At 36.0% G+C, this 288,358-nt stretch overlaps 3 protein-coding genes, 1 long non-coding RNA gene and 6 pseudogenes across 9 annotated transcripts; 6 read left to right on the forward strand and 4 right to left on the reverse strand.

Annotated features, from left to right (window-relative positions):
* Positions 1 to 17,351: 17,351 nt before the first annotated feature.
* Positions 17,352 to 168,901, reverse strand: NCKAP1 (NCK associated protein 1). Of its 4 annotated transcripts, none has more exons than XM_037848917.1 (32): positions 168,629 to 168,736; positions 151,036 to 151,053; positions 149,868 to 149,978; positions 133,501 to 133,593; positions 133,247 to 133,303; positions 132,399 to 132,541; positions 132,224 to 132,314; positions 127,890 to 128,027; positions 127,072 to 127,120; positions 121,093 to 121,249; positions 118,544 to 118,600; positions 114,253 to 114,349; positions 113,636 to 113,742; positions 112,800 to 112,932; positions 110,442 to 110,523; positions 109,342 to 109,400; positions 101,668 to 101,813; positions 100,108 to 100,240; positions 85,318 to 85,437; positions 84,752 to 84,891; positions 78,441 to 78,572; positions 75,111 to 75,329; positions 72,488 to 72,618; positions 72,105 to 72,202; positions 48,875 to 48,968; positions 29,597 to 29,679; positions 29,075 to 29,155; positions 24,245 to 24,338; positions 22,337 to 22,453; positions 21,658 to 21,767; positions 20,438 to 20,527; positions 17,352 to 19,396 (listed from the first exon to the last, which is right to left on the reverse strand). In XM_037848917.1, exons 1-32 carry the CDS (start codon positions 168,734 to 168,736, stop codon positions 19,280 to 19,282), a joined length of 3,405 nt encoding a protein of 1,134 aa, XP_037704845.1. In that variant the 3' UTR covers positions 17,352 to 19,279. The 4 variants fall into 4 exon arrangements, with proteins under 4 accessions (XP_037704845.1, XP_037704846.1, XP_037704847.1 ...); XM_037848918.1 differs by having other exon boundaries at positions 19,280 to 19,396; positions 133,501 to 133,587; XM_037848919.1 differs by lacking the exon at positions 151,036 to 151,053 and having other exon boundaries at positions 19,280 to 19,396; positions 168,629 to 168,901.
* LOC119543975 lies at positions 80,630 to 81,051 on the forward strand (annotated as a pseudogene).
* On the forward strand, positions 87,893 to 88,298 carry LOC119544494 (annotated as a pseudogene).
* LOC119543974 lies at positions 135,079 to 135,945 on the forward strand (annotated as a pseudogene).
* A 9,506-nt stretch (positions 168,902 to 178,407) lies between the features above and the next one.
* LOC119544146 lies at positions 178,408 to 232,138 on the reverse strand. 2 transcript variants are annotated; one of them, XR_005218775.1, is made up of 5 exons: positions 231,656 to 232,138; positions 227,067 to 227,176; positions 181,666 to 181,813; positions 180,634 to 180,782; positions 178,408 to 178,877 (listed from the first exon to the last, which is right to left on the reverse strand). It is a non-coding gene; the product is annotated as an uncharacterized LOC119544146 (long non-coding RNA). The 2 variants fall into 2 exon arrangements; XR_005218774.1 differs by lacking the exons at positions 227,067 to 227,176; positions 231,656 to 232,138 and having other exon boundaries at positions 181,666 to 181,843.
* On the forward strand, positions 197,295 to 219,002 carry DUSP19 (dual specificity phosphatase 19). Of its 2 annotated transcripts, XM_037849311.1 has the most exons (5): positions 197,295 to 197,685; positions 203,380 to 203,426; positions 211,584 to 211,736; positions 213,948 to 214,083; positions 217,807 to 217,979. In XM_037849311.1, exons 1-5 carry the CDS (start codon positions 197,460 to 197,462, stop codon positions 217,830 to 217,832), a joined length of 588 nt encoding a protein of 195 aa, XP_037705239.1. In that variant the 5' UTR covers positions 197,295 to 197,459; the 3' UTR covers positions 217,833 to 217,979. The 2 variants fall into 2 exon arrangements, with proteins under 2 accessions (XP_037705239.1, XP_037705238.1); XM_037849310.1 differs by lacking the exon at positions 213,948 to 214,083 and having other exon boundaries at positions 217,807 to 219,002.
* NUP35 (nucleoporin 35) lies at positions 231,800 to 275,519 on the forward strand. The gene is made up of 9 exons (XM_037849309.1): positions 231,800 to 231,896; positions 238,399 to 238,569; positions 240,430 to 240,557; positions 243,399 to 243,459; positions 268,041 to 268,182; positions 271,238 to 271,307; positions 272,055 to 272,183; positions 273,143 to 273,307; positions 274,287 to 275,519. The coding sequence occupies exons 1-9, from the start codon at positions 231,857 to 231,859 to the stop codon at positions 274,362 to 274,364; spliced, it is 984 nt and encodes a 327-aa protein (XP_037705237.1). The 5' UTR covers positions 231,800 to 231,856; the 3' UTR covers positions 274,365 to 275,519.
* On the reverse strand, positions 253,703 to 255,556 carry LOC119544142 (annotated as a pseudogene).
* On the reverse strand, positions 261,235 to 262,005 carry LOC119544144 (annotated as a pseudogene).
* Positions 275,520 to 276,535: 1,016 nt separating the features above from the next.
* LOC119543768 lies at positions 276,536 to 278,579 on the forward strand (annotated as a pseudogene).
* The last annotated feature ends 9,779 nt before the right edge of the window (positions 278,580 to 288,358 follow it).

Here is a 288,358-nt window from a genome sequence, read left to right on the forward strand (position 1 = left end):
TGATTGTGAAGACCTTGTGGATCACACCCCCTTTATCTAGTGTATGGATGAGTGGAGGAATGGGGATAAAAACTAAAGGACAAATGGGGTGGGATGCGGGGATGATTTGGGTGTTCTTTTTTCACTTTTATTTTTTATTCTTGTTCTGGTTCTTTCTGATGTAAGGAAAATGTTCAGAGATAGATTGTGGTGATGAACGCATAACTATGTTATCATACTGTGGACAGTGGATTGTATATCATGGATGATTGTATGGTGTGTGAATGTATTTCAATAAAACTGAATTGAATAAAAAAAAAAAAAAGTAAAAGGAAAGGGAAAAAAAGGAATGAAAAAGACTGAACAGATTATCCAAGAGCTATGGAGCAATTATGAAAGGTATAACATATACAAAATGGGAATACCAGGAGATGAAAGAAAGAAAAGAAAAGAAGAAATATTATAAGTCATAATGGCTGAGAATGTTCTAAAATTAATGACAGATACCAAATCATAGATCCAGGAAATTCAGAGAACACCAAGCAGTATAAATACCAAAAATTCTACACCTAGGCATACAATATTCAAGCTGTAGAAAACTGAAAAGAGAAAATCTTGAAAGAATTCAGAGGGAAAAAATAAACCTACTGTGAAGTGAGTTGCTCCATGGTGTGTAGTGAGAACACAGGCTCAGGCATCACAATTTTCAGCAAGTGACCACTTTAATACTTACACAGCACAAAAGGTCCAAAAGAGGAGGGGAAGAGGCCCATCATGGCCAGTCAGTCACCCAAGGAGGACAACTGCTCAGGTCAGGGTCAGTGAATGGTGTCTCCACATGCCCCACTTCACATCAGAGATGAGAGACCCCTGTAGTGCCTAAGCATTTGGGTTTTTATACACCCCAGGTGAGGTGGGTGGGGGATGAGCTAACACTGAGCAAAATGCATGCATCAAGCCAACTTTGTGCAGAGCTTCCACCCTAGCAAGCAGCTGGGGCTGCTGCTTCTTGGTTTGGGGTTCAAGGTACTGTTAAGCCATTCCATTGCTGGGTAGCTTTATTCCCTGTGGTTTAGATCTAACGTCTCCCCTGGACTGCCTGTGGTTTCTTGTGGAAACATACTGAACACCTGCATGCAAACAAACAAGAGGGGAAATGGTGGGGGTATAAGCAAGAGCTGTGAGATAACCACTGAGCATGACTGTGACTTCCCCAGTGGCCCACCCCTGGACCTCTCCACCAGGCCTAGCTAATCCTGTTTTAGCTTCCTCATCATAAGCCCACCTCCCACTTCAGACATGAAAGTGAAGATTTGTCCATGGCTGTCAACAATGTTGGCAATAAAAAAGTTTGGGAACACCAGCAGTTGTAGCACATTAGCAGTGCTTTGATGATTCCTATATGTACCATTACTCTAAGAAGAGTGATCAATTCTGTCTGGGTGAAAGGATGCATCCCTGCTCCCAAATCCCCCTGGAGCTAGCTGAAGATGCCCCGTATAGAATCTGTTTATATATTTTTCAGCCTCCTATTACATATTTACAGAAGAGGAGGTGACTAAAATCCAATGACAATGCAATGGGCTTGTCACTGGATTTTAGCCACCTCCTATTCAACCTCCTCTGAGGTATTAACCCATTTATAGCAGAATATGTTAGCAATAGCACATATGCCACTTTGTTGGGCTAGGAGGAAGTCTAACGTAATTCAATTATAACGCACTACTTTGGCTAGAAAGTCTAATGATTTTTGCTGAGCCTGAAGGGATTGTGCTGTGAATTCAAGCAATGTCAGCCAAAGTGGATGACAAACTGCATATCCTGTGTTCATTGGCAATTTCTCCCAGTCAGGGCTATAATGATCTGCCAAAAGAGATGAATCCAGAATCATGAACCCCTCAGGCAAATCACTTTTTACTTGATATAATACATTGAAAGGAGCAGTCCAATGAGAAGTCTCAGATCAGTTATGAATATTCAAGGATATAGCCAGAAACCCACGGGTGTATTGTTGCATCACTGTCCAATGACATGCAAGGAGTGGTCCAGCCAGTGGGAGTTTTGTTTCCTCCACAAGGGAAAATAAGCTCTGGAGGGGTACAACCCACCCTTGGAAGTTACTAGTCATCTCAGGGATGCTAGCAGAAAGATAACAGAGCCATTTACTAGTGTCATTATATTGGGAGTTGTTGCATCCCTGCTGCGATGGCCTGGGTCAGTTGGATGAAAGTGTTTTCTTTACAGGTTGCTGCCAAGCCAAATCTGGAGAAAACTGGAGAGGGAATCTTTAACTAGTCCTGGCAGGGTGGTTGTGCAACCACTTCATGTGGGAGACACTTTTCTTGGCCTACTTGCAGTAACTTGTCTTTTCCCTCTAAGGTCACCCAGTGTTTATCATGTCTTGAACTATAACCTCACTTCTTTCCCATTGATCTGAGTGCCATACCAATATTTTCCAGTCCACTTCAAACCATTCCTGATAGATGGGAGTTGTCAGGACTCCCTGAAGTTATCTCATGATTGTTCCCAAAGGGACTGGTGGCCTAACAAGGGGTATGTGTCAGGCCCTGTGGGTCCAGCCTTCTGAATTGTCACCCCATGTGTTTTAAGTATTTCTAGTGGCCCTAATTTCCCACCATCCTGGGAATTGTGTGGAGAGCATAATGGGTAAAAAACAGGATGATCCCCTGACAGGAGAGTCCCAAGTAGTGTGTTTTTGGTCCCTCTTTAGAGGCCAATCCTCATCTTGATGGGTGTTTAAGGGCAGATGTGAAATAAAGCTGGGGTTCCTCCCCCCCTCTTGTCCCCTCCCTGTGCTAGAAAGCAGGATAAAGCTGTGTTTCCCTTCCAGAGGGCCCAAGTATGGCAGCCAGTCCATCCTGTAAAAGAGTTGTAAGGAGGGTGTAGATGCTGAACCTCCATTTTTAGGTGGCCATTAAAGTACTCCACAGTGCTGGTGGCCTGTGGATGGTGGGTGATGTGGAAGGTCAATCAAATTTCTTGAGTCTGGACCCATCATTTAGTGGATTGGGCAGTAAAATTGGGGAAATAAGGGAAAGCAAACATCCTATTGTGCAAATATTACAATTCATCAACTGAATACATTTCATAATATAAAGACTTGCTACAAACTCTAATAAGTAAATCCTTGCAGGGGTCCAATACATCAGAAAAAAAGAACTTTTCCAGAAATCCCTCCTGGGTAACTGCATTTCCAATCCTGACTTGTACTGAAATGGCTGACTGGATCCATGTTCAGTTAAACCCTCACATGGAGTACTATTCTCTGGGGATGTATTTGCCAGAAGCTCAGAAGTTTCAAAACCATCAATTTCTGTTTTCTTTGTGCCCAGGAGTTCATTTCTCAGCTTATCTCTTTCCTCTCACATTTTACTATAAGCTGCAAGGAGAAACTAGGCTGTGCTTTCCACATTTAGCTTGGAAATCTCCTCAGCTAAATATCCAAGCTCATCATTCTCAAATTCCACCTTCCATCCAATATCAGAACTCAATTTTGCCAAATTCTCTGCCACTGTAAAACAAGGATCACTTTTCTTCCAGTTACCTATGAAACGCTGATCATTTCTAAGGCCTCAATGAATATGCTTTTAGCATCCATATTTCTACCAACAATATCTTCAAAGCAATCTAAGCCTTTTCTGTTAAGTACCTCACAATTCTTCCAGCCTTCACCCATTACCCAATTCCGGTCTTTTCCACATTTTCGGTATTTGCTATACAGCACCCCACTCTCATGGTACGCAAATCAGTTTTAATTTACGAGGCTGCTTAAAGCAGCCATAAAATGGGTTGGCTTTAAACAATGGGAGTTTATTAGCTTATGGTTTGAGGCCGTGCAAATGTCCAAACTGAGGCATCATCAAGGTGATTCTTCCTTCCCAAAGACTGGCTGCCAGCAATTGTTGGCTCCTTGGGCACATGGTGGCATCTGTTAGTCTCTCTCTTCTCTTCCTGGTTTCATTGATTTCAGCTTCTTGCTTCTGTGGCTTTTTCTTTTCTCCCTCTGAATTCATTCTGTTTTTAAAGGACTCCATTAAGAGGATTAAGACCCATCCTGAAAGAGGTGGCTCACACCTTAAATGAAGGACCCTGGTCAAAAGGTCCTACTAGCAATGGGTCCACACCCACAGGAATGGATTAAATTAAAGAACATGTTTTTCTGGTGTATATACACCTTCAAATCACCACACCAGGCTGTTATAGACAGAGGAGGTGGGGCAGAGGACACCCACAGATAAGATCTTTCAGTAATGTCCTTTTCTCCACTAGGGAGGTGATTTTGCCATTGTTGGGCAATGTGACAAGGAGATGGGGGCACTGGGGTTGCACAGTCCACCATTTACCCAACCATAATTACCAGAATTTGCTGGGATAGGGGAGTGTATCCCCATAATTGTTGCTGGAATGTGTAGCAGTGCAGGCTATCAATCCCTATAATGCATTTCCAAGCAGGAAACACAATCTAAGTGGCATCCAAGGAATCAAAGGGACCAACTCACAGTGAAGGTAACCTCCCTTCCCCATACCTGTGTGAACTGGCCAATACCTCACAATACTATTTGTCACACCCCTCCCTCTGGATCTCCTGAAATGATGGTGAGCTGGGCACCTGTATCCAAAAGCACTCTAAATGTTTTTTTCACTGTTCCCAAATTGTACATGCACTAGGGTGTATGGCTTTCAATTCCCAGGGGATGAATGGGGTCCTAGACCACTTTCAATTTAGTCAAATCTGGGTAAAGAGGTCCTTCCTGGGGGCCAGATTCCTCAGTTGGGGCTGAAGGGAGAGGCAGGAGGTTTTCAGGATCCATCTATGCCCACATCGGGATAGTGGGGAGGGGGTTGGGCAGGGGTAGATTGTCCCTGCTGAACTCATGGCCATTCCTCTGGTTTATATTCTTTCCGTTTCATTGGAGATCCCGTCTAAGGTGTTCTTCAGGATTCTTCGTTCTAGTAGCCACAAAAACAGCTTTGGTGAGTGGAGCCCCCAAGAGGAGAGGGGTGGCTGCTGAGCGATCATGCAGGTCTCGGGATTTGCCAGATTAACAGGCAGGAATCTACCACCCACTAGTCTAGGACCTCAGTTACCACGGTGGCCACAGGAGCCCTTGCCCCAAACAGAGAGGGTATGATAACCCTGCTCAATCATATCTCCCAGAGGAAGCCCTTGGGTAAGAACTAGCTTGTTGACCCATTCAGAGTGCCTCTTTCTAATGAAATCATCAACATCCCACTGCAAAATGGTAATCTGGTGAGAGGCTAAATCCCTCTGGTGGGGGTGGAATATCATGTGCCAACATCCAGTTGTCACAGCTTCCTCCCGTTACTCCACAGCTTAGATGGAATTCGGGACAGGTCACCCAGAGTGGAAAATGCTCATCTGACTCCCTGGAGGATCCAGTCAAACAGTGGCTGTGGCTACAAAGTGGGAATGGCTATACCATCAACCCCCCTCACCCATCTCATCTCCTCCTTCCTTAACTCCAACAGACTAAGGGTTTTTTGGAGGACGGGGTTGGATGTGAGGCAGCCAGGACTCCTCCATTCAGCCTGGTTGGTCAGAGTGGTAGTGGCACCCTCACCATAAAGTTGGGACAGCCCCAAGAGGAGATACTCTCCAGGCTTCTGTCCAGATCTATCTTTCATGTTCCATATCTCCTTCTTTATGAAGACTTTTACTTTCATTTTCAACTCCAGATCCTCATCTTCAATTGCAATAGACTCCTAAATAATGACCAGCCTCACACAAATCACAAGATGAGTCTGGGTGGCCTGAATGTGGGTGTGCCTGGTTCCAGAATGAGAAGAGATAAAATAGGCCATGAGCCAGGGGAGTGTACGCCAGGTGGTGGATGCCCCAACCTCACTGATCACAGCATGGAACCAGATAGCCAACTCCCTGGTATTTATACCATTTATAGCTGCCCTTCCCCCAAAGGACAGATATTGCCATGGGTCGGTATCCCTATCCAGGCTGGTAGAGTGGGGCCAGTCCTTTAGTTTAGCCTGAAAAGCCATGAGTCTTGTGTTGCCCAAGATGCTCCAGATGGCACATAAAAAAAGAAACACAGGATTTATGAAAAGAACATCCAAAGAATCAATCCACTCCATACTTCACTGTACACCCTGCTTGCTATGCCACAGTCTGTGGAGCAAGTTGCTACATGGCACGTTGTGGGAACATAGGCTCAGACACAACAGAAATTTTCAGCAAGTGACCACTTTATTACTTAACACAGCACGAAGGTCCCAACAGAGCAGGGGGAGAGATCCCATTATGGCCATTTCCTCGGGGAGACCAATTGCTTGAGCCAGGGTCAGTGGATGGTGGCTTTGCATACCCACTTTGCACAGGAGATGAGAGATATGTGTGCTGCCCAAGTGCTGGGTTTTTATACACCCCAAGGGGCAGAGGCCCTACCACTGTGCAAAAAGCATGCAAGCAACCTTTGTGCAGAATTTCTACCCCAGCAAGCAGCTGGGGCTGCTTGTTCCTGGATTGGGATTCAAGGTATGGTTAAGCCATTCCATTTCTTGGTAGCTTATTTTTTCATGATTAAGATCTGTCTTCCCTGGGATGCTTGTGGTTTCTTGTAAAATGGAAATATACCAAACACTTGCATGCAAACAAGCAAGAGTGGAGGGTGGGGTAAACAAGGGCTGGGAGATGGCTGCTGAGTGTGTCCATGACCTCACCAGTACATACCTATGGAGGAACTGTGATTAGAATTACATTGGTCTTCTCTTCAGAAGCCATGCAAGCAAGAAAATAATAAAGTACAATATTTTTAGTGTTGGAAGAAAACACCTTTAACCTAGAATTCTGTATCCAGTGAAATTATCATTCAAAAGAGAAATAAAGACAAACAAAAATAGAGGGAACTTGTCACTGGAAGACTTGCCTTGCAAAAATTGTTAAAAGAAGTTCTTCAGAGCGAAGGAAAATCAGACGGGTGAAAAACTTGGATTTACATAAAGAAAGGAAGAGTGTTGGAGAAGGAATAAATGAAGGCAAAATAAAATATATTAGACTATTATAGCTTATGGATATGGGAATGAATGATAGCAATGTTATAACGGACAGGTGGAATAAATTGGAAATATTCTAAGTTACCTGCACTACCATGAAGCAGTATAGTGGTATTTGCAAGTGGACTTAGATGAGTTGTAAATGCATATTACAAACTCTTGGGCCACCACTAAAATTTTCAAAAGAATAACTATAATTTATATGCTAAAAATGGAGGGAAAAAAACAGAGTCACATTAAATGTTCAATTAATACCAGAGAAAGCAGAAAAAGCATGAGAGACAAAGAAGCAAAGAACAAGAGCAATGAAGAGAAAAGTTAAAATATGGTAGATATTACTCCAAATATATCACTAACAACTTTACAAGTGAATTTATCCATACACCAAATAAAAGACAAACTATCTGTGTTGGTTTGAATCTATTATGCCCCCCACAAAAGCCATGTTCTTTAATGCAGTATTGTGGGGGCAGACTTAGTCTTTTGATTAGGGTGGTACCTTTTGATTGAGTGTTTCCATGGAGATGTGACTCACCCAACTGTGGGTGAGAACTTTGATTAAATTGTTTCCATGGAAGTGTGGACCCTGCCCATTCAGGGTGGGTCTTGACTAGTTCACTGGAGTATTTAAGACAGCTCATGAGCCAACACAGACGCTGATGCCTGGAGATGCAGAGAGAAAGATGTTTGGAGATGCTAAACTAAGTGATAAAGCCCAGAGTTTGCCCTGTAGAAGCTTGGAGATGCAGAGAGAAAGACATTTGGAGATGCTAAGCTAAGTGATAAAGCTGAGTTTGCCCTGTGGAAGCTAAGCTAGGACCCCCAGACACTCAGAGAGAAATGCCCTGGGAGAACAAGCAAAGACACATAGTATCTGAGAGAGAGAAGCTAAGAGAGACAGAAGCCCAGAGACATTTTCAAATGCAATCTGGAAGCAAAGGACCAGCTGACGCTGACCATGTGCTGTCCCAGCTGACAGAGGTGTTCCAGATGCCATTGGCCTTCCTTCAATGAAGGTATCCTCTTGTTGCATTAGTTCGGACACTTTTATGGCCTTAACGCTTAGGTTATTTGTAACCTAATAAATCCCCTTTATAAAAGCCAATCCATTTCTAGTATTTTGCATAATGGCAGCATTAGCAAACCAGAACGCTATCAGAGTGGATTAAAAACAAAAAGACCCAACTATATATTGACTTCAAGAAAACTATTTTAAATATAAAGACACAGATAAAGAAGAAAGAAATACAAAAATATATACCATGCTAACACCAATCAAGAGAAAGTTGCAGCAGCTATATTAATTTTAGAAAAAAAGATTTCCAAGCAAAGAACATTATCAGAGATTAAAAAAGGATCTGATATAATGGTAAAGATGTCAATTCTCCAATATGACATAATCACTAACATGTAATAGCCTAACAGAGCATCAAAATATGTGAGGCAAAAACTTATAGAGCTGTAAGAAGAGACAGACAAATCCATTTTAGTTGGAGACTTCGATACACATCTGTCCAAACTGAAGATCCAGCAGACAGAAAATCAGTAAGGATATAGTGAAAATGAACAGCATCATGAGTCAACTGGATCTAACTGATATCTATAGACTATTTCCACCCAACAATAGTAGAATAAACACATTCTCATCAAGCTCACTTGGAACACTGACCAAGATAGGCCATTTGCAGGACCATAAGACACTTCTTAACAATTTTAAGGGAATAGAAGTCATACAAAAGATGCTTTTACACCACAGTTGAATTGATCTCAAAATCAACAACAGAAAGACAGCTGGAAAATCTCAAAAGAAACTGAAAAATATTCTGAACTAAATGAAAATGAAAATACAACCTATTAAAATTTGTGGAAGGCAGTAAAACTAGTGTGTAGAGGGACATTTATACCATTGAACGCATATATTATAAAAAAGAAAGATCTAAAATCAATAATCTAAGCTTCTACCTTAGGAAACCAGGAAAAAAAGATCAAGTTATATCCAAAGTCTAAGAGAAGAAATAACATATTAGAGCTGAAATCAATGAAACTGAAAATAGGAAAATAGAGAAAATCAGTGAAACCAAAAGCTGGATCTTTGGGAAAAAAAATCATTAAAATTGATAAACCTCTATCCAGGCTAACTATGAAAACAAAGAGAGAAGACACAAATTACTAAATCAGAAACCAAAGGGGGGATGACTTCTGGTTGACCAAGATGGCAGCATAAGACACTCCAGGATGCCCTCCTCCCACAGAATTTTTGAAGAAATAGCAAAAACTTGTAGAGCCATCTCCCTCAAAACTCTGGAAAATAGTTAAAGGGCTGCAGTAACTGTGCAAGCACTGAGTCAAGAAAAAGCAGCATAAAAATTGTAAGCAAAGCTTGGGGTGCCCTTGCTAGCCCCTCCCCTCACCCCTTCCTGGTGTGGTATGGAGCCAGCTTGTGTTCCCACTGTGGGTCACAGGCTCTGTTCTAGAGGGAGCAGAGTAACCCCTATGCACATACTGGGGTGCCTGCATCTTAGTGCCAATCTATCTGGTGAAAACCTGAAGACTGAACCAGAAAACTTACCTCAGGCCCTCCAAGAATTTGTCCTGAAGACAAAGAAGTGGCTTGCAGATAGCTGAAACAATTAAGTCCAAGCTGTCAGGTGCAAAGCACTGACAGTATTATGTCACACAATAGAGGACCCAGCAGGGATGAAAGTCCCTTGGACTTCGGAACTCCTATAAACTATAAATGGGGGAATTCCTAAGGCCACAAGCAAGTACAAGCCCAGGAAAAGAAAAGGAGGCTCCACAGATCCATGCAGGTTCAGATAAGACAACGAGGACCCTGCGCTTCACATTCAGCTTGGGGTGATCGTCTTGATAGGAGGGCTAAGCACTTGAGGAAAAGCAGCAGCCAAGTCAGAGTCAATTTTCAGACTGGTGCTTTTTGCTTTGCTTGGATTGTTTCAGTTAGTTCCTAGCACTTAAGGAAACCTATTATATCATTAGCTGGATACAAACTTACAAAACAGACAGCTCAGGGACTAAATCTCAGGGTTAACACTTTAAAATAGATTGACTAAATCTTTTAAAAGATTACAAAACAAACAAAGAAATAGGAAATGATGGTCCATCTAAAGGAACACCGTAAAGACTGAGAAACTATCAACAAAGAGAACCAGACTTTGGACATATAGGATATAGACTTTTTAAAAATGATACTCAGTTTGCTCAAGGAAATAATGGAAAATACACAGAGAGAACTAAAGGAGAAAAACACTGTATGAGCAGTATGAGAATCTCAATAAAGAGATAAAAATTTTAAAAAAGAACCAGACAGAATTCTGGAGTTGAGAGAAGGGGGCAGAAGAAATGTTCAAAGAAATAGTGGCAGAAAACTTCCCAAATTTAACAAAAGACACGAATATGCACATTCAAGAATCCCAAAAAAACTCCAACCAGGATAAACTCAATAGAACCATGACCAGACCCACAGTAATCAAACTGTCCAATACCAAAGACAAGGAGAGAATGCTAAAAGCTGCAAGAGGAAAGCAACAAGTTATGTATTTGTGAATACCAATAAGATTAAGTTCCGATATCTAACCAGAAACCAGGGAGGTAAGAAGGCAGTGCAACAAAAATATTTGAAGTGCTGAAAGAAAACAATTACCAATCAAGAATTTTATATCTGGCAAGATTTTCTTTCAAAAATGAAGGACAGATTAAGACATTCCCAGATAAACAAAAGAAGACCTACTCTACAAGCAATACTAAAGGGAGTTCTTCAGACTGAAAGAAAGGACACTAGACAATGGATCAAAGTGCATAAAGAAATAAAGACCTCCAGTAGAGGTAACCCAATGGGTAATTATAAATGCCAACACTATTGTATTATATTTTGTGTTAAGTGACTTCCACTTTTTACTTATTACAGGTTCTAAAGTGTAAAGGTATAAAAAGCAATGATAAATCTTTGGTTTTGGACATACAATGTACCACGATACAATTTGTAAGAAGTACAACAAAAAGGTGGGAAGACAGGGGTATAGGAACAGTGTACATGTATGTTATTGAAGTCAAGTTGGCATCAACCCAAATGTGATTGTTACAGTTTTAGGACGTTAAATTTTAGCTCCATAGTGAACAGAAACACAATATGTGAAACATATATACAGAAAGTAGTGAGAAGGGACTTAAAATAGTACAGTACAAAAAATTAAATAAACATGAAAGCAGGTATTAACAGAAGAATTGAGAGTCCAAAAAGGTGTAAGACTTCCAATGACCAAAAAGCAAAATGTCAGAATAAAGTCCTGCATTATCAGTAGTTACTTTAAATGGAAATGGATTAAACTCTCCATTTGAAAGGCAGAGATTGGCAAAAATGGATCAAAAAAAAAAAAAAAAAACATGACCCAACTATGTGCTGTTCACAAGAGACAGCTTAAATTCAATGACACACATAGACTGAAAATGAAAGGATGGGAAAAAATGTATCATACAAATACTAACCAAAAGAGAGCTGGGGTGGCTACATTAATATCAGATTAAACAGACTTTAAGTCAAAAACTGTTACAGGAGACAAAGTCACTGTGGACTGATAAAGGGGTCAATTCAACAAGAAGACATACAATTATAAATGTATTAGCCCTGATGATTCTATATTAATAGGAGACTTCAATACACTATTCTCAATAATGGATAGAACATCTACACAGATGATCAATAAGTAAACAGAAGACTTGAGCAATACTCTAAACCACACAGACCTAACACACACACACACACACACACACACACACACACACACACACAGAACACTGCACCCAACAAAAATAGAGTACATGTTCTTCTTGAGTGCACATGCATCATTCTCTAGGATAGACTATATGCTAGGTCACAAAACAAGTCTCAATATATTAAAAAATACTGAAATCATATAATGTATATTCTCTGGCCACAATGGAATAAAGCTAGAAATCAATAACAGAGTGAGAAATGGGAAATTCACAAGTATGTGGAAAGTAAACAACATACTCTAACAATCAATGGGTTAAAGAGGAAATCACAGTGAAATTAGGAAATATCTTGAGGCAAATGAAAATGAAAATACAACATACCAAAGCTTACAGGATGCAGTACAGGCAGTGGTGGGAGGGAAACTTAATAGCTCTAAATTTATAGTTACATTAGAACAGAAGAAAGATTGCAAACCAGAAATCTAACCTCATAACTGGAGAATCTAGAAAAAGAAGAGCAAACTAAACTCAAAGCAAGACAAAGGAAGGAAATAACAAATTTTAGCATGGAAATGAAATAGGGTATTAAAAAAACAATAGAGGGAATTAACAAAACCAAAAGTTGGTTCTTTTAAAAGATCAATAAAATCAACAAATCTTTAGCTAGACTGACAAAGAAAAAGAGAGGACACAGATAACTAAAATCAGAGACAGTAAAAGCTATCTTTAAAAAGTACACAGTTGGATCCAAACCTCTTGATCTTAAAACTTATTACAAAACCACAGTAATCAAAACAGCATGGTACTCATAAGTTATTTGTTAAGAAACTCACGATGGAGCTGGTTTAGAAACCTGATTGTACTCTGGTGTGATATTATTATTTCCAAATATGCAAAAACATCTGTTGTGATGGATTTTGTTTTTGATATTCAGGCATTGTGGTTGAATTGGCTGTGTTTAATAGGCAACTTTGCCTGTTATGTTCATAATATTCCATTTCTAAATAATTGTAAGAATCAAAAATGACTACATTTTTGTCTTTTGAAAGCAAAGATCTTTGAATTTTAAAGGAAGATGACATGCTTTGAAGGTACTCACAGACTCTAAGTATTATATGGCTTGCAGGGAGACCTGTTCCCTTTCAGTTAGAGGAGAACGTCACTCAACTTGTGATAGTTCTGTTACAGCATTATATGTGTTCTTTATTTTAAATTGTAACAACCACTGTGATGGCCATTTAATGGCTTAATGTCTCATATTGCTTTCACCTGTGCAAAGTGCATAGTTCTCCAAAGCTAACATAAATGTATATATTATGAAGTGTCACCTAGTATGCCATTTTAAAGAAAAATCACTTAGACGGTGTTGTGTATTTATTGCTTGTATAAGAGCCATGTTAACATGTTGCTGCCTAAATAATAATAAATGGCTTTATCTTATAGGACATGTATCCATCTTTGTCTTCTTTGCCTTAAAGGGACACCTTCGGCCATAATTTTCTGGCTCTAATTTAGGACTGTTAAGACATAGCCTTTGAAATGGGATGACATTTATTTTTGAAATTGCAGTACTTCAGTGGTGGGGTAGAATAGGGGCAGGAAAATGAAATTGTCTGGATGGTATGAGAACTAGGAAGCAAAATGATTTTCTTTATGGTTTAAACCAGGGTTCATTTTATTGTTGAAACTGACTAGCAAGTAAGTTTATGCAGGGGAGTTGTTTGGAAATAAATAAAAGATAGGTATGGTGACTCTTAGTTAAGTTTGGTGGCAGTGCCCCTTTATTTTTATATTAAGTCTAATATTTGAAAGGTGATAATTGTTATAAAGTAAAACTCTCCCCTCCTATTCTAATATTATACCATATATTTCAGGCTTCTATCTGAAAACAAGTACATGAAATGAAACAGTGAGAAATTTCTATACATACTGTTTTTGCTGACTGACTTATATAACCACTGTTTCATGATAACTGCTTTTGAAATAACAGAAAGTTTTATGAAGTGCTGGCCTTGTGTGTATCTTAGACTGCAAATTTAATAAAGTGTATACAAGCCTAAAACAAAACAAAACAAAACAAAACAGCATGGTACTGACACAAGGACAGACATACAGACCAACAGAATCAAATTGAGAGTTGAGAAATAAACCCTCACTTCTCTGGCTGACTTATTTTCAAAAGAGCGCCAAGTCTCAATTCAGAAAGAATAGTCTCTTCAACAAACAGTGCTGGGAAAAACTGGATATACACATGCAAAAGAAAGATCCACCTTCTTTCTCACATTACTTACAAAAATCAACTCAGAATGAATCACAGATCTAAATATAAGAATCATAGCTATAAAACTCCTAGAAGAAAACAGAGGGACACACCATCAGGATCTTGTATAAGCAAATAAGCAAAATTTTTTTAGACTTTACACTGAAACCACATGCAACAGAAGAAAAATATTAAATGGAACCTCATCAAAATTAAAAACTTGTGCATTGAAGGATTTTTATCATGAAAAAGACAACAGAATAGGAGAAAATATTTGGTAGCCACATATCCAATAAGGAGTTAACATCTAGAATATATAAAGAAATCCCACAATTCAACAACAAACCATCTGATTAAAAAAATGGACATCTTGAATGAATACTTCTCCAAAGAAGATATACCAATGGCCAAGAAGCACATGAAAAGATGCTCAACGCATTAGCCATTAGAGAAATGCAAATCAAAACCACAATGAGATACCATTTCACACCCACTAGAATGGCTACTATTAAAAAAAAAAAAAAAAAGGAACATTATAAGGTTGTCCTCTATCACTACCCCTACCCCTATTCAACACCATACCGGAAATCTGAGCTAGTGCAATAAGGCAAGAAAAGGAAATACAAAAGTATACAGATTGGGAAGGAAGAAATGAAACTGTCTTTGCTTGTTATGACTGTCTATGTAGAAAATCCCAAAGAATGTACCCCCCAAAAAAAAAAAAAAAAAAAAAATCATGGAACTAATAAGTGATAATAGCAAGGTTGGAGGCTTAATATACAAAGAGTATACTCTCTCTCTCTCTCTCTCTCTCTCTATGTGTGTGTGTGTGTATGTGTGTGTGTGTGTGTGTGTGTGTAATTACACAAAACATATTAAACAAGAGGTATATGTACCAAAAGACTAAATATACAAGTCAATGACTTTCCTATATACCAGCAATGCACAACTGGAATTTTGAAATTCAAAACATACTGTTTACATTAGCACCCCACCAAACAAAAAAAGAACAAAAATAAATACTTCAATATCAATCTAACAATAAATACAAGATCCCTCTGATGAAAATACAAAACCCTAATGAAAGAAATCAAAGAAGATCTAAAAAATGGAAAGTTATTCCATGTTCATGGATAGGAAGAATCAATATTATTAAAATGTCAGTTCTTCCAAACTTGATCTGTAATTTCAATGCGATCCAAGTAAAAATCCCAGCAAGTTATTTTGTGTATACCAACAAACTGATCCTTACATTTTATGGAAATGTAAAAGGCCCAGAAGAGACAATAAATACTGAAGAATTAAAGCAAGAGTACAGACGCCACCCAACTTCAAGACTTACTATAAAGCTATAGTGATCAATGAACAGTGGAAATGGTGAAATAACAGATCAATGGAACAGAAGAGACAGCTCCGAAAATAGATTCACATGAATACAATGATCTGATCTTTGACAAAGGAGCAAGGGCAGTTCAATGGAGAAAGGATTAAGTCTTTTCAACACCTGATGTTGCAATAAACAGCTACACACACACACACACACACACACACACAAACACACAAATCAAAGTAGATACAGACCATATACCTTTCACAAAAATTAACTCAGAAGGATCATAAACTTAAATGTAAAACACAAAACTTCTAGAAATTGAGTTTTAATTTCAACTTAATTTAAAATGTTCATTGTGTAGCTGGAGAAAACCTAGGTAACCTTGGATTTGCTGATGACTTTTTAGATACAATACCAAAGGCACAATCCAAGAAGAAAAAAAATTGATAAGATGGACTTCATTACAATTAAAAACTTCTGCTCTTTGAAAGATATTGTTAACGGAATGAAAAGACAAGCCAGAATGGGAGAAAATATTTGCAAAAGCCATATCTGATAAAGGACTTGTATCCAAAATTTACAAAAAACTCTTAAAATTCAACGAGAAAACGGAAAACCCAATTTAAAAATGGGCAAATGATCTGAAACAAACACTTGACCAAAGAAGATATACAGGAGGCAAATAAGCTTATGCAAAGATGTTCAACATCATGTCATTATAGAATTGCAAATTAAAACAACAAAGACACCACTGTATACCTATTAGAATGGCTAAAACTCAAAACACTGACAACCCCAAATGCTGACAAGAATGTGGAACAATAGGTACTCTCATTCATTGCTAGTGTGAATGCAAAATGGTACAGCCACTTTGGAAGATAGTTTGGCAGGTTTCTTACAAAGTTAAGCAAGCATAGGCTTACCATATGATCTAGCAATTACACTCTTAAAAATTTACCCAAAAGATTTGAAAACTTACGTCCACACAAAAACTGGCATGCGTATGTTGTAGCAGCTTTATTCATAATTGCCAAAAACTGGAAGCAATCAAGATGTTCTTCAATAAGTTAATGGATAAACAAATTGTGGTACATCCATACAATGGAATATTATTCAGCAATAAAAGGAAATGAACTATCAAGTCACAAAAAGACATGGAGAAACCTTAAATGCATATTGCTAAGTGAAAGAAGCCAGTCTGAAAAAGCTACATACTATATGATTCCAACTATATGACTTTCTGAGAAAGGCACAACTATAGAGAAAGTAAAAAGCTCAGTGGTTACCAGGCATTCAGGGATAGAGATGAATAGGTGGATCCCAGGGCATTTTTAGCAAAGTGAAACTGTTGTATATGATACTGTAATGGAAGATGAATAACATTATCTACTTTACAAAACCCATAGAAACTATATAACACAAACAGTGAACCCTAATGTAAACTATGAACATTAGTTAACAATAATGTATCTATATTAGCACATCGATTGTAACAAATGTAACACACTAACACAAGATATTAATATAGGAGTATAGGAGAAACTTCAGGAGAAGGGAGATATGGAAACCCTCCATACTTTCTGCATAATTTTTCTGAAAACCTCAAACTCCTCTATGCCATGTACAAAAATTAACTCAAAATTGATCAACAACCTAAATATAAGAGCTAAAATCATAAAACTCTTAAAAGAAAATAGGAACCTTTTCAGGGCATTGTGTTGGGCAATGGCTTCTTAAGTGTGACCTGAAAAGCATGCGCAACAAAAGAACAGACAGACAAATTGATTTTATCAAAATTAAAAACAGTTGTGCATTAAAGCACATTACCAAGAAAGTAAAAAGACAACCTAGAGAATAGGAGAAAGTATTTGGAAATCACATATCTGACAAGAATCTAATACCCAGAATACATTGAAATTGCTCTAAAAAATAAAATCTATTAAAAAAAATAGTAGTTGTCAATTTACTTTTAACTTTTTCCTTCAAGTTATCTTTGCCTTTTTTTTTTTTTTGGTAGGAAAACTCTCCATAAAGAATAATTAGCTAGTATACCAGTCAGTCAATTGGTCTGTTTGGGTATATGAGAGAAAAATTTAGACAACAAAACTGCACATGACTAAGAAAGGGTTATCTTTTCTTGGCCTTAACAGTGGGAAAAATGGCTTTTGTAAAACCTTATGCCCTTCCACATCTGACCCCAATCAAATTGCAGATACTCAAATGCCTACTTTACCTCATAGCATACCATTAGTGACAAAGTTATTACAACTCTAGGAATCCAATATTTCAAAACAAACAGCATTAAATCCTAGTTTCAACTGTTCACTGTGTAATCAGGCTATTTCAGGTCTGAAACCATTCCATTTTAAAATTCCTTCCCTTTTTAAAAAAATTCATGGCACCACTGAAATTTTTCAACAGATACTAATAACTATTCCCTGCTTTAAATACAGATAAGACAAAACATACACAAAACAGCAGTATGATAATCTTGTAGCCCCTCAATTTCATTCCACTCTCTGTAGATGAACAAAGAAAAGCATTTATAACCAAGTTCACAGCAGTTTTCTTTTACCTTTTATCTTAGGTATATATAAGAAGCAGCAAATAACAGAAGCTCTATATGATAAGCAGATACAACTTGAGAAAGTCTTTACAATGTCAATCAAAAAGTAAATATCTGGTTACTTTTCAAACTAAACGAACTGCTCTGCCCTCCATACCAACTCAGAAGTAACAGGCACTTTGTATGTCTTTCTCATTCATTACTGACCAATATAGTTAGCTGTTAATAACTTTCTCACTTGTTCCATGATCGTTCAACTTCTTCTACTCTTTCAAATACCTCTGTCCTTATAGTTACAAGTACAATTAGCAAGCTGATGGCACACAAGTATTCTCCTTTTAGTTCTTAATTTTTGAAAAATCTCATGTAATTTTATTTTCTAATCTTAACACTTTTTTACAGTGGAATGTTTTTTCAAAATTTTAAACAAATCCTATAATATTTGACTTCATATCAACTGTTGCACTTAGACGTTCCTAAACTAAAACTTTCATATCATTTAATTAATTTCTGAGGATCAAAAATTAAAGAAATCATTCAAAATGTGATACACTCTAGTGTTTATTTTAAATGTTATGGTAGGTACACTTGAATTTCAAAAATTTAAAACATATAAAAAGTGGTTAGGGACTAACATTTGTATCAACAGCTGATAAATGTCTAAGATTGTTTATTATACAGCAGGGTACAATGGTAGTGCTAATGCCAATGGGGCACCACAGAATTAATCTAAAAATTATCACAAGGCTTTATACAAGCAACATAAGCTGCTATTTTAGTATGTTGGGACATGGTTTGCTTCTAATCTGAGCAGTCCTTTTACATTTTGAATGTTATACAGTGCTGTAGTATTTAGTTTGGCAAATGTTTCAAAGTAAAGAAAAAGGAGAAATGTATTCATAACATCACAAAAATGCACATCCAATTTTGTTTTCAATAAGGACCATAGGTACAGATCAGAACTCTCCCCTATATGAAATAATTTATACACAGATGAATGCTATAATATCACTATCTAAAATAATCACTAAATACAATTCTTCCAGAAATAAACGAGCAAAGGTTTCTTTTTCATTATCAAATATCAAAAACATGTAAATAATGTATGCTTTTAAAACAAATGAGACTCTAAAATTACAGGAATAATATCAGTGAATTCAGTGAATGTGCAATCTAATTCAACCAAGTTTATATTGTGGTACAACCATATTAAGAAACCAATGATCAGAAAATACAACTGTATGAAAGAAATCTGTAATTCACAAAACTGTTTTTCAGGCCTTAAGGTAAAACAGTTCCATAGTTTAAAAGTAAAACTGAGGCAACAAAAATGCGTGCTTGTCTTCAATAAGTAGGTATTTTATGCAGAGGATGTAACACTTTGCTTGTAGACAGCATGGTATGCATTTCTCAGCAAGACATAAGGAAAACAAGATTCCAAAAGATCCATTGTCAGGAATGGGGATTCCTGCACAATCTGAAAAATTCCGAAAATGCATTCAAACTCAAGTTATTTCTAATCGGAACATCTACTGACAACTAGTAAATGACAGTTTCTATATTTCTCTTATTAGAAATAAAAATTATTTTCCTTTTACCTTAAAATTTGATATGTAAATGTGCCACAGTATATTCTATCAAAAAGTTTAAAAAGCACTACTTTTCAGTTAAATCAATTAATCATGAGAAACATTTTCAGCACTTTCATAGTCCTAAATGATATACTAAACATAGAAGTTAATACAAAAATATTTAAAATGAGGTCCATACCTCAGGTCTAACTGGGGACAAAAGACTAAGCTAGAAAGCAAAACCAAACATATGACCAACCGAAATACAGGGGAAAGCCTCAAGTTCTAGAGGAGTTTAAAAGGAAAGAAAGATTAATGTAGGCCAGAGTTGTAAGGAAAGACCACTTAGAAAAAGATTTGAGTTATGGGATGTTCTGAGTCATTAGGGTAGACACAGAGCCCTGCAGGTGGGGAAATTATTCTAAGTGAGATAAGAGCCACATGGTACAAACAAGCATAGCTGGTTCGTGGACACTGAAGAGGAGGAACTAACCAGGAGCAGAGAATTATAAGGAATTATATTAGATGGGTGGAATGGAGTCAGAATAAAGAAGTTGGAAAATGGAAGAGAACTGAAACTGATACACCAAGGAAGTGTTTCCCATTAAGTTGAGAGAAATAATTGTTCATAAAAGAATATGCTATAGGCAACAAGTTGAGAGAAAATGCTTCCCAAGAAGCTGAGAGAAAGAACTGCTCATAAAAGAATATCTTATAGGCAATGCTGATCTTTTATTTTGTTGTTTTCTGATATCATTACTATAATGGCATGAGTGATGTCAGTCTTTTCAGCAAACTTTAGAAGCATGTGGCTTGGGAGGAGTGAACAAAAGGAATCAAAAAAAGTACTTCAGTTTTTATTACCATCCAATCACAAAAAAGCCAAAAAGACTATCAGGAATAACTGGAATTTTTTTGTTGTTAGTAAAAATTAAAATGAGACTTACCATATCTAGCAGTAAATAAACAGACTCTCTGTTTCTTGTTGTAGTTTTATCTGTCTCCTGGCCAATTTTCAGTAGACTGGAGGATGCAAGCTTAAAAATACACATACATTTTAAGTAAGTTTTTAAAAGAAATGTTCACCAGTTACTTCCATTTCTAATACATTTCATTCATTCAGTGCTATTTTTTAATAACTTAAATAAGATAAGCTTAGATAATTTACATTCAAGCAATAATTTAGAGAGCTATTAAGGTATACACAGAGTCAAAAGATAATAAATGTAATCAAATATTCTTGTTGGTCTTTAAAAGCGTCAATTTTCTCAAAATCATTTTTTTAAACGATTCAAATCATTTACTCTTTTCCAATATCTGTATTTACTCTATTTCTCAGTTCCGAAATAAAAAGAAAATTTCACACTGGGTTTGAAATAATGGGAAGACCATAAGATTAGTAAGCCCTGAATGAAAAAAATGGGGAAAAATTTTTTTAATCCTAATACTGTTCTCCTTCAAATAGAAGTTACTTTTTTCCTCAAGTAAGTTCTATATTTGTTTTAAGTATTTAAAAAATACCAGGATTTATAACTTAAAAAGAAGCAAATATTCCAATGTTCATTATATTACATTGCATCTTTTCTTTAAATTAAACATGGAAAAGATACATTGATAAAGAAAAGAAAGAATTACGCTGATGTAGAAACTAAGAGTCAGTCTTCTTAGGGCTAGATTTAGCACTAAACTGTCTTAGTAGTGCGTTGTATTCTTTTTTTGTATTTGTCACCATTAATGGTCTTCCATCAAATAAATGGAAATAAACAAGTAAAATATATACTTTTAGAGGGAATACTGTCTCTGAATTTTCCTGTTTGTTTTTCCCTCTTTTAAACCCTCAGCAAATGTCTACATCAGTCCAAACATTAGGTTAGAGACAAAGGTCAAACTGCAGAGTTCTAGAAATGGGGGAGAGACTCCTAGTCCAAGGAAAAAATGCTGAACTGTTTCTTGATTTTAATGCTCTACCTTCACCTGTTTCTGCCTTTAAACAAATAAAAATAAAAGGAGACTGAAATTCATATGCCTGAGAAAACAACAAAAAATGTCATTAGAGGACACTAAATAAAATGTAAAATAAAGGGAATTTACTACAATTGTTATACTAGCAGTAAATTTTAATTTTCTTTATAAAATATCATGAGTTTTGCTCTTTGATTATACATACTGCCAGAAATTCTTTCAGACGGTCTTCAATGCTCCCTTTGTGAATTGTAAACAAAGCTGCAGCAATCTGGTTGATGGCTTTGGCCAAGCAATGTATGTTGTTGCAGTGTCCTGAGAAAATGTAAATAGATTTGTATTGTTTTTGTGCAACTCCAAAATATCAAATAATACACTGAAGGCAAATCATTAATGATCTCATAATTTACATAAATAATGGCATGATTAAAAGCAGGGTTGGGGGCATGATCTGCCTTCTTCTTTCACTTTCATGAAGATTATAGCCAAAATTACTTGTGTTGTAATTTGGTGCTTTTGCTTAAAAATAGTGTAGAAAGAAAGAAACAAATGATCATGTCTGTATAAAATAGGTAAATATTAAAAAAAAAAAAAACCCTAAAAGAAATCATATATAAGTTTTATAGTGTTCTTGGAAACTTAGAAAAAGTGCTTAGCTGCTTTACAAATATTATATCACTCAATTCTTAGAAATAATCCTAAGAGTTAGATACTCCCTCATTATCCCCTGCCTCACAACCATTCAGGAATGTGTACCATGCACACACATACATTTGAAACAGGTACCAAAGATCACACAGCTAGTAAGTGGCAGAACTTTTTTATAAAATAACATCAACTACTTGAAAAAAAAAGTATCTACTACAGTTTTAAACCACTATTACCTTCTATAGCAGGGCTGTACTGAGACATCACATTACTGGCCAGTGTTGGCAAAGAAACTGCCACAAAGACCATGAGGAGGCAGGCAATTTTATATTCTTCTTCTGGACTAATGTTTTCTAAAGGAGAAAAATTAAGAATAAAACCAAAGTACTTCAAGATTAGTTAAGAGTTGATTACCTAAACCAGACAAAACAAATATTTATTTTTGCATAAAGTATTTTACTGGAGCTCTATAGAACTGATCACAGTTTTGTTAGGAGAAACATAGATTAAAATAGAAACAATACACATTACTATTGGTTATTATCAACTACTCAGGAACACTTCAAGAGCCTCTAATGAAACAGTAAGGCAAAATTTTCTTTTCTTAAATTGTAAGACTATAGGGCAAAATATATGATCAGGGTAACTGGAATCCTTTAAGTACACAACTTCCTAACTGAAAACTGATAGTAAATTATTACTTTTACAAGAAAATCCTATTTATTACAGCTCAAAATATTTAATATCTCATAAATCACCAAAAAATCCTTAAAATATTTTTTCTTAAAGTAGATGTGAAGGTGATTTGAAATTCACAATTTAAAAATTCAAGAGTGGAAAGTGGACCAGATTTTCAACCTATTTTAGAAGACAACCAATCCCAAATGAAAATATCTAGCATTACCCTAAAACTTTTAAGACACAAGTATTTCTAAAATATTTATTGTAATATATAGTCAAATTATGGGTTATCTGTCACTTGTCTTCTTATCTGGTACCCGTGAACTTCTATTCAACCTAATATTTAAAGCCACATATAACTAAGAATTGAACACACACAAAAAAAGCCAAAATATGCTTCAAAGTTTGGTTGATTACAACAAATATAACTGTAGCAAATCAAGTAAAAGAGCCTATATTTTCTATGTAACTATAATGAACATACTGTATGAATGAGGAAACAGAAAGTAACATTAAACAAAAAAGAACTAATGAACTCTGTCAAATACCAAGCTACTGCAAGGCAATGGGGTCGGGGCTACTTTCGTACCAGAAACAGATAAGACATTATTTACTTTGTAGACTAATCCAGAAATGTCTAGAGCATTCGGGGTAGTGTAACATTTCAGAGGGCTGGCTTTAAAAATTTTTAATCTCCAATATTATATAATAATGCAAACTCTTTATGGTATATGGTTCTAGTTCAATTAAAGTAGGATAAACTCATCTAGACACCAATGTTTTGCTATCTGCTGGATCATTCCCATTAGCATACAAATGCTGTTATTTCTCCCATCTTAAAGAACTCCTCTCTTGACTTTACTCCTGTGCCTTCAGCTAATCCAATTTTATTTATTTGCTCCCCTTCACAACAAAACTCTTTGAGAGAGCTGTTTATACTTATCACCAATCGCTTTCTTTTCTAATCAGCCTTTTTTGCCCTTACTGTTCCACAGAAGCTGCTCTTGTCAGCAATCCTCATTAACTCCAAACAGTTAATCATTCCCTCCTCCTCATTTGGCTTCCTGGAAGTCCTTCTTCCCTGGTTTTTCCTCTCCTGCACTGGTCCTTCCATCTCAGTTTCTTTTTGGTGGTTCTTCCTCCTCTTTCTGGGCTCTAAAATTGGCATGGCCCAGGGCTCAGACCTTGACCATCTTCGTTTCTGCATCTACATTAATGGCCTTGTTAATCTCATCTAGTCTCATGGCTAATATATCATCTGTATGATGAATATGACATAACATAAGCTCTAGAAGGCAGAGGGATCTTTGTCTTTTCTGCATATATTCCAACCACAAAAATAATGCTTGACATAAAGCAAGAACTTCAATGAACAGAAGAGTATCACACCTATATTGGTGTGATTCACAAGTTAACCCGGTAATTTTAACTAAGAGCACCATATCGTTACTAATGCATTTTACCTGACTTTTGTGAAGACAGAGCTACCACCAATGCAGGATCGATTTCACAAGGTAATCCAGCAGCTGATGATAACTCATACACATTCATTGCAACCTGACAAAATGTAAGCATTTCAGAGTAAGAAGTATTCTAACAAATTTCTGAGGAATCTTACTTTATTAAGAAAAGATTTACAGTTTAAATTAGAGTCTGCCTACCCAGGGGAGTGAACCTCCCTGGCAATGTGGAGTATGACTCCCGGGGAGGAATGTAGACCCGGCATCGTGGGATGGAGAACATCTTCTTGACCAAAAGGGGGATGTGAAAGGAAATGAAATAAGCTTCAGTGGCAGAGAGATTCCAAAAGGAGCCGAGAGGTCACTCTGGTGGGCACTCTTATGCACAACCCTTTTTAAGTTCTAAAGAATTGGGGTAGCTGGTGGTAGATACCTGAAACTATCAAACTACAACCCAGAACCCATGAATCTGGAAGACAGTTGTATAAAAATGTAGCTTATGAGGGGTGACAATGGGATTGGGAAAGCCATAAGGACCACACTCCACTTTGTGTAGTTTATGGATGGATGAGTAGAAAAATAGGGGAAGGAAACAAACAAACAAACAGACAAAGGTACCCAGTGTTCTTTTTTACTTCAATTGCTCTTTTTCACTTTAATTATTATTCTTGTTATTTTTGTGTGTGTGCTAATGAAGGTGTCAGGGATTGATTTAGGTGATGAATGTACAACTATGTAATGGTACTGTGAACAATCGAATATACAATTTGTTTTGTATGACTGCGTGGTATGTGACTATATCTCAATAAAATGAAGATTTAAAAAAAAAAAAAAAAATTAGAGTCTGCCTACAAGAACACAGGAGAATTTCAAACACTTGGCCAAAGCAGGAAATAAAGTGTAACTAACCTACACTGAACAGCTAATTTAGTTCTTTGTGATGTGCTGCTAAGTTTAACTTCCTACTATTAAGCTAAGCAAAATTTGTACACTTTCTGTGGCAAATTCCAACAAAATGATTCTAAAGATAGTTATTTTTCTTAGAAGCATAAATGTAAAATATCAAGTCAAGAAAGACAAATGAGTGAAAGTGAATAAAAATTATTAGACTTGTGGTTCATGTACTTGAGTTCTTTAATGAAAAATTACAGAGCTCAAAGTCTAATCATATTATATCTATAACTATGGTAAATAGCTTATTCTAGGATTTTAAGGAATACTGGTAAAAATAAATCTGGTAAAGGAACTTCTAATGACTAATGCAATTTTTTTTGCAACACACAGAGATTTCCAATTATCGAAGACATTCTTGACTGTTCAATACCTCAGCTAAAAGCTACTGACATAATTGCTTGCACCTGATATTGCAACATAAAACCTCAGTATAAAATACAAGGTAAAATGGCATGGGTTAGAATAAAGGAAAATATGCCATCAATTAAGTTCTAGAATATCAAATGTTTGTGGTCCTTTCCTCACACTATATGCAAAACTTAACTCAAAATTGATCACATACTTAAATGTAAGAGCTAAAAGTATAAAATTCTTAGAAGAAAACACAGGCATAAATCTTCATGACCCTGGGTTGGGCAACAGTCTCTTAGATATGACAACAAAAGCAAAAGCAACATCAAAATTAAAAATATTTGTGTATCAGAAGACTCCACCAAGAAATGAAATGGCAACCCAGAGAACTGAAGAAAATACTTGCAAATCATACACTAACAAGTCTAGTATCCAGAATATATAAAGAATTCTTACAACTCAAAAACAAAAAGACAACCCAATTTAAAAAGGGGCAAAGGATCTGAATATACATTTCTCCAAAGACGACTTACAAATGGCCAATAAGCACATGAAAAGATGTTCAACATTGTCAGCCATCAGAGAAATGTAAATCAAAACCCCAATGAGATGCCACTTCATACCCATTGGGATGACTATAATCAAAAAGAAAGTGTATTTGGTGTGGTGAGCATGAAGAGAAACTGGAACCCTCATAAATTGCTAGTGAGAATATAAAATGGTACAATTGCTTTGGAAAACAGTTTGGCAGTTCCTCAAAAGGTTAAACATAGAATTACCATATTATCCAGCAATTCACTCCCAGAGAAAACACATGGCCATGTAAAAATCGAAAAATGAATATTCATGGATGCACTATTCATAAGAGCCTCAAAGTGGAAACAACCCAAATGTCCATCAAATGATGAATGGATAAATAAAATGTGGTATATCCAAACAATGGAAGATTATTTGGTAACAAAAATGAAGTACTGATATACGTTATAAAGTGGATGAGCCCTGAAAACATTATGCTAAGTGAAAAAAGCCAGTCCCAGAAACCACGTTATCTAATTCCACTTATATGAAATGTCCAGAATAGACAAATCTATAAACAGAAAGTAAATTATTGGTTATTGGCATTAGGGAGACGGAAGGAAAATGGGGAGTGACTACTAATAGCTATAGGGTTTCCTTATGGAGTTATGGTTGTATAACTCTGTGAATACACTGGAAACCACTGAATAGACTTCATGTATGTGCATTTTATGATAAGGGAATTACATGTCAATAAAGCTGTTTAAAATATGTTTGGCTTTTAAATATATATATATAAGTTCCATTGAAAGTTAACTAGAAGCTAAATACAATTATGTCAAGTGTTAAGAAAACTGGATGGTTGTTCAGAAGTTTAATTAATATTATCATAATATATATACCAGTTTTTAATGTTTTCTTAACTTTATTTTTCTGCAGTGTTTCTACTTAAGAAATCACTTTGAACTATTTATACCTATTTTTCAATCAAAATTATAGAACAAGCATTGACTTCAAATGTTTATACTGTTCAAAGCACTGTCAGAGAAACAAAAATAAAGAAAACAAAGTCTTGGTCTTTAAGAAATTTACCATTTAGTTATCAATGTAAATGAAAAACAAACAAACAAACAAACAAACAAACAAAAAAACCCCACAATATAAAACATGGAAAAATGTGATCAATTCTATAGTAGATAAAAATTTCTCTGATTAACACCAAGAAAAAGGAAATTCTTTATCACTGGGGGATCCAGTAATACTTTTTAGAAGATGGCAGTTGAATCAGGCCTTAAAAGATAGGAAAGGATTTCAAAAGGCAGAAATAGAACAGGGCAGAATTTTCAGGTAAAGGAAATTACAGGATAAAACAGATACATGTGGGAATCTGGCCAGTTCACCATCAGATATATATGAAGAGAGCAACAGAGTTAAAAAGGAAAGAAAGTAGAAAAGGGGAGCAATAATTGAAAGATAAGCCTCAAAAAGTCTGAGTGGCACCAACTTGAGAAAAGACTTGATTATCATAAAAAGAGTTCAGACAACCAATTTAGTAGGCTGAGTCCTCAATCTGGGGGCTTTTCCTTATGAGACTTGTTACTGCAAGGGAAGACGCTAAGCCTACTTATAATTGTTCCTAAGAGTCTACCCCCGAGAACCTCTTTGCTGCTCAGATGTGGACTGTCTCTCTCGAAGCCTACTTGGCAGGTAAACTCGTTGCCTTCCCCTCTATGTGGGACATGACTCCCAGGGTGCAAATCACCCTGGCAACGCACAACATGACTCCCAGGGATGAACCAGGACCCGGCATCATGGGATTGAGAAAATCTTGACGAAAAGGGGTAATGCAGATAAAACAAAATAAGGTTTCAGTGGCTGAGAGATTTCAAATGAAGTCGAGAGGTCATCTGAAGGGTATTCTTATGTGCTATATAGAGATCCCTTTTTAGTTTTTAGGGTCTTGAAATGGCTAGAGGGAAATATCTGAAGCTGTTGAACTGCAACCCAGTGACCTTGACTCTTGAAGACAACTGTATAACTATGTAGCTTACACGGTGTGACTGCGTGATTGTGAAAACTTTGTGATTCACACTCACTTCATCCAGTGTATCGACAGATGAATACAAAAATGGGGACAAAAGTTAAACGAAAAATAGGGTGGGATGGGGGGAGGGATGGAATGTTTTAGGTGTTCTTTTTTACTTTTATTTTTATTTTTTTTGGAGTAAGGAAAATGTTCAAAAATTGATTCTGGTGATGAATGCACAACTTTATGATGATACTGTGAATGACTGTACACTGTGGAGATTATAGGGAATGTGAATATATCTCAATAAAACTGTATTAAAAACTGCATATATACATTAAAAAGAGTTCAGACATTTCTTCTTTTAGTCAGTGTTTTTCAAAATATGCCAAACAGAAAATAATCTCTTCAAATAACACAAAATCTTAGAAAACATAAACATGAGCCCTGATATGTCATTTACTAGATGTGTAATCTTTGGTAAATCACTTGCTGGGACTAGACCAATGGCTGGATTTCATGGATCAGCAAATTTTCAAAACAAAAAACACTGGGTACTCACATAGGGTTACCAACCTCCTATCTTATATTTATTAACTAATAACAGGATATTAAAAAAACAAACAAAAAAATAAAATTTTAAAAACTAACTGAATTTAGCTTTACTCAAAATAAAACAACCATCTTTTTATTAGCTTCTTTTTCTCATTCTCACAATCTCAACCATGTAAAATGGCTGTAAGTGTAAGAAAAAGATCAATTTTCAACCTAGTTTACATTGCCATCAGTGATCAAGGGAGAGTGAATTCCAAAATGCCAAGATAGTACTTCGATGATGAACTCTCAGAGATGCATTCTCAAAGGCAAGCATGCTAACTGATCACTTTAAAACAAAAACTTTAGAGTAGTTTATTATATTTTGTTATACGTAACTTAAATATTTCATTTTAGAAACTGTAAAATCCAAACAGAAGTGATCCTATTACCTTCATATCAGTTTCCCTTGGAATGTGATCCTTAAAATCTTCAATTGAACTTACAAGAAAAGGAATGTGGTAGGATAAGACCTAGGCAGTAAACAAATAAGAACATAATTATTTAAAAATAGTAATTTCTAAATTTATGAAATGTTATCATTCAAGATTAGTTTTTATAAAAATTAGTTTATCTATTTTCATTTGATTTCCTAAAGTACTAAGGCATGTGGAATTGGAATGTATTCAACACTAAACCGAGGACAATCAAAATGGAAAATGCCTTAATTATTAGTAAAGTTAAAGTAGTGCAACATCCAAGAAAGGTTAAAAAAAAAAAAAAAAAAAACTAATTTCAACACTGAAACAATGAGTTAAATAACTCTAATTTCTGTTTACTTAATTTTATTTACCTATGAGAACTGGAATTTTAATTATGCCATTGCCAACTGTAAACTCAGAGCAACTTTTAATTTCTGAGAAATTAAAAGGGATTATTTGAATGTAGAGCATGTACTTATAATGGTTTCTTACATCTCTAAGTGCTTCTTGTGCCAAGGATCGGAAGGATAAAATTACACCAATTATTGTCATCCTCTTCAAGACACTGTCAACCGCTAAATTTGAAGGAAGGGGAAGAGAAGGAAAAAAATATAAATTGGATTCCTTCCTAACCTTAGAGAAAATTCTCAATTCATAAAATTCAGGTATGATAAAAAGCACTATTGATTACAGCAGATAACTAAAGGGCAAAGGTAATTAATTACAGTTTACTACAAATGGATTACACTCCATTCTTTCACATGGGTTTAACACTCCTTCAGAATCTTGAAATAATCATATCTGTAGCTACCTGTATATTCCTTTTTCAGAAAGGGAAGAGACAGGAGGAAGGAGAAGGAGACTGAGGGAGAAAGAGGAAGCTGATCAGAGTGGACATAAGTTAAATCCTCAACTGGCCGAGGTACTTGGAGACTCTAAATTCCTAAGTAGCTGAAGTTTTGAGAGTCAAGGAACAAAAAAATGACTATTGAGACCACAAGCAATTTTGGCAGGACAGGGTTGTTGAAGACCACAAATGGATTTATCATCTACATTTTGGTTAAAGAATTACTATTATCATTACATATTCAATATTAAGATTACCTATTCAATATTAAAACTGAATTAAAATCAAGGGACAGTAGGATTGGAAGGGTCAGTATCTTCATATTTTATAGAGCCAAACAGTTATTAAATACCACTCCCCTCAATATATCAGGCATTTTATTATGTAATAAGGATACAAAGATAAACAGAATAATGATCTACGCCTCAAATAATGCAATTGGACTGTCAAGAAAACTCTAAAAATATGATTCCATTTATGTGAGGAAAAAAGCTTTATATATATGTGTATTTGTGTACACATATCAAATTTATGGAAAGATGTATAGAAAACTGTCAATCAGTTACCTCTGAGGAGTAGGAATGGGGAGAATTGCTTAGTTTTGACTTTTTACCTCCTGTATAGCTTAAATATTTACCATAAACATCTTTTATTTAAACACACAAACATGCATAATATAAGCTAAAATGTGATGAGTATGAACATAGCAGTGTCAACAAAATAATATAAGGCATAAATATGTTCTCAAATCTACATGAGCAGGAACCAGTCTTTGTATCTGTCTCTAACACGCAACAGAGTATCTGATCAGTACCCAGTTGACCAACAGATGCTCAATGAAACAGTGTTCAAGATGCAAGCCTAGGAAATTGTTACTAGACCAGAGAAAGAGAGGAGAACCAAGGGCGAAAGATTTCTCTGAAAAAATGTCGTCCAAGTTGGGCATAAAAGAGGACATTCCAGGCTACAAAACAAATTAAAAAAAACAAAACAAAACAAAAACTCAACACAGTAACAACAAACCCCAAAATAGGAACTGCAGAGAAGGTGAATAACCAGAAAATGTTAATTACTCTGATATAGTTGCATGTTTTTCCAAAGGATTTTACCCAGCATTTCATCAAATAAGTTGACAGACACTATATCCTATAATCTCCCCTTGAATATGTACAACAATAATGACATTAAAATTCTGAAAAACTTCACAGTAAGAAATTCTATTTAACTCATTGCTTACTGGATTGCTTGTCAAATTCATTTGATCAATGACACCTCCCTCAATCTTCCATATTTTCCATTAATATCCCAAGGAACAAAGAGAAGAGAAGAAGATAGTGGGGGAAAAAGGGAAAGAATGGCTAGAGATGAGGTTAATCTAAATAATGGATTCTGAATTCCATGCTAAGAAATTTAAACAGACTACCTATGAAGCAATCTGGGAGTCGTTTAAGGTTTCTGAAATATAGAGTATTATGAAAAGAAATATGCTTCAGAAACATTACTCTCAATGTGGGGGGTGGATTATAAAGGGAATACTGGAGACATGTGAGGAGCAATGAATGTAGGAAAAGATGATGAACCCTTGAATAAAAGGCAGACGAATAAAAAATCTTAAGTGTAATTAGGGTATTACACTTATGAAGTGGGATCTATGGTAGAAGTTGCAAGCTCGAATACCTACAGCAGGTAACATAAAAGAGTGGACTAGGTTAAACATTTCTAAAGGGGGCAACTGCTAGTTTGCTTTAGCCAATTGTTGCCATGTGAGAAACTATTACCCAGGTTTTTGGGGAGAAGCCAGAACTTTGGAATTTTATGTGAAATCTCCCACTTAAAAAATAATGACAAAAATACATTTTTGAAATTTAACGCAGCAGAGGGCCAAAATATATCTTTGGGCCAAATCAGATCCATAAATTTGCAAACTCCAATCTATAATATACAGCTATTGGAAGTGCAATATGAAGAAGACAGGGAAGCCTCAGGGATAATACTCAAAATTTTCTAGTATAAGTCAGTGGGTAGATGGTGAGGGAGGTAATGAAATGGTCAATAAAGAAAGAATATCAGGGTTTTCCTCCCCATTCTCTTCACTCCTGTGATGGTTTGTAGTGTACCCCAGAAAAACATGTTCTTAAATCTAATCCATTCCTGTGGATGCAAACTCATTGTAAGTAGATCTTTTGATGAGGCTAATTTAGTTAAGGTGTGACCCACCTCATTCAGGATGAGTCTATAAAAACGGAATAAATAAAGAATTAAAAAAAAAAAAAAAAGCCACAGAAACAAGAAGCTGAAATCAACAAAAGCTGGAAGAGAAAGGAGAGACCAGCAGGTGCCACCATGTGCCTTGCCATGTGGCAGAGGAGCCAAGAATTGCCAGCAGTCAGTCTTCAGGAAGAAAGCACTGCCTTGATGGTGGCTTGATTTGAACACTTTCAAGGCCTCAAACTGTACAGTAATACATTCCTATTGTTTAAGCCAACACATTTCATACTATCTGTTTCAAGCAGCCTAAGAAACTAAAACAACCCCCCATGAGGGGAAGATATGTCCCATTCCAGAGAGACTGTGAAGGGTTTCTGGGCCATACATAGACAAAGAGGTCTAACAAAATGGTTTTCAAACTTTAGCATGAATTAGAATCATCTAGTGCACTTATTAAAAAACAGATTGCTGAGCCCCAGTCCCAGAGTTTCTGATTCAGTAGGTTTTAACAAGCTCCCAGGGACAACAATTTGAAAACCCATGGCCAAACTAGAACTTGACATTAAACATCTGGAGCTCGAGAGAGGAAGTTAAGACTGGGAATGAATTTTTAAGATACATCAGTAAATAAGCCTAGATAAAATTTTCCCAATAGGATTGTAGAACAAGAATGGAAGACGAGCCAGCAAAATGACTAAGAAAGGGTAGAAATAAAATAATACTGGGAACTGAAGAATAAAATAACTTTCAATAAAAAGTAGAATAAAAGAGATAAACACTATAGAGAAAACAAGCAGAATGCGAGTTGAGAATGTACAACAGATTTTGCAAATAGGTAGTCAGGAACAACTTGTTCCAGAAACATTTCAGGAAAGTGGCCATATTACAGTATACTGATGGAGCTGAGTTGTGAAGATGAAACAGTAAATACAAGCCTGTCAAAAGCTTAGCAGTGTTATAATTACTTGTAGTCTACCTTATTCCAATAGGATGTAAGGAAAAATAAAACCTGAGTCATAATTGAAAAAAAAACTGTTTCCATCAGCCCATACCCTTTTTTATTATTATTAGAGAAGCTGTAGAGTTACAGAAAAATCATGCATAAAATACCGAGTTCCCACATACCACCCAATAACTCTTCATTATCTAGGGCTGATAGCTGGGAAAAAAAAAAAGTTTAGTGGTATGAAGGGTGGTATGGTGACTAAGAGGCAGGTTTAACAACCGACTTTGTTTGTTAAGCAGAGGGAAAAAAATCAGTGGAGAAGATTATTCTGGAAATACCTGGAGTTGGGGGGAAAAAAAATAAATGCTAGAATATGGCTCCAAAAATGTGGAAGAAAATGTAGCTAAGAATACATATGAAAGGAAAAAAAAAGAATTCACATTTGATGGTCATATTTTTTAAATAAAAGAAGAACAAAAACTGTCTCCTCAAAATGAAAGAGAGCAGAAATTATATGGGAGCTAGAGGTGGTAAAGGCTTACAAAGTTAACTCCTAGCAGCAGGAAGTCACATTAACTGGAATAAAGTAAAATGATTACACTCCTGAATCCACCTGAGGTTGGAAACCACAAATATTATTTCTCAAGTAGTACTTAGTTTTCAGGGAGCTAGAGACTTTTCAGGCATCAGGGAAACAGCTTGGGAGAATGAATGTAGCAGGAAGTCGTGAGTATGACAGTGCAAGGGAGAATGCAATTTAAATCACCACCAAATTTTATAGTCCAAACTGGGTAACTAAGTAAATCCAGGAAGAGGCTGAACAGGAAAGTAGGAAAACATCCAAATTTAATAAGCCAGAACAAGAGGTTTAATAGGAATGAAGGAGTTGGAGAGCTGGAAGACATGGTTATGGTCTGAGAGTGGAGTTTTGCTGATGCAATGCTTTCAGGGAGTAACATTTTAAATATTGTTAAAGTAAAGGTCATTGGCAACTTGTAGGTTTGGAGACAGTGGCAAGGATATGGGAAAGGTGAATGGAATGACTTGTAAGAAGAAAGAAATTACTCTAGGAAAAACAAAAGATAATAGTCTGAAAGCAGGGAGCCAAACTGATGAACCTAGTCCTAAGAAACAGAGGGTCACCAGCAGGAAAGATAGATCTTTCCTTGTGGTGATGAATGTACAACTATATGATGATACTGTGAACAACTGATTGTACACCATGGATGACTGTATGGCATATGAAAATTGCAGGGGAAAAAAGAATAAACAAAATAGAGGAATACAAATGCTGGAGAAAACATGGAAAGAGGGATATATCTATTCACTGTTGGTGGGGAAGTAGAATGCTGCAGCCCCTCTGGAAGGCAGTGTGGTGGTTCCACAAGATGCTAAGGATGGGATGGCCTTAAGATCCTACAACCTCATTATTGGGTATATACTTCAAAGAACTGAGAGCAGGAACACAAATGGACATTTGCACCCAGTTTTTATGGCGGCAGTATTCATGATATTCAATGGTTGGAGGTGGCCTAAGGGTACTTTGACTGATGAACAGAATGGTGAACTGTGGTGTATACATACAATAAAATATTGAAAGAATACAAAAAGGAATGAAGTTGTGAGGCATGCAGCGAGGTGAATGGATCTTGAGGACAGCATTTTGAGTGAAATAAGCCAGAAACAAAAAGACAAACATTATAACGCCTCACTAATACAGACTAACTATAATACACAAACTCTGAGAATTGAATCTTAGAGCACAGGTTATCAGGGGAATGCTTATTGTAAAGGTCCCTATATTGTAAGCTTTTAACAGGAGTCACATCTATCCCTGAATTGTAATGGCTGTCTCCAAACTCTGAGATGCTGATCCCTTTGTGTATAACCTGATTGGTCTCTAGAACATTGGGTATCTGTGAAACTCAGCACTAGAGTTCGGCAGGTATAAATGTCAGTATCGGAGGCGGGGCAAGATGGAAGACTGGTGAGCTGCATGTTTTAGTTACTCCTCCAGGAAAGCAGGTAGAAAGCCAGGAACTGCGTGGAATGGACACCACAGAGCAATCTGTCTTTGGGCATACTTCATACAACACTCATGAAAATGTCAAACTGCTGAGATCAGCGAAATCTGTAAGTTTTTGCGGCCAGGGGACCCGCGCCCCTCCCTGCCAGGCTCAGTCCCCTGGGAGGAGGGGCTGTCAGCTCCGGGAAGGAGAAGGGAGAACTGCAGTGGCTGCTCTTATCAGAAACTCATATTACTGATCCAGACTCCAACCATAGATAGACAGAGACCAGACACCAGAGAATCTGTGAGCAGCCAGCCCAGCAGAGAGGAGACAGGCATAGAAAAAAAAAAAACAACACGAAAAACTCCAAAATAAAAGCAGAGGATTTTTAGAGTTCTGGTGAACATAGAAAGGGGAAGGGCGGAGCTCAGGCCCTAAGGCGCATATGCAAATCCCGAAGAAAAACCGATCTCTCTGCCCTGTGGACCTGTCCTTAATGGCTCTGGTTGCTTTGTCTCTTAGCATTTCAATAACCCATTAGATCTCTGAGGAGGACCCTTTTTTTTTAATCCTTTTTTCTTTTTCTAAAACAATTACTCTAAAAAGCCCAATACAGAAAGCTTCAAAGACTTGCAATTTGGGCAGGTCAAGTCAAGAGCAGAACTAGGAGAGCGCTGAGACAAAACACAATAATCCAGTGGCTGAGAAAATTCACTAAACACCACAACTTCCCAAGAAAAGGGGGGTGTCCGCTCACAGCCATCATCCTGGTGGACAGGAAACACTCCTGCCCATCACCAGCCCCATAGCCCAGAACTGCCCCAGACAACCCAGTGTGACGGAAGTGCTTCAAATAACAGGCACACACCACAAAACTGGGCATGGACATTAGCCTTCCCTGCAACCTCAGCTGATTGTCCCAGAGTTGGGAAGGTAGAGCACTGTGAATTAACAAAGCCCCATTCAGCCATCATTTCAGCAGACTGGGAGCCTCCCTACACAGCCCAGCAGCCCAGAACTGCCCTGAGGGGACGGCACTCACCTGTGACATAGCACAGTCATCCCTCAACAGAGGACCCGGGGTGCACGGCCTGGAAGAGGGGCCCACTTGCAAGTCTCAGGAGCCATACGCCAATACCAAGGACTTGTGGGTCAGTGGCAGAGACAAACTGTGGCAGGACTGAACTGAAGGATTAGACTATTGCACCAGCTTTAAAACTCTAGGATCACCAGGGAGATTTGATTGTTAGGGCCACCCCCCCTCCCCGACTGCCCAGAAACACGCCCCACATACAGGGCAGGCAACACAAACTACACACGCAAGCTTGGTACACCAATTGGGCCCCACAAGACTCACTCTCCCACTCACCAAAAAGGCTAAGCAGGGGAGAACTGGCTTGTGGAGAACAGGTGGCTCGTGGACGCCACCTGCTGGTTAATTAGAGAAAGTGTACTCCACGAAGCTGTAGATCTGATAAATTAGAGATAAGGACTTCAATAGGTCTACAAACCCTAAAAGAACCCTATCAAGTTCAGCAAATGCCACGAGGCCAAAAACAACAGAAAATTATAAAGCATATGAAAAAACCAGACGATATGGATAACCCAAGCCCAAGCACCCAAATCAAAAGACCAGAAGAGACACACCTAGAGCAGCTACTCAAAGAACTAAAGATGAACAATGAGACCATAGTACGGGATATGAAGGAAATCAAGAAGACTCTAGAAGAGCATAAAGAAGACATTGCAAGACTAAATAAAAAAATGGATGATCTTATGGAAATTAAAGAAACTGTTCACCAAATTAAAAAGATTCTGGACACACACAGTACAAGACTAGAGGAAGTTGAACAACGAATCAGTGACCTGGAAGACGACAGAATGGAAAATGAAAGCATAAAAGAAAGAATGGGGAAAAAAATTGAAAAAATCGAAATGGACCTCAGGGATATGATAGATAATATGAAACATCCAAATATAAGACTCATTGGTGTCCCAGAAGGGGAAGAAAAGGGTAAAGGTCTAGGAAGAGTATTCAAAGAAATTGTTGGGGAAAACTTCCCAAATCTTCTAAACAACATAAATACACAAATCATAAATGCTCAGCGAACTCCAAATAGAATAAATCCAAATAAACCCACTCCAAGACATATACTGATCACACTGTCAAACACAGAAGAGAAGGAGCAAGTTCTGAAAGCAGCAAGAGAAAAGCAATTCACCACATACAAAGGAAACAGCATAAGACTAAGTAGTGACTACTCAGCAGCCACCATGGAGGCAAGAAGCCAGTGGCACGATATATTTAAAATTCTGAGTGAGAAAAATTTCCAGCCAAGAATACTTTATCCAGCAAAGCTCTCCTTCAAATTTGAGGGAGAGCTTAAATTTTTCACAGACAAACAAATGCTGAGAGAATTTGCTAACAAGAGACCTGCCCTACTGGAGATACTAAAGGGAGCCCTACAGACAGAGAAACAAAGACAGGACAGAGAGACTTGGAGAAAGGTTCAGTACTAAAGAGATTCGGTATGGGTACAATAAAGGATATTAATAGAGAGAGGGGAAAAATATGGCAAACATAAACCAAAGGATAAGATGGCTGATTCAAGAAATGCCTTCACGGTTATAATGTTGAATGTAAATGGAATAAACTCCCCAATTAAAAGATATACATTCGCAGAATGGATCAAAAAAAATGAACCATCAATATGTTGCATACAAGAGACTCATCTTAGACATAGGGACACAAAGAAACTGAAAGTGAAAGGATGGAAAAAAATATTTCATGCAAGCTACAGCCAAAAGAAAGCAGGTGTAGCAATATTAATCTCAGATAAAATAGACTTCAAATGCAGGGATGTTTTGAGAGACAAAGAAGGCCACTACATACTAATAAAAGGGGCAATTCAGCAAGAAGAAATAACAATCGTAAATGTCTATGCACCCAATCAAGGTGCCACAAAATACATGAGAGAAACACTGGCAAAACTAAAGGAAACAATTGATGTTTCCACAATAATTGTGGGAGACTTCAACACATCACTCTCTCCTATAGATAGATCAACCAGACAGAAGACCAATAAGGAAATTGAAAACCTAAACAATCTGATAAATGAATTAGATTTAACAGACATATACAGGACATTACATCCCAAATCACCAGGATACACATACTTTTCTAGTGCTCACGGAACTTTCTCCAGAATAGATCATATGCTGGGACATAAAACAAGCCTCAATAAATTTAAAAAGATTTAAATTATTCAAAGCACATTCTCTGACCACAATGGAATACAATTAGAAGTCAATAACCATCAGAGACTTAGAAAATTCACAAATACCTGGAGGTTAAACAACACACTCCTAAACAATCAGTGGGTTAAAGAAGAAATAGCAAGAGAAATTGCTAAATATATAGAGACGAACGAAAATGAGAACAAAACATACCAAAACCTATGGGATGCAGCAAAAGCAGTGCTAAGGGGGAAATTTATAGCACTAAACGCATATATTAAAAAGGAAGAAAGAGCCAAAATCAAAGAACTAATGGATCAACTGAAGAAGCTAGAAAATGAACAGCAAACCAATCCTAAACCAAGTACAAGAAAAGAAATAACAAGGATTAAAGCAGAAATAAATGACACAGAGAACAAAAAAACAATAGAGAGGATAAATATCACCAAAAGTTGGTTCTTTGAGAAGATCAACAAGATTAACAAGCCCCTAGCTAGACTGACAAAATCAAAAAGAGAGAAGACCCATATGAACAAAATAATGAATGAAAAAGGTGACATAACTGCAGATCCTGAAGAAATTAAAAAAATTATAAGAAGATATTATGAACAACTGTATGGCAATAAACTGGACAATGTAGAAGAAATAGACAATTTCCTGGAAACATATGAACAACCTAGACTGACCAGAGAAGAAATAGAAGAACTCAACCAACCCATCACAAGCAAAGAGATCCAATCAGTCATCAAAAATCTTCCCACAAATAAATGCCCAGGGCCAGATGGCTTCACAGGGGAATTCTACCAAACTTTCCAGAAAGAACTGACACCAATCTTACTCAAACTCCTTCAAAACATTGAAGAAAATGGAACACTACCTAACTCATTTTATGAAGCTAACATCAATCTAATACCAAAACCAGGCAAAGATGCTACAAAAAAGGAAACTACCGGCCAATCTCCTAATGAATATAGATGCAAAAATCCTCAACAAAATACTTGCAATTCGAATCCAAAGACACATTAAAAAAATCATACACCATGACCAAGTGGGGTTCATTCCAGGCATGCAAGGATGGTTCAACATAAGAAAAACAATCAATGTATTACAACACATTAAAAACTCGAAAGGGAAAAAATCAATTGATCATCTCAATAGATGCTGAAAAAGCATTTGACAAAATCCAACATCCCTTTTTGATAAAAACACTTCAAAAGGTAGGAATTGAAGGAAACTTCCTCAACATGATAAAGAGCATATATGAAACACCCACAGCCAGCATAGTACTCAATGGTGAGAGACTGAAAGCCTTCCCTCTAAGATGAGGAACAAGACAAGGATGCCCGCTGTCACCACTGTTATTCAACATTGTGCTGGAAGTGCTAGCCAGGGCAATCCGGCAAGACAAAGAAATAAAAGGCATCCAAATTGGAAAAGAAGAAGTAAAACTGTCATTGGTTGCAGACGATATGATCTTATATCTAGAAAACCCTGAGAAATCGACGATACAGCTACTAGAGCTAATAAACAAATTTAGCAAAGTAGCGGGATACAAGATTACTGCACATAAGTCAGTAATGTTTCTATATGCTAGAAATGAACAAACTGAAGAGACACTCAAGAAAAAGATACCATTTTCAATAGCAACTAAAAAAATCAAGTACCTAGGAATCAACTTAACCAAAGATGTAAAAGACCTATACAAAGAAAACTACCTAACTCTACTAAAAGAAATAGAAGGGGACCTTAAAAGATGGAAAAATATTCCATGTTCATGGATAGGAAGGCTAAATGTCATTAAGATGTCAATTCTACCCAAACTCATCTACAGATTCAATGCAATCCCAATCAAAATTCCAACAACCTACTTTGCAGACTTGGAAAAGCTAGTTATCAAATTTATTTGGAAAGGGAAGATGCCTCGAATTGCTAAAGACACTCTAAAAAAGAAAAATGAAGTGGGAGGACTTACACTCCCTGACTTTGAAGCTTATTATAAAGCCACAGCTGCCAAAACAGCATGGTACTGGCACAAAGATAGACATATAGATCAATGGAATCGAATTGAGAATTCAGAGATAGACCCTCAGATCTATGGCCGACTGATCTTTGATAAGGACCCCAAAGTCACTGAACTGAGCCATAATGGTCTTTTCAACAAATGGGGCTGGGAGAGTTGGATATCCATATCCAAAAGAATGAAAGAGGACCCCTACCTCACCCCCTACACAAAAATTAACTCAAAATGGACCAAAGATCTTAATATAAAAGAAAGTACCATAAAACTCCTAGAAGATAATGTAGGAAAACATCTTCAAGACCTTGTATTAGGCGGCCACTTCCTAGACTTTACACCAAAAGCACAAGCAACAAAAGAGAAAATAGATAAATGGGAACTCCTCAAGCTTAGAAGTTTCTGCACCTCAAAGGAATTTCTCAAAAAGGTAAAGAGGCAGCCAACTCAATGGGAAAAAATTTTTGGAAACCATGTATCTGACAAAAGACTGATATCTTGCATATACAAAGAAATCCTACAACTCAATGACAATAGTACAGACAGCCCAATTATAAAATGGGCAAAAGATATGAAAAGACAGTTCTCTGAAGAGGAAATACAAATGGCCAAGAAACACATGAAAAAATGTTCAGCTTCACTAGCTATTAGAGAGATGCAAATTAAAACCACAATGAGATACCATCTAACACCGGTTAGAATGGCTGCCATTAAACAAACAGGAAACTACAAATGCTGGAGGGGATGTGGAGAAATTGGAACTCTTATTCACTGTTGGTGGGACTGTATAATGGTTCAGCCACTCTGGAAGTCAGTCTGGCAGTTCCTTAGAAAACTAGATATAGAGCTACCATTCGATCCGACGATTGCACTTCTCGGTATATACCCGGAAGGTCGGAAAGCAGTGACACGAACAGATATCTGCACGCCAATGTTCATAGCAGCATTATTCACAATTGCCAAGAGATGGAAACAACCCAAATGTCCTTCAACAGATGAGTGGATAAATAAAATGTGGTATATACACACGATGGAATACTACGCGGCAGTAAGAAGGAACGATCTCTTGAAACATATGACAACATGGATGAACCTTGAAGACATAATGCTGAGTGAAATAAGCCAGGCACAAAAAGAGAAATATTATATGCTACCACTAATGTGAACTTTCAAAAATGTAAAACAAATGGTTTATAATGTAGAATGTAGGGGAACTAGCAGTAGAGAGCAATTAAGGAAGGGGGAACAATAATCCAAGAAGAACAGATAAGCTTTTTAACGTTCTGGGGATGCCCAGAAATGACTATGGTCTGTTAATTTCTGATGGATATAGTAGGAACAAGTTCACAGAAAGGTTGCTATATTATGTAACTTTCTTGGGGTAAAGTAGGAACATGTTGGAAGTTAAGCAGTTATCTTAGGTTAGTTGTCTTTTTCTTACTCCCTTGTTATGGTCTCTTTGAAATGTTCTTTTATTGTATGTTTGTTTTCTTTTTAACTTTTTTTTTCACACAGTTGATTTAAAAAAGAAGGGAGAGTTAAAAAAAAAAAAAAGAAAGAAAGAAAAACAAGGAAAAAAAAATGATGTAGTGCCCCCTTGAGGAGCCTGTGGAGAATGCAGGGGTATTCGCCTACCCCACCTCCATGGTTGCTAACATGACCACAGACATAGGGGACTGGTGGTTTGATGGGTTGAGCCCTCTACCATAAGTTTTACCCTTGGGAAGACGGTTGCTGCAAAGGAGAGGCTAGGCCTCCCTATATTTGTGCCTAAGAGTCTCCTCCTGAATGCCTCTTTGTTGCTCAGATGTGGCCCTCTCTCTCTGGCTAAGCCAACTTGAAAGGTGAAATCACTGCCCTCCCCGCTACGTGGGATCAGACACCCAGGGGAGTGAATCTCCCTGGCAACGTGGAATATGACTCCCGGGGAGGAATGTAGACCCGGCATCGTGGGACGGAGAACATCTTCTTGACCAAAAGGGGGATGTGAAGGAAATGAAATAAGCTTCAGTGGCAGAGAGATTCCAAAACGAGCCGAGAGGTCACTCTGGTGGGCACTCTTACGCACACTTTAGACAACCCTTTTTAGGTTCTAAAGAATTGGGGTAGCTGGTGGTGGATACCTGAAACTATCAAACTATAACCCAGAACCCATGAATCTCGAAGACAGATGTATAAAAATGTAGCTTATGAGGGGTGACAATGGGATTGGGAAAGCCATAAGGACCACACTCCACTTTGTCTAGTTTATGGATGGATGAGTAGAAAAATAGGGGAAGGAAACAAACAGACAAAGGTACCCAGTGTTCTTTTTTACTTCAATTGCTCTTTTTCACCCTAATTATTATTCTTGTTATTTTTGTGTGTGTGCTAATGAAGGTGTCAGGGATTGATTTAGGTGATGAATGTACAACTATGTAATGGTACTGTAAACAATTGAAAGTACGATTTGTTTTGTATGACTGCGTGGTATGTGAATATATCTCAATAAAATGATTAAAAAAAAAAAAAATGTCAGTATCGCCCCATACAGCAACTGTTAAAAAAAGCTGAAAAAGAGTTTAGACTTCAACTAGAGATATGAATGAAGCAGAGCTCGGTAGGACTAAGGCAAATCAGACTAAAGGGTAAAGGTTGCAATTGACTGTTGTAAAACTTCTACTTTTGTGTGAAACCAAAGGAAGAGATGTTTATTTGGTACAAAATCTATATTTTCTGCAGCACACTAAATAATTTAACTTGCATAGTCAGTTTATTCAAACACCATTAAATACATGGAATTTTGAATAGGGAGTGAAATCTGATTGGTTTGTACAGGTTAGTGTGAAACCCTGATATATCTCAAAGTAATCTGGGCAGAGAATAAAAATGCATTTGCAAAGCCCCACTAAGGGACTGGGGAAAAATGTAGAAATATTAATCTTCCCCACCTGGGGAATTACTGATATTCTCACAAGCATTGAGGACTAACAATTTAGTAGGCTGAGCCCTCGATCTTGGGGCTTGCACTTACGAAACTTGTTACTGCAAAGGACAGGCTAAGCCTACTTATAATTGTGCCTAAGAGTCTCCCCCAGAGAACCTCTTTTTGTTACTCAGTTGTGGACTCTATCTCTCTAAGCCCACTCAGCAGGTAAACTCATTGCTCTCCCCCCTATTTCGGACATGACTCCCACAGGTGTAAATCTCCCTGGCAATGTGAGACATGACTCCCAGGGATGAGCCTGGAGCCAGTATTGTGGGATTAAGAAAATCTTCTTGACCAAAGGGGATAAGAGAAATGAAACAAAATAAAATTTTCTGAGAGATTTCAAATGGAGTTGAGAGATCATTCTAGAGGTTATTTTTATGTTATATACATAACCCTTTTTAGTTTTTAGTGAATTGGAATAGCTAGAAGGAAATACCTGAAACTGCTGAACTACAACCCAGTAGCCTTGATTCTTGAAGATGATTGTATAACTATGAGCTTAGATGGTGTGACTGTGTAATTGTGAAAACCTTGTGGCTGACACTCCCTTTACCAAGTGTATAGACAGATGAGTAGAAAAATGGGAACAAAAATTAAATGAATAATAGGGGGGATGGGATGTTTCGGAAGTTCTTTAACTGTATTTTTATGTTTTTTTTTTTTTTTGGAGTAATGAAATGTTCAAAAATTGCTTTTGGTGATGAATGCACAACTATATGATGGTACTGTGAACTGATTGTACATCGTGGATGACTGTAGGGTATGTGAATATATCTCAATAAAACTGAATTGGAAAAAAAAAAAAAGAAAGTTTCAGAGAATAGAAAGCAAAGAATAGCGGATTTGTGGCCCTGCTCCAATCAAGATGGTGGAGTGAGATGCTTCAGGGTTCAGTCCCCAAAATGAAAAACTGGCAGAAACATCTTCCTCAAAGCTTTAGAAAACAATTAAAGGACTGCAGTAACAGTGCAAGGGCTGAATCAAGAAAAAGGCTAATTAAAAGAGGTAGGATCACCTGGTGCCCAGCATGGCCCCTCACACACCCTCACTAGCTCAGGGCAGAGCCATTCCCCATTCCCAGTGCAGATTCCTGGTCCTGGTTCTAAAGGGAGCAGAGAGACACACGTACAAATACTAGGAGTATGTATACATGGCCCAATCTGTCTGGTGGTGGCCTGCGGGATTCACCATCCCAAATCTTGCCCGTATACAAAAGGCAGCTCAGAGAACTCTGCTACAGAATGCTGTGAAAGAGCAGTTAAGTGACTGCCTGGTATATGGGATTGCTGGCTATAGGACATACAGTGCACAATGCCTGGGACTGTGAGGAAATTGCTTCCTGGGAAAGACAGGACATTCATATTCATGTAAATGGGGGAATTCCTATAGACCACACATGTACACCCAAGACAAGAGGCATGCATAGAAAGGATCAAGGTAGCCCCTTCACTTCGGCCTTGAGCTATTCTCTAAACTCACTATATAGATAAACCCTGAAGGATAGCAACTGCATGTTAATCTGCACAGATTGGGAAAGGTATTTCCCTCAGTTCTTTTTTGTTGCTATTATTAGCTCCTGGCATTCAAGAAGGCACTATCATTAATACTAGCTGGATGCAAGATCAAGGAACAGATTCCAGCAATAACACATTAAAATATCAAAATGTCAAAAATATCAAAATAATTACAAAACAAAAGAGAAGATTAAAGCATTAGAAAACATCAATGAGGAGAATCAGACTTAGAACACACCACACAAAGATTTTTTTTTAATGGTTCCTAAAGGGTTTCAACAGCAGACTGGAGCTGGCAGAACAAAGAATTAGTGTATTCGAAGATGAGACAATTGAAATCATTCAGTCTGAGAAGCAGAAAGAAGAAAAGAGGAAGAAAAGTGAAGAGAGTCTGAGGAAGCTGAGGGACACCATCAAGTTTAACAATATATTCACTGCGGGAATCTCAGAGAAGAAGTAAAGAGTAGGGCAAAGAAAATATTCAAAGAAATAATGACTGAAAATTTCCCAAATTTTACAAAAGACATGAATATACACATCCAAGATGCTTAGCGAACAGGATAAACCCAACAATACACACTTCCACACATTATAATTAAACTGTCTAACACCACAACTAAAGAGAGATTTCTGAAAGCTGCCAGAGAGAAGCAACAAGTCACATACAAGGGAGCCTCAATAAGAGTGAGTAGTACTTATGTGTCATCAGAAACCATGGAGGCAAGTTGGCAATGGGATGACATATTTAGAGAGCTGAAAAGCAATAATAATAAAAAAAAAGCTAACCAAGAATAACTCAATATCCAGCAAAACCATCTTTCAATAATAAAGGAGAGATTCATTCCTAAAAAACAAAGGCTGAGGGAGTACATCACCACCAGACTGGTCCTATGAGAGATGCTAAAGAGAGTTCTGCAGGTCGAAAGGAAAGGACATAGACTGAAGCTGCATGATGAAATAGTTCTCTGGTAAGAAGACAAGAGAAATATAAATGCCAGTACTACTGTATTTTTGTTTTTTTAACTCCACTTTTTACTTCCTACAGGATCTAAAAGGTGAATGTCTTAAAGGTAATGATAAATCAGTGGTTTGGAGCTCATAATGTATAAACACGTAATTTGTGACCAGAACAAAACAAAAGTGGGGGGATAGAAGGGTATAAAAACAACATTTGTATGAACTATTGAAGTTAAGCTGCTACCAAAGCTAAAGAGATTGTTATAGATTTAGGATGCTAAGTATAAACCCCATGGTAAATACAAGGAAAATATTAGAGAATATGCAAGCTCACAGAGGCAGAAATTAAGAGGACAGGATGCAAGTGGAATGGGGAGTCAATGCATAAATGGGTGTAGGGTTTCTGTTTGTGGAGATGGGAAAGTTTTAATAATGGAAGGTGGTGAGGGTACAGCAATATTGTGAATGTGATTAATCCCACTGTGGTATATGCTTGGGAATGACTGAAATGGAAAAGTTTATGTTACACTCGCCCCCCCCCACCTCGCCCCCAAAAAGACTAAAGAGACCGTAAGAATTAAAGGCAATACAGGATGATCCTGGATGGAATCTAGTGAGAGAGGAGAAAAGACTCAAAGAAACATTATTGGGACATGAAAAAATTCAAATACAGACTGTAAACTTTATATTAATGTTAAATATCTTGAACTTGATAACTGCACTTAGGGTGATTACTTTAAATGAATATCCTTGCTTTTAGAAAATGTACATGACAGTATTAAGTTTTCAAGGAGCATGATGCATACATACAACTACACTCAAATGTTCAGAAATGGATTGACAGATTGAAGTACAGACAGACAGAATGATTGGCAAAATGTTAAAATGATGGCTCTGGGTAAATGGGGGGATAAGAACATGTAGGATTCTCTGCATAGTGTTTGCATTATTTTTGTAATGGTCCTATAATTTTGAAAATATTTCAAAATAAGAACTCAAATTTTTTTTTTAAAAAAAAAAGGAAGGAAGGAATAAGGACATTATAAGTTACATAATTTAGCAGTCACAAAAATTGAAAATAAATTCCAATTGCCTCCCAATTCAGAGCTACTTCTAATAAATTATACTGCTTTACATTTAAGAACATTTAAAAGTATGTGCTCATCATGAAAAAGAAAGCTATAAAAGTACATCAACATCTGGATATGGAGCGAAGGAAACACAAAGGTGGAAATCAAAGACAAAAGAGATGTTTTTAGAAAACATCTCAACAGAAAGAGTAGCTCTTCCTATTTCCCTAAATAAGCTCCTCTTCAGTGGTTCAATTCTTTTTCTAAATCGCAAAAAAGATCAATTTAGATTTTGATTTTGGCCAATCCCAAATGTCATGACTCACCAGTATTATACATACTAATTTCATGTAAGCAGAATCGAGAGAAGGATTATGGACTTTTTGAAATCTTGCAAATTCTGTAATTTTAACAAATCCATTTTTGTTACAATTGTATTCATGAATGGGAAAGTTAAATAACAATAAACAAGGTAGTGAACATCACAGCGGATTAACTGCTTCCAACCAGATGATGCATGGTCAGAAGTTTGTTAATTAGTAGGAAGGTAGGTAGGATTAAGGCTAGTTGGGTGGTCAAGAGTACAAAAAAATGGGAGAAACAGGAAAACCTACAAATAAGAGTAAAAGGAAAAAAACTGGAAAATATAATTAAATAATGACCCCCCCCCCAAATTAGGCAGAGATTTAAAACTTCAGTTCCTACTAAGTATTTATACATACCCCTCCTCCCCATGATACTAAATCAATCTTTTCTTCTTTTAATTTATTTCTTAAACTATCATACAGTAAAACGACTTTTTTTTTCCTTTCTGTGAACAGTTACAGTTCTATGAATTTTAACATGTGCCGGTTTATGTTATCGCTGTCACCACTATCAGGAAATAAAATAGTTCAATCATCCAAAAAAAAAACTCCTTTGTGTTTTCCCTTTATACTCCTGGCAATCACCTATCTGTTCTACAAGTCAATTTTTAGTGTAGTTTAACTTTCTACCAATCCTTATTAAATAAGTTTTTACTTTTTAAAATAGGATTAAGACAGCTTAGAGCATTTTACAGTTTTACAAGTTCTACTTAAGCATTTAAAAGAAAAGTATCAAAGAGAAAGTATGTGAAATTACTTGAATTAACCAATTCAAGTGTGTCTAAACTAGTTATCTTGCTAAACATATTTTAATAAATAGTTAAGATGCATTGTTATTTCATAATATACTTCCCACAAAGAATCAATGTCAAAAGGCATTTTAAAAAATGGTAGGCTCAGGTATTTCATGCAATGGAATACTTCCTACAATAAAAAGGAATAAATTGCTGATTAACTTAACAACATGGATGAATCTCAAAAACATGCTAAGTGAAAGAAGTCAGACACAAAAAAGTATATACGGGGTGATTCCATTTATATAAAGTTCTACAACTGGGGAAATCAATATACAGTGATAGAAATCAGATCAGTGGTTATATTGGTTTGGGGATTCAGGGTGGGAAACTGACTACAAAAGAACATGAGGTAACTTTCTGGGGTGTGAAAACTGTTCTCTACCTTGACTGGGGTAATGGTCACACAGGTGTATACATTTGTCAAAATCTATTACATTGTTCACTCAAATGTGTGCATTTTATTCTATGTAAATTATACCTCAATAAAGTTGATTTATAGAAAGTTATGGCATCAGAAGTTGTTAAAAAATTTCTTTTAGTCTAAATTAATGCAGATTTACTGTATTAAAATTAACAGATTCAAGAATTAAGTGATGATAATATTCATTAAATATTTACATAGAGCACCAAGAATATGGTACAAAAACTGTGAAACAGATAAGCAATGTACTTAAAAGATCCTTTGATAGCAAACGTCATCTAGTTCTCTTCATAAACTAAAGAGTAGTTTTCATATTTTACTACTTACATTTGTGTTTATAAATTTAGAGCAAAAGCTAAATGTTCAGTGCCAAGGTCTTCTTAATGTTTATAAAAAGTATCATGAGTTACCCACATGATAATCTTTTAAAGAGTGCAGCCATCTGGTCTGGTTTGTCAAAGCTGGTCCTCATTTGTGTTAGCACATCAACATTCTCCACCACAAGTTTCTAAATAAAAAAAGAAAGATCGTAGATCAGGCACAGACCTCTATATATTAATGACATAACAACATGCTTGGAAATTACAATTCGGCAAGCAGGAAACAAAGTTCATGAAACCCAGATGCTCTATGCTATATGCTATATATTTCTGTTATTGTTTTAATGAAGGAACCTTAAAATTATTCACATAAGATTAGTGGTTTTTTTTTGTGTGTGTGTGTGCAGATAAAAAAAGGAAGGAATTTGGGAAAAAGCAATAAAGATAACAGTCAGATAAAGGATTATCTTATGCTTAGACAGACTAGAATCAATAATAAAAAGGAGACACTCAACTGGATATAGAGGGCAACGTATTCTAACCAAAACAAACAAAAAAAAACAAAAACAAAATTAAAAAGAACCTATTAAAGTTAAAGCTGACCAAAGCTGGACCAGATTTCGTCCTTAGAAAATGTGTTTATCGTTGGATATATATATCAAAGGGAGAATAACTTGTTGGGGGTATGGTACCATTTGATGGGGATTATATTAAAGTAACGTTTCACAGACCAAATCATAAAATGTTAAGTATAGAAAGGATAGCAAGATGGTGGATTAGGAGAGACATGGCAAAATACTTCTCCATGAAAAACACTAGATAAAAGAAAAGTGCTCCAGAATACCAGTTCCAGCATTGCACCAGCTGGACAAGGTCCGCTAAATCCACTTTAGCACTTGGTGAAACCGAGAGTCTGCGTTCGGAAACGAGTGAGTGAGGCTGCTGGGGAAACAGCAACCACACTGCGGTCGGGAGAAACCAGGGGTTGGCGTTTGGAGATGATTAGTTTAAAAACCCCAAAAGCAGCTGTGGATGCGGGAGCAAGAGTAGTGCAGTTGAGGAGTATGGTGGGGAGTGCCTTCCATGCCCCAGGCACCCGCCTCAGTATCTGGCATGGACAATAGCCTTTTGCATACCCGCAGTTAACTGTCCTGGAGCTAGGAAGACAGAGGTCCAAGGAAAGGGGAAATTACCATGCCCCATACAGCCATCTTCTCAGCAGGCTTCGAATGCCCCTGTGCAGCACCACAGCTGAGAGCTTCCCTAGGGGATTTTGCTCGACTGTGATGTTGTGCAGTGTTTCCTCCACCGCAGACGGCATGGCTTGGAGGCAGGGTCCCGCACAGAAGTCCCAAGGGCTCTACACCAATCCCAGGGACTTGTGGGCCCATGGCAGAGTGAGACTGTGGGGAGTCTGAGCCAAAGTGTTGGACTCGTGCAACAGTTCGAAGTCTCCAGGAATGGCTGCGAGATTTGAGTCTCAAAGCCACCTTGTCTCCCTAACTGCATAGGGCACACCCCACAACTTCAGGGCTGGCTGCATAAACTACACATGGAAATTTGGTGTACTGACTGGATCCCCAAAAGATTTGGACCCCCACTTGCCACACAGATGAAGTTGGGGAGAACTGACTTGAGGATAATAGGTGGCTCGGGGGTGCCATCTTCTGGTAAGTCAGGGAAAGTGCACTCCACCAAGCTGTAGCTCTGCAAATTATAGATAATTGTCCAAATAAGCCGGCATATCCTAAAAGAACCCTATCAAGATAAGGAAATGACATGAGGCCAAAAACAACAGAAAATTTTAAAGCATATGAAGAAACCAGAAGGTCCCCATAACCAAAACTCAAAACACCTAAATCAAAAAATCAGAGGAGACACAGTATTTGGAGCAATTAATCAAAGAAGTAATCACAAACAACAACATCATGGCACAGGATTTTATAAAGGACATGAAGAAGACCCTAGAAGAGCATAAAGAAGAATTTGCAAGAGTAAATAAAAAGAATAGACGATCTTATGGAAATAAAAGAAATTTGATAATTAAAATGATTCTGGATACACACAGTACTAGATTAAAGGAAGCCGATGAAACAATAAGCAAACTAGAAGACTGCAGAATGGAAAGTGAAAGCACAAAAGAAAGAATGGAGGAAAAAAAAATAAAAAATTCAAAATGGATCTCAGGGATATGATGGACAACATAAAGCACACAAATATAAGAATCACTGGCATTCCAGTCTAGGAAGAGTATTCAAAGAAATTGTTGGGGAAAACTTCCCAACTCTTCTAAACAACATAAATACGCAAATCGTAGATGCCCAACGAACTCCAAACAGAATAAATCCAAATAAAACCACTCCGCAAGCATATGCTGATCAGACTGTCAAATGCTGACGAGGAGCAAGTTCTGAAAGCAGCAAGACAGAAGCAATTCACCACATACAAGGGAAACAACATAAGACTAAGCAACGACTGCTCAGCGGCCACCATGGAGGCAAGAAAGCAGTGATATGATGTATTTAAAATTTTGAAAGAAAAAAAATTGGCAACCAAGAATTCTTTATGCAGCAAAGTTCTCCTTCAAATTTGAGGGAGAGATTAAAATCTTCACAAACACAGAGAATTTGCTAACACGAGACCAGCCCTACTTGAGATACTAAAGGGAGCCCAACTGGCAGAGAAACAAAGAAAGGAGAGAAAAGTATGGAGAAGAGTTCAGAACTAAAGAGATTTAGTAAGTATACGTTAAAGGAAATAGAGAGAGGGAAAAAAATATGTCTGAAAAACATAAACCAAAGGATAGGATGGCTGATTCAAGAAATGCCTTCACAGTAATAACACTAAATGTGAATGGATTAAACTCCCCAATTGAAAGATACAGATTGGCAGAATGGATCAAAAAATATGAACCATCAATATGTTGCTTAGAAGAGACTCATCTTAGACACAGGGACACAAAGAAATTAAAAGTGAAAGGATGGAAAAATATTCCATGCAAGCTACAGCCAAAAGAAAGCAGGAGTAGCAATATTAATCTCAGATAAAATAGACTTTACATGCAAGAATGTTATAAAAGATAAAGAAGGTCACTATGTATTAATAAAAGAGACAATTCAACAAGAAGAAACAACAATCATAAATGTCTACACACCCAATTAAGTTGCCCCAAAACACATGAGACAAACATTGGCAAAACTGAAGGAAGCAATAGATATTTCCACAATAACTGTGGGAGACTTCAACACATCACTCTCTCCTATAGATAGATCAACCAGACAGAGAACCAATAAGGAAAATGAAAACCTAAACAACCTGGTAAATGAATTGGATTTAACAGACATATATAGAACATTATATCCCAAATCAGGATACACATTCTTCTCTAGTGCTCACGGAACTTTCCCCAGAATAGATCATATGCTGGGCCATAAAACAAGCCTCAATAAATTTAAAAAGATTGAAATTATTCTAAGCACATTCTCTGATTAGACTGAAATACAATTAGAAGTCAATAACCATCAGAATCTTACAAAATTCACAAATATCTGGAGGTTAAACAACACATGCCTGAACAATCAGTGGGATGAAGAAGAAATAGCAAGAGAAATTGCTAAATACATAGAGATGAATGAAAGTGAGAACACAACATATCAAAACTTATGGGATGCAGCAAAGGTGGTCTTGAGGGGGAAATTTATAGCTCTAAATGCATACATTAAAAATGAAGAAGGAGCTAAATCAAAGAATTAATGGAAGAACTGAAGAAGCTAGAAAATGAACAGCAAACTAATCCTAAAGCAAGTAGAAGGAAAGAAATAATAAGGATTAAAGCAGAAATAAATGACATAGAGAACAAAAAACAATAGCGAGAATAAACAGCAGCAAAAGTTGGTTCTTTGAGAAGATCAACAAGATTGACAAGCCCCTAGCCAGACTGACAAAATCAAAAAGAGAACACCCAAATAAACAAAATAATAAATGAGAGAGGTGACATTACTGTGGATTCTGAAGAACTTTAAAAAATTATAAGACAATACTACGAACAACTGTATGCCAACAAACTAGATAATGTAGAGGAAATGGACAATTTCCTGGAAACACAACCTAGACTGACCAGAGAAGAAAAAGAAGACCTCAACCAATCAATCACAAGCAAAGAGATCCAATCAGTCATCAAAAAGCTTCCCACAAATAAATGCCCTGGGCCACATGGCTTCACAGGGGAATTCTACCAAACTTTCCAAAAAGAACTGACACCAATCTTACTTAAGCTCTTCCAAAACACTGAAGAATATGGAACATTACCTAACTCATTTTATGATGCTAACATCAGTCTAATGCCAAAACCAGGTAAAGATGCTATAAGAAAGGAAAACTACAGGCCAATGCCTTAATGAATATAGATGCAAAAATTCTCAACAAATACTTGCAAATCAAATCCAAAGGCACATTTAAAAAATCATACACCATGACCAAGTGGGGTTCTTTCCAGGCATGCAAGGATGGCTCAACATAAGAAAATCAATCAATATAATACAACACATTAACAAATCAAAAGGGAAAAATCAAATGATCATCTCAACAGATGCTCAATAGAAGCTGAAAAAGCATTCGACAAATCCAGCATCCTTGTTTTTGATAAAAACACTTCAAAAGGTAGGAATTGAAGGAAACTTCCTCAGTATGATAAAGGGCATTTGTGAAAAACCCACAGCCAGCACAGTACTCCATGGTGATAGACGGAAAGCCTTCCCTCTAAGATCAGGAATGAGACAAAGATGCCCACTGTCACCACTGTTATTCAACATTGTACTAAAGTTCTAACCAGAGCAATCCGGGAAGACAAAGAAATAAAAGGTGTCCAAATTGTAAAGAAATTAGTAAAACTGTCATTATTTGCAAATGATATGATCTTATACCTGGAAAACACTGAGAAACTGACACAGCTACTTGAGGTAATAAATTTAGCAAAGCAGCGGGATACAAGATTAATGCACATAAGTCAGTAATGTTCCTATACACTAGAAATGACCTAACTGAAGAGACACTCAAGACAAAGATACCATTCTCAATAACAACTAAAAAAATCAAGTACCTGGAATAAACTTAACCAAGGATGTAAAAGATCTATACATAGAAAACTAGATAACTTTACTAAAAGAAATAGAAAGGACTAAAAAGATGGAAAAATATTCCTTGTTAATAGATAGGAAGGCTAAATGTCATTAAGATTTCAATTATACCCCAACTCATCTATAGATTCAATGTACGTCCTAACAAAATTGCAACAACCTACTTTGCAGACTTGGAAAAGCTTGTTATCAAATTTATTTGGAAGGAGAAGATGCCTCAAATTGCTAAAAACATTCTAAAAAACAAAAATGAAGCGGGAGAACTTACACTCCCTGAATTTGAAGCTGATCATAAAGCCACTGTAGTCAAAACAGCATGGTACTGGTACAAAGACCAACATATCTATCAATGAAATTGAATTGAGAATTCAGAGATAGACCCTCAGATCTATGGTCAACTGATCTTTGACAAGGCCCCCAAAACCACTGAACTGGGACATAACAGTCTGTTCAACAAATGGGGCTGGGAGAACTGGTTATCCATATCCAAAAGAATGAAAGAGGACCCCTACCTCACATCCTACATAAAAATTAATTCAAAATGGATTAAATACTTCAATATATTAGACAGTACCATAGAACTCCTAAAAGATAATGTAGGAAAACATCTTCAAATCCTTGTATTAGGAGGTGACTTCCTAGCCCTTACACCCAAAGCACAAGCAACAAAAGAAAAAATAGATACATGGGAACTCCTCAAAGTTAAAAGCTTCTGTACCTCAAAGGAATTTGTCAAAAAGGTGAAGAGGCAGCCAACTCAATGGGAATATTTGGAAACCATGTATCTGACAAAAGACTGATATCTTGATAAGAAATCCTACAACTCAACGACAATAGTACAGTCAGCCCAATTATAAAATGGGCAAAGGATATGAAAAGACAGTTCTCTGAAGAGGAAATACAAATGGCCAAAAAACACATGAAAAAATGTACAACTTCACTAGCTATTAGGGAGATGCAAATTCAGACCAAAATGAGACACCGTCTCACACGAATTAGACTGGCTCCATTAAACAACTCTTATTCATTGTTGATGGGACTGTATAATGAATGGTACAGCTACTCTGGAAGACAGTCTGGCGGTTCTTTAGGAAACTAGATATAGAGTTACCCTTCGATCCAGCAATTGCACTTCTTGTCATGTACCTGGAAGATCTGAAAGAAGTGATATGAACAGGTATCTGCACGCCAATATTCATAGCAGCAATAGTCACAATTGCCAAGAGATGGAAGCAACCCAAGTATCCTTCAACAGATGAGTGGATAAACAAAATGTGGTATATACATACACACGATGGAATACTTTGTGGCAGTAAGAAGGAACAATGTCGTGAAACATATGAACAACATGGATGAACCTTGAAGATACAATGCTGAGTGAAATAAGCCAGGCACAAAAAGAGAAATATCGTATGTTACCACTAATGTGAACACTGTGAAAAATGTAAAATAAATGGCTTATATTGCAGAATACAGGGGACCTAGCAATAGACAGCAAATAGTGAAGGGGGAATAATAATCTAATAAGAACAGATAAGTTATGGAGGGTAAACAAAGTTCTGGGAATGCTCAGCAACGACTATGTGGGGTGTTAATTTCTGGGGGGTATGGTAGGAACAAGTTTGCAGAAATGTAGTTATTTTAGGTTATTTGTTTTTTTTATTCCTTTGTTGGATTATAGTCTGTTTATTTTCCTGGGGTAGGGCAGGAACATGTTGTAAGCATTGTAGTTATTTAGGTTATTTGCTTTTTCTTATTCCTTTGTTTTGGTTTTGTTTCAAATTTTTTTTTATTGTTTGTTTGTTTTTTAAATTTTTTGATAAAGTAAAAAAAACAAATGAGTGTGAAAAAGAAGTAAATGAACAATGGGGAGAGGAGGGGAATGGAATGTTTTGGATGTTCTTTTTTATTCTAATTTTTATTTTATTTTTTGGAGTAATGAAAATGTTCAAAGATTGATTGTGGTGATCAACATACCACTATGAACAACTGATTGTACACTTTGAAGGATTTTATGTTATGTGAATATATCTCAATAAAATTGCATTAAAAACTGTAAGTATAAACTAGTTACCTTCTTTTTCAGTGACCACAGAAAAAAGGAGAAAAGACAGAAGAGAAATTCTCTCCATATATTTAAAGGAAGGGAGAGAATGATAGCTATTCAAGAAAAGTGTTACTCATTACAGAATTTCTTTCCTAAAAGGAACATTGGAAAAGAAATATATAAAAGTTTTAACTAAAACAAATACAATTAATTCCATGCTGGCAGAGATAAGTTTATACAATAATAAACTGAATTTCTGAAACCATGAGAGGAAAAATGAGTTCAAGTTTTTACTGTTACATTGTTGCCCAGAACCTGTCCCATCTGAGTTTACCACTAAGTTCTGCCACTATGACGCTTACACAGTTCTTTTATAAATCAAGTGAAATTAATGATTTAGTTTCTGATCTTTGTAATTATATAAAATTATTTTAAAACAGCATTTTCCTTACTTTTGGCTCTCTATATAGTTCTCAGCCTTTACCACATATCACCATCATCTGCAGAACTCTTTCAAATACATATATCCAGGCTTCATCCCTGGGTATTTCTTTTCAGCCAGCCTCGGTGGGAAGATGTAGAAAGTATGCTTGTTAAAGTGCCATGGTGGTTTTGTTACCAACCAAAGACTGACTGCAGCTGATTCAAAGGGAGCCTAAAAACACTAGAAAATCTATAAACATCATTTTTTGTAACACTAGTGTTAATTTTATTCAGGTTACATGATGGTATTACTTCAGATTATTTCTCTTTATCCTCCTAATCGGATATTCAGTTCTAGATTCTGAACAGTCTCTGATTAAACTGCCTGTTTTCTCTGGGGCCAATTTAATACTTGACCCCAGTTTAGAACCAGTCACAAAGCACACTCAAAATGTATGCCCAATCTTTGTAAGCCTGGACCTGGAATCATGGGATTGAGAAAGCCTTTTTGGCCAAAGGAAGACAAATAATGAAACAAAATAGTTTCAGTGGCTGAGAGATTTCAAATGGAGTCAAGAGGTCATTCTGGAGGTTATTCTTACACATTTTAGAGATATCCCTTTTTAGTTATCAGTATATTAGAATAGCTAGAAGGAAACACCTGAAACTGTTGAACTATAATCCACTGTACTTGATTCTTCAATGATTGGATAACTATGATAGCTTACATGGTGTGGCTGTATGATTGTGAAAACATTGTGACTCACACTCCCTTTATCCAGTGTATGGACAGATGAGTAGAAAAAAGGAGGACAAAAAGTAAATGAATAATGTGGTGTGGGGGGTATGAGGTGTTTTGGGTGTTCTTTTGTACTTTTATTTTTATCCTTTAAGTTTTATTTTTTGAAGTAATGAAAATGTTCAAAAAATTGAATACACAACTATATGATGATACTGTAAACAACTGATTGTACACTTTGGATGACTGTATGATATGTGAATATATCTCAATAAAACTGCACTAAAAAAAAAATGTATGCTCAACCCTGGCTGTTTTCATTCTACCTTGAACATACTATCACATTTCATTGAATCAAAGGGACCACTGAATTTAATACTATTTTATATGTCACTAAGAAAAAAAAACGTTACCAACTGAACTGTGACACAATGCTTCCTAATCATCTAAGACATATATGCTCTCAGAAATATTAAGATATCAGATAACTGCCTTAAAATCAATAAAATGTGATACATATTTAATAGATAACTGTACTCATTGTTTTGGCTCCTGTGCTGGTGTGAACCTGTTATGTAACCCAGAAAAGGGCCATGTTCTTTTTTTTTTTTTTTTTAATCTTCATTTTATTGAGATATATTCATATACCACGCAGTCATACAAAACAAATCGTACTTTCGATTGTTCACAGTACCATTATAGTTGTACATTCATCACCAAAATCAATCCCTGACACCTGCATTAGCACACACACAAAAATAACAAGAATAATAATTAGAGTGAAAAAGAGCAATTGAAGTAAAAAAGAACACTGGGTACCTTTGTCTGTTTGTTTGTTTCCTTCCCCTATTTTTCTACTCATCCATCCATAAAGTAGACAAACTGGAGTGTGGTCCTTATGGCTTTCCCAATCCCATTGTCACCCCTCATAAGCTACATTTTTATACAACTGTCTTCGAGATTCATGGGTTCTGGGTTGTAGTTTGATAGTTTCAGGTATCCACCACCAGCTATCCCAATTCTTTGGAACCTAAAAAGGGTTGTCTAAATTGTGCGTAAGAGTGCCCACCAGAGTGACCTCTCGGCTCCTTTTGGAATCTCTCTGCTACTGAAGCTTATTTCATTTCCTTTCACATCCCCCTTTTGGTCAAGAAGATGTTCTCCGTCCCACGATGCCAGGTCTGCATTCCTCCCCGGGAGTCATATTCCACGTTGCCAGGGAGATTCACTCCCCTGGGTGTCTGATCCCACGTAGCGGGGAGGGCAGTGATTTCACCTTTCAAGTTGGTTTAGCCAGAGAGAGGGCCACATCTGAGCAGGGCCATGTTCTTTTAATTAATTCCTTTGTGTGCAGACCTTGAGGGTGTGACCTTTTTTTTTTTTTTTTAAAATTCAGTTTTATTGAAATATATTCACATACCATACAATCATCCATGGTATACAGTCAACTATTCACAGTACGATCATATAGTTATGTATTCATCACCACAATCTATTCATGAACATTTTCCTTACATCAGAAAGAATCAGAATAAGATAAAAAATAAAAGTAAAAAAAGAACACCCAAACCATTCCCCTCAACCCACCCTATTTGTTATTCAGTTTTTGTCCCCATTTTTCTACTCATCCATCCATACACTAGATAAAGGGACTGTGATCCACAAGCTTTTCACAATCACACTTTCACCCCTTGTAATCTACATTATTATACAGTAGTCTTCAGAAGTCCAGACTACTGGGTTGGAGTTTGGTAGTTTCAGGTATTTTCTTCTAGCTATTCCAATACATTAAAACCTAAGAGGTGTTATCTATATAGTACATAAGAATGTCCACCAGAGCGACCTCTTGACTCCATTTGAAATCTCTCAGCCACTGAAACTTTCGTCTCATTTTACATCCCCCTTTTGGTCAAGAAGATATTCTCAATCCCACGATGCCAGGTCCAGATTCATCCCTGGGAGTCATATTCTGCGTTGCCAGCGAGATTTACACCCCGGGAGTCGGGTCTCACGTCGGCGGGGGCAGTGAGTTCACCTGCCGAGGTGGCTCAGTTAGAGACAGAGAGGGCCACATCTGAGCAACAAAGGGGCACTTGGGGGGGGGACTCTTAGGCACAATTATAAGCAAGTTTAGCCTCTCCTTTGCAGTAATGAGCTTCATAAGGGCAAATCCCACGACAGAGGGCTCGGCACATCAAACCGCCAGTCCCAATGTTTGTGACAACATCAACACCAGTCCAGGTGAGGAAGTCCAACACTTCCGCACCTTCCCCCGGCTCCTCGGGGTGGGGGTGGGGGGGTGGGGGCGGGGCTGTAAATATATTTTTATTCTCTGCCCAAATTACTTTGGGATGTGTCACTATTTTACTCTAACCTATACTAACCTACCGTAGCTCACTTCCTATTCAGAGTTTCATTTAATTGTGGTGTTTGAACAAACGACTGTAGAGTTATACTGTTTAGAAAATATAGATCCTGCACCAAATAGACATATCTTCCCTTGGTCTCACATGGAAGTTGAAGTTTTAAAACACAGTCAGTTTTGACCTTTACCCTTTGACCCGGTTTGCCCTAGTCTTAACCAGATTGTTTCATTCATATCACTAACTGAAGTCTGGGCTCTTTTTCAGCTTTTCTTTTTTTAACAGTTGCTGTATGCGCTAATACTGACATTCATATCTGCTGAGCTCTAGCTTGAAGTTTCAGGTGTCTCAGAGATACACATTGTTCCAGAGACCAATCAGGTTGTACACTAAGGAATCAGCATCTCAAAGTTTAGAGATAGGCATTACAATTCAGGAATAGAGCTGACTGCTGTAAAAGCTTACAATCTGGGGACCATTACAATAATCATGTCCACGTTAGGACATGATTCAATTCTGAGTTTACATATTGTAGTTAGTCCACATTGGTGAGGCATTATAGTGTTTGCCTTTATTTCTGGCGTACTTCACTCAAATACTGTGTACAGGATCCGTTCACCTCGTTGTGTGTCTCACAGCTTTCCTCCTCGTAGTTGCTCAATATTCCATTGTATGCATACGCCACAGTTCACATTCTGTTCCTCAGTCTATGGACCCTTAGGTCGCCTGTGGGTGGGACCTTTTGATTAGGTTGTTTCAACTGAGATGTGACCCAATGAATTCAAGGTGGGTCTTAATCATTTACTGGAGTCCTTTATGAGGATAAAGAGAAAAAAGCCAAGAGAGTTCAGAGAGAAACACCCAGAGCAGCTTAGAGAAAAGCCTTCAGAGGAGCTGAGAGAGCCACTAAAACCAAAGGCTGAAAGCAATGAGACCTGGGAGCAAAGGAGCAGCAGACGCCAGCCATGTGTCTTTCTATCTGACAGAGGAACCCTAGCTGCCAGCAGCCTGTATCCAGAGTCCAGGTATCATCTGTTGATGCTATAATTGGGACATTTTCATGGCCTTAGAACTGTAAATTTGTAAACTAATAAATCCTCATTGTAAAAGCCAACCCATTTCTGGTATACTGCATTCTGGCAGCTTTAGCAAAGCAAAACAGCTCCTCCACTAGACAATTTACAAACAATCACATTAAATCCTTATCTAAATGAGGGAGGCCATACTCCAATTTTACAGCTGAGAAAACTAAGGATCTGAGAAGTTAAATAACTTGCCCAAAGTTACAGAGATTTAAATATTTGGGATTTGAATTCAGGTATGTTACTTAAAAGTCCATGGTCTTAACCCCTCTTAACTGTTCCCAATTTCTAGTGTGTATCAGAATCATCTGAAGAACTTAATAAATCCCAACTTTCTGATTTAGCAGCTCTGCACTTCTAACAAGTTCCTAGGTGATGCTGCTGTTACTGGTCTGAGAGCTATACTTTGAGAACCACTACCCTAAAGTATTTGTTACGGATGCCTTTTGTTGAAAAGTTTACATGTTTAAATTTTTAAAATTTCTCCCTCAATTGCATCCTGAAACAGAGCTCTCTACATATTTAAAGCCACTGATTAATATTGCTGACAAATGGACTGAAAGCTTGAAGTAATACTAAAACCACAAACTAAATGGTTTAGAACAAATTTAGACAAGTCAAGTGAACCAAATCAATAGTACAAAAAAAGTTTTTTAAAATCTGCTTGGTTATCTGAAAAGTCTTCTGGAATACCATGAAGAAAAGACTTGATCTGGAAAATGCCAAAACAATTCTTTTGGCAGTAATAGAAGGAGAAAATGACTCAAATGGGCAAAATTTCAGGTGAAACACCCCAAGAATTTTAGTAGGATAGAGGACTGGTTGTTTCCTTCCCCAAAAAGTAATAAACATATTTCCCCATGAGTTCAAATATGCATAGTGTTGATTATGTCCAATGTATAATTTATTTACAACCAGCAAATATAAATCCCCTCCCCCCCTTTTTTCTGGACACAAATTTAATCTTTGAAAAATAAAGGCCTCAGCTAAACGGGAACTAAAGTAATTATGGTCATACTTAAGATGAAAAGAAAAAGATGCATCCACCTGATTATTTAGTGTTAAACATAAAAAATAAAAATAGAGAAAAAAATCAAAGAAGCTACAGAATGATCTTAAGAATATCATCGCCCCAAAACCATTTCATGCACTAGCGTCAAAAAGACTAAAATCCTATTAGAGACATCACCATGCTCTGTTGGGGAAAACGTGAGCTACAAACTTTTCAGAGGGATGTTTGCAAATATCAAAAAACTTTAAATGTTCATAACTTTTAACTCACTTTCAGGAATTTTTCCTATAGAAATGCTCAAATATGTAAACTATGTGTAAGAGCTGGTTAAATGTAGATAATTCTACCCATGTTTAAAACTGTGCTCCTCCCAGAAACACATGAAAGTGTAGGAGGGAAGGAATAAAGAGGCAAAAACCTAAAATAACAAAGGAAACAGTAGAGAAACAAGACCAAATGAAAGACGTCAACAAACTTCTGTAAGATGGAAACTGAAGCAAAGAATAAGCAAAGTTGAGAAATCTGATAAGTTTGTAGCTCACATTTTCCCCAACAGAGCATGGTGATGTCTCTAACAGGATTTTAGTCTTTTTGACGCTAGTGCATGAAATGGTTTTGGGGCGATGATATTCTTAAGATCATTCTGTAGCTTCTTTGATTTTTTTCTCTATTTTTATTTTTTATGTTTAACACTAAATAATCAGGTGGATGCATCTTTTTCTTTTCATCTTAAGTATGACCATAATTACTTTAGTTCCCGTTTAGCTGAGGCCTTTATTTTTCAAAGATTAAATTTGTGTCCAGAAAAAAGGGGGGGGGGGTTTATATTTGCTGGTTGTAAATAAATTATACATTGGACATAATCAACAGTATGCATATTTGAACTCATGGGGAAATATGTTTATTACTTTCTGGGGAAGGAAACAACCAGTCCTCTATCCTACAGAGAGGAAATAATGTAGAAGCAAGCTACCTCATGCCTAAAGAATTGGAAGTGCTTGAAAACTGAGCTCAGTAATTACCAAAAAAGACAAGACTTGAGGCTGAAAATAAAAGAATTATTGCATGTCTGTATAGGGAATAGTTACATACCTTCTGGAGAGATATTATCCAGGAGGACTCCAAATTCAGAAACACCAGGAACAGAAGTTGGAAGGAGAGAGACAATGACCTGAGAACCATGGAAGCCAGCCAGATGTAACAAATCTCCCACAGCTACCCTCCAATGATATCCAATGGACCTCTACTTTCCAATTAGAGGTTACTGTGTTTGAAAATTATTTGCAGGAATCACTGAAGCCTGAAATAAAGATATCTTCCTCCAAAGATGATTTTTGTTAAGTTTCTGCCAAGCCACGTGGGGCACTACTAATCTAGGACAACCTTAGTCCAAGTTCAAGATTTAAGATTCTTTGGACAAAGCAAGCTACAAAACAGGACTGCAAATCCTTGGGAGGGAAATGATCATTTTCAGCCTGTCCTTACTCTGAAGATACAAACTCCTTTACGGGTACCTACATAAAGAGAGTGAGAGAGGAATTTAAGCAGACTTCCCACTCCCTGCTGGTTTTTGTGTTTAGTCCATACATTTTAAGCCTTAAATTCCTATTCCTTATCTTTACCCTATCCTCTGCCCTGGTACCCTACATTCTAGACTGACTGACTCTTGAGTTTGCTTACTCTAATTATTTCATATCATTGAGATCAAATAATATTTGTCCTGTTGTGTCTAGCTTATTTCACTCAACATTGATGTCTTCAAGGTTCATCCATGTTGTCGCAGCCTTTTTGTAGCTAAATAATATCCCAATGTATGCATATACCACATTTTATTTATCTACTTATTGGTTGATGGACACTTGGATTACTTCCATCTTTTGGCAACAGTGAATAATGCAGCTATGAACACTGATGTGCAAATATCTGCTTTCAATTCTTTGGGTTATACCTAGAAGTGGGATTGCTGGGTCACATGATAATTCTTTCTGAAGAGCTGCCAAACGGTTTTCCATAACAGCTACACCATTTTATATTCCCACCAGCAATGAATGTGTTTCTATTTTTCCACATCCTTTCCAACACTTGTAATTTTCCATTTTTTTTAATAGTAGTCATTCTACTACTTAGGTATGAAATGGTATCGCATGGTTTTGATTTGCATTTCCCTAATACTAATGACACTGAGCATATTTTCATGTGCTTTTTGGTCATTTGTGTATGTTCTCTGGAGAAACGTCTATTCAACTGTTTTTAAAAGCACTTTTTAAAATTGGGTTGTCTGTCTTGTTGAACTGAAGATTTCTTCATATATTCTGGATATTAAACCCTCTTCAGATATGTGGTTTCCAAATATTTTCTCCCATTGTATAGGATGTCATTTTCCTTTCATGATAAAGCCCCTTGAGTTCTGAATTTTGAATATTTGCCCCCTTGTTCCACAGGACAACCAAAACTGCAGTTCAATTTTACAAAGGTTACTTCTAGATCAACAAATTTCCTCAGGTCAAAACTGGATTCCAGGTTTAGGCTTATGCTTCTGTGTTCCCACATCCTTCTTGGTTTAAATCTAGAAATACTTCACTATCTTTTCTGCTCTTCCTTAAGAAGATGCTTATATATATATATATTTCTCCAGCTTTTCAGTTGCCCCTAGGGTAAAGGTAGTCTGGATTTACCTTGCCTACAAATATTAGAAGCAAAAACCTTTATGTTATTTTGTTTTTGTAGTTTTAAAAACTACATTATTTGAAAGAAAGTAATTGTATAGGACACAAAAAATGCAAAACAATTTGAATCAATACGGATAGAATAAGCACTTTAAATATTTATCTCAATGAGACAGACTAGTATAAAACATAATACATTGAACTTGTCAATATGAAACAGCATTTTTAAGACTTATGATGCTATAAATAACAAGACTACAAACGGAAGGATGCCTCTTTGTGCAGAAGCTGAGATTACAAAGTCATGAATAACCTTTTGCCAATTCTTAACAATGCACAAGCAGCTGAATCCAGAGAAATCTGGATTTTATTGATTACATCATGGGGTTATTAAGAAGAATCTCTATGAAAATAATTGTAAAGCACTATGCAACCCAGAAAACTGAAACCTCAGGACTAGCTTTGCTTTGAAGAAATCTAAATGATGAAGTTACAATGTTAGAAATGTAAAGATTTCATATTTATAGTTGACCATATGAATCTTTGAGACATATATTTAAGCAAATATTTTTAATTTAATTTTGAGAAGAAAAAATAAAAGTAAAAAGCCCCTGAATACCAAAACATAAGCATACATTAAATCATTAATTAAAACTATGCAAATTATTATGAAGTAAAATGAAAAGTCATGACAAGTAAGGAAAATCACATAGGAAATTACTAAAATCTTAAAATCCAATGTTTTAGAGAAAAAACTTGTAGTATTAATTAGGGAACATTATTTCATGTAATGAGAAACCAATTCACATTTGTATAATTTCAAAGACAAGGAATCTAAGCTCTTATAAATAGACTCTTTTGTCTAGGTTTTGAACTCAGGCTTAATATAATTAAATATTTGGAGAAAAAAAATCTAGCCAAGAAACAACATTCCCATTAGAGAATTCAGCAGCATTAAAAAAGAAGCCACCTTTATACAATTATCACTTTAACTTTAAATTTTAATACCTGAGCAAGAGAGATTATGGTCATTCCAAAATATAAGATAGAAAATTAAAAAAATAAACTCCTTCCATTTCTTTTTTAGGAATAAGAATGCATTTGATAACATTAATACTTATAGAGACAGCCAGAACAGTTAAGTTTACGAAGGATTGCTAAAAGGCAAGAAAAAAGATCCTGCTGGAACAATGGACAATATCTAACAAGGTAAATTTTAATAACTGTGTAAAAGCATGCACTTAAGTTGAAAAAATGTGTATGAAACATAAGATGTGGGAAGCCATGTTCAAGACTAGCACATGTGAAAGAAAAACAGAAATTTATCTCACTGGAAGTTAATATGAAAATAACATGGTGTAACTATCAAAAGGGTGACCACTATCTTAAACTCTATTAAATACAGTATCCAGAATAGGGAAGTACATTGAACACAGGACAGTGACTAGGATGTCAAAGAGACTGAATATGAATTTTTTTCCCATGGAAAGAGAAAGGGAATGTATGACAGTAGTTTTTACATCTGTGGAAAGTGAGCTTGTCAAAGGCAGTCTCCATTTCTTGATGTAAGAATTAGGACCAATTAAAAATTACTGTGTAGATACTGACTCAACATAACTAGAGTTAGCCAATAATTGATAAAGACTGGCTATTTTCAAAAAAGACTAGATCACCTACACAGAAAACTGTATTATGTGTTCCTTTAGTAGATAAGGGTGGGTTAGATGACCACTGAAATCCCTTTCATTTCCAGAGGCACTGTAGCATGGTACTAGCATAAAAACACTGAAGGTACATAGACTACATAGGTTCGAATTTTCATTCCACCACTTACTAACCACGTGAGCCTGAGTAAGTTACTTAATCTTTCTTGGCCTTATAAATGTCCCTTATTTATAAAAGAGGGACAATACTAGTTTTAAGGATTAAAAGTGTTAATAATATAGGAAAGAGCTTAAAATAGTCATGGAACAAAAAGAACAGTCAAAAGAGTTCACTATTTAAATTTTTATATTCAACAAATATTTACTAAATGCCTACCTATGTGATGGACAATTGTTCTAGCATCAAGAACTTAAAAGAATTTATAACTGAGTTTATATTCTAGTGAGAGTGACTAAAACAAACATATGACAAGTGAGGTCACAAGTGAGATACACATAAAATAGGAAAAAGGATTAAAAGTGATAAGCTTGCTATTTTAGAAAGTATGGACAGGGGAGGACATTCTGTAAGGTGACATTCGAAAAATACACAAATGCTCCGAGAAGGCAAGCTATGACAGTATCTTGGTAAAGAGTATTCTGAACTGACACAACAGAAGTAGGCCAGCCAGGATGGAGGAAAGTAAAGGAGGTGAGGAAAAGTGGGAGGCCAGATCCTCCAGGGGCTTTGCAGTACCTTAACGGACTTCAAAAAGATGCCTTGAAACTCTAACAGACAGGAATACAGAGAGATTCAAAAAAGGCTAATATTTATTAGCATATCATGATAATCCAAAAAATTAAAAGGCAAAAAAGCACAAAAAATACTAATAATTTTAGAAGTTCCAATATTCATTCTGAAGTAAAAAAAATAGTTGGCAAAAATGAAACTGCTAGACCATAATTCTTCTATTATTTCATACTGAAAGGAATACAAGAAATTAAATTGAAGATGAAAAATCTGTTATGTAGAAGAGTACGAGCAAAAAAAGTATCACATATTTAAAGGAGATGAGTCTAATAAATAAAAACAGTTACTGCTTGTAAAGAACCAAAACTGGCATGGCAATGTTTGTGTACTTAAAACCATACTAAAAAGTATAGAGTTTGTGTACTTAACACCTACATTATAAAGTATGTAAAAGTTGATTTTTATAATTTCAGAACATTAAAAATAAAACCAAGAGGATTATGATATAATGAACACCAAAAATAACATTCACTCAGTGCTTACTGTGTGTCAGGCATTATGCTGAGTACCTAAGTGCTTGGCATGCATAATCTCATTTAAATTCAAAGTAAAAGCTTAGTGAATTTAAACACATTTTCTCCAAATCAATGCTCGTTAAGTGACAGCACCAAAAATCAAGATGGTCTGACTTCAAAGTCTGAGATTCCTAACCACTGAGTATAATAATGCCTTTCCTTTCAGTCACACTGACTTTTGCTAGCAATTTTATTCAGTTGGCAAAACATTACTAAGCTTGTGGGAATTAACATACCCTACATATCAGCTCAATTTTCAGTAAATCAGATCACATTAAGTAGACTTATAAGTGCTTCAATTTGAAACCAAGCTACTTATTAGTGCTATCATCATTTTCTTAAGAAATTAAAAATGTACATCATCAAAAACTTTCACAAAGAAAAGGTCATATTTAAAAACATGTCTTTCTATTGTATTTGTAATTTCAAATGTTTTTGTAGCCCAAGTTCAAATTCTTTCAAAAACTATATAGCTATTATATTTAATAATCGGCCTGTACCTAACCTGACAGTACAATTTTTTTAAGTAAGATTCAGTGGCAATTAGTCTGCCTTATCTTCTGAGGCTTATCCTGGCAACTGGGCTTTAGGATGACAGAAAATCTATTCTGAGATTTTGAACAAAGACTCTTCAATATAAATTACCTTAGCATCGGGCTATTTCTAAAAGGCTAAAAAATAAAAATTAAAATGCTATTTTCTTCAGCTTCTTTGTATTTTTATAGAAGCAGTAAGCATTTTAAAGACATTTGTCATCTAGCTTAACAGGGCATAACATAAATATAAAAGACTATTTAACAGAGAACCTAAGATGGCAGCTAGGTGAGACAGGGCAAAAAACACCTCCATGAAAAATACTAGATAGATGCCAGAAAGTGACCCAGAACACCAGTTCCAGCGATGCACCAGCCGGACAAGGTCTGCTAAATCCACAGGGACCATGCAATTGGTGAAACTGGGAGTTTGCGTTCTGAAACAAGTCAGTGAGCCGGCTGAAAGTCCGGAGGCCGCGATGTAGTGTGGGGAAACCATGGGTTGGCGTTTGATGACGGACTAGTTCTTCTTAAAAAAAAAAAAAAAAAAAAAAGAAAAAAAAAAAACAAATCCAGGAGCAGCTGCGGATACAGTGGTGAGAACCACGCAGTAAAGCACAGCAGGAGCGGGCTGTGCCAAAGCCTCGGTGTCTGACGTGGAGAATAGCCCTTCCCACACCTGCTGCTGAATGTCTCAGGGCCAGGGGGGCACAGGGGAGCCAAAAGGATAAAGAAACCATGCCCCTTGCAGCCATCTCGCCAGCGGCTGCGGACGCTCCTGCCCGGGGCCGGAGCCATAGCCTAGAACTGCACCAAGGGTCCCAGTGTGATGGGGAGTGTTTCCCGCAGCACCGTGCACACGCCACAGTATCAGCCATGACAGTAGCCTTTAGTGCACCCACAGCTAATTGTCCCAGAGCTGGGAAGGCGGAGCTGTGCGAAAAGGGGGAAATTAACACGCCCCATTCAACCATCTTTACAGCAGGCTGGGAATGCCCCTGCACAGCCTGGCGGCCCAGGGCTTCCCTGGAGGGCCAGCGTGCACTTGTGACGTGGCACAACCTTCCCCCAGCAGAGGTCCTGGAAGAGCATGGCTGAGAAGTGGGACCTGCTCAGAAATCCCAGCGATCCTACGCCAATACCAAGGACTTGTGGGTCAGCGGCAGAGACAATATGTGGCAAGACTGAAATGAAGGGTTAGACTCTTGCAACAGCCTTAAATCTCCAGGAACACCTGGGAGGTTTGATTATTAAAGCTGCCCTGCCTCTCTAACCACCCAGACACATGCCCCACATTCAGGGTGGACAGCACCAACAACACACCCAAACTTAGTGCACCAACTGAACCCCACAAGAATCAGATCCCCTCACACCACAAAGACAAAGTTGGGGAGAACTGAGTTGAGGGGAATAGGTGACTTGCAGATGCCATTTGCTGGTTAGTTAGAGAAAGTGTATGCCACCAAGCTGTAGATCTGACAAATTAGAGACTGGTATCTTTTATATCCTGAAAGAACCCTATCAAGTAAAGCAAATGCCAAGAGGCCAAAAACAACAGAAAATTTTAAAGCATATGATAAAATCAGACTATATGGAGAACCCAAACCCAAACATCCAAATCAAAAGATCAGAAGAGACACAGTACTTGGCACAATTAATCAAAGAACTAAAGACAAACAATGAGAGCACAGCACAGGATATAAAGGACATGAAGAAGAGTATGGCACAGGATATAAAGGACATCAAGAAGACCCTAGAAGAGCATAAAGAAGACATTGCAAGAGTAAATAAAAAAAAGGTGATCTTATGGAAATAAAAGAAACTGTTGGCCAAATTAAGACGACTCTGGATACTCATAATACAAGATTAGAGAAAGTTGAACAATAACTCAGCGTCGAGGACCACAGAACGGAAAATGAAACAACAAAAGGAAGAATGGGGAAAAAAATCAAAAAAATTGAAATGGATCTCAGGGATATGACAGATAAAATAAAAAGTCCAAATTTAAGACTCATTGGTGTCCCAGACGGGGAAGAAAAGGGTAAAAGTCCAGAAAGAGTATTCAAATAAATTGTCGGGGAAAACTTCCCAAACCTTCTACACAATATAAATACACAAAGCATAAATGCCCAGCGAACTCCAAATAGGATAAATCCAAATAAACCCACTCCAAGACATATTCTGATCAGACTGTCAAATACTGAAGAGAAGGAGCAAGATCTGAAAGCAGCAAGAGAAAAGCAATTCACCACATGCAAAGGAAGCAACATAAGACTAAGTAGTGACTACTCAGCGGCCACCATGGAGGTGAGAAGGCACTGGCATGACATATTTAAAATTCTGAGAGAGAAAAATTTCCAACCAAGAATACTTTATCCAGCAAAACTCTCCTTCAAATTTGAGGGAGAGCTTAAATTTTTCACAAACAAATGCTGAGAGATTTTGCTAATAAAAGACCTGCCCTACTTCAGATACTAAAGGGAGCCCTACTGACACAGAAACAAAGAAAGGAGAGAGAGATAGAGAGAAATTTAAAAGACATATATGGAACATTACATCCCAAATCACCAGGACACACATTCTTCTCTAGTGATCACGGATCTTTCTCCAGAATAGACCATATGCTGGGACATAAAACAAGCCTCAATAAATTTAAAAAAAAAAAATTGAATTTATTCAAAGCACATTCTCTGACCATAATGGAATACAATTAGAAGTCAATAAGCATCAGAGACTTAGAAAATTCACAAACAACTGGAGGGTAAAAATGAGGGGGAGATGAAAACATTCCCGGATAATCAAAAGCTGAGGGACTTTATCACCAGTAGATCAGTCCTATAAGAAATGCTAAAGAGAAGTGAGCAAGCTGAAAGGAAGGGACACTAAACAATTGACTGAAACCACATGAAGAAATAAAGATTTCTAGTAAAGATCACATGGTAAATATAAATACCAATACTACTGTATTTTTGATTTGTAACTCCTCTGTTTACTTCCTACAGGATCTAAAATACATAAAGTGTAATGATAAATCAGTGGTTTTGGACTCAATGTAAAATATGTAATTTTTGACAAGAACTACATAAAGGTGAGGGAATGGAGGAGTACAGGAACACAGTTTACATGTCCAATTGAAGTTAAGTTGATATCAAAGAAAAATAAGATTGTTATAGATTTAAGAGGTTAAATTTAAGCCCCACAGTAAACACAAAGAAAGTATCAGAGAATATGACCATAGAGATGAAAAGTAGAGTATGGGTTACAAGAAGTAGGGGAAGGGGCAATGGGGAGTTAAGAAATGAGTGTAGGGTTTCTGTTTGGGGTGAAGGGAAATTTCTAGTAATGGATGGTGAGAAGGTGATAACATTGCAACATTCTAAATGTGATTAATCCCACTAATGGAATGCTAGGGAGGGGTTGGAATGGGAAGATTTAGGCTGTATATATGTTTCCACAATTGGAAAAAAAAAAAAAAAAAAAAAAAGGCAGTCTAAATAGATAATGACAATTAAATGCCAAGGATGATCCTGGATGGGATCTGAGGATGGAGGAGAGGAGGCGCAAAGGGACACAGTTAGGACATAAGAAAAAAACAATGAAATATAGAATGTAAGCTTTGTATCAATGTTGAATTTCTTGAACTTCTTAGCTGCGCTTAATGGGATTGCATAAAAGAATGTTCTTGTTCATGGGAAATGTAAATGTGAATTATATTGTTTGTTCAAGGATATGTGCAGCTTGCTCTCATATGTTCAGAAGACAGAGCAATAGATAATAGATGATAGATAGGGATGGAGGGAGGGAAAGAAAGAAATGGTGGTGTGACAGGATGTTAAAGTTGGTGGATTGGGGTATCAGGGGAGGGAGGTCAGGGTATGCTGGAGTTTTGTGCATGGGGTTTGTATTGTTTTTGCAACCGTTCCTGTAAGTTTGAATTTATTTCAAAATAAAATTTAAAAAAAAAAGAGTATTTAACAATAAGAAAGAAAAACAATAAGCCTAATTATATAGTTTGTGTTATAATCTGCAGAAAGTAATGTTTTCAAACTACAAAACGTGAACACATAACTTAGGATGGAATTTTCATCATTCAAAGAGTAGTATCACAGTACAACAGAATGAGGGTTTGACCAAAAGTCAATTTTTAGCAAATCAATTTGCCTCTCTAGACTTTCAGTTTTCTTATCCATCTTAAGATGCCATCAAAAGACCCTGCCAACACTATAATTTCATTTACATAGTGGTGCTTTTACATTAAGTTAAAATCATTAACATTCTAGGCCTGCTGTTCATATTCTTGAAATGCTTTTCAAGAATCAAAAGTTAAAAAGTAAAACTGATAAACATTATGTTACCTTAAGTTCAGCAACTTGTGATGAAATATGCCACATGAGGCTTTCACTTAGGAACTTCATACCATACGGGCCTAGTAGTTCTGATAACGACCTCATTTCTAAAAGGGAACGTAATTGAAGGAGCGAATACTTTAAGAAATGAACATTAACACACCATAACATTCCATTACAGAAACAAATTATTAATACAAAATCCTGAGAAAAGTGTCTGAAGTAAAAAAGGTTACATATAAGGCAAAAGTAATTCTAAGATATAATATGTGTATATGCATATAGCTGAATGAAAAAAAGTCACACATTTTATAAAAAGCCAAAAGAATCAAGACACCAGCAAAAGAATCAAGTTTTCTTCATTCTTTAAAACATGTAATGGTATTACTCACCTGATATGTCAGAATATTCTTCTGCATTGAATGTTAATTCATTTTCTGTAGGCAGGTTCACAAATGCTTTCATTGCAGGGAAGTAAGCTATATGGCCATTGCTAACTTGTCTTAGCAAGGTTTCCAAATACCTGAGGAGAAAAGGAAACTTATAACTGGGAGAAATGTTTAATTCAAAATACATTAAGGAATACATCCTAAGCATAATTTTATGTTGAGTGACAAAACAAATTAACACTGTCTGTAAAAGAATAATTTTTCTAAGTAGTTCACTACAAACTTTACAGGAATACCTCAGAAATACTGGGGGTTCAGTTCCAGACAGCTACAATAAAGTCAATACTACAATAAAGCAAACCACATGAATTTTTTGGCTTCCCAGTGCAAATAAAAGTTATGTTTACATTATACTATAACCTATTAAATGTGAAACAGCATTTTGTCTAAAAAAACAATGTATATACCTTAGTTTTAAAATATTTTATTGCTTAAAAATGTTAACTATCATCTGAGCCTTCAGTGAATCACAATATTTTTGTTGGTGGAGGGTATTGCCTCCATGTTGATGGCTGCTGACTGATCAGGGTGGTAGTTACTGAAGGATTGGTTGGCTTTGGCAATTTCTTACAACAATGAATTTTGCCACACTGTTGCTTTCACAAAAGATTTCACTGTAGCATGCAATGCTATTTGATAGCATTTTAGTCACAGAACTTCTTTCAAAATTAGAGTCAATCCTCTGAAACCCTGTTGCTGCTTTATCAATTAAGTTTATGTCATATTCTAAATCCTTTCATTTCAACAATGTTTATAGCATCTTCACCAGGAGCAGATTCCATCATAAGAAACCACTTTCTTTGCTCGTCCATAAGAAGCAATTCCTCACACATTCAAGTCTTATTATGAGATTGCAGCAATTCAGTCACTTCTTCAGGCTCTACTTTTCTAATTCTCTTGCTATTTCCACCACATCTGTAGTTACTTCCTCTATTGAAGTCTTGAACCCCTCAAAGACATTTAGGAGGATTGGGAATCAACTTCTTTCAAACTTCTCTTAATATTGATATTTTCACTTCCTCCCATGAATCACAAATCTTAATGGCATCTAGAATGGTGACTTCTTTCCAGAAGGTTTTCTATTTACTTGCCCAGATCCAGCAGAGGAATCATTATTTATGGCAGCTACAGTCTTATGAAATGTATTTCTTAAATAATAAGACTTGAAAGTCAAAATGACTCCTTGATCCATGGCTGCAGGTAAACTACATTAATCTTGTTGTACATCTCCATCAGAGCTCCTGGGTGACCAGATGCATTGTCAATCAGCAGTAATATTTTGAAAGGAATATTTTTTTCTGAGAAGTTGGTCTCAACAGTTGGCTTAAAAGATTCAATAAACCGTTTTAACAGATGTGCTGTCATCCAGGCTTTGTTGTTCCATTTATAGAGCACAGGCAGAGTAGATTTAGCATAATTCTTAAAGGACCTAGGATTTTCAGAATCGTAAATGAGCCTCGGCTTCAACTTAAAATCACCAGCAGCATTAGCCCCTAACAAGAGAGTCAGCCTGTCCTTTGAAGCTTTGAAGCCAAACACTGACTTCTCTTATCTAGCTATGAAAGTCCTAGATGGCATCCTCTTCCAAAATGGTTCAATGTATTGTCTACATTGAAAATCTGTTGTTTAGTGTCGCCACCTTCATCAATGATCTTAGCTAGATCTTCCCAACAACTTGCTACAGTTTCTACATCAGCACTTGATGCTTCCTTCACCTTGCACATTTATTTATGGAGACAGCTTCTTTCCTTAAACCTCATGAACCAACCTCTTCTAGCTTCAAACTTTTCTTCTGCAGCTGCCTCATCTCTCTCAGCCTTCAGAGAACAGAAGAATGTTAGTGCCTTAATCTGGATTTGGTTTTAGCTTAAGGGAATATAGTGGCTGGTTTGATCTTCTATCCAGACCATTCAAACTTTCTCCATATCAGAAATAAGGCTGTTTTGCTTTCTTATCATTTGTTTGTTCACTGGAGTAACACTTTTCATTTCCTCAAGAACTTTTCCTTTGCATCACAACTTGACTAATTGCTTGGCGCAAGAGGCCTAGCTTGGTTTTCGACATGCCTTCCTCACTAAGCTTAATCATTTCTAGTTTTTGATTTAAAGTGAGAGACATGTGACTTTTCATATTGTTGTGTCTCAAGGAATAGGGAGATCCAAAGAGGGAAAGAGACAGGAGAATGGCTGGTTGGTGGAGCAGTCAGAACGCTCACATTTCTCAAATAATTTTGCTATCTTACATGGGCGTGGTTCATGGTAACTCAAAATAAGTATAATAGTAACATCAAAGATCTCTGATAACAGATCACCATAACAAATATAATAATAATGAAAAAGTTTGAAATATTGCAAGAATTACCGAATGGGACATACAGACACAAAGTGAACACAATGCTGTTAGAAAAACGGCACCGACAGACTTGCTTGATTCAGGGGTGCCACAAACCTTCAATGTGTAAAAAATGCCATTTCTGGGAAGCGCAATACAGTGAAGTACAATAAAATGAGGTATGCCTGTACATACTACAAGATTCTAAATCTAGAGTCTATAATATTACTCTTACCAATTTGTGTATAGACTTGTAATGGTTGGCTCTCCATGACTGTCTAAATGTTGTGTTTGTTGAAGAAGAACATTATTGAATACTCTTGTAATATCAATTTGCACATAGTTTTCTATTGACTGGAGCACAGTCATGTAGGCTCTTACACTTGTTAAAAGCTCTGATGGTTTTGCAATTTCCTGTGTGGCTTGATTATACATAGTCATTCCAACAATAGACCTAAGAGGGGAAACAATAAGAGAAGAGCTCTAACTTTTCCATTTACATAAACAAGCAATTCAGCCTACTGATGTCTAGTATTAAATATGCAACAAAATTAATTTTATAAGTATACAAGTTATTAAAAAAAAACTCGGAACATCAGGAACAAAAACAATTTAAGCATAGTTTTAAAAATCCTTTAACATCAAATTGTTTGTAGCAAGACCTATACCCAAAGCTTGAATTCATTTGGGTCTTGGAAATGCAATGTTCTTAAAATTGCAGCTAATTCTGAAATAGCAATTTTTCTTTCGTAGGCTACAATCAGAAATCAGAATTTATAAGCAACATCTTTATAAGTGATTCTTCCCCCTTTTCTATGGACAATTCCTTCTTCCTTTTCTTTTGCCTTTAGTTTTACCCTTTTGCTTCTTTTCATTCATCTCATTAATAGTCACAATAAGGAACAAAAGTATATTTTTACCAGTTTTAATTGGTGATTATAATATTGACTGTTCTAAACTTTAAATGTCTCCACTATTTAAGGGAAAAATATTAAAACATTTTTAAAAATTGCTTTATATTTATACTATACTGCTTGATTTTTTCCTTCAAAAAAAAACAGTTGCACATCCATGGTATAAAAATTAATATAATTGAGAATAGCTTAACCCTGGAAAGATGAAGAAGAGGTACACTGATGGTTACAAAGCAGGACTCCAAGAGCATTTTCTAAATTTAATTTCAAAAACATAAGAAGAAAATTTTAGAATTATAAAATCAGCTATTTTCCAAGGAGGAATATAAAATTAATCATTATATAAAATTAAAATCTTATGATATTTAAATTATTGAAATCATTGAATAGACAAGGTTACTTGCTTTTTTCCTGACATAGCTCACTGTGACCTGAACAAGCAATTTTATAGAGGATAATCCTAGTCATACATTGGCCTCAACATATTCAACCATATTCAACAAGGAATATCTATCCAGATAGGCTCCCAGACGTTTTCTAGTCCTGCTCTTGCCTTTGGAGATCAAGTGTCTCTCAGTGTTATACATGATACCCCCCATCCCCCTGAAGGTGGCAAAGAGAAAAATTGCTTGTTGAAACCACAGTCAATTCAAAAAGTAAAAGCAAATTCACATAGTATTTAGCTAAAACATCATTATAGCCACCAATCACTGACTCACTATTATATACCAGGAGTTGCACTAGGCTTTACATAAATTTCCTTACAATCCTCATAATAACTCAACTATGTAGATAGTATTATCACCATCGTTTTACAAATGAAAGAAACTAAGGCCCAGAACTCAAGAAATCAAGGTCACACTGTTTAGAAGTGGTGGGTCTAGGGTTTGACACTAAATCTGCCAGACTCAGTGCAGCCTCTCAACAAACTGCATGACAGCCAATACGAGGCAAAAAACAAACAAAACAGAGTTTATCGTTCTTTAATCACTCAGTACATAAAACACAGTTGTGGTTTGTTTCTACCCTAAGAAACAATATAAGCCTAAAAAGGAAATTTTGAAAATACTTCCCCAAATGATGTTTTTCTACCTTGCCCCACTACATCCCCTATTTACTTTCTTGAAAAGTCCCTGAGCATTAGAGTTGTAAAGATCTTACACTTAAAAAAAATGGTTTCTTGAAGACATAAGACTGTTTCCATCACTAGGAACAGGTCCAGAAAAACCAACTCAAGACAAAAACTGCTATTCTTGTATTTAGCCTATAAATCCTGACTGCTCAAGTGACCATTAAAAACCAAGCCTCTAATACTCATAAGTTACTTGTTTTGGCATAAAAAAAAACTTCCCAAGGTAAATAAGCTATTTACCCCTTGCCCTATTCCTGATCACTAAAGAGATGTTTGGTGAAAAAAAAGAAAGAAAAGAAAAAAAAATTTGTTTCTCTTGACTACTTACAGAAGGAAAACAATGGAACTATAGACTGAATGCTACCTTCCACTCACTGTTCTTCACCCTCACCACACCAAGAATAAGCACCACCAGGGGGCATAACGTCCCTTTGGTCTAAATACAAGGGCATTCTGGGATTTTCTGTCAAGATGGAGAGCAAAAGGAGAGCAAAAGATAGCCTTCATTCAGTATCAGCCATTTCTTCAGCTGACTGATGATTTAACACTCAATTCTGTGTCCTTTTACGTACTGTCCTATACTGTTCTAAAATGACTGTAGTCTTATCTCAACAATTATATTTCTAAGCTTTATGTCTTTTCATTACTACTCAGTGTTAAGCATATGGTACAAGTAGTACTTGTTAATGACTACAGAAACTTTCCAAAACCTTTTGCAAAATTTCTTTTACTAATAGTTCTAAGGTCTTCAAGTAAAACAATAAATTACTTTCCATTTTCATTAATTAATAAGCATTAACTTTAGAAAAAGGTTAAAGCAACATTTAGAAAATTGAAAGTTTTGTGACATCATATAAAATATCATTTCAAGAAGCATATATATAACTTGCAAAATCTAACTACAACTTAGAGCCTTAAAGACCTAGAATTTTACTGATATAAGAGCATACATTTGAATTCAGAAAAGACAAGCCTTCACCTAGTTCTGAGGTATTCAAACATGACTCTCACCCACTGTAAGAAATAAACCTAACATTAGAACTCAGTACGCATATATATAACTGAAAAGTTTCATGAGGCAATATTTACACATACTACACATGAAAGGTACTCTGATTTTTTTCTTTCTTTTTCCTTCCTTCTTTTCCTTCCCTCCCCCTTTGATCTCTTTTAAATTTTGACTGCAACCTCTACACTGATTTCATGACCCTATTGGGTTGTCACCTGCAATCTTCTCATTGTACATGTAAAGAAGCTAAGGATCATAAAGATTAACTGACCTGTCCAATGTTATAACTAGTTAATAACAGGTATGGGACATAAACCTGAGAAATTTAGGTAATTCCCAATTTACTATATTTATACTTTCCAATTCACTACTCTTTATGCTATATACCAGTAGTGTTGATACTTTCCAAGGCTGACTTCCTACAAGGAAAAACTGTACAGCTGTTAAAAAATAAATATAACAAACTCATTAACTAAATCAACAAACAAAACAGTTTATATTCTTTCTTACTTAGTAAAGCGGATTTCCAGATGAGAAGTCAAATATTCTCTTGGGGTAAAGGTATGTTCCCAAACTACCATGTTTGGAACATAGTTTATAGAGAAACATAACTCTGAAAGTGCAGTGTGCAGTTTATCAAGGCTGAAAAAATAAACAAATAAAATATTAAATATTTCATCACAGGCAATATAAAATAATTTTATAAACAGATAAGACCTTATTTGGAGATAATAATCTCAAAACTACATTTTTATTCCCTCTCCTAAATGATGAAGTTCAAATCTTGAATGACATCATTAACATATAAGAGCAATTTTCTAATGACAGCATCATTCATCTGTTTATAAATTTAGATGATAGTGATCATATTGACTTAATATACAATGTAAAGAGCTTACTGTGCCCTCATAAAAACACAATCATTTCTAACTCCTGCTGTGCTTTTTGTTGTGGGGGAAGTAAATGGCTTGCTCAACTTAGGCAGCAAAGAAGTAGGAAATTTATTTTAAACAGAAAAATATTCACCCAGTTATTGTCCATCCATACCACCCTTCCAAACAAACATGCAAACAAACAGCTCTGAATGCTACCTGGTCTGATATTTCTGTTCTAAAATAATGATTGCCTCAAAACCGTAATAAGGTACAACCTCATACTCACTAGAATGGCTATCATTTTTAAAACAAAAGAAACAAAACACTAGTGAGGATGCAGAGAAATAAGAACCTTAGTACATTGTTGGTGGGAACTGAAAAGGGTGCAGTCATTGGGAAACAGCTGGGTAGTTCCTTAGAAAGTTAAACATGGAACTATCATATAACAGTAAAGAATTAGAACTGAACTCAGGAACTTGAACAGATACTTAATATACCAGTGTTCAAAGCAGCATTATTCACAATACTCAAAAGGTGGAAGCATGCCAAATACCATTAGCAGATGAAGGGATAAACAAAATATGGTATATACACACAATGGAATATTATTCAGCCTTGAAAAGGAATTAAGTACTGACAAATGCTTCTACATGAATGAACCTTGAAGACATCATAGTGTGTGAAATAAGTTAGATACAAAGGGACAGACATTGTATGATTTCACTTACATGAAATAGCTAGAATATGCAAATTCATAGAGACAGAAAGTAGAGTACAGTTTATCAGGGGAAAAGGGTGAGTGGGGAGTTAATGCATAATGGGTATTTAAAGTGAAGGGAAAGTTCTAGTAATATAAGGTGGTAAGGGTAGCAAAACATTATGAGTGTGATTAATCCCACTAAATAGTATGCTTGGGAGTACTTAAGAGGGAAAGTTTATGTTGTATATATGTTTCCACAATTTAAAAAAAGAAAGAGACCAAAGAGAAAATGACAATTAAATGCAATACATTAGCCTGGACTGGCTCTAAAAACGGAAGAGAAAAATGCCCAAAAGGACATTATTGAGACATATGAAAAAACTGGAATACGGACCATAAGTTTTATATCAATGTTGACTTCTTGAACTTGATACCTATACTTAAGATGGATACATAAGTGAATATCTTTGTTCTTAGGAAATGTATGGAAGTATTAAATGTTCAAGAAGCATGATGTATACAACTTAATCTCAAATATTTAGAAGTTAGATGGATAAGATGGATAGAATGACATGGCTAACGTGGCAAAATGTTAAAAGCTGATGTATCTGGGAGGAAGGGATGCTAGAGTTTTCTGCACAGATTTTACATTAATTTTGCAACTGCCCTGTAAATTTCAAAGCATTTCCCAAAAAAAGTTAAAATAATAATAACGATATCAGTTATGTTCTAATCTATCACAACATGTTGAAATAAAAGCCTTTCTTACTTGAAATTGAAAGTTGTAACTTGCTTATATAGTGTATCTACCCCAAACAATTTTGCAAAGATTCTTGGCCATCAGTATTCAATATGTAGACATATCATCTATTAAATGTATTTTCTTCAAAAACCCAAAATCTGTATTTCAAGACTGTTTGGGGGATGAAATAAGCACTAACTGGCTAACCAAATTCACAGACGAAAAAAGAAAGTAAATGGCTGGGAAATGAAGAATTTACAATTACTAGCATTTCCTCAGTACTAATTGCATAGGAAAAAACAAATGAGAAAGTCTTCCACCAGCAAACAAAAAAGGTACATTAAAAGTAGATGAGCCTTTCTGCCCTTTTCCGGGGCTCAAGATGTCGAAGCGAGGACGTGGTGGTTCCTTGGTGCAAAACTCCTGATTTCCCTGGGTCTTCCAGTGGGAGCCGTGATCAACTGTGCTGACAACACAGGAGCCAAAAATTTGTATATTATCTCTGTAAAGGGAATCAAGGGATGGCTGAATAGACTTCCTGCTGCTGGTGTGGGCGAAATGGTGATAGCCACAGTCAAGAAGGGCAAACCAGAACTCAGAAAGAAGGTACATCCAGCAGTGGTAATTCGACAATGAAAGTCATTTCAGGGAAAAGACAGCATGTCTCTTTATTTTGAAGATAACACAGGGATCACAGTAAACAAAAAAGGAGAGATGAAAGGTCCTGCCATCACAGGACCAGCTGCAAAGGAGCGTGCAGACTTGTGGCCCAGGATTGCAACCAATGCAGGTAGCATTGCATGATTCTCTAGTGTATTGGTAAAAAAATAAAAACCATAAAAATTATTTGCTCCAAAAATAAAAAAAAAGGAGAAGAGGCAGGGCAAGATAACAGCATAAAGAGGGTGGAATTAAGTCAGTCCTCTAGAGCAACTAGTAAATAGCCAGGAACAACTACTAAATAGTCTGGAACAACTGCTGGGGGACATCTATGACTGTTCACACATCATACACCAGTCAGGAGGGGGTGGAATGGCTGAGACAGCAGCATAAAAACTGTAAGCAAAAACTGCGGAAGAGTGCCCCTCCCCCCAGCACGGCAGGCTGAGCTGCAAAACTTCGCTGTGGGAGAAAGAAGCAGTCCCTGCCAGGAGCAAGGGATTGTAGCTAAACCAAGCTCCAATTGCAGTTTTGATTTAACAAATTTGGACTACTGAATACAACCTACAAGCGCAGATAAGCCCTGAGCAAACAGGAATCTGTGGTCTCTACTGGCAGAGAGGAGGAAGGGCTGAAGGGAAAAAATATACACACACACACACACACACATACACACACACACAATTAAATAAAAACAGAGGATTTTGGAGACAACTGAGCTCAGAAAAATGGAAAATGGCTCTGTCTGAAAAAAGGGGGCACAGAGAACTGGCTACAAACTCCAGTAGACTGGTGAAGCTGGACACTAGCTTTGAAAAGGGGCTTTTGCTCTTTTTCCTTTTTTTTTCTCTCATTCTAAGCAGCTCATTAGACAAAACCTTAGGCATTTTCAATTGTCAACTGCTGATCTAGGCAAGGGTGGAATTAACAGAGTCAAAGAGACAAAGGAGGAATTCAAGTGTAGAAGAGAACTCCCAGGGGGGGAGTGCATCTTCCCTAAGAAACGGGGGGCAGGGCCCAGCTCAAGTGGCTGCCCTCCCTCAGGGAACTCAGACCCTAGGGCCTGGGGGAAAACAAACAAACCAGAAACAACTCAAGCTTGGCTACTGGTGCCTTACAGGATCCACTGTGAATTAAGGGGACCGCACCTCTTTATGCTTGTGGTGAGATGCAGGCTGACAAGTGCCACCTACTGGGCAGGATAAGAAAAGCACCAATTCTAGAGGCCTCACGGGAAAGTCAGACAACATGCTCCTCACGGAAACTTGATACTGATTACAGCTTCTTCCTGAAATCTGGGCCCATCTGGTCTGGGAAAATCTGATTGGGGTAATCAAGGAAACCAGATGCCTAGACAACAAAAGATTTTGAGTCACCTTAGGAAAAAACAAAGATATGGTCGAAAGGAACAAACTTACACTTCAAACGAGAATTGACACAACTAATTATTAATCAAACAAATTTCCTAAATCAATCCCAAAATCAAATCAACAAGTTAGGGAAGATATGACAAAAGAGATGAAGTATATAAAGAAGACACTGGGTGAGCATAAGGAAGAAAGCGAAAGTGTGAAAAAACAATTGACAGAAATTATGGGCATGAAAGGCACAATACTAGAGATAAAAAACACAATGGAGAGATACAACAGCAGATTTAAAGAGGCAGAAGAAAAGATTCATCAACTGGAGGCCAGGACATCTGAAATCCTACACACAAAAGAGCAGATAGGGAAAAGAATGGAAAAATACGAGCAGCGTCTTAGGGAACTGAATGATAACGTGAAGCGCATGAATGTATGTGTCATAGGTGTCCCAGAAGGAGAAGAGAAGGGAAAAAGAACATGTGCTGGTTTAAATGTACTGTGTCCCCCAAATGCCATTATCTTTGTGGTCTTGTGTGGGGCAGAAGTTTTGGTGCTGGTTGGATTTGCTTGGAGTGTGCCCCACCCTGCTGTCGGTGATGATTTTGATGAGATGTTCCCATGGAGGCGTGGCCCCGCCCATTCAGGGTGGGCCTTGATCAGTGGCGCTATATAAATGAGCTGACTCAAAGAGAGGAAAGTGAGTGCAGCTGTGAGTGATGTTTTGAAGAGGACCAAGCTTGCTAGAGAGGAACGTCCTGGGAGAAAGCCATTTTGAGGCCAGAGCTTTGGAGCAGACGCCAGCTGCCTTCCTAGCTAGCAGAGGTTTTCCGGACGCCATTGGCCATTCTCCGGTGAAGGTACCCAATTGCTGAGGTGTTACCTTGGACGTTTTGTGGCCTTAAGACTGTAACTGTGTAATGAAATAAACCCCCGTTTTATAAAAGCCTATCCATCTCTGGTGTTTTGCATTCTGCAGCATTAGCAAACTAGGACAGAATAGAAACAATAATGGAGAAAATAATCACTGAAAATTTCCCATCTCTTATGAGAGACATAAAATTAGAGATCCAAGAAGAGCACGTGCCCTAAACAGAATAGATCCAAATAGATCTACACCAAGACACTTAATAATCAGATAAGCAAATGTCAAAGACAAAGAGAGAATTCTGAAAGTAGCAAGAGAAAAGCGATCCATCACATACAAGGGAAGCTTGATAAGACTATGTGCGATTTCTCAGTAGAAATCATAGTGAGAAGACAGTAGTATGATATATTTAAGATACTGAAGGAGAAGAACTACCAACCAAGAATTCTATATCCGGCGAAGCTGTCCATCACAAATAAGGGAGAGTTTAAAATATTCTCAAACAAACAGACACATAGAGTTCGTGAACAAGATACCTGCTCTACAGGAAAAACTAAAGGGAGCAATACAGACAGATAGGAAAAGACAGGAGAGAGAGGTTTGGAACACAACATTGAGTGATGGTAACACAATAATGCAAGTACAGTGAACAAAGACAACTGTGAGTAAGGTTGAGGGAGGAAGGTTAGGGGCAGGCAGGACAATAGGGGAAGGATAGAAGATAAAGACTGGGACTGTATAACTTAGTGAAACCTAGAGTGGTCAATGATTATGATTAAATATGCAAATATGTTTTCACATAAGGGAGAACAAATGAATGTCAACTTTGCAAGGTGTTAAAAATGGGGTGGAGTTGGAGAAAAAAATACAATCAATGCAAACTAGAGTTTACAGTTAACAGTAACATTATAATATGCTTCCACCAATTGTAACATAGGCAATATACCAAAGCTAAATGTCTCTAAGAGGGGGATATAAGGGAGGGGTATGGGGATAGTTGGTGGTGGGTTGTCTGACTTTTTTATTGTATTTTAATTTTATTTTTTTCTTTTGTTGCTTTTTAGTTGTCACTTTTTCTTTTTTTACTTTTTTCACCTCTTCCTCTTTCTTTGTGGAAGAAATGGAAATGTCCTTATATAGATAGTGTTGGTAAATGCATAACTGTGATTATACAGGGAACCAATAATTGTATACTTAGGATGGAATGTATGGTGTGCAAATAAAATCATCTAAAAAACAGAGGGACACAAGTGCTGGAGAAAATGTGGAGAAAGGGATATCTAATCACTGTTTGATTGTGTGATTATGAAAACTTTGTGGCTCCCACTCCCTTTATACAGTGTATGGATAGATGAATAGAAAAATGAGGCAAAAAGTAAATGAATAATAGGGAGGGATTGGGGGATGGGATGTTTTGGGTGTTCTTTTCCACTTTACCTTTTATTCTAATTCTTTTTTGTGTATGGTAATGAAAATGTTCAAAAATTGAATGTGGTGATGAATGCACAACTATACAGTGGTGCTGTGAACAACTGATTGCACACCGGGGATTACTGTAGGGTATGTGACTGTATCTCAATAAAACTGAATTTAAAAAAAAAAGTAGAAGGCTTACTTGGTTACTACCAGCCTGTTTTTCCTCATGCTCTCAACTCCTGGTTTTTCCCTTTCGGGTTCCCCTTTCTTACCAGTCTGTTTTTTCGACTTCTTATTCACTGCTTGACTGATGGTTTTGGCACAATGCTTGGGCAGCAACTAAATTTAAAAAGGAATGAGAATTTTTAACACCAATTACTTTGAAAGCACAACAAGCAAACCTTATTCAAACAAACCTTAGTTGAATCCAGAATTTGTAGCAAAAACAACATTAGCACTAAGGACAGAGACATACGCAAGATGTAGCACAGCAGCTACACAACATAGTTACTTCACGTTCTCTAAAGAAAGTGAGGAATTACTATACAGTGAAAATATTGCTATTTTATCCAAACAATTCTATATAACACACCACAAGTGAGTTACAATCATCTAATAAAGTGTCAGAGCAAGAGGTAATGGGATGTACTAAGAGTTTGAGAATTAAACAACAGTAAAAAAAACAAATAACTGTGTAACAACTCATTTTCCTGCCCTCAAACACGAATTCCCTATCTGTATTAAAGGAAACAATTAAATTATTACCTGGTCACTAAGAGTACACTGTTCTGTGCAAATATCAGTGATGAGATTTCGAGCTTGTTTGGCCATTTCATCCAGGAACATATTACATAAGGAAAGGCTGCGATCTCCAATATGATGTCGCTGTTAAAGCAGAATAATAATAAAGGTTACATGGAGTTTGAATTAAACATCTTTAAAAATAAACACAGAAAATAATGTTAAAGCCTTATTCTGCAAAAAGAAGTAGGGATGAGGGATGGTATAGGTTCTTTCAGCTCTTGTAACAACTAACCTACCATACTAACATTTGTACACAGTTGATATAAACTAAGTACTTGGTGATTATGTAAGCAAGGTTCAATTGGGAGAAAGCATAAAAGACTGTATTTTCCGTAACATAAAAACTAAATATAATCTCCAAATTCCACAAGGTCCTATATCCAGTTCTTAAATATTAAAATATTAAACATACAATGCTAATGAACAAATTTATGAAATGGTCTCCAACTTTCTCATTTTTAAACCTGTATCTAATATATAAATCCTAACACAACAAAGAGGTCTGTAGTGTATTAACAGAAAAGGAGTAAGAGAAAAAGATCAGATATTTAAATAAAAATTGTTACAAATCAAGTAAAAAATAAATTCACAAGGCATTCAAATCTCAATTCAAATCCCCCTTCCTGAAAAAATAAAAGTACACCATGAATTTTCTGAACAAAATAGAGGAAAAAAGAATATGGCATTTAAGTTAGGAGATAACGTATGTATATGTACATACATACACATACACACACACACACACAAATCCAGCTATCTACAAAATTTTGGATCTTTTTTCTTTTGGTAGGTGATGTAAGAGTTTAATAGGTTTTTCTGATCAATAGTCATTGTAATGTTAAATATATTGTGTTTTAATTTTTATAACAAACAAATATAGAGATAACATACAATATTTCTATGGTGCTGAAATAAATGTAAGACACACAAAACACAGAAATATGAAACAGGTAAAATAATGGTTTCTAGATCTATCATTATATGTTACATTGCAATTTGCTTAAAATAACCTATAAAACTTCTTTAATAGGAACCCAAACCAAAGGTTTGCAGGCCAGATACAATATTGGTCTACTTAACGTTAGGAAAGATTTCAAATTATAAACTTTTTGTCAAAATCAAGTTCCAACTCCTACAAGATAAAATCTATCTCTTGTGGTGATGTCATCAACATGGAGATGTAAGACATCCCCTCAAAATACCTCCCCAGAGATTTAAAAAAAGAAAAAAGGAAAAACACCAGATGCTTACAACACTGGAAGACAGTAAAGACTGGAGAAGGGCTCTACAAATTCTGGATTGAAGAAAAAGAAAAATATCAGTAGGAAATTTCCATCCCTGACTCACCAGTCTGCTCCTGTTCCCCTCCCACTCACTCAGTCCTGCACAGCTTGGGAATTGCACAGAGGCAGTAGCCCAGAACTCTCCCACCACAGACAAAGACTAAACAGCCACTAGCAGCAGTGAGTTAAAACCTACGCATATCCCAGCACAGGGACCCAAGTTCAGAGACCTAAGGCAGAACACAAGCTGCTGAAGAGTGTTGCGTGCTGAATACAAAAGTCCTCTGGGGTTAAAAAAAAAAAAGAGACAGAGAGAGAAGGATCATAGTAGAAGGGCTAGCAGCACTCAGCACTCACTCAATGCTCAGTCAATGCTCACTCAATTCAGTTTCTGATGGATGGATCACCTAAACAAAAAACGGGCTTTAACAGAGCGACCCACATTTCTGGATTGACCCAATTTGGCTCTCTGGGGTGGGATACCTTAATGGGAAAGAAATTGGAGGCAGAAAAGCCTCACAGAGAGAGAGAAAAAAAGGGGGAAGGCAGGGGTTAAAGTGAACTGTTATAAGACAAGAAGGTTCCAAAGAGGGTTCCAGAAATGAAAAGTGTAAGGAAAATGAGGCATTAAGTAAGGGAAAGAACTTGAGCAAAACAAAGGTGCTGGGGAGAAAATTCTGCACAGAAACAAACAGAACTGATCAGGATTCCTAGAGAAGGAACAGGGGAAAGGAAACTTAGTCCTAGAGGTGAAACAAATGCACAAAAATACAATCTTAAAAATTGTATCGTATATCCAGGGCAAGAATCAGATGAGGAAGAGTCAAGAAAATCTGACCAGGTAAAAACAGGCTATTCTGAGGTCTAGAATAAGTTGGAGCAAGCATCAAAGAAAAGCCTTAACACAGAGCCAATCAACAATAAAACCCTAGACAAGAGGGAGAAACTGACCTTCAAAGTTAATTTCTCAAGATAATCAGATGCCTAGACATCAGCAAAATAAACTACAAGCCATACTAAGAAACAGGAAGATATGGCTCAGACAAGGGAACAAATTTAAACCTTCAGAGGAAACACAGAAATGGGAACAACTAATCAAAGAAATTCAAACAAATCTAAATCAATTCAAAGAGATGAAGGAAAATACGGATAAAGAGATAAAGGATATTAAGAAGTCAATGTGAAAAGGGAAGTGGCTGCCACCAGAGCCAGAGCCTCTGCCACCACTGCCTCCAGAGTCTGGCCCCTCAAAGATGCTGCTGTGCCGCCCCAACCCTGCCATGCAGCGCCATACCTTCGAACAAAGAATATAAGACGGCCGACTCATCTGAGAGCAGCATCCTACCAAAATTCTGGTGATGACAGAAAGACACAAGGGTGAGAGCACCTTCCTGTACTGGATTAAACCAAGTTCCTTGTACCAGATCATGTCAACATGAGCGAACTAATCAAAATAATTAGACAGTGCCTGCAGCTGAACATCAATCAGGCCCTGTTCCTGCTGGTGAATGGCCACAAAATGGTGAGCATCTCCACACCATCTCAGAAGTGTATGAGAGTGAAAAGGATGAGGATGGCTTCCTGCACATGGTCTACGTCTCTCAGGAGACATCTGGAGTGAAATTGGTGGTGAAAGGCAGGCAGAAGCATCCATCCTAGAATTTTTATAACCACCTAGCAGCTGTAGGAAGTTGTTTTGTATCTCAAGCAGAAAAACTGAGCTTCAAATGAGCACATTCAGCTTCAGAAAACTCGAATTATTTAACCTAGGTCATCTTGTTTTCAAATTTTATAAGTCTTAAAATAAAATACTTTATCTTTTAAGTCAACAATTAAAAAAAAATAATGTGTGAGCATGAAGAAGAATTTGAAAGTATAAAAAGAAACATAACAGGCCCTCTCTCTCTAGCTAAGCCAACTTGAAAGGTGAAATCACTGCCCTCCCCTCTACGTGGGATCAGACACCCAGGGGAGTGAATCTTCCTGGCAACGTGGAATATGACTCCCGGGGAGGTATGTAGACCCGGCATTGTGGGATGGAGAACATCTTCTTGACCAAAAGGGGAAAATGAAAAGAAATGAAGTAAGCTTCAGTGGCAGAGAGATTCCAAAAGGAGCCAAGAGGTCACTCTGGTGGGCACTCTTACGCACAATACAGACAACCCTTTTTAGGTTCTAATGAATTGGGGTAGCTGGTGGTAGATACCTGAAACTATCAAACTACAACCCAGAACCCATGAATCTCGAAGACAATCGTATAAAAACATAGGTTATGAGGCGTGACAACGGGATTGGGAAAGCCATAAGGACCACACTCTTCTTTGTCTAGTTTATGGATGGATGAGTAGAAAAATGGGGGAAGGAAACAAACAAACAAACAGACAAAGGCGCCCAGTGTTCTTTTTTAGTTTAATTGCTCTTTTTCACTCTAATTATTATTCTTGTTATTCTTGTGTGTGTGGTAATGAAGGTGTCAGCAACTGATTTTGGTGATGAATGTACAACTATGTAATGGTACTGTGAACAATCGAATGTACGATTTGTTTTGTACGACTGCGTGGTATGTGAATGTATCTCAATAAAATGAATATTAAAAAAAAGAAACATAACAGAAATTATGGGGATGAAAGACAATAGTAGAAATTAAAAATAAGCCATAAGCATACAACAGATTTGAACAGACAGAAAAGACTCAGTGAACTTGAAGACAGGACAACTAAAATCATAGTCAAAAGAACAGACAAAAGAAAAGAAAAACTGAGCAGTGTCTCAAGGCTTTCAGTGACAGCACAAAGGGCACAAACATACACAATCACAGGTGTCCCAGAAGGACAAGAGAAGGGAAAAGGGGCAGAACTAATCTTTGAGGAAATAACAGCCATATATTTCCCAATCCTCACAAAAGACATAAATATACATGTCCAAGAAGTGCAATGTACTCCAAACAGAATCATAAGAGTCCTACTCTGAGACACACACTAAACAGAATGTAAAACGACAAAGAGAGAGAATTCTGAAACAGCAAAAGAAAAGCAATCCTGAATAAGATTAAGCGCCGATTTTTCATCAGAAACCATGGAGGCGAGATATGGATATACGATATATTTAAGACACAGAAAAAGAAAAACTGCCAAACCAAAATTCTTTACCCAGCAAAACTGTTCTTCAAAAATGAGGGAGACTGAGTACCTCTTTGTTGCTCAGATGTGGCCCTCTCTCCATCTAAGCCAACTCAGCAGGTGAACTCACTGCCCTCCCCACTACATGGGATCTGACTCCAAGGGGTGTGAATCTCCCAGGCAACGCAGGATATGACTCCTGGGGATGAATCTTGACCTGACATCATGGGATTGAGAACATCTTCTTGACCAAAAGGGGGGATGCGAAATGAAACAAAATAAAGTTTCACTGGCTGAGAGATTTCAAATGGAGTCGAAAGGTCACTCCGGTGCACGTTCTTAGCAAAATATAGATAACCCTTTTTAGGATTTAATGTACTGGAATACCTACAAGTAAATACCTAAAACTATCAAACTCCAACCCAGTAGCCTTGATTCTTGAAGATGATTGCATAACAATGCAGCTTACAATGGGTGAGAGTGTGATTGTGAAAACCTTGTGGATTGCCCTCCCTTTATCCAGTGTATGGATGGATGAGAAGAAACATGGGGACAAAAACTAAATGAAAAATAGGGTGGGATGAGGGGGATGATTAGGGTGTTCTTTTTTATTTATTTATTCTTATTCTGATTCTTTCTGCTATACTGAAAATATTCAAAAATAGACTGGGGTGATGAATGAATAACTACATGATGGTACTATGAACAGTTGACTGTACACCATGGATGGTTGTATGGTATGTGAATATATCTCAATAAAACTGAATTTAATTTAAAAAAAAAAACAAAAAAAAAAAAAAAAGGAGGGAGAATTTAAAACATTCACATATAAACAGAAACAGAGAGTGTGTCAACAAAAGACCTCCCCTATGAGAATTACTAAAGGGAGTTCAGCAGGTTGAAAGGGAAAGAAAGGCAAGAGTGGCTTGGAGTACTGTGAAGAAATGAAGACTATCAATAAGGGTAACTAAACAGGTAAAAGCAAACCCATAGTAGTCAATATAAAAAGCTATTCTTGGCGGGGCAAGATGGCAGACTGGTGAGCTGTATGTTTTAGTTACTCCTCCAGGAAAGTAGGTAGAAAGCCAGGAACTGCGTGGACTGGACACCACAGAGCAATCTGACTTTGGGCATACTTCATACAACACTCATGAAAACGCGGAACTGCTGAGATCAGTGAAATCTGTAAGTTTTTGCGGCCAGGGGACCCGCGCCCCTCCCTGCCAGGCTCAGTCCCGTGGGAGGAGGGGCTGTCAGCTCCGGGAAGGAGAAGGGAGAACTGCAGTGGCAGCCCTTATCGGAAACTCATTCTGCTGATCCAAACTCCAACCATAGATAGACGGAGACCAGACACCAGAGAATCTGAGAGCAGCCAGCCCAGCAGAGAGGAGACAGGCATAGAAAAAAAACAACACGAAAAACTCCAAAATAAAAGCGGAGGATTTTTGGAGTTCTGGTGAACATAGAAAGGGGAAGGGCAGAGCTCAGGCCTGAGCTCAGGCTCTGAGGCGCATATGCAAATCCCGAAGAAAAGCTGATCTCTCTGCCCTGTGGACCTTTCCTTAATGGCCCTAGATGCTTTGTCTCTTAGCATTTCAATAACCCATTAGATCTCTGACGAGGGCTCCCTTTTTTTTTTTTTTTTTAATCCTTTTTTCTTTTTCTAAAACAATTACTCTAAGAAGCCCAATACAGAAAGCTTCAAAGACTTGCAATTTGGGGAGGTCAAGTCAAGAGCAGAACTAGGAGAGCTCTGAGACAAAACGCAATAATCCAGTGGCTGAGAAAATACACTAAACACCACAACTTCCCAAGAAAAGGGGGGTGTCCGTTCACAGCCATCATCCTGGTGGACATGAAACACTCCTTCCCATCGCCAGCCCCATAGCCCAGAACTGCCCCAGACAACCCAGTGTGACGGAAGTGCTTCAAATAACAGGCACACACCACAAAACTGGGCGTGGACATTAGCCTTCCCTGCAACCTCAGCTGATTGTCCCAGAGTTGGGAAGGCAGAGCAGTGTGAATTAACAAAGCCCCATTCAGCCATCATTTCAGCAGACTGGGAGCCTCCCTACACAGCTCAGCAGCCCAGAACTGCCCTCAGGGGACGGTACTCACCTGTGACATAGCACAGTCATCCCTCAACAGAGGACCCGGGGTGCACGGCCTGGAAGAGGGGCCCACTTGCAAGTCTCAGGAGCCATACGCCAATACCAAGGACTTGTGGGTCAGTGGCAGAGACAAACTGTGGCAGGACTGAACTGAAGGATTAGACTATTGCAGCAGCTTTAAAACTCTAGGATCACCAGGGAGATTTGATTGTTAGAGCCACCCCCCCCCCCTGACTGCCCAGAAACATGCCCCATACACAGGGCAGGCAACACCAACTACACACGCAAGCTTGGTACACCAATTGGACCCCACAAGACTCACTCCCCCACTCACCAAAAAGGCTAAGCAGGGGAGAACTGGCTTGTGGAGAACAGGTGGCTCGTGGATGCCACCTGCTGGTTAGTTAGAGAAAGTGTACTCCACGAAGCTGTAGATCTCATAAATTAGAGATAAGGACTTCAATTGGTCTACAAATCCTAAAAGAACCCTATCAAGCTCAGCAAATGCCACGAGGCCAAAAACAACAGAAAATTATAAAGCATATGAAAAAACCAGACGATATGGATAACCCAACCCCAAGCACCCAAATCAAAAGGTCAGAAGAGACACAGCACCTAGAGCAGCTACTCAAAGAACTAAAGACGAACAATGAGACCATAGTACGGGAGACAAAGGAAATCAAGAAGACTCTAGAAGAGCATAAAGAAGACATCGCAAGACTAAATAAAAAAATGGATGATCTTATGGAAATTAAAGAAACTGTTGACCAAATTAAAAAGATTCTGGACACTCATAGTACAAGACTAGAGGAAGTTGAACAACGAATCAGTGACCTCGAAGATGACAGAATGGAAAATGAAAGCATAAAAGAAAGAATGGGGAAAAAAATTGAAAAAATCGAAATGGACCTCAGGGATATGATAGATAATATGAAACGTCCAAATATAAGACTCATTGGTGTCCCAGAAGGGGAAGAAAAGGGTAAAGGTCTAGGAAGAGTATTCAAAGAAATTGTTGGGGAAAACTTCCCAAATCTTCAAAACAACATAAATACACAAATCATAAATGCTCAGCGAACCCCAAATAGAATAAATCCAAGTAAACCCACTCCGAGACATATACTGATCACACTGTCAAACACAGAAGAGAAGGAGCAAGTTCTGAAAGCAGCAAGAGAAAAGCAATTCACCACATACAAAGGAAACAGCATAAGACTAAGTAATGACTACTCAGCAGCCACCATGGAGGTGAGAAGGCAGTGGCACGATATATTTAAAATTCTGAGTGAGAAAAATTTCCAGCCAAGAATACTTTATCCCGCAAAGCTCTCCTTCAAATTTGAGGGAGAGCTTAAATTTTTCACAGACAAACAAATGCTGAGAGAATTTGCTAACAAGAGACCTGCCCTACTGGAGATACTAAAGGGAGCCCTACAGACAGAGAAACAAACAACGGACAGAGAGACTTGGAGAAAGGTTCAGTACTAAAGAGATTCGGTATGGATACAATAAAGGATATTAATAGACAGAGGGGAAAAATATGACAAACATAAACCAAAGGACAAGATGGCTGATTCAAGAAATGCCTTCACGGTTATAACGTTGAATGTAAATGGATTAAACTCCCCAATTAAAAGATATAGATTCGCAGAATGGATCAAAAAAAATGAACCATCAACATGTTGCATACAAGAGACTCATCTTAGACACAGGGACACAAAGAAACTGAAAGTGAAAGGATGGAAAAAAAATATTTCATGCAAGCTACAGCCAAAAGAAAGCAGGTGTAGCAATATTAATCTCAGATAAAATAGACTTCAAATGCAGGGATGTTTTGAGAGACAAAGAAGGCCACTACATACTAATAAAAGGGGCAATTCAGCAAGAAGAAATAACAATCGTAAATGTCTATGCACCCAATCAAGGTGCCACAAAACACATGAGAGAAACACTGGCAAAACTAAAGGAAGCAATTGATGTTTCCACAATAATTGTGGGAGACTTCAACACATCACTCTCTCCTATAGATAGATCAACCAGACAGAAGACCAATAAGGAAACTGAAAACCTAAACAATCTGATAAATGAATTAGATTTAACAGACATATACAGGACATTACATCCCAAATCACCAGGATACACATACTTTTCTAGTGCTCATGGAACTTTCTCCAGAATAGATCATATGCTGGGACATAAAACAAGCCTCAATAAATTTAAAAAGATTGAAATTATTCAAAGCACATTCTCTGACCACAATGGAATACAATTAGAAGTCAATAACCATCAGAGACTTAGAAAATTCACAAATACCTGGAGCTTAAACAACACACTCCTAAACAATCAGTGGGTTAAAGAAGAAATAGCAAGAGAAATTGCTAAATATATAGAGACGAATGAAAATGAGAACACAACATACCAAAACCTATGGGATGCAGCAAAAGCAGTGCTAAGGGGGAAATTTATAGCACTAAACACATATATTAAAAAGGAAGAAAGAGCCAAAATCAAAGAACTAATGGATCAACTGAAGAAGCTAGAAAATGAACAGCAAACCAATCCTAAACCAAGTACAAGAAAAGAAACAACAAGGATTAAAGCAGAAATAAATGACATACAGAACAAAAAAACAATAGAGAGGATAAATATCACCAAAAGTTGGTTCTTTGAGAAGATCAACAAGATTCACAAGCCCCTAGCTAGACTGACAAAATCAAAAAGAGAGAAGACCCATATAAACAAAATAATGAATGAAAAAGGTGACATAACTGCAGACCCTGAAGAAATTAAAAAAATTACAAGAGGATACTATGAACAACTGTATGGCAACAAGCTGGATAATGTAGAGGAAATGGACAATTTCCTGGAAACATATGAACAACCTAGACTGACCAGAGAAGAAACAGAAGACCTCAACCAACCCATCACAAGCAAAGAGATCCAATCAGTCATCAAAAATCTTCCCACAAATAAATGCCCATGGCCAGATGGCTTCACAGGGGAATTCTACCAAACTTTCCAGAAAGAACTGACACCAATCTTACTCAAACTCTTTCAAAACATTGAAGAAAATGGAACACTACCTAACTCATTTTATGAAGCTAACATCAAACTAATACCAAAACCAGGCAAAGATGCTACAAAAAAGGAAAACTACCGGCCAATCTCCCTAATGAATATAGATGCAAAAATCCTCAACAAAATACTTGCAAATCGAATCCAAAGACACATTAAAAAAATCAAACACCATGACCAAGTGGGGTTTATTCCAGGCATGCAAGGATGATTCAACATAAGAAAATCAATCAATGTATTACAACACATTAACAAGTCAAAAGGGAAAAATCAATTGATCATCTCAATAGATGCTGAAAAAGCATTGGACAAAATCCAACATCCCTTTTTGATAAAAACACTTCAAAAGGTAGGAATTGAAGGAAACTTCCTCAACATGATAAAGAGCATATATGAAAAACCCACAGCCAGCATAGTACTCAATGGTGAGAGACAGAAAGCCTTCCCTCTAAGATCAGGAACAAGACAAGGATGCCCGCTGTCACCACTGTTATTCAACATTGTGCTGGAAGTGCTAGCCAGGGCAATCCGGCAAGACAAAGAAATAAAAGGCATCCAAATTGGAAGAGAAGAAGTAAAACTGTCATTGTTTGCAGATGATATGATCTTATATCTAGAAAACCCTGAGAAATCGACGATACAGCTACTAGAGCTAATAAACAAATTTAGCAAAGTAGCGGGATACAAGGTTAATGCACATAAGTCAGTAATGTTTCTATATGCTAGAAATGAACAAACTGAAGAGACACTCAAGAAAAAGATACCATTTTCAATAGCAACTAAAAAAATCAAGTACCTAGGAGTCAACTTAACCAAAGATGTAAAAGACCTATACAAAGAAAACTACATAACTCTACTAAAAGAAATAGAAGGGGACCTTAAAAGATGGAAAAATATTCCATGTTCATGGATAGGAAGACTAAATGTCATTAAGATGTCAATTCTACCCAAACTCATCTACAGATTCAATGGAATCCCAATCAAAATTCCAACAACCTACTTTGCAGACTTGGAAAAGCTAGTTATCAAATTTATTTGGAAAGGGAAGATGCCTCGAATTGCTAAAGACACTCTAAAAAAGAAAAACGAAGTGGGAGGACTCACACTCCCTGACTTTGAAGCTTATTATAAAGCCACAGTTGCCAAAACAGCATGGTACTGGCACAAAGATAGACATATAGATCAATGGAATCGAATTGAGAATTCAGAGATAGACCCTCAGATCTATGGCCGACTGATCTTTGATAAGGCCCCCAAAGTCACTGAACTGAGCCATAATGGTCTTTTCAACAAATGGGGCTGGGAGAGTTGGCTATCCATATCCAAAAGAATGAAAGAGGACCCCTACCTCACCCCCTACACAAAAATTAACTCAAAATGGACCAAAGATCTCAATATAAAAGAAAGTACCATAAAACCCCTAGAAGATAATGTACGAAAACATCTTCAAGACCTTGTATTAGGCGGCCACTTCCTAGACTTTACACCCAAAGCACAAGCAACAAAAGAGAAAATAGATAAATGGGAACTCCTCAAGCTTAGAAGTTTCTGCACCTCAAAGGAATTTCTCAAAAAGGTAAAGAGGCAGCCAACTCAATGGGAAAAAATTTTTGGAAACCATGTATCTGACAAAAGACTGATATCTTGCATATATAAAGAAATCCTACAACTCAATGACAATAGTACAGTCGGCCCAATTATAAAATGGGCAAAAGATATGAAAAGACAGTTCTCTGAAGAGGAAATACAAATGGCCAAGAAACACATGAAAAAATGTTCAGCTTCACTAGCTATTAGAGAGATGCAAATTAAGACCACAATGAGATACCACCTAACACCGGTTAGAATGGCTGCCATTAAACAAACAGGAAACTACAAATGCTGGAGGGGATGTGGAGAAATTGGAACTCTTATTCATTGTTGGTGGGACTGTATAATGGTTCAGCCACTCTGGAAGTCAGTCTGGCATTTCCTTAGAAAACTAGATATAGAGTTACCATTCGATCCAGCTATTGCACTTCTCGGTATATACCCGGAAGATCAGAAAGCAGTGACACGAACAGATATCTGCACGCCAATGTTCATAGCAGCATTATTCACAATTGCCAAGAGATGGAAACAACCCAAATGTCCTTCAACAGATGAGTGGATAAATAAAATGTGGTATATACACACGATGGAATAATACGTGGCAGTAAGAAGGAACGATCTCGTGAAACATATGACAACATGGATGAACCTTGAAGACATAATGCTGAGCGAAATAAGCCAGGCACAAAAAGAGAAATATTATATGCTACCACTAATGTGAACTTTGAAAAATGTAAAACAAATGGTTTATAATGTAGAATGTAGGGGAACTAGCAATAGAGAGCAATTAAGGAAGAGGGAACAATAATCCAAGAAGAACAGATAAGCTATTTAACGTTCTGGGGATGCCCAGGAATGACTATGGTCTGTTAATTTCTGATGGATATAGTAGGAGCAAGTTCACAGAGATGTTGCTATATTAGGTAACTTTCTTGGGGTAAAGTAGGAACATGTTGGAAGTTAAGCAGTTAGGTTAGTTGTCTTTTTCTTACTCCCTTGTTATGGTCTCTTTGAAATGTTCTTTTATTGTATGTTTGTTTTCTTTTTAACTTTTGTTTTTCATACAGTTGATTTAAAAAAGAAGGGAAAGTTAAAAAAAAAAAAAGAAAAGAAAAACAAGGAAAAAAAAAAGATGTAGTGCCCCCTTGAGGAGCCTGTGGAGAATGCAGGGGTATTCGCCTACCCCACCTCCATGGTTGCTAACATGACCACAGACATAGGGGACTGGTGGTTTGATGGGTTGAGCCCTCTACCACAGGTTTTACCCTTGGGAAGACGGGTGCTGCAAAGGAGAGGCTAGGCCTCCCTATGGTTGTGCCTAAGAGCCTCCTCCCGAGTGCCTCTTTGTTGCTCAGATGTGGCCCTGTCTCTCTAGCTGAGCCAACTTGAAAGGTGAAATCACTGCCCTCCCCTCTACGCGGGATCAGACACCCAGGGGAGTGAATCTCCCTGGCAGCGTGGAATATGACTCCCGGGGAGGAATGTAGACCTGGCATCGTGGGACGGAGAACATCTTCTTGACCAAAAGGGGGATGTGAAAGGAAATGAAGTAAGCTTCGGTGGCAGAGAGATTCCAAAAGATGCCGAGAGGTCACTCTGGTGGGCACTCTTATGCACACTTTAGACAACCCTTTTTAGGTTCTAAAGAATTGGGGTAGCTGGTGGTGGATACCTGAAACTATCAAACTACAACCCAGAACCCATGAATCTCGAAGACAGTTGTATAGAGATGTGGCTTGTGAGGGGTGACGGTGGGATTGGGAGGGCCATGGGGACCACACTCCACTTTGTCTAGTTTGTGGATGGATGAGTGGAAAAATGGGGGAAGGAAACAAACAGACAAAGGTACCCAGTGTTCTTTTTTACTTCGATTGCTCTTTTTCACTCTAATTGTTATCCTTGTTATTTTTGTGTGTGTGCTAATGAAGGTGTCAGGGATTGATTTGGGTGATGAATGTACCACTATGTAATCGTACTGTAAACAATCGAAAGTACGATTTGTTTTGTGTGGCTGCGTGCTATGTGAATATATCTGAATAAAATGAAGATTTAAAAAAAAAAAAAAAAGCTATTCTTTAATTCCCATAAAATTATAATGACTAATTTTATGTTATATAAACACTTTTTTTAAGTTAAAAAAAAAAAGGAAATGATACAACAGAAATAAAAGAAGATTTGATGGACAATTTAACATGCAGGTTGACAGTGAAGAAAGAGTTAATGAGACAAATCTTTAAAAAGTTATAAAAATAGGTGATCTTAATACCCTGATAGAGACTGTGCCGGTTTGAGTGTATTGTGTCCCCCAAATGCCATTATCTTTGTAGTCTTGTGTGGGGCAGAAGTTTTGGTGATGGTTGGATTTGCTTGGAATGTGCCCCACCCAGCTGTGGGCAATGATTCTGATGAGATGTTCCCATGGAGGTGTGGCCCCGCCCATTCAGGGTGGGCCCTTATCGGTGGAGCTATATAAATGAGCTGACTCGGGGGGAAGAAAGAGAGTGCAGCTGGGAGTGATGTTTTGAAGAGAAGCAAGCTTGCTAGAGAGGAACGTCCTGGGAGAAAGCCGTTTTGAGGCCGGAGCTTTGGAGCAGACGCCAGCTGCCTTCCCAGCTAACAATGGTTTTCCGGACGCCATTGGCCATCCTCCAGTGAAGGTACCTGATTGGTGAGGTGTTACCTTGGACGCTTTGTGGCCTTAAGACTGTAACTGTGTAGTGAAATAAACCCCCGTTTTATAAAAGCCTATCCATCTCTCGTGTTTTGCATTCTGCAGCATTAGCAAACTAGGACAGAGACCCCCTAATAAATTTCCTGTAGACTAATCTCCATTTCAGATTCTGTTTACCACAGAATACAACCAGCAAAAGATGAATTGCCAAGTGCTTAAAGATACTAACAATGTTATTGCTATCTGTATGTTTCTTTGCTATAAGTCCTGTAGTTCTAAGTAAACAGACTCGATATTAAGTTAAATAAGATAATACATTATTTGATTTTAACATATATTCTTACCACGCACTGCAATAATTCTTCTTTAAAGATTAGAAGAAACACTGAATACATTTTGGATAGATATTTGTTATCAATAAAACTACTAAGTGGTTCAATTTACTCAGTAATAGTATGTGTGCATCTTACAAATACAAGCAACTATGGATTTTGCTTAATGTATCTGTAACATTAATATCAGTGATGATTCCTCTTTGACTTGCTTGTTTTCTTAGTAATCTACACATTCAATTTTCAAGTCCTTTTAATGATACTCTGAGAGAAAAACAAGCACAATCAATTCTGTATATACCTTTACCACAAACATTAATATCTGGCTCATTTATTTTAATAATGATAATTCCAGGAGACTTCATATGTTCTTATTTATATTATATATGTTTATCCATCCATATATACAAACATATATATACAAAATATAAAAACATTCTTGTGATTCTGCATAAAAATGCATTAGGTGGGAAACTAGTAATTATGATTATGAGACTGTTTGCTTGGTGCAAGTTGGTTTAGTTTACTCCGAATACCACATAAATCACAGTTCTACTCTGAAATTACCTCTTCTGGACACAATTCATGTGTGCAACTCATAAAATGAGTGCAAAGCAGTGGAAATGCAATTGAGTATCTCGACTGAGAGGGTAGCTCCAAACACTGTTGAAACATCTTCTCAAAAGCACGACTATAAAAACTATATTAGGAAACAAATTAAAAAGAATCACAATTTTTATAGTTAAAATTTTTTGTTAAACTTTTGATACGGAATTTATAGTTCACATAATTTGATTCAAGTGAATGATTCAAACCTACTAACTTGTAGCATTTATTCCCATAAGAGGAGAAGTTTTCCAGAGTATTTCTTACAAACAACAATTTCAGGATAATAAAAATATATGTATTTTAACAATACATTAACATACATTAACAATTATTTAAAACAAGAGATTTAAAGCAAAAATATACCACATCTATAGCATATGAATACAATATGCAATAACATTCAAATCTTATATCATTAAATTTCATCAAAGCTGAGTCACCTTAAATTGTAAACAATACCATTATTTTATGTATTACTAAGAAAGAAAAACACTGCCAATTAAACACTGACATGCCATCGATTTTAAGTTACATCTGACTTAAGAGATGTTAAATGTAAAACAAAATGAATCCATAAAATACAGTATACCTCAGAATAATAAGACAAATAGTAAAAATCTTCATCTGTCATGTCAGGGAAAATATTGTGACAATGAGAAAATATGGATAAAAATTAATTATGACTGAAAATTATAAATCTTAAACATTACTTCAAAGTGCTTCTACTTCTAAGAAAGGGAAGGGGACTTTCTATTGCTGTATCCAAGTATCTCTCTTCTTTTGCAATAGGCACTTTTCTGTGGCTCATAAGTACCAAATCGTAAAATGTTCCACTTCTCTTTGGAAGGTAGCTTTTGGGGCAGACGGAGGTTCTAAACACTCTTAAAATCCCTCCAAATTTCACATATGATGTATCTAACCCTAAAAAGTGCATTTACTGATATGTTTCACAAGTTCCTTTAAAAGATCCCTATGCCTTTCCTGCCTGGTGATTTGGCTTTCTTTGGCACTACTTCGTATAAAAGCCATGTTAATGAAATGCCAAAATTCCAAGTGAACTGGGTTATTTTCCACAGTGAAAGTAAAGAGGAGCTTTTCATAATGACCTGTATTCAAAACATAGAAGCTACTATCATTATCCACTGAGACTATCTCAGCATTTTGAAATAAAGGAACATACCAGGTTATCCCTACTAGCTTCACTCTAATTCCAATCTGCACAGGAGGACCTTTAAGAAAATTTGAAGCAACTGTTTCTCACCACCTCAAAGAAAAAGGTAAAAACTAAAATTCACATCAAGAAGAGTGCTCTTATAGAGAACTTTAAGTAGACATAAAATCCCAACTTGGTATACTTCTTTTTGCTGACAAATTGTTACAAAAGTCCACCATTCCCTTTATTCTTAAGAATCTATTACTGAACCTCCTTAAGGACTATGCTAACATAAAAATAATCAAGAAACATATATTTGGATACTAAAACTTCTGAATTCTGATTTAAAGGAAATTACAACATACCAAAATATGGAGAGATCTGAGGTTTCCACCAACATTTCCACCAAGGAATCTACCATTTTTGTATGAAAAATGATAGTATTCATCATCTTCCCAAGTTCTCTGTGATCTGCAAGGCCAAGTGAAGCCTTAGAGACACTAGTATATGCCTGTAAAAGTATAGCAAAAAACAAAAGTGGTTTAAGTATAGACCAATGACTTTAGCATTGTCATTTTAAAGAGAAAAAAAAAACATTAATGAAAAACATTTAAACTATTTGGACACTGTACCAGTAATATCATCTTTTTTTAAAATTGTCTGAAATGATCCTAACTTGAAATTCCTAGGAAGAATTTCTTTAAATAAATATGCTAAAATACTACTGCCCATAAAACTAGTTCATCTTGAGCCCATTCAAGGGAAATAAAGTTAGTATATTATTTATATAAAACAATTATGTTATCAAAAAGTAATTTTCAACCTAGTTAAAAGAGAGAAAATAGATATAGAAAATAATCAAATAAAAGTTAAATATTACACACATTGATTCCATGAGGTTTCAGATTATACAGAATCATCAAAAAGTGGATAGTATAAATATACATGTACTAATTGACGGATTCTACAAAAGGAGATGAAGATTGTAAAAATGAATGTAGACTGACCAAAAAAGTGATAGGACTTACCTGAAACCATCAAGAAAAGTTGTGGGGAAGGACATGCTATGATTATGTATGATTATGATACCAAATCATAGAGGAGAATATGTCCACAGATCGTGGGCATTACAGAGGGGCAAAGAAGAAAAGGTGGGGTGCCTACTGGGAACAGAGGGGTTTTAAAAGTTTTCTCAAAGGAAATGAAACCTACAGAATAAATACTTCACTATGACTAGAGTTTGCGTGCAAAGAAGAGAAGGACAATGGTCAAAGATGTAACATCATACAGAGCCTTGTTCGCTATGTTGAAGAATTGGAACTTTTTTGTGAACTACTGTGGATACTGTGTGATGGCCTGTTTTTGTTTCATTTTCGACTGCTCTGAATGCAGGGGGAATAGGGAAAGGGTGGGCAGGAAGGGAACAGGAGGCAGAGATCTGTTAAGAGGCAGTGGTAGCAATAATCCAGACAACATTATGATGATCCAGTCTAGGGTGTTGGTAGTTTTAAGATGTTAACCTGGGAAATGACTAGATGCTGTAGGTGACAGAAGAATTACAGGTGACAGACAGGGTTCTGGCTATTGGGGCACACTCCATGGTTCTCATGTGCTCCCACACATCTTGCTGGGTATGCCAAGAATGCAAGGCCTGGACCATCCTTTTCCCAGGCCATTTCTCAGGGTTGTAATTGCAGCTACCAAAGTTGAGGGATGAGGTAAAAGTCACCCTCTGGAAGAAAAAGCAAGTGTGCCTACTGTTGATGATGAAATGGGGAGTTCCTCAAACTCAAGTGTCCCTCTGCAACCTGAACTTGGAGGCAAAGTAGAACTAACACAAACATGCTGATGTTCATGTTGTTTGCTGAGCCGTGAATAATTAAGTCGTCTATGACCCAAGAGCCCAATGTCTTCTGCCAGTATTGCAAGTAGGGTAAATACCAAATCCCAGACTCTACGGTGCAATGGGTCACTCAGAGGATGATTTTTTTGTTGTTGTTTTGTCTGCCAGGAAAGAGGAGGAATTGAAAAACAATGATGGCAAAGCAAACACCAGATCTTATTTTTGTTTTCAGGTACTAATATTAAGTGGCATCAAAATGAAACATCTAAAAAATAAACTCAGTCATTTTTCTAGATTTTATAGAATAACTTCCCAGATTTAAGAGGTAAAAAACAGACAATGTTCCATGATTAACAAGATACACTGCTGTGGCAGGAGGGTGAAGCATCCTAACTCCATATGGAAAGGACAAGGAAGCTTGAATTTAAGACCCTCCCAGATCTTGCCCTATGTATCTCTTCTTTTGGCTTATTCTTATTTTTACCCTCTTAGTATAATAAAACTTTAACTGATAGAATAACCTCAGCTTTCTGGACATGTATTCCCTGCTGGCTAAAATTCATCTGGCAAATCTGCCAGGTTGAAAGCACTGTGCCTTTGAAGGCCAATGTTTGCCACGGTGGCAATAACAAAGGATAATGCTTATCTGGTCAAAGAATCACTTTGAAATTTATTTGAATGGCAAAACTATCAGAAGCCACTTAAACCCCTAGCTTAGTTGATGTATGGCTAGGGCAAGCAAGAAAAAAAAATGCAGCATAGCCAACAGCCAGCTGCAAAAAAAGGACAGACAACTGGTGATGGACAAACACTGGAACACAAATCTGGAACTGAGGCACTTCAAGCATACAGATGAGGACAGGACGCTTAGGGATGGCAGAAAAACAAACTATAAAAACATATAATGTTCAAAGAGCCTATCTGACCTGGACTATCTATCTGCCTTATATAGAAATAAGAGAAATATCAGAATGCTAAAGAGAAATAAGCCTCTATCTTTATTGACACTGTGTTTTCAGGGAGTGTCTATTACAGCAGTTTAGCTCATACCCAAACTATTACAGAAATTGGTACAGAAGTGAGAGACTGATTTTTTTTTTAATATATTTTTTTAATCTTCATTTTATTGAGATATGTTCAAATACCACACAGTCATACAAAACAAATCATACATTCGATTGTTCAGAGTACCATTACATAGTTGTACATTCATGACCTAAATCAATCCCTGACACATTCATTAGCTCACACACAAAAATAACAAGAATAATAATTAAAGTGAAAAAGAGCAATTGAAGTAAAAAAGAATACTGGGTACCTTTGTCTGTTTGTTTGTTTGTTTCCTTCCCCTATTTTTCTACTCATCCATCCATAAACTAGACAAAATGGAGTGTGGTCCTTATGGCTTTCCCAATCCCATTGTCACCCCTCATAAGCTACATTTTTATACAATTGTCTTCGAGATTCATGAGTTCTGGGTTGTAGTTTGATAGTTTCAGGTATCCACCACCAGCTACCCCAATTCTTTAGAACCTAAAAAGGGTTGTCTAAATTGTGCATAAGAGTGCCCACCAGAGTGACCTCTTGGCTCCTTTTGGAATCTCTCTGCCACTGAAGCTTATTTCATTTCCTTTCACATCCCCCTTTTGGTCAAGAAGAAGTTCTCTGTCCCACGATGCCAGGTCTACATTCCTCCCCGGGAGTCATATTCCACGTTGCCAGGGAGATTCACTCCCCTGGGTGTCTGATCCCACGTAGAGGGGAGGGCAGTGATTTCACCTTTCAAGTTGACTTAGCTAGAGAGAGAGGGCCACATCTGAGCAACAAAGAGGCATTCGGGAGGAGGCTCTAAGGCACAATTATAGGGAGGCCTAGCCTCTCCTTTGCAGCAACCGTCTTCCCAAGGGTAAAACCTATGGTAGAGGGCTCAACCCATCAAACCACCGGGACTGATGTTACGTAATCTAACATGACAGTAACAAGAAAATAGACATTGTTAATTAGAAAGGTTCATAAACAGGTAAACATTTGGCAAACCTGTCACCTGAGAAAATCTGGAAGGCAAACCAGACCATATGCCTACATGACCTATTGCTCTAAGGGAAGCAGATGCAAAGTGCTAGAATGGGACAGTTCTATCATTCAAGGGTGTTTAACCAGAATTAATTATCTAACACTGATATGAGTTATTCTTGAAAAAGAAACTGTACCTAATCATGGTCTTTGGCAAAAATCATAGGCTTCATTACCTCATACAATAAAAACACCAGTAGTAGGATAACCTAATAATTCCATTTCTAGATTAACTTCAACCCTTTCTCCATGGGAATTAAACAGAATAAAATAAAGTCTTCCCACAATTGTCTAAAAGCCTGGAAGAAAACAATTTTTCAATCTTATATATCATAGTTATCCAGTAAATCTTTTACTGTTTCACTTTAATGCTACCCATAACTAAAACTAAAACAATTAATAAAAATCAATCATTTCAAACATCTCTCCTTAGAAACTCTGAACTGTTGTAACTCGATATTTTGCATATTTTGCTTCATCTGTTCTTTCTCTCTTATCTTTTCATTTCCAAAGTTAGCTAAGTATTCACAAGAACTGCATTCAAGATCAAGTTGTGTGTGTTTCTTAAAAAAAAAAATTGGGAAAAAGTCAAAAGTCATTAGGATTCTCATATACATACGTTAATAAAAAGTCTCTACATTATGGTAAAAAAAAAAAAAAAGAAAAGGAAAATAGACAAACAGTATTTCTGATATTAGGGTTTACCACTGCACTTTATGCTAAGTTAATCCTTCTATGTATCAATGCCCCAATAATATGGTCATGAGACAGTGCCTTAGCATTTTTACCCCTCCCATTGAGGCTGACACATAGTCTAGGGATAATATAATTTGTTGAACTTCATATACTCTACATATTCAAGACCAAGTCAATCAGCCTAACAGTGCTGGCTTACATTATGGGCTAAGTAAACATTTGGTGAATGAACACAATGATAGCAGGAATGTTACCCTATAGATAGATGACTGCTCCACACAGAACATAATAGGAATTTTTCTGGTTAAACTAAAATGCTATTTATGAAAAAGCCTTTAGGACATTTTACTTTTACCTTCTGATCAGGTGAGTATATACTTTTGAGTGCATAATGCATATCATTCACGTACTGTGATTCATTTAATATTGTGCCAATAAGCAATCTATTCCTTCTCAGCTCCAAACCCATCTTTTATCACCATGGTAGATTCTAGAACATTTCTCCCTGGCCAGCTTCCACAGTGTTAAGCTTCATCAGTAGAGGGCACTGAAAGTACAATGGAGGGAGCTGCCCTTCTTCCTGGTTCCCATGTGCTCCTCTGGGCAGACTCCTGCAGTGCATGGCACCTCCTTGAGAGGAGATTCTCCCCGGTGCCCCACAAAGCAGCTTCTCAGTGAGTTCTAGAATATGGTACCTCCCAATGGGCTGCTTCACCCAAAACCCCAGAGGGCAGTTTCCTGTGAATTCCGTCAGTAAAGCCACCCTTTGGTGGTTTCCTCCAAAATCCTAGAGGGTACCTTTCAATCAAGTTTTGTAGCATAGCAGTACCCTGTGGGCAACATCCTTTATCATTCCAAAGCATGGCATCCCAGAAGGTCCATGAACACAGAACCTTAGCCAACTTCTTGGTCTTCCAGTGAGCCATGTTCACACCCTCTTCAATGAGGTCTAGATCTCAGCATGAATTAGAGGTGGGGAGTCATTTCCAGATACATTTCTTACTTTGGTGCCTCATCCCTAGATTTAAGGGTTGCTCCCTATACTTGCTAATCCTGTATTCTTTGGCATTCTCTTGTCCACTTAGTGGTAATCTCCTCTTACAGTTAATTCTTCCTATTAGATTTCCCTGTTAAGATTACTGTGTAGTTTCCATCTCCAGATTAGATCCCAACTGATCAAAATCCTTACAATAATGAATGTTGCATAGAGTCCCTCTACTCACCATCATCTTTGGGATGTATCATTTAGAACTCAGATTTTGAATGTGACAGCCATTAGCTACATGTGGCGATCTAAATTTAAATTAAAAGCTCAATTCAAAAGTCACATTAGCAACATATCAAATACTCAATAGTCATGTGTGGCTAGTGGCTACCCCACTGAACAGTGCAGATACAGAATATTTTCATCATCACAGAAGGTTCTACTGATTAACGTTCATTTAGACCATGTTGAAAGTAACCATTTCTCTCCTTGTCCTTACCCAAGGACAAATCAGTCCTTGAGACTATTTGACTTATAAATGGATAGATGAGATATGGAGCAGAGATGAACATGAATGCTCTTCCTGGAATTCCATCCTGAGTTTGTATCCATCTAAAAATCTTTTCCACATACTTACTGTTCATTTACTCACTTTTAAATTAAACAAACAAATTTTATTTAAGTTGCAGAACAGTGTGTAGCACAATCCCATTTACATGTTCAAACATCTAAATAGATACAGACCAGCTGTTAAAAGTGAATTATTTCTGGGAATGAGACTGGGAAAGGTATATTCTTTCATTTCCTACTTTACCTCTGGATGGTCTAAATTTTTATAATGATAAAATATTATTATTGTTTTAAAATATACATATACAGTGTTTAAAATATGCAGATTATTGAGAATATTGGACCACAATTTTCCCACAATTAACAGAAATATTTAAAGGCCAAGTAAATTCCATCATTAAACTCACAGTATACATAAAAGTTTTAGGCTTCAATTCTAAAAGCCTTAATGTTAAAAACTATTTACATGTGAGTTATATATTAAATGAAAACTTTTAAAGGTTTACACTATTGATTTCTACATTTGGTAAAAAATGAAGATTTTGGAAATAGATCAAGGGAAGGCAAACTATGACCCATAGGCCAGCTGCTTGCTTTTATAAACGTTTTACTGGAACACAGCCATGCCCATTTGTTTATATATTTTTATGGCTGTTCTTGAATTACAATGGCAGAGGTAATTAATTATAATAGAGACTATATTGACCTTCAAGTATAAAATTTTTTCTGTTTCTTAATGAAAAAAGTCTTTTTCTTCCACTTTAGAATTAAGTATCTGAATCATGATAATTGAGAGAGATTGGGATTTAAATATGTAGATAGTACAATAATCTACTTTATTAAAAGGACTCATATTGGTTTAAATTAGAAATATAATTAATAGGAATAACATAATCTATAAAAGTTTCACTCACTAAAAAAAAATCATTCACCATTAGGGAAATGCAAATCAAAACCACAAGACACCACCTCACACCCACTAGAACAGATGTAATTTTTAAAATGTTGACAAGAATGCAGAGAAATTGGAACTGTCATACATTGTTGGTGGGAAGGTAAAATGGTTCAGCTACTATGGAAAAACATGGCGGTTCCTCAAAACATTTAATATAGACTTTTCATATGACCCAGCAATTCTACTTACAGGTAGTTACCTCCAAAAAACTTAAAGTAGGGACTCAGACAGATATCTGTATACAAATGCTCACAGAAGCATTATTCACAATAGCTAAAAGGTGGAAACAACTCAAGTGTCCATCAACAGAAGAACAGATAAACAAAATGTGTTCTATACCTACAACAGAATATTATTCAGCCACAAACAAAAAAGAATGAAGGATACAGGCTACAATACAGATGAATCTTGGAAACATTAGGCTAAATGAAATAAGCCAGACACAAAGGGACAAATATTGCATGATCTCACGCCAATGAAATAATGAGAATATGCAAATTTGTAGACACAGAAAAGAGATTAAAGAGTACCAGGGGTGGAGGTAGGAGTGGTGAAATGGGGAGTTAATGCTTAATGAGTAAAATAGCTTCTGTTTGAGGTGATAAAAGGTTTTGGTAATGGATGGTGATGATGGTGACACAATAGTGTGCATGTAATTAACACCACTGAATTGTATACTTGAAAGTGGTTAAAACAGGAAATTTTATGTTGTATATATGTTACCACAATAAAAAAGACAAAAATAATAACTAGTACAAAATGTTTCTCCTATAAGGTAAAGACTATGGTTAATTAAATAAAAGATTTCAACAGGTATACAAAGGTGAATATTTTATAGTTCTGCTCTAATGTTTTCATGTTAACTTAGCTATTCAATAACAAAAACAAAATGACAATGAAAATGAAAACATTCTTACCTGTAATCTAAACCAATCTAATCTCATTCCTCTGAAATCAAATACTTCCCCATCTTCAACTACAATAACAGAAAATAAATTACAAAGCAAATTAACGTTTTCACAAATTCATAATCACATTTTAAAATTTAAGGACTGAAAGTGCAAATCAATTCAAAATTCTATAAGGATGATGGTAAAGAAGGTATAAAGTACAGACTTCTCTCCTAAACTTTCTGATTCTCAGTCGCTTATAAACTAATCTGAAGGAGTTAAAATAGAGCTTGAGGGATCCTATGAATATAGACTTCAGACAGCATGATGAAGTTCACAAAAAACAAAACAAAACAAAACAAAAAACCCATAAGCTAAATATCACTAGGCAAATTGATAGTAAATTCATTTCTTATGTGTGATACCTATAAAGATTGATCAATCTAAAATAAATGTATTTATTACTCAGAAATTCTCAAGGTCTCTGACACCTTTAATTTAAAAACTACAGAACTAAAATAGCATCACCAATCTATTGGAATGGGATGTTCAAGCAATGGAGAGATAATCAATTTCTGAAACTGAAAGACTCAAGCTCAAATTCCTATCCTAATACTTAATATCTGTTAGAACTTGGACAAATTATTTACCATCTCAAACCCTGAGTTTCCAAATCTGTCAAATAAAAGTAATAACAGTGGTTTAAAAACTGATGTGAATTAAATGGGATAATATATATAAGGTACCTGGCACAAACTAAACATTTTATAAATAGTAACTATTATTGCTATTGTTATCGTTATGGGTGAACCAACTGCTTTGTTACAACATGCAGGACTCTTGGTTTTTTTTCCTTTATTTTTTCTGTTACAACATGCCTTTTTTTTTCCTGCTGAATAATAAGAAATGTCAAACTATATTTCTTATGATTTTTGCAAACATCATCACAAAACCTTTTGGAAACCTTTGCTTCAGACAGAACAAAGTTAAGAATAAAAGGGAACGGATCAATATGTCCAAAAATGAGATAAGTAATTCTATAAAAATTAACTGTTAAGTTCTTTTCTTAATAATGAAGTTTGAAAACTTAATTAGAAGAAAAGATGCTTTTACTTAAGACTAATTACCTTGTTTTACACTTAGGGAAGTCATAGTATTAACAAAAGAAGACATGATGATGGATTCATCTTCAGGGCAAACAGAAAGATTCTGAAAGAGAAAAAAGAAAATGTTAAAAACGGCTAGTTGGGGAAAAACCCATAGGTCCATCAACTGGTGAATGGATAAAAAAAGTATGGTATATTTTTACTATGGAATATTTCTCAATAATAAAGAGAAATGAAATAATGACATACACAATAATTAACATGGATGAATCTAAAAACATTATGGTAAGTAAAAGAAGTCAAAAATAAAAGACTATATCGTGTATGAGTCCATTTATATGAAATCCCAAAAAAAGAAGGCAAAACTATAGTGACAGAAAGCAGACCAGTGGTTGCTTAAGTCTAAGAAGGGAATCAACTACAAATGAGCACAAGAAAATTTTTAAGGGTATAAGAAATGTTCTATCTTGAATGTGATAGTGGCTGCATGATTGTATACAGTTGCCAAAATCCAAACTGTATACTAAAACTAAGTGAATTTTATTATATGTGAATTATACCCCAGTAAAGTTAGGAGGAAAAAAACCGTTAAAAATGTCTGATGAATTAGTTAAATGAATATATGATAAACTGTACTAAAAGTGAATGTTAAAAAAAATTTTTTTAAAAGTGCTCAGCTCACAAACAACATAAATAAAATGTAATTTCAAAATATTAACACCTGTTATGGTAAAATACATTACACCATACTTAGTCTTAGATCTAACTTTATCAGTCCTAACAAATTATTAAAAACACTATAATTATACTTTACAACAGAAGAGGGCAGTAAAGAGCTTAGGCTTTCAAGTTGTTGGAATACTGACATTCATACATATTATAACATAAATACAGTTATTTATGAACTGTGTGATACACCAAGCAAGTTCACATAGGTTCTGTTTTTCCTTCAACAAATAACAATACCAACCCTCACAGACTTTTGTATAGATTCAATAGAATACAGTATCAATAAATGCTGGCAAATGTTAGTATTATTATTGCTGCTGATACTAATACTATCATTATCATAAACCCAAAAGAAATGCTAGGAAATTAATTTTCTCAGTATTGTTAAACTCTGTTTTTTATAAAAGACACCAACAAATATCAAGTGAATTAAAAATTTGAACACTAAAATCTATTAATAAATATCAAGAACCAGAGCATACTTTCAAAATTATATGGAACCAGGTTCCATGTAATAAATTCCATCAAATAAAATTCCATCAAGATAATAACACTAGAGTTAAAATCAGATTTTCTGTTACATTTTTTAATGGTCATTCTAGAGAGAAAGCAACTGAGCTCCATCTAGTGGATAGAAGAATAACCTATAAGTTGTATATAATTCAGGGTAAACAAAGACATGAGCAATTTGTTTCTTATTTGTCTCTTTAGACAGGCTTCAAAAAAAGTAAGGTTTCAAGGTGAGCTTATTTCTCTGGAAAACCTGTAGTTTTAGAGTAATTTTATATAAAGAAAATTTTTACTGCTTTTCCTTTATACTATACGTTAACTTACAGTATTTTAGATATCTCTGATTTTATGAAATGAAACAAAATACTATTTTCCTTTCTATCAGCTCATGTAGGATAAAAATAAGAGAAGTTTACATAAAATGAAGATTTAATAAAGAAACCATGAAAAGCAACAACAAAAAAGCTAAGTCAAAAATTTAATAGAGTTAAATCCAAAATGAAAATAAAATTAGGACATTCAATTAAATTAGGACATTTAGATTAAATCTTTATTTCCTGATCATCCTCTAACACACTATACAAAAAGAATTATCTCCTACTTTTCCTCTTATACATAATTATCAATTATATTTTCTCCATCATCTCTTCTATATATTCACAGTCTCTGTCCAAGTTCATATTCTCATCAGCTCTCACCTAGCCTGCTGTAGTAATTTTTTTCTGGCCTCTCTGCCTCTTCTTTTGACTTCCAGCAATCCATCGCCCATACTGAGCCAGGGGGAGCTTTCTAAATAGTAAATCTAATTTATGACCAACCTCCTCTTTTGCAAGACCCTCTATAAATTGGTTACTGCATTCCTCCACCTCAGGATAAAGAACTGTTTCCTTCATTGTGTTCAACTCTGAGTTTTATACACACTTTTGCATAATGCCTACCGTACTGAACTACAACTGTTTCCTTCCCTCTAGAAAATAATCTCCTTGATAAAACATGGCCATGACTTACTTACATTTGTTATCTCCACCACTTGGAACATGACAATATTTTATAAATGTTTGTTGAGCAAACATATCAGTTACTGAAAGGAGGGAAGGAAGGAAAAAAGGGAGAAATAGTATGAAATGAGATAGCCTTTACCTGCACAAGTTCATTGAGAACAACAGCATCAAAGCCAGAAAGGTACTGCACATAATACCTCTGCATTACAGGTCCATATTTCCTTACATGTGCTCTAAGCTCTTCCATGTAAAATATTAATTCAGCAATGTGCCTTTAAAAAAATTCAAGAAAAATATTTGAAAGAATTCATTATTTTTCTTAAAGAAAACATATTCTTAAAAAGTTAATATCAATTACTTTCTAAGTTATTTCATATGAATAAAAATATGGAAAGCAAAAACCAAAACAAAACAAAACAAAAAGCAAACACTGAAAAGCAATATAGGAAAATCCGAAATAAAAATAAAACTAGTACCCCAAAAGCACATCATTAAAAAATCACAAACGAAAGAGGATTAGGAAGAATTAAGATCGTTCTGTATGCTCTTATATTTTTTCTTCCTTTCTCTAACTCCTGCTGAAGGATTGTGAACTAAAATGAGAGAGACATTTCAAATGGCACACTGGGTTACAACTCTACTCTGTAAGGATTTTTATTTAAATGTTTCATGAAGTGCATCATTTTGAAAAATTAATTCATAGGAAATATTACTGAATATAAAGAAAACAAAGAACTTTATTATCACCAAGAGTGCTGGAAAAAATTACTAAAAGCCCTAATAAAGTTTGAATTCTAATTTATAATGATACATTATAAATATTATGATACATTATAAATATTCCTTTCATATCAAATCTGAAAAATCCCCAAAAAATGTTTTTTAAAGTAATTTTAGTTCAAAAATAAGTACCCAAATTTCACAACCCATAAACCAGAATATATGAAAAAAAAATTTTTTATGTTGCTAACTTACTTGTCTATGAAGTCATCTGCACTCTTCTTTGGCATGTTATCTGCATGACGAAGTAGCCAGATAATTTCATCACGGGCAAAGGATAATGCCATAAAAACAAAAAGTGCCTAATTTAAAAAAGAGTAACACTGTTTACTCTCATGCAAAGATTAAAAAGACAATCTATTCATAATCTAAAATGAAAAGTCATTGGCAAGAAGGGATAACATCTAGTTCAAAAGAGGAGAGTAGCATGAAGTCTCTCAATAAAACAAGAACAACTTTAGTGGGAATGAAAAGTCACTTGTTTAAAGGACAATTGAATGATGAAAAGTAATTGAGGGTAAAAAAGTAATAAGCTAAACAAGCCAGGGTGTGCAGGAGGAAAGGACAGAAGAGAACGTGGAGGTATGTATAAGGAGAAGCATGCATATAAATTGAGAAGTGAGGAAAATGCAGAAAGATGTGATGTATGCATGTCAAGTCAGCAAATTCATTCTCAACTAAATATATTTCAAATCTCTTCATGTAGTCCTTGACTCATATTTTAGTAAAAAACACACATGGAAAGAAGAAACTTTAAAAAAAATGTTTAATGTGGCACACTTGTAAATAAAAATAAGAATTAAACCAATTACCTTGGGACCTAGCAAGCCAGGTTGATCAGAGAGGACAGTAGCCAATTCTTTCAGTGCAGACCTCAAAAACTTGCGCCTTTCTCTATGCATTGAGCCACTGCAGGAAAAGATACCATTTTAGTTTACCTGTTTCTACTAAATTCTTGTTGGTAGTTAAATAACTTAGCATTTCAAGGTCAACTTCCAACATTTTTTTAAGGAAGGAGATGACCCTACAAAAATTATCTTCTATGCATTGGATTAAATGACATTCCAATCTTTTGTTTATCCTTGCCTTTCTTGTCCTGCTTTTATAACCATGTTTATTCTTTTACTCTCCAACTATTAAAATCCTAACCAATGCTCAGGACTAATCCTTCTAGAATTTTCCAGGATCTAGTTGTCCAATATTAAACAAAATTCTGCAACTTTAGTACCATATACCTTAGCAATTTATAAACTAGACTGTGAAATCCTTGAAGGCAAGCACTATCCTACTATATATTCTTTTCTCTCTCCACAAAGAGATCAATAAATATAACTTAATTAATATCTGATTATCCATATCCTCATTTATTAAGTATACTACTTAATAGTAATATAACGCATATAAAACTGACTAAACAAGATCCATATTCAATAAAGACATTGGGATGAGATCTTTTTCGAGCACTTGCTCAAAAACAGAAAGAGGAGGACAGGAAAGGATAATCATAATTACCCACGTACTAGGTATTTTAAAAATAAATGCAAACTAGAAAGAGCTTATCCTCACATATTAACAGTAACAGGAAAAACAAAATGTTCCAAGTACTCCCAGCTCCTTAAACAATATAAAATACATACAAGTCCAAGAAAGTTTTAAAATTTATAAAACAAATGGCCACATAAGTGATACCTATGCCAAAAACCCAAGCATACAGAATATACCAGAAATGTAGCCATAACACAGATTAGTTTCAGAAGACATGAATTAAAATTCAACTTTTGCCATGTTCTACTTGTGTGACCTTAAGTTCTACATCTCTAAGTTTTGGCTTCTCATCTATAAAAGAGAGACAATGACACCTGTTATCTTTATGCCTACACATCTCTCATGATGCCTAATACATAGAACTTCTACAATATGTTACATTAATTTCAATGATAAGCTCATTTTATTTAACAATAATAAAGTCATCTGTTGTAATTTCTTAAAAGAAAACGGGCAAATGTTATTTTGACTAGTTTACTTTGCAGGATTGCTGTGAGTAGTCTGAGGTGTCATTAACATTTTTTAAAAAATGTCTATAACGTACTTATTTCCAGAACATGGTGATAAGTTATAGGAATTATTATTGCTTGTTATTTCCTATTATTCTATATAATAAAGGGAATAAAAGTATCTTACTTTTAAAAGATCTTTAGAAAAGATATAGCTATGACACTGCATATTTGTCTATGACAGAGTATATCCCACGAAGAATTGATGAGTATATTTACTTGCATAGTAAAAGAAAGGAATTCAAAAACACTCCAAACTGTTATTTGCACTAGAGAATAATTTCTGAGTAATACAAGCACAAGTACTTCATCCATGAAAAAATATGGATGAGGATAAGATAGAGAACAGACATCAGTGAACAAAGGAGGTTTAAATTCTCAATATCTATCCTATAGCCTAAACCTAAATTATAAAATTTCTCATGGTTTTATATTTTCACCTATGGCAATTGTGCTTATGTTCTCTCTGCCTTACAGAAATACTGATGGATTAGATAGTTATCTCTCAATCACCTAAGCTCACTGGAAAAAATAGTCTACATATGTATGCCATATACATAACAATTAAGTTGGAATATCAAATTATTTGTAATTATTTCATGAGAAAATTGAAAAGTTGTTCAAAGATCTTAAATACACTAATTTCCAGCAAAAGTTACCTATATATTTACTAATATAAGAAACTAAAATTTAGAAAAGACATGGAGTTAAAATACATTCAGAAGAAAATACTACTTGGGAGAGTGTGTGGGTACATCAATTTTCATGATATAGTACAAAAATCAGCACAACTTGCAATGTGCTGGTATGGGAAAGCACAGTGATACTGAAAGACCTGAATGATACCTGAAATTCCTTTGTATGGTACTTCCTTAGAGCATTTTATCAATGGTTTAGTAAATATGTAAAATCTGTCTGTGCCAATTTCAAGGTTACTAGATATTGAGGTTATATAGCTATTATTTCTCATTGATTGAGAATCTTCCCCTTCAACAACCTCTTGCATACTATTGATCTGTACTCACGTCAATTAAACAATGCTTTAAGAAAGGAATTCTTCTTGATTAAAGGTACCAGAGATGGAGAGAGGGATGTATATATTCACTGTTGGTGGGGAAGAAGAATGGTGCAGCCCATCTGGAGGACAGTGTGGTGGTTCCACAAGAAGCTAAGTCTGCGGGTGCCATAAGGTCCTGCAACCTCATTATGGGGTATATACTTGGAAGATCTGAGAGCAGGGACACGAATGGACATTTGCACACTGGTGTTTATGGTGGCAGTATTCATGATTTGCAATGGATGAAGGTGGTCTAAGGGTACATCAACTGAAGAACAGAATGGTGAACTATGTATATGCATACAATAGAATACTGAACAACTGCAAGAAGGAATGAAGTTGTGTGACATGCAACTAGGTGAACAGATCTTTAGGAAAGATTTGGAGTGTAAAATGCCAGAAACAAGACAAACATTAGAAAGCCTCACTAATATGGTCTAATTACAATGTGTAAACTCTTAAGAACTGAATCTTAGAGCACAGGTTATCAGGGGAATGCTTACTGTAAAGGTCGCTATATTGTAAGCTCTTACAGCAGTCACATTTATTCCTGAGTTGTAGTGTTTATCTCTAAACTCTGAGATGCTAAGCTCTTTGTGTATAACCTGGTCGGTCCCTGGAACTTCAAGTATCAGTGTGACACCTGAGACTCAGAGCTAGAGTTCCGTAGCTATGAATGTCAGTATCACCCCATACAGCAACTGTTAAAAAAGACGAAAAAGAGTTCAGACTTCAATTAGAGATACGAATGAAGCAAGTCCAGTTAGAAGTAAGGCAAATCAGGCCAAAGGGTAAAGGACGATATTGACTGTGTTTTAAAACTTCTACTTCTGTACAGACCAAGGGAAGAGACGTTTATTTGGTGCAGGATCTATATTTTCTGTAGCATAATAAATAATTTAACTTACAGTCAGTTTATTCAAACACCATAAATACATGGAACTTTGAATAGAAAACGAGATCTGGTAGGTCTATACAGGTTAGTGTGAAATTCTGATACATCACAAAGTAATTTGGGCAGAGATTAAAAATGTATTTGCAAAGCTCCCCTGAGGGACTGGGGAAAAAAGCGGAAACATTAAACTTCCCCACCTGGGGAATTATTGATATTCTCACAAGCACTGAGGACTACCAATTTAGTAGGCCGAGCCTTTAATCTTGGAGCTTGCCCTTATGAAGCTTGTTGCTGCAAAGGAGAGACTAAGCTTACTTATAAATATGCCTAGGAGTCTCCCCCAGAGAGCTTCTTTTGTTGTTCACATGTGGCCTCTCTCTCTCTCTCTCTCTCTCTCTCTCTCTCTAAGCCCACTTGGCAGGTAAACTCACTGCCCTTCCCCCTACTTGGGCATGACTCCCAGGGGTGCAAATCTCCCTGGCAACGCAGGACATGACTTCCAGGGATGAGCCTGGACCTGGTATCATGGGATTGAGAAAGTCTTCTTGACCAAAAGGGGGAAGAGAAAGGAAACAAAGTTTCAGTGGCTGAGAGATTTCAAATGGAGTTGAGAGGTCATTCTCGAGTGTATTCTTATGCGCTACACAGGTAGCCATTTTTAGTTTTTAGTGTATTGGAATACCTAAAAGGAAACACCTGAAACTGTCGAACTGTAACCCAGTAGCCTTGATTCTTGAAGATGACTGTACAACTATGCAGCTTACATGATGTGACTGTGTGATTATGAAAAACTTGTGGCTCACACTCCCTTTACCCAGTGTATGGACAGATGAGTAGAAAAATGAGGACAAAAATTAAATGAAAAATCAGGGGCATGTAGGGGATGGGATGTTTTAAGTGTTCTTTTTTACTTCTATTTTTATTCTTTTTTTCTTTTTTTTGGAGCAATGAAAATGTTCCAAAAATTGATTGTGATGATGTGCTATATAGCACAACTATATGAACAACTGATTGCATGAGTGTATGGTATGTGAATATATCTCAATAAAATTGAATTTTTAAAAAAAAGTTCCACAGATAATAATAGAACTACTTACGCATGTGACACAGCCGCTTCCTTGCATTCTCTTATGTCATTAATACGTTTATTATAGCTATGTGCAAAAAAAAAGTAGAACCGTGTTAATCTTAATTTGATTAATTAAAGTAAAAATGAATTAGCCAAGTACTAAAAGGAAGTAAAAAATGACATAATTATCAACAAGAAAAACTGGCCCTCAAAATAGACATATATGGAAGAAGCCTACCTATATCCTTCCTTGCACCTTAGGTGCCCAGTAAACCTTTTCTATAAAAATAAACCTCACATTATATTAAATTCAATAATAAAATTAAACTTCACAATGAAGATTTTTATTCTATTAAATCTTACTTCTTTAAAGCTCCAATAGAGACATTAAAACTATACTTCTGATGTAATTAACTGTGATTTCCAAAAATCTAAAGTTCTCACAAAACTATCACTCCTGACTTAATCAAGGCCATCACATAAGTATAGAAAACTTTCTGAAAGGTCATGTACAAAAAGATTAACACCGGCAGCCTTTGTTTTGGTATGGGGGTTTGTGGTGGAGAAAAAGGGCAGAGTTATACGAGGCTACTTTAAACCATTTTAAAAGATAGTATTATGGGTTATTTTTAACCTCCATTTTGCCACTTGTTTTTCAAAATAAAAAACATTTAATTAAAAGAAACAGAACTCCAACTTAAAACCAACCAATTTAAGGTGCTATCTGAAAAACAAATGCTTAATTAATACATGTTAATTTCATGAATACTAGATACAAAAACTCAAAATTCCCAAAATGTTAAAGAAAAAATATCTTCCTGACAACCTAAAAAGCACTTCCACCAAAATGAACTCCAACTTCCCAATTAAGTCCTCTAAGATTTATGTGTTCTTTAAGCAAATGTCTGAAATGTACTAATTCTGTAAGCACTGGCCTCTATAATCAATAAGTTATGGTCTGACTTGTAATCACTATAACTCAAATTTTAAATTGGCTTGCTCACTCACAATTTAAAAGATCAAAACTTCTCAACTTTAAATACAGAGATTTTAAAATGATGAACTTATTAAAATAGCATAACAAAAGACAGTTGTTTCAGGATGTCATTAAACTTACTTACACCATAAACAACATAAGCACACTTAAGGTACACAGACTATCTGGATTCAAATGTTTACACATTTCTTATATGATTCCACAGAGAGGGTATCAGTATGCTAAGACATCAATCATACAAGTTTTCATGATTTTCAATCTGAATTACTTAGAACATGATAAAGTCCATCTGACATAGGATACTTCAGAGTTATCTACTATCTAAAATAAAATAGAGCTGAAAAGTATATAGACCCTGTTTCTCATGTTTTGATTCAAAGGACACCTGCATAAGAATATTAAAATCATCAATATTGACAGAAGTCAGAATATTGGTCACTAGAGAAAGGGAGGGGAGCGAGAGGTGGCAGTACTGACCAGAAAGAGGCAGAAGAGAATTTTCTGGGGATGACAAAAATGATCTATTTCTTGATACAGGTAGTGCCAGACAGGAGTATCCATATGCAAAGTCATAGTCTGAATACCTAAGATTTTTCTGCTTGTAAATTTTACCTCAAAAACGTATGGGGGTGGGGGGGGAAGGGGCACTTTTCTTTAACTTCTCCAAGATACAGATATAGTGGGTTAGAGGTAGTGCCTAGGCACTTGCATTTTAAATTACATCCCAGGATAATTTTTAATGCACACTAAAATTTGAGACCTATTAGCTTAAACTGTCAGTGCTACACATCCTTATTTTTTAATAACTAAAAGAGGCTTTATTTTATCTTAATTTTATTAAAACATTATTGAATTGAGTGTGGAATAAATGTAGGCAAGCTTCATTTTTATCTGAAGCAAGAGAGCCCAATGTAATTATTCAACACATTCAGGTATAGGAAAGCCCAGGACATTTTAGACTTAGATAATCACTATACCAAGTCTGAGCTCAACTTGGCTTTTAGATACTGGCTATAGAACCTCAAGTGGAGAGAAATGCAGGCATTAAAAATTTCAAAGAAACTTAAATTTCAGAGATTTGTTTTACAGGGAATGAACACAAACAAATCACCTGGGAGTAACTCTTAATATAAGGAAACATGATTGACTCTGCATCATCTTCTATAATTGTTTTAATTATTCTAATGATTGATCATACAATTTTACGAATGCACTGTATTCTAAAATAGCAATTCTAAAACTTTCAAAACTCTAAAATGTATATTCTATATTATTTATAAAATATATATGGCAATATTTATGTCAGAAACCATAAATGATTTGCAAAAAGGAGTTCTTCACTTACCTAGATTACAAACTTTGAAAGGGCAGGAACACTAGCTAGATTTTTAAATCTGCAAGTTTATGTGTAAAAATGTGATTACTACCATATCAGGAAGACTCTTAAAAACTTGCTGGTGCCACTAAGATGGCAAAGGCCATATCTTGCATGATGTGACGCCTATGCCCAAAACTACAGTAAAGATAATCCACTCACCACCCCTCTCCAAAAAAAGACAAAGTAATAGAAAATGTCATACCCTCGAATGTTTACAAACAAGTCTTCTGCAGCTTTGTGAATATGGAAAACTTCATCCCGAAAGAGAGAGAGGCAAGAACTACTTTGAAGAGCTAGCTTCCAAAGATTCAGTGCAGTCGCATCAGTATTTAGGATCCCATGGCACAAAATAAAGCCAACTTTAAATAAAAAGAAAAACAAATACAAATGTAAAAGTACTTTCAGAGTTAAGTTCTTTCAGTTACAGCGCAGCTTTTCAAATATACAGAAATGTAATTACAATCACTAAATTGAAATTGTTAGATGGTAAGTAATAATATATATATCTTGCATTTAGGGGCCATGGTATATGAAAATATTTTTGAATGTTTCAAGGAATTCAAGGAAGTTAAATACACTTTCATATGTATAACTCCACAATATATGCTTACTTAAACAGTTGCTTCTGCAGTGGCCCTTTTAAAAGAAAGTTAAGAATAAAAACAAAAATGTCAAGTTATATTTAAAAGTGTCAAAATAATAGTATAGGTATAATATGATTCAAGAGTTCAAAGACTGGCGTGACTACTGAGAGTTACAGGGAAACTTCACAAACATAGGACTGGCTTATAACAGGCCCAGGAAAGTGCCTTGTACTTGGTAGGCACTGGGTAAATGTTGAATGAATGAAAGATAACATCTTATATACTAGTACAGAAGGTTAAGGAGGACGTCAACATAAATAGGATTATACGTTTGTGGAGGATTCTAAAATTAGATTATAAAAGATAAAGGGCATATTTAGAATTCATAGAATAGAGAGCAGAATAATATATTAGAAGAATCTAAGGGTAAATACTGGGGGGCTAGGTCCTAGGTCTAATATTTTAAAAGCCTAATTTTGGATAAGTCAGTTACCCATATTGAACCTTTATTTCTACAACTATAAAAGAAGGATATGACCTGTCCTGTCTGGCACACAGGATAACAATGTGAGACAATATACATGAAAAGACCTAGAAAACTAGAATTTCCTATGAAAATGTGAGAGACTATTATTACCCTATCATTTCTTCTGGTGACTTATAAAAGTAGATTTGCCTTATTTTTCAGCTATTGTAACAACTCTAATGATTACTGTATTTTGTGTTTATTAATACTTTTTGATCCATGGTTTGAAATACTTTAAAAATATTTCTGAAAGTGTCTTTTATTCATTTATTAAAATGGTTTCCTTCACAAACAACCCAGAAATGACATTTTTTTTCCATCTCATCAGTGTAGATAACAAAGAACTGATTTCGCAGAATATAGAAAATTATAATTGAAACAGAAAAATAGCCTTCTAATACTAAAAACAAAACTACTCAAAGCAGAGTAGTGCAGAAATTGAGAATATTTAGTCTTTCATAGAAATATGACGATGATTATTAAGTAGAAATCTAATAATAATCTACTAATTAGAATATTTTGAATCTAATAATTTATAACATGGGCTTTTATTTTACATGCCTCTGTTTATTATCTCAATTTTATGATAATTCTAGTAATTCATTTTCATTGTATTTTCCAAAAGTATCAATTTGCAAATCAATAAAAAAGAAAAACTGATTAAACTCTCCAAATAAGTGAGATTGGCAGACCTGATAAAGAAACATGACCCAACTATAAGCTGTTTATAAGGGACTCATCTTAGATGCACAGACACAAATAAGTTTAAAACGAAGGGACAGAAAAATATATTATATGCAAACAGTAATCATGAGACACAGGGTAGCTATATTAATACCAGACAAAATAGACTTTATGTAAAAAACTGTTACGAGAGACAAAGGAGGACACTATATATCAATAACAGGGTCAATTCAACAGGAAGATTTAACAATCATAAGCATATATGCACCCAATACCAAAGCACCGAAATATATAAAGCAAACAGTGACAGCAATGAAGGGGGAACTTGAAGCGAGAAATAGACAGCTCTACAATAATAGTTGGAGATTTCAATACACCACTCTCATCACTGGATAAAACATCTTAAAAAAAGAACAATACGAAAACGAGAACCTGAACAACATTATAAACCAACGATCTAATCAACATATGGAGAACATTGCACCCAATAACGATAGAATACATATTCTTTTCAAGTGCACACAGATAATTCTCAAGGATAGACCATATGTTAAAGCATAAGAGAAGTCTAAATGAATTTTAAATTTTGAAATTGTAAAAAGCAACCTTTCTGACCAGAATGGAATAAAGTTAGAAATCAATAACAGAAGGAAAACTGGAAAATTTACAAATATGTGGAACTTAAACAATAAACTCTTAACCAATATGTTGAAGAAGAAACTAGGAAATACTTAGAGACAAATGAAAACAAAGACACAACATACTAAAACTTTTGGGATACACTGAAGGCAGTGCTCAGAAGAAAATTTACAGCTATGAATGTCTATATTTAAAAAGAAAAAAGATCTCAAATTAATAACTTAGCTTTACAACTTGAGGAAGTAGAAAAATAAGAGCAAAGTAAAACCAAAGTTAGATGATTAAGATTAGAGTGCAGATAATGGAGAGACTAGAAAAACAAACGAGAGGATAAATGAAACAAAAAGTTGGCTCATTGTAAAAAAGCATTAAAATTGACAAATCTTTAGCTAAACTGATAAAGAAAAACAGGAAAATATGCAAATAACTAAAATCAGAAAGGAAAGGGTTGATATCACTAAAGACCTTACAGAAATAAAAAGGACTATAAGAGAATTATGAATAACTGTATACCCACAAACTCGATAATCCAGAAGAAATTGAAAATAATGCCTGAAAATTCATCAATTACCCAAATGAACTCAAGAAGAAATGGGAAACATCAAGAAACCTCTAACAAATACAGAGGTTGAGTCAATAACCAGAAACCTCCCACCAAAGAGAAGCCCAGGAACAGATGGCTTCACTGATGAATTCTATCAAATATTTAAAGAAGAATTAATATCAGTATTTCTAAAACACACTTCTAAAGAATTTAAGAGGAGAGAATACTTCCTAATTCATTCTGAAGCCAGCATTACTCTGATACCAAAGCCTGGTAAAGACATCACAAGAAAATCACAGACCAATTTCCCTGACTATAGATGGAAATATCCTTAACAAAATATTAGCAAACGAAATCCAGTGGCATATTAAAAAAATTTATACACCACAGGCAAATGGGACTCATCTCAGAAATACAAGGGTGGCTCAATATACAAAATCAATCAATGTAATACACTACATAAATAGACTGAAGGGAGGAAAAAACCCATGTGATTATCTCAATCGCTGCAGAAAAGGCATTTGACAAAATCTAAAATCCTTTCTTGATAAAAACACTCTGAAAAGAAGGACTAGAAGGGAACTTCCTCAACATGATAAAGGCCATTTATGAAAAACCCATAGCTAACACCATTCTCAATTGTGAAAGAGTGAAAGCTTTCCCCCTAAGATCGGAAATAAGACAAGGATGCCTGCTTTCAACTGCTATTCAATACTGTACCAGAAGTTCCTGCCCAAGTAATTAGGGAAGAAAAAGAAATAAAAGGTACCCAAACTGGAAAGAAAGAAGTAAAACTATCTATTTGCAGACAATATGATCTTCTATAAAGAAAACCCAAAGGAATGCACAAGAAAACCATTAGAACTAATAAGTGAATTTAGCAAAGTGGCAATCTGAGAAGGAAATTAAGAAAATGGTACCATTTACAAATGATATTTTAAAAGAATAAAATATCTAGGAATAAATTTAAGAATACAAAAGATGTGCACACTGAAAACTAGAAAAAGGTTCCTATATAAATGGCAAGACATCCCATGTTCATGGTTTGAAAGTTAACATTGTTAATATGTCAATACTACCCAAAGCAATTTACAAATTCAATGCACTCTCCATTAAACTTCCAGCAGCTTTTGTAGCAGAAATTGAAAAATGATTCTTAAATTAAAAGGAATTGCAAGAGGCAATTCTTAAAGATTGCAAAGCAATCTTTAAAAAGTACAGGGTTGGAGGACTCAAACTTCCTGATTTCAAATTGTATTACAAAGCCACAGTAATCAAAACACTGTGGTACTGACACAAAGACAGACAAATAGATAAATGGAACAGAATGAAAGTACAGAAATAGACCCACACACCTATGGCCAATTGATTTTTGACAAGGGTATTAACCATAAGCAGTGGAAAAAGAATATTCTCTTTAACAAATGGTGTTTGGAAAACTGGATATCCACATGGAGAAGAACGAAGGTAGACCCTATCACACACCACATAAAAAATCAACTCAAAATGGATCAAGGTCCTAAATAGAAGAATTAAAACTATAAAACTCTTAGAAGACAACATAGGGACAAATCTTCAGGACCTGGGATTTGGCAATGGATTCTTAGATATGACAGCAAAAACATAAGCAACAAAAGGAACCAACAGATAAATTTGATTTTATCAAAGTTAAAAACTGTGCATTGAAGGAAATTATCAAGAAAGTGAAAAGACAACCTAAATAATGGGAGAAAATAGTGTCAAACCATGTATACCATCTAGGGTTTAATATCCAGAATATATAAAGAATTCCTACAACTCAACAACAAAAAGACAACCAAATTAAAAAACAGACAAAGGGCTTGAACAGACATTTCTCCGAAGATTTATGAATGGCCAATAAATACATGAAAAGATGCTCAAAAACATCAGCCATTAGGGAAATACAAACTCAAACCACATTGAAATACTACTTCACACCCACAAGGATGGCTATTATTTTGAAAAAATGGAAAATAACTGTTGGAGAGGATGTGGAGAAATTGGAAATTTTGTGTAATGTAAAACTGGTGCTACCACTATGGAAAACAATACGGCAGTTTTTCAAAAAGTTAAATATAGAATTACCATTTAACCTGGCAACTCCATTTCTAAGTATATAACAAAGAGAGTGAAAACAGGGTTGCAACAGATACTTGTACACCACTTCTTATAGCAGCTTTAGTCAAAATAGACAAAAGCAGGGAACAACCCAATAGTCCATCAACAAATGAATAGATAAACAAAATGTGATACATACACACAATGGAACATTATTCAGTCATAAGAAAAAATGAAGTCACAAGATGTGCCGCAAGACGGAAGAACCTTGAAAACATGTTCAGTGAAATAAGCAAGGACTAAGACTGTGTATTACTTAAAAGAGATAATTTTACAAAGAGCAAATTTTCAGAGAGAGAAAGCAGATAAGTGGTTAGTGGAGGAGGGAAGGAGCTGGGAAGGAGAAGATAGCATGTCTTTTTGTAAAAGTAAAAAACAATTATTTTTTCAATTTAGAAAAACTGGTCTTTCAAATTTGAGGAACACTATTAACAAAAAGTCAATATTATTTAAAGTTAATAAATCAAGAAACAAGAACTTAAGAACTAAAAAGTAAAAACTGTTCAAAATAATACCCGTCTGGCATTGTGCTTGGGGGGTGAGAGGAGGAATTTTACTCGATTATAGCAAGTCTTATTTTGTATTATACCTGAGTGTCTGTGTTTATTTCCCTCATAGTTTACAATCTACTTGAGAAAAGAAGCTAGTTATTTTATTCCACATCAATCTAACAAATTGTGAAACAAATTAATCATTTATTAGATGTATTGAAGCAAATGAAAAACAAAATCCTTAAATGAATAAAGGCAATATGAATAATCCTTTTTTTTAAATTTAGTTTTGAAGGTTATATTGAGGGATATTACAACATAAACACAGACCACAAGCCTTACAGTAAGCTTAGGTTCTTATCTTGTCTTTGTCACTTAGTAGCTGTGGGGACTTAGCTTTGGTTTCTTCATCTATAAAATAGACTATCTACCTGAAGGGTCAATATGAGGACTGAGTAAAGCATGCAGACAGTTCAGCACAGTGCTTGGCACAGAGGTAATACATGTTACCTGTTATGTTTCTCTAAAATATAAAACCTGAGGAGTAATCACAAAGCTAACCAATTTTACTTACAGATAATCCATTTTTCCATTGCATCCAAAGACAGATATTCACAAGGCATCTTAAAAAGAGAAAATAAAAATTTATGGTTAAAAGACATTCTAGAAAATATTCCATATTGAGCCACTCTCCTCTTTTCCTCCTGAAAATTCATATTTTTCAATTATTGTAACAAATACCACAAATTTGAAATATTGGATACAAGTTTTATCACTTATATTTAAACCTGCACTTGATAAAAGGACAATGAAAGCTGTGCCCCCATCACATGAGCATACTCTAAAAAAATATTATTGCTCAATTATTCTGCAATATTGTAAATAACTTCCAAACTTCTTAAGTCTATTTCACAATTAATAGTATTCCAAAGGATAAAATTTTAGTGAAAATAAAAAAGATTTATAGATGATTACTGTCTGACCAAAATCAGTGACCATGTATGTATATTCTCCATAGGCATAGCATCTATGCTTGTACACACAGAGAAAAGAATGAAAAAAAATACATGTAACAGAATATTAATAATGACTTTCTCTAGTTGGTAAGATTTGGGGCAATTTTTATCTTCTTTATACTTTTCTGTATTTTTCAAATTTTCTACAGTAAAAGGACAAAACAAACTTAAAAAAATTTTTAATTGCACTAACATCAATTTTTGTTTAGAATTTAGAAATAAAAAACTAAACAGTATGACTTAAAATACTTGCGTATTTTACAATAACTACTGATAAAACATGTTAATTAGAAAAAAACGCAGCATTATTTAACTGGCATTTTAAAACAAATCAGTTTTACTATGTTCACTCAAAAAAGGAAAAACAGAACCATACGGTGTCAGACTGTGCCGGATTAAGCATTGTACTGGGTGCACTGATGAGACTCAATAATTGGGCATTTCTCCACTGGTCAGCTGAAAGATTCCTTCGAGGATATACCATCTGAAGAGAAATTAGTGCATCTGAAAGAGACTAATTATAATAGGAAAAAGAAAGTTGAGAAGCAAATTTTTTTCTTTTCCATTTAAATTCCAGCTACAATTACTATGAGTTTCTAATGGTACCATCGTAAAACAAGAGAGCCTAATTACAGCCATGCTCCATTTAACATTTCAATTGGGTCCCAGGCCCCCTTCTCTAGTTTTTTGTTTTCTTGTTTTAATTTTGAGAGACACAAAGATTCTATATTCCCAGGCAAGAGCTCAGCTCAGGAAATCATGTTACTTTCTTAAAAGGTTTGGCTATCTTGGGACCTTTATTCCAAAAGGAATAGGAATCCTAGTATCATCTTTTTGTGCAATAAAAATTCCTACTCTGATAGTTCTTATTGAAAGAAAAGATTTTAGGATTGTATGGGTCAAGTATTAATAGATCTCAATATGTTTCATATTTCTCCAAAGAATGACTTATAAAAATAATTCACTGTACACCGACATTTGCACACCGATGTTCACAGTGGCATTGTTCACAATTGCCAAGAGTTGGAAACAATCCAAGTGTCCTTCAATAGAAGAGTGGATAAACAAAATGTGATACATACATACAATGGAATACTATGCAGCAATAAGGAACAAAGTCCTGAAACACGACAACATGGATGAACCTTGAAGACATAACGCTAAGTCAAATAAATCAGACACAAAAGGAGAGATATTATATATTACTACTACTGTGAACTCCCTGAACATAAGTGGCTTATAATGTTGAATATAGGGGGCCTAGAGATATACAGAAGCAAGTGAAGGGGGAATGATAACCTAATATATACAGACATGATAATGAAGGTGAACTTAAAGGTTTGGGAATAGACTGGGGTGATGACTTCATTAATGGAACTGCAAGTATCAGTGCCGCATTGAAGGTAAACATGAACGAAAGTGGTTGTTTAAAGGCATGTCTCCCACAGATTAACTCTACAAATATAAATAAGTGTTTACATGATATACTTCTAAGGTATGACACTGGTACAAAGAGTTAACAACAGTGGTATATGAAAAAACTACCCAATACATATTATAGACTACACTTAATAGGAATATCTTACTATTAAGTGTAGTCTATAATACTAGGGATGAATAATTAGGGGCTGATAAGGGCTTTGGGATGTTCTGTGCTATGACGATTGTTTAAAAGTGAAGAAAATGTGAGATACTGATTGTTTATCTTGGACAGAATATAGGCTATGTGAAATTAGGAACCCCCTACTTAATAAGTCAAGCCTTCAACCTTGAAGCTTGTTCTTGTGAAACCTACAGCTGTAAAAGGGAGGCTAAACCTTCCTATAATTATGCCTAAGAGGTACCTCCAGAGAATCTCTTTTATTGCTCAGGTGTGGCCTTTCTTTCCCTAAGCTCAATCCAGCAAACTAACTCCCAGGGGAGTGAATCTCCCAAGCGACATGGGATATGACTCCCAAGAATGAACCCAGTCCTGGAATCAAGGGATTGAAATGCCCTCTTGACCAAAAAGGGGAAAGAAAAGTTAACAAAATAAGGTAATAGTGGCTAAGAGATTTCAAATAGAATTGAGAGGCTATCCTGGAGGCTATTCTTTATGCAAGCTCCAGCTAGATATCCCAAATGGTCACAATATGCCAAGACCTAACCAACAGTAGTCCCAAAATACCCAGGTCCCTATCTGAGACTCTACAAAATTTTCACTCACTAAGTATATTTGTCAGAAGCTTAAATCCACAGAGTGTTCCTATGTCAGTCAAGTCCTAAAATCCAGAGGCAACACAGCCTCTTTGAACATCAACCCGATGCAGCCCCTTTCCCCATAATGTCAACACCCCTTTTCAATATGAACAAGTTAGGGTGGTCACTGCCCAGACACCCCGGAAGATCGAGAAAGTGATTAAATGAGAGGGAAGGAGTAGCAACAGACAAGATAGGATTTATAACAAAGGATTACAAATACTGAATCATTATATAAATATATTATTCTTTAGATGCTAGGGTATTAGAATAGCTAGAAGAAAATAACTGAAATGGTGAACCTGTAATCCATAATAATCTTTGAAATTTGCTCTGTAGTTACTAGTTAAATTGTATTTTGAAAGTTATCACCTTTCTAAATATATCCTATATTTCACAATAAGGAAATAACTGAAGCTGTGGAAATGTAACCCATAACATTCTTTGAAATTACCTATATAATCACTTGTTAAATAGTACTTTGGAAGTTATCACCTTTCTGTATATATGCTACATATCACAATAAGGAAATGAATGAAATTGTGGAACTGTAACCCATAACATTCTTTGAAGTTTGCTCCCTACTTGTTAAATCATACATTGAAGGTTATCACTGCTCTATATATAAGTTAAATTTCAAAATAAAAATGTATTAAAAAATAGTAATTCACTGTACACTATCTTCATAAATTATTTAACTTCTACTTGCCAATTGATCAATTAATTACAGCGTTATCATCAAGGTATTTAATTTTTCATCCCATCAGTTTCTGGCATGCTTTCATAACTGTCCTGTGCAATTCATTCCAGCTTCCTAAAACTTCAGCACAGAAGTGATTGTTTAATTTGGTCACAGTTAAGTTTCTAGGAAAATTCGTTCAAAATACAGAAAGCAGGTTCCACCTGAAATATAGTCAACCAGAACCTCTGGGAATGGAATTCAAGAATCTGTATTTCTATTAAGCTCTACCAACTAATTCTCATGTAGCTAAGAATATCTAATTTAATTCATGATAATCTCTCTATCAAAACTCTGAATTATCATGGAACATCAGAAGAATTAAGATTAAGAAATAACTAACTGGTGTAATTCAACCGAATAATTTTCCAAAAGTAATTATTAATAGTCTACTATAGGCTGAATATTTTGCTAATGACTCTGAGGAGCTTAAAAAGAGAATCAACAGATTTAAGGAAATTTTCACTGCCTTTGAGGAAGAAAGAACCACATTTCAAGTTGCTAAATAAAAACAAATTCACACATGATTAATGAAAGATTAGAAATGAATCCAGAGAGAAAACAGGCGAGTAGTAGGGAAGACAATCCTAGGTGAGGAAAAAGCACTACCAAAATCAGAAAAAGATTAAGAGATGACTATGATAGGCTAAGCATTTTAAGGAGCCCTAATACTTCCATCTACATTGCAGATTTTTACTTCAAAACTGATGCCATTCGACAGTCCCTTTCAAAATAATGATTCAAGACATAAAATCTATATAAAGTTGTAGTTATAACACAGATATGCAAATAAATTAAGCTGGAAAGGCATCTTTAGAATTTTTATGAGAAAGAAAACTGAAGAAAAATTCCTGATGTTAACTTTATGTCAAGAAAAAGCAGAGATTCATACAAAATACTGTATTATTTAAAAGTCCACCTCTCATCAATCAAAAAGAACAATAGACCAAGATTCTAAGATCCTTGGCTTTAGTTGTGGTTTTGCCACTGTTGCTGCTATATGGCTTACCTTGTCATGTTACTTCTCCAGCCATCCATTTCCATATCTATGAGATTGTATACGACACCTATAAATTTCCTTGAAGAACATAGGAACTATAGTTCTGTAAATAAGCCCTACTGTAAAAAAGTCATAATGGAAGACTCCTTACAACCCAATTATTTCATTAAGAACTATTTTTTAATATATATTATCTCAAAAAATACATTTTAAATTATTTCCACAAAACTCCTGTCATTCTTTTCTCATTAAGAGATTATATTATAATAATATAGATAAAATTTATCAAATACTTACTATGAATCTAAACACTTTTCGTGAGGTAACTCATTTAATTCTCATAACCACCATAAGAGGTTGGTGTTATTATCCCACTTTTACAGATAAAAAAACTAAGGTATAGTGAGGTTAGTTAAGCAACATGACAAATGTTACATAGTAATCAGTAGAGTTGGGATTAGAATCCAGGCAGTTAGGTATGAAAGCAGACATTCTCAAATATTACATTTTATTACCTCTACACATTATAGTGAATCTAAAAACAATAATGAATTAATGTATTTCTCAATCTCTCTACACTATTCTGAATCTAGGTAATTAGTCTTCTGGTTCACAATTATATAAAACCACACATATCTCCTATTCATATTCTACTATAATTTTGTTTACCACCCTATCTTTTCTTAAACCATCTCATTTGCCTATTAAACCATATGTAAAAACCAGTATTTACCTTGCTATGGGGTACAAATTCTTCCATCATCTTCTTTAAAGGGTTTTCATAATCCACAATCATCTGGCCAAGGCGTGGGTATTCTCGGTCACTTAAAAAAGACGTTATCAAATTTCACTGAGTTGAAAGCCATCAAATTTAGAGTTTTAGAAAGATTTTTATAATGCAGGTCTACCTTGCTCCATGGGTCATTTCATGAGCATAGTTGTATAATCCAATGATTGCCTTCCTTTCTTCAATTCGAGACAGCAGTATCATTAATGTTGTATAGGTTATGATCAAATCTAAGTAGTTCTTTGTTAAATCAAAGTTTACAGTCTAGAAAAAAATATCAAGTTTAACTCCTTCCTATTTCACAAACTTTTAAACACATAAATCGTTACGGAAACTATCAAAAGCTTACAATTTTCTAAAGTTATATATATTTTATTCCCATTTCTAAAATTCTATCTAATTCCTTTCACTAAAAACGTATTTAAAATTTGGGAATTATGGGTAACAGTTTTGTGTTTGTAACATAATTTTATAGACACGATTGCTTAGTTCAAACTGGTATCAGTTTGAAAGGATAACCAAAACAGAATAACAAGAAACACTGGTGCCAAGCCCACTAAATAATAAAAAGGAGTATTATTAAAAAACTTTGACTTCCTACAATTGTCTTATTGCCTTACTAAAATTGAAATTTTCTTACTAAAAAATTTTATCAAGTATAACTTACAGAGAAAAATATTATCCACTAAAACTTTTTAAATTGGGCATATAAAATTAAATACTGAAATTAACAGCTATTCCCCTATATGAACAAGATTTATAATTGGTGACATTCCAATAAACAAGTCAGTAGAGAACACATTTACTTAAATTTTTTTAGCAAAGCAATAAATCTAGTCAGATTAATAATGGCAAAATTTTATGTAATAGTAATATAAACTTTCTCTAAAGAACATTTCAGTCCCCTTAGTTTTCTATTGGAAACAGAAAGGAATAAAATTGGAAGATTTTTCTGAAAACGATACTTACAATATCAAAGAAGACTTGGCAAACATCAATAGTATTCAGCAATTCACAAACATGGTCCTGTAAATAAAAGTTTTTTTTTAATCTTTAACCTATATAAATAATTTTAAATTCAGAAAACACATGCAAATAAAATGTATTTTAAATTTCTTTTCTGGAAGATTCCAATTTTATGATCTGTAAATGGCAAAGCAATTTATACAATGAATATTAAATCTACCTCTGAAATGATAAATTTCATATATTAAAATACATACCTTAAATTCCATAACATCTACAAACGTGAAGTAATATAATGCCAGATTTTTCAAAATCTCTGATTTTTCTTTCTGTAGTTGTGCAAGCTGTTGCTGTAAAAACAAAATTAATATGCACTGTTCACAGAGGACAAAAACTTTAACTTTATTATAAACTATCTTCTTTTATTATTGCAATATAGAAGCACAAGCTTTTAGAACGATATTTCTAGATGACACAGGCTTTTTTAAAAACCCAAAATACTCAAGACAGCAACTGCTAATAGTGATCAGTAACTGACGGTGTGAAGGCTATAAAACAAATGAGAGCAGATTAGTACCAGATTGCACTACTATTAAGGAAGATTGGAAAATGTTAGGAAAAAAACATTATCAAATGAACTCTTTTTAAAAAATTAAAAATAAGTCATGAGCATGATCACATCAATATAAGTAGCAGAAAAGATGGTGAAAAACATTATAACTTACACTACCAAAACCAATATGCTTTATAAATTTGGAACTTACCAAAAAGAACATCCAGGCAAAGCCACGTTAAGCATGCAAAATAAAATGTAGAAACAAACATAAAATACAGTAACGGTTCCCTGACCAGATCCACAAAACACAATAATACATTAAACAAAAGCAAAAACCACAACAAAATGAAATGAGAAAGAAGCAAAAACTAGTAATTAAGGCACTGGTAAACAAATGGAAGAGGGAAATGTGAATACAAGAGACAATTATTTAAATCAACTGCATTATTAAATTTAGAAAAGTCCTAATTTTTCTTTTTAAATCAATTATTAATATAATTGCTGAAAGAATCTAGCCACATTAATATATTAATGCCCTGTATCACAAGACTGTCAGAATCCCAGTAAACCACCTAGAATCTTCATACTCTGAGCGTAGGCTGCAGAATAGCAGCTTCCACAACACCTAGGAGCTTATTAAAAAAGCAGAGTCTCAGGTCCATCCCAGACCTACTTAATCAGAATCCGCTTTTTAAGTGATCCCCAGGTAATGTGAATAGGCATTAAATGTCTGAGAAGCACTTATCTACAACACAAGGGAGAGCTAGAAAATATGGGGAAAGAATCAGAAGTATCAAACTTGCTATTAACACCCACACCATTTTGAGGCCCTCACCTAGTTTTTATTTATACTTACAGAGGAGAGTAGAGAGGTGCCTCGATACATGATTGTATTTAAACCATCGTGGTAAGCCAGAAAATTAACATCAGTAAGCATAACATCAGAAGATTCAAAAAAAAGTTATAAAAGGCCAATTTTAAAAACAGCAAACATAAACATTACAGTCCACGAAAACACTTAAAGAGGTAATTATGTCTGGAAAATATGGATAAATGAATTATCTCATTAGCCAGTCAAATTAACCTGTATACTTGTAGTGATATGTTACTGTATTTAGCTTTATCTATGAGAGGAGTTGACTCTATTTTGTACAATATATCTGTTTCAAAACAATTCCATGTTCCTGGTGTGATTCCATCCTGTGCCACTGTTCTTTGGAACAGTGGTTATCTTATCTCCACCCGCCTTCTCTCCCACCTAAGCACATGCCATCACCCCATGGAAGATTTGATGGACATGGACATGAGCACCCTGAGGCCCCAGAACTATCCTTCTGTTTGTGAACTAAACGCCAACAAAGATTATCACTTTAAGGTGGATAATGATGAAAATGAGCACCAGTTATCTTTAAGAACAGTCAGTTTAGGGTCTGGTGCAAAGGATGAATTGCACATTGTTGAAACAGAGGCAATGAATTAGAATTATGAAGGCAGTCCAATTAGTGTAACACTAGCAACTTTGAAAATGTCTGTACAGTCAACAGTTTCCCTTAGAGGCTTTGAAATAACTCCGCCTGTGGTCTTACGGTTGAAGTGTGGTTCAGGGCCTGTGCATATTAGTGGATAGCACTCAGTAGCTGTGGAGGGACATACAGAGTCAGAAAATGAAGAGGAGGAGGATGCAAAACTCTTAAGTATATCTGGAAAGCAAACTGCCCCTGGAAGTGGTAGCAAGGTTCCACAGAAAAAAGTAAAACTTGTTGCTGATGAAGATGATGATGATGATGATGAAGTTAATGATAATTATTTTGATGAGGAAACAGAAGAAAAAGCTCTAGTGAAGCAACCATTACGAGATACTCCAGCCAAAAATCCTCAAAAATCATACCAGAATGGAAAAGACTCAAAACCATCAACACCAAATCAAAAGGTCAAGAATCCTTCAAGAACAAGGAAAAACTCCTAAAACACCAAAAGGACCTATTTCTGTAGAAGACATTAAAGGAAAAAATGCAAGTAAGTATAGAAAAAAAGTGGTTCTCTTCCCAAAGTGGAAGACAAATTCATCAATTATGTGAAAAATTGCTTCTGGATGACTGATCAGGAGTCTATTCAAGATCTCCAGCAGTGGAGGAAGTCTCTTTAAGAAAACAGTTTAAACAGTTTGTTAAAATTTTCAATCTTATTTCATTTCTGTAACAGTTGGTATCTGGCTGTCCTTTTATAATGCAGAGTGAATACTTTCCCTACCCTGTCTGATAAATGTTAACCAAGTTCCTTTGCCAAGAATGTGTTGTCCAAACTGCCTGTTTTGTTTTTAAAGATGGAACTCCACCCTTTGCTTGGGTGAAGTATGTATGGAATGTTATGATAGGTATGATAAAGCAGCAGTGGTCAGACAAATGGAAATGGTGGGGAGACAAAAATATACATGTGAAATACACTATTTTAATAAAGTAAAAAAATCCACAATTCCATGTTTATTTATTAAAAGTTTTTAATCATTACCACTTACAACAAAGCAACTTATTTGAAAGATGACCCTATTTCCTCACATTACACTATATTTACCTTGTTCAAAATTAACCTAAGTTTACAACTAATGTCTTCATCCTCCTTCCTGAATTTCAGTACTTTAAATTTGAGTTCTGAAATACAACAGTGTGAGAATAGACTCATAATAATAGGACAAGAAGCAAGAGTATAATTTGTTTGCTACTGAGTTTAATAAAAAGGATCTAGGGTCTATTTAGGCCAGTATTCTCCACTGGAACTGCTGCTTTCCTTGTTATTCAAATTCTTCAAGAAAACAAGGTCAACCAACCAAACACATTCATAAAAACCAAAGCAAATAAAATTATCACATATATAGGGAGAGGGGGTGTGGGGGAGGGAATCAGCTTTAGGTAAGCTGACCTATGTCCTGTTTGCTCATAATAGTCCCAATTTACGCCAGCTGTCCTAGGGTAATTAATAACATTGCCCTCCCTCAACTTCAGTATACTCGTTTCAACAATAAATGACACCATACTGTTATAGGTCTTAATGATCTTTTAGCACAAACCCTCATTTCACATAATAAGAATACTCATGAGTTTTACAAAAGACCTTTCCAAAGTTACATAACTACTTAATGACAGGGCCAGGACTGGAAATTCAATCTCCTTACTCCTAATAAGGTGTTCTTTCCACCATTCTACGTGCCTATCATCTCCCTTTTTAATAACAAAATCTCAGTATAGTCTGAATTTCTCATTCAATTTTATTCCCCTCAAAACCAGATATGACCAGCCTCTTAATTGGCTACAAACATTTATTAAGCAACTGTTAGCTCTCTGAATTCAAATTAATTAGTCAAACTTTCAAGGCTCACCCCACCAGCACCAACCTGGCCCTAAACTACCCTTCCAACCTAAATTTCCTCTACACCCATCCATTTACACAATAAATACAGTAGCCAAAGCAAACTATTAACTATTTTCTATATTTTCTTATACTGTTTACTTTATGGTGATGATTTTCCCCCACTTACATATGTCCAAATCTTACCACTACTAAGCCACTTATGAAATGCTAACCCCATTTCCAAAAAAACATTCCTAATTGAATGTCTTCTCTGAAAGCAAATAACGTCTCCCTCCTAAGTGTAAATTTTCTATGCCTTTCTAATAGCAGCTATCACTTTTTACCTTATATCACAGCTATCTCTAACACTGCAATACACTAGTAACATTTGATTTTCATATAGCTCTGCACATAAAGTATCCAATATAAATATCTATCAGAGAAGTGATCACAATTGTTTAATGTTACACAACAGAACAAAAGAACAGCACATTAGAAAAATATTGCTTGAAAAAAAAAAACTGATTATATTATGTAACACTTTAAAAGAATATTCTCCTGGGCTGGATCTAATAATGGAGGAGAAAAGGCCAAAAGGACATTATTGGGGCATAAGAAAAAATTGGAATATAGACTGAAAGCTTTAATATTAAAATTCCTAAACTTGATTAAGTATCCCTAAGGTGGTTATATATGTGAATATCCTTGTTCCTAGGAAATGTACATGGAAGTATTATGTGCTCAAAGAGTATGATGCATACAATCTACTCTAAAATATTTAGAAAACTGATAAGATAGATACACAGATACAATGATACAGGAAATGTGACAAAATGTTAAAATTGGTGGAACTGCGTATCTGGGTGGGGGTGGTATGAGTAGTTCTCTGTATGGGTTTTGTATTATTTTTGCAACTGTCCTGTAAGTTTGAAATTATTTCAAAATAAAAAGTTTAATTTTAAAAAAGTATATTTGCATGATACATATGGTTAATTACATCACCAAAATATTTATACAATACTTTCATTAAATATTTCTAACTATGGATCATTATTCTTAACATTCAAGTAAAATGTACAAAAACTGAAAATAAACAGTACAAACATAAGCCATGCAGAATGCAAAACAAGATCATATCTCTGCACTGAAAAATCTTGGTAATTAATCTTTGTTCAATTAAGAAGCATTTTCCACACAAAAATAAGTATGTTAAAAATTACTGAAATTCAGCATTTACTCGTGTTCATTCTTTCAAAGTGAAAAGTACTAGCAAATTACCATAAGGAGCCAATGCCTAACAGAGATAACTGAAGATTTTCAATACAAAGGAATGTGGTTATAGTTCTTTTTTTAGACATTTGAAATATTACCTCCTTTCATTATCGAACCTGCTTATGCATAATAAATTATTCTTCTTGATCTCAATTAGGCTAGTATTTTGTTCCTCTTAAAAAGGTAACCAAACACAGCATCTAGGTTTCAAGGAAAGCTGTAATCAATTTCTTAGTATGATATTCTAAGCCAGGCTTTTAAAAATAATACCAAGTACTGAGAGGCTATTTGGTAAACCTCTTTTAAGGAGCTGTCCCAACTACCACTTTTGTCATTAACTTTCATCTGCATGCTTTTGGTGGCTTCCTAACTGTGGTCTCTGTACCTTTTCATTTTTGCTTCTTCAGCCTATTCTCCACATAGCAGCAGGAGAGTGGGCATTTTAAGGTATCACACTGCCCTGCAAAAACGATCCCAAAGATGATTACGTAAGACATTAACACTGGTTGAGGAGTATGTGGGAAATCTCTGCACTATTTTTGCAACTTTTCTACACCTAATATTATTTCAAAGTAAAAAGTTCTTAAAAAATTCCAGTGGTTTCCCATCACAATTAAGATAAAATACAGTCTCAGAATCAAATCTAAATTGGATCCCTGCCTCTCTCGGACCTCATCTCCTTTCATGCAACTCTAGCCTCACTCAGGAGTCGTCACTCTGCTCTTCTGCTGCGTTCCCTGAATTGACGAAGCTTGGCCCTATCTCAGAGCACTTGTTCTTTCTCATATCTGGAATGCTTTTTCCCACTTCTTTGCATAGCTCATGCCCTCATCTCGTTTTCTTCAGAGAGGCCATGGCTGACCACCCTTATCTAAAATAGCTTCCCCATTCCCATTACTCTCTAATCATTTATCCTGCTTTATATTTCTTCCCACCATGTATCTCCAAATGAAAGTATATATTTATTTTAGATGTCTGTTGTCTAACATCCCAACTTGGATTTAAATTCCAAGAGGGCAAGAAGTTTATCTTATTTCCTGTGTATCTCCATCTCCTAGAACTCTGGCAGACAGTAGGTGCACCATAAATGAAAAACAAATAAATGATCCTCAAGTTCCTTAATATAAACATCATGAAGGAAGTGCTTAATTTTTAAACTGTACCAGTGATTATGAGTGAAAGCAGTACCAGGCCTATCAGTTCATGTCCCAAATGAGTTTTATGTGTCTTAAAACATACACAGGTGATTTGAGCCCTTGAACAAGTCCCCAGAGTTGGACAAACTTTTCAATATATCCTTTTGGGGCAGAAAAACATAGAAGGAAATGAGAAAGCAACTAAAGAGAATGACAAATTCATATCAAATAAAAACAAATCTTCTAAGATTACCTGGGAATCCAAATTAACACAAAGATTAATCACTAAAAAAGGATCGCAGAAGCCTATCTAAATTTCTTCCCTTGTGCCCGTTTACAGTTAGTCCCTGCACTCACTCTCAGCTGTATGTAGGCAACTACTGATCTGTTTCTGTCTCCATAGACACTTCATATAAATGGAATCATACAATATGCAGCCTTTTGCATCTGGTTTCTTCACTTAACACAATGTTTTTAAGGTTCATCCATGTTGTAGTATGTATCAGTAGTTCATTTCTTTTAATTGCTGAATAGCATTCCATTGAATGGATATACCAAATTTTGTTTCTCCATTCACAGTAGCATTGTTTTTGGTTGTGGGCTGTTATGAATAATGAATGCTTCTATGAACATGTCCCTATGCAGACATGTATTTTCCACCTGGGAGGATTCCCAGGTGTGGAACTGTTTCCATCCTAGTTCTTAGATGTGATTCAGAGAGGCAAGTAATATGAAAAATGACCTCTAGATAAGTGAAGAGTTACTGTAATAAAGTATTATAGTTATTATTCATTCAGTCACCAAATATTTCAATCTGTTGTTAGGTACTCTGGGAGGAGGCGGGAGTACAACTATAAACAAAGCACTGACTCTGCCCCAAGAGAGCTTATAGTCTAGTGAGGGATGTGTTTATTGATGTACACAATAAACACTTTTTCTAGCTAAATATCCAGTTTTAGAAACTAGTGGCACATCCAACACCTAAGTGCAAGGTCCAAAGATGGCAGAAAAACTGCAATGATTAAATCTCACATATCCTTCAAAACAAATGCCATCAGGAATTGATGGTAACATGAAAGAGGGAAAAAACTACACCGTAGTATAATAAAGATCTCAATAACAAGGTCAGAAGTGAGGGCCTGGAGCTGAGAGTGGTACCCAGGGATGATTTTGGTGCATTAATACCTATTGACAGGGTAGTGGCTTATATTAAGTTTCCTCTATTGACAAACCTGTAAACAGGAATAAAATATATGTTTAAGCTGTCTTGGCTTTTCTCTGGGCTTTTTAGACATCTTTTCTTGAGAGGTTTGGAGATAAGGCAAGGTGGCATCAACAAAAGAATAATTCCCACCTTTCCAGATACTCCCTCAAATACCGTCTCCACCAATTCTTTGACCAGAGAGAAACCTATCTATTCACCCTATCACCTTTTCACTGTCAGTCACCCTATCATGTCCTACCTTCCTTTCTTATCCATCTTAGATTAAACAGCTCATTATTATAATTACTCCCTTGTCTTCCCTCCATCATAACTGCCTGATGAAATCCACAGTAGGAGAAAACATATTTATGCTGATTGAGTTCGACCTGAATTTATGATCATTGACCATAAATGAGTAGCAACAGTACTCCATGTCCACAATCAATTCACTCGCCTACTCTCCTCAATGATTACTACACCCCTTCTCTCCTCTCTCTTAAAACCCTCAATACTTTATCTTCAATTTGACTCAGCTGAACAATACTCTGAGCCCTATACTCATGTATATACAATTGCCTACTCAACATAGCCAATTTAGATTTCTATTAGCCTCCCAAATTTAACATGAGCTACTGAGCACTATTCTCATGGCACCCTTACTCCAAATCTGTTCTCTTTTTGCTTCCTCATCCCAGTAAACCTTTATATTTGTTCAAGCCGAAAACCTTGAAGTCATATTTCTCATTTTCTCATACAGCCCATTCTCAAAACATCAGCAAATACTATAAGCTCTGTCTTCAAAATATATCCAGAATCTGAACACTTCTCACCTCCACCACCCTAGTCCAAGCCACTAACACCTCTCAACAATTCCAAGTTTCCTAATTAGTCTCCCTGTTTTTACCTCTGTTCCCCTACAGACTATTCTCAACCCAGCAGCCATAATGATTACAGGCATATGCATTACTTCGATCCTCTGCTACTCTCCTGCAGTGGCATCTCAACTCACTCAGGGTAATCAGCCAAAGTCTTTACCTTGACTTAGAATGCCCTGTACAATCTGCCTATCCCTTACTATCACCCTGACCTCATCTCCTACCACTCGCTCCCTAACTCTATTCCAATCATATGATGGACTTCTCCTTGATCCCTAACCAAGCCAGGTATGTTATCACTTCAGAGCCTTTGTAGCTGCTGCCCCCTCAGAGCAGAATCCACCTCCCTCACCTGGCCTCACTCCCTTGTATCTCCAAGTCTCTGCCCTAATATCTCCTTCTCAGGAAGGCCTTCCCTGATCACTCTATGTAAATTAGCATCTCCCCAATAACACTTTTATTCATTTATCCAGCTTTGTTGTTCTTTGTAGAATTCATCTTTACCTGGTATTATGTTTTTATTTGTTTATGGTCTGTTTCTACCTAGAAGAATATAAGCTCTTCAAGAGCAGAGACTTCATCTGTTTCTTCAATGCTGGTTCCTCCTGTCCCAGATCAGTACTTGGCTCATAGAAGGCCCTCAGTAAAGGTATTAAAGAAATAAACGAATGATAAGAGGAGAGTGCTATGGGAGCACATACATGCAGCACTCAACCTAATTTGAAAGGATTAAGGAAAGCATCTGGAAATGGTAACACCTAAGCATATATCTAAAAGACAAACAGACAATTGCTGTCTAGTGAGAGAATTCAGGCGGGGCCGATTGTTCCAGATAGTAAAAACAGCATGCAGGAAGGGCGAGAGGCAAGAGAAAGCATGGCCATTTGCACCATGAAAATGTACACATACTATCCCAAAATAAAACACTTAAAAATATAATAATAAATATATTTCCCCATGCTGTATGTTCCATTTAACACTAGCAAACGAGAATTAGCTCAGTAGATTGTACCATACATTCCTGGCCAAAAACCATTGCTATACTATATTTAAGACATTCCTAACCAAGATGAAAGCTAGGAAGAAAAATAACAGGAAATAGGTTTTTGCACCATCTGTTGTTTACTTCATTGTAGCTTCTTTTACTGTATTTTATTTTGGATCTTGGCAAATAGCCACAGTTGAACTGACAAAAGGCAGTGCTGGACCTGTCATTAAGAAACAATGATAAACAGTACCACAACAAATGTACTCTTAAAGTACCAGGCTAAAGTCACTAAAAGCACCATCCAAAAAAATGGCCAAGGAACACAAGTTAAAAATCAGCAGGTAATTAGGGACTGGTAATATCCTTTGCTACTCTGAAGAATAGTATAAGCACCACTAAAGTCAAAAGGAAAGACTAACAATTGTTTGAGAGGCAGCTGAAAACCAATGGCTACAGGCAAGATATAGCTTCAGGATATTTGAAGAAAATGGAAAAATGACTGCAGATGTCTGGAATGCAGCTCCTTCGGGGCTGTGCTATGAAACCCAAGTTTAATGCTCATTAGCATTATCTCATTTTCAGGAAAGCAGAAAGCATCCTGACCTAAAGAGGTTATGATTGTAACTCAATGTGACTAGAATATATAGTACACAAGATTCACAAAATAATGTTTTTGAAAGCACAGTTATTACACAAAAAGGATAGGAAGATAAATATTCTAAAACATATATGTTTGAGGATCATAACAACTCCCTTAAGAATATGTTGATGGCTGAAAAATGCATTCACACACAAATTCTGAATACAATTTCAGGGGTTCCCAAACTCTATGAAAACTTAGGTGAAAAAAAAAAACCCTTATACTGAGGACAATAACAAAGATGTCCCAGTAGCAGACTTATGCAAACTGTCCAAAACGGAATTAGAGGACAGATAATTACTTAAGAATGGGCTCCAGCAAAACAGAGAAATGTATACAAAGGTGTTATGATTCTTAAGCCATATAAATTTAAGAATACTATAAAAGTACATAACTGTAATTCCAGAAAGTCATGGTACAACCATGAAACAAATTAAACTGCAACATAATCTTAACTGACAGAATAATTTATTAATTTGATAGAATTCAGGAAGAAAGGATCTACTTTACTTTGACACTAAATACACTATTCTTCTTAAAAGTCCAAAGTGTGACATTGAGGTGAAGCAATGCAAACCTAGCACTCAGGTTTTCACTAGTTTTTCATTTTTAGAATGAGCAAATAATTCAATTCTGAACACCTTATGATTACAGAATCAAAAAAAAAAAAAAAGCATTAACAATTTGACAACACAAAAATAAAATATAAATGACCAAGGATGAAAGCATAAAAACAGAAGTAAATTATTAAAGTTAAAAAAGGAAGTAACCAAGGATCTAAAAAGATTAACAAAAAGCTATCAATCATTGGGAAAAAAGGAGAAGCTAAGTAAGGGGCAGGAAAATGAGCAAAATCTTCATTTTTTATAGCAAAGAATTAATAGACATTGTCTAAAGTCAGTAAATGAAGATGTAAGGGAACAAGCATATTTCTTTTAGCTATGTAGGTACCCTCTAGAAATACTAAAAACAGAAATTCCCTCTAAGGAATATGACTGGGGGTGAGGAAGAGCCGGATAGAAGCCCCTCACTTTTCATCCTAAATTCTATTTGATTTTTCTACCATGTATTCATATTATTTAGGTAAAAATTAAAAAGAAAATAAAAATTAAACCAGTTTAGGTAGGTATTTAGTGCTAATGCAATTCCCTGCCAGCATGTGACCTACTTCAATTACTTTTCAAATAAAGAAAAGCAAAGATTACAAGGCTTACTTCTAATCTGGGGTCCATGCTTTTATTTATTCTGTTTATTCAAGCCAGAATTAAAGAATTTAAATGTGGAAGAGACATTAATGATGGAATGCTGCACTATGATATCTTTTAAAAAGAATACTCTCACTTCAGTTAGTTTTCAATGTATTAGAATTCCTTGCATTTGCGCAGTTTAATTAGTCAGGACCAAGTATCTCTTTAAGTTTCTATCAGGTCTTATGTAGAGATACTTACTCAAAATGAATTGCATAGTAACAATTCCCAATTACACTATTTTGCCTTAAGACGAATTCTTTTAAAACCAAAGTATTATTTGTTGGTTTACTACATCCCAATCAACAGGGATTCAAAGATGAGTACATGGTCCAGGGAAGACAGAGATGTTAGGTACCACAGAGAAAGAGATTAGTTTTTATTTTCTTCTTGTGTAGGCTGGGGGCAGGGGAACAACAGAATGAAAGGTTGAGAAGCATGAGAATCAGTGTTTAGCTATTACAGCATCTGTCCAGGCAAAAGACATAAACCTAAATAAAGGTGACAACTCAAGAGACATTATAGTGCTAAAACTGATAAACCTTAAATGACCAGCTTGATACGTCATAGAAGTCAACGGGGATTCTGAAGTCTCTAGTTTAGATAACCAAGTGGATGGTGATGGTGCAAGGCAGGGAACACAGTGCAGAAACAAAACTGAAGATGATCATGTGTTAATGCTGGATAAAAAGTTTACTGTTAGCTTTGCGGACCTGTCCAAAGGATAGCTGAAAGTCAGTACAGAAGATGGAAGATCGCATGTTACTTAGTTGAAGCAGTGAAAGTAAATGCTGTCATAAAAGGAAGCTTGCATTTTTCAAGAGCTCACTATTTTATCACACTCTAAGCTAAGTGCTTTAGGAAATATTAAACAGCCATTTGAGATTGGTATTATCACCATTTGAAAGATGAATACAATGAAGCCTTGAGATGTTAAGTGATTTGCCTAATATCATTCAGCTGAGGAGAAAGACCAGCACTCAAATTCTGGTTTGCTGACTCCAAAGTCCATCTTCTTAACTACCATGCTACTAATCATAATGGAAGCCAAGATAAGATAAGGAATACCCACTTAAAGACTGGCTGGAAATGAGTAAGTTTCCTTACCCTTTCTATCTAACGTTTTGTCAAACCACAAGGCATGTGTAAAGGGCTTCCCCACATCCAGCCTTAGTACCACCATCCCACCCACAATACATATTTATGTTTTTAAGAAGCTAGGTGGTGGGAATGTAAAATGGTGCAAATTCTTCAAAAAGTTAAACAAAGAATTACCATTTCACCAGGCAAAACCATTTCTAGGTATATACCCCAAGAGAATGAAAACAGGATCACAAACAGATACTCGTACACCAACGTTTATAGCAGCATTATTCACAATACCCAAAAGCTGGAAACACCCAAGTGTCCGTCAACAAATGAATGGATAAACAAAATGTGGTACCTGCACACAATGAAATATTATTTGGCCATGAAAAAAAAAAAAAAAACGAAGCTGCAACATGGAAGAACCTTGAAAACATTATGCTCAGTGAAACAAGCAGGGCACATAAGGATAAAAATGGTATGACAATTTATAAGAAATGACTAGAAATAGTAAATTTGCAGAGACAGAAGGCAGATTAGAAGTTACTGGGGAAGGGGGGGAGAGGGGGAGTGTCTGTAAAAAAGAAAGAAAGGGGGAGGAGGGGGAGCAGCAGAAGTCCCCAGGTCTCTGATTCTTTCTCCAGGCTACTTTCAATAATAAGTGACAAATATTTGTGCAGCTCTATTAAAAAATACAATAACTTTTACAGCTAAAATTAACCCAATAATTTTTTTAAAGTTTTGAAAATTTGGTTCCTGACGTAAACCTAAGACAATGTTTGAATAAGTGAAGTACATAAAGCATATCTATTAGGTTCATTCATTCATAAAATATTTATTGCCTCCTATGTGTCAGACACTGGGGATAAAATGGTGTTTAAAAACAGACTCTACTGCTATATCCCTAGAACCAACTTTAAATGCTGATTATGGAACTTAGTATTGCTTTATTTCATCTTTCCCTGAGTGACCTTGTAAGCTACTTAAATACAAAATATAATTTTTCACATGGTATCCTGTAATACTGTGTTCCTGGGAAGAACACATAATAATAATATAACATAAAAAAATTCCTCCACATACTTAGCTTGAAAATACAATTTTCAAATTATTTCAATAATAGCCTGAGCTCATAATCCCTATATCACTCTAGTGGCACATGACTCACTAACAATTTCTTTATTCTTAGGAACTTCAAGAAACTATTTCAATATATATAGGATGGCGAGCTATATAAGTTTCCCACTAATTTGAGAATCAAACCCAAAATTTTATATTTAAATGTACAATAAAAAGGCAAATTTAATACAGACCCTTTTGTGCCAGATAATATTTTTACTTTTTTAAAAAACACAAACTAGATTTTGAGGTAAATGCAATAGAGGCAGGGAAAAAACTAAGTTAAAAATGTTTGGGAAAAAAACACATACCTGAACATTTACTAGGTATGATATTTTATCAGGCATAGCTTAAAATGTCTTTTAGAATTTTCTGGGTAAAGCAATTTCTATCTGTTAATAAAATAGGAAAGGAGTTTCTAATATTTTCTTCATTCAGGGAAATGAAATTTCCCTTTATATGTTCATAAGAAATCTATGAGAAACAAATTTATAAATCCATTTGAGCATGTTACACTGTCGATATCATGTTTTAGAGAAAGTAGACCATCTCCCAGCACAGGAATGCTTTGCTTAAACTGAAATTAAATGAGGAACTCTATTAAAATACATAGGCTAGCACATATTAGGCACTCAATAAGTGGTTGCTATAATTATAAAACTGGTATTATAATTATATTTATTTTGCATTTTATTTAATCAATCTGTTTCAAGCATATGGAGTATTTGGTTCAACACTATGACCCAGGGGGGGAAAAAAAAAAAAAAAACATTCCTTGCTCCTAGACTTTCCCTAACTTCAGATTAGGGGTATAAATTTTATAACTGGTTTAAAAGGGGGCCTGTTTAAGACAGGTAAAAATGACTCAACAGGGTGAAAAATCATCACTGTTAAAGCCACATTAGGCACCAATCCTGGTATCTGTGAGCAATGTCCTCTTTGGATATCTATGTGCTCAAGGTCTCTAACGGTATTAAACAGTATGGGGATGGGGGCAGATACTAAAGAAACAATCAAAAATGTTTACTTAGTTTGATTTTATTCAAGTTTCTTGAAAAGGGACAATTTTTCGGTTGCAAAGTAAGATTAGCCTGTTCTAAGAATCTATTTTAGAAACTTCAAAATATTATTTTATTGAATTTTCACCAGAAACAATCTCTTTCTCTGCTTATGAGTGTCTTTTCTGAAATTGGAGGGACAGTGATATTTCTAAGACATGAAACAAAATGAAAAATATCGCTAACTAGTAATTCCCCCGATCCCTGAGATAAAGTAAGCATGTTCTGTGGCCCATATTTATACAATGACCCAAATATCAGAGTAAGTAAAAAAGAAAGAAAGAAAAAAAAAAAGACTGTGGTTTCAAAACCATTTCTACAGTGGTACTTATTTACCACTTTGGCCCACAGTCCTTAAAGCTACAAGCTCCTAGCAATCCCAAATGCCATTGTCATTCCAGTCCTTAAATCTCCATTAACTACTTCTATGGAGTTTTAAAAAAAAACCCACAAAAACACACACACAAACACACACACTAAAACTCAATTCCTCACTCGTCATTTCCTATACTGGGATGGCTAGAAACCTCTCACTAAGATTTTAGCAGGCCCAAATCAAAACTGAGATAATAAGATTTCACAAATAACCAGTATATAGTACTTGGCTAGGTAAAAATAACAGGATGGCATTATACAGAACATTGTAAAGGCTATATGACAAAACTCAGGCTTCGCAAACAAAATAAGCAGAGTAAATTCTATAAGTAGACATAACATTCAACAATACAGTAAAATCAATTTCATAGGTTAAACACAGAACTATGATATAACCCAGAAATTGCACACCCAGGTACACACCCAAGAGAAAGGAAAATGTAAGTCCACACAAAAACTTGAAAACTAATGTTCATAGCAACATTCTTCAGTATAGCCAGAAACATGAAAACAACACAAATAACCATCAACTGACAAATAAACAATATGTGGGTATATTCCATAAATGGAATACTATTCAGCAATAAAAGGAAAAAAATACTGATACAGGCTACAACTTCGATGAACTCTGAAAACGTTATGCTAAGTGAAAGAACAAAATCACAAAAGACTACATATTGTACAATTTCAATTATATGAAATGTCCAGAATAGGTAAATACAATGACATTTAAAATATATTTAAAAAGCACTTTACAAGACTTATTTTGCATTAAATATTTTTCCTTTACATTAAAATGTTTTTTAGTAAAAGTGGAATCCACAAACTAAATACAACTCTTCAACAGGCATGCATTATTTAAAGAAAACAAAAAGTTGACAACATATTTTTTAAAAGCAGGTTTTTCCAAAGTAGGGAGATTAGACGTGAGATGAAATCTTAGACTAAGTTTGTACATAAAGCAAAAGAAACAGCAAGGATTGTGACATGGGAATATCAAAGAAAAAAATATAATCAAAGTAAAGAGAAGATATACAGAAGGATCGTAAGTCAACAAAATGCATATGAAAATGCCATAAGGTGAAAAATAACTCCAATTTTCTCAAATTAGTTGTTCACAGAAGTTATTATAAGGAATTAGCAAAACATATGTAAACATATCAAGGAATTCTAAATATGCAATATACTAAGAAAAAACATCCCACATGAGAAAAGTAGTATGTGGAGAATAAAGATCCTAATAAGATCTAAAAAAATTTTTAGAAATTTTTTTCAATTATTAAAATATTAGAGAAATAAATATATTTTTAATTAAACATAGCTAATTACTAAAAACAATAAAAGCACTATGAAGACATTTACATCAAAATAAAGTTAAGTTTATGACTGTAAGAATAAAATCTCCCCATATATGCATGCAAACATTTGGAATATATACATATCTATTACCTTATCTCAGTTGCCACTTGGAAGAGAGTAAGTGTATGAGAAATTAGCATCTTTTGTTTTCTATAATAAAATGGCAATGCAGTTAAGAGTCATTTTTTCCAGTTTCAGAGACAAAAAATTTTGTCTCTAAAGGCCATTAATCAATGTATATAATTTGTATATCAAAACATAAAGAATCAGATAAATGAGAAGTACTGCAAGTGCTATACTGACCATCCCTTTCCCAACAAATGGCCCAAATCAAGAAAATAAAAATGCTATTTATATTACTTACATTGTTGTTGCGGGTTTCTACAGCAGGGAATTTTCTGACTATGAATTTCACAGCAGATTCCAGGTTCTTGTCAATAAGATAGGATGGTTTGGCCTTGGGGTCACCACATGCCTATTTAAAAAAACAGTAATAAAAAGAATAAATGCACCCTTCTTCTAAAACCAGGTAATAAAAGCAAAACTGCAATCATAAATTAAGAGAGATATTTGTTGTTTTTGGTGAGCAGGTGATAAAATGAATAGGCAAAGTGCAGGGATTGTCACAGCTGAAATATGCAATGGGAGACAGTACAGAGATGTTCTTCTACTGAAAAAAATGCATGGAAAGTTTCAAAGCAGTTAGCGCAGAACAGCAGTGAGGGGGAAAGCTCAAACCTAAAAAAAGAAAAAGAAAAAGAAAAAAAATTCTTGGTTTGAGGTAGGACTGTATTCATCTGAAGCTAATAAAATATTATCAAATTACATATTCAGTAGAGTACTGGACCTGTTTCTAAGTGTTGTCAAATAAAAACTCATGTTTAAATGTCTTTCTCCAAAATGTTTTCCTTCTTTACTTTAAACTGTTTAATAGAAGAGCCCTAGTTCAAAATAACTGAAAGCTGATAAAACTGTTTTATGACAAGAGTGTGTTGCCTGTTCCTCTGAACAACTATGTTACAACAGTTTTCCATCCATACCATCAGCACTTTAAACAAGGAATGTGTATCTGTTCCATATCTCAGAAGCACAGAACAAATGGAAATGTTTACATTTTGACCATATCGGCAATACAGCATTCTCTGTAGTAAACTGTAAAGCACTATACAACTGTAAGGTATTATTTTTAGAAAGAACTTTTTATCTGAACTGTTAGCAACACAGAATATAATCCTGAATACTACTCACTGTTTCAATATGTGACACTAACTGCTTGCTAGTGAGATGTTATTTGTAGGGGAATTACTAAAATTATAATATTCCTATGTAACTTTTTTAAATCACATTTTTAAAAGGATATGTCCTTTGAAAAGTTCTGTCTGCCATGTGTAAGCAAATACAGCATTACAATTTAATGTTTCTTCACTGATTTCTATGGCTATGTTGTGGATTGCAGAGAGAGAAGTTATGAAACATGAAACTGATCTGAAAGCGGGCAAGCGGGCAGAGGGAAGGTGAAAAGCTTTGCAAACCTTCCAAACTTGTCCTTGCTGGGGAAGCATTGCAATAAAAAGAGAGAAAATTACGTGTAAACAATGATTGTCAAATTATGACATGCGTTTCAGTAGAGAACTTATGCACTGCAGACTATGTATAACAAAACAAGATTAGATCTATATGGTGTTACAGTTTTAAAGGTATTTTAAGTAATGAGTTTTATTATACAATAGATTTAGAGTTTACACTATTCATATATATTTAAATACTACTGTGTAAGTGTAAAACCATGTCAGTTTCTTGGTGTTCTCTCTAAACCAACTTGAAAGTAATACTGGAAAGAAGGAAAAAATAAAGACTACATGCAACCATAAAAACAGGAGCAAAACCATCAGAGAAATTTTACATACCTTAAAAAGAAACGGTAGCCAAGAATAAAAATAAATCGTTATTGGATGACTTTTTTTGCCCTTCAGCTCAAAGAGAAGCTATTTTTCAAATATCACCTAACTTCCTTCCAAAAAAAATTAACGCAAGCATTCCATATTTTCCAAATGGAAACAGGAACGCAGTAAGAATTCTCTTAATTCTCAAACATGAATAAATAAAACAAAATTTTAAGAAATTGAGGATTTCATAATTTTTAACCAGACTGATACAAGGCTACTATGTAAGTTCCATTTCAACATCATAAATTATTAAAACATATCTGCCTTTTTCTACATAGACTATCATTTCTTTAAAATACTAATTCTCATGAAGTATACCCAGCCTATTTTCTTCCACAAGAAAAAAACTTAAAGATTAACTAAGAACCACATAACTAAGAATTTCCCATACAGACATAGCTACAGATTAGCATTTCCTTACATCAACGTATAACGAAAATCAAGTTTCAAAAACACATCTGAAATAGTGCGGAATCCTAAGGGGGTTCTGAACTATGTTCAATTCTTTAATAGTAAGTATTGCCTTCCATATTCTAATTATTTAAAAATTCCGCTATCCATTAAAATAGTGTTAGTGACTACAAATAACGGAAATATAAGATTACTATAACCATGACCACAAATTTGAGTGTAAGAATTTAGTCAAGTAACTAAAGAAATACATAAAAAAATAAGCAGCTCTTCTTTTTTTACACTGAAAACAAGAAGAATGGAATCTCATTTCAATAGAGAAATAGATGGTGGTATAATTTCCTTTCCTTAGAACTGGTTTACCTTTTTCTACTCTGCTCAGTAAGCCTAATCTAAATATACTACACTGGAAGGCAGTGTGCCATAAAAGTTAAGATTTAAAAGCATGGACCCTGGAGTAAGTCTGACTGGGTTTCAATCTTCACTACTTACTGCCATGGGACCTTGAATATATTATACAACATCTGAAAGCCTCAGTTTCTTCATCTGTAAAATGTGGATAAGGTCATTATGAGGATTAGGAGAGATAGATAACCCATGTAATGCATTTAGCAAAATGACTGGCACATAAGTGCTCTAAAAATGTTAGCTGCTATTAATAATTGTTTTTGTAATAATGATAATTTTAATTATCTGAATAACAGTCTCACATGGGTAGTAACCATGGTAGTAATAGTGTTTACCATAGTATATAGAACTAGCGATATAGCATTAACTTATTTATGCAATTACAATTCCCTCTCCCAATCACATATTTCCTTCATTCAACCTAAGCCTAAACAGTACCTTTTTTATTGTACTTATAGAAAGAATTTAGCCTGAGAGTTAAGAACATGAGTTCTAACACAAGCTGTCCATGTTCAAACTCTGGCTCTACCACTTCCTAGCAATGCATCCTGAGCCAGTGATCTTACCTCTCTGTGCCTCAGTTTCCTCATCTGTTAAGGAGATAATTACAATCTACCCTAAAAAGTTGCTGCATTACATGAGTATGTGTGCATGTGTGTGTATCTGTATATGTAGAATTTACAAATACATGTGGCATATCTTTAGCATTCAAAAAACGCCAATAAAAAATGAGGTTCATATACACTATACGGCATTACTGGGCCCCATTTTATTTTTCCTGAAATCAACCTTCTTGATTTATTTTACTTAATACCAATTACAGACACTTGTGTAGAAAATACTTAAGTACAAGAGAAAAACTAGAACTTAACTGAAAGCTTACATCTAGATAAATATCTCCTAGCAAACAGCCAAACCTTAAGGCGGCTTTCCTACTATACTAGAGCCATATAGCAAAACTCCAAATAATTAGAAGTTTCAGTTTATAAAAATTAATCTTCTTTCTGACCCCAACTAAAAATTTTTCATTCTGGGGAAAAACAACTTACATTTCAGAACATATCCTGTACTTGGTACACTTTAAATCATATTTCTCTTTCTACCTATACCTACAATACTACAAAAAAATTAATCTTTTACTCAAAGTTATCATTCCTTGAAGTACCAAATTTAAGAAAATTATATACACAATACTTAGTCATCAGTCCATTTTAGGCTAATGAATTTTAGAAAGATTTACCACAAAGACTGAATCAAAAGGTTTAACAAATTACCAATTCAATTAAATAAAACTTTTGAACATTTCTACCCCACTCTGTCAAGGGAGGGAGGGAGAGAGGAAGGAAGACAGAAAAGGTGAGTAAAGGGCAGAAACACTTCTAAACCTATAGGGCAAAAATAATTCTAAACCTCTAAATTTTCTAGCCCTTACAAAAAGAACTTTTTTTTTCCCCACCAAATTGGCTGAAAGAGCTATTTTATAAGATAGAAATGAAGCTGCATCAACATAACAAAAAAAAAAAAAAAAACCACCTCCTGTAAATACCTTAATTTTTTTACTCTTTCTTGACTTAGTTATGCTTGCAAAGTGCATAAAATATTATAATTTAAAATTCCAGAAGATTTAAAGCAAATTTAAATATTTATATACTTAAGGGGAGTAGAACTTTATTCTACATGAATATCCTAATTATAATCTTTAAATTCAACAAAGGTTAGGATTCTTTAATGTGGCAGATAAACTTATACTAGTCTTAAAGGAAATACTTCAATAAGAACCCAGTCTCTTCAGTCAAGAGGATGGCAGCCTATGTGACCCTGGGTAAGTGACTTACTGACCCTCCATTCTCTAATCCATAAATAAGGTAAATTTCCCTTCATAGTCTATGCTAAAATATTTAAAAGAAAAAAAGCACATAAAATATGTATTCCAGTGCCTGGCACATAAGTTCTTACTTAATTAAGTGCCAAATAATTACCTTTTCTTAAATAAAACTTTTCAATACAAGTGGATATCTAGAATGATTTCCCAATTAACAAAATAAGGTTTACCATATAACACCAATTCTAGGTCAGTATTAATTGCCAATTCAAGATTTTCAAGTTCTTTTCCTCACAAAACACAAATCTGATGTTTATTACAAAAACAAAAACAAACAAACAAAAAAAAAAACAACAAAGAACAAAGATGTTTCAGAAAACCACAACATATTTTATTTAGGCCATATAATAAATGTCTTTGATTAGAAATATCAAGACCAGATTTTATATGATTTTAAAGCATGACTTTAAAACACATCTTTCTGCCACACAACCACCAAAGCCCTTTCCAAGTCCCTTCCTCACTCTCAGGCTATCAGAATATAGACTGCATTCAAAATTTAACGTTTTCTGGTTAATGTTACTTATTTTTTTCAAGAATTTAATAAGTTGCTAAAAATATCAAATATAGATAGAAAGATTCCTAGATCTATTCATAAGAGATTAAGCAACAATCAAGGAACAAGAAAACAATCAAGACACGCACAAAAAAAGAATGAAAAGAACATTTACTGGACACCTGCTGTGTGAAAAACAATATACATTCTCTTACTTGATCCTCTTCCAGAATTCTGCTACAGAAACTATCTAAATTGTCAAAGAGGAACTTCAGAGAGATGAATTGACTTGTTCAAGATCTTGTAACTGATTATTAAGTAGCAGGATCCAAATATTAAATTCATTCATTCATAAATTTTAGAATCTAGTGATTACAGCACACTAGAAAGGCCAACCTAAAAATAAATGCTCCAAAAAAAAAAAAAATCTATAAAACATGCTCCATTCTTTCAATGCCTTAGCTGCTCATAATAAACGTTCATAAGTAACTTACTAGCAATGTAAAAATCTGATGAGTTTGATCAGTTTTATTTTTGAAGTCCTAGTCTAACTCAGCAATAAAACACATTCCTTGCCAAAATACTGAAAGAGGGAAAATATTTTTTAATACAATAAATTAATATATTTTTTTAAAGCATGAACAAAATCTCAGAGGTCAGAACAAGAATGCTGTTTGAGAGGGTACGGGGAAGAAACCAGCCCAACCTAATCCAATCAGGAAAGAGGAGAAAAATACAAAATGTGACCAATTTTTGCTAGAAAGAGAAATTTAATTTTGACTCAACCAAGAAACACCATAGTTTCTAAAGCAGGTTTTGCAAATTCAAGGCATAAAGGGACCAAGATTCTTCCTGGGAGTCTTCAACAAATTGAGTTTATGGACTGTAAAAGCAACTTACCGATCATTCTTTTACCTTCTCATTTTAAAAATAAACAATGAAAACAAAACAGCGAGACAAATTTCAGTAAATACTTAAAAATCTATCAAGAGCAAAATCAAGTCCCAAATTCTAGTATTAGTGGTTAATTATCCAGTATTTTTTTCTTCTGTGTATCACCTATATTTTTGCCAACTTATCTGCTTTAAATTATCACTGCCCCTAAAAAGGAACAAGGTAATGAAACATATGACAACATGGATGAACCTTGAAGACATAATGCTGAGTGAAATAAGCCAGACACAAAAGGAGAGATACTGTGTGTTACCACTAATGTGAACTCTGTGAAAAATGTAAAATAAGTGTCTGATAATGTAGAATATAGAGATCTAGAGATAGTCAGAAGCTAGTGAAGGGGGAACGATAATCTAATATGTACAAATACGATAACGAGAGTGATAGTAATGGTATGGGAATGCTCAGGTGTGACTACTGTTCGTTAATGGGTTCATAAGTATCAGTGACACGTTGAAGCAAACATGGTGGTAAATGGTTGTTAAAAGTCATGTAACCCACAGAGGAGCACCACAAACCTAAATAAGCATTAGCATGATATAAGGTATGACACTGGTGCAGAGGATTAACAATAGAGTGGTATGGAAAAACTGCCCATTAGGTATTAATGACTATATGTAATAGGAATATCTTACCAACTCTACACTAATACTAAGGATGAATAATTAGCAGCTGGTAAGAGCTCTGAGATGTATTACGTTACGATAATTGTTTTAAGTTCAGAGTGAAGATGATTGTGCAACTAAGTGAAGATAATGTAAGAAACTGACCATTTATCTTGGGATACAATATATATTAAGTGATATTAGGAACGCATTACTTACAGGAACATAGTTTGTGTGTATCACTGAAACTGGGTTAGCAGCAAAGCAAATGAGATCGTTGCAGATTTAAAACATTAGGGTTAAGCCTCATGGTAACTACAAAGAAAATATGAGAGACTACGCAAATTCAAAGAAATAAAAATTAGAGTACAGGTTGCCAGGGGCAACAAATATGGGGAATGAGGAGTTAATGTGTAATGGGTGTAGGGTTTCTTTTTGGGAAAATAGTAAAGTTCTCCTAATGGAAGGTGGTAAGGGTACTGTAATACATACTGTAAATGTGATCAATCCCATTCTAAGGCATGCTTAGGAGTGGCTGATAGGTTGATACAGAAGAGTTTATGTTGTATCTATTTTCCCACAATTAAAAAAAGAGAGAGAGAGAGAAACTAAAGAGACAATGACAATTAAATGCAATACATGCGTGATGGGATCAAGCAAAAAAGGAGGAAAAGATCAAAAGGACGTTATTGGGACATGAAAAAATTGGAACATAGGCTGTAAGCTTTATATCAATGTTAAATATTTTGAACTTAACAACTGCATTTAAGGTGGTTACATAAGTGACCATCCTTGTTCTTAGGAAATGTACATGGCAGTATTAAGTATTCAAGAAGCATGATGTATGCAACCTACACTCCAGTGTTAGAAAACAGATTGATAAATAGAAGGAAGAAAGGACAGACAGACAGATGGACAGATAGAATAATACAACAAATGTGGCAAAATATTAAAATTTGGTGGATCTGGGTATCGGGGTGGGGGGGCAGGGGTATGTTAGAGTTCTCCATATTAGTTTGTATTATTTTTGGAACTCAAGTAAATTTCAGAGTATTTCAAAATAAAAGGTTTAAATAAATAAATACATACATATACGCAACGAATTTTTAAAAAAACCTACTGATTGAAATGAGCTGCTAATTACAATTCAATCCTCAGGAAGATGTCTGTATTACTGTTGCTGTTAAACATTTTTCAGCTAACAATATACAGGAAAATCTCAGTTTTATGAAAGAAAGGTATTCTGCTATAGTTGTTTTTAAGAAGTATCATACACTGTCACATTTTGCTGTTCTAAAGAAGTTGCCCTTTAAAGGACAGCTTCAGAACATACTTCCGAAATTTAAAAAAAAAATTTTATTTTGTGTTGGCAGTAAGTAGATTATCATACTATAATATCAGATATGAACAGTTAAGAAATGTTTCCTTGAACTTGATTTAACGGAGGTTGGGGTGCATGTGAACAAGTAGTAAGCGTCCACTGTGTTCCAAGCCCTAAAAAGAGAACTAATAACAATAATCAACATTTATTTGCCTCTTGCCCTTGTGTCAGGCACTGTACTAGCACTTTACATGAATTAATCATCAACTTTATGAAACTGATTAAAGAGTATTCCACAAATATGGAAGAACTGGAATTAGCTATTTCAGAGTGCAAGGAACAGAATCAGTAAGACTATTACGGCTTAGAAAACCAAAAAAATGTAAGCTGGAACACAAGAGGAGCTGAGCACAATAAGTACTAGTTCCATGTAGCTGATTTTGCTAGTAAAGAGCTCTGCAGGCTTCCAGAAATTTAGTTGTAATCCTGAGAATAAAATTAAATCATTAGAGTGAATAATTACCAGAGAAAGAAATCAGAGATATTAAGGACTTACATTTTACTCATTTTAGTAGTTCTTAAATTCAGAACCATTTTAGGGTTTTTTTTCTGATTAAGCAGGTTTGAGTCAGGATTCAGATATGCATATTTTTCAAAACCTTCCAAAATGATTCCATTGTGTATCTCTGGCTAAGAACCACTGATCTCATCTTACAAATAAAGAACCTACAGCACAAAAAGGTTAATTTGTTCAAACCAAAAAAAAAAAGTATCAGAGATTTATTTACAACCTAGCTCTGTCAACCCACAAAATACACTGCATTTATGGGATAGAAAATGATAGAAAACTTAGAAGACGTATGCCAGCAAAAGGATATTACTAGGGTATTTTATATCTTTAAATATTCTTTTGTATCTTTATAAATTCTACCGAACAAAAATTCTAGATTCTGAAATGAGTGGCTACTCCTTGTCACTTCCTGGCTGAAGCTCCTATTCATATTTTAAAATCAAGCATAAACATCACTATCTCTTCTCTCTCTCCCAGACTCAAATCGTTAACCCCCTTCTCAAGATTCTCATAACCCCACTCACACAGTGCATTGTAATCAACTATCTATACATCTCTCTCCCCACTAGGCTATGAATTTCTTGACACTGAAGAGTTCATCTTAATTTGCCTCTGTTTCCCAATGCCCAGGAAGGCATTCAATAAATGAAGAGTAAATGAATGAATAAAAAGGAAAGCCTCAATATTTGGGACTAACTGAAAGGATAGCCTATATGACATAAAATATTTGTAAAGATGCAGTTTTATTGCTGTCAAGTACCTAAAATAATCAACCAAGCAATAAGAAAGTATTTTCTGGTACAAATTCTATTACCTAAAACAACATTCCTTTGAAATTGACACATGTACAACTTACTAGCTATAAACTAACAATTCAAGAGCTTATAAAGTTTGCTAAAATACTTAAGTAAAACACTTCAGTACACTATTCCCTGAAGGATTATTTAACTAGATTTTCTCATCACTGTCGGGATAAAGGAAATAATTGCCAAAATTAAATTAAAGTATTACAAATTCCTAATTAAAAGGATCAAAATTAAAATTCTACTATATTTACTAATAATTGCAATATTAAAAATAGGAAACAAAACTAGTAGTAAAGTCCAAGACAGAAAAAGAAAGAAAGAAACTTACTGGTCAAGCTCTCTTAATTGCATTTTTATATTTCATGTTACAGGGTTTCTCAACATAAAAATTTGACTAAAAATGAAAATATAAAATGAAAAAGAGTATCTGAAATTTCAACATTTCCTCAAAAAAAAAAAAATCACAAAATATCAAGTGAGGAAGTGATTGCTCATGCCCTTAAAATTAAGGAAGATGAATGTTATGTCACTGTTTCTTTTAGTTCACACCTACCTTTCTACTTTATACATAGTCCTTCCCCCAGGTTCAGCAAAATTTCCTGTTTTCTTTAGTATATTACTTGTGTAGTTAGCCCTTTTAACTTTTAATTGTTAATGTCTCAAGGCCTAAATTTTAAATATAATCACAAAGGAAAAACACACTTAACATTAAAAGTAAACACAGAGAGGGAGGGGCAAGATGGTGGCATTGAGAGGAGTGGAATTTAGTTAGTTCCCTGGATCAACTAATAAACAATCAGGAACAACTAATAAATAATCTGGAATAACTGATGGGAGCAACCGTGACTGTCCACACATCATACACCAACCTGGATTGGGTGGAATGGCTGAGATCACAGCATAAAATCTGTAGGTAAAAACTGCGGGTCACCAGGAGCCCCCTCCCCCCACAGGCTGAGCCGCAAGACCTCACTGTAGGAGAAACCAGCAGTCCTGGACCAAGCAAATATAGCTCAGTCCAGCTCCAACTGGGGTTTTAATTAACAAATGTGAACTGCTGAACACAAGCTACAAACATAGACAAACCCCTAACAAGCAGACAGAGGCTTTTGGTGACAACTGACCTTAAAGAGCCAGAAAATGCCTGTGCCCCAGGAAAGGGAGCCCAGAAGACCGGGTGCTCTCTCTGACCAATGGGCAAAACTGGAGGGCTGTGGACTGGCTCTGAAAGGGGGCTTTTTTTCCCTTTTTCTCTCTCTCAACCTGAGTGGATCGGTGGAGACAGCCTCAGCCATTTTCATTTCACAGCACTCTGACTTAGACAGGAGTGGAGATAAAGAGTCAGAGAGAAAAAGGAGCAATTCAAATGCATAAGATAACTCCCTAGGGGGTGTATCTTCCCTAAGAGGACAGAGGTGGGGCCCAGCTCTAGGGCTGGCCTTCCCTTCAGAACTCAGACCCCAAGGCCTGGGAGGAAACAATCAAACTAGAAACACCAAAACTGAGAACTAAAGGGGCTACACCTCCTTACACCAATCATGAGCAACAGGCTGACAGGTGCCACCTTCTGGGCGCATTAGGAAAAGCACAGTGGCTAGAGGCCTCACAGGAAAGTCTGCCAATATACCCTCTGGGACACTTGAAACTGAATATAGCCCCATTCTGAGACCTGAACCCGTTCTGGTCTGGGAAAATCTGATTGGGGTAACCAAGGAAACCAGATGCCTAGACAACAGAAAACTACAAATTACACAAGGAAAAACGAAGATATGGCCCAATCAAGGGAACAAACTTACACCACAATTGAGATACAGTTGAGTTACTGTTTCACTTTAATGAAACAATCAATTAAAGATTTTCAAAGAAATATGCTAAATCAAATCAAAAACCAAATCAACGAGATCAGGGAAGATATGGCAAAAAGAGACGAAGGCTGTAAAAGAAACACTGGGCAAATATAAGGTAGAAATTGAAAGTTTGAAAAAACAACTGGCAAAATCTATGGAAATGAAAGGCACAACACAAGAGATGAAAGACACAACGGAGACATACAAGAGCAGATCTCAAGAGGCAGAAGAAACCACTCAGGAACTGGAGAACAAGACACCTGAAATCCTACACGCAAAAGAACAGATAGGGAAAAGAATGGAAAAATACGAGCAAAGTCTCAGGAAACTGAATGACAAGATGAAGTGCATGAATGTACATGTCATGGGTGTCCCAGAAAGAGAAGAGAAGGGAAAAGGGGCAGAAGCAATAATAGAGAAAATAATCAATGAAAATTTCCCATCTCTTATGGAAGACACAAAATTACAGATCCAAGAAGCGCAGTGTACCCCAAACAGAATAGATCTGAATAGACCTACACCAAGACACTTAATAATCAGATTATCAAATGACAAAGACAAAGAGGGAATCCTGAAACTGCAAGAGAAAAGTGATTCATCACGTACAAAGGAAGCTTGATAAGACTATGGGCGGATTTCTCACAGAAACCATGGAGGCAAAAAGGAAGTGGTGTGATACATTTAAGATACTGAAAGAGAAAAACCACCAACCAAGAATCTTATATTCGGCAAAACTGTCCTCAAATATGAGGGAGAGTTTAAAATATTCTCTGACAGACAATGAGAGAGTTTGTGAACAAGATACCTGCTTTACAGGAAATACTAAAGGGACTGCTACAGACAGATAGGAAAAGACAGGAGTGAGAGGATTGGAACAGTTTTGGGTGATAGTGGCACAACAATTTAAGTACACTGAACAAAGATCACTGTGAGTATGGTTGAAAGAGGAAGGTCAGGAGCATGTGGGACACCAGAAGGAAAGATAAAGACTGGGACTGTATAAATCAGTGAAACCTAGAGAGCTCAACAATTGTGATAAAATGTACAAACATGTTTTTAGATGAGGGAGAACAAATGAATGTCAACCCTACAAGGGCTTAAAAATGGGGTGGTACTGGGAAAAAAATATAATCAAAGCAAACTAGAAATATAGTTAACCGAAACACTGTATTATGCTTCCTTTAATGCAACAAAAGCAATATGCCAATGCTAACTGCCTATAAGAGGGGGAAATAAGGAAGGGATATGGGACTCTTGGCATTGGTAATGTTGTCTGACTCTTCTATTGTACTTTAGTTTAATTCTATCTTTGCTTTTGTTGCTTTTCATCTGTCATTTTTTTTCTTTCTTTTGTCTCTCTAACTTCTTTGACTCTTCCTCCTTCTTTGTGGAAGAAATGGAGATGTCCTTATATAGATAGTGGTGATGGTGGTAAATACATAAATATGTGACTATACATGGGACCATCAATTGTTTACTTAGGATGGAATGTATGGTGGGTGAACAAAACTGTCTAAAAAAAAAAAAAATGGGTTGATGAAGAAACCTTGAGGGCACTATATTGAGTGAAACAAGTCAGACATATAAGGACAAATATCATATGGTCTCACTGATATGAACTAATTATAATATGTAAACTCATAGACATGAAATATAAGTTACCAGGATATAGGAAGAGGCTAAAGAATGGGGAACAGTTGCTTATTATGAACAGAATGTTTAACTAGGTTGAGCGTTAAGTGTTTGGAAATGGAAAGAGGTGATGGTAACACGTTATTGTGAGAATAACTGACAGTGCTTAATGGTGTGTGAACGTGGTGGAAAGGGAAAGCTTAGAGTTATGTATGTCACCAGAAGGAAAGTTGGAGGTGAAAAGATGGGAATGTATAAAACAGTGTATCTTGTGGTGGACAATGTCTGTGATTAACCATACAAATATGAGAAATCCCTTTCATGAACTAGAACAAATGTATGACACTATAACGAGAAATTAGTAATAGAGGGGTACATAGGGAAAAAATATACCTATTGCAAACTATGTACTACAGTTAGTAGTATTTTAACATTCTTTCAACAACAGTAACAAATGTACTATACCAATTCTATGAGTCAATAATGGAGGGGATGTGGTTAGGGGTATGGGAGGATTTGAGTTTTCTCTTCTGTCTTTATTTCTTTTCTGGAATAATGAAAATGTTCTAAAAATTGAAAAAAAATTAATTGTGATGGATGCACAGCTATGTGATGGTACTGTGGGCAAATGATTGTGTACTTTGGATCTTTGGATGATTGTATGATTTGTGAACAATCTCAATAAAATTAAATTTAAAAAAAAAAGTAAATACAAAATATATTTCCCCATGAAAGTTAGAAGACATTGAAATTTTAAATCTCATAAATCTGAACTATTTCTCATTTTACTATATTACAAAACTAAATCAGAAGTCTCCATTATTAAACAGTCCTGTACACTGATAACATAATCTGAATAGTTTTTTCGTGTAAATCCATATAAATTTCATACAAAAGTAGTCTGTAGTACAGAGGAAAATTCTTTCTGTACTATAATTGCGTATTTATTTAGGGTTACCACACGTTCAAAATTATATTTTTGAAGATTATTATCTTTCCACAGGCAGGTTTTGGAAGAATTGTCTACCACAAAAAAATTTCACTGAAGACTGTTAATCCACTTCTGAAAATAACTAAATTAAGAGTTTAGGTTTAAGAGTCAGGAAAGGAAGGTGCCAATCCAGGTTCTTATTTTTCTGTGAGCTTGGGCAAATTAAAACTACTTAACCTCTTCAAAATACAATTCTTTATCTGTAAAACAGGTACCTATATCACAGAGTTGGCCTAAAGATAAATAAAATAATTCAAAGCATTTGGCATACAGTCAAGTGTTCAATAAATAGCAGCTAGCATTACTTCTATTATGCATTATTATTTTTGAACAATTGGTCTAAAAAGGTTTTAAGAGATGAACCTATTTAGTTCTAGAACCATGTAAAATGTACAGCCCCTGAATCTTGGCCCAAAATTATTATAGAAATTTTGCTTAACCTTAATATTGCTGGCAAATTATCAAATAAGAACATGAATTAGATTTTCAATCTTCCTAACCAGTATAGACAAGAACTTTCAACATTGAAAAATTTTTATCTAGGCCTGCTCATCTTTCAAGTATTGGATATACTTAATTAAATATACCCATTGCTTTAAATTTTCTTAAAATATAAGTATATAGGCAGCAGATTAAGGACCCTAACATCATTTACATGTAAACTGCATCATATACTGCTTCTCCAATATTATTTTTGTAACAAATCTAATATAATCATAATGCATACACGTTAGCATTCATTCACATAGAAAAGGGTGAAAGTATATACAGCTTACTTTTAAAGGCTGAGATGGACAAAGATTTTTACTGTCGAAGTCACACATTTATGTTTCAGTTTTCGACAGTAAACGTATTCCTTCTGCAATCAAAGTGTAGTATTTAAGTTAAAAAGACATGATAATAATCCATCATTGCCACTGAAAAAATAAAAACTTTTTCTATAAGGGACTTTCAGTGAATCTTTATCTCCTCAGCCTATCCAGCATAAAAAAGAATTACAAAAGACTTTTAAAAAGCAGCTTCTTGGAAAAATAAATCTACAAATAGATATAACGGGCTTTGTTTAAATAAATAATATATACATACATAATTTAAACTCAGTTTTATTAAGAGATGTTTTCCTCTCAACATATTTAAGGTTCCAAAAAATGAAATCTCATTGGAAGAAAGAAAAAAAAATTCTTACACTAATAATGCATATTAAGCATAGAATTTGCCACAATTTGGATCTTTGGAACATGCTTCTGGTTCCTGAATAACCAATAGAAAATAATGCCCTAAATGGAGAGAAACACAATACTGAAAGGTAAAACTAAAGCTGATTCTTCTCACTTTACCCTGCACTGCTCCCTTGACATACATCCTTTCTTCTCCACTAGATAAGCAAGTCCTAGCTAAGGACTTTCAATTTTACACTACTAATGCTGTTAATTTTTTCCTCAAGAAAGAAATTTGCCTCCAATCATGGGAAAACAATTGTGTAAAAAAAAAAAAAAAAAGAAAGAAAGAAAGAAAGAAAAACATTACTCTAAATAAATTTTTTAAAAACATTTTTGCATTGAAACCTGCAAAATTAATCCAGTAAAAAAAGTTTGCAATAATTGGGTATCAGTATTGACTGAGACCTTTTTGGTACAGAATTACAAAGTTCATGCTGGTGATGCTGTAGGAAAAGAAAGGAGACAGCAAAAAGGGAAGACTAAATGACAAAGAAGAAATGTTTTTAAATTCAGCAAAATGTTTTGTTTTGGGATTTCGGAGTTTAGCAAGCAGCAGAATTTCAGAGAAATAAATGTTGGCCCAAAAAAGATACCCAGACACCTAAATAAATACTATCTTACAATCATAAAAATTTTAAACTATTTTCATATTTAATATCATCTTTTATCTTCACGAACAATACTGCAAAGGCAGCAAAAAAGCAGGTTATTACATCAATTTTACAGAAAATTAAACTGAGTCCATCTACCGTTTAAAATGAGCTGTAACTTCTACTTTATCACTTCACAATGAGCTTGAAAAGACAAAATAATCAGAGCTAGAAGACTTCAGTGCTCCTATTACAGTTTAAATTTTCCCCCATTTTATAGATGAGGCAAAGTGAAGCTCAGGAAAGCCAAATCACCCACCCAATGTTGAGGAACTCTCAGTGACAGAATGAAGACTGGAATGCAAGTCTCCTAACTTCTGGCCCAGTGCTCTTAACTGCCTGCCATACCACAAGAAACAGATATAAAAGTAGCCTGAAGAAAGTTGAAAATCATTATATGAATAATATTATTAGGTATGGAAAAGGAGAAGCCATTTATTTTTAATAAAAATAAAAACTTTAGGAATTAAGGAACAAATAAATTTAAATTAACACTGCCAACCACCTTCATGACTCTTCTCTAAAATCCCTCTGTATGTGTTCTCACATCCCCAATCAGGCTACATATTCCTTTAAAATCCCCATAACTTGTACATACTAAGATCTCAAAATGTTTTGGACTGGTGAAATTTTCGTTAAGTTATTTTCAGTGAACTTGTTATATTCCCCTTACAACATTAAAGCATGTTATTTACTTATGGAAGAAGAAAGCTATTTAGATCACTGAAATTAGTATTTTTCATTGTACATGCTCACTTAAATATACTTTGCAGAGCAATTTCCAATTGAAATAGAGAAGGATAATCAGATCTGATATACAGTCTAATGAATAAATACATTAATGAAAGCATGACAATTAATCTGCAGACATTGTATTATGAGGTAGTTTTTTTCCAGGACAATAAACTTGAGATAGAAAAGATTTTGTGATTTATAATGTCATTAAGATTGCAGAGAGCATGAATCTTACAAACACAGGGTGAACAGGTCTTATTCACTTGTTTGGCAAGATTTTTGAACACATATTTCACTCTCTACCAAGCTCTAGCTTCTCTAATAGTCTGAAAGATTCAAAATCTATCTGATGCATTTGTATGCAAAATTATACAAGGAGAGCAAACCACAAAGTATTATTGTTAAAACTAGAATAAGGTATTTTTTTTGTTGTACTCATTCATTTCAACAAGGCCTCACTGAAGGACTCATGTACAGGTAAGGCCCCAAATACTAGTAATTCAAAGATGAATAACACTGTACCTGCCCAGAGGCACTGTGAGGGAACTCACAATCAGTCAGGGTGGTCAAAACATTTCCCAAATATAAATATGTGTTAAGTGCTGAAATATTTGACACTTAGATACTAATAATGATCACATTCAACTCATTTTAAATTTTACTAGTTCAACCATACAAGAGCCTGAAGCTTCTCAAAACAGGAAGTGAAAAAAAAATAGTGCTTTTGAAAAAAGGCAGTGAACTGTCATCTGGAATTATAATGGATTTCAGATACCTAGAATATAGTCCAATCTTAATTTATGTAGATGGAATATGTAAAGTTTGATTGCATTTATAGAGTAAAAATGTTTAATGGCCACTTACAAAAAGGTATTTTGCCCAAACACCCAAATCACTTTTGATGTTACTCTCACTTCCTCTTCTAGAAACCATCATAACCATTTCCTTTAACCACAATACCACAGGTCTAGTAACTTTCAGTAACGTTTCACTTGTTAACTTTTTGGACAAAGTTCATATAGGAACCAATTTCCAGGTTTGTTAAGGAGCATAATCTCACAAAAAGTTCAGGTCAATGCAACCTTTAAGTCATATTATCTAAAACTAAATTATTTCTAACCTACATAAACCATAACCAAAGCATCTTATTATGTACGGGGGCTTTCTTGTAGTGACACTTAGCTCCTGCCACAGAAAATGTAACAAACTGCATAGGCATGGTGCAATTGTACTCCAGAATGCATTGGTCTTAGGGTCAATTAATACTTGCATCCATGTGAGCAACTGCAGGAGCAGAGTTATCCTTATCTACAATTTATCATTAATAAACCAGGCAGTCCTCCCCTTTAGAATTATGGTGTCTACATCAAACTGTAGAAATAAATCAGTTTTAACTTGAACTCCACAATAAGAATTTTCAACAAAATAATATTTCTGCAGCAGCCCTAACTTGCAAGCATTACAACCCTATTGCTGTGATTAAACTAAAACAGAACATTCCTGATATATTAAAAAGCCAGCAAAACTAATCACGAAGATATGACATGAAATACAGGAAACTAAGAAGATTTAAACTGTACATGAAATCTCTAATTTTCTACCAAATTCTTTAATAAAACTTGCCAACCTTTTCTCAAAAGAAAAGGATTTCTTAAAAAGAAAAGGTTTCCTAAGATAACTGAATGTAATCTTTGTTCTATCTTTACATCTATTTGTCTTAATTATAACTCAGCCGCCTCCTATTCCTTAATCTGCTGAAGACATGTGAAGAGTTTCGGTGGCCCTATTCGCTATAGCTACTCAAATTATCAGAATGTTATAAATCAGCAGTAATAGCAACATATCTATAGTTTTTATTTTGCACTGACACTGAACTTTAAGTAACAGTGTTTTAGTACTATCAAACCGGGTTGGGAAAACTGAAATGAGGAGGAGTAAAGTGGGAAGGGAGAGAAGGTTGTTATTCCTGTTCTAGTGACTCACGGCCCAGAAGTATTTCAGAAGAAAATTGGTTCCACCCTCACTTCCCCCTCCTCTCCACTTTAAAAATGAAATAATGCCAAATTGTCAACACCCTCTCAAAAGGTTTTTACTTGGCAATCTAGAATCAAGCGGCAGAGTGGAGAGGATGCGGGTTTCATCCTGATTAGCCATTCCCTTCCCACATTCCCACACACCAAAAAAACATTGAGAGATGGGATGTAATCCCATTCGCGCTACCATCTCCGCCAGATTCCTACGATTCAGCTTCGCTATTCAGCGTCGGTTATGGAACACCCAAGTTTCCCTATACCCCCTAAAATCTCGCCCACCCACAGGGCTCCTTTTCCTGTTGACCCCGTCGCAGGGGCGGAGGCGCGGAGGGGGCGGCAGAGGCGTTTCCGATCGCTGCGCCGGATCCCGCTGCTGGGAACCGGGAAATGGCTTCTCTCTGCCTCCGGTGGGCCCGTGAGCCACCGGGAAGGTGCCCGGGACTCCGCATTAGGCCGCGGCGCAAACCCGCGACTCCCGGCCGGGCCTGACACCGCGATGCCGTGATTTCTGCCCTAGGCGCCTCCCGCCGCCGCCCCCCAATCCCCAACCCCCGGGCCTCCGCTGCCCGCCACCCCTCCTCCACCCGCCCGCCGCGGCCTCTCCGGCCCGTGCGCACCTTCTTGATGTTGTAGAGGCGAGTGAGCATGCCGACGCCCCGGTCGTTCAGGATGGTGAGCTTCTCCGCCAGCTTCTGCTGACTGGGCTGCAGCACCGAGCGCGACATGGTGGTGGTGCCGCCGCCGGCCGTCTCGCGCCCGGTCACCAGCCCGCGGCCTCCGCAGCAACCTCTCTCCGGCCTCCTCCCCTCCCGCCCTCGGCCTCCGCCTCAGGGGAGCGCGCCCATGGCCCTCGCACCCCAATCTCGCGCCGGTGACAGAGCGAGCCGCGACTGACGCCTTGGGGCCCCTTCTCCCGCAGCAGCCCGCGTCCTGGCTGCCTTCGGCTTTCCGCCCGTCGCCCTTCCGTCCCCACCCCCCGGTGCTCTCCGCCCCAGCCCCCACCGAGCCGCCTTCCTCGGCTCCTCCACTAGGTGTGGCGGCGGCGGCGGCGTCTCCGGCGGCTGAGAACGAGGCCGCTTCCCGCAGCCCCAGACCAGCGCTCGGTCACCTGATCCGGCGCGCCGGCGCCCCCACGAGGCTGTACAGGGAACTGTGCCCAGTGGGCACTTGCCCGCCCCTCCCGACGTCTCCGCCGCCGCTCGGATTCCGGACGGGGACCCAAGCCGGACCCCTTCCTGTGCCTGACTTCTGGGAATGGAGTACTAAAGTGGGGACCGAAGCGGCGTCACGTTTCTCCACGCGTCCCACCTCGCCCCAGACCATTCTCGTTCGAGGTTCCCAAGCGGCAGAAAAGTTGCGTCCTCCCGCGCCCTCTTCCAGCCCAAGGAACCAACAGAAGCACCGAGGGTGGGGAGTGATGTATTTTTCAAGCGAGTTTCTCCTGAGTAGGCTGGTGGCTCCAAGCGCCTTTCCTCCCACTGCTTGACAGACGCTCCCCGCAGAACACAGCAGATGTTGTGCTCGGCGAGGCGGGCATTGCTTCTCCCAACCTCACCATCCCTTTCTTATTCCTCGGCCTTAAGCCAGTTTATGCGGGAGGAAGTCGGAAGTGAGGGCAACTCAAGTTCCTGAGATATTTAGAATCTAGAATTTGTCAAAAAGGAGCACCCATCCGGTGAAGCTAATAGAGAGGCCTTGGCACGTGGGAGGCACAGAATAAATTCTTGTTCATTGAATGAAGGAATGCTCCCATTTTTATCCGGCCTCTAGCTTAAATCTTACCCGTTTTTGGAAACATTTTTCTCAGCCATACTCCAAGGCTACTCCCTCAGTCAACATATTAGATATGGTTCCAAAAGTGAACAAATCATGGACTTATGTAAGTGATTGGAATGAGGAATTCCAGCCAGGAGAACTCAGACCGTTTTGATATTTTTGACCTTAACCTTCCTTCAAATGTGTTAGTCTTCTAGATTATATTCATTAATTTTAAGTCAATGACAAAATGTTCTGCCACCTTTAATAAAAGACATTCTATGAATAAATAAGCTATTCTTGAATTGATAAAACACCTTATGAAAAGGAAATTGTTATAACGAATAACTTTTAAAACATTTTTAAAAGCTAGTGTATCTACTATTCCTATTAAAATCTTCATTTTAATATCCCAACAAGAAAGAGTGGACTGAAGAGATGATTTAAGGGGCATTAAAAAGAGCCCTACATCTACCAAATACAGAATATATAATACCTGCCATTGTGCTTGAAATTCTGTACTGTACTTAGAGATGTATTATCTTGAAAAAATCTTTGTACCTAAAACGTCCTCTATTGTTTTTTTCTTTCTCTTTCTCTCTCTCTCTCTTTTTTTTTTTTTTTTTAATAGAAACACCTCAGAGGAGTCACCTATTGAGCTGTTTCCTGTCCTTAACATGTTAGGGGATTTAATTTCTCTGGTTACTTTCCAACCTAATAGTTAAATTTTTAATTTAGTAGAGCCAGCAGTCTTGAATAGTAACAGCAGACCTGGGAAGAGGGTCTGCATTGAGTAGTTTGTGCCAGGCAGATAGGAAAACTTTCATAAAAGGCTGAACTTTTGGGAAACAGTGTGCTCTCTAAAGGCATATTACAAAGCCCCACCTATAAAAGATATAGCTCATTTTCTAATATTGTAAAAGTGGCTGTGCAGAAAGAAAATGGCAACATATAATTTGAACACAATTCTTATTCCTTAAGAAAAGCCACTGTTATGTTCCATATGAACCTGAGCACTTGTAGCTATTTATCACTCTGAGAGTACCCAAAAGAGGGAGAATGCTGTAGATACTGGCCTCATTATTGAATTTTTATTATAACTAATTTTTAGAAATATTGACCATAGAGTGTTATTAAATATATTTACTTGAGTAAAATTAGACCTAAATGAAGTGTTCACAATTCTTGCATTTCTCTACATTTTGCATAACATAAAAACCATTTTGTTGTTAAGATCCAAGTCTTTTGATGTTTGTACACTGCCAGTACTAAGGTTATAATCGTATATTTTGCCATGTTTATATGATTTTATGGCAATTGTAATTAGTATATGTCATTTTATATTTCCTTTTGGTTTTTCAGTCTTTGAAAATGCCATACCACATGAATCAGCATAGTAAATTTACGAAAAATTGCTCTTGGGTGGATGTGTTTTTTTTTCCTGCTATAGTTTTCTGGAAAAGCAAAAAGCTTTCAAATAATTAAAAAACTGAGCTTTAAAAAACATTATAGCTTCTATTTCTCTTATGCAAAGCATAGCCTTCACAGTTCCTTTGGTACTAAAGATTTTCAGATAGTTCGCTTCAGTTAAAAGGTTTCTGCTCTTTGTCCCTAGATCATATTCAGAGATCATTAAAATTATTGTAAGTCTTCAGAGAGATGTGGAAAGTAAATGATAGCTATATTTGAAGTAATCTCAGAAAGTTCATTAGAGTTAACTAGTATAGACCGGTATGCCTAAAAAAAGGTGAATTTTACTGTATGTAAATTTATACCTCAACATATCTGACTTTATTATACATCTGTGTTTGAAAAATGATTGTTATTGAGGCAAGTACAAAGGTACCCACTCTAACAAAATTGAGGTGGCAGCGTTTATAGAAGAATTTGTAATAGAATTACATTATGTGTTACCAAATATATTTTACAATTCAATTATAAAACTCTACTCATGTAAAATTTCAGAAACAAATCTATTGCAGTTTTTAACATGTATTATAAAACATTCAGTCCTTTATAGGAACAATCCTGGATGGATATTTAAGGGACATTTTTCAATTCTATATAATATGTTAATCAATCAAGTACTTAAAATTTGCAAAGTACTATGCTAGAAGGAGGTATGAAACCAGATATGTTTTTTTTATTTGGTGTCCTTTGACTCACATTCTGGTGAGTATGGAAGTATGTATAAAGAAGTCTAGTATAAGACAGCCTGAGATAGAGGGATATGAGAGAAGAACCACTAGATAGAGCAGTTTCAACCTGAGGTTTCTAAGAGACCTTTTGAAGTAACTTACATTTGAGCTTGGCTTTGAGAGTTCAGCTTCAGCAAATGCAAAATGGTAGGAAGGTAACAGGAACATTCATTATGTACATGAAAGAGTATAATGGAAAATAAAGCTGGAAAGGGAAGTGGAACATAAAATGTATATGAATGCTAAGGTGGGAGAAAAAATTCGATTTTGAGAAGAAGAAATACAGGGAAAACAGGAGAACAAAAGGTGACTTTGGGGGAGTTGAGGAAGGTAAAGAATTTGGAATGGTTGCTGGTTATGGCCGAGATTGTTCAAATTCTCTCTTTTTTTGTTTAGAAACAGAATAAAGACTGCATTTCCCAGCCTCCCTTGCAGCCCAGTGTGTTCATTTGACTAACTTTTTGGCCAATAGAATGTAAGCTTTCAAGAACTTTCCATAAAAGACTGCTGCTGCTCTCCTTTGCCAATTCTTCCCAACTTCATCGGTCACATGAAACAAGGGTTTAATAACCACTCTTTTATACCCCGAAGACAACGGCCACTCACTAAGGAATGTCTATGGCAGAACATATAGATGGAAAGTGTATGTAGGCTCACTGGAGCAGAGTTGCTGTACCAAACCTAGCCTATCTAGATCTAGATTTTGTGTGAAAGAGAAATAAATTTCTACCAGGATTCTTTTATTTTGGATTTTTCTATTACAGCCAAACCTGATCCTAAGAAATTATAGTTTCTGTGAACTGTATCTCTCAGAGGAATAAAACAAGGAATAATAATTAAATTTAATATTTATTGTTTGTGCACTATGTGTCAGATGCTGCTATTTGAGTTACATTTTCTTGTTTTCCTGTCTCAACAACCTTCCAAGATACTACCATCTTTGTTTTACAGGTGAGGAAATGGAAATACATGTAGATTTTTAAACTGTCGAAGGTTGCACCCATAGAAAATGGTATAGCTGGTATTGGATCCCTTGTCGGTCTAATTCCAAAGTTCATGCGTGTTCTTAACTACTGTGACACCACTGAAGACCAAGTGAAATTGGATGGCATAAATTTGTAGTTCATCGAGTCAACAGATTCCCTTAACCCTACCCAGAACTTCAGAAGTAGTCCCTCCACTGAACTCTCTTCAATAAAGAGCTAGAGTCTGCAACATTTTTTCCTAGCTGATACATCTGCTCTTTTAGCTTACTTTCCTTAGCTTTGCTTCCTCCAGAGTCTAGATTGAGAAATATTTCCTTAATGCTTTTTGCTAATCATGGAGAATGTTTGCATTTGCTTTTTGTAAGCACCAAGCAGACCTGGCCCTCTGGTGCCTCCTTAAAAAAAAATTGATGAAGATCATCTCCAAGGAGTCTTAAGATAAAACCCTTTGATTAGGTTATCTCCTGTCAAAGGTAATATTCCGTTTTTTCCTAAAGATAAATGCAACATTTTTCCTCCCATCAGACTTCAAACCAGGTACTACTAGCTAGGTATAACTATAAATGTATGACCAAATTTCTCTTAAGAACAGCCTGGGAATAGTGGAATAGACATATTTTTGTCTGCCCTCCATCCCTCCCTTTGGGAAACTCCTACATTCTGACACAATTGAATGCAGAAAGAGAAAAGTGGATCAAGTTGTGGAAAGGATCAGGCATACATAAATAGCAAATTGAATGGAATTTTGTAAGGCATTGTCATTTTAAAAATTGTTTTAAACACTAGGGACTGACAGCTTGACATACTGAGCCGTCTGTCTTGGGGCTTGCCCCTATGCAGCTTGCTGCTGCAAAGGAGAGGCTAAACCTACTTATAATTGTGCCTTAGAGTCTCCCCCTGAGTGCCTCTTTGTTGCTCAGATGTGGCCCTCTCTCTCTAACTAAGCCACCTTGGCAGGTGATCTCACTGCCCTACCCCCTACATTGGACTGACTCCCAGGGATGTAAATCCCCCTGGCAACACAGGATATGACTCCCTGGGATGAATCTGGACCTGGTATTGTGGGGTTGAGAACATCTTCTTAACCAAAAGGGGGATGCGAAATGAAACGAAGTAAAGCTTCAGTGGCTGAGCGATTTCAAATGGTGTTGAGAGGTCACTCTGGTGGACATTCTTACACACTATATAGGTAACACTTTTTAGGTTTTAATGTATTGGAATAGCTAGGAGTAAAGACCTGAAACTATCAAACTCCAACCCAGTAGCCTTGACTCTTGAAGACGATTGTATAATTATGTAGATTACAAGGGGTGACAGTGTGATTGTGAAAACCTTGTGGATCGCACTTCCTTTATCCAGTGTATGGATGGATGAGTAGAAAAATGGGGACAAAAAATAAATGAAAAATAGGGTAGGATGGGGGGGTGATTTGGGTGTTCTTTTTTATTTTTATTTTTATTCTTATTCTGATTCTTTCTGGTATAAGAAAAATGTCCAAAAATAGATTGGGGTGATGAATGCACAACTATAAAATGGTACTGTGAACAGTTGATTGTACACCATGGATGATTGTATGGTATGTGAATATATCTCAATAAAACTGAATTTTTTTAAAAAAAGTTGTTTTAAAGACTGCATATATTCAGACCATAATGTAAACAAAGGAACCAACCTTGGGTGAAGAATTGTGGAAAAGGTTGATAGAATATTTTGAAGTTTAACAGTGATCACATAAAGGATAGATAGTATATTTGTTAAAGCAATACTTCCAGCTCTGTTCTCCTATGTGGCAGAGATCACAAAGTATGGCAATTTATCCACTAAGAATGCTGAAGAAACAGAATAGGGAAAAGATGGAGCAACAGAATCCCAGTATCTGTAGTAGATGATGTAAGGAGTTAAGACTTAGCCAGAGATTGCAACTTGGTATAGCTGAGGAGAAACCAAACAAGCCTAAATGAAACACAAAATGTCTCCAGTGGTTGGGAAAGAGGTGCCAGAAATAGACCTGATCTGAAAAGTTCAAAAAGAAAACAATGAAAAATTAATTACGACCTTGATCTTGACCATTCACATCCAACTAGACACGTCTTATAAGCTGCCAGGTCTTTGGTAACACACTTTGCTCATGTTTATTTGCTTCTCCTCTAAAGCAAATAAATCTAAAGGCAGATTCATCTTTCCTTTTGAAGTCATTAAAAGGACTTCAGTTTTCTCTGTAAAAAATGTCTAATATAATGAACAATTTCAGTTTATTATTGATTTTAGTTCTGTCTCAGTTCTTTTTCACAGTGCAAAGGACTGACGATTTTTTGTCTTTGTTTATAATTTATTGTGTTTAGAAGTATACTTAAATAGTATATGATGAAATATATATCAGTGTATACAAACATTTGTTGATCCTTTTGGTTTGATCTTAAGTTTTTAATATTATAATTTTACATGAAATATTGCCTAAATCAGTGGTAGAATAAGATTTGAGTAAGAACACCAGATAAGCTTATGGTGATGTGCAACTTCCAACAGAACAAGAATGATTCATTTACATTTTTTACATTTGGTCTACTCCAAGGATGAGCATTCTTTCAAAAATTGGAAAGAATATTGAATACACTGATCTAGAGCTCAAAGGAGAAGCTGAACTGTAGATACAAATTTGGGAATCATCAGAATGTGAATGTTATTTGGAGCCACAGTAATAGATGAGATCATTTTTGGAGAGAATATTTTAAAAAGGAAAATAGGAAAAAAGGAAACGGTCCCAAGTCCTGAAGAAATCAAAGTTAGGGATCAAACAGAGGAAATGAAGCCAGAAAGTAAGTCTGAATAGAAGTGACCCATGAAGTAAAAGGAAATCACAAGCAAATGGAATCTCAGGAGCCAGGAGAAGAACGTGTTTCAAGAGAACATGGTCAACCAAATTAACTGCTGTTGAGAAATTGAGTAAGAAGAGGACTGGGCAGAAAAGTAAGTTTTTGGTATACTGGGAAGAACAATTTCGGCAGAATGATGGAGATTAATTCAGGTCAGAGAATGAATGGGGGATGAGGATATGAAAATAGCATATATAGATAAGTCTTTTGAGACTTTTGATTTTGAAAGGGACCAGAGAATGCGGGAGAAGGGAACAATAAGGGGAGTTTTTGTTTGTTATTTTCAATGGTAGTTACCAGATTATCCAGTAGAGAGAGAAATTACTGATCCAGTAGAGAGAAGGGATAATCAAAGGACGAGAGGCCTTGATAAAACAACAAGGAAGAAGATGGCAGGGATGCAGATGATATATGGCCAGAGTGATTTTTGATTGGGAAGGGAATTCAAGATAATGATATTAGCTAACATTTATTGAGCACTTGCACTGCATCATGCATTGTTCCAAGTATTTACATGTATAACATGTTTCATCTTCATAACAAATTCTTGAAGTAGATATATTTGATTATTCCTATTAAACAGACAGGAAGTTGTGCCTCAGGTCACAACTGGGCAGAGCTTGTGCTATTAACCATTTGATGTGTTCAGATAAAGCTTAGTCAGTTGAATTGGTTTTGAGAAGATAAGAAAGTTTTCTCATACCTTCTATTTTTCTCGATGAAGTCGAAATATTTCTTGAAACTAAAAGGGAAATCACATGTCAAACAATGTTAAATGTTCATTTGAGTTTGGTGTTATATATTTAAATGGTCAGCAGGAAAAAAGCCTATGCTCAGGGGTCAGACTGACAGAGTTTGAATCCTTGCTTTGCCACTTACAGCAGTGTGACCTTGGACATGTGACAAAAGCTACCTAAACCTTAATTTTTAACATTAGATGAGAGTAACTTGTTCCTAATTCACTAGGTTGTTCTGAGGAATGTATGAGCTAATTTTTAATACTAATCCTTGTATGGTTAAGTGAGCTATAAACATTGCTTGTCATTGCTATTATTATGGTTTTCATTATTATTGCCCCAGTGTACCCAGTTGTGTAGTTTTCTAAACTGCTACATGGCTTCAGGGACAGAAAATGTGGAGGATAGTAGATTTTTCTAGGTGAGTACAATGGAGAGAGAGAGTAGTGAAAAAGTAATGGCTAAAGAATAATAACCTACCTAAAATAGCTAAGTCGTGTTTTAGCATTCAAACAAAATAATTAAAAACCTATCTAATTCTATTAACATTATTTTGCTTGAGAAAAATTCCATTTCTAAGTGATAATTTCTGAAAATGACATTTTCACTATTTCATATGAGGCACACACCACAATCACTAAGCTTCTAAGTGTTGATTATGTGCAAATGTTGAGGACGTTAGATATTTTCTTATCATAAAATATACATTATGCTAAAATATTATAAAACCATTATAAGATTATTTTCCCCATTAAAACATTATTGAAGCTAAATGTTTACAATAAGTCGGGTGTTCATTGATGCTTAAATTCAACTTTGCATTCCTACTTAAATTCAAATTCAGTGATGCTTAACCACTGTCAACCAAACTAAGCTGCTATGTCAAATCTTGTTTTTCTGCTTTAAAATTATGAGCATACACTGTTTCACCTAGATTGTTTGCTTGTTAAAGTTTTACCATTTCTTCCACAATTTTTATTTCCTCCAGGTCATTATGCTTTTCACAAAAAAACTTTAGAATCTGAATTTATTCAACTTTCCAATTACTTTTTGTAATTTCTCCCATTCCCAATGGACTTTGTGCCATATTTGAAACAATAGACTGAGTGATTTACTTTTAGTTTGTGAAGAGAGGAAAGCCGTATTTTCTTACTAGAGTCCAATTTATTTACTTATTTCATATAATGAATTATAAAATTAACATATTAGGAGTATATTAAAGCAACTCTGGTATACTGAATCAAGTCCTCCAACAAAAGACAGGTCCTTAAAATTAATCTGCATTCCTGTACGTATGAACCCATTTATGAATCGAATCCTTTGAAGATGTATTCAGTTAATGGATGGACTGATTTTGAATAGGATCTTCTAAAATCCTATATAGGTATGGCCCAACTGAATCAGGGTAGGTCTTAAGCCATATTACTAGAGGCCTTAGAGAGAGAAACGAAAAGTCAGAGAAAGCTGTAAGAGGAGACCAAAGACAAACCTCAGTGACAGAGGACTGCTGTCACCAGAAGGCTACCAACTCTTGAAGAAAGTATGGCCTTGCTCCCACCTTGATGTTGGAGTTCTAGCCTTAAAAACCATGAGTCAATGAAGACTTCTTGTTTAAGCTAACCCATTGTGTGATATTTGTCATAGCAGCTCTGGCAAACTAAAAGACAGCAATTTTTAGCATATATGCATATGTATAAACACTTTCTGTTGTCATATTTTAATTACAGAATTGTTTGACTTAAGCAATGAACATTTCTAAGTCCATTTAAATCTAAATAGAAAATAGTTATTGTGGGTTACTGACCAACAGCAACCACAGTGATGCAAAGAATTACTCGAGACAAGAGTCAGGAGAAACGAGAGTGAGAACAACTCAAGAGGGAATGTCCTCTCGAGCAATTCCCATCCTAGCTTTTATTAAGCAGGCAGGGGCAAGGAGACGTGTGAAAATATGTGATTTGAAACAGAGGCAAGATGTACTGTATAATATGCAACAAACGCCAGCAGGCATGTTGATAACGGATAAGCTTGGTATGCGAGCATAAAGTTCCAAGGCCAAGGACATAGCATAGCAAAGCGAGACGTTCCCATCGTTTTTGATAGGAATCAGTCACAGGCAGTCTTCCATCTACATGCTTGCTGGAGCAGAAGCAGGATTACAAGTTTTTTATCCAAAGGATTCCCACATCTCCCCCTTCTTTATTAAAAGACTTTGACTCAGATTTGGGGGGCTGTGCTGGAAGTGATGCCGCAGCGATGAAGGTGACAAGTTTTTTTTTCGGTTCTTCGTACTTGTGAAAAGATATTAATTATTGACCTGCAGAGAAATAGCAGAAAGAAGAGCATAATTAAGCCTACACCAGTTAACAGCCAAATACATGGATTTAATCCCTGAAACCAGTTAGAAGGATTCAACCAACATAGGTTGTCATTAGGAGTGTCATATTTTTTGTTGGGTAAGAAGTTGAATTTGCATTAGTTGTTTTTAGATTTTTTTGTAGGTCAGAAATTTCTGACTTTATGTCAGGAGAAAAGGCACCCAATAAATGTGCCTTGATTTGGTCCCAGCTAGTAATTGTTTGATTCCATGCTAAGGGGGTGACACAAATTTTAGTATAATTCCAGTCACATTGCAAGCTTAATCTCATAGAGATAGCCTGTTGCCATTTGCCAATCCGTAATATGGAAGTTTCTAAAGCATCAAGACGTGCAAGAATTTCGTTATCAATATTTGTTTGAGTAAGCATGTCTTCGGTAAAATTGGTCATTGACTGACTGAAAGAGCAGTTTGTACAGATTCAGCTAACGCTGCAACGGCAGTGGCAGCGGTAGCAGCAATGATAACAGCTGAAATAATAAAGGCAATTAGCATACCAAGAAATCTTTTAACCCAGATATGCGTGAATGCATAATTAAGCTATGCTAAACCAGAGGGGCTTTCCCAGGGTCGTGTGAGATTTACCGGTAGCCAAATTTGGGCTTGTCTTTTTAAAATAAATATAGACGTTAAGTTGAGCTCGGTAACATTGGGATGGGACACACAAGAAGAAAAATAAGCTCCTTGATTTACTGTTAAGTTGAAGGTACTATTATTACATGTAAAGTTGTTGTTAGGAATAATTAGGAACATGAAAGGATGAGTGGTACATAACATAACAGAGTTGGTATGATTGCTAGAGAGGGACATAGAGAACCTCTTATTCACTCGAGTGTAATTACCATGGGATACGTTAGGTGGGAAGAAGGGCAGCCCAAGTTTCCAGATATGGTAGTGTCAAGGACTAAAGAGGTTAGAGGTGTTCTTATGAAGAAGGTGCATTTGAAGCACAGGACCAGAGAGTCCTCCATTGCTCCACATAATACTGCTATTAGTAGGTTGTGAAAAATTAATGTAACGACCTTGGCTTGCTAGATGTCCTTGAGGACCCCAATCAAGGACGGTACAATTATGGGAAAGTGAGACTTCCTGTGGAATAGAATCACAGCAAGGCTGCAGATGATGTTACCAAAACTGGGAGACCATGCCTTATTTAAGTGGCACTGTTCTAGTGTGGGGGAGGGGTTGGGTTGTCCAATTAAAGGATGTTTCTGAGGAATTAAGGGAGATTGCTAAGATAAAGGTAAAGTTGGCTGTTTTATTCTCCCGGCAGGGATAACAGTACAGATATTCCTGAGGAATAATTTGAAGGCAAATGTGGGACGGTTCCGTAGAGAAACACAGAGGTGGCAGCTGGGACAGAAATGTAGTAGAACGGTTTATGCGTAACCAACCAATGTTTTCTAAGAGAGGGCCTTCTGGTGCAACCCATAATCCTCCAGCCCAGCTCGTATCATTGGAGGACAATGGGAGGTCAGGAATATGAGCCCAATAAATGTGGTTATTAGCAGATCCTAAAGGCAAAAGGAGGCTAGAAAAGATAATAAACAATATGCTAAGTACCTGAGAGAAGTTATTGGCTACAACTGCAAGGTAAGCTAAAAACCTATTTTCCGGGGAAGGTGGGGCTCCCGTACGATTAAGGATCTCGGTAGCCTTTTGATCTAATTGCTTTAAACTTTCCCAAGTTACTTACTGTGCATGAATGGTGTTATGGCAGAGACGAGCTCGCGAGTTCTTCTGGTTTTCCAGTGTCATTTTTTCCATCTGTGGGACTGGGTTGAACGGTTGATCCTTTCAGCTTATGATAAGGTTTAATGTTTTTTGCCGGCAACCACCGAGGACCTGTGGGAGTAAGCACACATGCATATCCCTTTCCCCATGTTAAAAGCTCCTGAGGTCCCAACCAGGATCCATCGCCTAGAGGGTCTGTTGGATACAGCTTTTTCTGAAATTCCAGTTGCCATACGCTATATTGTGCAGGAGACACAATAGTGCGAATGACAGTTTTCCAACCCCATGGGCTCATCTGATAACTCTTTGCAATGGCATCCAAGATGCCTTTGGTGAAGGAACTTTGGAGACCATTGTCAGTGACACTTTTTCTTAGTTCCTTAAAAACTGTATACAGGAGGGCATCATGTCAAGGCTGTCCTTGCTGAATGATGACTGGGAAAGCATTATATTTCCCTTTTAGAACAGCCTCTTTAAGACATTGTTCCATTATAGGACGTGGAAAATTGTCAGGAATGAGAATTTGTTTTTTGTGTTGCCCGTTCTGCAAGGGTGGAGGAGGCGGACGCGGCCAATCTTCCTCCTCCCTAAATAAATCCTTTTTTTTTTTCAGACTCCTCAGAGGGAGTTTTGGGCTGAACGGACGATTGAAGGGGACAGAGAGCAGTACTCACTAATCCTCAAGTCATCAGGGTAGTGACTGAGATTCGGCTGCCTAGCTAATACTTCTTTCTGAGAACATAGACAACCTGCTCCCATAATTCTAAATCTAAAGTGCCTCGGTCAGGGAACCATGGACAATATGCCTGAATAGTTTGTAACAGACTAAGTAACTGATTTTCTTCGAGCAGTCAGCAGCTTTTAGAAGCTGTTGTAAAGTTTTGACATATAATGATTGGTTTTTAGTAAGTCCAGAGCCCATGATAAAAGGAAAAACTCTCGCTGAAGCTAAGCACGTCGGCAGCTATCCTAAGCGGGCACCGCTGACCCTTACCTTGGGGGTGGAAAATGTGGTCTGGACGAATGTCGCTCCTCCTGGAAGGGCTGATTGCTTCACGTGAAGAATTTGAGCACCGTAGTTTCCTCACACGGGGCACCAGTTGTGGGTAATTGACCATCATGACGCAAAGAATTACTCGAGACTAGAGTCAGGAGAAACGAGAGTGAGAACAACTCAAGAGGGAGTGTCCTCTCCAGCAATTCCCATCTGAGCTTTTATTAAGCAGGCAGGGGCAAGGAGACATGCAAAAATTTGTGATTTGAAACAGAGGCAGGATGTACCTCACAATATGCAACAAAGGCCGGCAGGCAAGTTGGTAACGGATAAGCTTGGTATGCGAGCATAATGTTCCAAGGCCAAGGACGTAGCATAGCAAAGCGAGTTTTCTGCCTACGTGCTTGCTGGAGCAGAAGCAGGATTACACGTTTTTTATCCAAGGATCCCCACAAGTTAAATCTAATAGGTTAGCTAAAAAATGCCAGTAGTTTTGTTATCTAATATATTGACTAAAAATACAACTGCTAGATTACCAGCTATAGACCTTGCAAACATTGGTAGAAAGCTGGGTTGTGCAATCGATTCTGGCAATAACAGTTAGTCTAATTCACCCTCTTGTTTTAAGAGAGGGTGAAACAGACTTACAACCCATAAATTGAATCAGAAGAAAGGAATGAATCTTTCCTCATTTCCCCTCAAGGAGTCAAAGCAGAAATAAAAACAAAGCTACAATCATTTTTTCTTTACAGGTCAAATTACTTCCTGGTTCTAAGGTTCCTAATTAGCTTTGGGTCATACAGCCTTATATAAACATAAGGAAGCTATGCATCCTATCCATAAATTCATACAAAATTTAGTACAGTTTTAGAGATCATGGTCTCACTAAAGTCTATAAAAAGCTCCATAGACCCTAAAATCAAAACCGTACTGGATTGTAAGGAGTCCCTTAAAAAGGCACAATAGGAACAATTGTATACCCAAGAAATCATGTGCTAATTGTTTTCCTTTAATCTGACACAAAGATTAAAAAACAAACTTTTTAGAACATCATCAAAAGTTGCAAAAAGTGTCTCATCAGTTTGATGCATTACAACAGACTGCATGGTGACCTTTTCACTGAAGTGCTATAGTGTATCCTCTATAATCAACCTTTTATCAATACTAACAATCCCACCTGGATCAATGACTCAAGTTCTCTCTTTATCTGCCTCTCCCTGGCTTCCAGACGGTTGGCACCTCTAACATAAGGTGGGAAGGAGAACTCAAAGCATGAAATCCAAGTCGTTTTGGTTTGCTTTCAGTTTAACACCTTGACTAAACAGTTTAGTGGAAAGGAAGAAATGCAAACTGCTGTTAAGCTCTAAGTCTTTGAATTGTCTGCAAGTTATTATTTGTTCACATATTCCTTTCTCTTATTGCTATAGGCAATAAAGGGTTGGCTGCCTCCTTAATGCAACATGCAGTGTTTTGAAGAGATTTTTGTAGCTTCTGTACATTATACAAGCCATGGTTATTCTGCCACAGACTGATTGCAGAAAAAAATTGTAAATTTTCTCTCAGAAACCTGCTGCTAAAGTAGATCCAGCCAGCATTTTCAGCTTTCAAAGCTGCTCCGGATAAAGCAGCACATTAGGAAATCTGTTGCTGGTACACCATATTCATACCCTATTTATAAGAAGTAAAACTTAACATGAGGAAGAAAAGGAACTAGGATATGTGAAAGAAACACAAAAATGGAAGAAGCAGTGGGTTCTCAGAAAATCCAGTATTGGTTACATTTTCAAATACCTAGGCATTCATATGTCTTCAAGTGTTGACGATAGACTCTTGTTAGTGAAATAACCCTCTCTTGATTTCTATGCCAGGTGGCAAATTTCCACTCTGCTAACATACAATTGGTCCTATATTTCATACTGCTGTTGCTTTTTTTTTAGGTATGCAAAAAGGAAATATTAAATAAATATCACCACTATCACTGCCATCATCATTTAATATTTTGACACAGAGCATGGGCTTAACTCCAATTACTAGCCTCAAATCCTCTATGGAACAAGGTCATGCAAAAATACTATCAAATACTGAGATTAAGGGATTTTTATTCCCTCCTGGGGGACAGATTAGTTTATTTTATGTGAAGGATTTTTTTTTTTTTCCTTTTAGTCCCTTTTATGTGAAGAGACATTTCCACCTTTAGAGGGAGGTGTTTTCTTAACTTTTTAACATTTTATTAGCCATCATCCAGCTTTGACACGTAACATTTTCCAAACTTCAATGTAAAGGATTTTAAGTTGTCAGTAATCTAAACTAGAACTCTTTCATTTGAGCTATAAATAATAAATAATTGGAAAATAAATAATAAATAATTTGACACTCTTGACCGAGTTCATGTTGAATTATTTTTTGGAATACAACTATTTATTGTCCCCTCGAAAAGAATCTGGATTATTAACAGTATTCTTAACATGGGGTTAATTTTATTTTCACATTTTTAATGGTAATTTTTAGCAACATTTTTAAAAGAGGAAACTGTAAGAATAAATATCAAAGTAGTATTAAATATTTTAATTGTTACTATAAAAAAAATATATATCAAAGTGATGTACCTAGAAATCACCAAAGGGGTAAACCTTCTTAAGATGAGTTAAATGCTTATATATCCCTATCAAATTGAACCTAACAAACAGCATGTGATATCATGACTGTTTGAAAGTAGTGCTTCCTAAATCTTGGTTTCTCCAAGAAACAAATGAAGAATTTCCTGGTGCTTTCATTGTGCTGAGTCACCAGGTTGAAAGAGAGAAAGATAAATCACCTACTCAATAATCCCAATTTTTCTTCTAGGTAATTCACTGTTCTTAAAAAGCTGGCAGGCATGAAGCCACCAGGCCTTGTGCTCCATATCTTGTCTAAGATAATATTCACCCAGGGCTTGTTCAGTATATTTTGATCTCAGGCAACTACATGGTAAACTGGGAATTTGATTATGTAAAAAGCTCTCTGGCTGCTATGTAGGTGTAAGAAAAAACAATTTTAGAAAATCAGATAATATCCAGAATCACAGTGAAGTAGTTTATTGACTAAAACACTTTAGTCTAAACATTTGCTAGATATTTACACTAATTGATAAGAAAAATTGCAAAGTCATTTTCATTGACTTGGTCTAGAATAGTTTTACCTCTTCTTGTTTCCAAAGAATCATAGAAGAGCATTTTTGCTGGCAATTTTGACTACAGCTTTGGGAAATTTAACTAATTTATTGACAAGCTTGATTTTAATGTCCTCTTCATTTACTGTCTGTTTAGTAAATATTAAGTTAAGCTTAAATTCATTGTGAGAAAATGAGCTGTAATAAAACAGATAAATATTAAGCTTTGAATTTTGCATTGTTCATGATATCAAATGCCTTTTCTTCTCTTTAACACACAAAGAATCCAAACTCTATTTTCTTCATTAGTTTACAACCCTGGAAGAAAAAGAAGTCTCCAAACTTCAGAGCAGCAAGACCCTGGACTTTGGAAAACAAGAAAAATTAAGTTTAAAAACAAACTGCTGGGGGTGGGATGGGGGGATGATTTGGGTGTTCTTTTTTCACTTTTATTTTTTATTCTTGTTCTGGTTCTTTCTGATGTAAGGAAAATGTTCAGAGATAGATTGTGGTGATGAATGCATAACTATGTTACCATACTGTGGACAGTGGGTTGTATATCATGGATGATTGCATGGTGTGTGAATGTATTTCAATAAAACTGAATTTAATAAAAAAAAAAATGCAAGAAAAAAACAAACAAACAAACTGCTTTTTCAGTAAAAAGGGCACTTTAATATAGTACCATTAGGAGTGGAAATTGAGTCAGCCCTTTCGGAGATCAATTTTTACTTGGGTATCAAGAACATTCAAAATGTTCATGCCTTCTAAATATGAATAGTCACTCACCGATCTGAGTAATTCCACTCCTGGAAATATTCCCTAAAAAAAAAATCCTGAATATTTTGCACAATGATACTATTTATAATAACATAGATTAGACACAACCTAAATTCTAACTACTCCCACATCAAGAAATTTCTAAACAGTTGCATGTCAATGAAAGAAAACATGGATACCCAGTTCATACTAAAAACTGACAGATATCTGCTGCAGTTTTGGTAGAAGTTCTTGGTCCTTTATTAGTTCTGGAGAGCTAAAAGGTACGTCTGTGTTGGTAGAGTATGCTCTAAAAGGAAACCAAGTAGACAACCAACATGATGTGATATGAGGAGCACTATAAGCTCTCGCTACTCAGTGTATTATAGTCTTACTTATCTTCAGCTCAGATTCTATGGTAAAAGGGAGAAAATGGGAGAAATAATCAACTGTCTAACACCCCTTTAAAGGCATTAGGGTCGTAATCCCAAGCTAAGTAATCCCGACAACAGGGCCTTTAGAGAGGTCCCGGAAGCCTTTGGGTCTGACAAGGGGTCAGGACAAGGCAGGCACAGCAGTCTCAGGCCTCACTTTGCCTAAGGACAATGACTGATAGGGTGGACTTTTGAGGTACAAAATCCAGACTAATCTGTGGGAACCCATATGAAGTTTTGCACTGAGGTGTTCTGTATCCTCTGTGGTATCTTAACAGAAACCATGGACTGAAGAGCCCATTTGTCAAAAACATTCCTTACATAGGTATTCCAAAGTGCTGTTCTACCCTTTTAAAGACCCCCAGCATTCTTTATTTTAACCAAAAAATTTAGTGGCACTGACTGCAAAGTGCTGTTTTTAAAATGTAACTATATCCAAAAGGAAGAGAGAAAGTCTCCAGTTGCTCCTTTTCTTGTGTTAGCACAGATTAGATCAGTAGGTAGCCTTAGTGTAAGGGGGAAGACATAAGAGGAGATAATATATTTGGGAGTGGGTCTAGGGTTAGAAAAAGAATGACAGCGACAGGCTTAGTGGTCTGACCAGGATGTGCTCTAAGGGAACTCTATGCCCTGATAAACAGAGGATATTCCTCTTCTCTGGGAGATAGGAGGAAGGGAAGATTTAGCATTTAGGAATGCTGCCAGGAAAGATACTGCATTTTGAAGGCAGGAACTACTAAAACCCAAGGAATCAGCTGGTGTGGTGGTTTGGAGCTTTTATGCACCCAAGAAAAACATGTTCTTAAACTTATTCTTTTCCTGTGGGTGTGAGCCCAATGTAAGTATGATATTTTGATGAAGTTACTTCAGTTCAGGTGTGGCCCAACTTAAACAAAATGGGTCTTAATCCTATTACTGGAGTCCTTTATAAGCAGAATGAAATCAAAACAGATAGAAAGCCACTGGAAACAAGAGGCTGAAATTTGACAGAACCTGGAAGAGTACTGAGAGGCCAGGAGAGGCCTCTATGTACATTGTCATGTGACAGAGGAGCCAAGGACCAAGGATGTCTGCCAGCCAGCCCCAGGACACAACAGTCTTAGGGGAGAAAGCATTGCCTTGATGATGCCTTGATGTGGACTTTTTTCCTGACCTTAAAACCTTGAGCCATTAAATTCCCATTGGTTAAGCCGTCTTTATGGATGGTATTTGTTTGAGCAGCCTAGGAAACTAAAACAGCAAGAGTCAGCTTTGCCTTTACCATTCTTTCCAGTAACAGATGTCCTGGCCCTGCCTAGCTGAGGGTCACAATGACTTTCCCAGTTCCCTTGGAAGAAACTGACATTCAAAGCCCAGCAGAGGAGATGTGGAGGAGTATGTGTAGAATGAACGTCTTTAAAACTAGAGAAAGGGGTATTCCTTGTTTTGGAAAACTAAGGTATTATAAACTTTAGGAAAATGTCACCAACTTTTATAGGAAATAAAAGAGTAAAATATTTGGAATTTATAGAAAGAGCAATCCAGTCACTATGGTAAGTAGTTTTAAAACTCTTCTTTATCCAACTTGAGGGGGAAAAAAATGCTTGACTTAAATTTTAATGGCTTTTATTCCCCTGTTCACCTTCCATAATGGTTCCAGTAAGTAGAGAAGTCATAAAATTTTAGGGCTAAAAAATGACCAGAGAGATTATTTTTTTTCCCCTTTATTTTACAGGTGAGAAATCTCAGAAGGGATAAATGGCTAAAACGTAGGAAGCCGAAACATTGCAGAAGCAGTAAGTATAGATCAGCCATAAAATGAAAATCAGCCCCTATGAAATCTTGAGTTTATTATAGAATTTGTCATTACCTTTAACCATATTCTCTTTACAGGTTTGGATATGTTTGTTGTCTCTCTTTTTGTCAGTTAAGGAGTGGATCAAGGTTTTTCAAAATTGTCCTTTGCTGCTACAATGGAAATCTACAAAAATGGGTAATAGACTATTTTGGGACCATTGTTTGGAAGTGCATTTATCTTAGAAATGGTTACCATGGAGATGAGCACACATTGTGTGACTCTACAGCTTGCAAGTTAAAGTCATCATGCTACTAAGACATAAATAGCCATATACACGCACAGATGCACACAAGCCCCTGCACACATGCCCACTGAAGTTATGTTATTCCTCTCTTTTTGTAAAATAGTAATATTAATAAAATTCCATGCAGTGCTGGCCTCTGGTGGTGCAAGGATCTGCAAACTCTAGACATTTAAAATTTTAATATTATACAATAATACAAAGAACACTTTCTTTATATAGGAAAATTTTTATTTGATAAATTTTAAAAATAAAACTTAAAGAAAATTATGAGCTGTAAAATAAGTATACTACAATTTACTGACAATGCAGAGAATTTTAAGGATTATATTAGATAGCCAGTGTCTGAGGTCCAAAATATTTAAGTATTGCTGCAATATTCCCAACTACCAATTCCTAATAAAATCTAGCAATCACCATTGTTACAAACACATCATTAGGTATGATTTATTTTTGTAGGAATATCATTCCAGTTATCTCACATAAAACATCACTTTAATGTATTTTTATGAAAATAGAAGATTCATTTCAAGACAGAAATAAAAGTGTCTGTAAAGAGGGACCCAAATTAATGAAACATGCTTACATAACTCTTTGGTATGTTAGGTTTATTAATACCGCTTATACCCCAAATTGATCTTTACAGGAAAAACACAAACTTGGAAAAATATCCCCCTTTCCCCAAGGCCCCTATAGCTTTTCAGAGTAGCATAGTTAAAAAAAACTTTTGACTATTAACTGTAAATTTTTTAGTGGCCTTGACTTCTGCCTATCAGGTAAGAGCCTCAAGATTATGAGACAAGCCCATTTTTCACAATCTTACCCAGTAGAAATGACCCTAGCCCTAGGTAATAGGGCTGAGTTCAGGTATTTTCTAACAGCGTGATTTGTTCTCTGTCTATGGCTCCTCAGGATAGTGCTAGGATTTGGATTAGGTCTGGGGAGTCTTTCGACATCATGGAGATTCAGACTCAAGGAGGAGGGCAGTTAGAGAAATTCAGAATGTACATTCCCACCTTTTTGACTCTCAACTCCAAGCAAACTTTGGTAGCTCTAGTTCTCTTTGGGCTACATGCAATCTCCTCTGAGTGAACCTGTGCTTGAAGAACACTTTTTATAACATTGTAAAATAGTCTGAATCAAGCATAAAGACTAATAATACACTTAACAGTACAATAAATAATGAAAGCATTTTGTAAGACCATATTTCTTAGATGTCACTGCTTTTTAAAGTAGCAATATAAAAATTAGATGAAAAACAAACCCAGAATATAGTAAAAAAGTTCTTGAGTTATTTTTCCCAAAGCATTCAATAATAATGGGCATAGTTATTTGCCTAGTCTTTTTCTCTCCTTCTCCCTCCCTCATTCGATCTAGCTACTTAGCTAGCTAATTTTTTTTCTTTTCTTTATTTTCTGTTTCTTCAGGAAATACATTTTTTATGATGCTTAAATTCCCAAGAAACAAGCCACTTTCTGGAGTTCTTGATGATAATATATTCTAATGAAAGCTAATTTATTTTTATTTATTTTTTTACGTTATTGTTTACTTTTTATAAATAAAGCGTTCAAATTTCCAAACAAAAAATAAGATAGTAAAATTAACCCCCTTCCATGTACCCATCACCCAGCTTCAATACTTATCAATATGTGGCTGATTCTGTTTCATTTATAATCCTCCAGCCCCTCCTCCACATTTTAAATCAAATCTCAAACATCGTGATAAAAATTCCTTTAAATTACACTAGCCAATAAGAAATCTTTTTACCGCCATAATTTGAATATTTTTCTATTTTTCTTGGAAACATCAAAGGTTTGATTGTGCATAGGTGCAATATGAGGTACTAAATCCAGTAGTTGATGGATGATGACTAGAATGATTACCTCAAACATGCAAGTAATTTAAATAGACCAGTGATTTAGCCACATTTGGCTTAGAAGCTTCGTATCTGTTTCTTTTCTTTAGTGAACATCCATCAAGGTTAAACACTAATTAGTGCATATGTATTTAAGGAAATATTTAAAGGAAGCTATGCACCTTGATTTGTTTTACAGAAATGTAAGAAATGTACACCAAATCAATAAAACAAATATTTGTTTTTGCTTTTTCCCCCAGAGTTATTTTTAGCATATTTTATTGGTAAACAGACACCCTATAATTGCTAAAGTGTATACAAAAAAAATGCAGCTATAAAACAGCACATCTTTCACAGTCTTCCTTTTCCTAAACAATAGTCAAGAAAGGTTTCTCAATATTTGCTGTCATTTTCAAACGGAAGCATCTTCTAGTTTTAGAACTGGGATAAATTTTTCAGTTGAAAAATCCACAAAATACAAAACTAAGGTTAGCAAGAAAGCTAGTACTATAACATTTATCTTCTGACTTTTCTTTCAATACTCTTTGCAAACTGTCTTCTATAAGTTTAACAATGAAAGATAGTTTAAATTTGCATTTTTTCTATATTCATCAATCTAATATGCTTGCCTCTCTTCATATTAAATACTTCTCAATGCGTTATAATTCAAGTATTTAAAATGCTAAAATTTTTCCATCTTAATCTTTCAAATGTAAGCTTCAGAAAGTGAGAGATCTTATGGATCAGAAAAAAATCATTTTGCTCTTTATTCTTTTCCCAAATTAATTTATATGCTTTAAATAGCCACTGTTTGAAAAGAAAGAGTACTTTCTTCTCTATACTTAGCTCTAGTAATTCTAATCTCTGCTTCATTATCTATCTGTAGAGTATCCACAGGGGTATTGTCAGAAGTATTTTCAGAAAAAAAAATAAAGTTATTAGGAACTTCTGACTCAATCAAGAAGGAGTATTGAAGATAAAAATAGAAGACCTGTCACACAGCATTTGACCAATTGGTCAACCAACTGAATATTGACACACCAAGACACATTTTGAGAAGCAGCACTATGGCTTTCTAATTCATAAATCTGAAATTTGAGTGAACCAGAAATATATATGGTTTCCTTAAGGAACTGTATCAGTTGATGCATGTTCCAAACATTTTCTAACTTTTGTTGACCATTATTCTATTTGCCTATAGCAGTGCTTGAGACAACAGATTGTTAACTTTACTATCTACTATGTCCTTTTGTTGACATAAAATTACTTATTTTAAATTTTGTTGACATAAAATTACTTATTTTAAATATATTTAATATATTATTAAATAATATTCAAAACGTTTACTATTCTAGGGATTTATTAACTGAGTTCACCTTATCCACCTTATTCCTGATTCTCTTAAAGAATTTGATCATATTTCTTCTCTGCTTTTAAATTTAAAAAGTCATATGTGATATTCTTTATGTATTGTATAATTAATATTATTTTTAAAGTTTAGAGGAGGATAAATTCCTGGAGGAACACGGATTGACATTCCTTGAGGATGACACTATGGAAGTGAATTTGCTGTCATTGACAGTTTAGTGCTTTTTGAACATGACCTACATTGCCTCCATAATCTACCAAATCCCTTCAACACCTCTAATTCTATAGCTGTTTCTGCCACTCTATTGAAGCTGTTCTATGGAAAATCACCAACTGATCTCTTTTCATCATGTCAACTTACCTTTTCTTGGTTTTCCACATCCGGCCTCTCTGTCACTTTTTCTAGTATTAGACAATTTTATTTTGCTGTTTTAAAACTTTATTTTACCTTTGATTACATATCCCAGCTTTTCTACTCTCTTGTATAATTTCTCCTTACAAGGTTTCTTTTCATGTTTCACTAGCCCATAGTTTTTCCTGAAGGGCATTGTCCATTGCTGAACTTTCCCTAAACTGTCTCCTTTGAGATGTTCAGATTTTCTCATTCAACCATCACCTCTTTGTGAATGACCTCCACTCAACTCAAGTGTCCTGGCTTCACTCATTCATTCATCTATCCATGAAATATTTATTGAGTGCTTTAGTTAGTGGCAAGCACTAAGTAAATAAGTTTGGGCTCCCTAACACCCTATAAAACACAACTGCTAACCCTTGTAATATCAGTATCCCCAAATAGAAACTGTCAAATTATTTTTGATGATTTTCTTTCTTTAATCCCTATATTCTTTCTTTCAATAAACTCTCATTTATTTAAAAAAGTGTCTTTTGAGTCATCAGTTCTCCTTTCTTACGGGCTTCAAATAATCCAAGTTGTCATATCCCTTATACCTGGATCACTACCTCAGCTTTCTAATTGATCCTATTACTTATTTTCTTCACTCCCACAACGTTGCATCTCATCACCCCTAATATTCATAAACACTGCAAGTCCAAACATCTCCATTATACTGTGTAAATTTTATTCCCATCACTTGCACTTCTTTACAACCAGGAAGTTTTCCCACAAATGTAGACTACTTTCTATTTTCATGCTTTTGTTAATATTGCTTATTTTATTCTGTGATTTATTTTTTTCTGGGTTGATTTTTCCTCTCCAAGGGAATTACAAGTTCTTGGATATCAGGAGCCATTTTTGAGTTAAATTTTATCAATTCTAAATACACATTTTTTTCACATGTTTATCTTCTCTGAAATCAGGGATGCATTTTATAATCAACATGCCTTAAACATTGTATCACATTTTAATTAACAAGATTTCTGCTTTCATAGAGGTAGGTAAAATGATGGTATGTCTTTAATCACCAGTATCTTAGATTCAATGAAATGCTCCCCCCCTTTTTTTTTTATATCTTCATAGCACTTGATGGAGTATTAAGCTTTTAACAGACACTCTGTGAATGTTTATTGACTGATTTTGTATTCCTGGTTATATGATTTTGAAGTACAGAAGTGGTTGCAATAAAGATAATAGATATCTAATATGTCACAAATTTCAAACTTAAGCTTTAAGATTTTTTTTTTTTGATGGGGAAGTAGAAAAGGTGAAAAAGAATTAGATAACAATGTACAATCTCCTTTATTAATTTTTAAAAAAATGTATATCGCAAAGAATTGTATTCCAACCTTCTGAATTGTATTCTAAACTCCATTTCTCTGGGCTTTGAAAAGATCTCACTTGTTTTGGGTGATGTAAGATCCTTAATATCACTACAGATGTGCAAATGATTAATATTTTGGAAGGAAATGTAGAAGGCTTCTGCCTCTGTTTTTATTGCTTCTTTTTATATTATAATTATTAAGTGACTACAACTATGCCTGCATAATCAAAAGATATTGTGTAATCACAAATGCTCCAGTAACAAATTCATATAAGAGGTATTATTTCATAAAGGACATTTGCATTCAAATAGTTTTAATTGAACTAATTTTTTGAAAATGTTAAAAATCACACAGTGGGAGGAGGTACTGTAATCACAACAGTGGCTTAGTTTTCTTCTATATTCATTTCAGTCTGTGTCTGCATGTACTCAGTGAAATGCAGAATTGAAACTATTAACAGAGGCCAAAACCTGTAATGAAAAGTGGATTTTTAATGTATTTTTAAATGTTATTTACTCAAATAAGTAACATCTGAATTAATAAAAGTTACATATTCCAATGACATATTCTAAATGTAGTATTTCAGAGTGTGTGATGTAAGAGGATCTTGAAATCCAATAGACTTGGAACTAAATACAAGATCCATTGCTGTGAGCTCTAGTTACTTCTAGAAAGTGGGATTTTTGTGAAGATTAAAGAGAATATGTAGAAAATGGCCTAGCAGTACATGGTATAGCCACTCTAAATCTGCAGGAGAGAGTAATTATATGGGGAACACAGGAACTTATTGCAGGATATATGCACTTCACACTCTCCCATTTTTCCCCCAGACTGGGTGGTCTGAGGTGTTTCAAAATATGCCCCCTCTTACTGGATATGCTCTTGCAAGGATATGCAGCCTTTTACTGGACAATACTATACTAATCAGGTCCCAGCATTGGTAATGCCTCCCCCATGGGTGGAGGATTGCCCTCTCACTCTAGCCTGGGTCTCATAACCTTTTGCTTCTTTTTTCTCTTCTGCCAGCCCTCCAGGTTTGAGAGGGTGGTGTGTCTCCCAACCCCTCTACATCCAAGCCAGCTTTGTGAAAAGGAGTTTTGTCATTAAAGGACTGTTTGGGAAGCCATATAATGAAGAAAAATAAGCATTAGATTTTGAGTCAAGACATGGAGTCACTTTTTCTTAAGAGGAGTTTAAATGCTTGTTTTTATTTTTTTTTTTGTTTTCAATTATTGACTACATTTTAAAAATGATCCTTCTCTATGAAAATGGGATAATAATACTTCGGTGGGTTGTCATGAGGTTGAATCAGATAATGTTTGTACATTGCTGGGACATAGCATCTGTTTTTGTTGAGGAGAACTTTAAATCCAGTGTTAGTTCTCAGCCTTCATTTTACTTAATACTATCAGCAGAATGAGACACAGATGACCACATTGTCCTCCTTGAAGCTTTTTCTTTACTTGTGCACTCAGACCCTCTCTTTCTTTGCCTCCTCCCTCCTTGATATTTCCTTCTTATTCTCCTTTGTTAGATCCACCTCATCTTTCTGACTCTACATGAGGGTATGCACAGCATCTCTATTAACCCTCACTACCCCATCATTTCATTTAGTCCCATAGCTTTAAATGGCATCTTTAGTCTGATTACTCCAAAATTTACATCTCCACCAGAGACCTCTCCCCTGAACTTCAGATTCATATGCACAGCTGACCTTCTGACATCTCCACTTAGTTGACTAGTAGGTATGTCCCAAACTAAACTTTTTATCTCCCTATTATTTCTTTCTTGGTAAATAGCAAGTCTATACTTTTGTTGCTTGGGCTAAAAACCTTGAAATTATCCTCATCTCCTGTCTATCTCATACTCCACATTCAATATATTAATAAATTCTCTTGGCTCTCATATATAACTAGAATCTTTTTTTTTTTTTTTTTTTTTACCTTCTCTTCTGCTACCATACCAGCACAAACAAATGTCATCTTCACCTGGACCATTGCAGTAGTCTCCTAACAAGACTCCCTCTCCTCCCGTCAGCCTGAAGGACTCTTCTCCAGCATAACTAGTATCATGTCACTTGTCACAGATTGGGTTTCCTTGGAAGCAAACTCTGAGGTAGCTCTTAGTATGCAGGACTTTTTAAGGAATGCCATTTGGATAAACACTTGGAGAAGGGAGGAGAAGGAAGCAGGATTGGGCAGACATAGAAGTCAAGCTGTTAATGCAGGCCCAATGACAAACTCAACCAACCCCATGTTGGGCTCTAAATCTAGAAAGGTTCTTCAGAGTTGTCCCAAGTTGGGCTAAGAAGGCCAAACCCTTGTGTTCCTAAATTCATTAGTCATGGATGTGGGCTGTCCCTTGAGGGGTGTGACCTTAGGCAAGGCATCTCTCTGCAGCTGAGGCAATCCCTGAAGGAAATGATACTTTCAAACAGCACTCCTGGAAACAGAGACAACATACATTCATTGAAGGGGGATCTGGGAAACCCATCTTAGGGTCCACCACATTACTCCTCTACCCTGTCCCTCCAGTGGCTTCCCATCTCACTCAGAATAAAATCCAAAGTCCTTATCATTGCTCTCTGCCCTCATCTCCCACCATTCTCCTCCTCACTCAGTCACCTAAAGTCACAGTAGCCCCCCATCCCCTGCTGTTTCTGGGAATTCCCTACTTCTCAACCCCCCCCCCCCCCCCCCCCCCCCCCCCCCCCCCCCCCCCCCCCCCCCCCCGCGCACACACACAAATACAGTCTTGCCTCCACACTTGCTACTCCTTTCCCCTGGGAAGCTCTTCTCCAGATACCTACAGGCTGGCTCTTGCATTTCATTAGTCTCTGCTCAAATTTCACGTTATCAGACAAGCCCTCTCTCACCAGAGAATAGCATACTGTCTGTTCACTCCATTCCCTTTTTTCACTTAATTTTTCTTCTTAGCACTTATAATGACCTAACATGGTTATATATTTATTTGTTTCTTGTCTGTCCATCCACCTCCCCCAATGTGAATATAAGCTCTTTGAAAAAACGGACATTTGTTTTCATTCACTGCTATATTGCCAGTGTCTATAACAGTGCCTGGCACATACTGGATGTTCAATAAATTTTTGTTAACTACTATTGTTTCACAAGCAGAGCAGTAGTCTATAGTAATTAAGAGCTAAGGCACTGGTTGAAACAAACCTAAATTTTATTCATGGTTCTAAACTTATGAGCTGTGAAATGTAGGGTAAGTTATTTGACCTCCCTGCATCAGGGAGAATTTTGGTTTATTTTGATTTTGTGTCAGAAACTTTCAACAACAACAAAAATTTTAATATGTGGTATTGGAGAATAGGTTTTTCTCAGTGCAATGTCTTCACTTGCTATGTATTTACAGTAAAATTAAAATTGCATTTTATTTGACAAGGGCTAAGGAAAATTTCTATTCAAGGAATATGGTTATTGCTTTTGAGAAACAAAGGATATTTTTATAATCAGTATCATCAGTCTATAATTTACCCGTTTTGTAAATTGTTTTGTAAATATACAATTGATTTCCTCCACCTTCCTGTATGGAAAGACTTCCTACAACGCTTCCTATCAATAGATTGTATATTTACTGCACAAAGACCTCTTCAGCAGTTCTAAAGATGGTGAAGATGTAGAGGCAAGTCAGAAAATACTTCATTTTTAAGGCCTTGTCAGTCTGCATACAGAAACATAATAAACTTAAACGAAAAAATCCTAATAATTTTTTTTAGCAATTTCATTTAAATTGCTAACTCACAAACATACACAACGGTTTTATCTAATCAACGTTCTTCATGGCAGTAACAACAGAAACAGAAAGTGTGAAGGACACAGGAAGTGAAAAATAACTTTTAACTTCTGTTGTAGCTCCCTTCGATCAGCCTAAATGCAGGCGGGCAGGAAAGGCTCTGTGAGGTAGCAAGGTTTTCCCTGAGAGTCCGCCGGCCTAACTGACAGACCCGCTGGTAACGTTCGTGGCCACTAAATATGATACTGATCGAACACATCAAGAAAATCGCTGCTTTCAAAGAGCGAGGAAATTTCAGCCCTTTCTCCAGTTGGGTCTTAAATTTTACCATTCCGCTTATAATAAATAAAGCTAAAGTCAAACTGCAACAAAAAAACTCTCTAACCGATCCCTTGAACCCGTAGGAGAGAGGCACATTTTCGACTGACGGAAAGAGGAAACAGCATCCAATCGGCGCCCATTTCTCAATGGCCAATCAAATACTTCCTTATATTGCAGAGCTGGAAAAACTCAAGCTGGACCTTTCTATTTCCCCGCGGGTGGCTGCTGCAGTAACTTGAAGAGGAGAGCACCCATGGGACTGTATTTGTTACCTGAGCAATAAGAAACGAGCAGGTTAGCCTCTCTGTGCTTGCTAGATTTGCTTGTATTCGTTTCTAGCTATTGCTCATGTAATGCACTCCCTTAACCAGGAAATTAAAGCATTCTCCCGGAATAATCTCAGGAAGCAATGCACCAGGGTGACAACGCTAACTGGAAAGAAAATTATAGAAACATGGAAAGATGCCAGAATTCATGTTGTGGAAGAAGTAGAGCCGAACAGTGAGGGTGATTGTGGTTATGTGCAGGACCTTAGCTTGGACTTGCAAGTTGGCGTAATTAAGCCATGGTTGCTCCTGGGTGAGTATATGATTGCCAATAAGTCATTGCATCTTTTAAACCATATTTCTCACTCGTTTTTTACCCTGCTTTATAAAAGCCTGTATTATCGGCTGTCTTGCTGAAAAGTTGAAATGTTTCCTTTTTTGGATATGAACTTCCATTAATTAGCTAGAGACATTTGTGCCCCCATAATGAGAAGCATATATTTTAGTAGCACATGGCACCAGGTATTTGAATTTTAGTAAAGCTTTCTTCCTGTTTTTCTAACTTCTCTGGAGGATAACACATTGAAGTCATGTTTTTTGGATTATACAAAGTTATAGACTTTTTTTTTTTAATCAAATTAAAAGGAATGTTTTTAATAGGCAAAACTACAAGTGTAAAGGTTTAAAGTTATAGAAGAGTTAATACTTGAAATAAGGCTATGCTTGTTTTGCCTGCTCAGCTGTTACCATTTATATGGAATACAGGCCTTCTGAGTCCACATCCAATCATGGTGTCTATTTTTGCACTGGTAAGAGGAAGGCTTTTATAGCCATGACTCTGAGGATGTTAATTCTTGTATCATGGAAAATCCTTAGTCCCCATTAAGTTATGTAGTACATAAATAGCCAAAGAGGCAAGATTACAAGGGTGCAAAAACTTAAGTTGGCAAGAATATGGCATTGGGTTCTTAGAAAATTAGTCAACAGTATTTTGAGGTAGGTCTGAATTATTTTTAGTTTATAGGTAGAGAAATTAAGACTTGGAAAGATTAAATGACTTGTCAATATTTATGTAGTCAGCCAGTGGAGAACAGAAGGAGCACTTAACTGGAAGTCAGAAAAAGCCAGGTACTATGCTTAGTGCTTTACACACAACATCTCACTCCTTTTAAGAACCCTGTGAAGGAGGCATTGTCAGCTCCATTTTACAGATGATAACTGGGACTTTAAGATTGGTTAAGTGACTTGCACAAGGTAACACACCTAGTAAATGACAGAGCTGGGCATCAAGCCTAAGTCTACTTGATTCCTGGTCTCTGTCATACTAGACTGCCTCAGGTAGCCCAGGTTCTCAGCTCTGCCCTGCCTCTAACTTATTATAGGAGGAAGTTATTTCTCCTCTCTGGTCTTCCAAAAAGCCCTCTGTAAAGCTGAAGTAACAGTATTTGCCTGTCTTATAGGGTTATCCTGAGGTTGTGAACATTCTTTGAAACAAATCAGTTGTGGTATCCATATGAGATATTACTGCATTGTGTATTGTGTGAATTGTTAATAAGCTATCTTTAAATTCACCAAATGAAGGTTTCAACTAGTTTCTGCACCCCAGTAAAAATTCAGTGAGTCATTTTAGCTAATCCAGAGGGTTCATCCAGGTCTTGTTCTCTCCATACCTAGGAAAAAAATATGCCCAGGCACATTTTTCAGTTATTTGGCTTCCATTTTAGTAATAATAGTTTAAAATAATGATGGTAGTTTTGAGATATGTTCATCCTTTCAGAGTCTTCATGAACTTTATTTTTAAAATTAATTCTTTTTGCTTTATTAGAGAAGTTAGGGGTTTACAGAACAATGATGCATAAAATACAGGATTCCCATATACCACCTTATTTTTATTTTTTTTATGTAGATTTATTCAAAGAGAACCTACCAAGGGAGTGTTCTCACATTGGGGTTGGAATCTACCCCAGGATCTTGGGAAGGTCCTGAGAGGAACTTATAAAACTATTCCTCTCTGGACCAGGAAATGAGATATTTCCATCAGGCCCAACTTCCTGTTTTCTAAGAGATAGATGGACCATCTTCCTCCTTGTTACAAGTGTCTTAATCCTGAGGGCTCCATTACATTTAAAGTTTTTCTCCATGATTGATGCAAGGGCTGGATCTGATCAGACACAGTCTCTTCTCTAGGGAATGGGGATTGTTTTCAAGTAGTTTCTCAGAGCTCCCTCCACCTCTCAAAGCAACACAGTCCCTCCAGCACTGTATGCCCGCCATGATAACGTTTTTTTTTTTTTTTTTTTTTTTTTGATGGAGAGCTTTAAAAATGCAACCTCTCTTTTGCAGTTAGTTTATAAATTCAAACAAGTTACTGCATTTCAAAAATCTTACATAGGTCCTTGGACCATGTAACGGGTAGATAAAAAATCTTAGTAAATGAGCATTTTTGCTCTTAAGCTTTGCAAATTATATTTTTATAAAAAAATCACTAGGATTTTTCTTAACTCCAACTTGGTTTGTAAAAGTAGACATTCCCAATTATTTGGGTAGTTAAAAGGCACACTATTATCTGTTAGATCCATTCTGTTAAGTCCTCACTAGTGAAATTTCTAGATCTTTTGTTCAATTCCAGGTGAAAAGCTTGGGATCCTTTATGAGGTCATTAATAGAGGATTTCTGAAATCTAGGAAGGTCAGTGATTTTGAGAGGCAGACAAAACTTTATATTTGTATAGCTCTTTATTTTATAAAAATTCTTTCATAACTATTGTCACTTAATCTTATAATAATTCAAGCTCCTATTTCTATCCCTTTATGAATATTCACTCCTACTAATTTTCTCAAAACATTTCTCTTTTGAATACTGTTTATTGTCCTCTTCAGTAATGAAATGTCTTGCTGTTTTTGAGATGATGAAAATAGTGACTTGTTAATTAAGGCATGCTGTATCAGAATTTATATAGTATTTATTGTTTTCATAATGAGGATCTAAAAAAATAGAAACAGGATTCTAAAGATCTTAGGGTAGGCTGTATTTTATGATACATATTATGCTATGATTGCAAAACATTGAACTTGTTAGAAATCTCGACTCCAATAGCACTCAATTTATATTCTTTCTAAATGAGTTACCTCATCTGTAACATTTCTATGATAATCCTGTCTGATGAGTATTAGGTGGTTTATAACTTTCAATTAAAATATAACTAAATTGTTATTATTAGACATCCTTGTTTAGTTGTATTCATCACTTTTTAAAATTATTTTTTAAACATACAATAAAATAGACTTTTTTGATATTCAGTTCTGTGAATTTTTACACATGTATAGATTCATGTAACCACTGCCAAAATCATCAACTTCTTAAAACTAATATTTGTTTTTGATCTACATTAAGATAATTTAGAAAAAGGTAACATTTGACTTTTTCAAAACAAAGGTTTTAAAAAATGACAGATTGTCATATGATTTGTAGTGTTTATTTCTTTTAATGAAAGGTGTTTTTCTAATTAAAATTTAACTTAAGACTGCAACACAAAACATCCATTTAAAATAAGAGAGACACTGATGTTTATCTCTAGAATCTTGAGAAAATGAACTTGAACTTAATATTAACAAATATTATGTGCAAAATGAAAGCTGAATACCTGCAGTTCATTTGTATTGACTTAAATTGTTCCCACAGGCGATAAACATTCATGTAATTTTCTTAATGTTTGAAAAGGCAGAGCATGCAAGTGTCGTATCTTTTTTTGTCTCAAGTATACAAAATTTATATCAATTTATCCGTATTCTGGCTTTCAAAGTATGGTAGCCAGCACTGAAAAAGTATCTAACTATTCTGCATTTGGCATTTGTGTTGCTGCTGTGTTTTGTTTATGGAAATGATCAAAGCATCCTGCTCTGATAAATATTTGTAATAATGACAGTCTAGAGTTAAAAAAGAGTAAATATTTCATTTAAGTTGTGTTTCAGTTTTTTGTTATTGTAAGAAATAGGGAGAGTAGAGTTATTTAAAATATGATTTGCATTCGATTGTATTATATTAAACCACAAAATATCCATAAAACTATTTGAAACCATTTCCCCCCCCTCTCGGTTAAGACTTCCTACAGAAAACTTATCAATTTTTTTTTTTTTAATTTTAAAGTATTTCAAGAAGTATTATAGAAAATTACAGAGAATAAAATAATGGACATGTATGCACCATCCAGCTTTAAAAAAATGCTAATATTTTGATAGGCTAACTCTTAAGATGGATAAAGCTGGATGTGAGCCCAGGGAAGATTCTGGGAACTTGGTATTATCAAGAGAATACTGGCCAAACAGTATACTTGCTGGCCTTTTTATATGTATATGAATCCAGGAGCTTTTTGTGACCAATTACCTAAAATCATTTAATAGAAGCTCGCTGATTTCCCAGATAAGAAAAACACTTTTGTTGGAAATAGAAGCTAATTCAGGGAAGTATGATACTTGAAATCTTTAAATAATAAATGTCTTGATTTTCAATTGTGTAACCTGCTTTCTTTATTTTTTAACTTTTTATTTTGAAATAATTTCAAACTTACAGGACATTTGCAAAAATAATACAAAACCAATACAGAGAACTCCAGTAAAACTCCCTACCCAGATACCCAGATTTACCAACTTGTAATATTTTGCCACATTTGTTATATCAATCTCTTATCTATCTTTGTGTTTATTTTCTAAACATTTGAGCATATATCAAGCTCCTTGAATACTTGATACTGCCATGTATGTTTCCTAAGAACAATGATTTTCACTTATGTTACCTCATCAAGTACAATTACCAAGTTCAAGAAATTTAACATCAATATAAAACATACAGTCTATGGTCCCTTCTTTTCAACTGTCCCAATAATATCCTTTCAGGCATTTTCTCCTCCATTATTAGATCCAGTCCAGGATCATGTATTGCATTTAATTGTCATTGTCTCTTTCGTCTCTTTCTTTTTTTAAAATTGTGGAAACATATATACAAACATAAAATTTCCCACTGCAGACTGGAACTTGACATGTGGTCTGTGGGGCTGTTCATCCAAATCTCATTCCCTGAGGCTGGAAGAAATGGGGTAAGATAACAAGAGGCCATTCTCCTCAAAGTCTAGTTCTGGTCCTGGCCTGTGTGCCTATGGGAGGAAATGAGAGAGAGGTGGCTGGATGATAACCTGCTTTATTTTAACTAGTTGTTCCCCTGTATGAAATTGCTTATTAACTGGAGCCAGTTTCCAAGGTGGTAGATCTGGAAAGCCAACTTCGACAGGAAGAGACTATAAAAGGGCATCACTTTAATGGTACACGGAGTGTGGGAAGGACACTACAGACGACAGCATTTACAGGAAGCTACTGGTTGTTCCCAAACCAGGTGGCACTAGGTCACTTTGTAGGTGTCTGATTTTCTAATATCCTTTTATAAGTTACAGAAGAAACGTTTACTGTAGGAAATGGAAATGAGCAAAATGAAGAAAAAAATGACCTGTGTCCTCTCCTCCCAGAAATATTTCACTGTTATCATTTTGTTCTGTATCCCTCTGGTACATTTTTAAGCATACACACACACACACAATTTATTTTTTTGCAAAACATTCTACATCATTTATAATGATTGCATATATTTCACTACCTGATCATGCCATCATTTATTTAAACCAAGCCCTATTATTGCTTTGTTTTGTTTATTTGTTGTTTTGTATTACAAACAGTACTACAATGAAGATCCTTATGGCTAAATCTTTGCCACATCCATGACTTTTAGACAAATTCCTAAAAATGGGATTTCAGAGTAAAAGAGTATATTTAAGGTGAATATTTTTTGAGCGATATTTCCAAATTGCCTTCAGAATATTTGAACAGAGGTCCTCACAAGTTTTTTTTTTTTTTTTTTTTTTTAAATAAAGGAATAACTAAAAGAATTGTTGCAGAAATCTATATAGAAATTCAGGATGATTATTTTGCTTGTTCAAGATGGTGTGATTTATTTTTTATAGGGTCACAAGATGCTGCTCATGATCTGGATACACTAAAAAAGCACAAGGTAAAAACATGCTTCAAAACAAAACCACTAAAAGTGCTTTAAGTGTTTTATTTAAAACACTTATTTTATTTTTTTAGGAAAAACCATGTCAATCCATCTTTGGTACATTTCAGAGTTTAATTAGTAATATTTTGGTTATCATTTTAATAAGGTTGCAAAAATTATTGCGCCTAATTCAAATATTATTAATTTAAAAATTGTTCCCATATGCAGTGAACATTCATATAATTCTCTTGTTTGAAAAGGCAGAGCATGCAAGTTGCATTATTTTGCATCTAATTTTTTGGCATTATTGCAGCTAATTCAAAGTGGATTTATAATCCATCTTTCCAGTTTTATATTCTTCTTGGTTCTCTTTCCTCGTGAATTTGACTCAAAGGAACATCTTCTTGCTTTGTTGTGTAATTCCCCTATGTGAGATATACTTTTCATGTCTCTGCTTGCCAAAAACCTACTCATGCTTTGAGTCCCAACTTATATACTACTTGTTCTGGTTTGTTAATGCTGCCAGAATGCAAAATACCAGAAATAGATTGGCTTTTATAAAGGAGGTGTGCCAGTTTGAATGTATTATGTCCCCCCAAATGCCATTATCTTTGATGTAATCTTGTGTGGGCAGATGTTATCAGTGTTGATTAGATTGTAATTCTTTGAGTGTTTCTGTGGGAATGTGCCCCACCCAACTGTAGGTGATGACTCTGATGAGATATTCCCATGGAGGCATGGTCCCACCCATTCAGGGTGGGCCTTGATCAGTGGAGCCATATGAATGAGCTGACATAACAGAAGGAACTCAGTGCAGCTGAGAATGACATTTTGAAGAGGAGCTACAGCCAAGAGGGACACTTTGAAGAAAGCACAGGAGCTGCAGATGAGAGACAGTTTGAAGACAGCCGTTGAAAGCAGACTCTTGCTCCGGAGAAGCTGAGAGAGGACAAATATCCCAAGTGCAACTAAGAGTGACGTTTTTGAGGAACTGCAGCCTAGAGAGGAACGTCCTGGGAGAAAGCCATTTTGAAACCAGAACTTTGGAGCAGATGCCAGCCACGTGTCTTCCCAGCTAACAAAGGTTTTCTGGACACCATTGGCCATCCTCCAGTGAAAGTACCCAATTGCTGATGTGTTACCTTGGACACTTTATGGCCTTAAGACTGTAACTGTGTAATCAAATAACCCCCTTTTATAAAAGCTGATTCATCTCTGGTGTTTTGCATTCCAGCAGCATTAGCAAACTAGAACAGGAGGTTTATTTGGTTATACATTTACAGTCCTAAGGCCATAAAAGTGTCCAAACTAAGGCATCAACAAGAGGAAACCGTCACCGAAGAATGGCTGGTGGCATCCAGAACACCTCTGTCAGCTGGGAAGGCACATGGCTGGCATCTGCTGGTCCTTTGCTCCCAAGTTGTGTTTCAAAATGGTTTTCTCCAAAATGTCTCTAGGTGTCTGTCTTAGTTCCTCTCTCTCAGCAACTCTCTGTCCTTGCTTCTTTCTCCCAGGATGTTGCTCTCTAAGCATCTGGGAGTCCTATCTTAGCTTCTCCAGGGCAAACTCTGGGCTTCATCTCTTAGCTTAGCATCTACAAACATCCTTCTGTCCCCATCTCCAAGCATCTCTAAGCATCAGCAAACATCTGGATCTGTGTCGGCTCTAAGCTTCTCTCTTAAACACTCGAGTGAAATAATCAACACCCACCCTGAATGGGTGTATTCTACACCCCCTTGGAAATAATTCAATCAGAGCTGTCACCCACAGTTGAGTGGGTCACATCTCCATGGAAACATTCAATCAAAAGGTCACACCTTAAGACTAATAGGTCTGGCCCCACAAGATTGCATTAAAGAACATGGCTTTTCTGGGGGACACAATAGATCCAAACCAGCACACTATCTCTTCCCTAATGCCATTTCTCATACTCTTCCCCACACAACTGCAATGATTTTTTACTTCTGATTTTAATATTTTCTCAAAAAATTTTTAAACATCGACTGTTTTGTCAAGCACTATTTCAGGTCTTGGGATTGCTGTGGCTTGAGGAAAGCAAAAGGTTCCTGTTCATAGGAAATTTATAGTCAGGGAGGGTGAGGAATAAATAGGGATAAGAGAAGAGACAAATAAATAATCAGCTTTGTACAGTGTGCTGGATGCTTTGGTAGAGAAGTGCATGGTGCTACAGGAGTGCATCGATGATGCCCCTCACCCTTGTTTGTTGTTCAATTTGTTTTGTTTGGGGTTGGGGATAGGAAGGTCAGGAAAGCTTCCTGGAAGCTTGATGTTTAAGTTGAGTCCTGAAGAGAGTGGCAAGGGAGCAGATGGAAATGTGTTCAGACAGTAGAAATGGTATGTGCAAAGACCCAGAGGGACGGAAAAGCAGTTCAGTACAACTGGCATAGAGAGTGTAGGAAAGAAGGGTAGCAAGAGACAAGAACAGAGAGGTAAGCATGGCGCAGATCATGAAAGGCCATGTCAGCCATAGTAAGTTGTTTGGACTGGATCCAAAAGGCAGTGGGAAGCCCTCAAAAAGTCTTACCTGAGGAAGTGATAGGAAAAATTTTGCATTTTGGGAAGAGGTAGTGTGGAAAAGAGATTGGAGGGCTGCTCAAGCTAGAGATGAGGAGACCAGATATGAGGCTATTGCAGTGATCTAAGAAAAAGATGATGGTGGCTTAGATTGGGATGCAGTGGAGTAGTGGATAGATTTAAGGGTTTTTTTGGGAAGGTAGAATTCTCACAATTTAGTGACAGATTGACTATAGGGCAGGGTATGAGGTGACGTTGAGGAGAAGGGAGGAAATAAGGTGATACTTAACTTTCTTAGATAACTAAATAAGGTTGTACCATCCCCTGTGATAGTGAACAAAGTAGAGAGGAGCAAGTTTTGGAGGGAAAACAGTAAACTCAGTTTGGGACATTTTGAATTTAGGGTGCCCTGGCCATCTAGATACAGTTATCTGATAGACAGTGTGGATATGCAGTCTGAAATTCAGAAGAGGTAAAAATATAGATTTAGGAATCATCAGCATATATGGTAATTGAAATCACTGGAGTACATGAAATCACCTTGGAAAAGGATGTGAGGTGAGCAGAGAATAGGGTCTAAAACAGAAGCCTGAGTAAAACCAACTTAGAAGGAATGATCAGAAGAAGAAGAACCTGCAGTGGTTTGGGAAGGAGGAACCAAAAGAAGTTGTAAGAAAGTCAGAATGGTATGATGGTGTGGAAGCCAAAGAAACAGTGTTTCAAGGAGGAGAGAATTAGCAGTGTCAGTTATGGCCAAAATTTTAAGTACAATGGAACTAAATTTTATCCATTGGACTTGGGGACAACAAGGTGTTGGTGATCTTGGGAGGAACATTTTCCTTTAAGTTGGAGACCACAGCAAGATCGCAAAGGATTGGGAAGTTGGAGGACAATGAAGAGGCGATGGCAGCAATAAAAGATGGGTAGGAGAATGGGAAGAGACATAGGTGATGTTGAGGTCAAGGGAGGAAGATGGGAGAGTCTTGAACATGTTTTAAGGCTGATGATATAGGGAGGGGAACTGGAGATACAGGAGAGCAAGAGCAATGGCCAGAGGGAGGTGCAAACAAAGTAGGAAGCAGTGTAATCCTGGGTGTGGATACTGGAATGAGCCTTTTAAAGGATGCAGGAGCACATTATCCATTGTGGTAAGAAGGTAGGAGGGAAGAGTTGTGTATGTGTAGGCAAGGTTGTTAGACTTGATGGTAAGATGTGCAGGTTCTAATGTGGTAGCTTTGCTCTTTACTGTGAAGTAGTAAATGAGGTCATTTGTTGGGAATATGAAACAGGAGGTAGACTTGAAAACTTTCAGGAGAGTAGAGAAGGTTTGAAAGCTGATATGGAGAATGAGGGAGGGAGTTTACTAGGGAAATACAGTTGCTAGACATTGCTGAGGGTTTAAGAGAGTTTGGCTAATGATAGCGTGATCTGCAAAACTGTGTGGCTTTTTGCCAGCAATGCTTTGCAGCCTGTGTATAAAGTGAGATATTACCATACAGGAGCAGGGGAGCTTTTGACGTGGTGGACCATGAAATATAAACTGAATAGAAATGGAAGTGAAGACAAGAGAGGGCTGATAGACAAGAAGAAAATAGAAAGATCTAGGAATTGGTGGTTCTTGTGAGGTCAAAGAAGAGGTGTATTGGGAGTACTGAGTGAGAGGACTGGAAGGATAAGAGGTTGTGGTCAAGAAGAGGGATGCCTGAATTAATGGTATCATAGCTGGAACAGTTACAGGTGATGGCCTTAAAGGAGGGTGATCGAAGTGGAGTGGTGACGAAGGTCATTGAGGATGAGGTGATCAGGGATCTGATAAACCCAAATGGAAATCAACATCACACAGGATAATGTTATGCTTTGGGGTTCAAAAGCAAACTGAGGTCAGGTGCTTAAGGGACAGAGGGGGTAGAAGATGGAATAATCAGTTTGTATAAGCTTCAAAGAGCAAGTATTTTTGATAAAGAAGTAACTCAGAAGGGGTAGGGGGTAATCAAAAAGACTGCAACCCTGCCTTCCACCCATGAGGTAAATGGGATTTATAAGAATGAGGAGTCTTCACTTGAAGATATTTGGTGTGATAGTATAACATTTTGGACCTCACATTTATCTATTCAGAAAATATTAAGCACCTACTTTGTGCAAGATCCTTTTCTAGGTGTGGGAGATCATAGACATGAATGAGCAGTAAAATCCCTACTTTTAAAATACTTTTGGATGAGAATATGTTCTCTAAAAGAATCGAAACAAGGCAATGAGAGGAGGGACAGAGGACAACACAAGACTGGCTAGGCTTTTCCAAAGGTATGACATTCAACTTAAACCCTATGGCCAAGTTAGCCATCCTTAGATCAGGGGAAGTCATTTTAGGCAGAGAGAATAGCTCAAGTGCAAAGGCTCTCAGCAGGGAATGAGTTCAGTCATCTGTTTCTCCCTTCTCGTCTCATAACTCTTTGTTCTTCTCCTACTGCTCTTAATACCTTCCACCTTATATATATATTTTAATTAACTCAATTTTATTGAGATATATTCACCTTATATTTTTACAATATTTTCCTCTCTTCTGTTATTTAGCACACTTCTAGAGAATAGGGCCCCGGTCACATTTACCTTTGTCACTGATGGCCCTACATGAAACAGAACTAAGTAAAATTCTGGTTTGCTTACATGGGGTTTAGCATGTGCAACTCTATCTTGGGACCACATGCATTGTTTATAACAGAGGCAAACAATTTTATGTGATAACACTGGCAATAAATTCAGCAATAGGAAATAACTGCTAACCAGTTAACTAGTTCGGTGTTTTTCCTTGTCATCTGAGAACTTTCATGTATAAACTGGGCTATCCTTGCTTTATTATGGTAATGACTTCCTGACAATAAAAACTAAGGGCTTTGAATTGTGTAAAGATGTATGAGAATTACTGTATTTCCTAACAGGTACCCTTTTCAACTGGTATTTTAAATAAGTAGAACAAATTTTAAAGTCTTATACTAATAAATGAATATTTCTCAGCATAAAAATGGCAAATAGTAAAACTGATAATTTTGTTCATTCAGTGGTGTTTTTATCATCTATCTCCCCTCTTATGATGCATTAGTCCAAATTCTGTTTCATCCTGGTGATGTGAACCAAGTGGCTGTTTAAAAGATCCTACTATCTCTATACACAGTGACCCTGTTAGATACTGGGAGGAGGTAAGGCTGACCGAGCAGCTGAATAGAAGATTTCTAGAAAAATTTAAGATGCTGCAAAACACAACTAGTAATTTCAGTGCATGGCACACTTCAAAGTAATATTTTAGCATTTAGGGAAATTAGCTGTAACTTGTGGAAATTCTCTGTTGTGGAGGACTGTTTTCAGGAATTTCTGTAGAAATTTCATTTTAACATTTAGATACAGTAATAAGGGTGGCTTCATTAATAAAGTGCTCATTGAATGCCTGGTTTATACACAATAAAACAGTATGGAGGATAGAAAACTAAATGTAACATATAAAATGTTCCAAGTTATTTATGGTAGCATTGTAAATAATAGCAAATTATTGAAAACAACATTTGTCCATCAATAGGGAACTGGTTAAGTAAACAATAGTACACATACTACACAGAATACTATATACCTGTAAAAAAGAATACAATAAACCCTCTATACACAGATATGAAAAGATCTCCAGGGTGTATTTAAATGAGGAAAAACACACACAACTTACTGACTTTGTGTAAGAAAGGGAGTAAAAAAAATATTTGGCATAAAGACACTATACAGGGATACACAAGAAACCAATAATGTTTACCATTAGGATGGAGGATAATGGAGTAGATAGGGACAGGGTGGGAGGAAGACTTCTTAATGTTTCCTTTTTATAATGCTTTAATATTTGTACCAGTTCAAAAAATAAAAGTTTATTAAAAATGGAAAGAATAATGCCTGAAAGTAAGGATTATGTGAGAGAACCTGTGTGCCTGGCACATACTAAATGCTCAGTAAAGGGACTTTTTGTATTATCCCTATTATGAAGGGCACCTGAACATCAACCATTGCTAAGGCCTCTGAGACTAAATTTTCAAAAGTATGCTTTATTACAAGAAGCGTTTAGGCTGGTCTCCCAGCACCAACACCACTTGTGGCTTGGTACAATTCTTTTCCAATTCGTTCTGGACCATTCAATCAATGTACATATAAATTGCATTCCCAAACAGCTGAACTACCCAGGCATTGGATGGTTTAATAATCCCCAGTATTTGTAAAGCACTTTTTCCTTCCAACACGTTTTCCCAAAATTCTCATTTAGTCTTCTCCAGAATCCTGTGATATACAGGGAAGATATATGGGGCATGAATATGTATAAAATTTCTGTAAGTGATAAGACCTCATTCCTGACCTTTGGAATGTGGAATATAGTTGTGAAGACAAGGTAAATGCATATCATATATACTATAAAACATTGTAAGATACTTAGTTAAGGGTATAACCTGGGCAAGGAAAGAGAATTTGCTATAATGATAAGGGGGGATCCCTGGACAGGGAGTGTGGTAAGGCCTCATTAAGGACTGGAGCTAGAGACGGGAAGGCCAACCACTCTCTCCCACTGGCGCCCTGGCTTCTCTCTGCACATCTACTCCATTTTTTCCCACTTGGAAGCAGAAATTTTTCAGTTTTTGTGAGCACACAATTTAAAATGGCTTCCCTTTGCCTCCCAAGTTTGTACATCATTTAAACCTTGTTTTAAAATCCCCAAAGATAATCTGACCAGCCTAGTTTAAGTCTGGTGTCCATCCATATCCATTCAGCTATGCAGGGGGATAGAGTGGGGCACTGCTAGAGCCCTACATCTGAGAATGGTGGGGGTATCTCTCAGAGAAGCTGGGCTGGACAAATGTTTGAAATAAGTAAAATATGTGTGAAAATACATGAAAGCACTGAGGTTAGGAAAACCTAAGAACCATACTAAGAGTTGAGAATACAGGAAGAAGCATTGTCATGACAGGAAACATTAACTCATTTTTCTGATCTGTTTAGCCTTTGGATTCTCTTAATGGACTTTGCACATGGCTCATTGTCATACTTGGTGGACTCTAGAAAAGGGGCTGCAATGTACCGATGAGTGGGAGGTTGCTTATGTGGCATGATTTGAGGACTGTTGGAAGTCTTTCATGACCATCCTCCCAAAGGATTTCAATCAGACTAATTCATGAGAATCTCTGGGTTTAAAGCCCTGGCATTGATATTTTAAAAAATAACTTCTACTAAAGTTTTTGTGTGGACATTCATTGATTTATTCAACAAATATTTTAAGCTCTGTCTGTGCTAAGCTCTCTGCTCATTCACTGCTTCCTTGTAATGGTGAGTAGCCAAACATGACCCCTAACAACAATGCTAGTATAGTGAGGGGAGTGGGGGACAAATAATGTTTAAGTGGCAAGGGCTATAAGGATAAGTATATGATGCTATTAAAGTATATAGGAGTGCAACTTAGTCTGCTAAGGGATGGGACAGTCAGAGAAGTTTTACTAGAGGAAGTATTCAAGTGGGTCATGCTTAAATTTTTATTATTCTTGATACAGATATCAACATTACAGTCTCTTTTTAGAGAACCAATTCTTGTGGGCTTAAAAATTTTTTCCCCCTTTCTTTAAGGTGACTCATATTCTCAATGTCGCATATGGAGTTGAAAATGCTTTCCTCAGTGATTTTACATATAAGAGTATTTCTATATTGGATGTGCCAGACACCAATATCCTATCTTATTTTCCAGAATGTTTTGAATTTATTGAACAAGCAAAAATGAAGGTAAGTTTTATTTTGATCACAGTTCTTCAAAAGCTGAAATTTAAATTATGGGTCTATTACCCTATCTATATTCTTTTTGAAATGAATTTCTAAAGAACCATTATGACATTTCTTCTCCAACATTATTTTATTCATTCCCTACAATTATTTAGCTTTTCTATTGCTCTTTTTCCAATGAGAGATTTACTTTTAATGTTAATTCAGTTATACATGTTACTTTCCTTTACTGAGAAATGTTAGGAGGTAAACTTTTCCACTTACTGAATTTTCCTGTGTAAATACATGGTTGGATTTTTTTTTACATTTTATAACCAACTGCCCTCTGACCTATTTGCAAGATAATCAGGGGGACTATGAGATAGAAACTGCTGTAGTTCTGTTAATATACAGGATTAATATGCATTCATTTTAGTGGCTGAAGTAGGGATTGTGAAGCTATGCGTTTTTAATTATAGAATTTTAAGGCACTGAAGTACTAAACTTGTATTGCTTTTACTGATATTATATGAAAATGCTAATCAGAAGCTGTCCATTGGTTCTCTGACTTTAGAAGACCAACAGAGAATATAACACTTCAATCATGGTATTGGATCCAAGTCAACACTTGGACAGTAAGGCTCCTAGGTTGGCTCTTGTCAATAATTATAGCTTTACATTGAATTATATATGTAAATGTGGTAGAAAGGGGAAATTTTAAGTCATACATATGTTACCAGAATAAAAATTAGAGGATAAAACATAGGACTGTACAACACAGTGAACCCTAGTGTAAACGATGGACTATAGTTAATAGTACAACTATAAAAATGTTCTTTCATGAATTATAACAAATGTACCACACTAATGCAAGGTGTTAATAATAGGGTGATATGTTGGGAAAAAGTATACCTAATGTAAACTGTGGACTATAGTTAATAGTACAATTTTAATATTCTTTCATTGATTGTAACAAAGGTACACATGCTAAGCCAAGTGTTAAGAATAGGGTTGTATATGGGACTGCTGTATTTTTTTTACATAATTTTTCTGTAAACCTACAACTTCTCTAATTAAAAAAAATTTTAAAAAGAAGTTAAAAAATAAAAAAAGTTGAAAAACAGTTTCAAATGACATCTTTAGTTAATATATAATTTTTATAAAAAGTTGTGAGATAAATAAATGCAAAAGTGCTTACAGTGAGAATTAGTAATTTTCCTGGGGCACCTAACAGACAATATCAGGAGAATCCAGTTTAACTGAATTCTGTCTTAATAGTTTCCCTCCTACCCTTCCTGCTTTTTCTCTATCTCCCACTCTTCCTTCCTTCTTTCCATTCAGTAGTATTAATTGAGTGCCTTATTACCCAGCACTGTTCTGGGTGCTTTTCTGCTAGATTCCTGGAAAATACAAAACAGTTCGACCCTACTGTTCATCAGCTTTATTCAATAGCAGATATTTGGATGGAAGCAAAAGAAGAGATTTTCAAATTCAAAGCCTAATATTGCCCACTCTTTTCTCTTGTGAAAATTGTTGTAGGCTCTAGCTTGCATCATTCCAGTGTGCTAGTTAATAGTGTTAAAAATAAAAATATTAAAAAAAAAATAAAAATATTAGTGTTTCTGTATTAGCTGTTTCTCTAAGGAGTTGTAGAATATGCCTTAAGTGATAAAAGCATAGGCATCATCCACATTCATATTAATATTAGAAGATATGTATATGTTGCAAGTAAAAGTTGGAGTGGCTAATACTGTCTAGAAAAAAAAAAGCAAGAAATTGAGTATTCTGATAGACTGGGTTTTTAAAAATTTGTTTTTAAATTAAAAATCTGCCTTAATTCTGTCCAAAAGTTAATTAAAATGTGTCTTGCTTAGCTTCCCTAAAAAACAGAGCCTGAGGCAAGGATTAAGAGCTGATGCTTAATTCAAGAGGTAAAATCTCTAGGCAGTGAGAATGACAGGAAAGGGAAGTGATTCAGGGAAGGATGAGAAGCAATGCAAGGTAATATATTTACTCTGCTGAGCACAACTTCACAACGAGCTGACTGAAAAACAGTTGCTCACTCAGCAGGTACACCTACATCTCCAGACAGGCGGTATGGAGAAACTGCACTTCGATACAGACTTTGGGAGGGAGGAAAGAGAATTTGCCCAGCTGGCTCTCTGTCAGCTCCTGCTTCGCATTCATCAGTCTGCCCATAGGTAGACAACTAAACCTGTACTTCCACTCCTTCAGCAGCCACTTGGAAGCCAGATTCAATGCCCTGTCATGTGGCTTTTCATCCAAATTCAGAAGCAGCAAGAGAAACACGAATTCAGGGTGTGCCTGTCTACACAGTGGCTGCCATGGGGGATGAACCAGCTCTTCCCAGGCAAGCAAAACTGAATGGGCCTGAGGGAGTCTGTTGGCCAGGGGTTTTGGCTGAGGTGGGGCAAACTGAGGGTCCACGAGATGATGGCCCCAAGAGAATCTGGGTACATAAGATGTATCTGATACAAGGTGTATTCCAGAAAATGTTCTAATTTCTCAAGCCTTATGACTTATACTGGTATCCTAAACTCAGCCAATACTTCCTTACACTGAAAATGCTTTATTATTTAGGTGAATTCATATTACGTTTTAACAATAGAATCCTTGAATTGTCTTCATTGATTTTTCTAGGTCTCCTCATGACTTTGTCGATTTTAAATACAAGTATTCTTAATTCTCAATTACTCAGTGAATTGCTTATTTCAAAACTACCTTTCTAGGCTCAGCTTGTCTTTAACTCTTTACATGTAGCTGTCAAAGGGAGTATCTTCCATTTTCCCATGAATTTCCTCCTTTCCCTTCTGTACCTGTAAAACCCTATTTGTTTGCTTTTTTTTTTTGCCCTTCTACTATCTCTGCTTCATACATCATTTTGTCACGTTTATATCTAAAAGGATGGAAATACACAGGAGAGGGATTAGTGTTGGTAACCTCTATAGCCTCAGGAGCTCTTTTAGGAACTAAAATTTATTTGGTCTTTCTCTTTATGGGAAAAATGTTTTGTTTTTTAGTATGAAAACAAGTATTTAATATTCCATGTGTATTTTATTATTTTTATTTTGTAAGATGTGGTTTTAAAAATATTATGTAAGTAATCCATGTTCATTGTAGAAAAATTGGAAAACATAGAAAAATAAAAATTAAGCACTCCTACTCCCACCACTTAGATATAACCATCATTATTATTTTGATATATTTTTCTAGACCTTTATTATTTATTCATCTCACTTATTTGTGTTATATATTAAAATGAATATATATTTAAAATTAAAATGGTATCATATATAATTCATACTCTTGTAGCCTGAATTTCATACTGAGTAATATCAAATAATTTTTAATTTCTGCATAGTATTCTGGTAATTGGACATTCTATAATTTATATATATAATTCTCTATTATGAGACTTGTAACCTTTTCCAATTTTTTGTTGTAAGTAAATGTTCATTAGAGGAATATTATGAGTCTAAATAAATTCCTAAATTCACTAAGTTTTCAGATGTTTCTCCCAGTTTCCTTCAAAACATGTTACTGTCCACTGTTTTTTGTCGTGTTAATATTATGTTAGTGCGAATAATCATGAGTCGACTGTTCTGAGCTGTGCTACATAAAATATATTCCAATTTGCTACCAGTCCTCAGTGAGATAAGGAGCTTGCACCTGAATAGAAATCAAGATATTGTTTATTCATTGTGAGATTATGGCTATGAAAAACAGAACAAAACAATGCTAGCTGAGCTAAACAATATATCTAGTAACGTAACTGATTTTTATCCCATCACAAGCTCCTTATATTGTCATGGACTGTTATCAAGCAGCTTGCAGATCATGTTATACTTAGGTTTTATTGGGAAATTATGTGTAAGGAAGAAGACCTGAAGTTGGTTCAATATGTCTACAAATATTAATTGCTTATTCTGGGAAAATGGGAGGGACACACATTGCTGTGCTCATGGAGTTTGCAATCTAGTTGAAAAACTATTTATACTAGCACAAGGACAAAGAAAACTATAAAATGGAAACACTACAGTAAAATTACCATCTATCCATAGCAAAATGATGACTTGAATTTTTGAGAGAATACTTTCCTTTCAAAAATGCAGAACAAAATTAATTTATTCACTTAGCAAACATTTTTGGAATACTTAACCATGTGTCACACATTGCACTAAGTCCTTGGCATACAAAGTTGACTAAGACCTTTTTCCTGTCCTCATCTCACTTGAGTCAGTATTCTTAGAAGCCAGAGTTAACCAGACCAAGAAGAGTAGAAAAAGTCCTCTTGGCAGAGGACAGCAGCAAGTGCAAAGGAAAATATTGCTTTATAAATGATTTAACTGTAACTGTTTTGAGGACTGGAAAGGGGATATAAAGCCAATAATTTCTCTGCAAATACTTTCAAGGACTTTGTTGTACATAAGGAATAATAAGAAAGTAGAAAGGTAAATTCAAAGGCCATAGAAAAGCAGCTGTTACATATGTAAAGTAGGAAGAGAGAAGAAAATAAGACTAGGATTTTGAACATTAGCTGACATGGGATTCACTGTGTATAAGATGGAAAATAAAGCTAGTTTTATTCTCAAAGGCATATGTGTGGATTATAAAATAGATATTATTACTATGTAGTTAAGAAATATACATGATGTTGAAGTTTAACTTCTTACTGCAAGCTTCTTTGGAATGTCTTCTGAATTTGTTTTGAGTTAAGAAGTTCATTAATAGTTTTCATCAGTTACTGTAATGTAGTTTTTAAATGTCATGTCTCATAAAACAAGATCTTGTTTTATGATCATGTGTCATAAAACAAGTGAGAAAAGTTCCATATATATATAGTGAATATTTTTGCTTTGCTTTTTCTTGCAGAGAAACAGTTAAATTTCAGAAGTGAGTAATGAGTATCTATAAAAATAATTAAAATTTGTTTTAATATGAGGATTTTCAAAATATTAACTAATTTTGTTGTTGATCATTTGGCGTTCTTGAAAAGACGCATTTGCAAATTTTTTACAGTAGACCTAGGACAGGAATTTTTGCAACAGATTTATTAATCTGGGATAACTGCCTTCCAAAAGTAAAATGAACCAACAAATCATAGCCATAGTACTGTTAATGTATGCACTGGGTAGAGGGTTTTCAGTAGTACCTTTTTTATTTTCCTTCCCCTGTTCCCACTTCTCCTTTGTGTTGTACCAAAGGAAGAATCAGGTAATGAGGTTAACTAAAAGGTCTAATTCTGTAGGGTATGCTTAGTAGTCACTACATTTCATTTAGATCATTAACATTTTAAAAGGCTGAGATAGGCCAACCTCTATCAACACTGTTACATCAGATCGATTGCATTCATTATTAATGCAGTATTGCCTCCATCATCTTTGGTCTTGCACTGTGTCCTGTTTCACTTGTAAAGTATCATTTGCAAGTTACCTGAAACGTTTTTCAGTTATTGACCTCATCCTGGTGTCTCATTACCTTTTCCACTTCACATTGTTATGAGCTATTTGTGTTATTTTGTTACAATGTAAGTCATTTTCCTCCAGAACAAAATCTAGTAAGTCATTTTCCTCCAGAACAAAATCTAGCCAGGGGTAGACTTTTCCTAGCTGATCATTTTACACATAGATTTTAAAGCCAGTGATACTTGTTTCTTTATCGGAACACTGTATGTACCTGCAATGTCTCTGGCTTTCTATTTAGATTATAATTATGGTTTTATTTACATTTCCACATATGTTCTCTGATTTTCCCTTTTATTTATATACATGTCGCTACTACGTTACTAGGGTTTTATGTGTACTTTACTGCACAAGAACTGCAGTTTACTAAAAGATACTGTTTCATAATTCCAAACTCATCATGACAGCATTTCAATCCTTAGGGAGAAAGAAAGAGGGAGGTTGACTGATTTTTTATTCATTCCTTGCAATGAATTGTATTTTGATAATTTAAGGAGCTATTTGATGAATATTTTTATTTTATAATTTTAAGAAGTATGGTTTAATACTATTGATTTAATAAGCCTTTCTCAAATGAATAGTGAAGATTTATATATATGATTTTGTTGTAGGACGGAGTGGTTCTTGTTCATTGTAATGCAGGAATTTCCAGGGCTGCTGCAGTTGTAATTGGCTTCCTGATGAATTCTGAAGAAATCTCATTTAACAGTGCTCACTCTTTGGTGAAAAATGCAAGGCCTTCCATATGTCCAAATGCTGGCTTCATGGAGCAGCTTCGTGCATATCAACAGAGCAAAGAAAGTAAAAAGTGTGACAAAATACAGGAATTAAAAGGCGACAGCAGTTCATGAGCTTCATTCTAGCAGATGAAGGACAACTGCAATTTTTGAATTGGCCTCTATACTTACCTTTTCCCTTATTTGGAAAGTAAACTAGTAAAAACTTCTCCTTTTTCAAGTGGAAAAGGAGGTCATTTTGAGTGTCTTGAGTTAGTATGTAAATGAATTTTTGAATTATATTACTTTTTCTTTATATTATACTTAGTGATTAAATGCTTCTTTGAATTGTTAAGGGAAAATAATAATGTATTACCAATCAGTGATTTCAGTAGAAGAAAAAAGTTTAGATTTAGATTCTGTGTTAGAGCATGGGAAGAATAAATTAGTGTATGAAGCCTTTTAGTATTTTTTCTATTCCAGCAACTGTTTTTATGAAAGAAAAAAATCTGAAGTGCTACTTGATTTACTATTTTAGAGGGAGGTAAATTTCTTTGCAAAGAATCTTTTTAGGATTAAAAATGAATAACATAAACCTCACCAAAGAGATAATGATATTCTGAAGTTTTCCACTATATTTATATTGTGGTTATAATATTCACAAAATTTTTATATCCTCTTGTGAAAACTTACTTTTCATTTTTTAATTTAATTGTGTCTCCTGCATCCCCCCACCCCCCAACTTTTAAAAATGTATATATAGATGCTCTCTCTTACATTATTGTGAGTTTATAGTTCTTGTGAGATTAGGTTATCTAGTCTCTGACTTTGTGTGCTTCTGTTCCTTACATCCTGCTTTTGGGTATGATGTCATAATGTTTGGTCTCCTTGGATATGTGGGAAAATATTTCATTCTGAAAGATCATTTTTTTAGAAATGATTTGTTGAATCAAATAAAGTGATTGGTTTTCTGTTTCAATACTCTTCTCTACTAGAGAACATTTTTTTTTAGGGAAAAAAGTTATAATTTCATCAGAAATTTAAAATAAGATGTTTGGAGACCTAATATCATTTATAATTCCATTTCTGGCCAGAGGTTTTGATTTTTTTTTTTTTTTTTTGCTTTAATTTTGTCTCTATATTGGCAAGACTAAACTCTCCATTATAAATTTGCTTAAAGATAAGTTTTGAATTCTTCAAAAAAAAGAGTATTTTAAAAATTAATTATAGTATCTGAGAGATAGAATTTATTTAGTAGTTTTCAAATAGTCTTTCACAACTTAGAAAATATCATTGCATTTAGATTTTGTTTAAGAATCTTGAGCTCTCCTTACATACACATCATATAGAGCAAGCATATTCCTATACATAGGTTGTAAGTGCACATTGAGCACATCTGTTCCTTTGAGAAAAAGGCTTTCTCATGCTGTCATGAGCAAAGACCAGAAGTGATAAATCCAAATTATGTTTTGAGATGCTTCTAGCCTGAAAAGATTCCATCACATGGAATGCTGTGAACTCTTTACTGTCTCTTGAGAAGCAGCAAAAATGTGGTCAGCCCACAGTGAGCTGTGTGAAGTAGATCAAGGCAGACAGAATCTTAAATGTAAGATTAATATATAATGTTGTCTCTGTGGTCAGTATTGCTGAGGGTTTGCTGGGTCAAGCTTCTCCATTTACATGAAAGCACTCATTTAAATATACTTTCTGTTGCTGGATGCTGTTTAGTTTTCGGCTACTAAATGTTGTGACATAAAACCCTGAATAGAACTTGTTCATAATGGATAGTATATTAGTTATGTCTGTAGTTTGTATGCTTAGTTGTTGCCCGTAGCAATCTGGTTATGGTGCAAATACGTATCTTCTATATCATTTACAGAAGTGCTTTAAGGATCACTTTTGTTTTAATCTCAAATGATACTAGTGTGCAGATCCTAAACTTGATCAACGAATGTAATCCAATATTTTAAAATAGTGATAGTATGTAAGGCAATGATAGGTCATATATAGAGTATGTTTATTACTTCCCATTGAGATAAGTCACTCTGTCAAACCTAGTTATTTTTAAAAAGGAAATTTATCATTGTATTCCTCTATCTCACAGATTATGAATTTAAAAAAATATATAGGACTGTTTTGAGGGAGAGAAAAAATATTTCAAGATTTTGCTTCTATTTATTTTTAAATAGGTTTTTAAGCCATTTTTTAAAGGGAAGGGAAATGAAAATATTTGTTTTAAACATTGAAAAAAAATAATATACAGCCTTCTCAGCAACCTATTTATTTGAGCTTAATATTTTTAAAAGGTTTCCTCATTTATTTTATGTTTTAATACAGGCATATGATTACAAATTATTTGAATTGAAAACCCAAGAAGTATTTCAATTTTTAGAAAACCCAAGACATATTTTTCTTAGATACTTTGGGCAAAATTTAGACCAATAACTCAAAGACAATAATTTCAGAGGACACAGAATATTATATTTAAAATCCTTATTGTAATTTCACTTTTTCTTCCATTCTTTCTTATTGAAACTTGATTGAAATGTATGAATATAGCATTTGAAAATTTTTGTGTGTGTGACCTGGAAAAACTAATTTGCTTCTGACATAATTTCAGTGGTGGGAAGGAAACATTCTAAACTTGGCAACATGATTATGAGTGACTCAGCTTGTTCAAATGTATATAATAGGCATCCCTCAAATGTAATTTCACCAAGTATTCTTAAATGTAGCAAGTATAAATCAGAACATTGTCTTATAACCTTGCCTCATGAGTTAACTCAATGAATTAATACCTTTAAAAGCAGAATTAATACCCTTAACTATACCTTGAATGTTTTAAAGGTTTATATTGTTAAAATACATAAAATTGCAATTACAGTCAACTAACTTATGGTTTGTTTCCATGGGTATACTTTAAAAAATAACTTATAGTTAAACTTTTCTATTCAGGTAAAGTTTTGACTTATTATTTTGTGTACATATTTATAATAAATGCTGTGTTGTTTCTAGATGCTGACTTTATTAAAAACAATAAATTTATTATTTCCCTGTTAATATCATTATTTTTGTGGCTATTTATTTTAAAAGACTTTAACATTTATTGGCTGTCAAATTCTGGATTAAAAATCTTTGGACAAGACCCAGCATAAATTCTTTTAAGTCTATGGAGATATGTTGCTCCAACTACCTCAAGAAATGAAAGCAAGATCTTATAATTGGCATAACTGTGGATAAATTGGCCATGAAGTTCAATGGAACAATCAAGTTTTTAATTGAAGAGAAAATACTGAGTTAGATTAAACCACTGAATATTGTAATTGACTACATTGAGATTATTTGAATAGTCTAGTATACTCCCCTCCCTCACACTCACATCTTTATTTCTCTGACCTCATTGCCAGCTGTTTCCCCTCTCACTCTCAGCTTTCAACTACATTAGCTTCTTGGCTTTTCCTTGAAAAGGCATAATCAAGATCCTCTTCACTTGCTGTTTCCTCTACCTGCAACTCTCTTCCCCATAGACATTTGATCTTTGCTCAAATGTTTCCTTCTTAGTCAAGCCTTCCCTGATGATCCTATTTAAAATTGTCCCCACCCCTAACACTTCTACCTCTCTTTCCTGTTTTATTTTCTACATAGCCATAATTATCATCAACATTCTATATATTTTACTTATTTAGTTTATTGTTTTCCCCATCAAAAATTAGTCTCCTCATGAGGGTAGTGATTTTTGCCATGTTGTTTAAAGCAGTGTGTGGCTCATAGTAGGCATTTAAAAAGGACTTATCAGAAAGAAGGATGGGAGGAAGGAAGGGAAAAAAAATTGATGTAAGCTTTTATGAGAGCTTAATAATACCCACCACAAACCACAGTTCAAGCTCCGGCAAATGACTCAGTGTGCATCTGTCAACAGTGCATGATGGTGACAGTTTGGAAAGATAAGGTTACAACAGGATCCACACAGGACCCTAAGCAGCTGCAAATATGAGTACCCTTCTCCTCTAAAGTCCTCTACTAAAATAATTTAGAAATTAAAAAGCTGTTCAAATAACCAGTAACAGTATTCAGTATATAGCATTTAGCTTTCATTCAGGATATGAAAGAACAATGGTCTAAAGGCTTTATTGCCTTTTGGCTCCAAATCTACTCCTCATTGCCTGCTCTGAAGAAAGGGACATGGAGTTCTTTTAATATTTTTTCTTTGCCAGCTGGCATGATATTCTATGAGCTTTATCAGTTGAGGGCCCTGGTTTACAGAGACCTTTCGGAAAGAACAGCCTTTATTGGCAGGCTCCTGGAGTGCAGGGGCTTCTCTGGGGCCAGGCTCCTCTTGTACTTGAAGCTTCTCCACTTCCTGGCTCCTGGAGAGCAGAAGGGTTCCTCAGTACATGGCTCCTGGGGGCAGAGTGTCAGCAGTACCCAGTGGCCAGTGGCTTCCCACATCAACCCTTCTAGTGAGAACCCTACACCCTCACCCCCGGGTCAACACCTTTGCCTAGTATACTAGAGAGTGGATTTCTAACATGTTCTGCCGGTCAATGCTACAGCGATTTTCTGCCATTTATTCTGCAGTTAGCCACAGCTGCACTTGCTGCAACAAGATCTGGATCTCAACCCTGGGGGTCTCTTCCTTGATTCTATCTCAGCCCTCAGGGTGCTGACTACTCCTTTTATCTACTATTTCTATATTCTATTGAGTTCTCTTTACTTCTTTCTAGCCAATCCCTTGCTACTCAAATCTCTGTTATAGTTAATAAATCTTTTTTTTTTTTTTTTTTTGGGGACTGGGGTAATTTCCTTTTTTTTTTTTATCTTCATTTTATTGAGATATATTCACATACAATGCAGTCATACAAAACAAATCGTACTTTCGATTGTTTACAGTACCATTACATAGTTGTACATTCATCACCTAAATCAATCCCTGACACCTTCATTAGCACACACACAAAAATAACAAGAATAATAATTAGAGTGAAAAAGAGCAATTGAAGTAAAAAAGAACACTGGGTACTTTTGTCTGTTTGTTTCCTTCCCCTATTTTTCTACTCATCCATCCATAAACTAGACAAAGTGGAGTGTGGTCCTTATGGCTTTCCCAATCCCATTGTCACCCCTCATAAGCTACATTTTTATACAATTGTCTTCGAGATTCATGGGTTCTGGGTTGTAGTTTGATAGTTTCAGGTATCCACCACCAGCTACCCCAGTTCTTTGGAACCTAAAAAGGGTTGTCTAAAGTGTGCGTAAGAGTGCCCACCAGAGTGACCTCTCGGCTCCTTTTGGAATCTCTCTGCCACTGAAGCTTATTTCATTTCCTTTCACATCCCCCTTTTGGTCAAGAAGATGTTCTCCGTCCCATGATGCCAGGTCTACATTCCTCCCCGGGAGTCTTATTCCACGTTGCCAGGGAGATTCACTCCCCTGGGTGTCTGATCCCACGTAGGGGGAGGGCAGTGATTTCACCTTTCAAGTTAGCTTAGCCAGAGAGAGAGGGCCACATCTGAGCAACAAAGAGGCATTCGGGAGGAGGCTCTTAGGCACAACCATAGGGAGGCCTAGCCTCTCCTTTGCAGCAACCGTCTTCCCAAGGGTAAAACCTATGGTAGAGGGCTCAACCCATCAAACCACCAGTCCCCTATGTCTGCAGTCATGTTAGCAACCATGGAGGTGGGGTAGGCGAATACCCCTGCATTCTCCACAAGTTAATAAATCTTTATATTAAACTTTCCTTATTCAAATAATCATGTGGTTTATTGCTCCTGAATGGACCCAGACCAATACACTCTATAATTTACAACCAATTTTTTTATTCGATTTTATTGATATGTTCACATACCATACAGTTATCCAAAGTGTACAATCAGTTGTTCACAGTATTTCATATAGTTGTGCATTCATTACCCCAATCTATTTTTTGAACATTTTCCTTGTACCATAAAAAGGAAAAATAAGAATTAAAAAAAAAAAAGTAAAAAAGAACACCCAAATCATCCCCCCCATCCCACCCTATTTTTCATTAGTTTTTGTCCCCATTTTTCTACTCATCCATTCATACATCCATGACTAAATGGGGTATGATCCACAAGGCTTTCATAATCACATTGTCACCCCTCGTAAGCTACATTGCTATACAATCATCTTCAAGAGTCAAGGCTACTGGGTTGCAGTTTGATAGTTTCAGGTATTTACTTCTAGCTGTTCCAATGCATTAAAAGCTAAAAAGGGTTATCTATATAGCACATAAGAATGCCTACCAGAGTGACCTCTCGACTCCATTTGGAATCTCTCAGCCACCGAAACTATTTTGTTTCATTTTGCGTCTCCCTTTTGGTCAAGAAGAGGTTCTCAATCCCACAATGTCGGGTCCAGATTCATCCCTGGGAGTCATACCCCATGTTGCCAGGGAGATTTACATCCTGGGAGTCAGATCCCATGTAGGGGGAAGGGCAGTAAGTTCACCTGTGAGTTGGGTTAGCTAGAGAGAGAGGGCCACATCTGAGCAACAAAGAGGTACTCAGGGTAATACTCTTAGGCATAATTAAAAGCAGGTTTAGCCTCTCCATTGCAGTGGAGCTTCATAAGGGCAGGTCCTGTAATAGAGGGCTCGGCACATCAAACCTCCAGTCCTCAATGTCTGTGAGAACATCAGCAATAATCCAGGTGAGGAAGCCCACCTCTGCATTTTCCCCCAGCTCCTCAGAGGGGGGCCCTGCATATATATTTTTATTCTCTGCAGAAATTACTTTGGGATGTGTCGCTATTTCACACTAACCTATGCAAACCTACCAGGTCTCACTTTCTATTAAAGTACAACCAAGTATTTTAATAATTATCCTTATGGAAGTATTTCTGACAGTAGGCCAAGCTATGTTACAGTGATGTGGATTATAATAATAAAAGCTTAAATGTCAATTAATATTGTAATAGAGTTTAAATCTATCAATATAGTGTTCAATGTAAGAATTTATATGCAATGACCTGATTTTGTGGATGCTTATTATCTACAAAGTGATTAATTCTTGAAAGATAAAAGAAAAAGCAGTTTGCTTTTGCTCTTATGTTCTTCATCCAATGTCTCCACTTGTACAACAGTCTAGCAGTAAAGGAAATCTTCTGTCCCATCGCTTACATTCTTCACATTCCCACTCCCCTCTTTTCACAACTGAGTTCTACAAAATTTATGAATTTATTTAATAAAAACTCTACTGCTAATGCAGCTTCACAAACTATAAGGGGTAAATGAAAACAAATATTGTCTCAGTACTGAAGGCTTTTTTTTTTTTTAAATTAAATTCAGTTTTATTAAGATATATCCACATACCATACAGTCATCCATGGTGTACCGTCAGCTGTTCACGGTACCATCAAAGAGTTGTACATTCATCACCCCAATCTATTTTTTTTTTTTTGGAGTTTTTTTTTTTTATTAACTTCAGTTTTATTGAAATACATTCACACACCATACAGTTATCCATGGTATACAATCCACTGTCCACAGTATGATAACATAGTTATGCGTTCATCACCACAATCTATCTCTGAACATTTTCCTTACATCAGAAAGAACCAGAACAAGAATAAAAAATAAAAGTGAAAAAAGAACACCCACATCATCCCCCCATCCCACCCCATCTGTCCTTTAGTTTTTATCCCCATTCCTCCACTCATCCATACATTAGATAAAGGGGGTGTGATCCACTAGGTCTTCACAATCACACTGTCACCCCTTGTAATCTACATTATTATATAATTGTCTTCAGGAGTCCAGACTGCTGGGTTGGAGTTTGGTAGTTTCAGGTATTTACTTCTAGCTATTCCAATACATTAAAACCTAAGAGGTGTTATCTATATAGTGCATAAGAATGTTCACCACAGTGACCTCTCGATTCCATTTGAAATCTCTCAGCCACTGAAACTATTTCGTCTCATTTTGCATCCCCCTTTCGGTCAAAAAGATACTTTCAGTCCCACGATGCCGGGTCCACACTCATCCCCAGGAGTCATATTCTGCATTGCCAGGGAGATTTACAACCCTGGGAGTGGGGTCCCACATAGAGGGGAGGGCAGTGAGTTCACCTGTGAAGACTTGTTTTTATACAGCTTTTTAACTGGAAATGTGATGTTTTTCTGAATAAGAGCCTAAGCTCTGAATTCAGTTTGTCTTTATTTAAAATTCTACTCCACAATTTACTTGGGCAATTACCTTCTCTAAACCTCTGTATACAGTTGTTTTAAAGATTAAACGAGAAAAAGTCTATTAATTCTTTAGTGCAGCCTGGAATGTAGTTCTCTGTAAGTATTAGTTATTATTGTTATTATAATGGTTCAAGTATAGTAGTTAAGCTGATGGGCTCATCTGATCAACTTGCTACCCTCAGAAGTGACTGAAAAGATACATAAATGCATATATAGATCCTCAAGAACACAAGAAAACAGGAAACAATGTCATCACTGGAGTAGAAAATGTTGAGCAATTTCTGACAGATGGTATGCGGGATTAGATAGATAAAGGGAAGCACAGGTCAAATAACGTATAATTAGGACTCTATGGAGGAGGAATCATTCCAGGCTTGCTCTAAGCTCAGTGAACATGGATGGATACTGGCAGGGAGTAGGTGGGGGGACTAGGCCTGGGGCAATTATCACAGTGATACACGGAGATGTTTTGGCCAACTTTTTTCCACTCATGCTAAGGAACAAGAAGCAAAGGTCTGGAACCTTTGGATGATTCAGCTAGTGAGGCAGATAGCTACAGAGCAATGGGGAGTACCTGCCCCCATCCCCACAAAAAAAGACAAGCTTCCAAAATGCCCTTACGGCAATTAGAGTAATTCAAATGGTGAAATTCTGTGGCAATAATAGACAAATAGATCAGTGGCACATAGGGGAGTATAGAATAGACCTACGAAAATGTGATTATGACTTCTCTTAGCAGTGATAGTTGCACTAAAGCAAATCAAAGTTTTATGCTTTCTCAGGTGTCTCATCACATTTCTTCAAGTCTCATATCGCACTTGCAATTAAATCCTATTTTTTTTTTTTTTTTTTTTTTTTTTTTTTTTTTGCACCACACCAGAACCTGGAGAAAGCTATATCCACCAGATGGGAGGTGTGACCTGACAGGGAGGAAGCAGGGAAATATTTACCTGAACTTCACTCTCCTCCCAATCTCCAATCTAAGTCAGTGGAGCTCATGTAGTCTTCAGAGATAGGTCTCTTGTGGCGCAAGCAGAACAGAGAAACATGGACAGTAGATCTGCAAAGGCCAAGAGCAAATATCCAGCACACTCAATATCGAAAATCATTGTGGATTCTTATTCCATCACCACCATATTTATTTTTATTCTTGGTTTCATAAAAATCTGTGAACTTTTAAAGAATGCTATGTATATCCTTAACCAAAGGGTTGAACAGAGCAAGTCCACATATCATTAGAAGCAGCTCCCTTGGTTGAATTCTGTTAATCATTAAAGCTCCTTTTCATATGGTAGGTTAATCAGCCATTTAAACAATGGTTGGTCAATCCTTTAAGTAAATTATTTCTTTTTTTAAAAAAAATACTTTATTTATCAAAGAAAAAAACATTTCCAAAGAAAATAAAGCAAAGCAAGGGGAAAAACAAATATCCTGAAATAACTTTATTCCTTCTAATATACTCCTATACCAAAAGAAAGTTAACGAACCATAGTCATACCTCAGCATCCCCATATCATTAAGATCACCCTAAATATCTTGTCTGTTCTTATTAGATTATCGTTCCCCCTTCCCTAGCTGCTGTCTATCTCTAGGTCCCCTATATTTTCTACAATATAAGGCACTTATTTTACATTTTTCACAGAGTTCACATTAGTGGTAACATACAATATCTCTCCTTTTGTGTCTGTCTTATTTCATATGGTTTACAAGGTTAGTGCGATTTTTTTACATGCTTTTCTCCATCCAGCAGCTTGGTAATTCTATCCATGAAAGAATTAGTTCTTTATCTGTTGTGACTTCATATACCAAAGCTACCTCTGGTCAATCACATTATTATAAGTCCTCACAAATATTAAGTTTGATAACCTGTTCATAAACTTTTCTCAGGATTGGCATAAAGCTTGTCATGTATAATTTTCAGCATTTTTCTTTTCCTGTTTTTGAAAACTGGTATAACATTGGCTTATCTTCAGTTTTATGACCCTCTCACAGCATGTCTCAAAAATGTCTGATCTTGGTTAGGGAATATCATTATCAATTTTTCATGGTGATTCAACACATGACAAGAATTGAACTCATTTCACTTTGAGGGGCTCCACAGCAAACTCTTTATTATTATTATTGTAATTAAACAAATATTTATTGATCATCTACAATGTGTCAGACACTGTTCTAGGCTCTGAGGATACAAAGTTCCATGCCCTCATGGAACTTGCATTCTAAGTAATCCAGTTACATAATAATCAGACATTATCTACATTGATTTCTCAGCCTTCCGCTGTTTAAAAGGGCTGAGGCATGGAGCACTCCATTATGTGAGGAGAGGTGAATTGAACACCCTACATGTATAGTAAATGTGTTTTTTAAAGTGAATTTCAAAAGACCTGTATTCTTTAAAAATATTAGTCAATCCTGATACTTAGAGTAATAAGTGGGGATATTTTTTTCTATTCTGTGAAGTTATGGAGCCCATTGAGAAGACTGAATCTGGAAGATAGGTAAGCTGTTAACTGTCCTCACAGGCATGTTGAGAGAATGAACAATTGAATGTTTATAAACTTTTGTGTTTCTTGATTGAAAGATGTTGCAATTATTATTACAATAGGATTAAGTTACAATGATTGAAGTCACAGTGTTAGCACCTAGCTTAATCATAGGCACCCAATTTTTAAAAATTGAAGTAAATTTCCATATGAGGAATAGCCAGGAATGAAGTTTTCTAGCAAAAAGAGTTGATATTCTTGGAATAGTTTAAGTACTTATGTGGATCTCAAGACCATTTTTTCCCCTGAAACTACTAATATTTGCCACAATTATTTTCTTTACAGAGAAAATAAGACTTCATAAAAACTTGACTGAAGAAGTAAAATACCTTTTCAGTGGAGTTAAGAAAATAGGACATCACTGGAATTCAATTTGGTGGTCTTTTGCCTTTCAGCAGGGATTAACAGCTATGGACCTTGCTCACAAATATCATAAGCTGACTAAATGCCACAAGTATGCAGCTCCTTGGCACTGCAAATTTGAACTAGCTGAGGCTCACTTCCAGTCAGACCAATGATTGGTTAACCTTTATATGAAAATATGCTTTATAAAACTGGAAATGCTATACTAATATCTGCTTACCCTGAATTGTTCAGAAAAAGTCTTTTAGTCATTCTATCCTTCAGGCTGGGAGAGTGGAGTGGTCCACACGCATGAAAGGGTGAGTTTGCCCCAGAGGTCAAGGGTGGGCCTTCCACCTCGATGTTCAGGAAAGGTGTTGCCACCTCAGGCCTCAAAGAGGGTGGAGCACATTCCCAGGGGACTGGGGAGAGTCTGGCTGCCACCCCACTGCTCTGAAGGGGTTTTGCGTGTGCCTTGGAGACAGAAGAAAATCCAGGTGCTGCCCCAAATGTTTGAGGAGGGTGGGGCCGAGAAGGTGGTCTCCCCAACGTGTGGATATGTTGGAGCGTTCACCCCGGAGTTTGGAGAGAAAAGTGCTGCCACAAAGGCCCTTAGGAAGGGTTAGACTCCCGCTCTCTCAAGCCCCAAGGATAGAATGCCGTTCTATTAATGACTCTCAGAATTGGAAATCAAATGGAGTTTGTCCTGTGGGTTTAGGAATTGTTTTGGTCCCTTAAACCCTGTTTTCCTTTCAGTTTCTCCTTATGGCAATGGGAATGTTTACCCTATGACTGTCCCTCCTTTGTATATTGGAAGCAGATAACTTATTCTAAGTTTCACAGGTACTGAGCCAGAGGGGGATTATGCCTTAGGACCAACCATGCCTGTAACTGATTTTGATGGGAGCTTGTACTTAACTCTTGTTACTGAAATGATTTAAGTTTCTGTGATATTGCGATAAGATGAATGTATTTTGTATATGGAAAGATCATGTTTTTCTGGAGTCCAGGGGGTGGAATGTACTGGCTTGTATATATTATGTCCCCCAGAAAAAGTCATGTTCTTTGACAGAATCTTGTGGGGGCAGACATATTAGTGGGGATTAAGTTGGAACGTTTGGATTAGGTTGTTTCCATGGAAATGCACCCACCCAACTGTGGGTGATAACTCTGGATAATTTCCATGGAGGTGTGGCCCCGCCCATTCAGCATGGGCCTTGATTAGTTTACTGGAGCACTATGTAAGCTCAGACAGAAGGAGCAAGCTTGCTACAGCCAAGAGGGACACTTTGAAGAATGCACAGGAGCTGAGAGAGGAACTGCAATTTACAGAGATATTTTGGAGAAGGTCTTTGAAAGCAGACTTATGCTCCAGAGAAGCTAAGAGAGGACAAACACCCGAAGAGCAACTGAGAGTGACATTTTGGAGAGAAGCTGAAGCCTAGAGAGGAACATCCTGGAAGAAAGACTTTCTGAAACCAGAACTCCAGAGCACATGTCAGCCATGTGCCTTTTCAGCTAACAGAGGTTTTCTGGACACCACTGGCCATCCTCCAGTTAAGGTACCCGATTGCTGATGTGCTACCTTGGACACTTTATGGCCTTAAGACTGTAACTGTGTAACCAGATAACCCCCCTTTATAAAAGCCAATCCATCTCTGGTGTTTTACATTCTAGCAGCATTAGCAAACTAGAACATGGCTGTATCATAATTTACATAGAAATTCCTTTATTGTGGAAGCTTCATGTTTTTCCCATATCCAGCATGCATTTGGATATGGAAAGAGGATAAAGCCGTGTCTGTAACATTTCCAGGTTAGAATGAAATGGGTCCAGGTATGGAAAAGTCAGTGAAGGAGTAAAAAGTAATAAGAATAAATAGGATAGCACAGCATTACCACCAACAAGAAAAACACTTTTCAAGGTGGAACATTGTCAAAGCTGTTGAGTACCGCAGATGTCAAGAAGAAAGACCTAATTTGCCAACAAGGAATAAAATAGTTGGAGTCAGCACATCATTTTTATAAAGTTAGTAAGTGAGTAAAACATATTTTTAGACATACACTTGTGTATATAAACGTGTGAGTGTATGTGTGTATATGTGAATACACTCTGAAGAAAAGGAGTGAAGTGGGGGGAAGGTGGAGAGAACAGCAGGGCATAGAATTGGCAGGGAAAAAAGGGGTTCCAGGGTGTGGTAGGGTCATGGTATTTATTACTATCGCTTCCATTACTTATGTACTTAGATATATGTCCGTTACCTACATTCTTCTGTATGTATTAATATATAATAAAACTGCCTGTGAGTTACGTTTTAATGTGCTTACATGATTAAAAAAAAAAAAAAAAACAAACCCAAAAGGGCATAGAGATGGCAGAAAATATGCTTTGAAAATGGAGCCTCACGCATTATGCATTAATCGACAACAGAAATAGGCACAAACTATTTCATCATTCATCAAGATAACTTTTCCAAGTGTTACCTGAAAACTCTAACAGGTTACAGGGCACTGGGTAAACTCACGCTAATTATGACGCTGAAAAAAAAAAAACAAAACACTAAAAAATTGTGCTTCTATGAAACTCATGCACCGGTAAATAAAGGTGCTCATAACGTCAGCAAAACCTCAGAACCAGTTTCCACGCTAGCTTACCATAGGTCCTGTGAAATGTTGAGTCTGCGCAAAGACATTGCCCGATTCTAAAATGGCAGTTCGGGTTCCAACAACTTAAATGTTTTGGCGCATGTCCGGAAGTTACGCCACCCCATAAGGTAGCGCGCCCCAACCATGGGGAGAGTTTCCGCCATTTTTGAAAATCGTGAAGGTCCTGAGATAAGTGTAGTTGCTGCTGCGATGGCAGCCTTTGCCGTGGAATCCCAAGCGCCCGCACTTGGTGAGTGAAAAAGTGCTTTTTTTCGCTGGCACTGCGATCCACGCGTCAGGCTTGAAAGCGGGCAAACAAGACTGTAAGGCAGTGGTCGTGAGGCTTGGGTCCGCTGTCCTCAGTCGCGGACGGGGAGGGAGCCCCTTGGTTGCCTTGCGTTCCTAGTCGGCCCCCTGCCGGAGACTGCGACACCCCGTAGCTGTTAAAGTGGCTCTGGGAAGCTGCAAGCTCTGGAGAGGGTGGAGAAACGGCTGTCGGATGGTGACTGGGCTGGATTTTGTCCTCCCACACGCCGACAGCGCGGGATTGGCCCATTTGTGAATTTCAACTCGCACCCGAGAGGCGTCGTGGGTTCTTGGATGCCCGGAAGTGTCGGTGGGGTGGAAGTGACCCGCATACAAGTGGGTGGGCGGTGCGGTGGAGTCTAAGGTTGCTATTGACCGCTCTTCTAATTCCTGTTTTCATTCCCTCCCTATCTGTTTAATTTGAGGATTCTCCCGGGGTTTGCAAAAAGTAGTCTGTTGTTAATGGAAGTTTGAGTCATGGACGTTTAATCAATCAGGTGATGGTAATCACTGAGATACTGACCTTTATAGCAAGCCTAGCATTCCCACGTCTTCTCCCGCCTTTATCTTGGGAAAGTTTTGACTCAGTATTGTAGGTCATTTCCTCTAATCAGTCATGATATGAATTTTCGAATTGATATTCATTATTTATTGGGGAGATTTGAAATGTGTCGTCTGAAAAAAGTCTACCAAATTAGCAGGATTCGGTTCCGTTTTTTGTCTGCTGAGTTTTGACATGTGAGAACTGTCAGGAATTTTAGAACAGGAAAACAGGAAATTTTAGTCTAATATAGTAGACTTAAAAATTAGATTATAACTTTCTGAGTTTGGAAAAGAGCAAGCAGGATATGTATTGTGTAGAATGAGTTTTTAGATTAAAGGGCGTGTAATACTTGCCATAACTTTTATGCAAAATACTTTTCTTTTGATAATGGAGTTACTAAACTATTTTAGTATTAGTCTCATTAAAAATAAATTGCATAACGTCAATAATGCAGATACTCTGCTACATGTAGACTATACGGATGTTGGTCTTGGTATTTACTTTTCCTATATTTTGGAGATCAGAAAACCATGTATTTCCAGTTCAGATTTTTTTATTTGTTCAACAAATACATTTTGGAGTGCATAGTTGCGGGTGTTAGAAAAGTTAACAAAACCTTGGCTAGAAATCTGACATAGCTGATTTTAATTCTTCGAGTCCAAATATTGCAGATATTTGAGGGGATAATAAACATTTTTCCAGAATCTAATGGTATATTAAAAGTAAGGATTTACTTCAACAAACTGTGCTGAGTAACACAGTACTTTGACCTGGGAGCAAAGACAGAAATGGAATTTAAGAAATACAGGATCCTTAGAGATTGGATAAGCTCTTTAAGGGGAATTCAGCCTTTGAGGGGTGGTTAGTGACAGATCCAGGATTTGCCCTCCTGACTCTAGTGTTTTCTAGTGTATCATATATACCCATATATATCAGCATTTTTCTTAATTCTTAAAATATTTGCCCATAATTTTTTTTTTTCAGGCAATGGAAGAGTGATGGTAATCGGTGATGCTACATAAAACTTTGCATTTATTACTTTGGTTTTCTAAATATCTGTTCAGAATCCTTTAACAAGCCTCTTTAAAAAAATTAGCTAAGTGTCACCCGAATAGAGCTTTTACTTTCCCTTTTGGTTTGCTTTTAGTATATGTTCTTTGGAAGTAGGTAATAGTAACAGAGTAACTAACACTTAGAAATAATTGCAATGTAATTACAGTTCTTCGCACTTTATTTCAGTATTTGCTTTATCCTTTTCTTGAATTACCTGCCGTTTTCCTCTTATACATATGCATTGTAAATATCTAGGCCTACTATAATGGGAGAGGAGAGAATAAATAATTGATAGCTTTTGGATAGCAAGAAGCAAATTTTTGAGGCTGTGGGAAAGTTAAATGAAAGTTTATCAAAGCCTGTGACTAACATACAAAACATTTGATCTTTCTGAGTGCTATGAATCACATCTAGGCCTATCACATATTTAAAAATTAAATTTTCATAAGCAAAAATTGTAAATTTTACATTTATACATTAATCACTATTATAGGCTGTTAATAATAACAGTAATGTATTTGTTGAGCACTTCCTGCTTATTAGGTGCTGTTCAAGGGCTTTTCCCTCTGTCTTATTCTAAAAAAAAAAAAGCACTGTGAGTAGGTGCTAGACTATGCCCATTTTGCAGAGAACTTTGAACCAGGTCTGTGACTCTAGAGTCCATTTTTTTTGCTCTGAAATTAGAACGCTATAATTTCCTCTATCTTTGTAATAGTAGTAATACCTACTCTGTTAGTTGTGAACATTAATTTTGAATTGATCGTGATGTATCAATCTCTTTTTAATTTGATTTTGTGTTAGGGAGACATGTATTATTCCTAACTTTAAAGTTCATTATTTTTTAAAATGATCAAAAAAATAAACTTGCCAATTCTTTTAAATGTGTTCCTGAATTAGGTATTAGGCATCATTATCACTGCATTAGTTCTCTAATGTGCACATGATTACACTTTTATCCAAAAATGCTTTGCTGTTTTTGTGTGTGGGGAAGAAGTGGCACATTTATCAAGCTAAACCCATGCATCTGATTTGCTAAGACCTTGTATAAATAACTGGTGTACCTATTCTTATTTTTGGTTGTGACAGTAGGAGCTGGCCCAGAAATGGGAAGTTAGTCTTTGTTAGTTTTTTTTTAGATGTTAATTTTTAATTTAAAAATGAGTTTTGATTTTTAAACTTCTGAAAAATGTAAACAGAAAACAGATTTGAAGATTAATACTTAATGCAAGATAATGTTTACATTTTTCTAGGAATAATTCTTAATTTTTTTTTTTTACTTATTTTTATTTTATTTTTAAAATTTTAATTTTTATTGAGATTGTTCACATACCATACAATTATCCAGAGATCCAAAGAGTACAATCAGTTGCCCCTGGTGCTCTCATACAGCTGTGCATCCATCATCACAATTAACTTTTGTTCAATTTTTAGAACCTTTTCATTTATCCAGATAAGAAATAAAGGCAAAGACGTGGGGGAAAACAAGAAAGAAAAGGAAACTCAAATCCTCCCATATCCCTAACCACCCCCCCTCCATTGTTGACTCATAGTATTGGTATAGTTCATTTGTTACTGTTTATGAAAAAACGTTGAAATGCTACTGACTATAGTATATAGTTTGCAATAGGTATATATTTTTTCCCTATATATCCCTCTATTATTAACTTCTAGTTGTAGTGTCATACGTTTGTTCTGGTTCATGGGAGAGATTTCCAATATTTGTATAGTTAATCATGGACATTGCCCACCATAGGATTCAGTTTTTTACATTCCCATCTTTTGACCTCCAACTTTCCTTCTGGTGACATATATGACTCTGAGCTTCCCCTTTCCACTTCATTCATGCACCATTCAGCACTGTTAGTTATTCTCACAATGTGCTACCGTCACCTCTATTCATTTCCAAACATGTAAGTTCATCCTAGTTGAACATTCTGCTCATTCTAAGCAACCCCTCGATTCTTTAGCCTCGTTCTATATCTTGATAACTTATATTTCATGTCTATAAGTTTACATATTATAATTAAGTACTATCAGTGAGACCCTGCAATATTTGTCTTTATGTGTCTGGCTTATTTTGCTCAGTATTTTGCCCTCAAGGTTTTGTCATCAACCCATTTTTTTTTTTTTTTTTAAAGATGGTTTTGTTCACCCACCATACATTCCATCCTAAGTAAACAATTGATGGTTCCCTGTATAGTCACATATTTATGTATTCGGCCACCCTCACCACTGTATAAGGGCATCTACATTTCTTCCACAAAGCAGGAGGAAGAGTCAAAGAAGGTAGAGAAGCAAAAGAAAGAGGAAAGAACAAACAAACAAACAAACAAAAAACATGACAGCTAGGAAGCAGCAAAAGGAAAGATAACCTTAAATCAAAGTAGAATAAAGAGTCAGAGAACACCACCAATGTCAACTGTCTCATACCCCTCCCTTATCGCACCCCCCTTATCTGCATTCACCTTGGCATAATTGCCTTTGTTACATTAAAGGGAGCATAATACAATGATTCTGTTGATTATAGTCTCTAGTTTACGTTGAGTGCATCCCTCCCCCAATGCCTCCCCATTTTTAACACCTTGCAAGGTTGACATTCACTTGTTCTGTCTTGTGAAAGAACATATTTGTATATTTTATCACAATTGTTGAACACTTTAGGTTTCACCAAGTTACACAGTCCCAGTCTTTATCTTTCCTCCTTTCTTCTGGTATACCACATGCTCCTAACCCTCCTCTCTCAACCGTATTCACAGTCACCTTTGTTCAGTGTACTTATACTGCTGTGCTACCATCTCCCAAAATTGTGTTCCACACCTCTCACTCCTGTCTTCTCCTATCACCCTGTAGTGCTCCCTTTAGTATTTCCTGTAGGGCAGGTGTCTTGTTCACAAAGTCTCTCATTATCTGTTTGTCAGAAAATGTTTTGAGTTCTCCCTCATATTTGAAGGACAGTTTTGCTGGATATAGGATTCTCGGTTGGCGGTTTTTCTCTTTCAATATCTTAAATATATCACACCACTTCCTTCTTGCCTCCATGGTTTCTTCTGAGGGATCTGCACATAGTCTTATTAAGCTTCCTTTGTATGTGATGGATTGATTTTCTCTTGCTGCCTTCGGGATTCTCTGTCTTTGACGTTTGATAATCTGATTATTAAGTGTCTTGGTGTAGACCTATTCAGATCTATTCTGTTTGGAGTACACTGTGCTTCTTGGATCTGTAATTTTATGTCTTTCTTAAGGGATGGGAAATTTTCATTGATTATTTCCTCTATTATTGCTTCTGCTCCTTTTCCCTTCTCTTCTCCTTCTGGGACACCAATGATATGTACATTCTTGTATTTCATTTCATCCTTAAGTTCCCGGAGATATTGCTCATATTTTTTCCATTCTTTTCTCCATCTGCTCCTTTGCATGTAGGCTTTCAGGTTTTGTTCTCCAGTTCCTGAGTGTTTTCTTCTGCCTCTTGAGATCTGCTGTTGTATGCTTCCATTGTGTCTTTCATCTCTTATGTTGTGCCTCTCATTTCCATAGATTCTGCCAGTTGTTTTTTTGAACTTTTGATTTCTGCCTTATGTATGCCCAGTGTTTTCTTTATAGCCTTTATCTCTTTTGCCATATCTTCTCTAAACTTTTTGAATTGTTTAGCATTAGTCGTTTAAATTCCTATATCTCCATTGAAGTGTAAGTTTGTTCCTTTGACTGGGCCATAACTTTGTTTTTCTTAGTGTATTGTAGTTTTCTGTTGTCTAGGCATCTGACCTCCTAGGCCACCCCAATCAGGTTTTCCCAGATGAAAACAAGTTCATGTCACAAAAGGAGGAAATATTCAGTATCTGGTTTCCTTGATGGTTTTTCTTAGAGGATTGACACACCCTGTGTGTTTCTGCCCAGCAGGTGGTGCCTGTCAGCCTGTCATGGGCTGGTGTAAGGAGGTGTGGCCCGTGGCTCTCCTCCCCCAGGCTCTGGGGTCTGGTTCTGAATGTAAGGATGGTAGGAGAGCTGGGACCCTCCTCTTACCTCTTGGAAAGCTATGCCCCCTAGAGAGAGGTCATTTGTATATAAATAGATTCTTTTCTCTGACTCTGCTATCTCCACCCTTGTCTGGGTCAGAGGGCTGCGATTTTAAAATGGCTGAGGCTTTCTTTACTGCAAAACACTGCAAGCTGAAAACGATTGAGGTTTTCTCCACTGAGCTGCCCAGGTTGACAGAGAGAGAAAGGGACAGAAAGCCCCCAGATTCACCCATTGGCCAGAGACACCGATCCTCTGGGCTCCCTGTCCTGAGACAGATATGACCCCTGACTCTCCCAAGATCAGTCGTCACCAGAAGCCTCTGTCTGCTTGTTGGGGATTTACTGTCTGTATTGAGCAGTTAACATTAAAACCCCAGTTGGAGCTGGGCTGAGGTACACTTGCTTGTTCAGACAGTGCTGCTCTCTAGCACTGTGAGGCTTCCGTGAAGGAGGAGCTCTCGGCTCTCTGCACGGGTCCGCAGTTTTTACTTACAGAATTTATACTGCAATCTTGGACATTCCTCCCAATTCAGGTTGGTATATGATGAGTGGACAGTCACGTTTGTCTCCCACAGTTATTACAGGTTATTTACTAATTTTTCTGTCATTTATGAATTGTTCCAGGAGGAGTAACTGGCTTCCACTCTTCTCTATGCTGCCATCTTGACGTGTGTCCCTGACTTGTTTTTAAAACATTCACCTATGGTTCTATAATATTTAACAGCCTTGATTAAATTCTTAAAATTCTTTATGCTAGAGCCTTGCATCTTTTTTGTTAGCTGTTTTAACAGAAAAGGTATTAACTTTTATTTTTGTTTTTTGGATTCATATAGGATCTGAACCAATGATGCTGGGTTCACCCACCTCTCCAAAGCCAGGAGTTAATGCTCAGTTCTTACCTGGATTTTTAATGGGGGATTTGCCAGCTCCAGTGACTCCACAACCTCGATCAATTAGTGGCCCTTCAGTAGGAGTAATGGAAATGAGATCACCTTTACTTGCAGGTAGGGAAATTGCTTACCCTAGTTTTATAGTATTGTTAGTACAGATACTAGAATTTAAAAAAGAGTAATGGTGCAGCATTCGTCTTCATTAAAACACTTATTAATTTTAAAAAGTCAAACAGTGCCTCTAACTTTTTAATTTTAAGGCTCTTTGAATAGAGTTGTAAGAAGAGTAAGTTACTATAATTCCAAGAACATTCATTAAAATATACATGCTATATTTCATCTACTCTAATGTGCCATTGATTCTACAATTTACTCTTATTTTATATACCACAAGGAAAGAAAAACACTAAATATGACAAAGGCTAAAATGCCTTCACTTGTAAAACAAATCCTTACTTCAGATTTGTTAAAGTGGGGATGGGAAAAGAGTCTCATAGAATTGATGAAATATGGTCATTTAACTTAACTGGATTCAATGTAAATAGCTCATCTTAAAATGTAAGAATAGCAGATATTCTGTCAAAAGTATAATTTGAAAATGAATATATGAATTTATTTCTAGTACATATGTAGATATGAATTCTGTTTATAGTCATAGTGAATTAAGATTTTCACATATAACCTGTTTAGTGACTTATTCTGAAAACTATGGGGAATTTTTTACACAGAATTTACAATTGTCAGCACAGAGTATTGTTACCTAAATGTGACATGTGTCTGTTGCAGGACTCCTTTAACCAAGAACTATTTTAAAAGGTAACTTTGAAGTTTTGACTATGAGTAATAAGAATTAGCTACACAGATGGTTGAATTCCAATTGTGAGCTAATATCCTTTTGAAAAGGATAAACCCTTCTGGTTTAATTGTCCTTAAGGTGTTAATTGATATAAAGTAGTTTATCATCATTTTTTTTTTTAGGATTGATCAGGGAGAATTACCATAAATTATACTTGAAATAATTCACTTGAGAACATTATTTTCTGAAAATACTTTTTTTAGATTTCACATTTATTATTTTATTATTGTTGCTAACATTTTTGAGCACTTTTGAATCAGGCAGTATGCTAAGCATTTTATTTATGTTATTTTCGTTCTTTTACCAATTTTAAAGGTAGTATCCCTATTTTTCAAAAGAGGAAACTGAGGTTAAATGTAAAAAAGAACTTGTCAAAGCTCACTTGTTAGTAAGTGATGGAGCAGGGGGTTAAAGCCCAGGTCAGTCTTGTTCTGTAACCTGTTTTCTAAATAGCTTATACTGTACTGCCCAGATTCAGATGTTGTTTTACAGAGGGCCTGTAAAACCCTCTGTGCCACTATTTGAAACTGCCAATTCTCTGACTTAAAAAGACAGCTTTATGTACAAGAAGTTGGCCCTTTTCTTATATCTTTATTATGTACATAAATATATTTCTATTATGAAAAACATCAATGGGATCTGTTTATTTTTGACAACAGCCAAATTCTGCATTAGGGAATTACTATATCTATTCAAGTGTACACAGACTGGAACTGTTTAATACTTATTTTGAAGTGAGAAGTGGGATCACACTTAGTATCGAAATGTTAAACATTTTGTAGAGAGAGCAAACGTTACTTGTGTTCTTTAAAAACTAATAATTTATATTTACTAGTTATTCTGGAACCTTTTGTTCAAAGTGCAGTCTGTGGATCCAGCAGTATTGGTATTACCTGGGAGCTTGTTAGAAATGCATAATCTCAGAATCTAGACTTTCTGAATCAGAATCTGAATTTTAACAAGATCCCCAGGTGATTCTTATACACATTAAAGTATGAGAAACATTAGGAGTCAGGAGTTGGTCAATATTTTAAAAGTACAAATTTTAAAAATCTTACTGGAAATTAATTGAAGATTCCTTTGTTTTCTCACCTGACTATATTATTCATACATTGTAGGTGGGTCACCACCACAACCAGTTGTACCAGCTCATAAAGATAAAAGTGGAGCTCCACCGGTTAGAAGTATATATGATGATATTTCCAGCCCAGGACTTGGATCAACTCCTTTAACTTCAAGAAGACAGGTGAGATATATATGTGTGTGTGTGTATATATATATATATATATATATATATATATATATATATATACCCTCATGATCTACAGTTAATTTCATATTTTTTAGATGCCTATACACTGAGTGGTTTCAGTAATTTGAAATGTTTCCCTAAAGTCTGTTATTATTGTAACTGTTGCATAGACTAAGCATTAAGTACATCTATTATAGAATCTCCTTAAATTGTGTCTATCATGAAATATACTTAAAATTATAGTAGACCTCCAGATTACTTTCTCATTTAGGTAATTCTGTGGTTTTTATAGGTATATCTTATCCACCTGCCAATGCCTCCAGCCTACTTGATATACATGTAGAATATGATTATGATTTAAGTCATTCCAGTTATTTAAAAAGTTTAGTATTTATACACAAGTCTATAGAAGAATAAATGAAGATTCGGGATTTTATCCAGATACAGGGCATTTTGTAATGATTTGAGACTTTTGTTTAGGAGTGGTTTGTATTAATATAAGACCAGTGTCCTTTTAGAGCGTTGTTCTCTGTTTACCTGTTTTATTAAAAAAAAAAAAGAAAGCTTCCTCCTACTTATTTACAAGCTGATTGTCTAGTATGTACCTGATACATTTGGTGTAGCTGTTCTGATAGTGTTTTTTTCCAGTTATAGATTTATGCAAGATAGAGATTTTCTATTCTAATTAGACTGATAACGATGAGAAAGTATCTAATATTTACTGAATACTCATTTTGTGCAGGCCTTGATCTTACAGCTTCTCATGTATTATCTCGTTTAATCCTCACAAAAATTCTGTGAGGTAGGTATTTTGAACTTCATTTTAGCATTCAGGAAACTAGGACATAGAAAGATTAACTAAGCCGACTAGTATATAGTAAAGCCAGGCTTCTAACCCAGACAGTCTTGAATCTAGAGCCAGTGTTTGTAAACAGCCATGCTGTGCTAATACTACCATGACAACTCTTGATTGCCAGTTGGAAGGTAGTGTGGATTTTTCTTTTAAGTGAAAACTTTAATAGCTTTTTTTTTTTTAATTTTTATTTTGAAATAAATTCAAACTTACAGTAATAGTTGCAAAAATAATAGCTTAATAGCTTTTAATGTCACAAGTGTTCTCTCCTATCAGTGTTCTTAGTAATATATATAACAAAGCATATAAGTTAAATTGATAGTTCTTTATATGAAGACATTTCTGTTCTTTGGTTTGGAGAAATGTCTTATGCCTAATCCCTAAATCAAGTTTAACATTTTCGTTGAAGAGTTTAAGAGTATTGGAAAGCATCTTTCAGTGAATTTTCACTGTTTATAGGCTTCATATGCCTGGCATACTAGCCTGCTGTCAGGCAAAGCAAAATTAATTCTTTGTGTTAAACAATTTACTTTCTCTTTCCAACACTTCTGGACCTGCTCTGTCTAATACAGTAGCAACTAATCAAGTACGACTATTGACACTTGATATGTGGCTAGTTCTAATTGAGATGTGCTGTAAGTATAAAATACACATTGGAGTTTGAAGACAAAGAAAAAAGAGTGTGATCTATCATTAATTTTTATATGCATTATATATTGAAATGATAATATTTTGGATGTGTTAGGCTAAATAAATTATATTTAAATTTCTCCCGTTTTTACTTTTATAACATGCCTACTAGAAAATTCAAAATTATTTGCTGTTTTAGACTTACCTAAATCAGAATATACTGGTCTGGGATATTTTATAAATGTTGATAAGTAAATCTGTTGTATAGTTTGGTATGAGAACCACTGATTTATAAATTTATACCGGTTTTTCTTACTCCTCTTTTGATGCATGGCAAGAAAAGTAGTTTATAGTTACTGATACATTCAAAATGTTTAAAAGTCTTGGAAATCATAATTTATGGGGAATATTTTTGACTTGAAAATTGGTAGGAGTATTTATACTTGATTAGAGCCCAAATTAGCTATGCTCTTAGAGACTTGACTCGATTGCTCTCTAACCATGAAAGAAATTAGCATTAAGAATTGAACATGAAGTGTTTTCATATCTCCTAGCATTCTCTCAACATTTGGTTCTGGTTGTTAGATATAGCCAGATTTTATATTTCTTTAGTTTAATCAGAATCTGTTTAAAAAAAAAAAAAATCTAAATCTAGCTATATATATATATTTACTTCCAGAGAAAGACTGCTTTCTCATACTTGAATGTATATTTTCTTTAATTGCTTTAATTTTTTTTTATAATTCATTTTTATTGAGATATATTCACATACCATGCATCATACAAAACAAAGCGTACATTCAATTGTTTAACTACTTCAATTTAGTCTTTAATTTTCTCACATTTAAAAGGACTACTATTGGTAATTTTCCTGCTTTGTAACTTTATACTGGTAGGGATATGCTGGCTTTTTTGTACAGTGAGATTTGAAACTATAGTATTTTATGGTTTGCAAATGTCAGTTTAAAAGTAAAATTTTGCCATCTTTTCTCTTTCTATGTGAGCTTGGTGATTTGAAGAATTACCATGTTCTCTGTTATGTTGTACATTAGGAACTAAAACAAATAGGTACCACATCACATTCTGTTAAAAAGAAGATGTCTTTTTACCAATTGTGACTTTTCTTATTTTAAACAAACAATATGCTAAAAGATCTAGCATATTTTAGGGTAATACAATTTAACTTAAAAAAATGTTAGAGAGTACTCTTAGAATGTGAGATACTTGGAGGAATCCCCAGCACCTAATAAGATATTTAGTTGTCTGTTGAATGAAGCCTTCCAAAACTTAGTATATTCGGTTTATGGCTAGAACTTTGCATTTTTATCTTTAATACTTCTGTTTTCTTGTAGCCAAATATTTCAGTAATGCACAGTCCTCTTGTTGGAGTTACAACTACTACTCTTGGAACAGGTAAGCAACTCCCTTTAACACCAAAAGACTATTTTCTACTCTCTGAATGAAAGTGATATGGACCTTTGTTGATATTGCCAAAATCTTTTTTCTTATATTCCAAATTTTGAGACTTTCTCAAATGGCAGTAACTTTCTCCATGAAGGAAATAACTCTGTATATTGATTCTATTCTGAATTTATAGATAAGATGTGATATTCTACTCAATATTAAGAATTTTTAGAAAATTATATACGTAGACTTTTGAGGTGTTTCTGAGTTACTAAAATTGTGTAATTAAGAAAACAGCTGTTGTAATTGAGGAAAGGAGTACCTGAGAGATTGAATAATAAAGGTGTTTTATTTATACATAGCTATAAATCTAATAAATATTTATATTAATGCATAGCTATAAATCTAAATGTTATTGACTATAAACAGCCACCAATAGTTTCTAGTTTTTCTTTGAAATTAGTGGCCTTTTTATCACTGTCGGCATCATCATTAGCACAACTCTTCTTACGTATTTTTATATTTATAATCCCATTGAATGCTTATTCAGTAACTATTTAAGCACCTTATCATGTACTAGGTTCTGGAAATTGGAACAAAATGAATAATCTTTGCTTTTATAGAGCTTACATTTATTTACAGAATTTATATTTATAGATAAAATAAGTAAATTATGAAGTTTGTTAGAAGGTAATATATTTTATCAAGGAAAAATTAAGGGGAAAAGCCGGTTGGCTCTTATAGTGTTAAATAGGGTAATGTATTAGTTTTCTACCACTGCCATAACAAATGACCATAAATCAAGTGTCTTAAACAATGCAAATTTATTACCCTACTGTTCTGGAGGTCAGAAGTCCAAAATGGATTTCGCTGGGCTAAAATCAAGGCATTTGGCAGGGCTGCATCCTTTCTTCTGGAGGTTGTAGGGGAGAATGTGTTTTCTTTCCTTTCTAATCTTCCAGAGGCTGCCCTGATTTCTTGGCTCATGGCTCTCTTCCTCCCATCTTCAAAGCCAGCAACTTTGCATTTCCCTGACCATTCTTCTATAATCACATCTTTCTCTTCTAAGGACCCTCAGTGGGCCCTTTTGGATAATCCAGGATAAGATCCCCATTTTAAAATCAGCTGATGAGCAATGTAATTCCATCTGCAATCTTAATTCCCCTTTGCCATATGATACACATATTCATAGATTCTGTGGATTAGGATATGGACATCTTTGGGTGGACATTATTCTTCCTACCATAGGTAGTATAGGAAAAGTAACATTTGCTCAAAACCCAAAATTAAGTGAGGTGGAGGTAGGGGAAAGTGTTGCAGATAGAAGGAATAGCAAATACAAAGGCTCTGAGGTGGGACTGTGTCTGGGATGCTCAAGGAAGAGTGAAGAGTCCACTGTGGGTTTAGTGAGGGGGAGAGTAATAAAGAATGACATCAAAGAGGTGATGGGGGCATATTTTACAGGGAAATGTAGATTGTAAACAACTAGTCTTTACCTAGAAGTGGTAGAAAACAATTAGGGTAAGACTGCTGCTGTGTAGATTTTGGGGGTAGGGAGCAGGTCAAGGGTGGAATCAGGGAGACCATTTAGAAGTCTACTGTATTAATCTAGATGAGAGATGGTGGTGACTTAGACATAAAAGAAGTCAGGAAAGAAGGAACAGAGGAATAACAACAACAAAAGGATCGAGAATTGGAAACAAACATCAAGATACATTTAAAACTAACCAAGTCAGCAGTTGCATAAAATGTAAGTGGACTAAACAATCCATTTGAAAGGCAGACATTGTCAGAATGGGTAACAAAAGCAAGATCCAACTGCAAATGTCCTCCTAGTCTAGATTTCTTCAGTCTAGAGCCCTTCCTGGCAGTGTCCAGATTTCTATTAACATTCTGACGATCAAGATAATTTAGGCTTTCTCTATCATGCTCTTCAAAATGCTTCCATTCTCCACCTACTGCCTGATTCAAAGCCACTTCCACAATTTTAGCAGGACCCCACTTGTGGTATTAAAATCTGTATTAGTTTCTATTCCTGCTATATAACAAATTACCACAAGTTTACTGGCTTAAAGCAATACAAATTTATTATCTCACAGTTTTGGTAATTCTGAAGTCTGGGCACATCTGGTTCTTTGCTTAAAGTTCAGGTGTTGGTAGAGCTGTATTTCTTTCTGGAGGCTCTGGAGATAAATCTGCTTCCAAGCTCATTCAGTTGTTGGCAGGATATACAGTTTCATGTGGTCATAAGACCAAGGTCCCTGTTTCCCTGTTGGCTAGAGGTCATTCTGAGATTTTAGAGGCCACCCTCATTCCTTGGCTTGTGGCTTTCTTCCATCTTCTAAGGCAGATTGAGTCCTTTTTATACTTTGAATCTCTCTGAAATCCCTGTTCTATTGTATCTCTCTGACTTGACTGTTCTGACTCCTGTTGCTGATAAGGGCCCAAGTGATTACACTGGACCCATCGGGATAATTGGGGATAATCTCCCTATTTAAAGTTGGTCGATTAGTAACCTTAATTCCATTTGCAAAATCCTTTCATGGTAGTAATACCTAGATTAGTGTTCGATTAAGTAACATAGGACAGAAATCTTGGGGGCACATCTTTAGAATTCTGTCTACTACATATATTGTGGTCAAAAATCTAGGATGTCACCTTAGATGTTCAGCTTTATACTTGGGGTAGAGTATGGACTAGGAGAATTAGTTCAGCTGTTAACCCTATCCTGATCAGACTCCTAAAACAAGTGGGTAGATGATAAAGCCAGGTTAGACACAAGGTAATGAGTAACTTAGTTGTAAAATTGAGTCAGGTAAGTGATCCATGGACATTGCAAATGCAAAAACACGTCATGTTAAGTGATATATTTGGTGTTTTAAAGGATCTTTTAGTCGACTGAAAGCATGCATTTTAATTTTCTTATTGTTGTCAAGTGGAAGAGCATAGGATTGAAGTTAATTAAATATCCTTATGTTAACTTATTTTTTTTAATACAGTAACTTCCATGAGGTTCTTGTAATTGTAGAAATCATATATGAAAATACAAGAACTATGGCAGGAAAAATATACCTAGCATAAATTGGCCACTGAGTCACTGCTGCTTCTCCTTCAAGTTTAAGGAATTTGCATGTAGAAAGTTTTAATGGGGCATAAATGAAAGAATATTTTTAAAAAGTTGTGTTAGGTATGGGGACCTATCTTATATGGTCAGTAATACGTAAGACATGGAAAAGGGGATTGACTTCAGAAAATTGAGTGGAAAAAAACCTAGATTTTTCCCTTAACTTTTTTTTTAGCACCTATGTTTAGTGTTAAATAAATGAAAATTTCTTGTATAATTTGTAAATTTTAGCTTTCTGAGTTTAGCCAGGTTTATAAAGAGATGTTGTGGGATATAATGCATCAGAGCTATTTTATGCTTAGGCTTTTGTGCCCAGTAAAGAGTTGTTTTGTTTTTGATTCTGTAACTATATTTACCTGTTTTAGATACTTTTTCTGGTGCAGGAAAAACTTGATCATATGACAGAGTGAGAACTCTGGATTAAACAACTTCAGAAACTTTTTAACCATGGTATATTATTGCTCCTGATAAAGAATATTGAAATGTTTGTCCTGTCTTATCCCCATTCCTATACCTCAGTTTTCTTCTATTTAAACTTAATTTTGCTATTCTTCCTTCTTTTCATTTTTTGTTAATTTTCTTGAGTTTTTTTTTTAACTTATCTGTCAGCTTTCTTTCCATGTGTTAGACCACTTACATTTCATGAAATCGAATTCTCATTTGTGTTAACGTATTGTTGATAGTGTAAGCTTCAGATTGTAGCACTTTTTGGCTGTTTTTGTTGATGCTAGGAACTCAGAGTTGTGATATTGTTCCAGAAAGAGGGAAAAAGGATTAATTTGTCTGGGCATACTTCTGGACACTGTATTTTTCTTGATCTGGCTTAGTTGCTCCTTGTGTGTGCTTCTATAAAGCTCTCTGTTTGGTTCTTATCTCGTATCTTTTATATTATTGGATTATGAACTCTTTCACAACAGATACAGTATTCTTTCCACATCTTTGATGTTTACCTGACACAGAGCTGGTAAACACAGACCTCAGTAAATGCTTATTGACTGAATAGATTGGGGGATATAAGTAGTAGTAGGTTGAATGGTAGCCCCCCCAAAAAGAAATGTCCGCTTCCTAATTCCCAGAACCTCTGGATAATACCTTATGCAGCAAAAATAAGATTAACTTAAGGATCCCGAGAAAAGTTTATCCTGGATTATCTGAGTGAGCCCAAACTCAATGACAAGTGTCCTTATCAGAGTGAGGCAGAGGGAGATTTGACACAGACTGAAGAAGAAGAGAGACACAAAGGAGAAGGTGATGTGAACATGGGGACAGAGATGAGAGTATTGCTGCCAAAAGGTAAGGAATGCCAAAGCAGCCACCAGAAGCTGGAAGAGGCAAGGAGTGGATTCTGCCTTAGAGCCTCCAGATGGAGGGCAGCCTTGCCAATACCTGGATTTCAGAATTCTGGCCTCCAGAATTTTGAGAGAATAAACTTTTGTTGTTTTATGCCACCCAGTTTGTGGTAATTTGCTATAGCAGGCACAAGAAACTAATATCTAAGTTGATAGTGTCTTGAGGCAGTCATATCCTGACACAGATATCTACTGTCAGACAAGAAGATTGGAATATTTGTGTCTAACTTGGGAAGGCATGAGTTTTCTTTAACATTACTGAATAAACACTAACTTTATTCTAGACTCTACTAGTTTCTTATTGCTACTATAACAAATTACCACAAATTCATGACTTAAAAAACATGAATTTAACTAGCAGTTTTAGAGGTCAGGAGTCTGAAACAGGTCTTAGTGGGCTAAAATCAAGGCATCAGCAGGAATAAGGTTCTTTCTGAGGGCTCTGGGGGGAATTTTTTTTTCTTCCCTTTTCCATTTTACAGAGGCTGTGCATATTCCTTGGCTTGTGACCCCCTTCCACGTTCAAAGACAGTAATGGCCAGTTGAGTCTTTCTCACACTATATCAATCTTTCACTTCTCTCTTCATTTAAGAACCCTTTTGGTTATCTGCGGTCGCGGTTACTGCTTCTAGGGGGAGAGGCGGCCGGTAGCTGAGCCCTCAGCTCTCGGGGCTGCTCAAGGGGTACCGGCGGCGGGGGCTCTTTCCCGGAGGCGAGGGCGAGGCGGAGGACGTGGCCGGGTCCTCGGCGGGAGGCGTGCAAGGTATGGAGGGCGGCGATAAGGACAAGACACTCTTCATCCAGTAGGAGTATGCGCCAAAGAGATTTATTTAGGGGTGATTACAGGTTATATAGGCTGGTAAGAAGGGCAGGGCTGGAAAGGAGGTGAAGCAGCCTTAAATGGCAATACTGAAGGGATAGGGGCTAGGATTGGTTCTGAGAGAACGCCGGAGCCGTTGCAGCGGGGCGGGGGTTGTTCTGGCCACGGTGCATGCGCGCTGGCGGTGGCAGGAGTGGCCTTGGCACCAGGGAGTGAGTGGGTAAGATAAGGAAGTGGGGAAAGGGCAGTTGGGAGAAAGGCGGTTTCCTCCGGCAAGCCTCCCCTGCCCGTGGCATTTTGGGTGAGGAAAAGGGAGCTGCCTTGACCTCGCTCCCCAGGCTCGGGGGGGCTGCAGAGGGCACTCACGCCCGTACCTACTACCCTCCCCAGGGGGTGATATCAGGTCCCCTGGCCCAGGCCTGGTAAGTCGAGGTACAAGCTCAGTCACCCGCAGTTATCTGTGCTCAGTGAGATAATCCCTTTATTTTAAGGACACCTGATTTGCAGCCTGAATTCCCCTTTGTCCTGTAATGTAACATACTCATAGGACTGGAAATTAGGATGTGGATGTCTTTTGGGGCGGGGGAGGGACAAGACATTTTTCTGCCAGTTACATAGATTTTTTTCTGATTAATCACCAAACATTAATTTCATGCCAGACTAGCTATAGTACCATTGAGTGATTTCCAGTTTATGATGGGGTAAAGTTACTTTTAAAAATAGCCATACTCTTTAATGTATTGGAATAGCTAGAAGTAAATACCTGAAACTACCAAACTCCAACCCAGCAGTCTAGACTCCTGAAGACAATTATATAATAATGTAAATTACAAGGGGTGACAGTGTGATTGTGAAGACCTTGTGGATCATACCCCCTTTATATAGTGTATGGATGAGTGGAGGAATGGGGATAAAAACTAAAGGACAAATGGGGTGGGATGGGGGGATGATGTGGGTGTTCTTTTTTCACTTTTATTTTTTATTCTTGTTCTGGTTCTTTCTGATGTAAGGAAAATGTTCAGAGATAGATTGTGGTGATGAACGCATAACTATGTTATCATACTGTGGACAGTGGATTGTATATCATGGATGATTGTATGGTGTGTGAATGTATTTCAATAAAACTGAATTTAATAAAAAAAATAGCCATACTAATTACTACTTTTTCTTTTATGTTATAGTCAAAACAATAAATACAGATTGTTAAAAAAAAAGTCAAGTAGTACTTAAATACTTATAATGAAATATAGCAATCTTTAGCTTTATTCCTCCAGTAACTCCTGCTCCTGTTAACCCCTGAATTAAGCACTGCTGATCTTAAAGCTGTTGCTTACTTTATCTCTGTATTTCTAAATGATATACTGTAATAGTTTCCTGTTGCCATTGTGACAAATTACCACACATTTAGTGACTTAAAACAATACAGGTTTATTCTCTTACAGTTCTGTAGATCAGATGTCTGAAATAGGTTTCACTGAGTTAAACTAAAGGAGTTCACAGGACTGGTTTTTTCTAAAGGTTCTGAGAAGAGAATCGGTTTCCTTTTACAGCTTCCAGAGTCTGCTGGTCTTTGGTTTGTGGCCCATTACTCCCTCTTCAGAGCACATTACGCTAATCTCTGCTTCCATCATCCCATTGCCTTCTGCTGCTGTAGTAAAATCTCCCTCTCCCTCCTTCTTATGATGACAGTTAGGATCCACCTGGATAATCCAGGATAATCTTCCCATCTCAAGATCCTGAACTTTGTTTTGTCATGTCTGCAAAATTGCTTCTGCCATGTAAGGTAGATTCACAAGTTGTAGGAATTAGAACATGGATATCTTTGGCGGGGGGGGGGGGGGGCTTTATTCAACCTACCATATATGATTATATTGCTAATTCTTGATTTTCAGTTTTTAATTTTGTGGTATTTCTCTTAAGGTAATTGAAGATATATTTTATCTCTGCATACATTATCTGAATAAAATTATATCAGTGATTTTCCTGTGGTTAGTAATTGTCTCATTTTTTCCAATTTTCCTAATTTTCTATGTGACTTTTGCTCTCATTTTTAAAAATATGTGTGCCTGTTGCTATAATACATAACTTTTTTTTTTTTTTTTGATGCTCAAGAACAGTTACGCTTTTTCTTTGCTTTAAACTGAGGGCATTTGTCTGTTAACTTCTCTCTTGCCTGATTTCTATTTCATTGTGGCATACAGCTATTATCCTAGGACTTGCCTTAGCAAATTTCTAACATTGAGCCCAGTTTCCTAAAAAGCTTTTCTTCCTCTTTTTTAGTGCATTTCCTCATTTTGGCAAAGAACATATTTAAGTAGCTTTCTAAGAAAGGTTGCTTGGAAAGTGAAATTTAAAGGTCTTGTTTCTGAAAATGCTTTTTTTCTGTCTTCAATCTTGAGATAGCTTGGCTAGGATGTAATATTTTAGGTTGGAATTGATTGTTCCTTGGAATTTTAGAGACATCATTCCATTGTCTTCTAACTTCCAGTGTTCTGTGGAAGTCATTTATGGTTACGATTTTTGAGTCTTGTCAATATTCTCAATTTTAGACATATGCCTTGGTGTGGGACTTTTTCATTTGTTTTGCTGGGGAATTGGTGGGCCCTTTCCATGAAGACACTTAGTATCCTTCAGTCTGGGAAACCTCCCTATATAATTTATTTGATAATTGTTTTCCCTGTGTTCTCTGTTGCCTCTTTCTATAGTTCCTACTATTTGGCAGTTGGAGTCACTATAGAGAACTCTAATTTTCTACTCTTTTTCTCCCTTACTGTCTTTCATGTGTGTATTCTACTTTCTGAAAGATTTCTTCAGTCTCATTTTCTAACTCTTACATAATATTTTAAATTTATGATTATTCCTTTTAAGTTCCAAGAGCTTCTTTTTTCCCCCTCTAAAAGTACTTGAAAAATAGCATCCTGTTCTTGTTTCCTGGGTAAAACATCTTATCACTGAGGTTAACAGTCATTTTTTTTTCCCATTCGTATTGTGTGTTTTCTCCTGGTTTCTCTTATTTCTGCCACCCCCGTTGCCTTTCCTGTTGGAGGCATATATATTTTTTTATTTTTTATTTTTTGCCAAACCAAATACTAGTTTTATTTATGTAAATAAATATATAAAGAGTGCAAATATTCTTCCTGCTCCACCCGTACCAAAGCATTGTCTTAAATATTCAAGTGCATGTATCCAACATTGGAGACTTCTCTATAGAAGGTAAAAAGGAGTCGCTGGCAGGCTTTAAGCGGAGAGGTGATGGGTTTGCACTTAGATACCCCTGGCCTTTGAAAGGAATTTGAAGTAGGTGTAAAGGTTTTAAAAGTGGAAGCTTTAAATTCTAAGGAGTTGGGTTATCATTTTCTATTATCTTGACCTCATTAGTCACCTATATTCTTTTATAAGGAATCAGAACAAGATGGTAAGGGTTGAAATGAGGACAATGGTGGGATGGAGAAGAAAGAATGAATTTGTGAAATGTTCTCTTTAAGGACTCTATTAATAAATTTTCTTATGAATTTTATAACTAAATTTTTTTAACCAATTTTGCTAGTATTTACTGTACTATTAGAATTAGACATTGCAAGACCACGACTGGGTCTAAGGTTCAGATGATAGTATCTTTCGCTTGTTAATTCATCATATTTTTGAGTATCATTTGATTTAGGCATTGGAGGCAAATGGATTCAAATTGAGTATTTTATTTTTGGGTGGGGTGCCAAAGATAGCTCTTTGCAAAAGAAGGGTAAGACAAACAACTTAGGATAAAGTTTTAAAAAGTCGGTTGAAATTTTCTTTTAATTAAAGACCCAAGGGACAAGAAGCTCTTTTGTTATAGTACATTATATATGGCTCTTTATGAGTAAAATAGGCATCAGGGAGTCAAATGTTTATACCAGTGCCAACCTCTTACCATAGCAGACAAAACAGTGAAGCAAGATTTCCTTTACTGACATTGAGATTGTTATACATTTTCACATGCAAAATGTTCTTTGGTAGACTTAATCATTTAGTGGAATTAAAGAATCTGCAAAAGGGAAAAGTAGTAAAATATTTCATGTAAATTAAGAGCATAGTACTTTTTCTCATCGTAAGCTATTTATACAGACTTCAGGAAAACATCAGTTGTAGTAAAATTTTAAAATATTGCCTCAAAACTTACATTTTTTTCTGTTCACGGAAGTTAAATGGTTAAGTAAAATGAAATGGGGTAGATGAGTTTTTTAAAATATCTTTCATGGTGTTTCTGATAATTGGACAAATGGAAGCTAATCTGAAGCATGTGGATGGAATTCTTTTAACTACTGGACAACTACCAATTTCCCCCCTCACCCCAGCACCTCACCTCTACCTCTGTAAGGCATCATTTTGGAACAGCTATCTAATACATCTTAAATTAAGTATATCAATAACAGCAATAGTTTTTTTAACTACCACTGTATGAAAAATGTGCCTGTTAAAGTGATCAAAGTAAGTGAATTCTGATACAAAAGAAAACCCCATTATGGGGAAGGGAGTACCATGAAGCCCAATATATATGATGCTACAGAATCTCAGTGATGATAGTGTTGATTTGGTTTGAGCACTGTGATTCTACTCCCTCTTTAATGAGCTCTGTCCTTTAAAAAGGTAAATTTTAAAGTGATTTGTAGTTTAGTTTTACCAGATGCCAAAATTTCTGAGATAGTATTTTTCTTTTAAAAAACTTCTTCCCACTGCAGATCCAGAAAAGAAGCATCTTAATATCCTTTGGGTGCCTTATAAGGTTAGTGTTATGTAATTATATATGGGATTATTTCACTTAAGCCACTTGCGCTGCTACAGTTCTAAACTCATCCTAGAGAGATTTAAAATAAAGTGAGTGAACTTTCTTTCACAGATGGATTCTAAATTGATAAGACTTTTTCCATAAAGCTGCCATTGTAATAGACTTCATAGCAATGGTATCTCTGTCTAATAGTTCTTTCATACAACAGTTTGGACAGGAGTGACACACTGTGCAGGAGAACTGGCTTTTTTTGAGGATGAGGTTCATCTGTTGGAAATCTCTCTCTGTAGTTCCTCTATTTTTTTTTGAAGCTCTGCTCCTTTAGCAAGAAATTCTTTATATCTGCTGTGAATGGGCTCCTGTGGCTTCATCTGTGGATTCCGTCTTATGCAGTACCCCACCCAGAGCTCTAGGTGGCACATACGGACTACTGGATAAAAGACATGATTGGAATAGCTCCCACAGAGAGGATTAATGAAGTTTTCAAGCTGACTATTTATGTAAGACCACAGTGACAAAGTTCTTTTGGAAAGATTCTCTTTTACTCTCTGCTGTTCACTGTTGCAGAGGAATGTTCCAAATAAACAGCTATATAGGTGGTCTGAAATGGTAATGGGGAAACATTCATTGAATTCAAATGCTGTGGGAAACTGTCTTGTCATTTGCCAGACATAGTCAGTAAACCAAAGGAAAACAGGCGATCTGTGTGCATCTGCATGATTCTTATTTCCATGGCCAACTCTTAGTTGAAATTGATGTCCAAAACTTAGCCATTCTTTCTCCACGAGGATTTCAAATCCTTGGATGGTTCGATAGTATCCATCCAACATGAGCATAGCTAGGGAAGTTAGCTGAGCTGTGCGGTCCTAACCATCACTGCAATGTACTACCACAGACGTCTTGCCTGACTCTACCTTGTTGGCAATACTAAGATTCCCCTGCAAGAATAAGCTTAATATGTTCTAGCCAGTGAGTGGATTCCAAGTTGGACAAGCAGTGAGTTTCCTCAATGTTGGGGTACACAGTCTCCGTAAGTTTTCATAATGATTGTCTCATAACACGAATATTGTGGACAACCAGAAAAATTAGTTCTGCATTTTGATAGGCATCTTCACTTTTATAACCTCCACCCTTTGCCTTATTGGCAACAGCATTAACACTTGGCTGGGCATCAAATATAAAGATTTTATGAGACTGGGCATTGGAATCCATGATGGCTTGAAGGTAGTTTTCATCCTTTTTGCTGTGCTTCCCATTCACTCCTGCCATGGGCTGGCTACATCAAGTGATTGTGGCTTGACTTTCAGAATGAATCTATGATAAAACTGGGATCCAGCCCCATGATCTGAAGGATGCTACTCTCTTTAATTCTTCATCAGGAATATTTGCTGGTACAACCAAGAGGGCAGGGTATGTATTGCACAGCTCTTATAGTTCATTTATTTTTGTTATTCTCCAGCTTTATTAGGAATTCCCTTCCTTCTATACTCTAAAAGAGGATTGTTGAGCTTCCACCCATTTTAAGGAGATACTTCTTTGTATTCAGAACCAAAGAGGGGCAGCTTATTAGTGACAGGGAATGCGTATTTCATTAGATTCTCAAATATGGATCTTCCTGTTTGCCCCTCAGGTTTATGAGCAAACCGTAAATTCTGAATATCCTTGCACACAGTTTCTAGTCCATAAGAATTTTCACCTTGACTGCAAGCACCACCATTTTTTTCTACTCTACTTATCACACCAAGAGAAGCATCTAAAACAAATGGAGGGTCCCCGTTCCATGCTTTTGAAATACAACCTGTAATTTGTGATAGTCAGAATTCCTCATACAGCACCAGTGAATGGGCATATGTAAGTTTCCTCTTTGGCCATGTCTTTAATATTTTCTCCTGGAAGCAAGGGTGGTTCTTCCATTTTTGCTAATTTGTTAGACTCTGTCAGGACCCTAAATCAGGAGAAAAGTTGTCTGCAGAAGTTGAAATGGAATCTGATGATATGACTGAGGCTGATTTTGTATGCCCTGAATTCTCTGAATGAGAAGTGGAGGCAATTATAATTTTTGAGATGCTTTATTTTCACTTCTGATGATCTTCAAATGTCAATGGCTCTTGCACATTAACTGGATAAGGAGTCCACGCTGGTGGCCATGCCGCCGCTGCTAGCTGGGAGCCAAGACTCCCACAACTTGAGCTCTTCTCCATGGGGCAGCTAGGGCAGTGAGAGGGAGAGGCTGAAGCAACCTCTGCAGTGGCCAGGCGGGAGGAGCGAGGGCAGAGTGTGCCGGGCAGGGGCCACTGTTGAGGCATATTTATTGAATGAAGAATTAAAAACCTACTTGGAATCTGTGTGTTTGTGTGTGTGTAGTGTTCAACATTGGACGAAAGTGGGATTCATGGAGAGAGGGTTATTAGTCTTGATTTTAAGGGACTTGGACAGTGAGTTGCTTTGTGTTGGGAAGCCTCAGATTTCAGCATATATAGGTTTTTCTTCTAAGTTTTCCCTGGAAGAATTCTTAACATTCGACCTTAGTATCTAAACTGGTGTTCTGAGTATAGAACGGGAAGTCCCCCTTTTAAAATGCAGATTTTCACTTAATCATTCCCTTTATTTTTGCTCTTCACTGTGACTGGACTTACTGAATCCTGAGCCTTTCAGGTTCATTTTCTTCAGAGACTAAAAATGCTTCTTCTCTTAGGAGCAGAGTGGAAAGTGATAGTCATTTAGGTGCTTAGGATGTGGAGGGACTTGGAATCTAATCCTGTATATAATCCCTTATTATGACTCTTTCTGTATGGCTAGTTTTCCTTGTTTTCAGCGAGGAGCCTCTCTCACACTTTTGACAGTGCTGATGCTCTGCCAAACCTGAGACTTTGTAGAATGACTGTCATTAGGTTTTTGGGAGAAATTGGAGATGAATACAAGTGTTCAGTTCATCATGTTTGATTGGATGTTATTGTATCCACTGTTGACTGTGTCTTTGGCTACTTTACCATATATCTGTTTTCAACTTTACCACTCCCTCTAGCTCTTTTGTTTTCATTTGGTCATTGGTCTACTTTGAAGTAATTGAATCTGTTCTTAATTTTAGAAGGCATGCTCATGTAGGGTAATAACGTCTTTTACCTTCCACATTGATGTTATAGAGAGTATTTGAATAGTGATTTATCAAGGGAGATACATTAAAGTCTGATTTGATGTGGTTTGATAGGTTTCATCTTATAAAGCATAGCATGTGGGTACCAGAAGTTTGATTGAAAGGAAGTAAAATCAGTGGCGCAATTAAACATTAAAGGTGGGGGGCAATTATGCTAAAGTTATGTAAATAGTTTTAGATTATGTGTAAGTAATTATATTTTTCAGAGTAGTTGACAGGGCAAAAATTAGATTGCTTATTCATTTGAGAGTTAATTTTGATTTGTTTTTATTTTTAAAGGTCATAATGGTTGTCCCAATTTGAGCCTTCATTTAATTTCTTACTTGAAGGTTGTTACATGATGTAGCATAACTAAATAGTACTTTCTTAATGGTAAAACAGAACATACAATTTTTGAAGTAGCTTAGATATTACAATAAAAAGCCTTTTACTGTATTTAAGTCATGACTTTGTAGTAAGAACCAAGTTTAAGAGTATCTTTTGTATGAGTATGTGTTTCTGTTTATCTAATAAAGGGCCACCAATTGATAAGTTCGTTTCAAATGTATGGGCAAATGTTTTTCCTTTTTTTTTCTTTTTTTGTTAGAGGAGTTGCAGGTATACAGAACAATCACAAAGAAAGCAGAGTTTCCATAAACCTCTCCTCACATGCACAGTTTTCTTATTAATGCTTTGCATTAGTATGATACTTTTCTGTTAAAATTGATGAAACAATATAATCACCCTATTAACTGTAGTCCATAGTTTATATTACAGTTCATTCACTGTGTGGTACAATTCTGTGGTTTTTAAAACAACCATGGTTGTTGCATATATCAGAACCCCTTCCTTTTTTACAGCTGAGTAATATTCCATTGTATGTATATACCACATTTTGCTTAGCCATGTATTTGTTGATGGATACATGAGCTTCCATCTTTTGGCAGTTGTTAATAATGTCTCCAAGATCTGTTTAAGTCCTTGCTTTTAATAATTTTGGTTATATACCTAGAAGTGGGGTTGCCAGTTCATGTGGTAATACTATACTTAATTTTCCCAGGAACTGCCAAACTGTCTTCCACCATTTACATTGTCACCAGCAATGATCAAGTGTTCTTGTTTCTCCACATTCTCTCTACCACTTGTACTTTTCTGTTTTTTAAATGGAAGCCATTCTAGTGGGTATGAAATGGTTTCTCTTTGTGGTTTGGATTTGCATTGCCCTAATGGCTAATGATGTTGAGCATCTTTTCATGTGTTTATTGGCTATGTATACATCTTCTTTGGAGAAATGTCTATTCAAGTCTTTTGCCCATTTTAATTTTTATTAGAGAAGTTGTAGGTTTAAAGAAAAATCGTGCATAAAATACAGAGTTCCCATATACTATGCATTAGGGTGGTAGATTTGTTACAATTGATGAAAGAACATTTTTATAATTGGACTATTAACTATAGTCTTTGGTTTACAGTAGGGTTCACTGTGTTCTATAGTCCTATTTTCTTAAAAATTTTTATTCTACTAACATACATACGATGTAAAATTTTCCCTTTTAAATACATTCAAAATATATAATTCAGTGCTGTTAATTATGTTCATCATATTATGCTACTCTTACCACAGTCCATTACCAAAACTTACCCATCACCCCAAACAGAAATGCTGTTCAATTTAAACATTAACTCCCAATTTCCTACACCCACCCTGGCCTCTGGTAACCTGTATTCTAGTTTATAACTGTCTGAATTTGCTTATTCTAATTATTTCATAGCAGTGAGTTCAAACATTATTTGTCCTTTTGTGATCTCTTCAGGGTTCATCCATGTTGTTACATGTATCAGAACTTCATTCTTTTTTTATGGCTGAATAATATTCCATTGTATGTATATTCCACATTTTTTTTTTTTTCCATTCATTTGTTGATGAACTCTTGGTTTGCTTCCAACTTTTGGCAATTATGAATAATGCTACTCTGAACATTGGTGTGCAAATATCTGTTCGAGTCTCTGTTTTCAATTCTTTTGGGTATGTACCTTGGAGTGGGATTGCTGGTTCATGTGGTAACTGTGTCCTTTGTTTTCTGAGGAACTGACAAACTGTCTTCCACAGTGGCTGCACCATTTTACATTCCCACCAACTAACGTGTGTTCTTATTTCTCCACATTCTCTCCAACACTTGTAATTTTCTGTTTTTTTAATAGCAGCTATTCTGGTAGGTGTGAAATGATATCTCAAATTATGGTTTTGATTTACATTTCCCTAATGGCTAATGATGCTGAGCATCTTTTCATGTGCTTTTTGGCCATTTATGTATCTTCTTTGGAGAAATGCCTATTCAAGTGTTTTGCCCATTTTTAAATTTGTCTTTTTGCTTGTCAAGCTTTAGGATTTCTTTATATATTCTGATATTAAACGCTTGTCAGATATGTGGTTTCCAAATATTTTCTCCCATTGTGTGGGTTGTCTTTTTCTTTTGATGCACTGAAGTTTTAAATTCTGATGCAATCCCACTTTTCTATATATTTTTTTGTTGTTGCTTGTGTTTTTGGTGTAAAGTCTAAAAAACCATTGCCTGACACAAGATCTTGAAGATGCTTCCCTGTGTTTTCTTCTAGGAGTTTTATGGTTCTCGTTTGTGTATTTAGGCCTTTGATCCATTTTGAATTGATTTTTGTTTATGGTGCAAAATAGGGGTCCACCTTCACTCTTTGGCATATGGATATTAAGTTTTTACCAGCACCATTTGTTAAAGAAACTCTTCTTTCCCAATTGAGTGGATTTGGCACCCTTGTCAAAAATCAGTAGGGCATGAATGTGAGAGTGATCTCTGAACTCTTAGTTCTATTCCATCGGTCTCTGTCCGTTCTTGTGTCACTTGGATGAACAGCAGCTTTGTAATAAGTTTTAAGATTGCCAAGTGAATCCTCCAGCTGTGTTCTTCTTTTCAAGATGGTTTTGGCTATTCAAGGCCCCTTACCTTTCCATATAAATTAAAAAAATTTTTTTTAATTAGGCAAGTTGTGGGTTTACAGAAAAATCATATAAAAAATAGTGTTCCCATATACTCCCTTCCCTCCCCGAGTTATTAATACTTTGCATTAGTATGGTACATTTGTTGCAATTCATAAAAGAACATTTTTATAATTGTACTATTAACCATAGTCCATCATTTATGATATGGTTCATTGTGTTGTACAGTCCTATGTTTTATCTTTTAATTTTTATTCTAGTAACATATGACCTAAAAATTTCCCTTTAGCCACAATCACTTACATAATTCAGTGCTGTTACTTACATTCACAGTGTTAGGTTACCATCACCATCATCCCATCCATTACCAATATGTTAGAATCAACCCAAATAGAACTACTGTACAAGTTAAGCTTTAACTGCCCATTCTCAACCCCCGACACAGCCCCTGATGACCTGTAGTCTAGATTCTAACTCTATGAGCAAGAGATAGACATCATTCCAGAAATCTTTTAGACTTGATTTTGAATATATTTGGGCTGTTGACACAGAGAAATAATTATACCAACTGCATCATTTATATTATAAAACTTAAATATTGTTGAAGTAGTTAACTTTTTGGAGTTCTGGTCTGTCTACTGTCCCATTTGATTCTGGGGGTGACAGATAAGGCTTATGTTACAGGTTCATTTATGGATATAGTAACTGAGGAAACTAACATTTATTGGGCCCTTTAAATGTGCTCTCTCAGTTAATATTCATCTATACAGAATAGGTATTTTATATACATTTGTATCTTACTTTCCCCATGTAAAATGAAGATGGCAGTTTCCATTTCAGAATTGTTTTATTATTATTTTGTTTTAAAATGTTTATTTTTTATTATATACTTCCCATGGGAACACTTCAAGAAAGAAATTACAATAATTTCAAAATACAATCCCTGGACTCAATAAATATCTTATAATTACACCCAATCAATATCTAGAAATGTGTAGACATTTCAGCTAATGAATAAAATAAGTAAATTAACTATGTAAACTACAAATCTTGAATGGGATCGTGCATGATCAGGTAATTCACTTTGCTACCATAAGTGTTTTTAAATGCAGTTCCCATTTATTTCAGTCACATGCACATTCATTGTAGGAGTTAAATTAGACAGCTGATGCTAACAACTTGAAACTATGATCTTTGATATCTTAAGAAAATTCAGTTTAATACAAAGAAGTTAAAGGAGAAAATTTCAGGACCCTTGATCAGAAGCTTTGAATGTTTGCTGTACAACTTTGGTATACCCAAAGTTTCAAGGAAGGCTGAGAAAGAAGAGTGTTTCCTTTTCCCACTGAAGACATGATACAAGAAATAGGCAAAATAGGCATTCTACAGAAAAGAGCTAGCCATTAGGATGTTACAAATAAAGGACTCCTTAGATTAGCAACTAACCTGGTTTAAAGAGCCTTCGCCAATGTTGCAAAAACATTTTCAGAGTAATATTAATGAATATAAGCGTAATAGTTTTTTCTGCCTTCTATACACAGTCATCTTCGAAATGCAGAAAGTGGATTCCAATTTGAGGTTCTTCTCTGGTATGAGAAGTGAGAAGCTGCAGGTGTACATGGGGTGATTTACTGATTTACTTTCTCAGAGTATTCTTTGGAAGCAGTCAGATTTGGCTTGACTGTAGGAGAATCTGGTGTCTGGTTTTCCAGGCAGACTTCTCTGTGGGTCTTCACAAACTGGAATGCCTTCACCAAGCAGAGGGGCTTTGGCCCACTGGGAGATCATTGACATGCAAATACTTGATGACTCCATTGGGGTCAGTTATGAAGAGACCTCTTAGTTGCAAGTGCAAGACCAGCACCTCCTAATAGCACACCATAGATCGGGATATTTGTTTAGTTGAATCTGACAAGAGTGCGATGTTCATGTGGCCTAAGCAGCCATTCTTCCTTGGTGTATTTATCCAGGCAAGATGGCTGAAGTGGTAATCCACTGAAACAGCAACCACTTCACAGTTCACATCATGAAATGCATTGACTTTGTCACTAAAAGCAAAAATTTCTGTAGGATACACAAACATGATACCCAAAGGATAGAAGAAAAGCACCAAATATTTCCCTTTTATGTCATCAATGCTTAGTTCTTTGAACTCTCCATTGACAACAGCTGTACCCTTAAAATAGGTTGCATGCTGGGTGAACAGCAGGAGTGTAGTTTGAGGAAGTGGTGCTGAAGGCAAATTTTGCTTAGTCATAACCAGACCATACCATGTTTGCCAAGCACTTTCTTCCAGAAGCAGCAGGTTTAAGGGCTGCAGCAGCTGAAATGCCCCAAAGAACGGTGCTCATGCGTTGGGCCACCAAAGCCTGGAGCAGCCTTCCTGAAGCAGCACTCATCTTCATTGCACCATAGAATTGCTTTTAGTATTATTAATACACTTAAAACACCTGGAATAGGGCCTTGTATGTAGTATAATACATGCTAGCTGTCATCGTCTTTAATGTTGTAGTTATTATTAATGTAATATTTGAGAAGCGAGGCTCAATAACTTGCCCTGGTTCTGAGAGTAAATGATAGAATTGCCATGTGAACTGACTACAAAACCTGTCCTCTTCCCACTACTTGATGATCTCCACTGTAGTAAGTGATTAGGGCCAGCAACACTTACCTTCTGCCATCCAGTTGTGAGCTCCTAACACAGTGGTATGTTGTCTTCCAAAAAATAAGATGTGATATCTTTTTTACCTTATACATTAAAGTTATTCTTATTTTTTTGTAATTCAGTAGCAGTTGGAATATAAGGGATTAGCATAAAAATAATCTCTCAAAATAATTTGGGGAGGGGACTCTTTGGTCTACTTTTTTGTGACTTTTACTTTTTGAGAATTATAATGAAATCTCGAGAGTAACTTGACTGTTTAGCTCTTTGTGATAGGTTAACTATGTCACTGTCTGGTCATTGAATATAGCTTGATTGTTAAGAAAATTTTCTCTTTGTATGATTCTGAGGAAATCATTCTATATTAATGAATAGGAAATTAAAACTCAGTTGGTAACCCTTTTTGCATCTCAACTTTGGATTTGAATAATGGCTTTATTATTCATTTCCTAATAGGCTTTCTCCCTGTAAGTTCTTCCTGCTAGACATATTTATAAAGCATATAGGAGGTACTTGACACAAGATCACAATTTACCAAAATGTGTGTTCTGTCTGTTAAAATGTGGTCAAGTAAGTATAGGAGATTTTGGTTTAAATGAAGTTATAAAGATTTCTTAGAAACTTCTCAGAGTGTTTAATATGCTCATGTGTGTTGTAAATCTCCCATAAGGTCAATAAAGTATGCAGCCTTTTATAAAACTTTTGCCAAAGAAGCTGTCCTCTCTCCGCCCCTTGGTGAAGAATCTCTTATTACTGAAGCACATAATTCAAGAAATCCATTTGACGACACATAGTTTGGAAAGACTTAGGGTGATTTTTTACTTAATTGCGAATTCAGGACAAATGGCAAGGCAGTAGACATTCATATAGTTATAATGTGTTGAGCATGGAGTCTCCAGAAAATTAGTAAAATGGAGTGTGAATTATAACCAAGGCTCTATAGAACACTGATTCTCAAACTTTTTAGTTTCAGGACTCCCTTTACACTCTTAAAAATTGAAGGCCAAGAACTTTGGTTTGTATGGATTATAGCTACTGTAATTAGCATTAGAAATTAAAACTGAAAAAATTTTATTTATGCATTTAAAATAAACCTGTTCCACATAAAAGTAAACTTTTTAAAAATGAAAATATTTTCCAAAAGAAGTTTTTGTGGGGAAAGTGGCAGTTTTATTGTTTTCAAATCTTTTTTTAATTCAATTTTATTGATATATTTACATACCATACAGTCATCCAAAGTGTACAATCACTTGTTCACATTACCATCATATAGTTGTTCATTCATGACCCCGATCTGTTTTTTGAATATTTTCCTTGTACCAGAAAAAGTAAAAATAAGAATATAAAAAATAAGAGTAAAAAAAGAACACCCAAATTGCTTCCCCCTCCCACCCCCTGTTTTTCCTTTAGTTTTTTTTTTGTCCCCATTTTTCTACTCATCCATCCATACACTGAATAAAAGAGAGTGTGATCCATAAAGCTTTCACAATCACACTGTCACCCTTGTAAGCTACATTGTTATACATACGTCTTCAAGAGTCAAGGCTACTGGGTTGCAGTTTGATAGTTGCAGGTATTTACTTCTAGATATTCCAATACATTAAAACCTAAAAAGGGTTATCTATATAGTGTGTAAGAGTGCCCACTAGAGTGACCTCTTGACTATGTTTGGAGTCTCTCAGCCACTGAAACTTGATTTCATTTCATTTCACATCCCTTTTCGTCAAGATGTTCTCAATTCATGATGTGGGGTCCAGATTCATCTTGGGAGTCATATCCCATGTTGCCAGGGAAATTTACACCTCTGGGTGTCAGATCCCACGTAGGGGTACAGCAGTGGTTGCACCCGCCAAGTTGGCTTAGCTAGAGAGAGGGCCACATCTGAGCAACAAAGAGGTATTCGGGGGAGACTCTTAGGCACAATTATAAGCAGGCCTAGTCTCTCCTTTGCAGTAAAGCTTCGTGAAGTCAAGTCCTGTGATAGAGGGCTCGGCACATCAAACCGCCTGTCCTCAGTGTTTGTGAGAACATCAGAAACCATCCAGGTGAGGAAGTCCAACACCTCTGCATTTTCTTCCAGCTCCTCAGGGGGCTCTGCATATATATATGTATTTTTTTTTTTCTTCTTTTTTTTTTTTAGTTAACTTTTTCAGAAAATTAAAAAAAAGAATAATAATAATAAACATTTCAAACAAAACCAAAAGAAAGGAATAAGAAAAAACAACCTAAGATAACTACATTACTTCCAACATGTTCCTACTCTACCCCAAGAAAATAAAGAGGCTAAGGAAAGGAATAAGAAAAACAAATAACCTAAAATAACTACCTCTCTGTGAACTTGTTCCTACCATACCTCCCAGAAATTAACAAACCATAGTCATTCCTGAGCATTCCCGGAACATTAAGTTAACCCGCAATAACTTATCTGTTCTTATTAGATTATCGTTCCCCCTTCACTATTGGTTGTCTATCGCTAGGTTCCCTACATTCTACAATATAAACCATTTATTTTACAGTTTTCAGTGTTCACATTAGTGATAACATACACTATTTCTCTTATTGTGCCTGGCTTATTTCACTCAGCTTTATGACTTAAAGGTTCATCCATGTTGTCATGTTTCACGACATCGTTCCTTTTTACTGCCATGTAGTATTCCATGTGTATATATCACATTTTGTTTATCTCCTCATCTGTTGAAGGACATTTAGGTTGTTTCCATCTCTTGGCAATTGTGAATATTGCTGTTATGGACATTGGTGTGCAGATATCTGTTTGTGTCACTGCTTTCAGATCTTCCAGGTATATACTGAGAAGTGCAATTGCTGGATCAAAGGGTAACTCTATATCTAGTTTTCTAAGGAACTGCCAGATTGTCTTCCAGAGTGGCTGTACCATTATACAGTCCCACCAACAATGAATAAGATTTCCAGTTTCTCCACATTCTCTCCAGCATTTGTAGTTTCCTGTTTGTTTAATGGCAGCCAGTCTAATCGGTGTGAGATGGTATCTCATTGTGGTCTTAATTTGCCTCTCCCTGATAGCTAGTGAAGCTGAACATTTTTATGTGTTTTTTGGCCATTTGTATTTCCTCTTTAGAGAACTGTCTTTTCATATCTTTTGCCCATTTTATAATTAGGCTGTCTGTACTATTGTCATTGAGTTGTAAGATTTCTTTATATATGTGAGATATCAGTCTTTTGTCAGATACATGGTTTCCAAAAATTTTTTCCCATTGAGTTGGCTGCCTCTTCACCTTTTTGACAAATTCCTTTGAGGTACAGAAGCTTTTAAGTTTGAGGAGTTCCCATTTATCTATTTTTTCTTTTGTTGCTTGTGCTTTGGGTGTGAGGTCTAGGAAGTGGCCGCCTAATACAAGGTCTTGAAGATGTTTCCCTTCATTATCTTCTAGGAGTATTATGGTACTGTCTCTTCTGTTGAGGTCTTTAATACATTTTGAGTTAATTTTTGTGTAGGGTGTGAGGTAGGGGTCCTCTTTCATTCTTTTGGATCTGGTTATCCAGCTATCTCAGCCCCATTTGTTGAATAGGCTGTTATGTCCCAGTTCACTGGTTTTGGGGGCCTTATCAAAGATCAGTCTGCCGTAGATCTGGGGGTCTATTTCTGAATTCTCAATTCAATTCCATTGATCAATATGTCTATCTTTGTGCCAGTACCATGCTGTTTTGACTACTGTGGCTTTATAATAAGTTTCAAAGTCAGGGAGTGTAAGTTTTCCTGCTTCGTTTTTCTTTTTTAGAATGTTTTTAGCAATTTGAGTCATCTTCCCATTCCAAATAAATCTGATAACTAGCTTTTCCAAGTCTACAAGGTATGTTGTTGGAATTTTGATAGGGATTGCATGGAATCTGTATATCAGTTTGGGTAGAATTGACATCTTAATGACATTTAGCCTTCCTATCCATGAACAAGGAATATTTTTCCGTCTTTTTAGGTCCCTTTCTATTTCATTTAGTAAAGTTATGTAGTTTTCTATGTATAGGTCCTTTACGTCTTTGGTTAAGTTTATTCCTAGGTACTTGATTTTTTTTTTTTTTTTAATGTCTAGCTTAATAAAATACTGCTAAATTGTCTTACTTATTTCTGCACTGAATAGTGTCAAGTAGCCTCTGGAAAAGTTTGGTGTATATTCATGAGAGAGTGAGAATGAAAACGGCAAATGCAGCCTTATTATGAGAATAATTTTGGGCTGGCTGTTCCCATGAGAGGGTTTTGGAGACTCAGGGGTCTCTAAATCACACTTGTTGTACTGCTATAGTAAACACAAGTTTTGACTAGATTACTGCCTAAGAGCTCATGCTTTGGATTCAGATTGCCTAGATTGGTATTATAGCTTTTCTCATTGTTTTGTGATTTGTTAGAGCTACTGATAGGACCTGTCTCATAGGATTAAATGTACTTAAGCATGTTAAGAATAGTGCAATAGAGTAAGTACTTAATAAAATGCTACTTCTCATCATTTCAAAATTTTAAGTCCCCTTATCACCTTTTCTTAGAATTTTCAATGGCTTACCTACTCATGTGGGGTAAATAAAAGCCAAAGTCTTTACAGTGGCCTACAAGGCTTTTCTTCATGATGTTATCTTGTTACCTCTCTGCTACCTCTCTGCTCTCATCACCTACTTTATCTGACTCAAATCCCCCTTGCTTACTGAGCAGTGGCCTTCTTTCTGCTTCTTCACCACAAAGCATGTCCTTGTTTAGGGTTTTGTACCTGCTGTTTTCTCTGCTTAGCATGCAGTTCTCCAAATATTGACATGTCCACCCCTCCCTGGCCCCCCTTCTTCAGATTCTTGCTTTTATGGCACTTCAGTTAAATTTTTTTTCATTAAAAAAAAAATTCTTCCTCACAGATACATACATAATTCCTATCTCCCTTCTTTATTTTATTTTTTTTTCTGTAGTATTTTCTGATTTCTAACATACTAAATATTGACTTATTTGTGTTCCTCCCACTAGAATTTAAGTTCACATGAGTGAATGGATTCTTTGTCAAACTTGTTCACTATTGTCTCCTCAATATCTAGAATGATGCTTGGTGCATATATAAGAGCTGAAAAAATATTTCTTGAATGTGTGAATCATTACTACTACAGAGATGAAAGAAGAATAGTTTGTATGCTTTATTACAAATATACAATGAATATATGGCATGTTGAATACACATACACCATGGCACTTTGGATACACAGAAAGCACTCAATCAATAGCTGTTATTGAAAGATAAGAAAAAAAGAACAGGAACAGACAATTTAGATTGGAAATGACCTGAAAAAAAGAAAACTGCAGGCACACAGCTCTTAGGGGCTAGAATTGATGCAGTTTAAGGTATACTGGAAAAATGAGGCTGGAACCATATTCTTGAGGCTAAGTCTATTTGGATTTGTTCTGTGGGAAATGAGTAGTTACTGAATGTTTTTAAGGCAGAGGTGCCACAATGAAAGTGGTAGGTTTGGGAGATGTATCCAGCAGAAATCTATGAGGTTGACTGGAGATCATTTGGAAATTAATAAAGCATTTACCAAATTTGTATTAAATGATAATAAAGCATTTTGCAAAATCATAAACCATGCCTACTTATTGACTTCTCAAATTGTATGGTAGTATGGAAATTATTATTTGATCATAGTTGTGTATTTTGAACTATTTATGTAATTACTGACATACTTTTTTCATTTAAAATGGAGAGCTTTGATTTAAAATAAACCAAAGTATTTATATTGGTAACTAACTTACAAAATATACTGATATAGGACAAAGTATGTTTAGTCCGGCAAATATTGGCCAACCACGAAAGACTACATTATCTCCTGCCCAGTTGGATCCTTTTTATACTCAGGGAGATTCTCTGACTTCAGAAGATCACCTCGATGACACTTGGGTGACTGTGTTTGGGTAAGTTTTCTGTGTCATTTACCTTTTAAAAAAATTACCCCCACCCCGTTTTATAATGAATATTATCAGGCATGCAAAAAAGTTGAATTCACAGCAAACACCAATACAGTCACCACCTACATTCTGTAATTAATAGTTTGCTGCTTTTGCTTTATCAGTCTGTCTCTTTGTCAAGTCACCTTTTTTTAAAAAATATATATATTTTAGAGCTAAATTGCAGATATCAGTAATATGTGTCATCCTGACACTTAAGCATGTATATCATTAACTAGGGTTCAATGTTTGTTTACAGTTTTTTCATTATTTGTTTATCTCTTCCCAACTTATTTTCTCTTCAGCATATTTGCTGTATGTTTGAGCAAGGTTTCCCATTTAGACTTACGAGGTTCCTTTCCTTCTTTCTTGTGGCTATTTCTCTCCTTTTAGTGGGCTTATCCAGTTTTGAACTTACAAATTGAACTTTATTTGTATATGCTATATCACAGGGTTGGTACTTTGTAGACACAGAATCTTGAATATTCAAAAAAGAACATTGAATATTGATACAAACAGAGGATAACAGTCTTGAGTATATTTTGAACTTAAAGGTCCAAAAAGTACTTTAAAGTACTTTTATTATCAGATGAGAAAACTGAGAAACTGAAGTATAGACAGATTAAATGAAATTTCTTCAGAGATTCACATCCAGTTAATAGCAAAGCTTCAGCAGGTCTTTTGACTTACAAGCTGATATTGTTTCTACATAAGATTTGTTTATGAAAGTGTAATTTGCCATACTGATATGGGACCTTATTATATTTATTTTGGGGATAAAAATACAAAAATATCACACGAGCTCCTTGAAGGAAGAGCAATGTACAATACATGTTTAGTGGATTTTGTGTACTCAATTTATTTAAAATTTAAAATTCAAAAGGTTTCCCTTCCACCTTTGCCCCCAGCTACATTTTTTCACCTCTCTAAGGCAGTTATGGCTATTTTTTGTGTGTGTATCCTTCCAGAGAGGTTGTATGTGTTACTGATTCTGTTTAAGTACACTGTAGGATTATTGTATACCCTTGTTCTCCAGAAAGCCCACACTCAATCCTATATCCATAGCGTTTGGGCTGGCTTCTTGTTGTTTTCTTTTTCATTTATATTTAAATTTTTATGTTCTTATGAAATGGCTGTGTGTTGGGACATGAATGTCTACTCCCAAGTCTGTTTTTTAGGCTTGATAGTAATGGTGTCTCAAGTAATTAAATTACTTGAAATACTTCTGCTAGTCTTTTTTTTTTTTTTTTTTTAATCTTCATTTTATTGAGATATATTCATATACCACGCAGTCATACAAAACAAATCGTACTTTCGATTGTTCACAGTACCATTACATAGTTGTACATTCATCACCCAAATCAATCCCTGACACCTTCATTAGCACACACACAAGAATAACAAGAATAATAATTAGAGTGAAAAAGAGCAATTGAAGTAAAAAAGAACACTGGGTACCTTTGTCTGTTTGTTTCCTTCCCCTATTTTTCTACTCATCCATCCATAAACTAGACAAAGTGGAGTGTGGTCCTTATGGCTTTCCCAATCCCCTTGTCACCCCTCATAAGCTACATTTTTATACAACTGTCTTCGAGATTCATGGGTTCTGGGTTGTAGTTTGATAGTTTCAGGTATCCACCACCAGCTACCCCAATTCTTTAGAACCTAAAAAGGGTTGTCTAAAGTGTGCGTAAGAGTGCCCACCAGAGTGACCTCTCGGCTCCTTTTGGATTCTCTCTGCCACTGAAGCTTATTTCATTTCCTTTCACATCCCCCTTTTGGTCAAGAAGATGTTCTCCGTCCCACGATGCCAGGTCTACATTCCTCCCCGGGAGTCCTGCTAGTCTTTTTCTTCATTTTAAAATCACAGTTCTTTCCCAACAATTTATTTTCTGATGCTTTCAAGTTTTAGTAACCGTTTATATAAGTTTGCAAGAGCATTCTCCTCTAAAGGATAAAATATTTTATATATCTTCTGTATCTTTTTCCTGCTGACTCAGAGTCATCTTGAAATATCATTCATTGTTTTAGGGTGATTCTTTTGAAGGGTATTGGGAATATTAATTTCTACTCAAAAGAATTATTTTTATTTCTCAGGTACTCCCCTTCTTTTGAGCCATTTTTTCTCCTTTTCAGTTTTCTTTATCTCTGCTTTGTAGACACCCTGACTCATTTGTTGTTTTTCTCTGGGCTTAGAAATCTCCTATCCAAACTTACATAAAATAAAATAAAATTCCACTTCTGAATGCAGTAAGTATTTTACTTATGTAGATTTTAATGTGTAGAATTTTACATTTATTTTTGTGACTCAGAATTTTTTTCTGTAGGGTTCTCATCCAAGCTCCATATAAGTGAGATTAGTCAGTGAACTTCCACATAGATAGTTCTGTACCACGATAGCTATTATTGCTTTCAAATTGAAAATATCTTTATTGTGTAGACTGTAAAACTAGTAACTCCTCATTATAAAATATTCTAACCACACAGAACTTTATAAAGAAGGAAGTAAAGAAGTCACTTAGAATTTTCCCATACTCTAGTGGCTATTAAAATTTGGTAACCATCCTTTTAAATGTTTCTGTGCCATTGATACTGTCACTGCCTTTTATTTTTGTTTTATGACTGCATTTCATACTTTTCAGGTGGTGATCAGTGTGTAAAGATAGGACTAATTTAAAATTCTTTTCCTTTTTAATAATCATAGTATACATAATTATTTACATTTGCATCCAAACATGCACCCAGTGTAAACTAAACTATATACAGAACTTCAACTGCATAGTTCTTTTCCAAGGCTTGTGATAATGGCAGTGAAGTTGGAATTTTTAAAGATTTTGAGAGGTGGAATTTGACTGGCTCAAAACTCTTACTAATGTATTTACTTTTGAGTAACTGCAATGATCGCGGATCTCCTAATGTTTGAGACAGTTGGGGGGGAATGTATCTTGAAACACTTGTAAGGTGGCAGTTTGCATTTGTATTTATTGTGGAGTTAATTGTTTTGTTTGGGCAACTCTTTCAGGTTTCCTCAAGCATCTGCATCCTATATTTTATTACAATTTGCACAATATGGGAATATCTTAAAACATGTGGTAAGGCTTCATTTTTATTCAATTAAGATTTTGGCTGAGGAAAAGTTAGTGGTCCCCCCCCCCCCTTTTCTAAGTTTTGGTAGAATATGTTCTTTATAATCTGGAAGACTAGAAATTGCAGTGCTTGATAAAAAGAGATAAGGAGAGAAATTAAGGAGGCGAGTGAGATTCAGGATCACCCTCCCCCCACCTTTTTTTTTTCCTTAAACAGTTCACAGTCTTCAAAAAAAAAAAAGATTATACCAATGTTATATTATTGTTTTCTGATTTTAGCTTGCTTTATTAGAGACAAAGGGAAATGAGAACGTCCCTTTTTTTAGCTTACAGAGGGCTCCTCCCTCCCTCCCTTCCTTTCTCCTTCCTTCCCTTCCTTCCTTCCCAAAGAATATCTTTCCTTGCACAGTGTTATAAACAACATGTTTTTTCTTTTACTGGAGATTGACTTAGCTCCTACAGAATATCAGATTGATGAATACAGTTTTAAAAAATTTCCTAACAGTTGTCTTTTGAGAATTAATTCACCTTCAGAGAATATTTGCTGTGTTACACTTTACTTAGAGAATTGATAGCTAGAGATTATGGAAACTGTTTTGTGGGATTTGTGTTGGACTCTTAATATTACAATTTATTACAAGGAACCAAATAAAAAGTTGGAAGTATATTTCTCTTCATGTGTTATTTTCTATTAGAATTCATTGTATTTAGGTTTTATATATTTTATATTTTAAGAGACTTCATTTTTTGCAGATGTCTAACACAGGAAATTGGATGCATATCCGTTACCAATCTAAATTGCAGGCCCGGAAAGCCTTAAGCAAAGATGGGAGGATTTTTGGAGAGTCTATCATGATTGGTGTAAAACCATGTATAGATAAAGTAAGTTATGCTGATGTAAAGGGAATAGCTTAATCTGCATGAAGAGCACAAGTCTAGGCATTGACATTGGTGATTATGTCACTTTGCTTCATTGTGCTTGTCTTTCTTAGTTTGTAAAATTTGTTGATATTTACAGTATGCTTGTTATGGTAAGCCAACGATAATATAGTCACAGCAGTTTAGAATTTAGGAATAATCCAGTCCAACCCCTTCATTTTCTAGATAAAGAAATAGGGACCAAGAGGGTTTATATCTTGTCTGAAGTTGTTAAAGGTGAGGTCTGGATTCTAGGTCTTTTGACTTTAACCCGTTCTGTTTTGTGCAAGACAACATCAAATTCTTTAATACTTTAAAGGAACGTTACTATTTAAAAGTGAAATGTTGCACATGAATGGTAACTGATGGTTAACTTTTAAATGGCTGAAAATTTTTGTTAGTCATTTTTATTTAAAGATATTTTATTGATATATGTATTAAGCAATACTGAATACATTTAAACTTTTGTGTGTGGCTTGTAGAACAGTCATAACGTTCTTTAAACAAATATATGTGAACTTCTATTACATACCAGGCACTGTGCTTGGTGTTGGTAGGCACACGTTATAACCTATTACTCTAGCTGTGTAGTTGTGTAATTATTACATTGTGCTGTAACCGATGTTTACAGAGACTGTGGAAGTATTTGAGGATGCTAGGTACTAAATAGTATCAGACTTAGGTATTCCCCTCCAGGCCCTCCAATAATTCTCTTTTTCTTCCCTGTTGATTTTTCCTTGCTGATTTTTCATAAAGTATTTGTTATCCTTGTGGGTCCATAGTTGCATTGAGGCTGTTTGAGGTTGTTATTTAAAGATGAATTAGGTCAAAGTGTGCCTGTTTTAATAAAAAGTAGGATGCAATATTGGATAATATGTATTATGGTTATAATTAGAGGAATTATTTAATCTTTTTTTCTCCAGAGTGTCATGGAAAACAGTGACAGATGTGCTTTGTCATCTCCACCTCTAGCCTTTACCCCACCAATCAAAACCTTAGGGACACCATCCCAATCTGGAAGTAATCCTAGGATTTCTACCATGAGACCTCTTGCTACAGCATATAAAGCTTCTACTAGTGACTATCAGGTATTTTAAGGATTGGATAAAAAAACATACGTTAAAGACTGAAGTGCATAGCATATTTAACTCTTTTCATTGGAATGATTTGTATGCCATTAAATATCTTGTTAGGTGATTGCCTTGATGAAAACTTTGAATTCCTCAATTTCCAATTTTAAAGTTAGAATCTTGACCAACTGGAAAGTTATCTTGAATTTTTTAAAAATTTGTTTGCACTTTTCAAAGCATTTTGAAAATTTGTTAGGTTTTTTCTGTTGTATTTGCATACCTAAAAAGGTTCTCTTGTGGACTTCTCTGGCCACAAGAAAGGAACAAAATCCTATTTAATTGATGACTAAATCTGATGATACCATAAATGAAGAACCTCAGATTGTAGTGTTGCTTTCGTTATCAAAAGAATACATGGCCAGCTCTTGTGATTCAAAGAGCAAAGCTGTCTCATTTCAGAGGAGTTTAAGGGAGAAGTTCATTAAATTTTCTAAAGAATGGTAGAAATATTGTGACTCTCATTCAATATATTATTGTTCCCTCCTTAATTAACCTAGACTTCTGAACTTGCCCAGCTGTGGACACAGGACCTGAAACACAGCAAATAAGAAACTTTTGTTTTAGTAGGGCAGGTAGTGACAGTTTAGTCTTTTGATTTCCCTTGAAATTAGGAGGACATCCATTCTAGAGGTGTTTTTTTTTTTTCCTTTAGGTTTTTTTTTTTTTTTTTTTAACTGCCATTTTAACTCCTATCACTTGGAAATTTTGTGTTTTTGTTTGTTTGGTTTCCTCATTTAAGGGGCACATGTAATTTGCTTTACCAAAGGAATGATTATTGCCATTCTTAAAAGGTTTTCTATATCCATATTTTAATCTTAAGTATACAATTCAGTGCTATAAATGCATGTTATTTGGCTGTTTTAAAGTTTAGATTTGACTGTGACACTGAAGAAACAATAATCTAACAATTGTTTTGTGTATGTGTCTTTTTAAATAGGTTATTTCTGACAGACAAACGCCAAAAAAAGATGAAAGTCTTGTATCCAAAGCAATGGAGTACATGTTTGGTTGGTAGTATAATAAAAGTGGAGGATTCAGCTACAAAAATGAAGGTTGATACACTAAAAAAGAGTTAGCACAGTACTGCCAGTTTCCTTCGGTTAGTTATATAACCACTCTTGGCACATTGGGATGCTATCTCATACTTCTTTTAGAAGGCTTTTACTTTAAGGATATAGCATATTTGTAGCTTGCACTTTAAAAAGATGCATAAAATAAATTTTTCTGAAACTGAAAATCCCTGTAAATCAGATTTTGTGCTTTCTGTGATAGTGCATGCTTAAACACAAAAAACCCCAGCACTGATTACTGTAAATTATATTACTGAATTTGTGAGGAGACTTCTTAGTCTTCATAAGAAGCTTGGGTAAATTTCATGAATGGGAATTGTGCAGCTGCTTCTACCAAGACATAAAGATTATACTTAGCAGTTGGAATTATGGTCTTTTAATTTAGATAGTATTTAATATTTTAATTATCCTTGCTTTTGTATATGTCCTTTTGTGACTTGTCATTTTTCAGTGTTCTAAATCTGAAATAGTCTTTTTAAATACCTACTACCTTACTACTCAAGTACTTGAGTTTCTTGATAATAAAATGTGTTAATTATATGTATTAAACATTTTTGAAAGGGTGACTTATTTTTAAAAATTATGAATAGTTTTAAATATTCACTGAAGTAGAGAGAATGTGTCATGAGCCTCCAATATCTGTAATCAGTTTTAATAACCATCAGTATTTTGCCATACTTGTTTCTTCTTACCCCCTTTTATTTTGTTTAAAACGCATTTCATATGTCATTTTAATCTAAATACTTAAGGATGTATCAAAATTTTTTTTTCATGTGTAATTATGATGTCAGTATCACATCTAACAAATATTAATAATATTTCTTAATTTTTAAAATATCTAACATACAGTCCATTTTCAAATTTCCCAGTTATATACAAAATATATTAATGGTTGGTTTTTCCAGACTAGGCTTACACACTGTATTTGGTTGTTTTGTCTCTTAGTGTCTTGCAATCTAATCTTGTCCTCCCTCTCCCTGATACCACCCAATATATCATTACTTGTTGAGGAAACCAGATGACTTGTCTGTGGAGTGTATAGCTTTATATGTATGTGCGTGTTTTAAATATATATAAATAATTTTTTTTCACTATTTCAATCAATTGCAGTCGTCGTTCTTTGTTCAAATTATCCCCTCTCTGACCAGTGAGAAACTTTTGACAAGCTGGTTCTTTTGTGTGAAAGGAGATTTTCATTTGAAATATTTGACCTTAGTACATGGCTCTGTATAATCTGCGTACTTCCTTATCTTTAATGTATTTATATAAACAGTAACTAAAATAACATATTGCATGTAAGGTTTTGATGTACTTTTTAAATTGCCACAAACTACCACTGAAGACTTTTGTTTGGTTCCATGAGACGAAGTGATACTAAGGAATGTACTGGTGTGGATGATAATCCATTTATTGTTATGCTTATAGAGTATTTCCATTGGAAAATTTTTACATTGAAGTCTTTCTCTTCCAACTTAAAATACAAGGATTATATTTTAAGTCCTATTTCATTATGCACAGAACTCAGTCAAGATAGAACTGGCTACTAAGTGCCATAGGGAAAAAACACTTGCATTTGTATTTGCACTAAATGCATTTTTAAAAGGGCATTTTCCACAATTATTATTATATACAAAATATTTGTGCCTTCAAAAAGAATATTTTTCCTAATGGGTTACTAATTCTGTGTATTTGTGTCCCCACTGCACCTTTTCTCTTCACCCCCCAGCTTACCATTCAGTTGTCTGGATGGGATCAGGTACTCTTTGGGGGTTGAGGTAGTTTGCAACTGTATGTACCCCAGAAAACCATGTTCTTAATCCATTCCTGTGGGTGTGAACCTATTTTAAGTAGGAACTTTTGATGAAGTTACTTTAGTTAAGGCATGGCCCAGGGTAGGTCTTAATCCTCTTACTGGAGTCCTTTATGAGAGAATGAAATACATACAAAGAGGGAGAAAGCCACAGAAGCAAGAAGCTGAAAGCAAGCTTAGTTAATATGCCTGTTATTAGCCTCATTAAAAAAGAAAAAAGAGTATGTGGTGGATTAAAGAGTTGAAGATTTTTGATACTCCTTCCATTGAGAGATGGGCCTGTTTTCCCTTCCCTTGAGTCTGGGAATGCCTGTGATTTCTTTGACCATTAGTCAAAGTGATGCTATGATGATTCTAGAACTAGCCTGTAAAGAGGACTGGCAGCTTCCACTTTTGTCTGCTGAAGCCCTGATCTGTTCTCTAAAAAAACTGATAACTCTGTGGGAAAGACCACATGGAGAGGGTGTTAGACGACATGGTGTGAGAGAGGGGCTCAGCAAAGCCCAACCTTCCAGTCTCCCAAGGCACCAGGCATTGTGAGTGAGACAGTCATGAGCCCTTGAGCCAGCACAGCTGCCAGCTGAATATCACAAAGAGGCCATGAGAGATTTGAAGCCAAGAGCCGAGTCCATATCATGTGGAGCAGGAAAATTGCCCAGCCAAACCCTACCTGGATTCCTGACTAAAGATTGTGAGATATAATAAAATGTTTGTTGTTATAACCTACCAAGTTTTAGAGTAGTAGGTTACATAGCAAATGGAACAGAGAGTAAGAAAACAACACATAAATGTCTCACCTCAGATTATATAGATATATACTGATAGCAGTGGGACAGAAACTCAGATTCTTGACTCTGGAATGCAATGTTCTGGACTAATAACATATTGTCTTTAATACTCAGGTTGATTTTTAAAAATTCAAACTATTTTAAAATGCATTGGAGTTGAGAAGTGTTTTAAATGAATCTCGTGGGTTCCAATTGCAGTTAAAAGAAATGTTTGAAAAGAAAGTATTTTAAAAACAATATAATGTCAAATAAAAGAACTATTTTTGACCATATAAAGTTAGCCTAAAACTTTGCAATATGCAAAAGATTATCTCTATTAGATGATGACTTCCAGACACCATTGTGTGAAAATAGGCCTATTAGTGAGGATGAAACCTGGAGTAAAGAAGATACAGATACAGAAAGTGATGGTAAAGAAACCTTCGAAACAGTTTCTAATGAAGAACAAACAGCTCTTCCAAAGATTAACCCAACTGAACCTACTTCCAAAGCAGAAGAGAGTGAAAAGGTTGATTCAAAGATGAAAGCTTTCAAGAAAATATTGAGTGTGTTTAAAGGGCCCTTAGTACACATCAACCCAGCAGAAGAATTGTGTTTTGGAACTATAGAATCTGGAGAGAAGAAACCTTTAATGGTGTTGACAAATGTAACTAAAAAATTTAATGGCATTTAAGGTGAGAACAACTGCTCCAGAAAAATAGAGTCAAGCCAAGCAATAGCAGCTGTGAATCGGGTGCATCTGCTGACATAGTTGTGTCTCTTCCTGGGTGTTTAACTGTTTCTATGCAAGACCAGTTTCCGATAGTGGCTGCAGAAATGGAACAGTCATGTGGCAAAGGCCCAGCAGAATTGGCTCAATTCTGGAAGGAAGTTCCCAGAAACTTAGCTTAGATTAAGATGTCATATTGTTGAGAGCAGTAAAGCAACCACTCCTATGTTAAAACACAATACCTTTTCATATGTCAGATAAAACCAGTGAGCACCTCTGCCTACAACTTAATCTTTTACTAGAAAACAATAGGAAACTTGAGGCCAAGTTAAGCATTGTATCTGGTCCCCAAAGCTGCTGCTTTCCTTAACAGTGCCTTTGCTTGCTTTTGTCATCTCTTCTGTTTGTTGTACCATTAAAGAAGTGGTATACCCAGTAGGGGAACATGGCTCCTTAAACCGTCTCCATTGTGCTAGACTCCTAAAGGTGATGCCCATCTGTACTTCCTAAAAGGAAGTATGGAGCACTTGGGCAGAGGGAAATAGATACATTTCTTGAAAATAAAGAACTGTTAGCATAAAAAAATTGCCTTGAAAATGATGAATAAATTGATTATAGCTAGTTAGTTAAGACATATCCATTATGTACATAAATAGTTTAAATATAATTTATTTTTTCCTTTTGGTTTGAATACTTTTAATGCTTGTTTGTTTTTATCATGCATATATTAGCTGAACTGAAAATTATAAGAAAGATGCATTGTTGCAGCCCAAAAATGTAATCTGCTTTTTTTATGATGCAATTATTATAGCCAAGCTGACTTGTTAGCTTTTCTATACTATGTATATAGAAGAACATGTATATTAAAAAAGAAAACATACTTATACAGAATAATTTGTAATAACTTGTGATTTAAAAAATTGCTTCCAGATCATAGTCAATATTCTTTTGGAATGTAAAATTTTTTAAAGCCAAACTACTTTTGGCCTTTGTTTCTTATCAGTGTTCCTTAGCAACCCACCTTTTTTTAATCTAGGGTTTTTTTCTGAACACCAATTTAGATAGAATTTGGGAAACTTTTGTTTTGTTGGATTTTTCTTTGAATTCTCATAGTGATGTCCAGAAGGAAAAGCTCTTCACACAGTTCCACTGTCCAGTCATTTAGGCAGTTTCATTTTTGTTTACTGTGGCTGAGCACTTAACCTTTTACTTAATTTATTGTAAAGATCTCATCCTACATTGAACCATCTTCACTCTTATTCCAGATCAAAGGAGTCTCTTTGTGAACCTTAAATTGAACCTTCACCTTCATTATAGATAAAAGGAGTTAGAGAAGATTGTTTGAAATTAATTTTCTGAGATGCATAACAATATAATTAATTTACATTTCAATTCCATGTACAAGTCAGCCATGAGAAAGAAACCTACAAAAAACTATAGTAAGGGTGAAATAAAATATAGATGCTCATGTGTCGACTGTGAGTTTAAAGAATGAAAAATATGACTTGTGATGGACTGTAACGTCTTTGGGCCAGGGTTAAGACTTGCTTGATACTCCACCATTTATAGAATAATACTCAGTGTGGTTCCGAATTCCTAGAAGATATATTGTGCCAGGAGCAGAGGCTAATGAAGTGAGTGTTATCATTAATGTGATCAGTTTCAGTTCCTATTGATTCAAATGTAAATCTATACTTTACACGAAAGAAAAAATAGGGTGCCTATAAAATAAATCATTGAAGATGTTTTCTAACTGTGAATACTTAAAATATAACTAAAGTGTGCTGATTCTTCATATATTTTGTTTGTGCTAACACATGTCATCTAGGCTAAGACATAGAGAAATTCTTGGGACAAAAATGCATCTTTGTCTCAGAGGATGCATGTGTATCCTCTAACTTTTCTGCAAACTGAGTAAAGCCTCAGGGCAATCCCTGCTTGGGGTAGGCACAATGACACTTATTGGGAAGGGACTCAACTTTTTTCTAAGAAGTGAGTCAGTGAAACAGGTTTTTTTGGTCATGTCTTAAATTATCAGGTTATTACTTGGTTAATCAGTAGGAGATATTATAAAAATATAAACTGTTCCTGATTGTTTCTTGTAAGTGGTTTTTACGTCTTGCAGGAACAATATTTGAAGTTATATTTTTTAATGGAATTTAAATAGTTAAGTTTTTATTGTTGAAAACAGGATTCGTTTTCCCATTACTTGAAAAACATTCCTAACTCAGACTACAGATGTACCTCCATCTTGTGGTAACTTGTCAGAAGTGTTCAATATGAAAAGGTTTTAGAGTAAATTTTCAAAACAGAAGCTGGAAGATCTGAAACACAAGGCAAATTCTGTATTTATTTTAAGCCTTTTGAAATATTGACAACTCGTGTTTTCCATCTTTGTTTTTTTCTGCCATTTTTGAGACTTGGTTTTAGTGTTATTGTACATATTTGCTTTTGTTGCAAAGGATCAAAAATATTTTGGGGGTAATGGACATGTATAAATAAGTCGTTTTTCCTTTTCAAAGTTTTCTTTTGATCTGGATAAAAAGAATGTTGACCTTGAGGAAATTAAATATAGAAACATTGGGTTATGTCACTGATTTAAAAAATAAGAGATTAGTAAGAATCAGAGAAATATAATTCAGTATTTCAAACAGCTCTACTACATTGTACATGACTTGCAAAAAGAACATGGACTGTATATATCTATAATTCCACCAGTCAGCCAATATTTGGAAAACTTTGTTCAACAACCAATTCAAGTAATATTTGTTGAGCTCTTCCTGTATGCTAGGGTCTTGGGATATATCAAAGAGTTAAGAGCTTCCATTCTAGCAAAGAGAAACAGCAGGAAATGTTCTTAATAAATAAGTTATAGATTAAGTTAAAGGCTAATGGATGCTATGGGAAAAAAAATCAGAAATGCTGGAGTATTAAACAGGACACCCAATGGTAGTCCTCTTTGAGAAGTTGACACTTGAGCAAAGACTTGAAGGGGATGAGGTGGTTACCAGAGTAGTATTGGGAAGAAGATACCAAGAATGGGAACAGCAAGGAGTTTTTCTGGTGTCACGGAACTGCATGTAAGTCATTGTGGCTAGAGTTGTCAACAAGGGGAAGAGTAGTAGGAAAAGAGTTACAGACTTTGTGGAGGCTCAGATCACATAGGATCCTTTAGATCCTTATGAAGACTTTGGCTTCTACTCTTTATGGTATACACAACAGTGGCCCCCAAAGATGTCTGCATCCTAATTCCCAGAATCTCTTGAGTGTTTTACATTACGTGGTAATAGGGACTGTGTAGATGTAATTAAGGGTAGGGGGCTTGAGATGGGGAGATTATATGGATTATTTGGATGGGTGCAGTCTAATCATACTAACCCTTAAAAGTTGAGAACATTTTCTTGGCTAGGATCTGAGAGAGAACCCAATAGGAGGCAACTGGGAAAGAGTCTATGAGAGATTTGAAGCCTGAGACGGGCTCAGTCTGCCATTGTTGGCTTCAAAGATGGAGGAAGGGGACCATCAGCTAAGAGTAGCCACAAGGAGCTGAGAATGGCCCTCAAATGGTAAGCAGCAAGGAAACAGAGACTTCAGTTCTACAACCACAAGAAACCGAATTCTGCCAACCACCTGAATGAGCAAGGAAACGGATTTTTCTCTAAAGCATTTAAAAAGGAACATGTTTCTGCTAAATCCTTGATTTTGGTCTTGTGAGACTTGAGGTTGAAACCCAGTCAAGCTTGCTGCACTTCTGACCTATGCAAGCTGCAAAGTAAGTTTTCATTGTTTTAAGCTACTAAGTTTGTGGAAATTTGTTATGTTAGTAATAGGAAACTAATAACACTGAATGAAACAGGGAGCCACTGGATATTTATGAGTAGAAGGGTACCATGTCATGACTTTCATCCTTTTTTTTTTTTTTTTTAACTATACAAATTTCTGTGATCTCTTGAAACACAAGTGGTTTTTCAACTAGTTTCTCACTAGAGAGAAACACTTTTCAGCTTCAATGTTAGAAACTAAGTCATTTATATCCTTGATTGGGAGCTGCTACATTTTGACAGTTTGAGAAACCTTTTATATTTTCTTGATTTCAGCATTAATGTAAATGTTCTTTTCCAGGAAATCCAAATATGATCTGGAACAATTAGATCTTAAAGTTGGTTGTCTAATTCATTTAGAGAAAAATGACACCTATATCTGTAGCAAAGCCAAGCCTGAATTGTATCTAAAGCAACTCTAAACCTTTATTTGGTGGTTTTTGTTTGTTTGTTTCTTGGTGGCATTTTGCTTCCCATAAACTATGTCCTTGTTAAGAACGAAGTTGCTAAAGATTAAGTGGGGAGTAAAAAGATAATTAAGGTTGTCTTAAGGGCAAAAATGCAAGATAGGACTTATCAGTCAGTAATAGACTGTTCTTAGAGGTTTTTCTCAAAACCATCTGTATTCAAATATTATAGTATATACATTGATGGGAGTTAATTGTGATTTTGTGTTTCAAAATAAATTGATCCAGCTGTGTACTAAGAAGCTACAGCTTCAGAATCACTTCTCATTGATAGAACTGTTAATATATAAGTATTAGGGAGAAACTAATTCCTTAGTTTCATTCCTTAGAGGAGGAAAGAATCCTCTTTCTTTGCAGTATATTGCTGGGCACAATAGATATGCTGCTTTCACAGTCCTTTCTAAATTCTAAAATTCACTTATGCATTGTAAATTACACCAAATATTAAGGCAACTGGTTCAATAAAAGGGTCAATAAAGCCTGTTCATATTGTGTTTTTAGTCCTTTATCACTCATAAACATTTTCTAGCTTAATTTTCCTACTGGTTTATATAGCATCTGCCCTATGTAAGCAAATGGGTCCTGTTTCTCCTTGCAGGTGCCTGTCTCCATATTTTAGTTGGTTGTTTGTCCTGTGCCCTTCATTCTCTGATGGGTTTGAGAAAAGTTGTTAATTTGTAGTTTGTCCAGACTTTTTTCTTATTGTAAGGATATCTTGCCAGCTCTCTTATCTTTTCAAGCAGAAACCCGAGGTTCCAAGTATGATAAACAGTTTCGTAGCTTGTAGAGTAATCCCCTTCTTTGCCTTTTCGTACAGTGGCACAAGGAGTCCAAAGTGAACAGAGGACAGCCTTAGCTTCGAGTTTAATAGAACCGTTGCTTTGACCCCTGGTGGATGTATGTCTCCATTTGTAACTAATACCTCAAGCCACATCAAGGGACAAGAAGTAAAAGTTTTGCTAATAGATCATTAGGGCAATTGTAGAGGAGCCGTTCCACTTTCTGCCTCTTGATTCTTGGACTCATGCATCCTGGTTATGAGAGAACAGCACCGTATATTGTTCACTGGCTTAGAGCACATAAGCACATTCAGAGGACAGTACCGTAACTGGAAAATATCACTGTGAAGTCAGTACTGTAAATGAATCTTCAAAGCCACTCCACCTTTCTTTCAGGCCAGTTGCTTCAAGTGATGGGTTGCATAGTAACCAGTAAATTCTATGAGGATGAACCCATTGTCACACTTCATTTCCTATGAAATGAGTTCCCTGGCCAAAAGCAGTGCTGTGTGGAATATTGTGTTGTTGAACAAAACATTCTGTAAGTCCCTGGATGTTTATTTGGCATAATTGTGGGCAGGTAAGGTAAGTTGAGTTGTGTACCCTAATTCAGACATTTTCTTAATATTAGTCCAAGTCCTTGTGGGTGTGGACCCTTTGTAAATATGACCTTTTGAAGATGCTAATTTTAAAGTGTGGCCCAACTGAATGACGTTGGGTTTTAATGTGGATTAATGGAGTTCTTTATAAGCAGAAGCTATTCATAGAGAAAGCCACGAGGAGGAGCTGGAAGCTGGAAGTCAGCAAACCCAGGACAGAAAGGAGAGGACATTGTTCTGGGACAGTGAAGCCAAGGAAACAGGATTGCTGGCTCACCAGAACACTGCTGATCCCCAGAGGAAGCAAGGTTTCTAGCCAAAGCTTTGACTTGGACGTCCAGCCTTCTAAAACCATAAGCCAATAAATTCCCATTGTTTAAGCCAACCCACTGTGTGGTATTTGTCATCACAGATGGAAAACTGAGACAGCACGGATAGTAAATTTAAATGCAGAGTAAGTATCTTCCAGTGAGAACAATGTGTTCCATCCATGATGAAAGTGATGTAATATGATCAACTTGTTGAGTGTTCCCTGGTCATCCAAGGAAATTGTGCCATGTCAGCGGTTCCAGTGTTGGTTTCTACCATTGGCAGCATGGACACTCAGCAATGGCTGGAGCCAGATTGGCTTTGAGCATTCATATGGGACACAAATATCTTTGCACTCTGTGCCCATATTGGAGTGGTCCGAATGGGTCCTCTTGTCCATGTGTCATCTGCTGAGGTTGATCTTGGGTGAGCATTCCTATAGGACATAAATATTTTTTTACTCTTTGCTCGTATGGAGTGGTCCATCCACATAACTCTTTCTAGACCTCCTTGTAACCAGTTTTCTGACCGTCTTCTATAGTTTTGCTCCGAGTTCCTAAATGAATGTGATACCATTTATCTGAGTTCCTGCCAAAGCCTCCAGAGATAATCTATTTACCATGCACTCTTCAGGCCCCATTGGATTTGCTAGGTTGTATGGCCCAAGTGGCAGAGCAGCTGGTACAGCAGTCTGGACCTGTTGCAGACCTTTTTTTGTTCTGGGTCTCACTCAAAATAGACAGCCTTTTGGTTTACTAGTTAATGGCTCAACGTGTCATGTCAAAATGAGGTATATGTTTCCTCCTGACGCCAAAGAGGCCCATTAAGCATTATGCTTCTTTCTTGGTGGAAGGGGGAGCCAGATGCAGCTACTTGACCTCTTGACCTTCATCTTGGAAGGGATGTCTTGATATGCCCCTGACCACTGGACTCCTAAAATTTTCACTGAAGTGGGAAGCCCCTGAATTTGCATGGGATTTATTTCTATCCTCTTGTATGCATGTGTCCTTCCAAAATGTGTCTAGAGTGTTACTACTATTCTCTCCACTAGGTCCAGTCAGCATGATTTCATCAGTGTTGTGGGCAGGTATGATGTCCTGCTGAATGGAGAGACTATCAAGGCTTTTGAAGGCTAGATTTTGACAGGGATGGAGAGTTGATATAGCTCTGAGGTAGGATAGTGAAGATGTATTGCTGATGCACCAGCTGAAGGCAAATGTTTCTGACAATATTTTCTCACAAGTATAGAAAAAAACAAGCATTTTCCAGATTAATCGCTGTATATCACTTCCCAGGGAATGTGTTGGTTTCCTCCTGTGAAGAAACCATATCTGGAGCAGTGGCTGCAATGGCCCTTACCAACTGATTAAGTTTACAATAACCCACTATCATTTTTCAAGACCCTTCTGTCTGCTTCATGGGCCAAATAGCCATTTTTGAATGGGGATATAGTAGGAATCACCATTCCTGTATCTTTTCAGTCTTTTCTAGTGGCACTAATCTCTGCAATGTCTTTAGAAAGATAGTATTGCTTTTAATTTACAATTTTGGTGAGTAGATTTCTAGTGATTTCAACTTGCCCTTTATTTGTATAATATCCCTCATTACAAGAGCCAAGGGAATTTTGCTAGTTGCTTAGTATAGCTATGTCAACTGTGCTTTCTAGAACTGAAGAAAAACTACATGGTGAGTTCAGAGACTCATTGGCCCCGCTGTGAGATGTACTTGAGCCAAAATTCCATTGGTCACTTGACCTTCAAAAGCCTGTACTCTGACTAATAGACTATAGTGGTGATTTGGGTCTCCAGGAATTAGTGTCAATTCAGAACCCATGTCTGGTAATCCCCCAAAGTCAAAATATTTCCCTTCCCCAATGTATAGTCCACCTGGTAAATGGCCACAGGTCTGTTTGAAGAAGACCAGGAAGAAGATTTACAATATACATTTTTGGTTGTGTAGCAGTGTCCTTCCTTTGGAAAACATGAACCCATCCTGCATTCAGAAGGATTTGGGTCTGTGAACTGGTTCAAATCTGGGAATTTGCTGGGGTCCCTAAACTCTTTATTGTGATTCAAGTCAGATCTAGAATTTTTCTGTTTCTACAAGTCAAGTAGGAATTTAGTAGATAGCCCATCTGTTTCATTTCTAGGGATGTCATAATAAATTGTCTTCATGTGTTAAACTATTCTGAATAATACTGATTATGGTAACCATACCAACCTTGTCTTTGCCAGTTGCATTACCACTTGGACCCTGCCATACTGTCACTATCTCCAGTGAATTCAGGGAACTCACGTTAATGGCAGCAGTTCCCTCTATCTTTCCTGGCCTGCAGAGGCTAGCCACTACAGAGCTCTTTAAGAGTCCTGGGAATTACCTCATTAACATATATCATACAGTCTTGGGGAAAAGACTGTCCTCTGGACCCTCTCGGGTACTATAACTATGGGGCAGATGAAAAAGTCTTCTATGATAAATTCATTCTAGAAGTCCCATTCTCCCTAAGCCTTTGGATATCTTCATCTTCAGGTTCTCAAAAGAATTGTCTGGGGAATCCTGGAGGTGGCCGAAGGCCTTTTTGGTGGGCCCATAAGGTCAAACCTTTTTCATAATAATAGACATTGCATGTCTTTTTCATTCTTAAGCTTGCACAGGTATACATTGAAGCTTTTCAGAGGCTACGTGACATATGATGATAATTGTGCCAGTTTGAATGTATTATGTCCCCCAGAAAAAGCCATATTCTTTGATGCAATCTTGTGGGGCAGACATAATAGTGGGGATTAAGTTGGAACGTTTGGATTAGGTTGTTTGCATGGAGATGCGCCCCACCCAACTGTAGATGATAACTGATGGGATATTTCCATGGAGGCGTGGCCCCACCCATTTAGGGTGGGCCTTGATCAGTGGAGCCATATAAACGTGCTGACTCAAAGAGAAGGAACTCAGTGCAGCTGTGAGTGACATTTTGAAGAGAAGCAAGCTTGCTGGAGAGGAACGTCCTGGGAGAAAGCCATTCTGAAACCAGAACTTTGGAGCAGACGCCAGCCGCGTGCCTTCCCACCTAACAGGTTTTCCGGGCGCCATTGGCCATCCTCCAGTGAAGGTACCCGATTACTGATGTGTTACCTTGGACACTTTATGGCCTTAAGACTGTAACTGTGTAGCCAAATAAACCCCATTTTTATAAAAGCCAATCCATCTCTGGTGTTTTGCATTCCGCAGCATTAGCAAACTAGAACAATAATATCTTTGTGCTGACTAATGGAATGTGTGCTTGTGTATTCTTGTGTCTTAAAAATTTCTCAGTTTTAAATATGGTAAATTTAGGTAGGTAGAACCCTCATAAACAAAAACTCTTTGGGGTTCTCAACAATTTTTGAGTGTACAGAGGTTGTTCCGGTTTGCTAATGCTGTCGTTATGCAAAGTACCAGAAATGGATTGGCTTTTATAAAGGGGATTTATTAAGTTGCAAATTTACAGTTCTAAGGCCATAAAAGTGTCCAAATGTCTGGAAAATTTACGTTAGGCTGATATCCGCTGATCCCGGGTTGTGTTCCAGCTCCTCTCTCAGCTCCTGTGCATTCTTGGTTCTTTCTCCTAGGACGTTTCTCTCTGAGCACCTGGAGGTCCTGTCTTAGCATATCCTGGACCAAACTCGGGGCTTCATCTTTTAGCTTAACATCTCCAAATGTCCTTCTGTCTGCATCTCCAAGGGTCTGCGTCAGTGTCAGCTCTTAGCTTCTCTCCAAAATATCCCTCTTAGTTGCTCTGAGCTCCTTTGGTGAGCTCTTTTCTAGGACTCCAGTGATTAAATCAAGACCTGCCCTGAATAGGTGGGGTCTTTATCTCCATGGAAATAATTTAATCAAACATTTCACCCATAGTTGAGTCACATCTCCATGGGAACAATCAAAAGATTCCAACCTAATCAACACTAATACGTCTGCCCCCACAAGATTGCATTAAAGAACATGGCTTTCTCTGGGGGACATAATTCCACACCGACACAGGGGTCCTGAGACTAATTTTTAAAGAGCTGATTGCCCTAAAATACCTCAATGAAGTTCTGGCATTTCAACTTCATTTAGTGTGGGCTACCTTTGGCATCATTATTTTTCTCAGTCATTTTTGTGTCTTTAATTTCACTGATTTCTGCTCAAATCTTTTTTATTTCATATTCTTTGTTTGCTTTGGGTTTAATTTACACTTCTTTCCCCATTTTCTTAAAGTGGAAGCTTAAGATACTGATTTTAGGTCTTTTCTAAAAAAAGCATTTAATGCTTTACATTTTCCATTAAGCCCCATTTTAGTTGCATTTCACAAATTTTGAAATGTATTTTCATTTTCATTTAGTTCACAACATTTTAAATTTCCCTTAAGACTTCTTTGACTCTGGGTTATTTAGAAATGCAGTTTAATTTCCAAGTATTTGAGGATTTTCCAGCTATCTTTCTGTTGATTTCTGGTTAAATTCCATGTGGTCTGAGAATGTACTTTTTATTTTTATTGTTTTAAATTTGTCAGGGTTTATTTTATGGCCCAGAATATGGTCTGTCTTGTTGCATGTTCCATGTTTACTTGGAATTAATTGGGAGTTTTGCATATAGCATGTTGCTGAATATATTACAAAGTGAAATGGTAAATTGACCACAG

The sequence above is a fragment of the Choloepus didactylus genome, chromosome 9, assembly GCF_015220235.1.
Source record: "Choloepus didactylus isolate mChoDid1 chromosome 9, mChoDid1.pri, whole genome shotgun sequence".
Lineage (NCBI taxonomy): Eukaryota > Metazoa > Chordata > Mammalia > Pilosa > Megalonychidae > Choloepus > Choloepus didactylus.

What these genes read in the sequence shown, in the direction of transcription:
- NCKAP1 (XM_037848917.1), bottom strand. Translation starts at nt 168,736, where the DNA reads ATGTCGCGCTCGGTGCTGCAGCCCAGTCAGCAGAAGCTGGCGGAGAAG. An exon ending in AATGGAAAAATGGATTATCT is followed by an intron (nt 121,250 to 127,071) that starts GTAAGTAAAATT and finishes TTTTATTTAAAG; the next exon opens with TTGGCTTTATTTTGTGCCAT. An exon ending in CTGGAAATCCGCTTTACTAA is followed by an intron (nt 75,330 to 78,440) that starts GTAAGAAAGAAT and finishes TTCCCCTCTTAG; the next exon opens with GTCTATTGTTGGAATGACTA.
- DUSP19 (XM_037849310.1), top strand. Translation starts at nt 197,460, where the DNA reads ATGCACTCCCTTAACCAGGAAATTAAAGCATTCTCCCGGAATAATCTC. An exon ending in ATACACTAAAAAAGCACAAG is followed by an intron (nt 203,427 to 211,583) that starts GTAAAAACATGC and finishes CCTTTCTTTAAG; the next exon opens with GTGACTCATATTCTCAATGT. An exon ending in TTGAACAAGCAAAAATGAAG is followed by an intron (nt 211,737 to 217,806) that starts GTAAGTTTTATT and finishes ATTTTGTTGTAG; the next exon opens with GACGGAGTGGTTCTTGTTCA.
- NUP35 (XM_037849309.1), top strand. Translation starts at nt 231,857, where the DNA reads ATGGCAGCCTTTGCCGTGGAATCCCAAGCGCCCGCACTTG. An exon ending in AACTACTACTCTTGGAACAG is followed by an intron (nt 243,460 to 268,040) that starts GTAAGCAACTCC and finishes ATACTGATATAG; the next exon opens with GACAAAGTATGTTTAGTCCG. An exon ending in TAAAACCATGTATAGATAAA is followed by an intron (nt 272,184 to 273,142) that starts GTAAGTTATGCT and finishes TTTTTTCTCCAG; the next exon opens with AGTGTCATGGAAAACAGTGA.